Source organism: Rhamphochromis longiceps, linkage group LG9, assembly GCF_057381845.1.
Source record: "Rhamphochromis longiceps isolate RC_006_pf linkage group LG9, R_longiceps_female_GT1.1, whole genome shotgun sequence".
NCBI classification, from domain to species: Eukaryota; Metazoa; Chordata; class Actinopteri; order Cichliformes; family Cichlidae; genus Rhamphochromis; species Rhamphochromis longiceps.
Genome location: NC_140565.1, coordinates 23,595,290 through 23,837,567, shown reverse-complemented (window position 1 = coordinate 23,837,567; position 242,278 = coordinate 23,595,290). Strand labels below are relative to the sequence as shown.

Genomic DNA, 242,278 nt, shown 5'->3' with positions numbered 1-242,278 from the left:
TTGGACTGAGAAAGTGATGGCTTGCTGCACTGACATAGAAAAAAATAAAGTCAGCAACTCGGCTTCCACCTTTTTGGTTGGTAGGATTTGTCGAGGATCCATCGTATTTGTTCTCATGGAAAAAAAAAATATACACAGTACTATATAGATGTATTATATATAGTACTGTACATTTAAAACAGGCTCCAGAAATGACTCTTATTTCTGCTGCAGCAGTATGATTGGCTCTACCCCCTGAAAATCATTGCAAATGAAAGCAGTGACGAAATATTAAAGTGAAGTTTTTCAGGCGAGACTTTAAACTATCTAATGTAAAATTTGACTATGTTCATTTTTTGTGCATTTCGGGTCACAGAAATGATTCCCTGAAAGCTTTTTGCCTGGAATTGCAAGGCACTTCTACACAATCTGCATAAAATGCAAGAGGAAATCAGTAGGTACCAAAAAAACCAAAAAACAAAACTGGCAGCAGTTGTTAACTTAAAGGGGGGGCTCATTATGCTCAATTCTACCCTTTATTTATATTCCAAGACTCCACAAGAGCTTTGTAATTTTATTCATAGCAAAAAAGCCCCTCGGTTCATTATCCGTCTGAAAAAAGCCTTTTTAGTTCGTGCCTCTTTAAGCCTCGTCTTCTTGACTAAAAGCCAGCTGTTCTCTCTCCCAGGTTGTCAAATATGCTGTTTTGTCACAGTCACTTGCATCTCGGAGTTGCTTTGGTGCTGCCATACACATGCTGTGGACTGGACACCAAGTTCAAATGTTGGGAAGGTGTGGTGGTGCAAATGATTGTCTGCCTCAGGGGTCTTGAACCTGTGGCTCTTTTGCCCGTGTCCACTGTGGGCCCCTGTGGCTTTGACAAAGAAACGAGATGAATGTGAATATGGAAATGAACTGAATTTTTAAAAAATATTTATTTTTATATATATTTATTTACTTCAATACAATCCTGTGGAAAAGTCTTGAGCCACCACTTATTTCTTTATTTTGGGATGGCTGTAGCTCAGGAGGCAGAGCAGGTCATCTACCAGCCAGAAGATTGGACACTGGAGCAGCCAGGGATCCAACCACCAGTCTGCATGTCTACGTGTTTTTAGGCAAGATACTACACTTCAAGTCGCTCTCCATTGCATTCATCAGTGTATGAATTTGTGAGAGTGTTAGATAGATAGGTGCAGAAAACACTGCTTGAATGAATGGGTGTGAACAGGTGAGTGTGGCATTTACATAAAGAGCTTTGAATGCTCAAGTAGATCAAAAAAGACAATTTTTTAAGTCACTTAACATTCATCTATGAGTCATTCAGTCACCTGATTTAAGGAATGAACCAACACTGTTTCTACATGTATCAGACAAATTAAGTTTATGTGTAAGTTCAATAAGGAAGATCTATAATCACTCGTTTGCCTGCTTTCCTGGGTGTTAGGATGTTTCTTGTTCCTTACATCACCCACAATCTTAATACTGTCCAGTCATCTTGTTGCTTGCCTTCTTTGGGCCGATCAGCCTCTGCTATCTCCTCCACCTGTTGCAAAAACACATAATTTATCACACTTCCTTTTGTTGAATCAAAATTTCTTTACTCGAAAACGCTCTCAGCCATGGATTGCGCTCCCTAGATCTCAGACCTCAACATTACTGAAGGAGTGTGCGATTAGAAAAGAACAAAAACCAGCCGGCATCGAGGAAAAACTTTGAAAGGCCTTCAAGAAACCTGGAGAACTAGATTTGTTCAAATTCAGTTGTTTCCCTTATATATGCTGTATTTCCATGTATGTTTCTGCATGTTTCAATAAATTGCTCCACATATTTTTCCTCTTCCTAGCAAAATTTAAAGAAATGAGGCATCTGCATCATAGCCGCTGTCACCCTATGCCTCTTAATCTTGCTCAGTCCAAGTAGTGGTAGCAGTGATTAGCACAAACAGTGATAAAAGCACACATATATTTCTATTTCCCTAAACTATGGAGTCTAAATGGCAAAAAAAACACTAACTGTGGCTGACAATAAAGAATTTAACAGGACATGGATTTGTTACTCTTTGCTAAATATTAATGGAAACTGTTTCATTTGTACAAACACATTAAGTTCACAAAATTGCTTTAATAGCTCCAGAGTTACTGTTTCAAAGTCAACCTAAATATGCTAATAGATTTTCGTCCTTCACTTCAATTACTCCTGTTGAACAATTCCAGTTATTGTGTTTCTATAATGCTGTAACAACAAAGCATTATTGTGATAAAATGTGAAGTCATATTGATAAAAAGCTTTCTTCAGAGTGTTAAAACGTTTTAATTAAATCGTAAAGAGTCCCAGAAATGTTGTTTTCACTCAAGGTTTTGTCACATAATGTATGCATGTTGTTTAACCTTACATACATATATTAAAAAAAAAAGCATAACTCATAAGTGTATCCACCACATTTAAACTGGTTACATTTAATAAACTGTCAAACAGAATACAATTGTGTAGTTGCAGCTCCAGTAACATGCCACTTGTGTAGGTGGAGGGGTGTAAATAAAATGACACGTTCTTATACAAAAAAGCCCTTGTTGTTGTGTCCATGGACTCAAATGTGGTGCAGATGTTCTTGGTTTGTTTATGGTAAATGGTAAATGGCCTGTATTTATATAGCGCTTTACTAGTCCCTAAGGACCCCAAAGCGCTTTACATATCCAGTCATCCACCCATTCACACGCTGGTGATGGCAAGCTACATTGTAGCCACAGCCACCCTGGGGCGCACTGACAGAGGCGAGGCTGCCGGACACTGGCGCCACCGGGCCCTCTGACCACCACCAGTAGGCAACGGGTGAAGTGTCTTGCCCAAGGACACAACAACCGAGACTGTCCAAGCCGGGGCTCGAACCGGCAACCTTCCGATTACAAGGCGAACTCCCAACTCTTGAGCCACGATCGCCCGTTATGTAACAAAGACAATCGTGAATACTCGACACATTATTGTGGAGCAGTGTTACATGCTGTAGTGTTAATAATGCATCATCAGTGGTCTGCGCTGCACTGAGCAGTGCACCGAGTCCACTCTGTAGCAAACTGTGCACAATGGATAAGGGTGTGAGTGAGTGAGCAAGGGCGTTTTCTCTGCTTTGATTAAATTTATCAGAAGCCTCATTCATATTTATAGAATAACAAGCCGAATATCCAGCCTGTTAAACAAAATTACCTTTTATATTTACAGACAACAGCTTGCAGGGAAAAACACACCACCTAACTTTGAAAGGACCTTAGGGCTAGTGTTGCGAAATCAGTTTCACCCCGGTTCTTTTTATTCCTCGAAGCATCCAGAGACGGCACCGGAACTCAGTAGTCATTTCACAAAACCTTTATTCACCTTTATTCATCTTCATTTAAGCATGCATCTTCTAGAAGGGAAGACGTGCAAGGCCGGTGTCCCTCTGCAGATCTTCACTGCTTTGTCTGTGAAACACAGTTTTGTAGAAGTGACCCCATCATAAAACCCCATGGTGTGCTGCAAACTCTGTGTCTGTGTGTATGCACGACCATGTGAGTGCCTGTATTTGCGCGTACCCGTATGTCTATGTGAGTGCACGTGAGTGAGTGTGCGTGTAGGTGTGGGCGTGTCGTAACAGTCAAAGCACTGTGTGTGTATGTGTCTTTGTATACGTGACTTCCTGGGGGTCATAAAAGTAATCTCCTCACCCAAGCTACACCAAATTCCTTTAGACAACATACAAAACAGAGCTAACATATTACAAACACTGAGACCCCCACTCTGCATCCACTGGGCCATTGGCCTCTTGTTGTCTTACATTTACAGATATGGTGGAGAGTCTCCTACAAACCTACTTCTAAGTTTATAACAATTATGAGTTTTAATAAAAGTACAAGCATCAGCATCAGCAACCCCCAACTGTAGCTTCCTGTCTCCTTCTATGGCAGGCAGACCCCCAGTGTCCATAAATTCCTTTCTCTCAAAACAATTACACACACTCTCAGGGCTACAGCTAAGCCAACTTAAAACACAGACAAATCCTTCCTTATTCCTCTGATCTAAACAAATTTAACACATCATATTATAATAATTATTTTCTTGTACTCACACTAGGCATGCTTAGTTATTGTCATTTTGTTGTTTCATGTCTATTTTTCGTGAAGTTTTTCAAACTCTTGGTTTAGTGTTTCCCTACTAATTCTTTCCTCTCTGACTTTGTGTTTATTTTCCAGTTTTGCTTTGTCTCTGTCTTCATGTTCAGTGTGAGTCTTCTTGTCTCTGTGATTACTGCCTTTTGGATTCTTACATTATTTGTATTGAAGGTTGATCTTCTTGTGCTTTACATTAATTTTGCTCCCTCCTCTTACTCCCTGATTGTTTTCATCTGTTGATGATTGTGTGCACCTATATCTCATTATTGTGTATATATATAGTACTGTGCGATTTATCGGAAAAATACACAGAGATACATGGAAATACAGCATATATAAGGGAAAAAATGGAATTTGTACAAATCTAATGAGCTTTAAAGTCAATATTTGGTTTGACCACCTTTATCCTTGAACATAGCCTGGTGTCTCTTAGGCAAGCTTTCTTGTAGTTTCTTTAACCTCCTAGGACTTGGCGTTCACATATGTGGACATCACATTTTGGGTTATTTAGACCAAAACACCAAATTTTCCTCTACATGTGCCTGATATCCACTTACGAGGACATCATACTGCTACTGTTCTATCAAAATTTTAAATGAATACCCTCATATGTGGCTCTTATTTTTCTTAAAAGCAAAAATAAGGTAAAAAAAAAAATCTGGTAATTTTTGTTTGTACATTCATCGGGCCCCAATATGCCCAAATATCAAAGAGAAATTAAAAATGCATGCTGTGGAAGAGTTCGGGTCTTAGGAGGTTAAGTAGTCTTCTGGAATAGATCTCCAGGCTTCTTGAAGGACATTCAAAGTCTTCTTTGGGTGTTTGCTGAAGTTTAGGTCCTGGGGAGGCCAATCCATTACCAGTCTATGTGTGTTTTTCTATCTAGGTATCGTTTAACTGTTTTGGGTGTTTAGGATCATTGTCATGCTGTAAAATGAAGTAGTGGCCAGTCAGACTCTTATATCTCACTTTTAAGCCAATATCTCTTTGGGAATTAATGTTGTTAGTGCAAAAACATTATTTCATGCTTGTCTATCTGTGTTGTCTTTGGTGGTTTTTTTTGTAGAAAATTTGTTTTTGAATAAGAGCTTTATGCTTTATGACACAATAGTTCACTGACTGATTCATGTTCAGTGTTAATGGTCATAAAAGTCTTTCAGAAAACCTGGAGAACTATTGCTCAAGACCTTGGAAGACAAATATAAAGAAACAAGGAGTGAGTCAAGACTTTTGCACAGTACTGTAGCTCAGCCTCTCCAAGTTATTTGTTAAGACTTCTGTTATGTTCTCCTCTTGCATGACAGACGTAGTCTCTGCTTCTGTGTTTGAGTCTGAGTGTTTCGTCTTCACTCACCTCGTTTCACTCTGTGCACTAACACACCACTCTCCATTTAACCATTAGGTATTGTTAATCTCTGGGTCTCTTCCACAGTGTGTCTTTTATCCTGTCTCCCTCCCATCCCTGAGCCCGAGTCTGCTGGAGGTTTCTTCCTGTTAAAAAGGAGTTTCTTTCCCACTGTCGCCAAGTGTTTGCTCATAGGCGGTCATCTGATTGTTAGGGTCTTTACCCTACATTAAAAAGCAACTTAGGGTAACTGTTGTTGTGATTTGGCATTATATAAATAAAACTGAATTTATATGAATTTGTTCATGGTCCTATTAAACCATTTTTTAAAATTTATTACTTACTGCTTTTTAATTTGTTTTAGTTAATATTTTGCATCATAGTACAGTATATAATCTCTTCTATATTGCTGGATGCAGATCTTTCCTTATTTTACTTTACTGCCTGGAAAAATGCCTTGTTGCATCATCATGAGCGCCCACAAAACAGTAGGTAATTCACAGTTAACACCATTGGCATTTTCCTGTTATTTTCAGCAGTCTGTTTATGACAAATGTAGCAGGAGGACTCTGGGTGGCAGATGCATGCCCACTCACATGCATCAGTTCCTTTACTAGGCTGGCGGCCCATAATCCTTTATTATTCAAATTCAAATTCAAATTTTATTTGTCACGTACACAGTCATACACAGTACGATATGTAGTGAAATGCTTGGACAACTGCTCGTGACCTAAAGAAAACAAAAAAGGAAAAGGCTATGAATAAGATAGGAAATAAATATGAAAAATTAAAAAGGGTAAATTTAACTAGGAAGGAATAAAATATAAATTAAGGTTAAAAATGAAATAACTGTACAACACAAATTAGAATGAAGGGTAAATTTAACTGGGAGAATAAGATAAAATATATAAATTAAAGTTGAAAATAAAATAACTGTACAACAAAATACACAATACACAATATAGAACTATATAAGAATGTATGAAGAAATATAAATAAATATATACACAATAACAGCAGCATATACACAGTAACAGCAGCGTGATTTAAGTAATGAAGTGAAATCACAACAGAGAAGCGTGCCTCAAATGACACAAACACAAATTTTCTATAATCTAAAAAGGGTGTCTGTGAAACAAAAAATAGCACATTTTAAAAATATTTACGAGCTTTTTGTTCAGGAACTGTAACTCTTAACTTTTTAGTTATTTTATTATTAATCAGAATGTCACATGCCAAGATGGCAATAAAGGAAAGTGGACTGAAGCAAAACCCAGGGCAGACTGAGAGAGAGGAGAGGTTAGTCCAGGTGAGGAGTTCCACAGAAATATTCCAGAGGATTATGTTTGACGTGGGTGAGGTGGCTCACTTGGTTTGTCTGGGAAGAATGCATAGAGGGGGGACCGCTAGTCTGATTTATGTCTGGAGGAGGGAGAGGTTTTCTTTGTGCCTAAGATGTTATAATGATATGGCAGTATATAAAAAAATAAAATTGAAAGGTTTTCAGATGAGGGATGTCAAAGGGACAGGACAAGCTTGATGGGAACAGGTAGCTTACGCTGAAGAGCTAGCCGCTCTTTGGCTACAGAGGTAACACTGGGAAACAGAGAAATAGAGATGTTAAACTTGAAAGTTTGCAAATCTATGGAAGAGCCCGATTCCCACTAATGAAGCAGAGCATGTGGTGGAAACTTGGTGTTGGAGCTGGTCCTAAGGACTGGCTGAAAATGAGACTGATGCGCAACAAGGGAGTCAGCCGAACAGCGGGAATCCAAGGCGGCCCCTCATCTGTCCAACCCTACCTGCACTTGAAGAGAGTTGGAAGACCAAAACATGCAAATGGCTGAAAGTTATGGCGTGTAAAAAGTTGCTGCAGTGTTTTATGGTAAGCCAGAGCTGTGGCTTCCTGAATAACTTCAAAACTGCTAATGGATGCAGGGTCTGTGTTTAGACTTTTGTGACATGCAGCAGCCCAGTGTCTTAATTATTTGTTATTGTTTTTATCCTTGAGTGACTCACAGTGATTCATGTTCAGTCCTTTTAATTTTTTTACTCTAACTGGTGAAACTGGCTGCTTATTTCTAAAGGCACAAGTTTTTTTTTGGATGCAGACATTCAAGGACTTGTAGACTCAAATTTCCTCTCAAAATGCCCGTCCCCTCTGAGAAGAAAGATGGTTCACAAAGAGGTAATATACATCTTCACGTCAGGAAGATTACAATCTTTTTTTTAAATATAGTTGTGAACAGATGGCCACACAATGTCTCTGGTCTCCACATACACAAACTGTAGTTTGTTTTTTAAAACAATAAATATCTCTATTAAGCCATTACACATATTTTACATGATAAACTGAACGTTTTTGACTGAAACAGCCATCACTTCTCTGGCCCTGATGTCAGTGTCATAAGCCCGGGGATGGACCAGTTGAGCTTAAAGTCAATTAGAAATAGGCACGAAAGCCTGAGATGATATGTGTTACATTTCTTCACTTTGCTCGATTCAATAAAATGATAGTTGAAAATTATTCTTTAACACAAATTTAGTTTAATTCAATGAGGACATTCAGTGACGTGACTTCAAGGAGTTCCTCGGACTGATGCTGAGGTCTGCAAAGTGGGTCCACTCTTTCATTTTAACAGCCAAAAGTTACTTAATGCTGAACTAATCCCTGTGAGGTTTCTGTAGAGAAGATATGAAGTGTACAAATCTTAGCAAGCTTTCCTCGTGCCCAAGTGACAGAGCTCTCTAGTTACAGAATTTATTATGATGAAAGTGACTGAAAATGGAAAAACTCACAAAGGAAAATAATTGAGGTGGAACGATGGGTCAACAAAACATTCAACTTTAAATTGGTTGCCATCATTGCTTCAGCCTTTAACTGTATTTTATTATTGCAGCCTTGATTCATAAATAAAAGTACATCTTTAATTATTTTAAACAATGCACTTTTCCTTATGACCTCATGCTCATATCAGGTGTTAGGAGAAATGATCCATAGGTTTATTTAAGTTTCCTGTCCTCTGTTTGCCTGGCTTAGATGAATAACTTTGTGATTTTACTGTGAGTGAGAGCTTGGGCAGCGTGGTGTATGCTGAAGTCATTTAAGGAGAATCTGTGACATGGCGATGAGTCAGAGGTAGGAATAAATGCGCCTTAGAGCCAGAGGAAGTGGTTCAAGTAGATACTTCAAATAGTTTTTTGTTTGATAGAAAGTAAAGGGGGTCACTAATCTAATGTTGGCCTTTGGCTTTCAATGACCACTATTCAAAGCAGCTAGATGAATGTGACCCATTGTGAGCTATGTCTTTCATTAGTGCAATAATGCAGAATCCCTATAGGTCCATGTCTGTCTTACATGTTAAAATGAGAGGAGCTCTAGAGTTTTCTGTTAGATAAAACAGAGTTTCTTGTTGAAACGCAGAGCTGTGATGTGCGGGAAGAGAATAAGCATGCAGTTTATGTTTCGTTAACACACAGATAGATAAGAATGTTGGGTAATTTTCAAACAATGTTGCCAATATTTTTATGTCCAAGGTGTCACGATTTCTGCCCGTTTAAACTCTTTGTGTGTTTACAGCATGCACAGTGTGATAAAGCTGTGATAATTTGCACAAGAACAAGCGACACCCCTGTCAAGAAAAATGTGCCCGCTCTGACTAAACCAGTGAAAATGCAGTGACAGTGTCCCCCGCAATGCTAATTTCTCAAGCACCATGAGTGAAAATCTTTCAGCTGTTTTCTCTCATTTCATTAGGATGTGGCTCTATTTCATGCACAGCAAAAGAATATTGTCACAAAAACACATTTTGACTTTTGGTGTGATATAAACAATGAGAAATTGTTGGTAGATATTCATAAATAAGGTACTACTGTGTTTTTCCCTTCACTTTCCCCCTTGTTAGATCAAATCTTTTTCATGCAGCCCTAATAACAGATACATGAGAGAGCTGTAGTATTAACATAACAGTGTTAAAAGACATAAAAAGATGGGATTTTTTGTCTGTTTAAATTCTGGACCGCTAAGTCTATATAATAAGCATGCACAGACTTTGGGTACTTTCACATTTGCAAAAGCCTTCAAAAAAAGTCACTGATGTCAATGAAAAATCCATGAACGCTAAGGCAAAAATAAATCAGTTTCTGTTAACACCACGAGAAGATTAAACTTCAACAGCTGTGTTCTACAGTTTCAAGACTAAAACACGAGGAAATAGGGGATAATACAGCAACCTGGAAACAAAGATAGTAACTGTGCAAATACAAAGTGGCAACTTTTGGTGCTACAGAAAAAGTGGTCAGTCTGCTGACTGTGATTCAATCCCCGTAAATCCTCCACAGTGAAATGTTCACCTGTACAGCAGAGATAAACAGCCTGGAATAAACGGATTTCGGCTTTTGGTCTAATTTTCCCCCACAAGACAAAAAACATAATTTTTAACCAGCCCACTAATTTAAATTGCATTAATGTGTAAAGTTTTGCATGCTACTTTTAGCAAGAGGTGGAGTCCTTTTTGTTGTTCTACAATTTAGTTGAACTAAGATCAGTTTCTTTAGTAATTCTGCATTCAGTAAAGTTAAAGGCGCTTCAGTAGCAAAGTTGAAAAAGCAACAAAAAACAGGATTTGTTTTGCTCCTTAGCAAGCCGGAGCATTATGCATCACCAGCAATACAGCATAATGCTTTGCTTTTTGGGGAGTTCTCTTTTTTTGGCACTTAAAAATACCATCACCACATATTCACAAATAGAGCCTGGTCAGTGCTCTGTGTATGGCTAATAGACAACAATTGACTGCCGCCATCTTGGATTTTTACGTGGGACTACTTTAACTTCTTGAGTTGGAAGTCCAACTCAAGTGGATTTTCCAATTGAAAATTCCAACTGGGAGCTTGGAAATTCACTCTTCACCAGGAGTGGACAATCTGTTCTTCATAACCAAGCTAGCTAGTCTGTGCTAGCAATAGCATTAGCACCCTAAATGTCCTGTTTGATTTCACAAAACAAGATGACAACATCAGAGATGCCAAACTTGACGCCCTTTGGCTGTTGCTAAACCAAAACATGTCCATTGATATTATAATGGATTTATCTATATTATACATGTTCAGTAGTAACAATTATATAGATGCAAACAGAACATTTTTTTTGTTTTCTTCTTTCTTAGTCTTCCTAGTGTTTCTGTGGTGCCTTTCTATTGATAGTAGAGATGGCATTATACCACTTTTTTATGTCTGATATCGATACCGATATCATAAATTTGGATATCGGCCGATACCGATATGAATTAAACTTCCGATATAGTGTGTTTTTTAATCAATAAAACTGTTTTTTAATATCTTGCTGCTTTTTGTATAAGTTCATACTCAAGTTAAAAAAACAAAACAAAACAAAAAAAACTAACGCTATTCTGTTATACCTGTATGCAAAAAATGCATTGCACCCAAAATATTTCATAGTTCAGCAATACTGATCAATCTAATAAACTTAAACCTACTCCATCCTCCCTATTCTGGTATTTTAAAGAGTAAGCAACCTAACTAATAGGGCTCTAAAACTCCCAGCAAAAAAAAAAAGAAAAAAGAAAAAATAAGGAACCACCCTCCACCTCATGATGCTTAATCGACGTAATCAACTTTAATTTGATGCAGTGTGAAAAAAAAATGCACAGAAATAAATTATTTTTCAAGAATAATTAAATAGATTCAACATCTTTCTTCAACAGAACGGCAGACTGCACAGATGGTACCTTCCCAAAGGAAAAAGTAGTATAGCTTACTAGGGTATATTAGACTTAATAGTTACTATATACAGTAATGGACTTCTATTCATTTTACATCAGATTAAAACTTTGGGTGTAAGATTCAGATAATTATTTAATAAAAGCTAGACATTTTAAATGAGAATAAGAAAGAAAAGTATGTCTTTGTGCCCCCTTCTCCCTGTTCATGCCCTATCGGCCCCCCTGGCTAAACTTTGCTAGATCCGCCCCTGCACAGTTACCAGCCGTCAGCTACATAGAAAAGGATCCTGGTGTAAAAAGTAATATTAAATAAATAAAACAAAGATAAACAAACAAGAGAGACGGACTCGCGACAGAAAAGCCGATCAGCTGATCACTGATCAGTTTCATGATTGAAGTAGCAGCAGGAGAGGGAGGGGGAGAGAAGAGGCAGTCGCTCCATATATCGGTTGTTAAGCTTAACGTGGGAATGCTTTACAAACATTCAGAGATCAACTTACACACTTGCTTTACTTCTCTCTGGGATCACTTCCTCGGAGATGAAATGCTGGTTTGGTAGCGAAACTACAAATACACACAGCCGCTCTATCACGTGAGCATACTGCTCCAACGTGCTACGGTTAAGAGGAGAGTTACGCCGTGTCGCAAGTTTTGTGAGGTGCTTTTTTGATATCTAATGGATCGATTACATTTTTTATTTCTCTCCGATATCCGATCCAGTAATTTACGTCAGTATCGGACCGATACCGATACGTAATATCAAATCGGTCCATCTCTAATTGATAGCAAACAAAAATTGACATGACATTTCGCTCTGGCATTCATACTCCCTGAAATAATTTTTATAAAGGAAAATGTGTTTGTCACAGAGAATCACTGTTTTTAGGCAATCCTCTAAATGCTGCAACAAAGGAGATGAGTCGAATCTCCCTATAATAACTCATCTGGCAGAGACTGAGAAGCTGTCAGAGTGGATCTGAGCACTGTGTTACTGTACACCTGTCAGGAGTGAGTGCACATGGTCCGCAAATACTGCAAAAGCCACGGGGATGTTAGTGTTGGAAGTCAAATTACTGTTTCCACCCACTGATTTTTTACTGCTCTTGGTTTATTGTAAACTATAAAAAAGATTAGGAGTATAATCTACCTTAATGAGCCTCATCTATAAAGGCAAGCTGGTTTCATACATCCTTGGAGAAATGGTGTGGGTAGACTTGGGTGAGTTAGACTGAAAAAAAGCTAACAAACGGAAAACAAACATAATCTATTAGCATTTTCATTTTCTTCCACTTATGAAAGCAAATTGAAAAAAGCAACAAAATGCTGAAAAGGTAAAATAAAAAAGAGTCAAAGCAACATGATAAAGTTTATAATTCATATTGGAAGTATCAATTAAAATGACCCTTTATGAGTCTCAGTCAAGATACCCAGTGAGACCAGAGCACAGAAAGGTGTGCATAAATAATATTATATTTAATCATCTATTAAGGAAAATGTCATTAAGACCACCTCCATGCACGCCCTCGCCAATATGCACTAGCCGAAATACAATATGAAAACATCAATCAAGACAAGGCAAAGAAACTCCAATGCCAAAATGAATAATGATCATTGCAACAGAGTAGAAGGTTAGTTTGTTCCAAGGTAAAGTAATTAGTTTTTGAAGAGTGTTGTGCATAAACTCCAATAAGGAAAAAGTGAATTTAAAAGTTAAATTGATAGATTTCTCCTGGAGTCCATGGAGTCATTGGTTCAACACTGAATGTATAAGATATCTCGGCAAGTAGCAGACAGATTTCTTTGTATAAGACATTTATAACTGAAAAGAGTTTTGATGATTTCCTAACTTGGGTGACCTCTTAGGCCGAGGGACTGGTCTGTGACCCAAGGCAAATCCTTGTTGCTTGAGAAAAAGAATCTGGCTGTTGATGGGTGAAATAAATTAGTATTATACCAACAACTTCCTTGTGATTGCTTTGAGTCCTTTGAATTCAAGTTGAACAATCTCTGGTTTTGGTTTGTATCGCAAAGTATTTTCTTTGCTAAGATAACATGACAGGTTAGTTTTGCAAAGTTGCATCTGAGTAAACTACAAGACTTCTGGAACAATATCATTTGAATACATGAAGCCAAACTGTCAAACATGATGGTGGAGGGATGATGATTTGGGCTTGTTTTGCAGCCAGGGGACCTGGGCACCTTGCAGTCATTGAACTTACCATGAACTCCTCTGTTTATTAAAAATATTCTTGAGTCAAATTTTTCTGCTCAATAACGAAAAGTTGCCTGACACTGAGTCATGCAACAGAACAATGATCACAAGCACAGCAGCAAATCTTAAAATAAATGGCTGAAAAAGAAAAGAATCAAGGTCCAGACCTCAACCTGATTGAAATGCAGTGGTGGGACCTTAAGACAGCTGTGTTCCTTCACATTGATGTGAGGGAGTGATAATGTCACACAGAAAACAATTAATTAAAGTCATTGCTGCTCAAAGTGCTTCTAGTGCTTCAAGTGCCAATGCTGTGGAAACAGAGGTAGTACTGATGAATAAAAAAAGAAATTACCCAGGAATTTATCTCAGCAAGCAAGTTTTCTCTTGCAAATCACCATCATGTGTGATCATGAAGAGTGAACATCAGCTCCAAAGAGCATGTCAAAGTGATTTTTCAACATAATGAGTAGTTGTACTGTTGATACACAGTTTTACTTTGAGGTGATTTTCATACTGTGGTGTTCCTATTTTTACTTCTCTTTGTTAATCACTATTTGAATTTTCTTCTGATATCTAACACGTGTTTTAGCAGCACAAAAATATCTCCAGTATCATTCTCTAATCTCTGGTATCATAAACCTGTAATCAGGTTGTCTTTGATCTTGTGTTTTCTTTGCGATTCTGAGCCCTTTCCGTCAGCTGAATCGACCTGATGAGCTGTGCTCTGATGAGCTATATCAGGCCCCTCTTTTGACTGTGATGGGTTGAATTTTTTCCTGCATCAATTCATGACAGTGAGTCACATGAAAATTACCCTTCCTCTCCCAGAGCATCTACCTGGTTTAAGCATACTGTGTTATTTAAAATCACTCTTACTGCCGCCTTTCAGTCAACACATCGGCTGGCTGGGACATTTTACATCAAAGTAGAAAAATTGCTGCCGTGTTGGGATTACATCTTTGAAAGTAAATGGACAGGATGGAAATTACGTGACAGCCATGGCTCAGGACCAAAGACCACTCCAGCTTTGTTGCATCTTGTAACGGCGTGCAGTCTACATGTAATGCACCGCAATGCAAAAACTAGATTTGTGAGGAAATGTGTTATTCTTATACTAAATTAAAAATACATGTCAAGTCTCGTACACAGTGATGACACATGTGGGAGCTCATTTAAATTTTATTTTGGAGTCTCAACATGGATCAGTTATGTGGGTGTGTAGAGGCAGGCTAAGAGAGAAGCTTGAGATAAAATGAACAGGTGTACAGTAGGACTGACATAAAGTCTCCTCGCCAAAGCAAAGAAGAGGAGACAGCTGATGAGGGCTGTGAGGAACAGAAGAGAAACTTATAACTGTTCAAACCAACTGATTACTGCCCGACTACTGATCTCAAATCCAAAATAATAAGATCTGTGACCACCTGCACAGTCTTTGGAGCTGTATTAAGTTTTCTTTTAGGGGTTTTTCCCCCGCTGCGTAACAGGTGGTTTAGTGTTGATGAAAAACAAGATCTTATTTCCAGTCTGAGCAAGCTTGTTTTGGTAATCTGCTGAACACTGCATGGGAAAAGCCAGACTTCATTATTTCCAATCATGGCTTCTCAGCTCGTGACAGCCTAAAACGTTTTGACACTTCCTGTTTGGACATTTAGAAACTGTATCTATTGCTTAAAAAAGCATCCAACTGTCCAATCTAGACTGGGCAAATGATATAAATCTGAAGTTTTCTACTGATTAAGCAGAGGTTTGAATCTTTCTAGTAGAGACAAAACAAGTCAGTCATCATCTGACTCTCCCATTATGTATTTTTCTTTTACACACTCTTTTGGTTCCATTTCATTTCTATTTCCAGTACTTTAAGCTTCAGCAGACAGCTGTATTCAGCAAATAACCCACAATCCACTGCTTGTGCAGCACCAGAAAGTAAATAGACTATACTCCATACATAAAGCCTGTCAGTGGTTTACAATGGAGCCAAACTGAAACCTTAAAAGCTTTGTGGTTAACCCCCGTCTATTGTTGTTGAGGGAGGCTCTTCGAAATATGGGAAAACAGGGTGATATGAGAAAGAGAGAACCTGAATGAAGGGTAGAAAACGTGTACAGAATTAGCAATATATTTTATAATGGCCAGGATGCATTAAAACTGGACGGCATTCACAAATACTTACAAAGAATAAGCCAATATGAGGAGCAGGCTGTACATTTTCTGTAATAAATGATGAGGAAATAAGAGGTCATCATATCAAAACAATAAAGATGTAGCTTTAATTCATCTCCCTAAACCTTGCCGGTCTGCCTCATTCACATGGCTTGTGAATCACTCCATACATCTGTTTGAGGACTAATATTTATTTAATTATGTTATATTAGCAAATTAGGTAATTTCAAAGTAACCTAAAGCAGGAGTGTTCAGAAGGATGGAGCTAACCAGCTATTTAATGATACAAATATCTGAGTAGATTTTGAATGAGAGTCAGAGACTTATTGGCAGGGGAGCTTCTTGGTTGTTTTAATTGTATTTAATGAGGTGGTGGTGAGGTTGGGGGGATACAAAGAATCAGCAATGGTGGCCACACCGGTAATCAGAAATAACTACAGAGTTGAAAATTACCTTAGAAGTGAACAGTTCCTTTACTGAGCCAGTGAGTTAATGTCTGTCAGAACTCACTGAATCTCGTTGTTGCTCCATGACCACAGTACCACTGACAGTACCAGTCTGCATCTTAAGGTCCAAGAAATTGTGCCTTTATTCTTCAAAATTACAGGATGAGCTTCTTTGGAGCTTACCTTTATGAGCAACTAAGAGGCTTTACTTTGCAATACAGAAAAACAAGAACATCCCAGTTCACATGTTTAGAACTTTGTTCGTACCACGAAGAAAGATGATATCGAGCTGAGTCATGTCTCTGTCATTTGGAAAAAGGCCAGATGGGGTGGATGAAACTATCTACACCCTCACTTATCTTAACTGCACTACTGTATAGCTCTGTGTAAATAATCATTCTGTACATTTGATAATTTTTAATCCTACAACTGTTTACAACTTGCATAGTTCCCATTTCTGTATAGCTGTATATCTCAGATTTCTGTAAAGTTATTTATTTCATATTTATATCCTGTTCATAGCCTGCACATAGCTTGTACTCACTACAGCCTGTACATACTTATAGTTATAGGAGTTATCAGGAGAGTTTTCTCCAAGCATGACATCCCGGTGCATTTCAGACCCAGCAACACACTCAGACAAAAACTGGTTCACCCGAAAGACAAAACGCCAAAACACAGACTTAACAATGTGGTGTATGCTGTACAGTGCAGCGAGGAATGCCCAGACCTCTACATTGGAGAGACCAAACAGCCACTTCACAAGTGCATGGCACAACACAGAAGAGCCACCTCCACAGGACAAGACTCAGCAGTCCATCTGCATCTTAAGGATAAAGGACACTCCTTCGAGGATGCCAATGTTCACATTTTGGACAGAGAGGACAGATGGTTTGAAAGAGGAGTGAAAGAAGCCATCTATGTCCACTGTGAGCGACCATCTTTGAACAGAGGCGGTGGTTTACAACACCAACTCTCTGCCATCTATAATCCAGTTTTGAGATCCCTTCCCAGACGCCTTAACGCCCACTCACATCCTGGGCCATCTGATCTCAGGAATTCGCATGATAAGGTGGGGCCAGGTTTCACAATGAACTCACCCGAAACTCTGGCTGATTGGGACCCACACCCAGTTTCACACCTTGGCTCAGGCGATTAGAGGATCATCAGGGGGTCCTTTTGTCCCTCTGTGGGGGGACACTCCCACTAGGTTTATATCTGGGACTCTCCACCATTTGACCTTAGAACTGAAGAAGCTTCTCGGATGAGAGGCGAAACGTCTTGAAGTAACTTAAAGAAGTCCAGACGCTTTTCTTTGCAAGCTCCTTTGACTATGATGACCTGGATGACTGAGAACCTTCACAGACTTATAGTCAGTGTTGGGGAGTAACGGAATACATGTACCGCCGTTACGTATTTAAAATACAAAATATGAGTAACTGTATTCCGTTACAGTTACCGTTTAAAAAGGTGGTATTCAGAATACAGTTACTTTGTTGAAATAAATGGATTACACTGCGGTACTTTCCTGTTTCATTTTGTCGCGGGTCAGGACTGTTTGGGTTTGTTTGACAGCTACGTTCTGTTGTTCCAGGGGGCAGCGCTACGGTTGCCATGGTTACAGGGCGACGCTCTCTCTCTCTCTGCGACTGTGTGTTTCCTAGGTGAGAGAGCGCCTTTTCGTTGTTGTTGTTGTTGTTGTTGTGCTAAGCTAACAGGCAGAATGCTACAAGCATAGCTCTAAAGAATGTAGCATCATGGGCAGTGTAGTCCGTGTTGCAGAGAGAATGGACTGCCATACACGTTATGGGTCTGTGAGCGCGAGGAGGGAGAGAGAAAAAGGGGAGTGGAAAGGTAGGAGTTGTCATCGAGGAAAAACGGGAGCTGGAAGCATGTAAATATAATAATAACCACTTCAGCCAAGCTATTAAGACTCGACTGTACACCGTGTTCGTGTTTTCCTCCGAAAACAATAAGTTCCGTTGGAGCAGTCTTTCAATGCCTCTCTCTGTCTCTCGCAAGAAAAGTTGACCCACACAACAAAGTAAAGCTAGTTTTCGGCTACGAGCCGACAGGGACCCCGCCGTATTAGTCAGAGGTCCCTTTACTACAGTTCGGAGTCGCGGACCTTCAGTAATAGTAATAAATCACACAGCAATAGTACATTCACGTTGTTGTAAAAAGCATGATAATATATTAAGTAATCCAAAGTATTCAGAATACGTTACTGTCATTGAGTAACGTAACGGAATACGTTACAGAATACATTTTGGGGCATGTATTCTGTATTCTGTAATGGAATACATTTTAAAAGTAACCTTCCCAACACTGCTTATAGTTATAGAATATTCACAACATACTTCATACCGTGTACATTATAACATACCATAATAGACCCATTTCTGTAATATACTTACATATCTATACTATTGCTAATATATATTGTAATATATCTATATCACTAAAGCACTTCTGGATGGATGCAAACTGCATTTCGTTGCCCTGTACCTGTGCATGTGCAATGACAATAAAGTTGAATTCTATTCTAATTCTATGCCTCCCCATACCCCCTTTCTAGACGCACCCCTGCTTTTTGGAGCCAGAACCTCGCTGTTATGGTTTTTAGTTTTGTGGATTTATGACTCCTTTTGGTTTTTTGTATTATTTGTTACTTTGATCATTTGTCACATATAATTGTTTGATTGTGCTGTCTTGCGTAGTCTTCGTCATTGTGTTAGGTTACTTCCTGTCGCCCACACTACCAATCCTCGGAGTATATCTGAGAGAAGAAAAAGCATAATAGGACCTGTTTAAAGTGCAACACTCCTTAGTAACAAATTGGTAAAATTAAATCCTGCAATTTGGTAATGAAAAGCTTAAACACCAAAACCAAGGTGTGAGTAGCAATAAGTTAGCATGAGTATAATTGTTGCTGCACTAACTATCGGATTAATTGTAGCTTAGTGCATCTGTAGCAATTGCAGCAGGATAACTGAGGAGGACACTAACTTTGGATCACGTGAGTTTATGTATGTCAGACTTTGGGAAGTTCCCCCTCATATGTCTCTTTGGAACTTAAAAAGAGTTCACTGTTCAGCTTGAGCAGCCTGATCTCGCTCGAAAATTGCAAAGCAAATGGAAATATGTCACAGTCAGTGACCCAAACTGTGTGGGGAGTTCACATTTACTTCTGCACATAGAGATAATATCTTTCCTGTTTTGCACATTATACCATCAAAGACAGATAACTTTGAACTTTTATAACTGTGGTTACATTTCCCTTTGAGTGTGCTGTGTGACTGGTTGCAATTATGCATACTCAGTGCACGGTGGGACTTAAAGTAGGTTGTTTATGATGAAATTAGTTGTGTACCTGTGAAGGTAACCCAGTGTATAGGTTATAATTATACAGTACATGATTGCCTCTTGCAGTACTATTTTAAATGTACATTCACTTTTTTGTTTTAAATTAACCATGAATCTTAGCTTATAACCTCTATTTTGTGACATGTGACTCCAAGTACACCTGCACCTGCATAAATGCACTTTTTGAAAAAATGAAATAGCAAAGAGAGTTGAACCAAATGCCCCCCTCGTGAAGCTTAGGTTGCTCATCCAGCTCATTTCATCAGGAGGAATAGAGCTGCTGCTACATCGAGGCCCTGTCTAAAAAAAGCTGTGATTCTCATATAGCTACTGTAGTAGAGTCCAAGGATAAAACAGTGTTGCAGATTTTGATACTTCAGATGAATTCAAATGCATCCTCAAGCAGAAATAGAAATAATGTCTGGTGTCGAATTGGCAGTGGCCCAAATAAAAGATTAAATCAATTAAATTCAATTAATGCAGGTCAATAATTTTTCACTGTTTGTTTTCTTTAGGCTGTGCTCTTCAGCATCACTGACATGCTCTGATATGACCCAGCTCATAAAAAATATTTTATTTATTTCCTTCCAAATAAACCTTCAGCTGTTGTGATTCACATAGAGATTCTGATTGTTTGATATTTATTTGCACACATTTATATGCTGTTTTATTCTCCTGAACAGGGCATTTATTAGCACACAGCCTAGCTGTGAACCTTTTCTTAGGATCCACGGGAAAAGTAAAACACCAGCGTTATTGGATATAAATATGTATAGCAATCTTTACGAGGGTGAAAGCATCAGTCAAAGTATGAATAAAAAGAAAATCAAATGAAGGTCAATAAGTGAAAGGTGGGCCCATTTTTCAGAGAGTGAATTTTGAGTAGACAGCCCTTTTTTCATATTATTTTTGATCCACTGAACTCTACCTCCGGCAGGTTAACCTCGTAGCACCGCAGCGATCAGTCTCACCTAAAGGAAATCAACCTTTGGGACACCAGAGAGCCCAGAGCTGCCAGTGTGATTGCATTTACGAGAGAACTTTGGACATTTGATCCAACAACAGGGAATCATTTTTGAAACTTTGAGGCAGAGAAGCACAGCTGAATTTCACATTCGCCCCTGGGAGACATTTGAAGTGTTTGTTTTGAAAGAGGCCATCAGTTTATGTCCATCTGTACAATGTAGCTGGTAGTTTAACGTTGATTAGCAATTAGCGCATCTAGTTAATCTTTGTGTAACCACTTTTGGTGCGTGATGGGAGGAAGCGCTCTACTGGAAGGCGCTCCTCAGCAACAACTATCAGATCTTTTTTTTATTAAAGTCGCTCTTTCGTCCAGTACTGCACCACCACTTTGCGTTTCTTCTCAGCTGAGGAAGGGGAAAGGGCAATTGGTCTAACACACCTAGGATGTCAGCTTCAATCACTTCCAAATGAGCTGACATGACATAACTGACATGAGCTGACTGTGATCCTGTGGACTGTAAGACGGAGCAGAGTATCGGGTATAATTAAACCAAAGGAGAAGAAAGGCCAAAATGCTGTGTCTATTGAGCTGATCTGAACTCTCTTCACTGTTTGTACTGTGGAAAAATGGCTTTTACTTTTCAAAGGAACTTTTCTTGGTAGATTGGCTGCACATTGTTTTTCTTTTCTGAAAGAAGAAAACAATTGCAGAGTAAAAGGCTAGCCAGTGTCCCACCACACTCTGGCCTTGAGGTATAACATGCTGGAAGAGATAAACATAAAACATAAAAATAGGATTTTTCTGTACACCGGCCACAAGATTCTATGTCAGCAAAGGTAAAAGCACACCGTGCAGAGACAAAAAAAAGCAATTTCACTGGAGGTTACACATCTGTGTCAACACAGGCTAATAAATGCTTTTTACGCTGTTTACTGATTGATTTTGTCTGGTGGATCCATTTACAATCAGACCAGAGGAGAGCGAATCAGCCGTGAATAATTCAGGCTTTGAATATCTGAATAATTAGGTTTCTTACTTTGTGCTGTCCATACTTCAAAAAACAGAAAATCTGACAGTGATGTAAAAGACAGAGTTGCTGCAGCTCGCAGGAGAAAGTGCAAGAATGAATTAATAAAGATTCTCATGTAATTTTAAAGGTTTATATGACAACACAAGTCCTCTAAGTCTCGAGCATGAGCTGTTTGTAAGCTCGAACTTCAGAAAATCAGAGGCTCAAACATCATTAAATGAAACATGTGGCACGATTACTTAATAATTACATACAAGTGCAACTACGACATTAATTCTAGTAACCTATCCTAAAAATATCAAAGTTATAGCCTACTTACTAAATTATACAGTAACTTGAGGTTGAGCTGTGTCAAACCCATTTGAACCCATTTTTTTCCGCATGTTAAAAAAAGAAGAAGCTAAAATTAGAACCAACAGGAGCAGGTCTTGTTCCTCAGCTGCCATGTTAACACATGGACAGCTATTATGAAGCATTATTTAATTTACCAATCATTTCAATGGTAAACAGGATCATCAAATTTCATGTAGAGAATATTCTATCAAACCTGCTACAGTCACCACTCAGGAGGTAGAGCGGGTCATCTGCTAATCAGAAGGTCCGTGGTTCGATCCCAGGGTCATCTAGTCTGCATGTCTCATGGATCCATCGGCATGTTAATGTTTGCCAAAAGCACTGTATGTGTGAAACCCAGCAACAAGGAACACAACACCCCACACAGTGCTCCAATAGTGAGTATCAGATGTACCTTAATCTGATGAAAAGCCATAGACTGAGCAGCAGATGTACTGTCGCCTTGATGTCTTCCATTGTTGTGTTGCATTTGCATTGCATACTAATGATGTCACAGGACTTTCAGGCAGCCTTGCCATAACGTTCCCACACAAATTGACTTTGTGCTGAATTGGATAATGACCAAAACTGAGTAAGTATAGTTGAGTGAAGCTGAGTGGGTGCTAGTGAAAAAAAGCTTCAGATACCACAATCTGCACCGTACCAGTGCCGCTTCCATCACTACAAACTGAACCACAATGCTGCAAACCGCCTACTTTCTGTGTAACCTTTGAATAAGATGGAACATTTCTCAGTATCAAACAACCACATAACTAAGCCGATACATTATGCACAGATCTGCAGCTGATTTAAAACAAACATCTAAACCAAAAATGGACATTACACGTCACGTTTTAAATTATAAATTGAAATTTCCAGTTCATCAAATGTCTCTTAGTGAGCAGTCCTTACCCGAGGAAAGAATCTCTCTTCCTCGTCTGTCCTCTCATGCTTACATCGTTTTTGCATCTGTGAGAGTGTCGCACATTAACACTTCATTCCCCTGCAAAATACAGCAACTGCAGCTTTAGCTTAGCAGGCACATTTGCCTGTTTGAAACATTGCATTCAAAATTGCAAGCATGCTGATCCACACAGGTATGCACACATGGGTATTCACAGACGCGGACTAAAGCTTTCTTGGCTGCTGCCTCAAAGCACACTGTGCGCTGTCTATCTTGCGTGCTGCACAATATCGTTTATTATTTAGTAAATATTGATATCTATGACTAGCTAGTTTATTGTGATGGTGCTTTGTTTTCTCTATTTTTATGTTGCTCTTTGTTGTTTGCTGTCTCCTCTGTTTGTTTTTTTTGTTTGTTTGTTTGTTTGTTTTTTTGTTTTTTTTTTCTCCATACAGGTGACCCAGGAGTTCTTTTTTTTTTCTCTCTCTCTTCCCCCCCCTTCTCACCGTCTCTTCTCCCCTTTGGTTTTCTTTCTTTCTCTCCCCCTCTTTCTCTCATTCATTCCCCCTGTCCTATTTATTAAAAAAAAAAAAAAAAAAAAAAAAAAAATGACAAAGGATGAACTGAAGCTCTGCCATCACGTAATGTCGCATACTGCTGTTTCTGATGTCATTTAGAAAAAAAAAACAAAACAAAAACAAAACAAAACATTGCATTCAAAATGACTTGCCAGTTTAAAACAGGCACTCTGTTTCAACTGCCTCCTCTTCTGTAGCACTAGTTGCATGTTGAAGTGAACACATGATCTTGCAGAGGGTGCAGGAAGAATAATGTGGTGACTTACCTGTCTCCATGACACCGGCTGAAAGGACCAAAAAACTACCACGCATGAAAAATTAACTTGCCATTATATTTAACCTAACCAGCTTTAATTAACCTCTCAGTGTAATACCGTGTTTCCTAAAGCTGCTATTTTTTATACTACAGTTTGTGATGCTACAGTGACTTAATTTTGCATAGATGATTACTTTTAACTGGACACCACTGCAGAAGTTTTCCTGCAACCAAGTTAAACTTCTTTGTAGCTTTTAATATTTCACTAACTGTAGGCACTAACAGGCCTACTTGTTGTTCTTAGAGTATTTAAAAGTAGAATGGGAGGGAGAGCCTTCAGTTTTCAGGCCCCTCTTCTGTGGAACCAGCTTCCAGTTTGGATTCGGGAGACAGACACTATCTCTACTTTTAATATTAGGCTCAAAATTTTCCTTTTTGCTAAAGCATATAGTTAGGGCTGGACCAGGTGACCCTGAATCCTCCCTTAGTTATGCTGCAATAGACGTAGGCTGCCGGGGGATTCCCATGATGCATTGAGTTTTTCCTTTCCAGTCACCTTTCTCACTCACTATGTATTAACAGACCTCTCTGCAGTGAATCATATCTGTTATTAACCTCTGTCTCTCTTCCACAGCATGTCTTTTATCCTGTCTTCCTTCTCTCTCTTTTTTTTTTTTTTTCTTCTCCTTTTCCTCTTGTTGCACAAGCTGGGAAAATATGTTTTATGTGTGCAAGCTTTCAAGCTATGCTAAATAAAAACAAATGCCACAAACTGTGTTTCATGTTGTTACAGGAATCTGCATGTATTCAGTTGGGAATGGAGAAAATGTTGAAATGATTGATTCTAATTTGCTGTTAAGTCTCTTTCACACTGCTGGAATTGCAGCTACAAGAACACAGAACACACACTGTGGAACAGTAAGCTTTAATTTTTTTAATGGGTCCAGTTTAAAGTTGTAGTGCTCTATTGTGCATCAATCACTATAGAAATACACAGCGGCTTAGAGAGTACACTGAGCAATAAAATCATTAATTTGAATTAAAATGTTTATTTTACTGCTCTGTGCACTAAATCACCAGAATAACAATTTGCTGTTACATTCATCTCTTGTCCTTTTTACATTATATTTTGTTGGCCTGTAAAGCAGCATGGCATTGTGGTGGTTATCACTGTTGCCTCATGGCAAGAAGGTCCTGGCTGTGGCCTTTCTGTGTGGATTTTGCATGTTCTCCCCAGGTTTGTGTGGTTTGTTTCCAGGTACTCCAGCTTCCTCCCACAGTCCAAAGACAAGCATTTAGTGAGGTAAGGTTCATTGATCATTCTAAGTTGCCCAAAGGTGTGCAAATGGTCGTCTGTCACGATGTGAATAGAATGGGATAGGTTCAAGTCCCCCCGTGACCCTGATAATAATAAGAATATATATTTTGATGTTATATTTTTAAGTTCTTTAGAGATTTTTTATTAACATTTTATCATCATCTGATACTGTCTGTAGCAAGTGGCTCTCAGCGATTCTGTATGATCACTTTCTGTGTGTGTGTGTGGGGGGGGGGCTGGGTCTGTTCTGGGTCTGTCTGGGTCTGGGATTGCTGAGCTTTGGTCCTTCTGGAACATTGTTATTGAGGGGGGGTTCCCCTCCCTGCTGCTCCTTGCTTGGTCCTGCCTTGCTAGGCGTTTTTCTTGTGGTTGCTGGCCTGCTCCCATGGAGGTTGTGGTCTGAGGTGCCTTGGGCCTCTTTATCATGCAGTGGGGGCTCCACTGGATGTTGGGCGGTACCTGGATCCCTGGACCCCGTCCTTTGCACGTACCAGGGTTGGCTGCCCACTGCCTCTGGTTCTTTGGCACTCCTGCCCTTTCGCTGTGGGTGCTCAATCTGGGGCTTCCCTCTGCTAGGATGGACGCACAGTTGTCATCGAGATGTGTGAGTTCAGGTCCTCGCTACTCTTCAGGGGCTGTGGATGGGCCAAGGTCTCCTGGGTCTGGCTCTCCAGACTGCATTGTAGCAGTCTCTCACCCTCATTTTTAGGTGTGATTCATGGAAAAAGCTCATACACAGACCCGCACAGTCTCTGTCTCGCTTTCTTTCTCTGTCACACACACACACACACACCTGTTTGTGCACCTCCCTTTGTTTTGTCTTTCAGACTCGTGTGTTTTGTTACAGATGCAGCAGTTGGAGATCCAGCGGCATGCTGTTGGCTTCATCCTTCATCACTTTCTCTTTTTCTTTGTGTCCACTTTCTTTTTCTATTCCTCTGCCTTCTTCTGCCATCTTTCACCAACCTGCCGTTCACCCTTTCCAGCATGATGCTCACTCTTAGATTGCGAGAGTGACTCTGGTCCATTTGGATCCACCAGGGTCTTCCTTCTCTCACCCCAACCGGTCGCAGCAGATGGCCCCGCCCCTCCCTGAGCCTGGTTCTGCCGGAGGTTTCTTCCTGTTAAAAGGGAGTTTTTCCTTCCCACTGTCGCCAAAGTGCTTGCTCATAGGGGGTCATATGATTGTTGGGTTTTTCTCTGTATCTATGAAGCGCCTTGAGGTGACTTTTGTTGTGATTTGGCGCTATATAAATAAAATTGAATTGAATTGAATTAACTGCCAGGTGTGAGATTTATAAGGTTAATTTTAGCTGAGAAAAAGCTGGTATATGTTATAGGATAATTACTTTAAACTGTCTGATTATTCCCATTCCCAGATGTACAACAAATCATTCCTCTGGCAAACAAATGACTAAAATCTGTATTTGCATTAAGTCCTGTTTGTAGAGAATTAATGGGCATCTGTTATGATTTAGAAATCTATTTGTTGAAAGGGATACCTGATACTCTGCAGCACATTGTCATGGTCCCTGGGTGTCGAACACAGGATTTTGAGTTTTCTTTAGCTTTGTTTTTTCATAATCTTTGTTTCATGACTTAAGGGTTTTCTTGGAGTGTTTTGTGTTCTGGTTTCATACTTTCTGGCAGTAGCATTTCTTGGTTTCAGTCTGGTTTATGAATCCCTGGTTATTCCTGCCTCCCTCGTGTTTCTGTGTCTGGCTCCTGGTCTCAGTGTTTGTACTTCCTGTTTTATTTTGATAGTGCCTCATCTTATGTGTGTGTGTGTTGTTTAATTTTGTGTCCTTGTCTCGTTAGTTAGATTCTGCTCACATGTGTTTTATTTACCCCAGCTGTACCGTCATGTGTCCTCTCTCACAGTACGGTTTCCTGGAATATATAACTTGGTTTTCTTGTTTTTTATTTTATTTTTTCAGATGTTTACATCTGTATTATTTTGTACTCAATTTAAAGTTAATAAAGCTGTTTTTTAGTTTAACTCCCTTGTTCCTGAGTCCTGCATTTGTGTCCTACTCAGCCTGCCACACAGCCAGTCTTGACACACACTTCCATAAATAGCATATCTCTCATTCTTTCAAGATCTCACTCTTCTGATGAATTTGAGCAGCCTTTTAAGTTTGATGCTACAGTAACTGGAATCTGAATTTTCATCCAATATGGACTCTGCCCTTGAATAATGTTTTTTAGTCTGAATGTTGCTGGCCTCATGCTGCAGACCTGAGAGATAGCCCAACCTCGAAAGGAAGAAAGGCAGTGGAAAGTGTGAAGAAAACAAAGGAATGAATTGATAAATTAATAAATAGATCGTGGGATTAATACTATCCCTTAGTTATAGCAACTCTGCATTATGTCCTGGGCCAGATATTTTTTCAGGGGCCTTTTGTAATGTTGCACAGGAGCAAACTCGACATCTAACATTTCAAATTCTGGTGGCATACAAATCCTCCTCAAAGTACTCCACAAACTTGGTCACAGATTTACAATATTTATCTGTAGAGCAGCAGCAAGAGGCATTCAAGCCAGCCAACATTGTTCAGGAACAAGATTTTGTGTTATAACATAAATAGAGTACTATCAGAGACATGCAGACACAGGAAACAATAAAATGTGCAGCAGCTTTACTTTCATTTGCCGAGACCAAGACTGCAGAGGGAACTTTACTTGATTAGTTGGTAGCTGACATTAAAGAGTTACAACACGCACAGGCTGCATGAAACACTGCAGCTGGTGACACACTGAGGGTTATAGAGGAGGGTAAACAAATGTAAACAGTGTTAGTTCAATTTTAGGATATTGAGAAACATATTAATGGCCGCGGACTTTAATGCTGAGGCTCCGAGTTGGTAAGTGCACCGCATTTGTTCTGTAAATTCTGGGGTCATTTGTTCTGGATGATCTCATCCTCTTCTGAATACAGAACAGCCATTAGTCCGACACTTCTCTAGGTGAGAATTGAAAACCAACTCTCCTATATAATGTAAGAATTAGCTGAGGTATTCCTGAAAAAAGATCTTGTAAGACAAATACAAGGGAGAACTCCAGGAAATATAGAGTATACTGGAGGCAAAAAAGACAGAAGCCTGCATGACTGGTCGTCATATCAAATTTGACTTCATGTGTCAACTTATGATCAAACAAGACAAACAGACTAAAAAGTGTTCAGTGTGCCAAGTAAAGTACACCTTTAGTTCTGGATCAGACCTTTTTGTGCTTTCAGAAATGGGACATTTATTTTTGTGGCATAGAGTCAACAAGTGCTGAAAACATTCCTCAGAGATTTACTTCCAAATTGAAACAATAAAACTTACACAGTTGCTGCAGACTTGTTGGCTACATACCCATTATGTGAATCTCCCAAAGGTGCTTTATTGGACTGAGATCTGGAGACTGTGGAGGTCATTTCAGTACACTGAGCTCATTGTCATGAGATGTTTGAGATGATCTGAGCTTTGTCACATGGTGTCAGGTAGGCTGTGGCACCACCACAGACACCAAAAGCCATGATGCATTAAAAATCACTTAAATAACTTTTCTTCCCTTTTCCAATGGTCAGTTTAGCCGGTCATCCCGCCTGTGTCTACATGACTAAATGTTGCTCCCTGTTATTAACTGAGCAGATATTTGCATTCACAAGCAGTTGAGCAAAATGACTAGACCACCAGGAAATGTCCTGCTGTACTAGCTGTCCAATAAAAAAAAAGTGTATTAAATCATTTTCACCAAACACCTTCATCGCTATAGTGTTGTTGATTGAAGCCATTTTTTAAAATGAGAATGAAATAGATCTTCCTGAAAAAAAAAAACTTCCAGGATTTCTGCTGTTGTGTTATCATTTTGCACCATTTGCCCATGTTGCGTACTAGTGCACAACTTTAATTTTCATAAAATTGAAACCATAAATGTAGCAGTACAGTAATCAAATGTGTCCGTATTGAAACATTTAATTGTTGCTAAATTCAACAAGCACATTGTGGTTAAAAATCCGTTACAGTTTTTCTATTGTTGTTGTTGTAATATTGCTTTCGCAGTTTCAGCAAAAGCTGAAAGTTGTGTCTCTGGGTGCAAACCTCACCTTTATTTTTATTTTTATGTATGAGCACAAGACCGACAGCACAATTCGAAAACCAGCCTAAAGAGCCTGACTGGTCATCACTGCCTGTTACCTGTTGAGGTTCATGCTTTTCCTCCTTAAACCACATGGAGCGAAATCAGCTGATTGTGGTGCAAGCTGAAAGAAAAAAGCATTTTTGTTTTTATTTTCTTTCTATCTGTTGTGTGCAGATAATTCGAGAAACTTTGTAACACAAGTGACAACATAATTGTAACAAGTGTGTGATGTAATGTGATTACAGTTACTCTGGAACACATCAAACACACACGACTGGTCACCTCTAGATAGTTAACGTTATTTAACTTTATATTTATTTGTTATAATCTGCTCCACTTCCCATTTTTTTCTCTCCTTCCTCGTTCTTGCTCTTTTTTTCTCCCCACTGCCAGAAGGATAACCTTTCATTTTGGTTTTAGTGGCTTTGCTGTCATTAGGGTTGTTTGGAATCAGGTGAGGCCCCCTTAGGGAGGCCATATCGCTCCTACTGTCACTGCAAACGTTGCACATTGCCACACCTGTACTTGAACGTTTGTCAGCCCTTGGGCACTGCTGAACATGGGTTTTGCATGATCGTCCTTTGCTAATGTTGTCTGTTTATCCAGTGTATTCAACATGTAAAAAGGTCTGTTTTGCAACTGTTGCATGAAATAGGCTTTTCCCAGCTGGTCATGATGAGCATATGAAGTCAGTCCAAATGGGAATATAATTTAGAGTCAATACATAACCCGAAACATAAACCTTCTTGTTATCTTCATAGATACAGGAAAGAGCTATGGACAAAAGCATATGTGATGGACTAAATAAACTCTATGCAGCAAGTGCCAATTTGCAACAAACCAAAAGCAATCACATCCTGACTCCACGACAATTTTTTGAATGGTCTAACTCACATCTCCTGAATCACTCAGGTCTGTGTTTCAGAGATTTTGACGCCGGTGGGGCAAGGTTGATGAAACATTCTGAATCCATCAGAACAGACCGAGGAGCCCGCAGCCATAACAGCTCTGCTCCAGTCGATTAAACCAAGCTGAAAACAGGCAGGTTGTCTGGCAAAGAAAATACAGACGTTACAAGAAGTTATGAGGGTTCAAAGCTTGAAATAAGGTGACAAATATCAACCCAACCCTTCAAAGGCCTGTGACTCAGCCATTATCCATAGCACATAGATTTTTGCGTGGATTCATTAGATTTACTGTTGCCGTACAGAAAACATCAACTGATTCTGATTGGTCAGGTGGGAGGTACTCACTGATTTAATATAGAAGGATCCATATGATTTATTTTTTGCTGTTATTCTGAATATCCACATTCATATCCATATCAGATGATTGAATTTGTGCACTTTTGTTCTTTTGACAAATATGTCATATACATTTTTTCATGGTCAAATGAAGCCAAACAGCATTTATTTAAATATATAATCATATCTACAATATCAGTCAGTCCTAAGTTCTTGTACTATATGATTTATAATCTATGTTGAGTATGAAAGCCAGGATATGGACTCCCTTCTTGTCGCCTACTCTGAGCCAGTTTGTGACTATTTGAGTAAAGCAAAGTCATTGTCCTGTCCAAGAAATCAGTTTAAGATTCATTTAAACTTTGGGACATGGTGTGTTATTCTGTTGGAAGCAGCCATCAGAGGATGAGTAGGCTGTGGTCATAAAGGAATAAAATGTACTGAGACAATATCGCCCACAGAGTTGGGTGGATGGATCCATGCTTTCATGAAGTTTACACAAATTTCCATTCTGTTTTATTGCAGTGAGAAAACACTCCACACCACCGTTTAGTCCACAGAAAGCAGGCTCTGTGTTGGCTGGCTTTGGTCTGATCTTCCATCACCACGGTATTTTCATCAAAAGGAAGACTGCAGGCTACACATGGTTATTCCTCATTAAAGCATCATTTGCATGGGGACATCCAGTCTAGGTTAACATGAAATTTATCACAGGTATGCAAGTTTAGGTGATGCTTAATCAAGTTCTGCAAACCTTGTGTCGTGTTTTTTTTCCTTTCAGCATTTCTAATAAATAAAAAAATAAATATGCTTGGAACGATCCAGAGATATTTTTTTGAGTATAGCTCCAGTGATATGAATTATAATCTCTCATTTTTTTAAGCTAATTTGATGTAAATCCATCATTTATTTATTTTCAGACATTACTTTTATAAGTAAAGCACAACAGGTTTATAAAACGCATTGTGTTGCTGTACTGCTTAGTTGCTGAAGTGTATTTCCAGGTAAAACATTTTCCCAGGTAAAATGGTAACAGTCCTAATTGCCCCAGGCATCTCGTTTAGAACATGTAAGGTCAGACATGTATCTGTATGAGAGATACAGCCCCATTAGCAGGCTATGTGTCAGTCTGATGACCATTAAACCGATGATACTTGCTGGTTTTCACCCCAATTAGGTGTAAGTGTGGGTTGGCGAGCCTCTGGCCCCAAAAGGTCTGGCGCAATAAGAACTGGTTGATGGTGTGTAATATTGCTTATACTCATAAATTATTCAAGGCCTGAACCAAAGTATTATGTATATATAAAAATCTCCATGTGTTCTTTTCTCAAAAGGAATCAAAATTCAATTGCAAAATAATAAGAAACAAACAACTGGTGGTCTGGGGAGGCACAAATCTGCTGTTTCTACTTGAACCTAAACAGGCATTTGAGCCCATCTGTTTCAGGATCAGGACTGGTCCTGGATTCCCAGTAACAAGCTCAACTGTTTCCAATCATCTCCTCTCCTGCGAGTACTTAAGGTGTTTTTTTACCTTCAGTCTTTGCTGGATTGTTGAACTGGCAGCTGCCAGTGAAGCTGGCCGCCCTGCTTGTTTGGCCTTGCGACCCAGCCTGAGTTACTTGTTGTTTTTGCAAACACATCCTGGAGATCGGAGAGTGAGAGACTTTGTGTTCTGAGACAGATTCTGAGGAGAAGGTAAACTGTGGAATCGCCTCATCTGTTTGGAACCTGGACTTCACTATTGTGACCTTTGTGTCAACAAATCTGTTACAAGTTTCATCCCCTGCATCAGCGGCCATCGCAGAAACGCTACTCAAAATGAATGTGAACGGAGCTGAGAGAGACAGTTATCCAGAGGTCTACAAAAGCTGCACAAAAATAATGATAAATTTCATGAAAAGTTTTAGGATATGTGGTATTACCATGATAGTTCATTAAAAATATATATTATCGTTCATGTTAAATAGAGCAACACCCGTAAGGCTGAAATTTGGGGTATGACAGGTCCCTTGGCTCATTCAGGCTCAGGTTTACGGCTAGCCTAAAGAACCATTAGGCCACAAAGAAATGTCCACACGTTTTCTTCCACAGCTGATGGTTTACAACTCTTTCTTTTGCTGATTTATTTTCTTATTAGTCATTTTTCACTCACTGGTTATGTTGACGCATTGAGATGTGAGACTGAGGTCTTAGAACTAGATCGGGCTGGGTTGTTTTCCCCTTTATAAGCAGCTAGGATTGGCTCCAGCGCCCCCCGCGACCCTGAAAAGGATAAGCGGAAGCGAATGGATGGATGGATAATCTTCTTTATAAAAGAAGTTGTTTTGTTTGGTGCTGTTTTTCCATATATATATTTAAACCTTGTGAACTGAATGAATGCCTATGGCTCATCTCATATTTAAATAGTGCCTGCTGTGGACCACAAAGCCATCGCATGGAGCCATTCCCAAAAATAACGCTGCACAATGAAAATAACAAGGTGCGAGTGACACACCTGACTCGCTAAAGCTTTAACCTGGAGCACCCGGGCAGAAATGCCAAAAGACACCTTGTGCATAAATGAAGAGTGCCAGCAGCTTTGACAAAACGGCGCTAATTGACACCCAAGGGATGAGACTGAACCGGATAGTCTACTCCACCCTAATTACCATCTGTATGTATTCACCTAATTGTTTCTGTCCTTTTTATAGTTTGTCTGTTGTCTTAGTTGCTGTCTCCTCATGAATGTCCTCCTTGTCAACGATTGGTCTTTGCGAACCAATTGTTTGGATTCACCAGTATTTTCTCTTCTGGTATTTCTTTGCTACATCGTATTTGGACTTAGGTAATGTTGGATCCCCAGCCTTTTGCTAGCTTTACATGCAAAAATTTATTCCCACTTCCTCTACTTTCATTTTCAGCCTCCTGCCCAGCCTGTACAGATGCTCTGCTTGCACTCTCAGCATCACGCCTGGATGCTGAGGTTTTCCTCAGCATGGTTCTTTCCTTGCTTCTGGCATCTCTTCACACCTGCTGTCCACCTGAACCCTGCTATTACTGTGTTTTTACAATTTATAATATGCTAAGCATGTCTACAAATAATTGTTTATTAATAAACATCCCCACAGTCTGTTATGAAATATTTAAGAGTATAGATACATGTTCTTTCACGCATAGTGGTCACTACAGTGGACAGCTATTCAAAGGGTGTTTTCTTGTATTTGTGTCAGTGTTGATGGTATACTTGCACATAAACCACTACATTGGACACTGATGTGTCACTCCATACACATCAGTTATCCACATAAGTGGACGTGTAAAAACAAAAACAAAAAAACAAACAAAAAAAAAACTCTTTGAAAAGCAATTAAAAAAAAAAAATGAAGCTCAAATCTTTTTTTCATGCCTAAAAATGAATAAAAATACTTAAGAAAAAAAATCCTGATTGAGGTCATTAATTCATTCATTAAATGGTTAATATAATAATAATAATAATAATAATAATAATAAGTGTTAGTCCCCATAGGGAAATAGTTCTTCTGCATTTAACCCATTCACCCAGTGAAGCAGTGGGCAGCCACCAATGCAGCGCCCGGGGAGCAGTGTGTAGGGACGGTACCTTGCTCAGGGGTACCTCGGGGTAGCCATTCAGTGGAGTTGAACCCCCGACCTTCCGATCATGGGGCCACCACTCTACCTACTGAGCTATCCCTGCCCCCAGGTTTGTTTGTTTTTTGGGGTTTTTTTAATAATGTAACCTAATATAAGGTTATTTTAGCACCATTGTCATTTAGACCACTTGCTTCTTATTATAATGTTGCTGAATTTGTAAACTTCTTTAAAACATATCAAAGTATGCAGTAGATGTAGGTTTTTATCTTTTAGGCTTAGAAAAATCAGAAGTCATAATAGGATGGATTTCATGACTAATAGCTATGTTTGATATTTTTATGTCTTTGTGTTTGGACTTGGATACTTTCAGGTGTCGTTCCTTTCAAATTAAGAAATGATTCAGTCAGGTTCTTGTCCTTTTGAATCAGCCTGTGATTCACACCATGACCCTCAGCGATGTAACTCGTGACCTGCAGCCCAGTCTTGCTCCACAAAGTAGGGATGAGCAGCCCAATTTAAATACCAGGAGTTGATAAATGAATAAACAGGTATTTTCTGGATAAATATGAAAAAGTGTCTGAGAATGAAAATACCCCTAGGAGGGCCTTCCCTGCCCTCCCCTGCGTGATTTCACAGTAGGTGTCCAATAGCATGCTGTCATTGTCATATGAACAAAATTTAAATAACATGCAAAAATAAGAACAAGTAAATAAATCAGTTCTGGCACAGCCTAGCTTTAACCACGGGACTTATGACAGACTTGTCGCTCCCGGCGGGGATTATGTTGGCTTATCAAGATGATTTGTGTTATTTTGAAAGATGAGTCAATTCTGAACATTTGGAGTGGAATGAAAAGACAATTCAACTCAGTGCTTCTTAACCAAGTGTACCACTTTAAAATATCAGAGGAACACAAGTGATCGATCATCCTTTGACCTCCAGATCAACTTCCTGTCAACCAACAATAACTTAAAGAAACTTTATTCCTTGAATGATCATTTATTTTGCATCGCGGTGGTGATTAATCTGAGCGCTTGGACTTTCAAGACGCTCAGTTTTGCTGCTGATGGATGCGTGGTGTGTTCCACTTTGACGGGGCTTATTAGTAAGAGTAATGCCTGCTGTCAGGAGGCCACCGCTTCCCTCCCACTGATTCCATGTGTTGCTGTGTGGGACGTGAGATCTGGATTTGTTCGTCATGGTTTAAGAATAGGTGCAAGTGTGTCATTCCTGCTGGTGGATGTGTGAACATCTCAGCGTCAAATCAGAGGAACATCTGTTACCTTCATTTAACTGAAAAATAATAATAAAAAAACAACATAAATCATGAGAAAAGACTTCAGAGGAACTAAATACACCAGCATCAGAACTGTTTTGATATAAAAAAAATGGAAAGTGAGCAAAGAAGCAGGAAGTCAGATTGAAGTGGCAGCAGAGCTTCATTTCTACTAGAGCATACAGGACCTCATAGAACCAGAGGAGAGATCTTTTAAATAAACCACACCATCTGGCCGTCCTTTCTTCTCTGTGCGATGTTCATCTTCTGTATCAAACTGAAATTATATGACAAGATTATAGTGCCAAGACGAAGCTAAATGTTGGTGGTAATTATTTTAAAATGTCCCCAAAAAAGCCTCGCATGCTTTCCATCCATCCCTTGAGATTAATGATTAAATGGAGTTTTCTGGGGGGGAAAAGGAGGCAGCTGTTCTGAAATGTGACTCACTTTATGTTTTAAGGTTTTCGGACACTTTTAGTAACATTTTAAGATCGTGGCACCCAACAATTATTATAATTATAGAAATGTTCCAGGAATTAAAAACACAATCATGCACCAATTATGGAAGCACCAAAAGACCAAAGTGACAAATGTTAGGGAAAGATTTTTAAAAGCACTTGCTCTTCTTCTTCTTCTTCTTCTTCTTCTTCAGTTGGCTGCTTTCTTTATAGGTCACTACAGCAGATGATCTGCCTCCAGCATCCTCCTTTGTCACACCAACCTTCTGCCTCCATCTTTGAATCTTCGTTGCTGTCTTCCTCTTTTCCTCCCGTCTGTTTTCTCCATCTTTAAGGTTTCAAGGTTTCAAGGTTCTTTATTATTTGTCACATGCATAGTTATACAAGTATAATAACACAGTGAAATGTAGCCTGACACGCTCCTCGACATGTGCAAAAATTGGGGGGGGGGGGGTGTAGAGGAAGAACATATATATATATATATATATATATATACACACACACACACACACACACACACACACACACACACACACACATATAGTATATACACTGGGTGAATGTGCAGTAGTAGCAGCAAGCAGGTGAATTCTGTACATTAATATGAATAGATATCTGACTATTTTACAGGATAGACAATATAAACATATTTAAAATTAAAGGAATTGAAATGTACATTGTGCCTTGGTTTAGTGTCTGGAAGAGTCCTGTCTCAGTCAATTATAGATGATGTGAGAGGGCGGGTGTGTGTGTTTAGGGCACGGATGGCTTGGGGATAGAAGCTCCTCTTGAGTCTCTCTGTCCTTGCCCGGAAGATGCGGAACCTTCTACCAGATTGCAGAAGTTGGAACAGTTTGTTGCCAGGATGGGACGGGTCCTTCAGTATCTGCGCTGCTCTAGTCCGGCATCTCCTGGTGTAGGTGTCCTGAAGTGGGGGGAGAGCAATCCTGCAGCAGCGTTCTGCTGTACGGATCACTCTCTGGAGAGCTTTTTGGTCCTTCACACAGCTGTTCCCAAACCACGATGTCATGTTCTGTGTGAGGATGCTCTCCACAGCGCCTGTATAGAAAATCCTGAGGATCTTTGGAGAGACCCTGAACTTCCTCAGTTGTCGTAGGTGATACAGGCGCTGCCTAGCCTTTTTGGTCTGGACCTGAATGTGGGCAGCCCATGTCAGGTCTGAGGAGATGTGGACACCAAGATACTTGAAGGACTGCACCCTCTCCACTGGAGCTCCATTGATGATAATGGGCTTGTAGTCTCTGTGCTGACCCCTTCTGAAGTCCACCACCAGCCCCTTGGTCTTGCTGACGTTCAGCTGGAGGTGGTTGTCCTGGCACCACGATGCCAGATTCTTCACTTCATCCATGTAGGCCGCCTCATTGTTGTTGGAGATGGCACCCAACACCACTGTGTCGTCAGCAAACTTCACAATGGTGTTGGAGCCATGGGTGGCCACACAGTCTGAAGTGTAGAGGGAGTAGAGCAGTGGCCAGAGGACACATCCCTGTGTTGATGGTGATGCTGTTGGAGAAGCACCTGCCCACCCTCACCACCTGAGTTCTGCCAGTGAGGAAGTCCAACACCCATGCACACAGACGGCTGTTAAGTCCCAGATCCCTCAGCTTTGTGAACAGTCTGCAGGGCACTATTGTGTTAAATGCTGAACTGTAATCAACAAACAGCATTCGCACATAGTTACCCTGTTTCTTGTCCACGTGGCTGAGAGTGGTGTGTAGGACGTGGGCGATGGCATCCTCTGTGGATCTGTTGGATCTGTAGGCAAACTGCAGCGGATCTGTGGTGTCTGGGATGGAGGAGGAGATGATGTTCTTCAGCAGCCTCTCAAACACCTTCATTACTACCGAGGTCAGTGCAACTGGCCGGTAATCGTTCAGGGATGAGGGTTTGCTGTTCTTGGGCACAGGGATGATGGTGGATCTTTTGAAGCATGTGGGGACCACAGACTTCGCCAGGGACTCGTTGAAGATGTAAGTGAACACACCTGCTAGCTGGTCAGCACAGCAGCGCAGCAGACGGCCGGTGATGCCGTCTGGCCCCGTCGCTTTCCTTGTGTTCACTCTCCTCAGTGCCGCTCGGACGTCATGCTCCGCGATGCTGGTCACCGGTCTCTCGCTGATGACGTCACTGTCCTCGGTAGTCAGGCGGTAGATAGCATTAGCCGCCTAGCTAACCTCGAAACGGGCGTAGAACCGATTCAGCTCGTTGGTGAATGCAGAGTCGGCGTCGATCGGCGCAGTGTCCCTGGCTTTGTAGTCCGTAATGGTGCGTAGTCCGTGCCACATACTCCGTGTGTCGCCCTGGTGGAAGCGGGACTCCACACCTTCCCGGTACCTGCGTTTGGCATCTCTCACCGCGTGCCGCACGCCATATGAGGCCGCTTTGTAGGCGCTCATATCGCCAGTGGCGAGACCCGCGTTGTAGGAGGCGGTCCTGGCGTTTACTGCAGTGCGGATCGATCTGTCCATCCACGGTTTCTGGTTTGGGAATGTGGTGACTCTCGCAGTGGGGATAATCTCCTCCACTAGCATATTGACGAAGCATACTGCTACTTCCGTAAACTCGTTGATGTCGACTGCGCATGCTCTGAACATGTCCCAGTCTACGTCGTTGAGTGCGTCCTGTAGCGTAGCTTCTGATTGGGCAGTCCACCGTTTTACTTCCTTCGTGGTCACGTCTTCCCTCCGTATGCTTTGTTTATACTGGGGAATGAGGAAGATGGCGTTGTGGTCAGACTTCCCAAAAGCCGGGTGTGAGACAGCTTTGTAGCCCTGCTTGTATGGCGTGTAGCAGTGATCCAAAATCCGATCCCCTCTCGTTGGACACGAGACATGCTGGTAAAAGTTTGGCATGACTTGTCTGAGGTTCGCTTTGTTAAAGTCTCCTGCTACAATGAGGGCTGCGCCCGGGTCCTTGTTTTGAAGCGAGCTCAGCACATCATGTAATTCGGACAAAGCCATACCTGTGTCCGCTTGGGATGGGATGTAGACCACCGTGGCGATGACCGAGGTGAACTCACGGGGCAGATAGAAAGGGCGGCACTTAATGCTCAGGAACTCCAGATGTGGCGAGCAGCCGCTGGAGAGAGTAGAAATGCTCCTGGCATCACACCACTTTCTGTTTACCATGAAACACACTCCCCCACCTTTGGTTTTGTTTGACTCTGCCGTTCTGTCCGCGCGGAGCACAAAGAATGAATCCGACGGAGTTACGGCCTGGTCCGGCACGGTGGGGGACAGCCATGTCTCCGTGAAGCACAGAATGTTGCAGTCCCTCATGTCACGTTGGAAGGTGACCCTTGCTCTTAGGTCATCGAGCTTGTTCTCCATGGATTGTACATTGGCCAGTAGGATACTGGGCAGTGGTGCGCGATGCGCCTGCTGTCTCAGTCTGTTCCTAATACCAGCGCGTTTTCCCCGGCGCTTCTTTGTTCTGCGCCTCGGATGAGCGGCCCGTCCTTTGTTGTTCTCCGCGCCGCGTAGAATCTCTGGCGGCCAGGAAGGGTCAGGTTTAAAAGTGTCCAAGATTAGATGTGCAACCTTGGCACCGATGTTTACAAGTGATCCGCTGTCGTATACTATAAGACTAGAGGATTTTGGGATGTAAACCAGAGCAAAAAATAAGTAAAAAACAAGAAAAGTGGATAGTCGGAGCGGAGCAGTCAGGAAGGCGTCTGGACGTGGCCGCGCCATCTTGGAATCTTTAACGTTGTTGACATCCCCCCTGACATTTTTCTCTATTCATAAGGCATGAATAGATCCATGCCTTTTATCCAGGATTCTGACCCTCTCGTCCCATTCAAATGTCACAGCAGAATTCGAGACTCATCAGCAACATTTTTCCAATCTTCTGTTGTCCAATTCTTGCGTGAAGGCACCCTGTGTAGTCTTCTGCTGCTGCAGCTCGTCTCCCTCAAGGTTTGATGTGTTGTGCATTCAGAGATGCTCTTCTGCACACGTTTCTGTTGCCTTCCTACTGGCTCAAAGTAGTCTGCTCATTTTTCTGAGAACCGCTTCTCGATAGGTATTTTCTCTTATGCAGACCATCCACTGTAAACCCCAGAAATGGTTCTGTGGGATAATCCTACTACATTCTTAAATGCTCAGATCCCTTAAATCACCATTTCTTCCCCACGCTGATGCCCAGATTGAATTTCAGCAGATCATTTTGTGTGCCTAAATACATTGAGTTGCAGCCACATGACTGGCTGATTAGATATTTACCTTAACGAGCAGCTGAACAATTTTTTTTTTAAAACAACTGTTCTGGTTTGCATCTGTGACTGAAAACAAGTTGATTAACAAACCAACATCAAATCTGCTCTGTCAGTGCAACAGAAGAGTCTTCGCTGAAACCATGTTGGATGCTTTCAGGTGTAAATTGTATGTCTCTCTGCCATCAGCCCTCATCAGTCTCCTTTACTGAAGGATGCACAAAGAGCTTAATTGGCACAGGTGTGATTCATTATCCTCTCGGGATGCACCTGGCACTCTGCTCTCTCTCTCCACTCCACTTTCTGCCACATCTGCCCCACATACAGAATTTACAAGTGAAAGGTGTTCCGACTTTTAAATGCAACTGTTTGTCTACAATGAATCCAGCTCTCCTGTTTTATATTATCACTGTCAAAAGAGTTGTTATAATACCAATGGGACTCTGACATAACACTAAATTATAGTTTATATAGTTCTTGTACTTGTTGCATAAAGAGTGTGTAAAGAACTCACATTGCACAGCCAAAAGGAAAACTCAAAGAGAGATTTCTCCAGTTTTTTCATGCTTTTTATTAAAGTGGAAAGAAATTTGAATACATGTTTAATTATATATATATATTTTTTTAATCTGCACTTGAGGCAGAGTCTGCTTCTGCTGATTATTTTCCAGAGCTGCTTACAGTCCTACCGCCATGGTCACTTAGCCCATTCTCACTCCCATAACCAAGTTATTTTACACCAAACCAGACACATGAAAGTAAAGCTTCTGATAAAGCACCCAAAAGACTATTGCGATGCCAGAGACTTTTGACAAATACCCTGAATGAAGTTGGAGTATGAAAAAGATTTTATTGTATTTTCCTCCCATTATGCCTCACCAGCAAAATAAACTGTTTTGCTTTATAGTGAAAGTGCAGAGCAGTTAGGTAATTATGATATTAGCACAAAATTTAACCAAGAGAAAATTCAAATTAAGGTTGAGTATAAAATTTAAGTCCCATACTTATTTTTATAATATCTTGTTTATATTGTGCATAATGTTGTTTAACTTGAACACATTGCACAGTCGGCATCCTTGGTTACTTTTAGTTACTTAAGCACCTCCCACTAACACACCCATTATTTCCCTGAGATATCCAATGCACTACATCAGGATGGCACGGGATTTAAAACTCCAATAAAGTCAGAGAGGGACGATTGGGAAATAAGATGCAGGTGAGAACAAGAATATCATGAAAAGAGGGAAAGGACCAAAGTGAAAACAAAATAAGGCACATAGAGAAACTAATCTTTAAAGCAGGAAGGCAAACAGACCAAGAACTCATATGGGCAAACATGGGGACAGAGATCAGATTACACAAGAGCCTGAAGGAAACACAAATGAGTACAGCAAAACCAGAAAATATAATACAGAAAATGCCAGTTTTATTATATCAAATGCTTTATATTCTCCTCCCTGAAGTATTTGGTTTCTCTACAGGGGAGCCATAAAAGTCACGGTTTTGTTTTTTACCTTTCACTCTATTCCCCTCACCTTAAGAAGGTGCACATCACTTTCCAAAGCTTTAATCAGATTACGAGGTTAAATATTTAGATTTATTTGGCAGAGGAAAATGTAAAAATCTGAGACAGACTCAGACGGCAGAAATCTTGTCATGGCTCTTAGCTGGCTGGCTCCTTTCAAAACAGATTAATTACACCATTGTGATGCTGCTCTGCAAAATGGGGTTTTGTTACTTATTCACGGTGATGGATTGAACCCAACCAGTCACTTAATTTACTGTTGGAAAACAAATGGAAACGCATTCGTTTGAAGGTAGAATTTGTACAAGTCTAAAATATCTCAATTTCAGAAGAGAAATTACCAGTTAATTAACAGTAAGGTGATATTTAAGAAAATTAATAATGCAAATATATGACAAAAACAAGTACAAGCAATAATCTAAACCCTCCTCAGTACATGAAACATATTTAATGATTATTGGTGAAACATACTAGATGTGTTTATGTCACAGTATGGCATGGCACACCGTGGAAGGAGTGGGGAAGGAGGACCCAGGCGCGGTGCTCTATGTATAGACAGTGTTTATTTACAATGGTGACAATCCAAACAACGTAACAATAAATCCCCGTGTTTTCCCAGACTCCCGTGTCGTGTCTCCCCGTGAATAGTCCGTGTTTCTGTGCTCTCCGCTCCCGTGTCAGCACCCCCCGGTGCTCGCTGCTCCCGTGTCTTCCACGCTCCTCCTGCGGGAAACAAAAGACGCAGCCGTCAGGACACATACAACGCGGGCATACACACACACTAACTCAGTAACAGGACGACTAACGTGGAGTCTCATGCAATGATCCCGCGTCGGTGGGAGCTCCAAGACTCTCCTAAGTAGCTCCCCCGACGAGCCCTGATCAGCGGCAGGTGTGTGGCTTCGGGTGTGGCCAGTCCTTCCACAGGGCCACACCCCTCAGGCCTGCAGGTGGCTGAGCTCCATCCTCCAAGCATACCCGCAGACGTACACACACACACACACACACACACATCTACAAGCATGGAGAAGAGCAGCAGCAACACCAAAATACTAGGGGTGCAACGATATTCGTATCGATATTGAACCGTTCGATACAGTGCTTTCGGTTCGGTACGCATATGTATCGAACAATACAACATTTGTAATTTATTTTATCAATTTTCCTTCTGACGATGCTGTCTGTGTTGAGCGCTCAGTGAATCTGCATTCCCGAATGCAGATTCACTGAGCGCTCAACACAGACAGCATCGTCAGAAGGAAGAGCGCAGGGCAAGCTAGCGAGACAGAAGTTAAGCTCTCCTTGTAACAGGCAAATTGAACCTCATTCAGATCTGGCGTTTGGAATTATTTTGGTTTTCATGTGACGTATGACCCTGAAGGTAAGCGAGTCATGGACTAAAGTAAAACAGTATGTTGGATGTGCCATGCAATGCTCAATTACATTGGTGGGAACTAGTGTGTTAGCGCAGTTAGCTCGTTAACGTGTTGGCCGTCTAGCCCCATGCACGGAGCGATCGGCGGTAGCTCGTTAACGGAGATTTGCCGTGTTGTGGCGTTAAGGTCATTTCAACGAGATTAACCTGAAAGCACTAGTGGGAACACAACGAATATGACTGCACATTTACGCCGACATCATCCTAGTGCAAAGACAAATACAACAAGCATGCTACTAACTTTAGCCGAGTCATTTAGACAGCTGTTAGCACATGATTCTCCTTATGCTGCTGAGAATATAGCCCAGAAGAAGCGGATAGTATAGCTTTTATTTTGGAAGAGCCATTTCTCTGTAATAAACTCTCTTTTCCAAAGATGAGTGATTCCTCAATCAGATACAGGGCTCGCAATATCGCTAGCCCGACGTCCCGGAGCTAGCGATTTTTTCAGTCGGGCTACCAAAATCTATCTCTTCCCTGCCCGTTGGGCTATTGTAGGAAAAATATATGTCAATGCTTTTGCATTCTTTCAGAAATGTAGCTGGGTAATTATGTCATTGGCATCGGTGAGCCACTGTCAATATGTGACATATTGAAGTCGCGTTTGAATTTGCGCTTGTTTTTTTGCTTTCACTTTGCAATCGTGCGAACTGTGTATAGAGAGCGACAGCACTGATCTGTGAGTGATGATAATTTGTGCACCAATTCCTCTGACATCGTCTTATTAATCGTTAGCTTACTATGCAAACATGACAAGTGAAATCTCCCGCAGCAAGCTTAAACATGTGAGAGGTTGATCGTGCAGAGAATCGCTGAGCTTATGTGAGTGAGCGTGTAAAAGCATTTCAGTTCTGCTGAGCCAAATAAGACAGGTCAGGGTGAAGAAGTGACAGCCAAAGAAAAGCTTACCACAAAACGGAAAAGTTATGACAAATCAGACTATAAGGCAAAAAAAAGTGCAGCTTTATGGTTTCATGGACAAAAGAATTTCTGTGGCTGCAATATGATGAGCTAAATAACCAGGGCTGCACATAAGTGGTCTGCAGGTGCGCATTCGCTGTCAAAATAAAAAACACACACAAGGGTTAGGGTTAAATTTAAAAACTGTACTTTTGAGTTAAAATATATATTTATAATTTTAATAAATGACAAATAAAAAATGCATGAACATTTTTTTTGTATCGAAAAAATATCGAACCGTGACACCAAAGTATCGAACCGAACCGAACCGTGAATAATAATAAATAACTGCTCAGGGATCCTGGGTCGCCCAGTCCCAAGACCCTGACAGTTTAAGTGTAATTAAAGCTTATTACAGCTCTTTTTTAGTGTAGTGGTGCTTAAATTAACCTCGTAATAACTAATTTTTCCAAGTGTCGATGACTGATGAAAAACTCTGTGGTCTTAACTTTTATGAAGGTGAAACATTTCAAATTTATACAACAGAACTGAACACAGGTGAGCTATGACCGGTGGACGTGGTAATTGCAATGAAAAAAATACCTTGTATTTTACCAAGCATGAATTGGAGTGAATCGGAACTACACTTAAGAGCTCCAGTCATGGGAAAATGAAACACCTCTGGAGGTGTTCTGTAGGTGTATTAAAGCAGCTATAATTATCATTCTCATATTAGTAATGGATCACATGATGATTAATGCAAAGGAAATCCCTTGTATAAAATTATCATCCAGCTCTAAAGTTCTTTAAATCATCCCAGAGCTCACTGGTTTGGTTTTCTGAACGTCAGCCTCACTGTTCTGCTTCATCCTCACCGCAGACAGCAGCTCGTTGCTGCTAAAAAGCAAAACTGTGTGCTACCTGCTGTGCACCAAATGACAGAGAGTATTAACCAGCTGGTGAGCATTGTGGAGCACTTAGCGTCTGAAAAGTTGTAAAATTAGATGTTAGTTAAGATCTAAAACAGCATTAAAGGAAAGCGAATATTGGAGAATATACGCAAATCTGTCAGCATTACTGCGGTGATGTTTCCCCACAACAATCTGCACACTTTGAATGCCAGGTGTCGTACCTTTATAGCCATCTGGTGGAAATATTTTTATTGTTTGGTGTGTTTTCTGTCGTTTTGATATTTTACATGCAGTCTCCACCTGCTCAATCCAACTGCTTGACAGATAATTCTAGGCGGACTCGCCACCTGAAACACAAATGAAAGGGTATATATATGAGGAAAAGCCATGAAGGAAGAATATCTCTCATTCAAAAGAGACGATAACTTAATAAAAACTAACGCATGATGACAAAAACTATGATGAAATGTATTGACACTTTAATCCACGTCTAAAGACACAGAGGGAGGAGATCCAATCAGAACTAAGGATGCAGAAAGGCGGGAAAACATTTGCTTTTGATTGGATCACTTTGAATCTCCTACTGCAGTTGGGTTCACCTAATGACTGTAGAAAACACAGTATTTGGGCAAAACGTGCACAAATTGATCCGCCCTGACAAACAGGTAGGGGGGGGGGGGGGGGTTGGGGGAGGGGTTCCATGCTTCCTGTTTGTCATGAAAAGACAACAAAATGTGAGTGCTTGGGAGGAAGAGAAGAGCAGACATGTGGACATGTTTCGCATTGGATGTCAAGGAAAATGCGATGCTTTGTGAACTGTGTGGAGAAACTTTCACCGGTAATACGCACTAAACTTTTACTCTTTGTTTTTTAGTCCACTGACTCAACTTTAGATTTAATTTGCTGTCAAAATTAACAGTGGATCATCTGCCTCCATCCCTATCCCAGCATCCTCCTTTGTTACACCAACCCTCTGCACATCCTCCTTCACCGCATCCATGAATTTTCTCTCTGCTCTCCTCTTTTTCTCCTGCCTGGCAAGTCTTCCATCACTGCTACAATTTCTAAAGCCTGAGTCTGATTACTTCTACTGGGCTTAAATTACAATAGGCTGAAAGGTGATTATGGATTTTTTTTCCCCCACTGACTCCAAGAACATGATGTTTGTACCAGGTTTAACATCGTTTGTTGTGTGTAATATTTAACACAAAGCACCGCAGCAGCCTGAAATGATGAAAGATGTGTTTTCATGCAAAAACTGAGTGCAGCTTGTTCAGAAATGGTGGGAACAGACAAAAATGAGTCAGGCAGGAAATGTTTTCTCACCACTTAATTGTAAAGGGCCTGTTTGTAGCTGTGCAAAGCTATAAGTCATCATTCTAAATTCTCAGTACAATGCATTTACTCAATATTTGCTAGTTCTGTGAACTGATCTGCACTAAAACATTTGTGCTTCTGTGACTAAATAACAGTATTCTCCATCAGTTCACTGGGCTCTCATTGAAAACATAGAGGCACTGCAATCAAAGTCCCTGAGGGCGTTTCCTTGATCATTGATTTCAACCGGCGCCTTAGTGAAAGGCGATGAGTGGTGCAAGAAGTCTGTGGCGTCAAAATGAGAAATCCTTTGATCTGCCCCGGCACATGACGATAGCAATCCAGCTGTGTTGGGCAAAGGCCAGTCATGCCCTTGATTATTTCAGGTTTCTCCTTATTCTGAATGGCTCAGCGAAAGTTGATTCTGTGATGCATTCAGTGGCTCTAAAGTGCTTTTGTGCATTAAGTGGCATTCTGCTGGATCAGAACGACAGCTCGAGGTAGTTAATGAGGAAGAACACAAGATGATAAGGCGCTATCTAGAAGGAGTCCAAAAGGACGACTTCAAAGATCTTATATGATAACTTTTACTTGTAATTGGAGGTTGTAGCGGGCTCGGCATGACTGAAGGACTTCTGTGTTCAAAAGTGTCTGTTCACTTTCTGTATCTCTTCAGCAAACTTGTGTTTATGTTGCTAAAGTCAATTTTGTGTTAGTTTACAGTTGCTAGTTTACACATTTACTAGTGTCAGGAATGCAGAGAACTACACGATTTGAACCCGCTAAAGAGCAGTAGCTGGTGTTTTAGCTGCCTTCAGTGCGGTCACTATGTGTTGATATATTATAATAGGACACTAGCTGTCAGTGAATGTAATGCATATGTGCAAAGGTGCACTCACTTTTACTGCCTCATCGTAACCTGTATATAAAAGATGGATGTAGCCATTCTGACATCACCCTGAGATTTTGGAATTTTTGCTGTCACCATGTTGGTGTTTTTTAGTGTCAGAAGTAACCATGGCTTCAGTTGAATACTCAAAGTAACTCACAGTGCTATGAAAAAGTATTTGCCCCCTTTCTGATTTCTTAGACATTGCTGTGGACACAGGAGGGAATTGTGGCCCACTCTTCTTTGTACGCCGTTCATGTTGGAAGCATGAACGGCCTGTTTAAAGTCATGTCAAAGCATCTCAATTTAAGTCCAGATTAAGACTGGGTACTTCAAAACCTCCATTGCGTTTTTCTTTTTTAGCCTTTCAGAAGTGGACTTGCTGGTGTGTTTTGGATCACTGCTGCATAACCCAAGATGCCCTGTTGAACCTTGAGGTACAAGGAACAGGGAGAGACCAGACAGACATGGACATGACCGACAAGACAAAACGCGTTATGATATAACACGAGAGACATTGAATACACAGCCGAGGTACAAAGCTAGGACAGACTGGACACAAAAAGGGAACTAACACAAGACCTAGAAATACAAATAACAAAACACAAAGGCACCCAAGAGCTTGAATATAAGTGTCTCATAATTTCAAAGAAATGAAACAAAAGTCCAGAACAGACTTAAAATACAAAGAACTAGGACGATGACACATGAGGGGGGCTAATATGTAGCAAATAAGCAAAAAACTAAGGCATCAGGAAGGGGTTCAAATACTTTTTCTCAGCGCTGTAGATAAAACCATCTTACGATCACGATGATACACCATAATTCACAAAAACCAACAATCAATGTAACTGATAAGTTTCACAGATCATGAAAGGTTAACTAAGAGGCTGTTTTTTCATGTCATGCCATAACCTGCTGATCTGTTGTGACCAGTTCTGTCAAACCCAAAGGTGAACCATGAATTTTACACTAATAAAATCAGCTTCGTCTGAAGTTCCCTCACACAAAGATTTTTAAAGCTCTATATTATAGTAATCAGCTTCACCATAGCATCAGTTTGAGCGTTGTTATATTGGCAGCCTTTAAGGATTAACATTAATTACTTTCTCCTCAGTCACAGAAAGCCTCAATAAAGGCAGGAGGTACACCGGCTCATTTCTCCAGCAGGAAGCATGATATGAGTTGATGGAAAGAGCCAACTAATCTCAATTTGACAAGCATTTCATTTCACTTTATGGGCTATATATTGCTACTTCTTCAAAATTAAAACCTCTGAAATGAAGAGAGATTTTTCACTGGTTGTTCTCTTTTATGACTTATATCAAACTACATATTAAAAATGCATGGTGATGAATCACAGCCTCAGAGCCCTGTAGTTAAAACACATCACGTAGTTTCTGTTGTCCTGCGTCCTCAAATCAATTTTTCCCCCAATCAGGGCGGATGAAGAGTTGATTCAACCACAGACAAGAGTGATGAATTATAAGTTGTCAGCTAACAAGCAACTTGTCTAACATACATGAAGTAATGTTAGAATTTCTCCCTCCCAGGAACTGGAGCATATACTTCTTTGACAGGATGTTAGCGCAATTAACCACACAGCAATCCATTATCTGTCAGACAGCCTAACAGTATTAACCATGTAACCTGAACCTTGAAATAATTGCCAGAAAATTTTTTTCTTAAAGTTTTTGAAACTGGAGTGTTTGTTGAACCTTTGGCAAAAGGTTCAACAAACACCTTTTGTTGCCAAATAAAATAAATAAAAAACACCCAGCACGCCCCTGCGGGCGGTTTATCCTTCAAGCTCGGGTCCTCTACCAGAGGCCTGGGAGCTTGAGGGTCCTGCGCAGTATCTTAGCTGTTCCCAGGACTGCGCTCTTCTGGACAGAGATCTCCGATGTTATTCCCGGGATCTGCTGGAGCCACTCGCCTAGCTTGGGGGTCACCGCACCTAGTGCTCCGATTACCACGGGGACCACCGTTACCTTCACCCTCCACATCCTCTCGAGCTCTTCTCTGAGCCCTTGGTATTTCTCCAGCTTCTCGTGTTCCTTCTTCCTGATATTGCTGTCATTCGGAACCGCTACATCGATCACTACGGCCGTCTTCTTCTGTTTGTCTACCACCACTATGTCCGGTTGGTTAGCCACCACCATTTTGTCCGTCTGTATCTGGAAGTCCCACAGGATCTTAGCTCGGTCATTCTCCACCACCCTTGGGGGCATCTCCCATTTTGACCTCGGGACTTCTAGGTTATACTCGGCACAGATGTTCCTGTACACTATGCCGGCCACTTGGTTATGGCGTTCCATGTATGCCTTGCCTGCTAGCATATATATATATATATATATATATATATATATATATATATATATATATATATATATATGTGTGTGTGTGTGTGTGTGTGTGTGTGTGTGTGTGTGTGTGTGTGTGTGTGTTTTTAAAAGGATAGATATTGTTAACTTGGATCATTTTTGAGACAGTTGATATTTTTGTGCAATTTATTTAGTTTTTTTAGGTTGTTAAAAGTCACAATGGTGACGATATACAGGGAGTGCAGAATTATTAGGCAAGTTGTATTTTTGAGGAATAATTTTATTATTGAACAACAACCATGTTCTCAATGAACCCAAAAAACTCATTAATATCAAAGCTGAATGTTTTTGGAAGTAGTTTTTAGTTTGTTTTTAGTTTTACCTATTTTAGGGGGATATCTGTGTGTGCAGGTGACTATTACTGTGCATAATTATTAGGCAACTTAACAAAAAACAAATATATACCCATTTCAATTATTAATTTTTACCAGTGACACCAATATAACATCTCCACATTCACAAATATACATTTCTGACATCCAAAAACAAAACAAATAAGCGACCAATATAGCCACCTTTCTTTGCAAGGACACTCAAAAGCCTGCCATCCATGGATTCTGTCAGTGTTTTGATCTGTTCACCATCAACATTGCGTGCAGCAGCAACCACAGCCTCCCAGACACTGTTCAGAGAGGTGTACTGTTTTCCCTCCTTGTAAATCTCACATTTGATGATGGACCACAGGTTCTCAATGGGGTTCAGATCAGGTGAACAAGGAGGCCATGTCATTAGTTTTTCTTCTTTTATACCCTTTCTTGCCAGCCACGCTGTGGAGTACTTGGACGCGTGTGATGGAGCATTGTCCTGCATGAAAATCATGTTTTTCTTGAAGGATGCACACTTCTTCCTGTACCACTGCTTGAAGAAGGGGTCTTCCAGAAACTGGCAGTAGGACTGGGAGTTGAGCTTGACTCCATCCTCAACCCGAAAAGGCCCCACAAGCTCATCTTTGATGATAGCAGCCCAAACCAGTACTCCACCTCCACCTTGCTGGCGTCTGAGTCGGACTGGAGCTCTCTGCCCTTTACCAATCCAGCCACGGGCCCATCCATCTGGCCCATCAAGACTCACTCTCATTTCATCAGTCCATAAAACCTTAGAAAAACCAGTCTTGAGATATTTCTTGGCCCAGTCTTGACGTTTCAGCTTGTGTGTCTTGTTCAGTGGTGGTCGTCTTTCAGCCTTTCTTACCTTGGCCATGTCTCTGAGTATTGCACACCTTGTGCTTAGGCACTCTAGTGATGTTGCAGCTCTGAAATATGGCCAAACTGGTGGCAAGTGGCATCTTGGCAGCTGCACGCTTGACTTTTCTCAGTTCATGGGCAGTTATTTTGCGCCTTGGTTTTTCCACACGCTTCTTGCGACCCTGTTGACTATTTTGAATGAAACGCTTGATTGTTCGATGATCACGCTTCAGAAGCTTTGCAATTTTGAGACTGCTGCATCCCTCTGCAAGATATCTCACTATTTTTGACTTTTCTGAGCCTGTCAAGTCCTTCTTTTGACCCATTTTGCCAAAGGAAAGGAAGTTGCCTAATAATTATGCACACCTGATATAGGGTGTTGATGTCATTAGACCACACCCCTTCTCATTACAGAGATGCACATCACCTAATATGCTTAATTGGTAGTAGGCTTTCGAGCCTATACAGCTTGGAGTAAGACAACATGCATGAAGAGGATGATGTGGACAAAATACTCATTTGCCTAATAATTCTGCACTCCCTGTAGTGGTGTCAAAAAACCATCTGAATCTGTATCAAATATGATTCACTTGCATTACAGGAACCAACGCTAAAAGCCCCAACTGAGAAGTCAACTTCATTAGGTACACCTGTTCATCTGCTTGTTGTAAACTGAGGCACAGGATTACCAGAAGGTGGTGTAATGTTGTGGGGGATGTTTTCTTTGCACATTTCGAGCCCCTTAATATCAGTTGTGCATCTATCACATGCAAACTGAATGTGTTAACTAAGACAGTCATTTTAAAATGGGGCACACAGTTTTTGGCACTCATGCATTGGCTTCATTTGAGGTTAGAACAGAAGGAGTGTACAAGTAAGTTAGTTAAGCTAGCATTTCATGCCCTACATGTGTATGACAAACATACGTTTTACAACTAAAATTTGCTCAGCTGTATGATCTTTAAATGTTCTTTGACATTTAAAGTGGAAGCAAAAATGCCACATCCCCAGCTTTGGACTCTATTTTGCAAACCTCTTTTCTAACATCTTAGTTGAATTTCGAGTTTTGATGTCACCTTTTTCAGTCTTTTAATGTCTCCCTACTGTATTCAGATGCTTTCACCCTTTCTGGTCACAGTCGCTCAGCATCCTATCATTATTCCGTCAGAAGCACTCTCTGGCCATTAACAGCTCCCTGTACCATTTGAGATAAGAGTCAGGACTACTGGAGCCAAAGCCTCCGTTGATCAGAAGCAGATGCAGCTGATGTGTCGACTCCATGTTTAGATTTAATTGTTGGAGCAGCTGGGCTTTTAGAAAGAAACACTGTACAGAAGAGGATTTCACATTTTCAAGACTAGATCAAAAAGAACTCATTGCAGCCTCCAAGAAGCCATCATGACTTTCTTTTTGTCTGTGGCACTTCAAAATGTGACTTATAACCCCATCACTGCCCATTTTGACCCGATTTAAGGTTTCCTTTCAAGAGCAAAAATAACGACTGTACTTCAAAACCCAGAGGGGACGCAAAGTTAAATTATGAGTCAGGTGAAAAGGGACATTGTATATTTCATCCTGTCTGTATTCTGGCTGAAAAGTAGTAAAAAAAATGAACGTGTATGACTGTGCAGTGGAGGTTCCCGAGAGGCCTCTGCTTTATGCTTTTGTTGCAACTTCAAAGAGTATTTCACAAGGGAATGATCTTTTCTCCTCCGCTTCCCCTCCTGAGATCAGACAGTATTTTGAAAGGGTGGGGACACTTCTTTGTGCTCTGGAGAGTCACATTGTTCGGCTTTCCCTCAACAGGTGAACTAGATGAAAAAGAGATTTTGATTTTTAAAAAAAAGATGTTATGTTGCAGTACTGTTAGATTACCTAGAAATTCATTTGATAATTAAAAAAAACTCTACATTAGTTGATCGTGGTTCATGTACAGAAACTCAGAGAATGTTCTTTGTTCATCATTTCCACTGTGCTTCAGTGGACATTTGATAGCACGCACACATATATTATTCTCTCCCACCAATAGTCTAATAAAGTCATGTGAAACCATTTTTCACGGGTTCCTGTTCAGCACTGTGAAGTACACCCATACTGCTTCCATAGCAATTAAGGGCCATAATTTAATTTTAAAAAACAAAAAAACTCCCAAACTTCTTTTTTTGCACTTGAGATTGAAATGAACTGAGTGCACCTACAATTAGAAAACAGCACAACTTCTCTAAATGAGCCGTAAGTCCAACCACACCTGTGAGAGCTATTTAAGGCTGTTTTTCCCCGTTTAGTAAATTTGACCCAAAGAGGATAGGTGGCAGTCAGGTGCTGCCAATCACATGCACTTGATTAACTGATCATCAGCAAGTGTGAGTCTCTCTATAAAGGTTCTGGCAGTTTGCTGAGCCAGAGCTTTCACGTAAGGTGTGTGTTAACACAATGCTGCGATTAAAAGCAAATGTGGCTCAAGGAGAGAGACTGCAATGTTCAGAGACTGTAGAATCGTAAAAACCGACTTTGCAGGCTGCTGTTAGTATGCTAAATGTTAAAGTTGATGACAGTACAATTTGAAAAAGACTGAACAAGTATGGCTTGTTTAGAATGGGTTACCAGAAAAAAGCCTTTTCTATCTCTCTAAAAAAGAAAAAGGCAGCACAGCTTAGATTTGCAATGACCAACCTCGAACAAACAGACTTTTGGAACAATGTCCTTTGAACAGGCGAGACCAAAGTGGAGCTGTTTGGCCATAACACACAGCACCAAGTTTGGAGAAAACCAAACACGGCGCATCAGCACAAATGCCTTGTAGCAGCTTTCAAGCACAGTGGGGTTATGATTTGGGCTTGTTCTGCAGCCACAGGACCTGTACACCTTTTAGTCGTTGAGTCGACCACAATCGATGAAAAAGGAAGGTGTTGCAGTGACTAAGTCAAAGTCCAGACCTCAACCTGATTGAAATCCCTGCAAACCTCATTGAGCTGTTGTAAGGAAGAGTGTGAGACTGAAAGTCATACGGAAAATAATAACTTCAAGTTACTGCTGCTAACAGCAGCTTTTACGGTTGTAATTTGAGGACATTATCATTTATTAATTGAAATTTCAAAAAAAAAGATGTACAAAAACATTTAATCCACATACAGTGTTAAACTGTGTTATCCACAAACGCACCGTTGCAGCTGTAGATGATTGTAGGTGGTCCATAATTAATCAAACATCTTCCACCGAAAAGAAAGATGGAGGCACCTCTGACCCAGCCTCCTGGATTCGTCCTGGAGCAAACACCTTGTAATGCTTCTTATACTTGAATTAAGTTGTGTCGCAACTTAACCATTTAAAATGTTCCAGAGATTTTTAAGACATACGATTTATTCTGACACAGTTTAATTAAATTTAAAAACTGAGTGTCAGGGAACACTCCATGATACACCAAATGAATCCAATAAAGATGTTTGTCCCAAAATTTGAACATCATGTTCAGAAATTAGCCATCTCTCTCTCACATCCTCTTGCTTTTAAGACTTCATAATCATCTCTGTATTTGGCCAACCGCATTGCCAAATTGCACTAAAATAACATAATGATGCTATTATGTTGCTCCAAATATCCTGCTGATCGTGATTACTTTGAGTCCATCCTCACTCCTGAAATCCATTTTAAGCAGTTTTCCTTTCTGTGTCGAATCTGTTTCTGCAATCTGCTGCTGATTTACATGCATCGATCATTTAAGAGTTTGTTGAAACTTTAGAAGAGAAGAAGACGTTTGGCAAAGCTGACATCATTCAGCACCGAGCAAAAGGGAGGGAGAAAAGAAAGCGTTATTCAGCTGCTACATTTCAAACATCATATCTGTGACCTTTAAGTGCTGGCATTTTTAGTCCTCTGTTCTTTCTTGACTTTAGGTGGCTTGTCAGCTCGACAACCCGAGGTCAAGAAAAAGTAATCCAGACAATACGTTTAACAAAACCATCACCCTGATTTGTCTCACCGTGGCTGACGTAGTTCGCTCTGATTTATCAGTTTCATATAGAACTCGGACAAAGGATTATGAGGTTGTAGGAGGGTTACATATGACAGAAATGGGGCTCAAATTGGGTTTTTGTCTGACAGCCCTGCGGGTAGACTTTCAAAGGCAGCAGTGTGACTAGGCCACCTGTAGCACTGGCTCAAGGCCCACTGATTTGTCCCTGAGCCACACGCTGAATCCTTACAAGCATCATCCTGAAGTGAAGCAAATCATGAGCGATATCCCATAAGCAATCATAATATACTACTCATAAAATTAAAGCAACACTTTGAAAACACATCAGATTTTAATAGGGGAAAATGAAATCAGGCTGGATAGCTATACTGGTAATGGTTAATCAAAGTGGAAAATACTGCAGGCTTGCCCATTCTGCAAAATGTTATTGCAGCAATTTAAAATGGGTGGTGTCTTGGTGGGATTTCCCCATCTGGACCAGGGTATCACTGAGCTCGTGGACACTCTGCAACCTGGCAGTATTGGATAGATTAGGGCTGCCACGATTAGTCGACTAGTCACGATTACGTCGACTATCAAAATCGTCGACGACTAATTTAATAGTCGACGCATCGTTTGAAGCTTTGTAAGATCACAAAAGACACAGGAATAAATAGTAGGATTTAAGAGTGTAATAACGGACTGAAACAGAAGATGGTAGCACTGCATGTACAAGGATGCCAGCTGCTGTTAAACCCCGAAGAAGTAGCTGTGTCCCAGAATTCACAGCCCAGCTCAGTTTACAACAATGGCGGCAGCTAGTTAGTTTTAATATTACTCTTATTATTCTTTCTGGGTCACAAAATAAACGTTTAACATATTTTTAGGCGAGACTGTAACTGTGTAAACCTCAAATATCTGCTCAGTTTATCAAGACACCACATATTTTTAAAAGCGCTCCGACGTTTTCGGAGACGTCTGTTACCCACTAGCTTGATAGCTAGCCGGGGGCAAGGCTCACTAGAGCCCGTGAGAACACCAGACTCCCAGCAAATCGTTTTCAAACCCACCGCCGTCTTTCACTACTCAGGTGAAACATAAGTCACTTAGATAACTTAAAAATGTTATTGTTTGGCTTTTTTTTTTTAGTATTTTATTTGTTCCTGAGTAAATCTGTTTGGCTGAGATTAAAGTTATAGTTTTTACACAGCTGAATAAACGTCAAGCAGACAACTGATTATCAGAAGTGTGAGATGCTCGAGAATATACTCCGGTGTCCTGTTATATTTTAGATAGCAAGGAGTTTATTAAACCGAAACAATCTGCAAATTTCATTAAAATTTAGTAAACTATCATCTTGTCTTTATTTTTAGTTAGCACCTACCTTAAACACTTAAAGCTGTAAGCTAATAGTTATATAAGAGCAGATGCATGCTGGTGCAATAAGCTGTAGGTTGTACGTTCAATGGATGCATGATCTGATTAGTCGACTAATCGCAAAAATAATCGGTGACTAGTCGACTATCAAAATAATCGTTTGTGGCAGCCCTAGGATAGACTAAAACTGGCCTAACCTGGCACCTCTGGTCAGGTTAGGCAAGCATAGGGACAGGTCAATGGTATCAATTCCTGCATCCTCCAAAAACTTCCTGCATACTCTCGTCATACAAGATCATTTACCAAGAACCCTAGACCCACTGCACCAGCGTGCACCACCCTAATGACAGTCAGGGTGTTGTTGCTTAGCCTGTAGATGCCTCCCCCCATGGATATGATTTCTCAAGTCATCGCAGGGCACCAGTGGTGGACCAGCCAATGCTGGTATTCCATAGCAAATCCCATCCATGCGTTATGGTGCTGGGCAGTGAACACAGGGCCCACTGGACGATGTTGAACCTCCACACCACCCTCATGAAATCTGTTTCTGATTGTTTGGTCAGAGGCATTCACACCAGTGGCCTATTGGAGGTCTTTTTGTAGGGCACTGGCAGTGTTCATCCTCTTCCTCCTTGCACAAAACAGCAGATACTGGCCCTGATAATTGGTAAGTGCTGTCTAAAGTCCTGTCCAGCTCTCCGAGTGTAACAGCCAGTCTCCATGCTTCTGAGACTGTGCTAGGAGACACCAAACTTTCTAGACATGGCCATCCTGCAGGAGTTGGACTACTGTGCAGCCTCTAGGAGGTCCATGTATCCCCTCATGCTACCATTAGTGACTCTGACCCTTGCCAAATGCAACACTAGTGGGGGAAAAACAGTCAGAAAAGATGAGGAGGGAAAAATGTCAGTGGCCTGTTTTTGTTTTTTATGTTGGAGCGTGGTTACGGTGTACAGACCTAATGACAACTTAAACCTTGGTTCCTCTGGTTGCTGTTTATTATTTTCTGTTTTCAAATAGCTCCTGCTGAGCGACAACATGCAAAACATACTGTGTTTTAATGAGCTTATTGTTTGCAGCGCTTTTTTAGGATCTAAGATTCTGGGTGCTGGGGCGAAAGCCTTGTTCATGGTCAAACTTCACAACTTCACATTATACAGGCTACTTGTATTTCACAAGGTACTTCATTAAACCGTAGCTTGAGGTACATTTTAATTAATATGAGTGAAGAGTTGTCTCTGGCCACTCTGCGTCTTGCTACCAGTACATTTTTCCATTTTTAAGTTGCCATTTAATAAACAGTGTGCTCGATCTTCCCATATTACAGCCTGTGCGCCTCTATTAGTCAGATTTTAAGGGTTGTAAAGAGTATGTATGAATCTATAACGACACTTTAAACCAGGCCCCCATGCTGCTCTACTGAACATCTTTACAGTCTGATAATTCAAGTGCTGCTGACAGGACTTAATAGAAATGCACTTCCAGTACCTTTTAACTCCCCTCTCTGCCTGATATATTTATTAATACTTGCCTCTTGAGTTCCATGTAGTTTCCCAGAAACAGCTGTCTGGTGCGCGACTGGAGTCAAACATGCATATGTCAGTTTCCAGCTACTTATGCTTCTGGAGAACTGTGGAAACTCTTTGGATTTCAACCTTAATGAGCCATATGGGGAAATGGATCATTGTTTTTGCCTCATTATGTGTTTTTAACTTGCAGTATTGACTGCAGACCCTGAGAGCACAAGCGCAGATTTCAAGAGTACAGTAACGGTACTTCAGCATGTTCAAATTTAGCAAGCCTCTGTCCTAGTACATTACAACGACAAAACATCATGAAATAACTACGTTTGTCATTGTCAGCAGCACTCTCAAGGTGATTATGCAGCTTTTTTTTTTTTTTTTTTTTTTTCTTCCTTTTTTTTTCAGCTCTGAGGACATTTCAGGACAAATGTTAAAATTACATTCATTTTCTCTGAGGAAACTCATCAAATGAAATGGGAACATTAGAATTATCAGCAGCACAATACCGCAGACTCTTATTAACACGTTTCGTTATCCCTGATAATGCCCCACCAGCTTCAATGCGTCAGTGGAGGTGTTGATGAAACCATATTAATAATGTGGCAACACAAAAGCTTTTCAGGCTGGTCACTTATTCTCTTGGCCTAATGCACAGCAGCATTAGCCTCAGTGCTTCCATTATAAAACGCAAAGTCAAATCAGAGCTGGTCCAGCCCTGTGTTATTAGGTGCAGATTGGAAAAACAGCCTCGCAGCTCAGCATCAACGGTGATTTACCAAGTTAATTCCTCGTTTTTTTTGTTTTTTTTTTGACAAGCCACCACCAAAAAGCACACATGTAACCTTAAACGTATATGGCAACGTTAATTATTAAGCGGTGCTGCCTTCTGAGCTTCATTTCTTCAAGTTTGTTTGGCTCAGGCGTACAGTGGCTGGCTGTTTGTTTATTCAGTCTTTCTTCTTTTCATTTGAAAACCTGCGTATTTTGCTCATGAGCTCTTCAAAAAGCATTTCTATTTAAATTAAGCAATGTGCTGTATTTAATTTTTGTTTAAAGGTCACTGCTGCCCACGTTTGTCATCAAAATGTAGATGCAAAAAGCGGGCATCTATCCTGAGAAATCTTAATTTAATTCAGCAAGCTACAGTGGAGGGTTTCTGCCCCATACATCAAATAAGAGGCTGAGTGAATGAGATTGAAGCAAAAGTTGAAAATTACAAAGCACTGTGGGAAATTGCTGGTAATTTAAGCACTTTGCATTTCCTCTACAACATACAACAAAGTCATTCGATTTGTGGCCAGGACTGGAAAAAGAAGAAGCTATGCAGCGTTGCACCACTGAAACCTCCCTGCAGCTAAGCTGTAACCAGCAGCTGAGCAGGAAAACAACAAGAAGCCACAGGCAAGTTTTAAAGCTGTGAAAAATATTTTTTAAGTCAAATGATAAAGCTCTGAGCCACATAATGAGGTCATATGAACTCAGGCTCAAATAAAATCAACACACAAACAAGACAAAGTGACACAGCTCATCAAATGTCCAAATGTTGTAATTGAACTTGTGTGTTTGTCACGGCCCCGACAGGCACTGTCTTTCTCTCTCCTCCTCTCTCTCACTCCCCCAGTCCCTCACTCTCTTGCAGGCTCTCTCTGTGTAGGGTGAATGCTGCTGGAGGGCCACATGAGCAGCAGCTGTCTCTGGGCTTCAGTCCGCCCTTTGGTTATTGACCGGCAGCTTGGTGGTTAGCACTGTTCCAAGGCACAGCAAGGAGGTCCTGGGTTCAAATCCTGCCTCAGGCCTTTCTGTGCGGAGAGTTCATGTTCTCCTCATGCCTCCTCAAACCTAATCCAGTGACGTCTTGATGCATTCGCAATCATCCAGGTAAATAAATCTCCAAAAGTGATAACGAGGTTCTTGTGTTTTCTGTATGTGTTGCTTAAATCCAGCAATTTAAATATTTTCTTCCCCAGTTCCTTCCTGTTTGTGTCAGGCAGTTTTGTACTGCTTCCCAGAAAAACACTTCTTAACCTGTGATAGCTTACCAGACGCTTTTTAGTGATCTCATGGAAAGAAAATGGGAAAAGGACTCCTACCTGAAAGCCTTTCCTGCCTGCAGACTCCCCATCTGCAGGCATAGGGGCTCTTACCTGGAGAGTAATCAGTCATTTTCCCTTCCCTCTAAATTCTCACCTGACAGTAACGCTGTACAATCTTTATAACTCGTGACACAGTCTGTGTGCTGAGTCCACTTGTTCTTTTTCTAAAACTGGAACAGGTGTACTTGTTGTTCCTAAAGTTTCCACAAGTGCATTGGGAGGCAGAGCCTTCAGCTGTCAGGCTCTTCTGTAGATGCAGCTCGCAGACACCCTCTATGTTATGCTTAAAGTGTGATATTTCACTCCCCTACCTCTCTGCAGGTGTCTCTGGCTCTGAGGCAGTATGTTTCTGATCTCAGGTTGGTGGCCTTACACACACACACACACACACACACACACACACACACACACACACACACACACACACACACACACACACACACACACACACACACACACACACACACACACACACACACCTTTTGTGTCATCTTTTCTCTCTCTCTGCCCTCGTCTCACCCCAATCGTTTGTAGCAGACAGGCATCCTCCCCCAGAGTCTGGATCAGTCAGAGGTTTCTGCTTTCTAAATAAGAACTTTCCTCCTCACTTTCACCAAGTTCCTGCTCAACAGGGAATCACTGAGTTTCTCTCCACAACATCATTTTGGCCTTATTACGTAAAGTGCTTTGAGATGACACATTTTGTGCCAAATAAAATTGAACTGAATATAGTTGTAGAGGCTTGCCAGTCATGGCACGTTCAGTGGTGGGTCAACTAGTACTGTTGTGTTGTTCCAGTGAGAAACTGTTTTTAATAGATTTAATCATACCATAAAATAGTATATCAAATCGTCTGGCCTCCATTTTTATGAGGAACTTGACATGCGGAACTAGTTTAATACAAAAGACTTCACTAATTGTATTATTAGGTTTCATAATGAAACACATTTTATTAAAATTAAAATATTGTATTAATTTACACATAGAAATAGTGTACTCATGAGACCTATTTTACTAGCAGTGACATGAAGAGATTTATCCATTTCCACTGATAAATTGTGAATAAGTACGTTTACATGAATTATTTATTTTCTGTGAGCAGTAATACAAATGTAGAAAACTATTCATTTGTATGCATGCTAGACATGTTGCTTAATATATCTAATCTCTACATTTCTTTGTGGGTGGCTTCTACTGGGCAGAGTAATTATGATGGATGGAAAATCGGGGGAACGCCGTGATGGGCGCAGGATTTTCCAAAATGCTGGACTTTTCTCCTGCTGTTTGACTGACAGTAATTGTTTCTCTTTTTTAGCATTTCATCTTCCATAAACATCATAATATAACAATCAAAACATAAAGTATACATTTAATGCAGAGTCACAAAGGCTAAAATCCAAAGACAGATTCCAAGTTTGGTTGATTTATTCAGCTGTGTGATGTCACCAGGTACAAATAATAACCAGCATTATAAATCTGTCAGCTTTCATATTTAAGCATTTTTAAAAAGTCATATTTGTCTTATGTTTATATCAGACACCCACAGAGTCATAATGTAAGCATTTCCCTTTTGTAAATACTTTAACTTTAGAACACTAAACGGATTTCACCACAAAAGTCTTTCAGCAGAGGTCATTAACAAGTTGTCTCTCGTGTGTCTGAAGGATTTCGTAGAAGACATCTTTTGTTGTAGAGTTCCCTCATCTTTTCCTGAGAGATCTGCAGAGCTCTGATTCTGTCACAACGTTCCTGCAGGATAACTTTTTCTTTCAGGAGTTCATCCAGAATCGGCCCAAAGTTGCTCACTCTCTGGATCAGCTCCACTCTGTGTTTATTCACAAAGTGGTTTTCTTCTGGCATTCACACACAGCAATAAACCAAGAAAACACAGGTTGACATGATGAGTTCAGTGATCTAGGACACATCAATTTCTATAGTGAAATACTATCAATAAACGAACCACAGCACTTTAGCCAAGTGAACAACATGTAAACAGTGGGCTTTCTAACAAGAATACACAAGGAGAAAAGAAAATTTCCCAGGAATGCATGGCTTGGAAACACACAGCTAACATGGGAAAGGACAAAGGAAGACTGAGGCAGTGAGGGAAGAAGTCAGCAGCTGTCAACAATCAAGACAACTACAGAAGATGACGCAGCTAGCAAACTTAAACAAGAAATAGCTAATGTATACTTTATTAAACCCCTGTAGGGAAATTACTCTCTGCATTTAACCCATTCACCAAAGGTGGAGGAGTGTGTTTCATGGTAAACAGAAAGTGGTGTGATGCCAGGAGCATTTCTACTCTCTCCAGCGGCTGCTCGCCACAGCTGGAGTTCCTGAGCATTAAGTGCCGCCCTTTCTATCTGCCCCGTGAGTTCACCTCGGTCATCGCCACGGTGGTCTACATCCCACCCCAAGCGGACACAGGTATGGCTTTGTCCGAATTACATGATGTGCTGAGCTCGCTTCAAAACAAGGACTAATGCTATCTACCGCCTGACTACCGAGGACAGTGACGTCATCAGCGAGAGACCGGTGACCAGCATTGTGGAGCATGACGTCCGAGCGGCATTGAGGTGGTGTTGGGTGCCATCTCCAACAACGATGAGGCGGCCTACATGGATGAAGTGAAGAATCTGGCATCATGGTGCCAGGACAACCACCTCCAGCTGAACGTGGTGGACTTCAGGAGTCAGCACAGAGACTACAAGCCCTATTCTGCCCTCACTAGGGTGTAAAGCTGGTTTCTAGCTTGGCAGATAGCTAACAGGTCCACAATAAACATCCAGGAGTCAGCAGATACGTTTTAGATGTTTACTGTTGAAGCACTGTAAAACTGGTACAGAAACAAAAATAAAATATTACATTTCTGCTGTAATTGCATTCTCTTTACAACATCAAACATTAAGCCATGCACTACAATGTATATAACACATAAACACAAACTTATCCAAACCCTTTCACTGGTTATCAGGCTCACGCATTTAGCGATTAGCTTAATGCTAACATTACATGGGAAATCCCATAGACGGGCTAACGTGTTAGCATCGCGGCCGTTTTTCCTCACAAAAGAAAGTTTTCCACACAAACCTCTAAACTGCTACACAAAACTATCGCGGGAAAGCTTACAAAACAGATAGCAACTACTTACAGGCATGTGCTCTCTCAGACTCAGCAAGAAAAAGTGAACAAAAAGTGGAACAGACGACAGTTTGTCTAAAGGACTGTTTTGCACTGGTGAGGTACTATGGCAAGTCTGCTGGTACAAAAAACACACACCCAAATGATCATGCCCGCCTTAAAGGGGCAGCACAAGCCCATTATCATCAATGGAGCTCCAGTGGAGAGGGTGCAGTCCTTCAAGTATCTTGGTGTCCACATCTCCTCAGACCTGACATGGGCTGCCCACATTCAGGTCCAGACCAAAAAGGCTAGGCAGCGCCTGTATCACCTACGACAACTGAGGAAGTTCAGGGTCTCTCCAGAGATTCTCAGGATTTTCTATACAGGCGCTGTGGAGAGCATCCTCACACAGAACATGACATCGTGGTTTGGGCACAGCTGTGTGAAGGACCAAAAAGCTCTCCAGAGAGTGATCCGTACAGCAGAACGCTGCTGCAGGATTGCTCTCCCCCCACTTCAGGACACCTACACCAGGAGATGCCGGACTAGAGCAGCGCAGATACTGAAGGACCCGTCCCATCCTGGCAACAAACTGTTCCAACTTCTGCAATCTGGTAGAAGGTTCCGCATCTTCCGGGCAAGGACAGAGAGACTCAAGAGGAGCTTCTATCCCCAAGCCATCCGTGCCCTAAACACACACACCCGCCCTCTCACATCATCTATAATTGACTGAGACAGGACTCTCTTCCAGACACTAAACCAAGGCACAATGTACATTTTAAATTCCTTTAATTTTAAATATGTTTATATTGTCTATCCTGTAAAATAGTCAGATGTCTATTCATATTAATGTACAGAATTCACCTGCTTGCTGCTGCTACTACTGCACATTCACCCAGTGTGTGTGTGTGTGTGTATATATATATATATATATATATATATATATATATATATATATATATATATATATATATATATATATATATGTGTGTGTGTGTGTATATATATATATATATATATATATATGTGTGTGTGTATACATATATATGTGTGTGTGTGTGTATATATATATATATATATATATATATGTGTGTGTGTATACATATATATGTGTGTGAGTGTATACATATATATGTGTGTGAGTGTATACATATATATGTGTGTGTGTGTATACATATATATGTGTGTGTATACATATATATGTGTGTGTGTATACATATATGTGTGTGTGTGTGTGTTCTTCCTCTACCCCCCCCCAATTTTTGCACATGTCGAGGAGCGTGTCAGGCTACATTTCACTGTGTGTTATACTTGTATATAACTATGCATGTGACAAATAAAGAACCTTGAAGCAGTGAGCAGCAACCAATCCAGCACCCAGGAGGCAGTGTGTAGGGACGCTACCTCAGGGGGCTCTCAGGGTAGCCGTCCAGTGGATTTGAACACCCGACCTTCCAATCATGGGGTAATGACTTTACTTACAGAGCTATCCCTGCCCCATCAGGAAAACAACAGGAACACAACACTGAAAGACAAAAAGACAAACAGAGATGTGCCATAACAGAACGGAAACACAAGTAAAAGCCTCAGAGTCATCTGTAACTAAAACTAAGTAACTAACACAGAGAATGCAAGACTCAAATGACAGGCTAAATACAGTACATGCAAGGGTCACTGGAGAGGTACAATAAATGAAAAACAAAGAATCTAAAAAAAACACTGGTGACTTAAAAAGAAGCAAAAACTCAAACAAGAAGCACTGTCAGGAAAAAAAGGAATCATGAACTCCCAAAACTCAAAGCCCTGGGTCCAGCATCCAGGTACCATGAGATCAACAGCTTCTCTACATCTCCCCCCTCCCGTACTCACGTTCATTCCTCTTCTCTCCGACATATACCTCCACCAGTCCAGACTCTCTTCCACCTGCTTCCTGTTCTTGCTACAGATCGCAATGTCATATCCAAACATCATGGTCCACCGAGACTCCTGCCTGAACTCATCTGTCAAGCTGTCCATCACCACTGCAAACAAGGAGCTCACAGCCCTCAAACCTCTCATTCACTCCAGCTGCAGCAATGTCTCACTGTCCTCATGTTCTGCACCATCCTCATGCCTTTTCTCTTCCTTTCCTACCTTCCTCGTGCACTACCACACTCTTTTTTTTTTTTTTCTGTCACCTTCTCATATACTTTCTCTAGATTTAAATAAACATTATTAAAAAATAAAAATGACAAAACAACTGAGAAGAAAACCGCATAAAATATAAAACCGAAGCTACATATTAAACATATTAAAACAAATGTTTCCTTGCTTCTTCCTTGTGTATTTAATCCTCCAATACAAGATGAGTTACCTTGCTGGTGTATAAAAAGAGCAGCAGGTAACTACTAAATCATTAATAGCTTTGCAAATTAGTAGCAGAAATCAATTTTACAGATCACAGCACAGGAGCCAGCTGTAATTAGTGATATCCTTCGTGGAAAACTTTTCTTTTTTTTCCCCCTCTGCATGTATTTATTAGGGGTGCAACGATATTCGTATCGATATTGAACCGTTCGATACAGTGCTTTCGGTTCGGTACGCATATGTATCGAACAATACAAAATTTTTAATTTATTTTATCAACTTTCCTTCTGACGATGCTGTCTGTGTTGAGCACTCAGTGAATCTGCGTTCGACTACTCCGCCTAGGCTGCACTGTCGAGCGCAGATCCACTGAGCGCTCAACACAGACAGCATTGTCAGACGGAAGAGCGCAGGGCAAGCTAGCGAGACAGAAGTTAAGCTCTACTTGCAACATGGCAAATTGAACCTCCCCCACCCTCATTCAGATCTGGCGTTTGGAATTATTTTGGTTTTCATGTGACGTATGACCCTGAAGGTAAGCGTGTCATGGACTAAAGTAAAACAGTATGTTGGACGTGCCACGCAATGCTCAATTACATGGGTGGGAACTAGTGTGTTAGCGCAGTTATTTCGTTAACGTGTTGGCCGTCTAGCCCCACGCACGGGGCGATCAGGGGTAGCTCGTTAACGGAGATTTGCCATGTTGTGGCGTTAAGGTCATTTCAACGAGATTAACGCTGACAGCACTAGTGGGAACACAACGAATATGACTGCACATTTACGCCGACATCATCCTAGTGCAAAGACAAGTGGAAGCAGACAAAAACAACAAGCATGCATGCTACAAACTTTACCCGAGTCATTTAGACAGCCGTTAGCACATGATTCTCCTTATGGGGACCTGATATGTTTAATATTGTGGCGAGCTCAGACAAGGAGGAGACGGAGGTGTCGTTTGGTCTTGCTTCCCGTGAGCTAGCCAGGGAGCACAGCCATTTATTGACATCTGCAGAAGAACACTGCCGCTAGCTAACTGCTCAGCGCGGCAACCGCACAGCAACAACAACACACAGGGCGCCCTCTGACCCCGGAAGGACACACCGTCGCAGCGAGAGGGCGTCACCCGTCACTATGGCAACGTAAACAAAACATAACTGTACAAACAGAACCCCAAACAGCCCTGACCTGCTACAATATGCTGCTGAGAATATAGCCAAGAAGAAGCGTATAGTATAGCTTTTATTTTGGAAAGAGCCATTTCTCTGTAATAAACTCTCTTTTCCAAAGATGAGTGATTCCTCAATCAGATACAGGGCTCGCAAAATCTATCTCTGCCCTGCCCGTCGGGCTATTGTAGGAAGGAAAAATATATGTCAATGCTTTTGCATTCTTTCGGAAATGTAGCTGGGTAATTATGTCATTGGCATCGGTGAGCCACTGTCAATATGTGACATATTGAAATCCCGTTTGAATTTGCGCTTGTTTTTTGCTTTCACTTTGCAATCGCGCGAACTGTGTATAGAGAGCGACAGCACTGATTGGTGAGTGATGATAATTTGCGCACCAATTCCTCTGACATCGTCTTATCAATCGTTAGTTTACTATGCAAACATGACAAGTGAAATCTCCTGCAGCAAGCTTAAACATGTGAGAGGTTGATCGCGCAGAGAATCGCTGACCGTTATGTGTGTGTGCGTGTAAAAGCAGCAGGATATATATTTTAGTTCTGCTGAGCCAAATAAGACAGGTCAGGGTGAAGAAGTAACAGCCAAAGAAAAGCTTACCACAAAACGGAAAAGTTATGACAAATCAGACTATAAGGCAAAAAGAAAGTGCAGCTTTATGGTTCCATGGACAAAATAATTTCTGTGGCTGCAATATGAGGAGCTATATAACCGGGGCTGCACATAAGTGGTCCACAGGTGCGCATTCGCTGTCAAAAAAAAAAAAAACACGCACAAGATATGAAGTTGCAACGCGTGTTTGCATACATAAGATTTTCTGGAGGAGGACAAACATTTGTTTAGAACTCTTAAAGATGTCGAAGAAGCTCCTTTAAGCAATTACTTTGGTGTTCCTCCACCTCCAAACAATTGTCAGAAGGAGTCCGAACCACAAAAGAAGCACGTATTCTCGGAAAAGTGGTTGCAGGAGGTGAGCTGGCTTCAAACAAATGATGAACGCACAGAGATGTGGTGCGGAATGTGCCGTGAAAATCCCACTCTAGCAGACAAAAACAGTGCTTTTTATATGGACGCAAACGCGCGTTGCAACTTCTTATCTGGTGCGCGTCTTTTATTTTGACAGCGAATGCGCACATGCGGACCACTTATGTGCACCCGTGTAAATAACATAATGTTCTGCCGGGTGTGTTGTTGGTTTTCTCTCGATTTCTGAGTCGACAAGCGCCTTTGTTACTGGGACCAGTCATTTTAAGAAAGGCCCCATTAGAACCCATGAGAAATGCAAGAAATGCATTATTGCTCAGTCTGCAATATCTTTCCCAGAACAAACACCAATTGCAAATAACATACTAAAAATAAACCTGAAAAATCTGTTTAGAACAGCGTACTATGTTGCAAAGAGTGAACTACCACTGGCAAAATTTAGCAGTCTTTGCAAACTTTAAAAAGCAAATGGCCTAGATCTTGGTTCCACTTGTCTCTTACCCGTGACTTCAGTGGAAATTTCAAATTCAGGATCTGACACAGACTGATTCATGTCCTACACAGTTCTTACAAGTTCATAGAAATTTCTGTTCAATTAGAACCAAGTATTTGAGTTGATGATTGTAATTTTTATACAATGTTGTAATTTGTTTTTCAACAATTTTTTGATTAATGTTTTGTTTCCTTTACAATATTATACTTTAATGTATAATACTGTAAAGGAAACAAAACATCAATCAAAAAATTGCTCTCTTTTTTATTCGGGCTACTTACATTTATTTTGGGCTACCAAAAACTGAAGAGTCCCTGCCCGAAGGGCTACCAGGGATTTTGAGACCCCTGAGATATATTACTTTTGTTTCAGCAACATTAAATTTAAAAACTGTACTTTTGAGTTAAAATATATATTTATAATTTTAATAAATGACAAATTAAAAATGCATGAACATTTTTTTTGTATCGAAAAATATCGAACCGTGACACCAAAGTATCGAACCGAACCGTGAATTTTGTGTATCGTTGCACCCCTAGTATTTATGTCTATGAAGGGAAAATGGCTAGTCATGATCATGCTTCCAGTTTATTCACTATCATTATAAAGCAATACATTTAATATTTTCTCAAATGTATCTTCACAGATTAGAGACAAAGGGTGCTTTCACTTTATTTTAGCCATCTGTTCGAAATATGCCATCACCTGCACAATTCCCTAAGCTCAAATGTAGAACACATGCACACCTGATGCCAAATGTTAGCATGACTGTATCTCCAAAAGCACAGCTGTGATTCTTTTTTTCATGCATTAATTTTTAAAAGACATTACCACTTAAGAAAAAAGGGAGCATTTATTACATTAATATTATGTTAAATTGTTGCTCTCCTGTGAGTGGGTGTTGTTCACAGTCTCATATTGATGCCACAAATCATCATTTATGAATTGTTGAGGATAAAATACAATTGCTTGCAGCTACATTTCATTCAAAGCTATCCTAAAACATGGTCACAACCCCAACTGCACCACTGGATACAGCTAATAGTGCTATTAAACCCAGCACTGAGTGTGCTAGTGACACCAGCTGTTAAAACAAAAAATATGCAGAAAGTTACAACTATTACAGGAACGATAATGAATGTGTCATAAGAGGAACAGAAAATGTCCTATTAATATATGTCCCAAAATTAAATATTTGCAAATGGTGGTTTGTAAAATTTTTATGAGGGAAATGCCAAAAAAGTCAGACATTTGATTTATTCATATTCACATGTCAAGTATGTGAAAATGTTTCCTATATACATTTCATTTTAAGGTCAGTTGTAGTAATTTACTCGTTTTTTTAATGTTTCTGATCGTTAGCAGACGACTTAATACATCAAACTGCCTGTGATGCATGTGCTGCCTGGTGCACGTTCAGCCACACCGCCTGCAGGATGTTAATTGTTATCGTAAAAAATAAAATAAATTACTGGCCCAGTAATTGAAACGGAAAAGAAGGAGAAAAGAAAGTCTCAATTGTCCTCAAATAGTCAGAAACTGCAATTTTTCACAGAATTCAAGATGACGTCTTCTGAAAGATGTGTGCATATATAATTGGGTACAAATCTGCCAGTAAAGTGATGATGCTGAGACATGTATCGATCGTGTCTATTGACGGCTTTCACTTCTCATTAAGTCGTAGGCATCCATCACAAAGCTAGAGGTTCCCTAGGTGACGGTTAGTGGAGGATCGTGAGGAGAAGCGCCAGAGTACCACAGCTGACATGCAGAGGCGGTTAGGAGAGCTCTCACTGTGTACTGGTTGCAGAATAGATTTGCCTCATATCTAAAAGTATGTGTCAAGGTTGTGTGGACCTATACTACGTGCCTGCCTCTGTGTGTGTGTATAAAACACACAGTAGGGAGCCTCTGTACAACCCACTGATGCCAAGCATGTTTTAAGGCCGGAGGGCAAATCAGTAGACGGATGACTTCTGATGCCGTGAGACAGTCGAATTTCTACAGAGCGTGGCTGTTTTCTTTATGTAATATCAGGCTCCAGTAGGTTTGTGATCTGTCTCCAGTCTGATTGTTTTATATACAGAAGCGTATTATCTTGGTATCAGGTCAGTGTTGCTCATCTCGATGCGAAGATAGGAGAGATAAATGAGAGGATTCAGGAGACCTTTATCTGAATGATCTAAGACACTGTCTGTGGTGGATGTTCATGACTAACAGTTTGGAATTAATCATAAATAAGAGCTAAATTTGATCAAAATTAATGAAAGAAACGTGAGAAAATATACATTTTACTGGCATTTTAAAAAATTCTATGTTGAATATAGAGTTTGAAGCACCTCTGTACCTCTGTACCTACGTGTAAGTGGTTCATTTCACGTGTTTGTTGCATACACTGTATGTAAAAACAAATGTTTCCATTGACTCAGAAAAGCTAAGGCAAAATAGCAGTGCCCTTTTTGTATATTTCTTACTAATGGCCAGCAGGGGGCGATGCCTCTGTTTTGTTTTGTTTTGTTTTTTTAATTTTCTCTTATCTTTTGTTCTTTATCTTTTCCTGCTTTCAAACTGGATGTGAAAAATAAGAAGTGGATCCGACTGTGATACTGTGCTCTCATTGGCTAATGATGTAAGACTGAGAAGTCAATAGCCAATTAGCACACCCTGGAAAATCTTTCCTTTTGCCTCTAATAATGATCATCATTGGTAAGTGGAAAAACAATGGATGCAAAGATCCCCCATGTGACCTGTTGTGGTTGATGGAAACTGATGGCAGGTGCGACTCTCCAAACTTTAGTGAAACTGTGAAAATAACAACACAAGCCAGAAAACTGGAGGCCATCCACCTTCAAAGTAAAGGTTGTGCCCTTTGAAACATGCTCACTGCAGTGCTTGTCCATTTCCAGTTTACATTTATGCTTTTTTGAATTGTGCATCCAATTTCAATCTACTAGAAAAGTAAACACTATGGGAGGTTTTTGGTGCAGCGCCTTCTGTGACTCTGATTTTACCCAAAAAGAACCAAAAAACTCCAGAAACCTCTGCCAACCAGTCAGAGAAAACATGTTAATTCCCAACAAGGTACTGGGTGGATGTATCAAGTCCAATGTGGTGGACAACACATGAGAAACCTCAATATCCATAAGCCTTAAAGCAGGTGTTCATAGGCTAAACATGGCTGAAGACTGCTTAGAAACCAGGAGCTACATCAAAAGTTGAATTTCATGGATTTGGACAAAACTCAGTTATGGTGATGAAAGAATAGCCTTCGGGGGACCAGGTGTCCTACTCTTTGGGACTGCCACATACTGAGACAATGTCCTGCATTATAAATGGCTCAAGTATTGAAAAGTCGGCCCTGCTGGACAGGCACTTTTCTAAAGTTTGGCTTTTATCCAGTGGCTGTGAAGAAAGCAGGAAAGGCTGTTATTACGCTCAATGGGGAAAATTTCAAATTTCACCACATAGTCAGGAGCTATGCAGATTTCTAAGAGAATGATGGAAACTACCACATATAAAAGAAATTCAACAATAGAGGCTAAAAAAGGACTATATAGCTGGGGGAAATGGGTGGAGGGCAATTTTCAGAATTCTTTTGCCTTGATATATATTTTTTTGCTTTTATCATTATTTTATAATTTTACACAAAAATGACAAAGATGTCATGAAGTGACACAGAACATGTGGGCAGCACAAAATAAGCTGGCTCCTAAAGAGATGTCCAGCTATGACTGCAACCCTACTGAAAGTCACAGATGATTAGAGGACAGAACTGCAGTTAAAATAACAGCAAACAGTTTTCACAGTTTCTGGGAAAGAAAAAAAATAATACATGAGAAGATTATCAGACAAACTTTAGCTTTCATTTATGCTCACTGTATTTATGCAGAAAGTTGTATTTGGATAAAAAGTTGTGTATTTCTTTCAGAATATGTTTGTCTTTTTTTGTACTTCATTTATTTTTCTGGGATCTAATCAGTTGAAACACCTGCTGGTTCAGTTTCTCAGGAGCTGCTTAATTGATTTGTTTTCTTTATTTGTCATTTTGCTTTTATTTTGTATTTCTATGTCCATTTTCATTTCTAGTATGTTAAGATTTATATATGGAAAGCAGATTTCAAGTACAAGCCCGATGGGAGAGTGTATCAATCTGCAGAAGCTTTTGAAATCAGCATCATCACTTCTTTGCATCAGTTTTTTCAATCTGCAGTTATGCTGAATTACACAAACATGATGCTTTTCATCATTTAATGCAAAGATGCATTTTCTGTGACGACAGGCTTAAATCTAAAAACATTAGAGTTGATCGTATTTACAGTGTTTTGTGGTTAAATAGCAACTGTCTCATTTAAGTGAAGTTATTATGGATTATACTAAGTTATTACACTGTACATAAGGATTTACTGAGTAAAAGTCCTCACCCATCTCATCATTTTAGCTTCTGTCGAAATCTTCCATCACTTTTGCCTCTTTGTCCAATATTTTCACTTCATCATCACCTAAATTTTCCAACTTTGCCCCCATCTTTTTCTCTCTTACCTTGATGTAGAGGACCGCCAGCGTGCCTTCCAATCCCCCGGCCATTGATTGTAAATGTCCCGCTCACTCACAGTGCACATTCAGCATTTCTGAAGATGATCAGCTGTTCCCCTGAGTCATAGATCAAAAACAGTGAGCCCCTCTGGCTCCACACCTCAAAGTGAATCATGCAAACATCTGCAATACGAAGCAGCTTCAGGGGGATTATTTGTTATGATCACATATTTGCTTGTGTGGGAGATTGATAATGAAGCTGGGCCAATTAACTTACACATTATCATTCACACAAAAATAGATTCTTTTTTCTGTATTGCCTACAATTTTTTTCTCTTTCTTCTAAGTGTTGGCCACATCGATCACCCACGCAATCTTTATGAATCAAGTCAAGTCATCTTTATTTATATAGCACATTTAAAAGACATCAAGTGTTGCCCAAAGTGCTGAACAGAGGAATATAATACAAAGAATTTAAATAGATAGAATAGAATCAAAAAGGAGTGTGTGTGGTTTCTTTGGGGCCAAATACTATTGAAGATACCATTATCATATTTATAGTGTTGCAACGAAAATTACCCCTTCCCCCAAAGGAATGGTTTTACAGGCAGAGGTCCCTTCTCATCTTTTCTGACTGCTTTCTCACTAGTTTTGTATTTCAGAATCAGAATCTGAATACTTTATTAATCCCTAAGGAAATTATGTAATGTATTGTATAATGTATTTGGATTGGGTCAGAGTCACTACTGATATCATGAGGTGATACCTGAACCTCACAGTTGTTGCAGAGGTAATCACATGAATACGTGCCATTGCCAGAAGGTTTTCTGTCTCAGTAGCATGGAGACAAGCTGTTATTTTAGGCGAGCTGGACAGGGCAGTAGAAGGTCCTTAACCCATGAGCAGGACTGGTATCTGCTCCTTTGTGCAAGAAAGAACAGGATGAGCACTGCTATTGCTATAAAATATCCTCCAGCAGGGCACTGGTGTGAATATCTCTGACCAAGCAATCAGTAACCCCAACAACGATGACTCCATATGTGTGGCCAACTAGAGTTTCAACATCCTCTGTTTGGCACCGTGCTTGATGCCCAGCACCATGGAGCCGACTGGCATTTGCCATAGAATACCAGAATTGGCAGGTCCATTACCTGCAATATTCTTTTCACAGATGAGAGCAGGTTCACCCTGAGCACATGTGGCAGACGCGAAAGCCCCCGGAGTCTCTGTGGAGAACATTGTGCTGCCTGCAACATCATTCAGCAAGACCAGTTTGGTGGTAAGTCAGCGATGGGGAGGCACATACATGGAGGGACGCACAGGCCTCTACACGCTAGGCAATGACACCTTAGACTCAATGTCAGACCCCATGCTGGTGAGGTGGGCCCTGGGTTCCTCCTTGTGCATGCAGGTAGTTCCTGAAGGGTGAAAGAATTGATACCATTGGTCCCCATGCTTGCTAAACCCAATAGAGCACAAGCTGGGACATCATCTTTCTGGTTTGCCAGGTTGCACCTCAGACTATCCAGGAGCACATTGATGCTCTGGTCCATATCTGGGAGGACGAGACCCGTCATCTCAATCAGAGTAAGACGTTATCAGGCATAAATATCAGCACATGGTAGCAATACAAACTACTGAGTAATATTTTGAGTCACTTCAATGAAATTTAGGCAAAGTGGACTAGCCTCCTGCATCGTTTGATCACTTTGATTTTCAAGGTCTCTTTGAATTTGGCTCTCTGTAGGTTGATCATTTTCATCAAACAATGCAGCATCATTTCCTTCCTAGTATATTACCCAGGTCAGATCAGTAGAAATACAGAACGATGATTTTATATTTCTTGCAATAATAATTGAACCTGGATTTTTTTTGCACATGCAGGTTGTTCCAAAAATACCAAATGTTGCTTTTTAGCACCACGCTGTTCTTCCAGCATCTGCTCTACATGTGATAATTGAGTATAATATATATTAAGCCTGGAAGTTGCAACAGTTGTCTGCCATATTTTTGTGCCATTGTGGTGACCATTAGGCTACTTCTGTTATCTGTTGCTTGCAATCTTCCGCCCGTATTAATGGAGTCTCTCTTTGCCTCTTCTAGTTGCCTGCTCCATGCTCCCTTTGAAACATCACCACCTTCGAAACACATTCACCTGTTTCCTGTGGAATCATCCACCCTAATTTATTTGCTTTATCACCTAAGAAAGGACTTACTCTGCCTGTCACCTCTACCAACATATTTGTTACCCCGAGCTGCTAACATCGTGCACATCCGAGTTTGACGTCACATGTTACGGCATGCACAACTTTATTTGTGGCACTTCAGCCAGTCATGCACCTCTGGTTTTTTCTAACCAGCTACACAACAGTACAACTGTCTCGTATTTTACTGCCATTTTAATGATGTTCCAGCTCAGAGATACACAGATTATACAGAGGAAGATGTTGCAACTGTTTGAAAACTTAAGACTTTGTGGAAAACATCTCAAGCGGTGACACCAATCATTCAGGAGAATACTGCAGCAGCTTCCTGTGCTTTAAAGGAAGGCATAAATAGAAATGACTGCGTCATGATATTATGGCGGGGCACGATGCAACGTGGAAGGTTTATTGGTGCAATAAGTCTTTGCTCTTAAACAACTGAAGCAGAACTGTCACAAACAATCCTCTCTATTTGGACTCTAACTTATTATCTACTGGCAGAGCTTCTGTGTGTGAACCAGCAGTGGTGCACCTCCAACCTACTACCTGAAAACTGTTCACTCTCTGTCAACAAACGCTTTCCTCACCCAACTATTGCTCGAATCTGGTCCTTGGGTCCACTTTTTTCCAAACAAGGACAATCAGTTTCTCTGAATTTAAAAAAAGAAGAAGAATATGAATTTCACAAAGAAGCATGTTTGACTTGATGCCTCTATCAGGAGGATTTACTTTGAAGTGAGTTCAACATAGCTTGGCTTTTTTGTCATTAACTGCCAGGACCAAACCAAACCTAAGACCCCAGATTGTTGGGTGTGGCTGTGTGCAGGCAGGAATAGGACCCAAGGTGCAGACTCCGGAGACAGACGTGAACTCAAAAAAGGCTTTAATTCTGAACGCAACATGACATAACTTGAAAAAACTCTAAATAAACTTACACCGGTGGACAGACAAAACACACAGCAAAATAAACGGTAGATCACGACACGGACACAGAGAAACACTGGGCTTAAATACACAGAGGGAGCAATCAGGGAATGGGTAACAGGAGGGAAACACAGCTGGGGCAAATCAGGCCTAACGAGACAAGAGGAAGCAAAACCAGACACATTAACATCAGACATGGACTTTCAAAGTAAAACAGGAAACACATAACACAGACTGAACAAAGACACAGACTCATATGCAGGCACTACAAAGGGAACAGAGACGTGGGACCAGGGCAGACACAAACACTGACTGAACACGGGGATATAGGAACTTAAGATACACATAGACGCGAACTAGACAAGGGGATGCAGGTGATAGGGGAGACAGAGCAACTAAAGACGACAGAGACATAAGCCATAAGACGGAACTCAAAGAAACCAAAAACTAGAAATTATAAAATAATATCAAAAACTCAAAAACCCTGGGTCGACGACCCAGGCATCCTAACACAGATAGAGATAACGGGTATCAGCACAGTACTTATTGGCTTTCTTTGTTAACTCCGGCTTTCTGCTTCAGGCTCTTTGGTCACATAAAAGGAAGTGTCTTAGTGCCGCCTACTTAAGGCAGACAGAATATTATCAGAGGGCTGGGGGGGATATGAAGAATAGGAAAAATATGAAGGCAAAATGGCAAACAGGGGTTGCTAAAATAAGACAAGAGACCAGTGCTGCAGAAAACTAATCTTGCGTGAATTTTATTGCTGGGTGTGCTCTCAGTGATAGCTGCACATTAGAGCTCTGAAACGTATACATTTAAACATGACTCTCAAGAAGTGCATACAGCTGTGATGCTGTCACATCGCCTGAAGAAGAGAACCTCATAATCACAGTCTTTGCCCAAAGCAAAACTGATTTTAATGGCTGAATATTCTAACCCGTGCTTCCTCAGCTGCAGTACCAGCAGTGTAAAACAGACCAAGCCTTAATACTTACTTTGGATTTTCTCCATTAACACCTGAACACACGCAAATTGCCGGGATAATGCAGTGCATGCAGGCCGAGATCTTCGAATTTTATTGGTGGTGTCAGCGGGCTATGTGTCTAAAATCTTAGAATCTGCATCACATCACGCATGTTTGCAAGAAAAGAATCACTGGAAATGTGGTGGTGAAAAGAATTTTACTAGGCTATGAAAAATGAAGGAAATGAAACGTACAACAGCCAGATAAAACATAATAAAACAGAATGGCACTTAAAATTTAAAAATGCGTTTTTGTGTGGAAAGTCACAAAACTCTTCACTTTGCACTGATGTTTACTGCACTGCAAACCTCAAAGTACAATGTTGTATAAAACAAAACAAATTAAATATATAGAGAAAATATTTGTTCTTGTTTTTGTTGATGTGACAGTAATGTAGTTACAGATCACTTTAAGCACAAAGGGGGCTTGGTTACATCCAGTGAAAGGTCAAAGTTTGGATGAAAATATTAGGAGAACTTCTGAAGATTTATAACCTGAATGGGACAAATCTTTCTCTCAGGAGCTGGAGGAGACCAAAAGTAAGCAAAAATAACAACAACAAAAAAACATTCATTCACGACATGACAATCAACACAACTTCAAAAATGTTGTGTGCACGCTGTCTACCCCCTTGCATTGTATTCATGTGCAGCTGTGTGCAACAAAGGGAAGAACACTGCGTGTTATTTAAAATTGATTTACTGGTTTAATCTGAAAGTAGATAATTAACTATAAATGGTCAGTACTTGGCAGACACATTGCTTGTTTAAGAATTCGAATCAAAGGAGGTCTTTTTTCTTATTACTTTCCATTACATATCTAAAACAACAGAAGGTTGGCAGCAACACGGTTGATTTAGTCCGCATCGTGACAAAGCAGCCTTTGACTCAGCAGCTCAGACTGATACAGTTTGGAGAAACAATTTATCCCTTTGACCTCAGGGATGGGAGATTATTGCCACACTTTTTGTTTTTTCCAGCGATGCCAAAATGCCTTTCTGTGTTGGGTGGAAGTCTCATAATTCTCACAACAGAACAACGCGTTCAGTTTCCCACATTTATTGTACGAATCCAGCAGGGAAAACCTCGAGCCAGAAATAGCAGCTCTCACATCTGAACCTACACATTTTCCATCTCTGCTTCATGTTATCGAGTGAAAACACTAAAGGTAAACACAACACACAAATACGAAGAGTTGATTCATTACCAGGCATCACGGCGATGACCTCTATTACTGTGCGTTTCTGGTGAAATGATTTATGAAAAGGAAAAACAAAAAGGAGAACGGATCACTGCTGGTTGGAAAATGGGTTTTGATGCCCGTGGAGTTTGTAAATCAGGCAGGAAAAGTGATTCACGACACATAATGACCACAGCTCTGCTCTTTTTGTTCAGATTATGGGAGAAAGACCAGCAGGGTGGGGTTTGATTAAACCAAAATAAAGACTGGTGGGAGCGGGAGTGTTGCAGTAATTCAGAAGGACATCAGAACAATAAACCTTTGACAGCCTCTGAGAGATTCTGACATTTAAAAACAACAGTAATTACAATTTTCTCATTTGAAATTTGAATTTGATTCTTGCATACTTTAACTGGCCTGTCTGAGAGATCCTGAGAAAATCGATGCTTTAAACTCACGACTGTGCTTATTTAATCTGAACTTAAATCAGATCCAGTATTCCTCTCTGACCCACTCGCGTCTCCACGCCAGCAAACGAAACACGCGACGACGGCATCCATCTGTCCTTTCATGCCTGCAAGTTCGGGCGAAGCTGTGAAAGATGCTCCGCCGACCTCCCACACATCTTCACAAAAGCTGCAAATTATCAGCAAACTGTGAATGTCATCTTCGGAGTTGTACACTTGTAAACGGCGAGATCAATCACGGCTCCTGTCAGAGGCAGATCAATAAGTTTTCACACCATGGCGTCAAAGTTAAAAATACCAAGCTGCTGAGCGCAGTCATTAGCAGATGGAGCCGGTCAGCAATAATCTCTGCTGCACTGTGAGCCTGTTTTGAGATCATGTTTGGAGTGGAAGTTTACTTTTTTAGGTTCCATCACTGACCCAAAAAAACAGAGAAAAAAAAATATATATTTTTTTATTTTTTGCTCTTCGAATAGTCACATCTGACGCTGTTTACTTCTGAGCACAGACACAGACTTTACAATGTAATCTTTTTCTAAGTCCTTTTAATCCCTCGCTGCGGTTCGCAAACACTGGTTGAGTTGTGTTCGGTCACACGTACGTGAGCTTTTTTTTTTCCTTGAGCTCAGCAGAGTACAGGTTGGTGTGCAGGAAGGCCGGGGCGGATCTGGAATATTAATGCATTGTATGGACTCCTGAAGGGGAATTCTCCTGAGCTTGCTCATCTACAGTTGGGGTCAGAGGTCAGGACCAGTTAGAGAAGGAATGCTAGAAAAGGTCTGGTGATTTGCTCAAGAGCACCTGGTGTTTAACAAAGCCACGTGAGCCGCATTCATGTCTCTCCGCACTGGTCTTGGCTCAGAACAGATGTGTGCAGATGATTACAGCAGGGATCTCCAGCAGATTAAAGCAAAGGTCTGGCTCTTTGGCAACTCTGTGCAAGATTTAAGAATGACAATCACATGCTCATCTGTTACATAATCGCCACCAACGTAGGAGAATTCCAGTTCCACTGACGGGTTGGTAGCTGCAGAGAGATACAATAGCAATCGGTCTATAGCTTATGTCAGATGATTACAGATTGATTTTTGTGGACACTCGTAGCTCCCAGAGGATGAATCCTAATTACTTTAAGGATCTTCTTACTTTTCCCTTTCACTTGTTGTTATTCAGTGCAAAAAGTTACACGTATTTATTGAATTCAGATTAATATACTTAACAGATTTCAAGTAGTTTCTCATCATTTGCTAGGTTATCATACACACTTCTCATATGCAACGCTTTTTTCTGCAATCTAACACAAATGTGCAGCACAGGCTCTGTTCAAGCTCTGTTTTTCTCTACGGAAGTTCTGGAGGTACAGCGATCAATCTTCTTAGTTCAATATGCGTTGCGGATGACAGAGTGCAATCTCGTAAATCTAAGTCTTAAATAATCTTCTATGTATGGTCTCATGTTTGTCTAGCACCGTTATAAACTTATAAAAACCAAATCACTTCACCCCAAGAGTGACTCTAATATGTAACTGTTTCTTTCCTCTTCACAAAAGCCATTTTCGCTGTCCTTGCTGGATTTCTTCTTTTTTTCATTCATTGATTTTCTATACCTTTCTCAGTGCTATAGCCTTCCCCAGAATGCACCAGGCAAGAAGTGAATTTCCCAAATTCATTTTGCCCTCCTGTATGAAAACACTGGGGGTGTACTGTAGCTTTTTCTGCTTTTCAAATATTTGCCCATGTTTTCTCTGAGCCCCCGGGATGGGTTCGGCCAGCATTTGTGAACCATGTATAAACATTTCCTGAGTCAGAGTCAGAGGATTTCATCTGTCAACAAAATGATAAAATGATCTCCTCCACGGATGACAAATGGAGTAATCACTTTAAGTGCCTCACAATTAAAGCTCACTATTCATGTGAACTGATTAAAAATACTTAAAAACTTAAAAACAGTGCATTTTATGGGATCTAATGAGAAAAATGCACTACAAAGTAAATAAAAGTTATTGCGAGTAGATAAGAAACTATGAACAGCAGATGACTAACTCGACCTCTTTCCTATGTGGAGAAATTTCAGACTAAAGTAGAAATGTAATGAAAGGATACAAGTAGCAGAAATGAGTTAATTTGTTATTGTTTGGATTAGCTACAAAACAGCTTAAATTATTTAATGACTCTTGACTTTTATATTATCTTAGTCCTTAAGTTTGCGATAATTAATGAAGCTTGCAGAAGCTCAGTTTCCCGAGGGCCTGGGACATTGCATAGCTGCGCCGTAGATGACATGCTTAGGATGATTATGATCCATCGTGAAACTTTATATTATGATCACACAAAGCCTCTAATGTTAAAATTTAGCTCTGCATTTCTGATTGTTTAATACTTGAGTCAGTGTAGCCTGGTAATGAGGTTTACTGTTGATCAGCTATAACATTAAAAGCACCGATTGATGCTATTAAGGTAGTTAAATATTGCTTATAATCTGCTTACAAAAGAAGATTTTGCTGGGGAGCCTGGAAATTAACTGGATATTGCTTTGACATGTACCACCCATGTAAATATCACTGTGGACAAAGCACATCCCCCCATGTTGGCAGCACTTCCCCACAGTCATGGTCATTCAGAATGGGACAGCATGCCCCACACCACACCACAAAAATGGCTCATGCCAGAGAAACAAACCAAAAAGCTCAATTCCAAATCCACAAAACTCGATCCTCTTGAGCACAGTAACAAGCCTCAAACACGGAGCCTCTGCTTCTAGCATCTCAGCGCTGACTTTACAGGAAGCTAATTAGCAGGCAGATGTTGCTCATTGAAAACAAGTGGATTAATCGAGCATCACCAAACGTGAGCACCTCAATAAAAGCTGACGTTTTGGCAGTTTACTGGCAAGTTACCAATCTTCCTACGAGTGGACATCCTAGCAAATTTGCCCCAAAGAAAAACTCAAGAGCTACATCTCAGACTCTACAGGCCTCAGTTAGCATGTTAAATGTTAAAGTTCATGACAGTAAAATTAGAAAGTGATTGAAAAATAATTATTTAAAAGTGTTTGCAGGAGAAAGTCTCTTCTCACTAAAAACAACAATGGCAGCATGGCAGAATTGCATCTGAACAAACTACAAGACGTCTGGACAGATGAGACCAAAGTGAAGATGTTTGGCCATAATGTACCAAACACAGCATATCAGCACAAATACTCCAACTGTGGAACATGGTGGTGGACATGTGATAATTTAGGCTTGTTTTGCAGCCAAAGAACCCGGGAAGTCTGCAGTCATTAAGTTGACCGTGAACTCCTCTGTATAACAAAGTATTCCAGTCAAATATGAGGCCACCTGTCCAGCAGTCTGTCTTGGCCTAGACTGAGTTGCAGCAGCAAATCTATAACAGAATGGCTGAAAAAGAAGTAAAATCAAGGAGTTGCAATGGAGCAGTGCAAACCTCAGCCCGAGTGAATAAATCAATAAGATGCTTATTTGCAATAAGTAAAAAAGATGACAGTGAAGCATCTGTTTATGTTTTTATTCTTTAATGTTGGGATTGCATAGACCCACTGCAGTATGTGCAAAAAAGAATAACAAGAAAATAGATTTTTTTTTATTATCATGCTTTTGAAAATGACGGTCTTGGTAATTTTTCACTTGAACACAAACTGCAGCAGACAAAAGTGACAAAATTACACTCTGTTCTCCCAGAAAATGACTCGAGAGGTAATTTGTGCAAGCAGATATTACAATCCAGTAAGCACCCTTTAGATGCAAATTCACACTTTCACATACTTAAGGTTGCAAAAATGTGAATCTAATCTAAAAAGCAAAGCAAAGTTAATTCCCCAAATTAACTACAGCAAGTAGATTTGGTGCCTAAACCTGGCTAAACTGTGAAAGTGGTTCCATAATTTTTCTCTTAGCAAATGCACACTATATTATCCCCATGTTAGACCTCGTAGCCAGGTTTTTGTTTTCATTGGAAGGTGAACCATTAAAATGAAATTCATTTAATTATATCCATATTTGATTGTTTATCCACTACCTATTATCCAGTTAATGTTTTTCTAATCTAGCTTGCTGTGCATTAGTCTCGAGCAGTTTTATAGTTCAAACACCTATTATTAACCCATGAGTCATCATTAACTGATAAGCAATGAATAGTATGCAACATAGTCTATTCTGGAATAACAACACTCTGTTAAAAGGGGCTATGATCAACCACACCAACAGATGGGAGGAAATCCCTTTATGTTCAGTGATTTCTCTGATTTTTCTTTAGACAAACAGAAGCAATTTTCTTTCAGTTTAAACTTCGGTTTATTGTATACAAGTTACTGTCATTATCATTCAGTATCCAGTTCATAAAGCAACTCTGAGCAGGTTTTATCTTTTTTTAAAGGATTAAAGAAGAGAGCTGCACAAATCTGCCATTTAACACTCTTCTCTCATCATAGTTATTCTACCAACAGCCTGTAGTGTCAGAAGCCATAGAGCCAAGAGAGCTGTTTTTGGCACTCGCAGTGAAGGAGATCCTTTATAAAAACAGAGCTAAGCACAATGCATCAGACTGAGAGAGGTCTAAAACAACAGTGTACACTACAACTGATGTTTGTTTGTTTTTTAAAACATCTTTAAAAAAACCAAAAATGATCAAAATTAGACTTTGAATCAAGAACATTTGAAATGCTGGGAAGCAAAATGAGATCCAGTGCCAATGGCTTTTCCTTTCACTGAGGGTGAAATGATGGGTCATTCTGGTTGTTTGTTGGAGTGGTCTGAGTGCTGGCTGTGCTGGACCTTGGTCATATATCACCCCCCCTTTTCTGTCCCCGGGTTGTAGCTCCTCTGTCCACCAAAGCAGAAATGGCCCGAAATGCGCAGTGCTGTGTCCAGTTAAAGTGTTTATGACCTCCATCATTGAACACACACACACACACACACACACACACACACACACACACACACACACACACACACACACACACACACACTCCTAAACATCAGCGAGGCTGTATTTGTTGCACTCTCGCCTGAATTCACAACTTAAAAGGAAAAACGTGTTTTCTTTGCCCACGGAGAATTTCCTCGAGCCCCTGTACATCGTTATAGGACCATTTTTTAATAAACTGCAACATAGATGCAATTTTAATCTCGTCTAAACCTTTTCAGTGCTTCTAATGCACAAATCTTACTTCATTATGCTCAACAGTTTTTACTCGGCTGTGACATGGTGATTGTGGGAAGCTGTGCGCTTGCCTGCAGGTTATTGTCATCGCTCTGTCATCTCATATTTTGGGTGAATGTTGTAGGTGTGTGTGTGTGTGTGTGTGTGTGTGTGTGTGTGTGTGTGTGTGTGTGTGTGTGTGTGTGTGTGTGTGTGTGTGTGTGTGTGTGTGTGTGTGTGTGTGTGTGGTGGGTCTAGCCTGATTGCGCGCCACTTCTCCATCAGTGCGTGTGCACGAGGGTCCGCAAAGCTGCCGCTGCTCCTCTCCGGGCGCGCAGTACCATCCCCAAACTTTGATGAGCCGTAACCTTCACCAGGGCAACAAAACAAGCCGGGCTGAATTATACCTGCGAGGATATATTAAAAATAAAAACAGCGTCGTCTCTTTCTCCCCCCCTCTCTCTTTTTCTGAGTGATTAAGGTGAGTAAACTGCAAGCTTCACATTACAGTGCGCGTTTTCCCCTCAACGATTCGCAGCACAGCGCGTATTTTACCGGACGTGTTTTGCCAGATCTGCGCGCGTCTCCACAACCAAAGTGAAGTTTGTGTAGGTGTGATGTTTTTGCATTAATTAATTGATCGTGCAAACTTTTTTCCTTTTTATAACTGAGTAAAGATGTTCTAGATGCTTTTTTTGCAGCTCAGTTGCTCCGATATCACCATATCTTTTTTTTTTTTGCCTGCCGTATGTTACATCTCTGAATTCAACACGCAGAATTTATCAGTAACTCGATTTTAAAAGTCTTAACCAGAAAGGATTTTTTTCCTCCAAGCCCAACAACAAACAGGTGTCAAAATGGAAAGCACTCCGATTGAAATTTACAAAGAAGACACCAAGTGCCTCTCCTCGCTGCTGGAAGACTGTCCGGCGAATTCAACTGCTTGGGTATCCGGATACTCTGACAGCCGCAATGTGACCCACGATGATGATAGCTGGGAGCAGGAGAGCATGTCTCCCATCATCCCCATCATCACCGCAGTGTACTCCGTGGTGTTTGTGGTCGGCTTGTTGGGCAACTGCCTCGTTATGTATGTGATTATTAGGTAAGGATTTTTCTCCCCACTTTGTATAACATCATAAAGTGTGTGAATGTGTGTGTGAATGGGTGGATGACTGAATGTGTAAAGCGCTTTGGGGTCCTTAGGGACTAGTAAAGCGCTATACAAATACAGGCCATTTACCATTTACCATAAAGTATAAATAATAAATCCGCATGTGTGCCAGAAATCACTTCTCTGTTTCTATGGAGAAAAGAAAAGAGAAAAGATGCTATTGTGTCTTTTTTTTTTTTTTTTTTAAGAAATCAAGATCCAGCCAGAGGAATGTTTTTCTTCTCTGCCTTTGCAAATGTTATTGCTTGGGAATAAGAGCACCCAGACTTGGGCTTACACAGTGACCTCCAGGCCATCTGGTGTTAGTCACAGTTCTTGTTTTTGCCTGCATTTTGTTTTTGGATGCGCTTCAGAGACACTGAAAAAAAGGTGTGATGCTCTAAGCTCATGAAAGAATTGACAAAATGGGCATTTAAAATGGTATGAGACAGCATCCAGATAGAGAACGATCTTTTTTAAACCCCCAAGTCTCAAAAAAGAAAACAAGACGTCATTTTGGCAAAGAAAGGGAATGTCGTCATTTCTAACCTGACATTAAATGTTCAAAAGCTTGGTGACAGGGAGCTAATTCTACCTCCTCCAGAAAATGAAACATGCCAACTTTATGAATGGCAACTCTCCAGCAAGACCTCCCAGATATATAATGGGTTTCTATACATTTCTCATCAAGTCTGGCCTGGCAGGCATAAAATTAATTACGTCTGAAACCAGTGGTGCTTTGTCAACCCAATAACATGCTTACACCTCATTGGGCTTTATTTATGGTCTGTGTGAGCAACAAATCTTATCTGATGTAACGTGAACTGCTGCAGTGCCATCCAGAATGCTTCAATTCCTCGACAACAATTACCTCAAATCAGGTTGATGGCTTCGCCTGTCTGCAGGAGTCAGCTTTTTCACGTCACTTTACAGACAAGAGTGTACATTTTACTGTTTCTCCACAGAGAACAGCTGAAGGAAGAAGATGCTTAATGCTGATTTATTGGGAAGAAATATATGCAATTATTCAAATGTAATAAAGTCCATTTGGGTCACAAAATAGATGTTTTAGGCCGCTTGTCTGATTTTCAGACATGTCATGTTTTATATAGCCAAACTGCCCGTTTTACCATCTTTCGCTTTTAGGTGTGCTCTTATTCCTTATGTCAGATTCAACAATCTGACATAAGCTCCTCAGAGATTTTGGTCTATTTTGCCATGATAGCGTCACACAGTTACTGCAGATTTTTCAGCTGCACATCCATGATGTGAATCTGCCATTCCACCCCCTGGCCTCTAAATGGCCATTTGAGTACAGTGAACTCATTGTCATGTTCAGGAAACCAGTATGAGATGATTTGAACTTTGTGCATTATCCTGCTGGAAGAAGCCATCAGGAGACGGCTACATTTTGGTCGTAAAGGGACGGTCAGCAACAATACTCAGGTAGGCTGCAGTGCTCAGAGGAGTTCAAAGGGGGACACGAAAATATGTCCTACATCATTATACATCACCAGCCTGATCAGCTGATACAAGGCAAGGTGGATAAGGGTTTTCATGTTCTGACCCTACCATGCAAAAGTCGGAGAAGCAGTAACACTTACTCATCAAACCAGGCAAGGTTTTTCCAATCTATTTTTCACTTTTGATGAGTCTATGTGAAATGTAGCCTCAGTTTCCTGTTCTTATCTGACAGAAGTAGCAGCCGTTGTGGTCTTCTGCTGCTGTAGCCCATTTGCCTCAAGGTTTGATATGTTATCCATTCAAAGACACTCTTCTGCATACTTTGGTCGCAACAAGTGGATACTTGAATTACTGTTACTCACCTGTCAGTTTGAAAAAGTCAGGGTATTCTGCTCTGGCTTCTTGTATCAACAAGATATTTTCAATCAGTGAACTGCTGATTTGGATAGTTTCTCTTTTTGGTAAATCCTATACTGGTTGTCCTTTGTAGATCAGCAGTTTCTGAAATACTCAGACTACCCCATCTGACACAAAAATGGGACTTAAATCACATTTTTCTCCAGTCTTATTCTCAGATTGAACTAGATCCACTACAATGTCTAGATCCGCTGAGTTGCTGCCATATGATTGGCTGATTAGATATTTGGTATACAACTGCACTTGAACACGTTACATACTGAAGTAAAGCCACTGAATGTATTTACAACTCCCAGTGAATATAACGTCGCTTATTCTCTGCTATATGTGTATAAAAAAACACAATAGCTGCTTGCTAACACATTAATCCACATATCAAAGTCAGTGCCTGCTGAACTAAACCCAAGTGGCTAAAAGTAAACTTGAAAAAAACTTTGATATCATGACAAATAAATTTCTCTTTTGCTCAGAGGACTGAGCTTTATCTATGAATATAAAGCTGAAGCTATAGCAGCTAGTTAGCTTGAAATTTAATTTACTGCTTCTACATTTTGGGTTAATCACACCATAAATAAAAGACATGCAGTGTGTTCAATAGTGAACTTCTGGTAGACTGAACTTCTTTTTTCTGGTCACAACTATTTTCTTGGGTTTTTTGTCTTCATGATTAGCTAAAGTAACTTGTTGCTAATAGGTTCCTTAAATTAAAAAGTACATTGTTTAAGCAACTCGATGATATCTGGTTTCAGAGGGCTGTATTATAAAGAAATATTGTTTTACCTGTCTCTTTTTCTGGATTACTGCTTGTGAATAGTAGACCATTTATAAGTAATTGAATTACTTTAGCCCACTATATTGTGGTATATAATACCAGCAACTCTGCAAATTGTGCAAAATAACGTCTATTTTCAGGTTGATCTCAAATGGAGGGGAGTTCACATTAATTTTTCCAGTTGGAAACAAATTTTTCTGATTACTCCAACATGACACGAATGCAGTTTATTCTAACCAAAGTTTGCTTGTGAAACACTGACGCTCTTTATGATAATTTTGCTGTAATCTTGAACAGAAGTTCATTCTTTTAGGTGAATCTTCTAGGTTCTTGCAGATCATACTATAGCAAGTAAATATCAACTTTTTAAAATTTCTACCCAAACCCCAAAATTCTGCATGTATTTTGCATTGGTGCTACCACAAGTAAAAATCTGTAAATACACAATTGTATAAAGCTCATTGGATATGGTTTCAATCCAGCACCACTTTACATATAACAATGAAGTGTGAGCCTGAAAGATTGCATTACAAATTCAAGAAAGCACTGTGGACTAATGGACAATGTTTAATTCACAAAGAGCCCAGAACAAAGGTCTTCCACTGAGTCGCGAAGCAATAATGGCTGCCGAGACAGTGCCGTATCTCTCCTCACAGGACAACTTTGTGTTGTGCATATTTAACAGGTACACGAAGATGAAGACGGCCACCAATATTTATATTTTCAACCTGGCACTCGCCGACGCCCTCGTCACCACCACGATGCCATTCCAGAGCACTGACTACCTTCTGAATACGTGGCCCTTCGGCGAGGTGGTATGCAAGGTCTTCATCTCCATCGACTACTACAACATGTTCACAAGTATCTTCACCCTCACCATGATGAGTGTGGACCGCTACGTGGCCGTGTGCCACCCCGTGAAAGCCCTGGATTTCCGCACTCCCCTCAAGGCCAAGATGATAAACGTGTGCATCTGGATCTTGTCCTCGGCTGCAGGGATACCGGCTTTTGTGCTGGGCGGTACTCAGACGAATAGCGGTGAGGAAGTCTTTCCCCGATGTCTAACAAAAAGTTTAAGAGTCTCTGTCCACTTTCTATGCATAGCAAATACTCTCCAAGCATGTACTAATAAAATGTTAAGAACAGAAATATATTCAATATATCAAATCCATCCGTCACTGAAGAGTTTTTCATTAGCTACAAATTGAGCACATCCTTCCTGAATATAGATGACGTAAGAAATAAAAAAGCGTTTAGAGCAAAATGTTCCCTTGTTGAGTGCAGATTAGCTATTCTACAGCAACTTGCTAAATTGATTGCAGAAAATTGTGAAGTGGAATTTCATTTATCATAAAGTGCACTTCAAAAATAGACTCAAAACCTTTTTGTTCATACTTGGCAGCTGTGTGTGAATGCCTTTTTTTAAGTTTTCACTGACTTAAGACATAATCAAACCTACAGGTTTTTCTGTTTTTATTTTCAGTGTTAATTACATTGAGTTTCATAAAACATGTCATATAAATAAAATTGCCACTTTATTTTCTCTCCACTGTTCTTCCACAGACATAACAGAGTGCGCGCTGCAGTTCCCCGATCCCTACGCAAAGTGGGACACACTGATGAAGATTTTAGTGTTTGTCTTTGCCTTCGTCGTGCCTGTGCTCATTATCACCGTGTGCTACTCCCTCATGGTCCTGAGGCTGAAGAGCGTCCGAATGTTGTCCGGCTCGAGGGAGAAGGATCGCAACTTGCGCCGGATCACGCGGTTGGTGGTGGTCGTGGTGGCCGTGTTTGTGGTCTGCTGGACGCCCATTCACATCTTCATCCTGGTCAAAGCTCTCGTCACCGTGCCGGAAACCACCGCCATCATGGCCGCCTACTTCTTCTGCGTGGCTCTGGGTTACACCAACAGCAGCCTCAATCCTGTCCTCTACGCCTTTCTGGATGAGAACTTCAAACGCTGCTTCAAAGACTTCTGCCTGTCAGCCAGACTGAAGGGGGAGAAGGTGTCAGGGAGCAAAAAGGCCCCCAGCACTGTGCGAGAGGCCGCTGTTCCCCTGGAGAACCCAGATGGGACTGGTAAGCCGACATGACTAGCAGTGGAACTGTCTTCAATCTCCCACACTGGAAAAGAAGACTCACAATACCTGGGCTTAACCCACATCACAACAGCAATGTAGACTGGGTTTTGGATTCACTTCATTTTCATTATCACCCAGGGTATAATCATCGATGTGGTTGTCCATAAATCCAAATCAATCCATCCTAGTGTCCTCTGACTTCTGACACTTTCCTTCACAGCAGCCTGTGATTGTAGGTCGAGACAAAGATTGTGCATTTATGGTTTAACCTGGCAGGTGGATGTAAACCAAACACTGTTTCTGTTTAAGTAGGTCAAAGAAGAAAGTGCTGCTTATAATTAATATGGATTACTGTTGATGGAGGTCCAACAATTAGTTGATTAACCAATTATTGCATGAATCCCCATTTATTTTGATGACTAAGTAATTATTCAGGGAGGGGTTTTTTTTTAGGAAAAATTAAACATTCGCACCATCCAGCATCCTAAATAAGATTTTGATTTCATACGTGACAGTTAATTAAACATTTTTAAAACAAATTTATGATCGCTTACTGTTTTAATGATGATTTATTTAGCCATAAGTTTAATTTAGACTGCCAACCTTCCCAGGGTGTACTGACAGCTGAGATACGTTACATCACCTCTACAACCCTGAATTGAATAAGTAGGAGATGGATAGATGGGTATTGAGCTTACTGGCAAAATAATCAGCAGATTAGCATTTCATAAAATCATCATTACACAATATTGCACACACGGTCATGAGATAATTATGTGAAGATATCTTAGGAGAACTGATGATTATTTAAAGGGTAAACGAGCAGGAGACTGATTAAAATCACTTGGCCCATGTCAAGTTTCATCAGTTTTGATTCATTTGTCTCTCAAATGCTGTTTATTCCCAAAATTTCCTCCTATCATTTTTCATTTGCCAAATGTGCCTTTACAAGTCCAGGAAAAAATGTTTGTGGCGGCAGAAAAATGACTTCAGGAATGATTACTAGATAGGGGTCAAACAGCACTTCATATTATAATGTTTGCTATTTTTATTCAATGCATTTGACATGCCGGTGATATTTGCATGAATCGCTGACAGCAGACATGTGCCAAAAACATTTTCACATCTGTGCAGAGCCTGAATGGTGCTGATTGACCACAGTGTGAGAGCACTCACTGACTCGTGTTGGACTTTGAAGTTGTGTAAGAGTCAAAGAAAAAAACAAAAAGCAACATTCAGCTGCATCAAAGCAAGTTAATCAATGAGAGAATGTGGAGGGAAGATCCTGGACTTGAATGTGCATTTAAAATTTGACAGAGGGCTCTCTATCAGCTTTGACCCTGGCTTTGTGTCCAGACTGATAAGTTGTTAACTTTATGGTATATAACTAATAATGATATGTGCTTTGTATATGGCTTTTACCAGAAGTGTGGACTCGAGTCACATGACTTGGACTCGAGTCAGACTCGAGTCATTAATTTTATGACTTTAGACTTGACTTGAAAAAATGTTCTAAGACTTGTGACTTGACTTGGACTTTTACACCAATGACTTGGGACTTGAATTGGACTTGAACCGGTTTACTTGAAAAGACTTGATATTTTACCCCAAATATAAAATTTAACACGCATATTATATAGAGATTGAAAATGTGACGTCATTCACGGGTAGAACCGCAAAGGATTCTGGGAACTCGTGGCAAGCGGTACTAGCGCACGCAGGCTTTCAATTAAAATCAGTTATACAGCGATAAAAAGAAACACAAAAATGTCAAGAAGCCGTTGTATTATTAACTGCAATAGCCGGTCGCATGACAGCCACGGGAAGCCGACGGGTAAAGAGATCGGTTGTTATCGGATTACCTCGTTGAAGAGAAATTGTTCAAGCCATGTTTCCGAAGTAACAAAGAGGCGACTGGATTGCAGCCATTCAAAGACCAATTATAACGTCCCAGAACACTCCAGCTCACAGGTTAGTCTGCTCCAAGCATTTACACGAAGGTCAGTGTTTCGTTAATACGTCATTTTTCTTAACATAATTGGTGATATAGGTTACAAGCAAGTCTGGCGCTGAACAGAAATTGTCGCGCTATGCTCCTTTATTTATTGTGCATAAATAGTGAATTGTCCTGACACAATATTGCGTTTCTCCTCTGTTATTATGGTACATTGACAAAAACATATACTTTTATTCACAGGATAAAACAGGTTTTTTGTATCACTAATTGCCCAGTACGATTACAGCATACAATATTGTTGTCACTGCTACATTTCTGTGATGGGTACCAGAAATTATTTCCACTACTAATTAATTACCGTTGAGCTCAAAGGTCCTATTAATAAACGGTTAACGAATGTGTATTTATGAAGACGATTTGTGAGACTGGTAAACTTATGATACGTACGATGGTCTTTCGTTCTACACGGTACATTTCAAGGTCCTGCACCCATCTGTCGGTAAACTGTACCTGGGCTTGTTGCAGTGACCGGAAGTTACTAAACTTCATGAGTGTATGCACTCACTCCAAGAACCGTATGATTATAAATATGCATATAAATATGCTAAGATGAGATAGCTGACTTCATCTAACTAGCAAATGTTTTCCAGGCTACGTTGGTGATACAGTTTTTTTTAATGTGTATGATATTTTTGTCATGCGATTTTAAAGCCGGTGTTGTGCCAAAAAGTGATTGTCTGCCAAAAACTGATTTCCGGTATTTGCCAAAAAGCGATTGCTCATATTTAAAGTGCTATAAGTAACTTGTTGGGCTATAATATGTTAAACATATGTCAAAAACATCCCTTATGGATGACATAAAGTCATCTTGAGCCACAAACAACATTCGTGTAGCAAGATACAAGCCGCAATCAGTTTTTGGCAGCGACTTTTATATAACCTTTATTTATGCAGTAAAAAAAATCTCATTAACATTAAAAATGTATTTTGTAAGAGTAAGTTGCCCAACAGGACAGCAGAAATGTCAGCAAATATTACAGTAGTTCTGTAAAAATATTTTAAGTGGGGATAAAGGACCGGATTGGTTATAATGTAAGTACAAGTTGTAAAGATACTTAAAAAACAGATAATTTTTTAATTCTTTATGTAACCCCTTTGTATCCCCTGTTCACCGAAGTCTATTTACGAACATACGTAAAGATATTACACATAAAAAATACACAGAAACACTGGAAATCAGTTTTTGGCAGACAATCACTTTTTGGCACAACACCGGTCCTACAACCGCATCCAAGAATAACATGCAGCTTATCTCAGAACTGTCGGTGAAAATTATTCTTGGAGCTAGGTTTAATTGAGCTGCATTTTAAAGAGGTGCAATTTCACAATTTGTGTATATTTTCTAAGTTCACTATTTTGTCATGTGTTGAGAAAAACACAGATTTTAAAATTACATGGTCTAATATTTACATTTAGCATATAACTGCAACATGCTTTTTTCATATTTTTTTTAAAGATTCGAAAGGACTTGAAATTCAAAGTTTCAGACTTGTGACTTTACTTGGACTTTTACACCAGTGACTTGAGACTCGACTCTGACTTGCCTGACATTACTTGAGACTTGACTTGAGACTTGAGGATAAAGACTTGAGACTTACTTGAGACTTGCAAAACAATGACTTGGTCCCACCTCTGGCTTTTACCATGATACACATACTGTAGTCCTGCTGAACTGTCATACTGTTATTGTTGTGCAGTCTGATAAGCCGATTAGCTCTTTCAACAAGTAAAAATACAGAATATTCTAACAACTGTACAGTATCTCAGTCTCTATACAAAGACTTATTTTGTATAGACTACAAAATGAAAATCTTTGCACAGACTTTATGAAAATATACTGTATTTGTAGCATGTTAATCATCACTGCTATGATAGTAAAGGCAACATCAGCAGCCATAAGCTTCATGGACTGTGCTGTTATTTTGAATGTACTGCAAATACTACATGAAAGTCATCTATCTCATTTAAAAAAAAAGCATCTTTAGCTAATACTTGTTGATAAATCTCTTGCTGACACATGTATATGGACATAAAAATAGATAAAGCACAGATGTTCTAAAAATAAGAGACGTTATTCTAAGAATCAACACTGTGATCGAGGCATCGTTGTAGTTTTTATTTATTTCTTTTTCATCTCTGTGCTCACAGTTTAATGCTGTACATTGGCTTCTCCTGCCGTCATTCGAGCAGGACGTGTACTGATCGATTAAAACTTGTCTGTGAAGAGCTTAATAAAACAAGTTTAACAAATACACAATGATTCTTTCCTTGGAGTGTGACAAGCTCGGGGATAGCGGATACTCATTGTTTGTTTGTTTTAAGGAAAACAAATCTCTCTCCTTTTTGGTGACTTGTTTTAATAGATTTTGAAGCCTTGAAGAGATTCTTATTGGAGGCAGTGACTCTGCAGACTTCTACAGTTTAAGAGTTTTTTACTGTAAGCCATCAGCTCCCCCCAGAGGGAAGAGGATGCAATGTGGGGTCTTTGTTTTGTTTTTTATTTTAAAGAAACTGCAATGATTAATAGCTGCATTCACATAACTTGGCATAAACAGAAGCTTCTGTATAGCAGTCCATATTAGTGTTCACATACTGGATCTCAATTGTGCCACCTCTGCAAGACTACGGGATAAGAAGATACATCAGGTGATGATTGATGATTTCTCCCACATTACAAGCTTCTGTCTCAGACTTCTTTTATTATGTTCATTATAATACATCCACAAGACCTCCAGATCATTTGATCATTATTCACCCATTAATGCACCTGATACAAAATCGTAATCGTTTATTATTATTATTATTAGTATTAGTAACCTCATTTTTGATTTGTTCATATTTCAACATTACTAAATTGATTTGACTTATCATGGCAGTGTATGAATTACTGTAGGCAAATTCCAGCACTTAGTGTTTTTGGACTATTTCTGTATGTGTAGAAATAAGCCATAAGAAGAACAGACAGACTAGATTCATGTAGGTTCATGTTCTAAGTTCAGGTCAAAGGAATTTTATTTACATACAGAGTACCGAGTCTGTAGTCGGTAGTCTGATACTGAAAATATGCGTCATTTTGCTTTAAACAATCCATATGAAATTTCTGTTTGTTTGGATAAGGACAAACTCTTCTAAACTTTTTATCAGTGAAGTAAAACAAGGAAACATTCAGGTTCTGAGCCACTAACACTTTTTTCCTAATTTATATGTTCTGTTGTATTCTCCTTCATAAATGACTTGTCTTTTGAAAAGGGCTCTACAAATAATAAGTGCTTTTATGGAAAAAGCAGATGGCTTTTAACAGCATGTTTGTTTGAAGGCAGCAAGCATAACGAAAATAAAAGAAAATGAACTAAACAGGCTGGCGAGGCTATGTCTACAAAGATGTACCTAATTTTAATATTATCAGAGTGTGTGGGCGGAGTGGGGGGCATAAAGCTTTTAGTTACAAGCTGCGGTGTGGATAACTGGAATACTTGAGCTTACTAATAGACATAATATATGAGATGATAGAATATTTCATATATATCCAAGTTAATTTAGGACCCCGAATTTTGTACAAATTTTGTGTAGTTGTGTTTAATTTTTAGAATTAGTGCTATCTAAACGGCAAAAAGAGAGAGAAAAAGAATTAGTTGAAGAACTTAATTGCGCCATATAAAGACGAGGCAGGCCAATAATCAAGCACACATACAACAGCACAACAGTAATCTGAGGAGGGCGTGGCCGGGTGAGTCAAGCCCATGTGACTCCCCTTACGTCATGGGAAGGGCTTTTCCGGGTGTTTAGTTGGACACTGAACTCTTGACAGACAAACAAACGTAGCTCTTCTTTTACACTTTTCACCTTATTTTTGCCGAAATGAATCGCATATTTGGCAAAGGAAAAGCTAAAGGTCCGCCACCGAACCTGACGGACTGCATCGGAAGCGTAAGTATGAGGCGGAAATAACTTTTCGGAAGGATCTTTAAACGAAGTAAACAAAGACAGTTAGCTAAGTGTTAGCCAAGTTTCTGGGGACCAAACAGGCCACGGGTTCACATATTTAATTGGAGATATAATTTTCGGAAATATACATTATTTTCTAGATTAATCGTATGTTATTTTTTTTATGTTTTTAATGTCTCGTAGACTTAAAACCTAACGCCTTGAGTTGACAGTGTCAGTTGGTAAATAAGGTTCTCAAAGAAAACAATCAGTTCTCAGTGTGGGTAATGGGTCATCATTGTGTAACGTTGGGCAGGAATTTGAGCCATTTGACTGTGATTGAGCTCAAACCATGTTGTTCTCCGAGTAAAACAAAGAGAATAAGCAGACATGAACCAGTTAAACTGGTTGTCAGACTGCAGATGAAGGACGTGTTTAACGATGATGAGTTTTAGCGCCCACCGCAGAAAAATTACCACGGCTGTGATAGAAAAATATTTTGTTTTTAATTTACTGTAGCATAAAATACATTTACAGTGTCCACCAAATGGCCTGAAATAACAGGAAAATGCTTAGTTTCTGATAAGATGAGATAAAATAAATCCCAAGGGAAATCCCTGTGCCTTTTTAGATGCTCGGTACAATGAGAAAAAGCATTCTCACACAAAAAAAAATTATGATCAACTACTGAACGGCTGCTGGAAAGATAAGACACAGGTGAGAACAACAGCAAAATGTCTACAGGACAGTATAAATGTCAGTATGATTAGTAAATAGGCAGAAAGTGGTGTTTTAAATAATATTTTTAATGCTATAGGGAATTGTAGCATGTGACAATGGAGAACTACAAATGATACTGTATTAATAATAATAATAGTTGTCCCATCTGGTAAAGAGTCGATGGGTTAGGAAGTGTTGCTGTGCATGTGTATATTTTTCATGCATCACATGAGGGAGGAGTTGTACTGTCTAATAGCCACAGGTAGAAAGGAACTTCCTGTAGTCCTCAGGCCTGCACCTTGTGGCAGTGAGTCATTTGACTCGTGTGCTGTGGTGACTAATCAAGAGGGTCATGCTTGGATGGATTGTCCAAGATGCTGAGGAGTTGAACCAGCCTTCTCGATCAATTTGTTCAATCTGTTGCCATCAACTGCCTTCACCCAGCTGCCCCAGCACACTGTCGCATACAAGACCACTATTGCAACCACGGAGGTATAAAACATAGGCAGCATAGTCTGTAGATGCCCTTCAACATCTGTAGGACCATTTAGTGGCCTATTCTGAACCAGGAAAAACCCTGAATTCATTACTGTGTTCTTCTTTAAAAAGAGCTCCAATAATAATATGGTCCTACTGTCAAAGATCAACTAAAATTGATGTCATGTTTCTACTTTCAGGTGGATTCTCGGGCGGAGTCCATTGATAAGAAAATCGCCAGACTAGATGCTGAACTTGTGAAGTACAAAGATCAGATGAAAAAGATGAGAGATGGGCCTTCAAAGGTGAGTCTTGTTGTCCGGTTGTACTGTAAGACAAAGAGGCTGGTGTCTCTTAAAAACTTTCAAGATCAAAATAAACCTCTCTAAAATAATTCCTACAGTTTGTGAGGGGGTTTTCCACAAGTTTGTCCTTTTTCTCCCCCACTAGAACATGGTCAAGCAAAAGGCAATGAGAGTGCTAAAGCAGAAGAGAATGTGAGTACTTTTACTTCCTAAAGAAAGGGTAAGTTATTTAAGCTGCTGCCTTGATTGCTCTCATAACTTTATTTCTTCACGGCTCCAAGGTATGAAGGCCAGAGAGACAATCTTATGCAGCAGTCGTTCAACATGGAGCAAACAAACTACGCGATCCAAAACCTGAAAGACACTAAAACTACAGTAAGAGAACAGGAACTGGGCCAGATCTTAGTTACAGAAGAAAATACTTTGTGTGCTAACATGTTTTGTTTTTTTTCTTTTAGGTTGATGCCATGAAAGTTGGCCTCAAAGACATGAAGAAGGCTTACAAGAATGTGAAGATTGATAAAATTGAGGTATGCTTTCAGGTTATTTTAACAGCAGTTAATGTAGCTACTTGGCTGTTAGTTAATAATTAACTAATTAATTATTATTATTGAAATTCAGTTACCAGTCTTAGGTGCTAACTCTTTAACCCTTGAAGGTTTGCTGATAGAACAAAACGAGTCGCTGTGCATCACAAATTAGTGAGGGTGGTCTCTGCCTGTGCAGCTACATCCAGATAAACCCAGAAACTATTGTATTGGTTGTCAAATACACATGTTAGATAAGTCCTGTAAAGGAAAGATCCTTAATGGTGATTGGCCAGCAGGGATTAATAACAGCCCAGATTAAATATGAGCAGAGTGTGCAGGTTATCAAATTACCAAAGATGCTGCTGACACAAATGTAATGCTTCAAACTTTTTTTTTAAATATTCAGGATCTCCAAGACCAGCTGGAGGACATGATGGAGGATGCCAACGAGATCCAGGAAGCGATGAGCAGGAGCTATGGCACACCTGACATCGACGAGGACGACTTGGAAGCAGGTCAGGAAAACACAAATATGCCTGGATTTCACATATACAGCATTAAAAAAGAAAACATTACAGTGTACAAAGCTGCAGCAGTTCTGGTCAAGACTTATCTTTGCAGCATATGTGACCAGTGTGTGGATTTCATAAAAAAGGCTTCTAGTTTTTCCACTGACATCCCTGTGCACACACAGGACTTTAGATCTGTGTTTAAACTGTCTACACACGTGAATCCTTAAAGTGATAGAGCTCCTGATCTTTAAATGCTGTTCTGTCCACAGAGCTGGACGCTCTGGGAGACGAGCTGCTGATGGATGACGACAGCTCCTACCTCGATGAGGCCTCATCTGCTCCTTCCATCCCAGAGGGCCTGCCCGGCGACAAGTCAAACAGGGTACTGATCACAAGATTTTTACAGTTTCCTGTGAAATTTCTATTTAGTTTATAGCTTCTTGGTTTGTTATGCTTTCATTATTCATGGGAATTCCTTCTTTTTCTTTCAGGATGGTGTCCTGGTAGACGAGTTTGGCCTTCCTCAGATCCCAGCTTCGTAAAGGAAAATACATCATCCTAGTTTTACATGTATCATAGCCCTTTTTTTCTATTTATCCAACTGACACTCCTGGCCGAAAAAGGCAGCAATAAAAACCAAAGCATCTTGTGTCCAATGAATGGTAGAAACTGTAAGGTAAAAATCGGACGTCTTTAATTCAAGGTTGTGCTTATGACTCTTTATAACTAAGCTTGTGATTGCTGGAATTAGGTTTCTATTATCTTTGTACAGTTTTTGCGGCACCCTGTTGCAAAAAACAAAATAAATTATATTTTTCAAACAATACTCATCCTTGTGTGATATAGAAATCATTCCATCAAGTCATTTTTTTGTACAAAAGACAGTTTATTGTCCAGTTAAATTTGTGCATGTGCAGGTGATAACTTAAAACACATTAACTTGGCAATTACTGTTAGCAAAAATAAATATGGAGTTTTTCCTTTTTAAAAGCCCTGAAGTTCCAACCACAGCGAAACTGTTTCTCGGTCACCAGCTGAGCCTGTAGGTGTGAGGGAAGATCTTTTGGTGTAGATACTCCACCATGCTGGTCTTGCTTTGCAGCTTTTCAAACTCAAAGTAAGGAATCTAGAAAGAAAAACACAAATTCGGCTATTTCGTTTGAATTTTAGGATTTACTGATCTACACAAATCTAAGAACTGTTGAGGATCTAACCTGAACAACTTCATATCCCAGAAGGCGCAGATGCCGCTGCTTGATGGCCTCTTTTCCAAGAAGCTGCCTCAAGTTTGACGTGAACCTCTTTTGTCCATCAATACACAGAGCGATCCTGCAACGTCACCATACAGCTCTCAAATACGAGCTTTACTTTCACTGCTTTGACATCGAAAACATGAAACTGGTTTACCTTTTGTATACGTCATCAGTTTGGCTGGCAGGCAGCACATATCCCTCTTCATCAAGTTTTATTTCAACATCTGCAACAAGAAAAGAACGAAGCCTTCAGTAGATAAGCTACAGGAAACATTTATGAAGTAAACCACTGGTGCAGACCAGCGTGTGTGCGTTACCGAGTGTGTAGCAGTATGGCGTCAGAACTTTCGATCCAAAGTATGAACGATCCCCGAGCAAATCCACCAATCCAGTTTTCACAGAGTTGTACAGATGTGGATCCACTGGTGTCTCCAGAGAGCGTCCAGACATGAGGAAAGACTTGACGCGGTATTTTGGAAGGAGTTTGGGACCCTGATTAAAGAAAAACAAAGGTTGACACAGGAAAGTGTTCATATAGCCTGCTATGACGTGTGACTTACAGATTTTCATTTATTTGAAAACAAAACACTGAGCAGTATAAATGTTATTAGTATTCACTTCTTTTTGTTTACCTTTACGTGTGTTTTCTATCCATTTGAAATGAGAAAAACACAAAAACACATCATCCTGTTTTTATAAAAGCTCACAGAACGTGTATACATTTGTTAGTTTGTGTTTTTGGATCTCAAAAAATGAAAACTAGATAAAAGACCGGAATTGGAGGTTGGTAAGTCAAATTTAAATAAAGTACAACTGAACACTGTAGAAACAATAAAGTGACCCTAGATAAGTAAATTGATAAATAATTTGCTCCTAATGCCACATAACTAAAATGCACTGAAGCTCACACACCGATGATGAGTTAAGCATGTGGGTGTGTATTCAGGTTTTGCATTGTTCCTGTGTCATTCAGCTTTCCAAGTGTCTAACCCTCACATTGTTCTAAATACTTTACCTCATAGAAGGGACACTCCAACTTCACAGTCATGTAGAGCTGAGTCAGTTGTGCCAGAGCAGCCCGGTCAATTCCCATGCTTTGCTCTACAGGACAAAAACACACAGCAGGAAATGACGTCAGCAATATTTTGTTAAATCATGCACTCATGACACAGCATGTGTTGGCATTACGATTTACCTTGCAGCTGCTGGAGGAAGTAACTGCTGAAAACTTTGGAGACAAAATTAACAGGGAACCTCTCCACCAGGGTGCAGGCATGGAGCAGGTTGAGCAGCGTTCGAGGCTGGAAGTGTGAGAAACGCGTGTGTAGGATAGTTTCTACTTTCCCGAACACCTGGCCCGCATTGGGTGGGAGGTATCCCAGCTTCCCAAAAGCCATGATCTGCCTAGCCACCTGGCTGGTGCTGTAGTCATCTGCTCGGTACACAAAGCTCTCAGCGATGGCATCAAAGACGGGCGGGGAAAGGATGTTCCTGCGTCCAAAGAACTGCATCACTTTAGTAATTGTCTCTGGGTGGGAGGTGAAGGCCACTGTAGGAACATATTTCTCCATCGCCCCCATAAAGTAATGATCACTGTGACCAAAGTGCATTAGTGCCCCAAGTACATGGGTGAGCTCCTCATCGGTGAAGTGAGGCACATGCCGCACAGCCTGCTTACACAGATTGATCACAAGAGGCATGGCCTGCATCTGATTCAGGGTTACGAGAGCGCCGAGCACCCCGCTGACAGCAGCAGGATCCATACGGGAAGTAACAGTCACAGCGTGGCTGTGCATGGCATTCAGGAGGTCCCTGTATTTTCCATCTACACCCACACCACCTTGCAGAAGTCTATAAACAGCAACAAGGTCTGCTAGGCTCCAATTGGAAAGCTCCTGCCTCTGGATTTGCTCCATCAACTGCTCCAACATCACACTGCCTGGACCCTCTATGGCCAGCATCGCCTGCCCCAGAGTACACAGTTCCCCTATGGTCATCTCCCCCCTGTCAAGCCTTGCCTGGCTCTCAGACATGAGCCTTACCATCAGTGTGCTCCAGGGATCCAAGTAAAGCCGTGTGCAAGCCAAGAGAGCCGAAACCAGTCCAGCATTAGTCAACCGTCCAGAGTCCTGCTCCAGCTGGAAGCACAGGGCCCTGATAGTGGCCTCCTCCAACACAGTGGGGTTGGTCAGAGCACCACCCTCCTGCTCCAAGTCGGCCACACGGTGAAGGGCTGCTGCGGCCATGGTGTCAGACATGATTTCCACTGAGCGCAGCAGTCTGAAAACCTGCCTGGAGGAGGAGCAGGTCTCTAGACGGTGCAGGAAACTTTGCTCCTCTATAGCTGTGGGTCGGTGCAGCTGGGTCAGACAAAACCGCGGGACCGAATCTCTGTGGATTCCCACTGAGCTGCTGGTGATGAATGCAGGCTCCCTGACGATGGTGGTCAGACTCCTCGTCACGCTGTCCTGTAGTAGCTTCCGGCAGCCCCATATCCTGATACACCGGCCGGCTGATGTACACAGGCAAGTTACACATAAGACCTGGCTGCTGGTACTCAGAGGCCTGACGGATCCAGCAGGATAACATCGGATCCTGAACGGAATCCTCTGAATCAGCTTCAGAGCCATGATCCTGGTCCGGGACTCACCGGTCCCAGCTGAGCTAAAACGAAATAAAAACACAAAATTATTAAGGCTATTTTTAAATAAGTGAGAGAACAACAAAAAAACACCAAGAGTCAGAGACTCCTTCCAAACGTTTTCCTGTTTAAAATGAGCAGTTCATGGGTGGCTTTTTCAAAGACGCTAGACTGGTATGCAAATAATTCAAGGCAAAGATAACATCTGTTATTTTTGGCCATTGACAATATTATCCTTGCGTAAATGCCACCTTACTTACAAAATTTAAATATATATATTGATAGAAAACTAAAATGTCTCTGGTATTCACCAAAATGTTTTAAATACAGGGAAACGTCTGTCTTAGTTTCTTTTAGCGAACCAACCTTGAAGGTTGCTGTTAGCTAACGTTAGCATAGGTGCTAGCCTCATGTGTAACCTAGCAGAGCCGCACTGCTCTTTGTACTAACTTTTCATAGGGCTGACACTTCGGAAATATAAATAAAAACAAAAATGTGACGACAGTAAACTGGAAAAGTTCGTACCTGGACCTTCCAACAGCGGAAAAGGGTAAAATAACCGCTGACACCGGAGATGCTACCAAACGTGACTCCGTAAGGAGCACGAGGCGTTCAAGGCACCCTCAAAGTCTGTTCTTCTTAATTTCACACGCGTCTTGATGTTCCAAATCAAGAAGTAATTCTTAAATTAGCATATAACAAGAGAATTGCTGTAGATTAGCATAGCTCTTCACACATCTGAAATTCGTGGTGTAGAAAAAGATATATATTTCTTTCTTTTATTATTAAATTTGTATGAAACCCCTAAAGGGAGCAGACGAAAGAAGCAGTGTCTGAAATCCATACTTTCACTGTAACCTTCACTTCTCTTAGTCTCTTCGCAATAAATATTCATTTCCGATAACTCGTTTTAATAGTTTTCTGACCTTCATAGGTTTTGTATGTCCAATAATCGAGGCATCATTGAAGGCAGCGTCATGTGGTTTGAACCTTCCACTCAGACACTAGAGGGCGACATTATCACTGCACAAGCCTATTCAAAATAACGTTTTGAGTTTGCGGCCGGTCGTCATAGCTTAACCCTCCTGTTATGTTGGTTTCCAGGAACACCAATTATGCTCCTGGGTTAATTTGACCCGGGACAAATTTACTCATCCAAAAGTGTCAGAAATACTGCCATTGATTATTTTACAATTTAGATTTTTTATTTTCGTTTTCTGTAGTGATGCAGATGACATCTCATCTGTTCTGGGTCAATCTGACCCGCAACATAACAGGAGGGTTAAGTGGTCTTTCTGCGCCAAAAATAATTTTGTATTTTAACCTGCCATTTAAAGCATGGACTGTCATTTAAAGAGGGCGCAGATGTAAAGTGCAGACTGATTTAGCGTCATCGCTCAAACAAGATTTTGGGAAATGAACACTGTAAATGTAGTTCTGCCAAAAACCAAAGAAAATTTAGTTCCAGGATGGATTTAAGCCCGTCCTTCTCATCTGGTAGGTTAGCATCCTTTTGTATATGTTTCATAGATAAGCATTTTTATTATACTAGATCACTCCCTGATATGAAGCAGACAGCATGCAGGTATGTACTGAGCAGTTTTCCTTTCATTTTTATAAAGGTCAGATTTTACTGTTTGCACTGGACTTTGCACAAACATCACCTAGTGCTAGCCTGCACATGCTGATTGAATTGGATCGGAGGAAGAGCAGGCTTGTAGAGACTTGACAAAAATCCCAATGAGGGGGGGGAGAAGAAAAAAAAAAAAAAAAAAATCTGTTGCTTAAGAATTTTGTTTCACCCGAGGCAATAAAATAAAGACAAAATAATGCAACACTTATTTCAGTTGTCATTTATGGAAGGGAAACAGCAAAATACAACTTGATAGAGGGCTTTTATTTAAAAAGTTTATATTAGAAAATGTAAAAACTCAGCTAAACCCAATCACATGAATTGCAAAGATGCATTTCCTTAGAGCTTTCCAAGTGCTGCCACTTCACATCTTTACATGACAAAACAACACTATTCAGATTTTTCTTCTAAGATGTGTAAATTTGGCAATACTGGAAGTTCACAGCAAACCGTGTTGATAGTTATTGCTTTGGTTTGTTTAAAATAGGGTTTAAACTGGAGTTGAGACATGCAGCATGGTGATCTAGCTGACGACAGAGAGGTGGAGGGCACAGAGAGAACGCTGGTGTAGCTCCTTAATCGTCCTTATCCTTGGCTCCGTGCTTTAGGATGCGTGTGAACTCCACATAGTTGAAATTATTCTTCTTGTCAATGGGGGCCTCCCTGAAGAGCTCATCCACCTCCTCATCTGTAAACCGGTCACCCATTGTTGTGAGCAGCTCTCTGAGGTAATCTTCCTGGATGAAACCTGAAGTGGATAATGGTCAAAATCAGATAAGAAACTGCAACAGTTCCCTCTTCAAATTAAAAAAAGCAAAAACAAAAAAAACCCCATGAGACTGTGGATCACCAACAGGAAGTTACCTGTCCCCTCCTCATCAAAGCAAGCAAATGCATTCCTGATCACATCCTCGGGGTCTGTGCCATTGAGCTTCTCTCCAAACATGGTGAGGAACATGGTGAAGTTGATGGGCCCAGGAGCTTCATTCATCATGGCCTCCAGGTAGTCCTCATTGGGATTTTTGCCTGTGTAGATAAACATATGTGATGCAAACTGAATTCAGAGGAGACTTTTCTATTTTCAAACAACTTCTTATCCTAATAGGAACAAAACTAAATTGGGCAAACATCTTACTGCCTTCAATGTTCTCTGTACCGAGAGCCCTGTGTTTATTTCTCTATAAAGCAACTTCAGCCAGCTAATCCCAGCTTCAAACCATTATTATTTTCATTGTGCTTCCTATCAAAGAAGCAGAGTGAAGCCTTTTAAGTGTAGGGTTTCTGCCGGACAAGTTATAAGACCAAGAGTAAAAGAGTAATAAGTTGTAACATTTGCCTGGGTCTTTTGCTTAGCAGTTCTAACCCTTTCACAGCTTACTGAATGTGTTAAAATAAAAAGGTATATTAAACAGCAGCTGTACTTCTCGTCCTAAAGCCAAGCTTAAAATTACCAGCTGTTTTCAGACATTAGTCTGGGTAGGCGGCTCCGTTTAGGAGCTTGAAATACATGGGTGGAAACCCTGCATAGCAGTAGCATTGGCAGGAACAGGTCACACAGCAGTTACTGCACCATTTTCTTCTAATGAACCAGTATAGATCTATGAAGAGCACCTTTTCTCTACTCATAAACCTGAAAGGCTCAAATGATAGAGGCAATCATTATTTTTATTAACAGCTAAAAGCAAATTTAAATACGTGTGCCTGTAGAACCAGTTTAAGCACAGCTAACATCAGTACACACCCAAATGAATACGAACAGAGCATGAATGGCATACATTTGACCTCCTTAAGACGTCTGAGAATTTTACTCACCCAGCGAGGCAAGCATGTCGTGGAGGTCCTCTTTGTCGACAAACCCATCTCGGTTCTGGTCGATCATGTTGAAGGCCTCCTTAAACTCCTGAATCTGGGACTGGTCAAACATGGCGAAGACATTGGAAGTGGCGCGCTGAGGGCGCTTCTTCGTGGTCTTTCCCTTAGCCCTTTTGCTAGACATTGTGAATGTTTTGTTTCTGTGGAAATTAACAGACATCAGGTTACACATCTTTTTGAATTACAGCTCCATTTGATTAACTACTGAGAAACAAACTGGAAACTGATTTAGGTTGAGTTGATTTCTACATCTGATAAGACTAAACTAAAAGACTTTTCATTTGATTGAAAAGACTTCAAGAATTCCAATCAGGATGCAATGTTATAGGGATGAATGCCAACTTATTCCCCATTTACAGGAAACAGCATCATTTGCCAAGGCACAATGTGGAAGAAAACACCACAAGACAGACAAAAGTTGGCAGCACAATTCAGCATTTAGATCAAAGTAGATGATGCCATTATTCAAAATAAGAGTTTGTCAGTCACATCCACACATGAGTAGCAGGGTAATATAATTCTCTGGCAGCGAATCCCCAGTGAGGTGTCCCTCACTGAGCTATAAATGGAAATGTTCCTCATCTTTCTAGGTTGATCAGCTCACTGCTTTCAAAGAGGGTAGGAAAACTACCGATGTGAGGACAGATGCCCTTATCAGGCAAAGTCTTGAATAAAGAGTTGAACTGTCCCCACGTTAACATCTTTATGTTGACAGACACTTTGGGTTTTGCTGCTCTGCGCTCATGGAAAATGGATTCAACCAGCTCAGGCAGCAAGTATTATCTCGCTATGCATGTGATGCCCTGTAAAAACAGTGATGTGGGCTGATATTATCTGAAACACTGACAAGTGCAACAAAAAAGGAAAGAAAATATGAGCAACGTCTTACCCTATAACTTATTAAATAAAAAAATAGAATAAAATGACAAATGTTATGCCTACTGAGAATGAATCTGAAAAGCTGACTGAAGACAGCTGGTGATTGTTGGTTAACCGTGTCGACTGACTAACAACTAAAGCTGATTTACGCATATATCATATTTACGCGTTTTTAATTAAATGTTCTCTTCTCCCCAGCGGTCATACAAATTCACAATTGACATTAATTAACTTCGAATAAGCCAAAAAAGTTAAACACGATATTTATATGATTTAAAAAGCTGACCGTACCTGCACACTCTTCTGGTTTGCGGCCTGTATTAACCAACATCATAATTTATATGAAATACCCAACAGTCACTGGCGATAACCCAATTCACAAACACATTTTCAACTCACGAAGCTAACCGCGGGATTTACTAGCTGGAAATATTTCTTTACTTGCGACCAATTTCGTAACAGAGCCATTAGCTACGCGGCTAACTGTTAGCCGTGTTTTCAAGGCTACCAACGAGTGAGCAACACATTACGTTTTCTTTTAAGATATGAAGTTTTAGCAGCGGGATTAAATCCGTGTTTTGTATATATCAGAGTGTGTTTAATGCAACTAAATAGCTCTTTAAAATAAGATATAAACACAGACTTACCTGACAACTTCCAGAAAACCGTCAGCTAGCCCTGTGCCGTTCTTTTTCTCAACCACCGCCCTTCACTTCCTCATAATATTGCTGGGTTCCGTACAGAACACCAGACCAAACCAATGAAGAACTATGGGGGTGCCGGTCAAGAATGAAGCCATTATTTCTCATTTGGAATTAATTGCATGTTTCAGTCTAATTGTAATTCTTAAATAACTTGTCTAAAACTCCGTTTGAAAACATATCTAAATAATTCTAGCATTATTAGCAATAAAATACAAAATAATTTTTAACACTTCCCTCTTTGGAGTAATTGTAACTTCCACTCTCTGCCTGCATTGACTTTCAAGGATATGTCCTTTTAAGGAAATAGCGACATACATCCTCCCTGCGATGAGCAATTAAGGAAAGGTGTGTAGTTTCAATGATCCCCGTGGGAGGATGGAATTTTTTAAATTCCATATTTTATTTATTCTAACGTTTCTCTTATTTTCTAAACTATTCAACACATAAATTTATCTTTAATGTATTTTTTAAACACGTTTCTAACAGCTGATTTCATTCATTCCTTTAATGGAAAAACAGAAATTTAGTCATATTTGGGTCATATTTGGGTCATCCTCATAACTAAACTACGTTGACACTGATCATTTGTTATTTATGATTCTCCTTTGTTGCATTATCATTGGGCTTTTAATGTTGTTTACGTGTTATTTATTGTTGAAGAATATGTTATGATGTCTTCCTGGGAACGTCCTCGTTGAAGATTTGAATAGGTAAATCGAACAGGAAAAGATAATGAAATATTGAAGGAAGTCAAATACTAAACCATAACAAAATGAAGAAATGTTGACATAGAGGATAATTATAGTCCGACTTGTCCGACGATGGGTCAGACAACATTTGGTACCACAGTCATTGCTGTAAACAGAGGATTACTGCTGCAGGGCTTCAAAAGCAACACGTGGAACTATTGACTCACAGTTAAAACAGGCCACGTCTGCCTTTGTTGTCCACCTGTCATATCACTTTCAGTGTTAGGGAAACAGCTTCACACTGGAAAAAGTTTTACTCGCAGCAAAGCCAGAGGAAGAAGCCTAGTTTAAAGCTTCAAACATACAAAGAGGTGAAGCATATGGTTGTGTGCTGCCTCATGAACGCATTGCCCAGGCATGCCCGAAAAGGGGAATGTGGCTCATTGAGTGGGTCCGGTTACAGAAGATAAGTAACAGTAAAATCATTTTTTTCGTTGTATGCCACACTTAATTTGTGATTTTAGTAGTTAAACTATTTTTGTTTACAAAATAATTATCTAAAAAAAAAAGCTACAACAAATTTAAACTGTGCATGGTTCACTTACCTTTAGCACTGCACTTTCAAAGCTGATAACAAAATGAGTGTCATGACTCATGAATATTTATATATTTTACAATAACCAGACTTTTACAATTATACATATAGATACCAAACTGTTAGTTTCTACTCCTCCTCTGTGTTTAGGAGAGACACAACCGAGCCACTCAAAATGAAAAGAGAAAATTAATGTTGGAAAATATTTTACGATTGTATTTTAAGTTTTGCATTTATTTATTTATTTTTACTTAGAATTGCAGTACTGCATTCACCCACTAGAGGCTGCTACTTACACATGAAACTTCTCATGCATATTTAAACACTTCTTGAGATATTTACTTACCTTTCTTAGAGTGTCACTTCGTGTGAACTGAATATGTTCATATCTACGAACTTTATATAGCTTCAAAGCATTGATGCAGCACAAACACAGAAGATAAAAATAGCCTCAACAGATCCCCTGATATCCATACAGTGGGAATTTCCTGGACAGCTAAACTCAGTTCATTGCTGTGAACTGTCTTTCTGTTCAAATCTTAGTGAGTCAGAGTAATATTGTGGTTAAGCAAATCATTTCTGTTTTTGAAGTGGGAACCCCACACAACACTAGAAAAACCTCTCAGTATAATGTACCATTACACCAGAGCTAACCATAACCTCAAAACTGTAACCTTGAGTTGAATACACCTACACCTTTGTGGTCATTCAAACGTGTCAATAATACAAGACTTCACAGGCTTTATATTTACCAGTTTTGTGCTTTACTTACAGTCATAATAACTAAGTGCAAACTGTTTCAATAAGGTGATAAAATCAACTGTATTCTGTAAAACATATTTATGTAGACTATGATACTCTTCATATACCATGGGGACTTCACTGTGCCAATACAAACTTTAAACTTTCAAACAAGCTAGTATTTTGAGGAAGAGTTTATCAGCTGTGGGTGGCAGCTGTTTGGTGAATGGGGCTTATTTTCAGGGCTATTTAGATGTTTTTGGTAGGAGATACTGAGCAGCTACATGCTGTTCTTTGATGCTCAGTCATACGCACTAATTATGCAGTTTACTGTAGCTTGTGGTGTAACACAGCGGCTTTAAAATGTAGCATTGGTGAGTATGGAGGGGATGATGAAGGTCTGTGTGTAGAATATAATGTAAAAGGATAATTAGAAAAAAAAATACTATAACAGTTCTGTGCAAGCCAGATGAATCCAACAATGGAGGGATTTTCATACTGTTTGAATACTTAAGAAAATATGAATATGAACTATGAATTTATATGTGGCATGGTGGAGCAGCGGCTAGCACTGTGTTAGCTCCTAGCAAGGAGGTTCTGGGTATGGATCTGCTGCCATGGTCGGGTCTTTAAATGCTGGTTTTGCACATTTTCCTCTTCAGGTACTCACACTTCTTCCAACTGTACAAAGACATGTATGTTGAGTTTACGGGAGCTTCTAAATTGACTGCAGGTGTGAATGGTTGTATCATCAGCTCAGTTAGACCTGTGTTGAACATTGGCCCAGAAAACTGTGTCTGTGCACACAGTAGATCGTGCCATCCTAAAATGCAGAATCAAACTTTATCGTGCAAAGAAGCCAAATTATGTGAAAGTTTTAAACAGTTCTGTGCTGAGACACATCAAAATTTGAGTTCTTTTTTGAAAAACATAGACATCACATCATCTAGACTAAAAAGGAGAGAAACCATCTAACTTGTTATTAGCACTCAGTTCATTAAAATGAAAAAAGAAATGTAATTTTCTTTGTCTTGTTGAGAGGTTTTCTATTGAAACTGAGGCCTCGATACAAAGTAAACAAGACAAGTTTGACTGAAAAGAGAAAATCTGCAGATTCCCTAAACAGCACACACTTATGAAATACACACTTGTACACACAAGTTATAATAAACCGATTAAGACTAGGCAAATTGAAACAATATGTTAATTAGTTTGAACTTTGTCCCTATTGCCAGTCTTGGCACCCGGGGGTCAGTCCGCCAGGGCCTCCGGAGTTTGGATGGAGTTTGAACTTTGATTTAATGCATAATGAAAAGTTGTGTTTGATTTGATTTGGAGCTGGATGTTCACACGTGAAACCAGTCGCAGACAAACTTGCTGTTTATCTGATGATTTCTGCAACTCCCTTGTTTTTCAGTTAATGCAACCAGTTCAAATCTATCACCTTGGAGGCTTGTTTAGTGCGTAAGCTATTTTCATTAGACAGAATGAAGTACTGTGACCCTGCTTAATGTCTTGTACTAGCTCCCTCAGTGTACAGAGGTGGGCTTATCTCTTTTAATGGGCTCACACTTCATGTTGCTGCCATAATGTTTAAGGTATGCTGTCATGCTGATTGCTGACCGTATTATGTTGAACACTGATGAGTGAGAGCCAAAAAGGAAAGAATGGTCAGAACAAAAGCCCCTGAAGTGCCCACTGACATGATATTTTTGCCATGGAAATTGTCAGATGTTTGACCTGAAGTCAAATTCCAGAACAAAGTCCAAACACAGATAGAGCTCAAATTATCTCCACCAGGCAAATGACGTAAAGCTCACTATATTTGCATGTAAATAGAAACATGTTAGTTTATGTTTATGTGCTCTATTAGCCACTGGATTCTGAGTTTTATTTATTTGACCTTCTTAGTAGCTGTTTATGAGCAGAGTGACCAAGAGGAGACACTCATGCACTTCTCCAAATGACAGTGACACTGAAAGAGAGAGTGACAAAGAGACATTAACTGGCATTTGTTGTATGCAATGAGCATAACAATAGCATTGCTAAAGTTAGCAACGGTCACAGCTGAGACCGCTACAGTCAAAAGCCAAGATAAAAAGCTGCTGGAGGCTAACCAGCAATGCCACACTTTGGGCTTTGAGCCATCACAGTCTTAACAGACTTAAAACAAAATTAGAAGATATCAGACACTGACTAAAGAATACTGAAAAACCTTGGGAACCTCTGGGGAAGCTTGGCCTCGAGGAAAAGCTGGTTGATGAGGTGCTTTGGTGGTGTGGCACAATTTCAATTTAAAAAAAAGTGGTAGTAAATATTTAAAAATGACAAATATAAATAAGCAGCATTCATAAATACAAAACATGTAAAAAATTAATATTATATAGATTTAATGCAACACTAAAAGTGATATTAACAATTTAACCTTGACATTAATTGGCAATTTAAACTTCAAACACTAGCCTTGTATTTACCTGCATATCAAGCCCACTGGCAGAGACCTGCACCCATAAGTGTTTTGCACTATGGGAGTTGACTTGCCCCCCAGCTCTGCTCCTAGCTATATTTATCTCCACTCTCACCATAAAAGGCTGTGACTGCTGCTTGGACTCTGACTAAGGCCAATATTATTTTTGTTGTGTAGACCGCAGCCGTGTGTGTGCCTACCTGCGGGTTTGCTTGGGATATCAAACTTAAGAGTGTGTGGAGTTGGACCATCTTTTCATTTAAAGCTTAGAATTGAGAGAGTTTGTCCAGAGTAAGTGACTACTTTGGGGGTAAGATGTGATATGCAAGGTTGTAGTTGTTGCATATGTCTGTGTAAGCATGCCGAGAAAGTGCCTGATTGCCTGAAACTGTATATCATGTCTTTGTAGCTGATGTTGCAGGTTTGATTTGAAAGGTTTTATGATGGTTCCCTTAAACTGTCTTTGTTGATCAAGAAACTATTTGTAGTTTTTGGCCATCATACCTTTAGTACACTTAGTACAGTCTAATTTTTTCCACTATGACAATTAGATTAACTATTTATGTTCAGCAAAAAGAGTCAAAAAGCTTGCTCTGAACCTACCCTGTATTGACAGTGAATCCACATGCTCTTGACCACTAACTAACCTGACAGACAAGCAGATAGACAGGAAGAAACTCGGAAACTCAGGGCTCGTGTGAGGAGTGGCCTGCAGCATGTCTGGATCTATACCGTTCTACCAGAAGCACCATCTCCACTATGACCGCGGCTACCGTAGCAAGGAGACTCAGTCTAAAGTGAGTCAGTACCAGGCCAGCAGCAGATACAGTGCTAGCGGCAGCGCCTCTGCCGCCACCAGGAGCAGGGGGTAAGGAGAAGGAAAGGGAGGTGGATCAACTTCATCAATCCTTTTTCTTTATGACAGGAAAGTCCTACTACCTCCCTAACACCTACCCCACCCCAGCTGATCAAGTTCACCTCCATCACCCTTGTGAGATCACCTCCCTGACACAACTCTGGGATCGTCTTTCCTTGACACCAAGTAACCATCTTACTCCCCCATGAGTTTTCTTTCACCTTGATCGCCCCTCAAACACACCTGAGGATTGAAAACAGCTTTGAGTCCTGCATGAAGCCCTGTGCATGTAGCCTGACAGATGTCCTTTGTGTTTTCATGCATGTTGACCAAGTCTTACCTTTAACACAGTAATGTGTCTAAAAGGGCTACAGGAATTTCTGTCACCTTTAGAGGAATGGCATTCGTTAGAAAGGATGCAACGTTATGTTATATTAGAGCTATATGCTATATAAATTGACTGAAATAGCATCTTGACCTGTGTATCATACTAGGATGAAAATAAGAAGAGATAGTTTATCAGTCTTGTTCGTTTGAAAACTCATCCACTGTGCCGTGAATCTTTTTAATTAGTGAGTGTGGGAAACTTGGCAGCTTCTCTTTATTTTTAAGAGGCATAAGGATAGCTGTTCATGAGCTGCTGATTTGTCATCAGTTCACATTTCCTGACATTTAAAGTTTGGAGTATATTGAGCTTTTCTATCCAGGGAATACCAAAGCTCCCATAGTGAGCCTATCTATTAGGGTATCTGGCAAATCCTTAAATACTCTGGCCTGGAGAGTGTGAACACATCAGAGGGCTTAGATTTTACTATCTCATCTTTCCCTTCAGGCAGCTCACCAGACCCCAGATCAGTGCTGAGGGGAGGCAGGGAGCATTGCTTTTATGGCAAAGATAGGATTGCATTTATGTGGTTATAGGAGTTTCTTGTAATATGGGATAATCTTCATATCACACCCTCGCAAATTCTATGAGATTTTCCAATTAAAATCTTGGAAATGGTCAGAGGTAAAGGGACACTGACTCAGATAGACATAGGAAAAATGAGGGCAGCTGTCCCACTTGCTATGCCATTCTGTGAATCCTCAAAAACTATTCAAAGCTATAGTGTTGACACTGGACAGATTTCCTTACCTACATCAGGATATTTCACCCTATGAGCCACAGTCATTTCCTGAAAGCAGTTTGTCAGTAATAAATGATTCTAGCATAAACATTACAGAACAAGATTACGACCCAGGTGGGACTTGAACCCACAATCCCCAGCTCCGGAGGCTGATGCCTTATCCATTAGGCCACTGGGCCACTGATTGATTGTAAGCTCTACGTAAACTAAAGATGGATTTCTCACTTTGCCCTAAATCTTTCTTAGAGAAACATGAAATGTAGTATGGAAGTCAGTAGGACAGCTGGGTTTCACATTTTGGTATGCACTGAGATACCATCATAGATGAAGGACACTCATCTGTTAATGACCGAATACTGGCTGCTTTTAGTGGTCGTTAGCGGTGTCAGTATTGTCTTTCACATCATATGGTTGTTATAGATGTTGAAAACTTAATAACTGAGGTGTGCAAAGCTGTAAAAAATAATTACAACTAAACCATCTCCACTACTTTCCAACTGAATTTTAATCCACATCTCATCCACCCCTGACCTTGGCTTTGTCCCCACATTTTTCTGTTGTTGGTTGCACTGTCTGGCTGTGTGCCAGGCTGATGGTACTCTGTATGTCTCAGACTTAACGTGTCTTCGCACTCTGGCCTGGAGGAGAGCAGACTAAGCCCCTCACCCAAGAGAGCCAAGCCAACTTACTTGGCTGTGGATAAAGACAACCAAATCATCGGCTATGTAGTGCCTATCTTCAGGGGCAGGTAATAACTATCCCTCTATGTAGAACTGGAAATCCAAGATTGCTTTTCAACAGCCTAAAGTTTTAACAACATGCCTTGCTTTCACGTCCATCCCTGGCTCTGCTTTGCTGCCTCCTAGTCAAGAGTTTGCTACAGGACTTTCAGATACAGAGGAAGCAAGAGTGAGAGACACTGCTGCATACATGGCCCGCAGGGATTTGTTCACCAGTGGCCTGGAGATGGAGAGGTCTGAGCTCATCTCCAGGAAGGAGACCATGCGCGAGTCGGCTGAGCGCATCACTCTGAATAAAAGGGTCAGTTCTCACTGTTTTGAGATCACACAAGGCAGCCGTGCTGTTCTTTAAAGTTTTAAAGCAAACATGGAGAACTGCTTAGAATTTTACATCACAGAAACGGGCCTTAGGTTTGGTCTGTTTGGTTGTTTGTATGCGCTTGCAAAAACCTGCATACTTGTTTTTTTTGTAAATCAGTCTTCTTCTTGACATTACAGACTCACTTCTCACATTTAAGGCACATATCATAGTCCATAACAGGGTCATAGAGTGTATCATGGGTCAAGGAAATGCCTGTGTGGCATTATAATGGCACATATCTTTTGCAAAAGCCCAGAAAAATGTTTCTTGAGCCTGGATTATACTTTCTGTTAGTCTGCTAGGGCCCACTCAGGTCCACTCTGGTCAGAGTGATGCAAATTTCATCGTCAAATGGTGAGTGCAAGGGTCTATGCGGACGTCTATATGCCTGCCCACTTTTTGTGACCACGTTGACATCTTTGAAGAATTTACATTAGAATGCACCAGGAAGCTGTCCAAGTATAAGCTAGGCTTTAGCTTTGATATCACAAATAAGCATTATGTATTTGTGATGTTACAGTAAACTTTAGGACATGCCAAATTTGCTTTTGTACTTTTGTAATCACAGTACAGCCATCTCAGTCGCTGGGGAGTATATTAGTGAATAATTCTGTAATTCTGCTTAGATAATTATAAGCTAATATTACTTACTATCAGGTTTCACTTTACTTAAGAGAACACAAAAATGGTAGTTAATGGTTAAATAGTGGTTAAGTAATGAGTAACTACTGAATAACTGTTAATTCTTCTTCTCTTCGCATTGCTTGGCATAACAGAGGAAACATGGGGTAGTGGTAGAGCTGGGCGATATGAGATTTTTTCATATCACGATATGTTTTTTTCATTTCAGGCGATAACGATATCTATCACGATATAAGCCAAATAACTATATTTGTAAGATTTAAATGTGCCGTTGCTCACAAGTAAAATGTGAAATAATCAGCAGCTTGTTTTTAAATATTTATTTCCCATAATAAGTTCAACAGGGTAGATGTACTTAAGATGTACATGAGACTTTTTCAGATAAATAAAGGCAAATATTGCAAACTACACAAAAGGCAGCCGCTAAAGCGTTTAAGTTTCAAAATAGAACAAACGAAACAGACTAAATTGTCAATTCCACTTAGAAATAAAGTATTAATTCTAAAAATAAATCTTAGTTTGTTTTACAGAAGAACAGACAAAACTGACTAACTTTTGTCAATATCAAGTAAACTGAGAACTAAAAGGAAATTCTCAATCTCTCCTTGTTGTATAGCTGAGCTTTTCAAACAGTTGTAACAGTTACTTTAGTCTGACAAAAGCCGAATGATGAATTAGCGCTTCCAGTCAGAGACTGAGGCTACGTCCACACGTACACGGGTATTTTTGAAAACTGAGATTTTCCGTTTTCGTTTTAAAAAATAATCCCGTCCACACATAAAGGCAGAAATGAAGGAAAACGCTGCTATGAACATGCCAAAGCAGCAGGTGGCGCTAGATTCCTAACCGTGCAGAAATGTTGGCCAATCAGAAGTCTAGAAGCCTCGGTGGGAAAAAGTAAACAAAGCTGGGGCATAGAAGCAGAACCGAGTCGTATGTGTAGACGGACAGTAACTGTGTGTATATGTAAGCATTTAAACACTGCAGAGAGTAGAATTAACAGTAACAGTATTGTAGAAATTCATTTCACCGAAACAATAACGTGGCGCACAGTGTGACGCATGCACCAATTTATTGTATTTCCAGACTTGCTTTCGGCACAATTTACAGTGCACGCTACTCTGTTTTTTGTCAGACTTGAAATAGCCGAAATACCTTCACACTACGGAACTTCTATGGCTCTTCCGTTCGACAATCTCTCTGGCATTGGAACCATCATCTGTTTTCTCTTCGGTCACGCTCGGTTGATTTTTCTAGTCGGCACACTCATTTCCTCCATTATGCGCTGGCTCCATTACCCGCTGGCTGCTTCCCAAACAAACACACGTGCGGCTTGGCACTTGTGCTGTACGTAACAAGTCACGCGACGTGACGCTGCGGCTGTGATTGGTTCGGCTCTGCGCTACTGAATTTGGATCGGCTGACCTTTTTTTTTTTTTTTTTTTTTTAAGAGGACAAGAGCGGCGAGGTCTATCGCGATAGCGTAATTTCTCTATCGAGTAACAGTTATATCGCGATACATATCGTTATCGTTCTATCGCCCAGCTCTAGGTAGTGGTGAAGTAGTCCTTAAACTACTGAGTAACAATTAAGTATAACATTTCCATTGTGTTGAGTTATATTTTACTGACATAATGTGATTAAAAAAAGAAAAAAAGATTTTGGCTGTTAGTTAAAAGGTTTTCCAAAGAAACTCAAGATAGGTGAAGTATGCTTAATCCAAATGAATCATCTGCACCATTCATCTGTGCTTATATATTGTGCTTTTATTGCTCATTACTTGTGGGATCATAGTAGATCATCCTCTATTATAATATCACAATAAATCCATATTCTAATGCCAATATCAGGCCACAAAGCACAACAATATTTATTTATTGTAGCAAAACTGACCATGGTTGATTGCATCAGTGCTTGGGAATGTAAAGTGTCTGTGGCTAAGTGGTTGTTATTACTACCCCTTACACAAGAAAGTTATTTATGTGCCTGGATGATTATGTGAATTGGTACCCAGCCATTCAATGAGCATCATGAAAAACCACACTTACCCCCTCACTGCATTTATATGCCTCCCCTGCCGCACAGCCTTACTACTGGGTGACAAATTCTTCAGGAGATCACGTTTCTTTGGACAGAGGGAAGCAGTGTCTCATTGGTGGTATTATGTGTTGAGATACTGGATAGTGAACAAACAGACAAGACCTCAACACCTCATCTTTTCACAGGACTAAGGAAGAACACATCCTTACAGTTGTAATGTGTGAAGATAATATCTAAAGTAGATGTGTTGGTTTTATTTAAATGTATCTACAAGAAAATGGTAATTGTGGAGCACGTTGTGGTTGGTAGAAGGTAAAAACTGTCCTGAGTGATTTGCTCTATCTTTAGATCCATGAACACGAGGAACACTTCAAGCGTATGAACGAAGACAGCCTGATGCACGCCCCAGAGTTTGTGATTAAACCTCGCTCCCACACTGTGTGGGAGAAACAGTGTGTGCGGCTGCACTGCACTGTCAGTGGGTGGCCCGACCCACGGGTCGTCTGGTAGGTCACCAACTACACGATCTTATGTCTTTCCTCTCAAAAAATGATCTTTATCCATTCCATCTAGATCCATCTAGTTTTTAATGTTTCCTCGCTTGATTTTGTTTTATTCTTTTCAAACTTTTTTTGTCTTTCAAGGTACAAAAACAATGTGGCGCTTGATCCGCTTGCCAACCCTGGCAAGTACAAAATTGAGAGCAGATACAGCGTGCACTCACTGGAGATTAACAAGTAGGTCGTTTCTCCCATCCACAGTACTTAAAGTAGATGTCCACATACATTTTATGCCATAAATTAATGTCAATACACATCATCACCTTGAAGATTTTCCAGTGAGCCCTTTGAAAGAAGGTAGGGTATTTTCATGCAACTTGTGAATCCCAAATAGTGCTATACTACAGCTCTGTATATTAAGTTTAACTTAAAAACGTAACCAGAACATCATGGAAGTTAAGATGTTAGACATTAAGATAAAATATATTAGTCAAAGAACTTGTTATGATTACATACTGAAAATAAAGTTTATTTAATATCTTCATTGTTTTCCAGTGACTGACACAAAATTGGGTTGAAATAAAGAAGTTTGTTGGGGGCAAAATATGATAGGCTGACACTGATGTTCCTTGGGCCTCGGTTTGTAGTATATGTATTAAAAATACTTTGTTAAAATTAAAATATTTACTTTGAAATTTAGGATTCTTTAAACTGAGTGTTATTTTTTAAAGTAGGCATCTTGCCCTGGATTCAGCATTCAGCCATATATGGACTTATGTGTAAATGACTTAATCTACAGGCCCAGGGTCTTGATAACAAAGAGGTGGTCTAAGGATAGCTAGTCTAAGATAGTAGATGTAGCCGTATTATGTAGAAGTTAGTCTACATCAGATGCACCCCATCTCTGAGTTGAGCTTCATGTTTGATCACTTGTAGCACAACAATTCACTAGCATTAAGATTACATGCAGCTTTAAATATAAATTCAACCACTACTACAAGCTGTTATTCAGTTTAACGGATATCTGTTACATTCAGTGGACAATGTTAAAATGTTTATCTAATAACATGGCCTGTTTAATAATGCATCATTCAAGCTAAAAATGCTGCTAATGCTAGCAGGTTCAGTGAGCAAGCTGTACTCTTAAACGTTATGAGCATAGAAGACATACACAAATACTTTCTAGTGCAGGCTAATTAAATAGTATAAACTTGACTCACCAAATCACCAAAACTGGAGGACTTTTAGGACAGCCTATATCTGTGTGTTTTCTGTAATTTTATACATTTATCTCTTACAGTTTAATCCCAAAGCAGCATTTCTTTATCACATAGAAAACCTATGATGTGCTGTTGAAATTGCATTTTCTTAAATTAAAACATCTAGGGGGAAAAAGTGTCATAAAATTGCTTTACTTTATTTATTCTTTTTTAAACTACTGCTTATCCATCAAATTAGTTAACCTTTCTTGCTAGTCTGTCGGCACGTCACACATCGGATCACTTCATGTACAGAAAGCCACAACACCTAATGCGTGTGACATCACCAGCATGTCTATTTTTTGCCAGAGTATTTCTGGCCAGGAGTGATGGAACGTTTTACAGTTGGGCTCACATAGTTGGTATTATTTACATGGCTGAAAGGAATTAGGTTGAGCTGGGGGGAGGGGCACCGTACACATGAATCCTTAACACAGTACACCGAACATGTGCATATCATGGACATTGATCAGCTGATGCTCTCCTCTTTCAGATGTGATTTTGATGATACAGCTCAGTATCGTGTCTCTGCCATGAACTCCCAGGGAGAGCTGTCTGCATTTGCCTCCGTTGTTGTCAAGAGTAGGTTTCACCCAATTCCACAGCTAATGCCAATATGCTCATGATCATCAAAAACATATATAAAAAAAAAAACTCAAGAGTAATTATATTTTCCTAATTAACTGTTTAAAATTAGTGTGTGACAACTTAAATTTGCATGTGTGTGAAATGAAAACAAAAATTCTCTCCATCAGTGTGATAAAGTCATACAACAATCTGTAAACGTGAAATGTATTAAAAGTGCCTCCTGCTGTTCTTCATAGGGTTCAAAGGTGAAATGGATGAGTTCCTGCCAGCACCCAGGCGTAAGTTGGAATTTACTGCCAGTTTTAATTCATGAATGAACTTTTTTCAGGCCACTGGAAAGTAAAATATGTCAATAAAGGCTCTAAACAGCAAATTGCTATACTAGCAAATAAGCGGATTCTGAACAACATTTATCTTCTTTTATAAAGTCCTTTCATTGGAGCTGTGTTTTGGTCTCCTCCAGTCTTTGGAAAAAAATGATGCAACAGTTACGCTACAGAAAACAGTGGGTGGAGATCTTGGCACGGCCAAAATGACTGGGATCATGTGCAATGAACTTGTGATCTTGCTGCTTTTAAAATGGTGGTTATGAACATGACGATTAAGGCCTGTTAAAACACTCATGGTCAGTTGTATTTAAAGCAAGGTTGGTGCATCCAAACAGCAATAAGATAAAATCAGTCTGCTATTAGTCTGCAGTCAAGTATCAAGCTGGTATTTGAATGCAATCTGCTTTTGATAACACAGCAATTAACTGATACATCAGCGAAAGTCACAAATTATTTTTCATTTTTCAAATGAGTGTAATTCAGTTTTATTTATATAGTGCCAAATCACAACAGCAGTCGATTCAGTGCTCTTTATATTGCAAGGTAAAGGCCCTACAATAATGAAGAGAAAATCCCAACCACCAGAAAACACTACTCTATAAGCAAGCATTTGGCGAGAGTGAGAAGGAAAAACTCCCTTTCAACAGGAAGAAACCTCCAGCAAACCGAGGCTCAGGGAGCCATCTGCCTCAACCAGTTAGGGCTGAGGGGGAAGAGACAGGACAAAAAACACAGTGTGGAAGCAAAGTTCTTTGAAATTTGTATATCTATTGCCTTCTACTTACACAAAAATTCACATCAGCTAATTACAATCAGAGTCCAGTTGGCCATTACAACTACTTGCAATCAGTTTTTGACATTAAATGAAAAGCAAAGCAATCACTGGGAAAACGCAGATTTTTTCCTTCTGATTGCCATTTTTTTCCATGGTGTGTAACTGGGCATGTACCATACAGTTTTTTATTAATGAAACAGATGCCTGCAACATGATTGATGATCGTCCAGTGAGTCCAAATGGATTTAAAAGCACAGCATAGTAAACAGCTGTGTTATAAATCTAACTAACCCCAGTGGGGAGCAGGGTGGTGGGATGTTTGGAGAAGAACAATGGGCGCTATTGCATTAACATTTTTGTTGTTGCTTTTTTGACAATGCAGGGGCCATTACTGAAGGTAACAGGGTGTCGGGAGTGTGGTCTGAAATCGATTTTCTCCAAGCATGGCCGTTTTTGTCTGAATAGAAAAATCCACAGTAACATTCATAATAGTCTAATTAAACTGCAGATAGTAAGTGTGCAAAAATGTACTAATTTTTTAATGCATGAAAACATGAATTATTTCAGCAGTTGTTTTTGTGAGAGCTGCAGTGAAGTTTTAGAGTCCCCCTTTTGGTCTGTATTTGTGTTTTTGCCCTTTATCCTTTTACATCTTATACACGCTCACTTTTCCACCGTTTTCCATCTGGGTGCAAAACTTTGATAGTTGATGTGTGCAACACCTGTAGTTCCACTTAATTCAATCTCAGTAGTCTGAATTTGCGAGATTCTTTATATATATTTGTGTGTGTGTGTGTGTGTGTGTGTGTGTGTGTGTGTGTGTGTGTGTGTGTGTGTGTGTGTGTGTGTGTGTGTGTGTGTGTAAACTGTTTAATAATGATACCAGCCAGTGACTTTGTTGTCACATCCTTTTGTATAGTTGGCCCAGTTTCCGAGTACGGCATCACCTTCCAGACTCACATTGTTGATAAATTCGGTGTATCGTTTGGAAGGGAGGGTGAGACCATGAGTCTGGGGTGTACAGTCATCATCTACCCTGCCCTGCATCGCTACCAGCCAGAGGTGGAGTGGTATAGAGATGGTAGGAAGACTTACTGTGATACTGAACAATGCCCGTAATGTACAGTTCTTGTAGATTTAAATCAGTTGTTCTCTGTACTGTAATATGTTTACTTCTCACCTTGCTAATACTTAATGACCTGCACTCCAGATGTTCTGCTGTCTCCCTCCAAATGGACTCACATGCACTGGAGCGGAGATCGAGCCACCCTGACACTCACGCACCTGAACAAAGAAGACGAGGGCCTCTACACCCTGCGCGTCACCACCAAGTCTGGATATGAGACCTACTCAGCCTACGTCTTTGTCAGAGGTAGGTACATCCTCGCTGAACGGTTTCTTGTCATTAAGTCATAATTATTCTATTCAGATTATCTTTTGACTGATTTAGAAATTAGGCTTTATCTTCATCTGTAAACATGCCATTTGTTTGGTCCTATGCTGCCAGCTGAATCTGGCACACATGCACAGATTCACAGAGCATGCACAAAAATATCCTCCAGCTTTAATCTCAGCTGTTTTGTCCAAATAATCTTAATAATTCAGATCCAGGTTTGAGTTTTGAGTCTAAACTAGCTAAGCTCTGAAGGTTGGTCCTGCTGACCAACCTTCATACATCACACAAGATTTAGTATATTAGTAAAATTATAAAAACTAATGTTATATATCTAAGATGTGTTCACATAGATATTTCTACTGTAGTTCTTTTACATTAGTCAAGTGGACTTCCTTAAAAAATGTTTTTAAAGCCTATCAGATCTAGATCAAAGTCACAACAGATTAAACCCTGGCACCCGATGATGCAATGGCATCTAAAAGTCAAAGTGTTTGGATGTTAGTGATGGTTTTAAATAGGATATCTCTAATAGATACACCACTGAGTGGCAACTCTCTGGCATCTGTTTAAATAGCATGGAAAAATAGGTCACCACAGCTTATCTTTGCTGCCTTCAGAGACAATCTGACCTTTGAAGCTTCAGCTTCTACACAGGAACCATGCTAAGTATGAGGAGGCTGAAAAATATCCTGCTCATTCTTCTGTTATAGTTCAGGGTCATTTGGTAAAGAAGAATCCAGGTACAGTCTCCACAACAAAACACTAGACGATCATGGCTGCAGCCATGCTATTCTTAGAGAGCCGGTGCTTAAAGAATGGAGAACACAAAATTGGTCCAAAAACCTCTCATGTTCAGCTGTTTTTTGTAAAAATATAACAATGTTAGCCTTTTCTGCAGCTATGGGGCATATATGGTATCACTCTTGGCTGGAAGCAGTGCTTAACCCTCCTGCCATCCTTTAAAAAACTCACACCCATCACCCTAGGGACCATTCTCAGCCACGCCATAAAAAGACCATATATCCATATTTTATTCCACTTTAAATTAGCCAACCTTGTAAAACTACTTCTCCCTGAAATATTCATGTAAAGTTTTAATTATATTTTCGTTGTTTTAACCCTTCAAATCCCAGTGTTATTACATGAGCGCCCTGTGTTATAAGCCCCAAAAACCAAAAAACGAAACTAAATATTTCCACAAAAAACCAGTTGAAGTAATATGTGATTGTCATTATAAGTAGGCCTTTAGATGGACCAAAGATTGGCACCAACATACATTTTGACCTGCCATTATTTTTTTTGCATTTTTTTTGCAATTTAAAAATTAAAACTTCAAGGCCCTGAGTCTTCATTGACATCCAAGAAAAGAAGAAAAAATAAAATCATATGATGATAATTTGGGGTTGAAAAATAGCGTTTATAATGGAAGTCAATGGGCAGAAAATGGTCCCCAGGGTGATGGGTGTGGGGATTTCTGCTGCTCAGCCATTTTAGGCTGATTTAAGGAATTCACACTGGAATATTAACATTGACAGGTAAAAACTATCCTGTGGCAAGTTTGGTTATATTCCACTGAACACAGTGGAAATGGCAGCCATTTAACACATAGCAGTGGCACAAAAAGGTCCCAAGAAGGCAGGAAGGTTAAACAATGGAAAAAACACAAACTTTGTCCTAAACCTCTCATGTTTAACTGTTTTCCACTTTTTCTTTGGTCATTTTAGCCTTTTTGGCCAGGGTGAAGGGAGTATCTGCCATCAAACAAGAGGACAGCCGCATGTAGCTATGATGATGTTTGCTAGTTCACCTTACCTGCATTAATGTAATAACGTGGTTAGCCTACTCAACGTAAATTAGCTACTCACGCAGAGAAGAACTGCTGCTGCTGCCACCATCATCCGTCATCATTTCTGCTACACTGGCAGGGCTAGGGGCGAGGACTCTCCTCTTCGTGTTTTTGGGGGATGTTGCATAACAGGCAACCCACCCGCAGTAGATGTGCTCGGTGTGAGGTCTCGCAGCAAGCTATCAAATACGGCGCATTTCTGGGCTTTTAAAAAAAACGCTATGCGTCGCCAGGTGTTTCATCGGATTTGAGGTGTTACCTCCTTTGACAGTATCACAGTATCAGCTTAAAGCACTTGTTGCAGGCTGCTGAGTTTGCATATTTTGCTATGAAGTACAGCCAGACTTTTGACCGCTTCGCCTTGGACATTTTTAATCTGTAGCTCTGCTCTAACAGAACGTACGTGGCCCCGCCTACTATCCTCGGAAACGTAAAATGATTGGCTAGAATCAGCTCAGGAAAAAAAAGCACCGAAATAAAGCACCGAAATGTGCGCTGCTTTTCGGTCTGGTTACTACCGTTTATGTCAGAACTGGTGCCATCATGGCACCGGACACCGGTACCCATCCCTAATGACAAGTGAAATCTCCTGCAGCAAGCTTAAACATGTGAGAGGTTGATCGCGCAGAGAATCGCTGACCGTTATGTGTGTGTGCGTGTAAAAGCAGCAGGATATATATTTTAGTTCTGCTGAGCCAAATAAGACAGGTCAGGGTGAAGAAGTAACAGCCAAAGAAAAGCTTACCACAAAACGGAAAAGTTATGACAAATCAGACTATAAGGCAAAACGAAAGTGCAGCTTTATGGTTTCATGGACAAAAGAATTTCTGTGGCTGCAATATGACGAGCTATATAACCGGGGCTGCACATAAGTGGTCCGCAGGTGAACATAAGTGGTCCGCAGGTGCGCATTCGCTGTCAAAATTAAAAAAAAAACGCGCACAAGATATGAAGTTGCAACGCGTGTTTGCATACATAAGATTTTCTGGAGGAGGACAGACATTTGTTTAGAACTCTTAAAGATGTCGAAGAAGCTCCTTTAAGCAATTACTTTGGTGTTCCTCTACCTCCAAAGAAATGTCAGAAGGAGTCCGAACCACAAAAGAAGCACGTATTCTCGGAAAAGTGGTTGCAGGAGGTGAGCTGGCTTCAAACAAATGATGAACGCACAGAGATGTGGTGCGGAATGTGCCGTGAAAATCCCACTCTAGCGGACAAAAACAGTGCTTTTTATATGGACGCAAACGCGCGTTGCAACTTCTTATCTGGTGCGCGTCTTTTATTTTGACAGCGAATGCGCACATGCGGACCACTTATGTGCACCCGTGTAAATAACATAATGTTCTACCGGGTGTGTTGTTGGTTTTCTCTCGATTTCTGAGTCGACAAGCGCCTTTGTTACTGGGACCAGTCATTTTAAGAAAGGCCCCATTAGAACCCATGAGAAATGCAAGAAATGCATTATTGCTCAGTCTGCAATATCTTTCCCAGAACAAACACCAATTGCAAATAACATACTAAAAATAAACCTGAAAAATCTGTTTAGAACAGCGTACTATGTTGCAAAGAGTGAACTACCACTGGCAAAATTTAGCAGTCTTTGCAAACTTCAGAAAGCAAATGGCCTAGATCTTGGTTCCACTTGTCTCTTACCCGTGACTTCAGTGGAAATTTCAAATTCAGGATCTGACACAGACTGATTCATGTCCTACACAGTTCTTACAAGTTCATAGAAATTTCTGTTCAATTAGAACCAAGTATTTGAGTTGATGATTGTAATTTTTATACAATGTTGTAATTTGTTTTTCAACAATTTTTTGATTAATGTTTTGTTTCCTTTACAATATTATACTTTAATGTATAATATTGTAAAGGAAACAAAACATCAATCACAAAATTGCTCTCTTTTTTATTCGGGCTACTTACATTTATTTTGGGCTACCAAAAACTGAAGAGTCCCTGCCCGAAGGGCTACCAGGGATTTTGAAATTTTGAGAGCCCTGAGATATATTTATTTTTTTAATTACTTTTGTTTCAGCAACATTAAATTTAAAAACTGTACTTTTGAGTTAAAATATATATTTATAATTTTAATAAATGACAAATTAAAAAGGCATGAACATTTTTTTTGTATCGAAAAAATATCGAACCGTGACAACAAAGTATCGAACCGAACCGTGAATTTTGTGTATCGTTGCACCCCTAGTAAATATCTGCTTTAAGGAGGAACAACAGATTCATTTCAGTGCTCTCTGGATAGCTGTGTGAGCCAATGAACAACCAAAATAAAAAACAAACACAAAGTGAATATTTAATTTTACAATATACAAGGATGTAAATTCCAGACGTTATTCCCCCACATATCCAGTTTAAAATAAATCTGTCTCTCTATTCTAAAACCTTTGTCTCTTTCCTTAGTGTCCTGACTTTACCTACAGATGACAGGCATGTTTGCTTTATTTAAAAGTCACCTCTTTTATCCCTTTTCCCTTCAGCGCAGGCTTGTGCTAATTCTGTCCTCCTGCTTGACCTGAAATATTCCTGGCATTGAACCCTGCAGCTGCAAAGTTCACCCACATGGTCCACTCGCTATAAATCAAACATCCTGTCAATTTATTGCAAAAATAAAGCTGAGCTAAAGCTGAATAAAACAATAGAACGTGCACGTTCAGAGAGCGCGCTCATACTGTCCTGATGATATTCTTCTTGTATCTGTTAGATGCTGATGCTGAGGTCGAAGGAGCTCCTGCAGCCCCTCTGGATGTGCGCTGTTTGGATGCCAACAAGGATTATATCATTGTTGCATGGAAGCAGCCAGCTGTTGATGGTGGCAACTCCATCCTGGGCTACTTTGTGGACAGGTTGGTCAATGCGTCGCTTCCTGCTACTCTAACCTCCAAAGCTAAACTGGATAGACACCACAGAATGAGCTATCAATGCAAAACATAAAAGTCTTTCTCAAGTGAATGTCAGAGGAATAAGGCAACACAATGTTGGTGATAACATGACTAACAAGTAGTCTTTAGGTGTTTGAAATAAAATCAAAAGTCTGAATGTGACATACTAATATTTTAATGTTTACGCACAGGTGTGAGGTCGGAACCACTCACTGGATTCAGTGCAATGACACCCCGGTGAAGTTTGCCCGATTCCCCGTCACTGGTTTGGTGGAGGGGCGCTCTTATATCTTCCGTGTGCGCGCTGTAAACAAAAGTGGCATAAGCCGCCCATCCAGAGTCTCGGAGCCAGTGGCTGCAATGGACCCAGCTGACCGCGCCCGCATGAGAGGTAGTTGACACAGAGAGGAATTTGACTGTATCGTGAATCAAAGCATCCGATGCACAAACACTCTTAAACATATTTAGGGATTTTGAAGAATAAAAGATGTAGTTTGGGCATTAGTTTTGGCACTGGAGCAAAATATAGAAAACATTTAGCTCACAGAAAATCGCAGGACTGACAATGTGTCTGTACTGATCTACTACATGTTTGCAGGTACTTCTGCTCCCTGGACTGGCCAAATCATTGTCACGGAGGAGGAGCCTGCAGGTAGGAGGTCAAATGCTTTTGCATGATGATTTATATCAGAGAGTGACTCAAGTAGAAGGGGATTATAAAATTCTCCAACTCTGAGTCCACCTGATTCAGGCTTATTAACCACATTCAGGGAAGAAGAAGCACCTGTGCTTTTTCATTTATGCTCTATTTATTATCAATGTAATTATTAAAAAATAATAAAGAAGAAAGGAATGATAACATTTCTTGAATAGATGCATTTTCCAATAAGTGGTGGATGTGATCTTAATACATCCATCTGGTGTTGAAGGGTCAATCTTTCTTTTTTGGAGACTTGACTCTTTCCCTTTTGACCATCAGAGGGCATTGTTCCCAGCAAACCCTGTGATCTGCAGGTGACAGAGGCAACCAAAAACTATGTGGTGCTGAGCTGGAAGCCACCCGGAGAGAAAGGGCTTGAGGGTGTCATGTACTATGTGGAAAAGGTAAATTATTCCTCCACTTTTCCTCAGATGCACTTTAACTAAACGTTTCTGTTTTCCTGCATATGAGATTGTTACATTGCCTGAGTTTCAGTGACAGTGTGACGTTTTCCTCTTTGCCCATCAGTGTGTTTCCGGTACAGACAGCTGGCAGAGGGTGAACACGGAGATCCCAGTAAAGTCTCCTCGCTTTGCGCTGTTTGATCTCGCAGAGGGAAAAGCCTACCGCTTCCGTGTCCGCTGCTGCAATTCTGCCGGTGTTGGCGAGCCATCTGACCCGACTGAGGCCACCACAGTTGGAGACAAGCTTGGTCAGAAGAGAGATAAACATAAACATAGAGAAGATTAGCTCTTTTAGATATTAAGAATCTTATTTGTCACACAATGCTATCAGGCAAACTGGTCCCAGACCTGTTTTGCAGTCATGACTCCTGCGTCACAGATCTGATGAAACTGAACATTTGCACGGTACAAATATATTATGTTAGCACTGACTCAGCCCCAAAATGTAACTATTCTTGTGTGCAGATATCCCATCTGCCCCAGGAAAGGTTATTCCCACCAGAAACACGGACACATCAGTTGTTGTGTCCTGGGAAGCGTCTTGCAATGCCAAAGAGTTAGTGGGATACTACATCGAGGGCAGCATTGTGGGGAGCAACGTGTGGGAGCCCTGCAACAACAAGCCCGTGAATGTCACCAGGTAAAAATGACCCCTCTTGTTTTCTTTCAGCAATTTCTGATACAAATTCATGGCTGCTGCACTTTCTGCATTTACAGGTTCATCTGCCACGGTCTGATCACAGGAGAGAAGTACGTGTTCAGGGTGAGGGCGGTGAACGCTGCAGGGATCAGCCAGTTCTCCCAGGAGTCAGAGGCTGTGGAGGTGAAGGCTGCTATTGGTGAGTACAGTGGATCCATCACATCTAAATACAACAAAGTAATGTAGTAATCAGAGGACGTTAATAATTCCAGTTTACTGCTATTTAGATTAAGATTTGTTTAGAGATGTTAAAAAAACTAAACTGTTGGTGTTATATTGTGCATTTCTGAGCCAGTTGTGCTGGAAATTTCAACAAGGCACACCTCTTGGACGCACTGAACACCACAGACTGATCACTGCTATCATTAGCAGACTCTCTATGTGGAAGAAATAATGCAACAAGCTGATTTTTCTTGATATTTTACCACGAATTGTGTTGTAGGCTACGGTTCTCTTGAAACATGTCTTCAGCTCCCACACTTTCTCCACCATTGTTCCACTCTGTCACCCTGTCACATTATTCTGCACTGTCGTATGCTCTACCTACCTCCTACCCTGTCTGGCCACATCTCCTCTAGCGCCTCCTCCTCCCTGCACAGCCTGAGGCGGGGCTGGGGGTCAGGACTTGTAGACTTCCTCTAATTTGGGTCAGTGCGATCCAATTCAGCGGTCGTTACAAAGTAGCTCAGTGTCACACATCACCACTATCACCACCACCTCCCCGCATCTCCCCTATCCTATCTCGGGCACAGGATGTGTCGGCAACCCCACATTAGAGCTAAAGGTACCACCATTCGAACCCCCCCTGTTATCAGCTAGCAATGTTATTGTTCCGTTGATCTGATTCTTTATAACTCAATATTTTTACATTATTTCATTCAACTCAAAGTCAATAAACTGCACCCTAACACGTACTTTGCATGCCAGCAACAGAAACAGTGTTACTGTTTTAATAATGATGCTGTTACTAAATTCCTGCACGTGTTCCCTAACAGTAACATCTCTCTGCATTAATACTAACACAACTTTCAGCCTTTGGATGTCACTCATTCACTGGCTGGCTTTGCGCTGAGCAGCATGCTTTGTTATCCCTTGTGAAACACTCTTAGCAAGAATGCCAGTGCACATATATTTTAAGAAGAAAGATGTGTTGTTGATGACACATCCTTTTCTGCTGGAATAATGTGTTACTTCAACACAGTCTTCAAGGCTGATTCATCATTAGAAAAACGAGTTGTGATGCTCATATGTGCAAGGAGACAGTTACTTCAGGGTCCTTAGGGACTAGTAAAGCGCTATATAAATACAGGCCATTTACCATTTAGTTTAACAAATAGATGCCTTACTGTGCCTGAGACTTTGCTGCTTAACTAAATTGTGCCCATAAGAGGAGGATTATGCTGGTTTTTGAAGGAAACCATGAACTTTTGCACACAAACGTCAGATTTGGGCATTTTCACAATCAGAATAGTTTTACTTTCTTAGAACAGAAAAACTAAGATGAGATTCCAAAGGAAATTCTTTTTGGGGGGTATTTTACAACTGTTACTGAAACCACACAGACCGATGCAGCAAATGCAAATAGATTGTTTCAGCACAACAATCAGCAGTTTTTTATATGACAAACCTATAAATTTATACAGCCCGAGTTCCCAAAAAGCTGGAATGCTGTGTAAAACCTCCATTAAAAACAGGATGCAATGATTTTAAAATCTGATAAAACCATATTTTATTCACAATAGAACATAAAAAAATGAGTGTTTAATGTGAGACATTTAATTTCATGAAAAATATTAGTTCATTTTGAGTTTGATGGTAACAGGTAAGTAGTATGACTGTATAAAAAGATCATCTTAAAGAGTTAGAGGTTCTCAAAAATAGAGATGGGTCAGTCAGTCAGATCTGTAAGATAAATCGGTGTACAACTTGAAGTCAAAAGATTCAGAGAGTGTGGAGAAATCTGGATGTGTGCGAGCTTCAGGCCCTCAAGTGGCACTGCATTAAAAACAGACATAATTCTGTCGCGGGTTGGCCTCACTGAAATCACTGTCTGTTATACAGGTCACTAAGCAGAGCGAGCTTGTTATCAGTGCTCAGTTCAAAAGCCTGCATCTGTGAAGGTATGGAGGTCCATTAGTGCCTATGGAATTGGCGTCTTGCCCATCTGGGAAGACACTATAGATGCTGAAAGGTATATACAGGTTGTAGAGCAACAAATATTCCCATCCAGATTCTTTTTCAGGGAAGCCCTCGTGTATTTCAGCAAGACAATGCTAAACCCCACACTGCATCTACTGAACAACAGCATGGCTTCATAGGAGAAGGGTCGAGGTGCTGCCTTTCACCAAGTCAAAACATATTCAACACATCATGAAATGAAAAATACAGCAAAGAAGCCCCAGGACTGTTGATCAGCTAGTGTTCTTTATCAGACAAGAATGGGACAGCATGGCCCTGTTCCAATTTTTTGAGATGTGTTGCAACAATCAAATTCAAATTGACCTTATTTCTTCTTAAAAAGGCACTTTTTCTCAGTTTAAACACTTGACATTCAGTTCAGTTCAATTCAATTAAGTTTTATTTTTATAGCGCCAAATCACAACAACAGTCGCCTCAAGGCGGTAGACCCTGCAATAATGCATACAGAGAAAAACCCAGCAATCATATGATCCCCTATGAGCAAGTACTTTGGGACAGTGGGAAGGAAAAACTCCCTTTTAACAGGAAGAAACCTCCGGCAGAACCAGGTTCAGGGAGGGGCATCTGCTACGACCAGTTGGGGTGAGAGAAGGAAGACTATGATCTACTGTGTATAAAATACAAATTTATGGGATTTGTAAATCAATGCATTCTGCTTTTAATTTACATTTTTTGGTACTGGAATTTTACAATGTGCCACCAAAACACTGAAATAACCTTTGAGTTCACTTGCAACTGAAGGAAAACTCAGAGTAATTAAAACACAGCACTACCACCCGTGAATTAGATCATGGTGTGCTGTTACATTTGGTCTCGATATACAACTTACATCACTTTTGGAGCTGTAATCTAAGAGATGATGGAATCTGTTGGCATTGTTTCTAAAGTCATGAGTTTTTTCATTAAGGGCCAGAGCAAAGCCGCGCACCCACATTATTGGCCGGCTGTTCTGTGTTACGTGCCTGCGTGCTCTCATAATCCCAATTGAAGCCTGCTAACATGGATGTCACCTGCTGGTCATCTTGTCTTCATTTCCACTCCCAGTCAGATGAAGACATTGTTCTGTATTTGACTGCCAGTTCAGCAAATATTGCTTTTTAATGTTTTTGTGCTTGTTTCTTCTTATTCTGTTCTCTTAATGTGGTGCGATTGAGAAATGAGCTGTGGATGGATTTGTGCCTGTTTTTAAAAAAGCTTCTTCTGCTTTTCTCTGCTAACACCCGTAGGGGGCGGCATCCTACACGGTGTGTTGCCGAAGATGGGGCCGGGGGGTAACGTGGGACAACTAACTGAGCACAGGCCACGCTGGACGGGAACGCATGACACTGTCCAGTTCCCTCCCAACACTATGCAAAAGCGCAATAAAGCTCAAGCTGACAGTGAATCCAGGGAAGGGGCCAGGGCTGCTAGCTCAGACCTCACAGACCCTGACCCCAGGGAGACTAAAAACAAGTGGGGCAAGAGAGGTGATGGGTCCCGGGCCCCTGAGCTGGCAAAAGACATGCACTCAGAGCCTGTGTCAGGCCCAATTCCTGAATCACATACTGACACAATCACAGCTGCACACTGTGACCCAGTAACTGCTGAGGCTCAGGATCAGGCTGTGGAGACAGCTGATGAGCCTGACGCCTCGCAGGCACGTAAGTTCTCAGTAGATGGTAATCGGGAGAAAGCGAAGCCCCAGAGAGAGTCAGCAGGTGAGCACCGAGGAAAACCTTTTGTCAAATCCAAATAAAACCACAAAGAAAAGTACAGTTTTTACCCACTTAAGAGCCATAAAAATATATTCTGCCCTGACTTCACATCAGTTTTGTAGGTACAAATAGTAACTTGGCTCTTTTTGAAGGTAAGTCAATCCAATTCACCGCCAAACCTGGGTTTAACTCATGCTTTCTGGCCGCCACCAAAACCCTAACTTATATGTGTAGTGTCAATCACCTCAGGACCTGCCACTCCTCTGATTACCCAGAGCACTTTAACACACAAAGACACCAAAGCAATTCATGGCAGGAGCCCCTTAATCACACCCTGTACTCGAAAAGTGGGTCATCCAACCAAGAGAACACTTGTGACCTGAGACCTTTTTGGGAGTGCACTCTGGACTTAATCAGACACCCACCTCCCAGACGCTTTGACCACATTCTCACTCCTAATCAGGAGAGGGTATAAAGTTCATGTGACTATTTGTACTCGACAGGCTGCTTTATTATCACAGTGTTACTTGATCCTGCTTTTGTGGAGACCTTTGGCTCCCAGTCATTCCTTTAACCTGGTCTCTGAAATCGCTGTGCCCTTTGTTACCAGGAATACAGTGTAACAAGCAACATGTAACTGCACACTTTCTGACTCAGTGTATAAAACAGTGGTTTCTAAATTAGATTAATCTGTATTTATCTTTTGAATCTGGAACTAGAGAAAAATAATTTAATAATCTTACGGCTGCTGACTTCATAGTTAGAGTGCAGACATAACAATTAACTCCCAAAATCTCAATGTCACTGAGCATTAAGGTTACAAATGTGTTGGGTTGGACGAGATGTTGTTACAGCAGGTATTAACCTACAACTGTCTCTGAACCCACTATCCAGTAATCTTTAACATTGTAAGGAGAGTAACTGCTGGTGAGTTCCTGCTGTAAACTGTTTCCAATAATGGGACACTGAAGCTCTTCACAGGGAAAAAAGAGGTGTGGGAATTAAAAGTATCAAATCTTTTGTGGCGCTTCAGTTTCCCATTACGTCAGTTTTCACGCCGAGGTTTTGCCGTATTAATTTGCGATTTGCGTCTCAGCCTCTCCCGCTCCACCCTATGGCATCACCATCCTGGAGTGCGTGCGCGACTCCATGGTGCTGGCCTGGAAACAGCCAACTTTCATCGGAGGCGCTGACATCACCGGTTACTTTGTGGATTACCGTGAGGTCATCGATGGCGTGCCGGGAAAGTGGCACGAGGCCAACATTAAGGCTGTCAGCGAGAGGGCCTACAGGGTGGGTTGATATGAAAAAACACCATCCGAGCCTGAAGTTATATGTGCTGAATGTGCAAGGGGCGAGTGTCTTTGTGTCTTTGTTTCCAGGTGTCCGATCTGAAGGAGAATAAGAAGTACCAGTTTCAGGTGCGAGCAGCCAACATGGCTGGTGTCGGCATCCCGTCGCTGCCCAGTAATACCTTCCTGTGTGAAGAATGGACCATTGCTGTCCCAGGTTGGTTGGGCCACATGTTTCACCAACTGAGAGAATATTTTAATGAACCATTTGATGAACAAAAACAAACAAAAAAAAAACCTCCCAATGCACACTGCTTTATTTTTCTGTCACCGATGTTGCACATAAATACAACTATATCAGAGAAATATGGTAAATGATACAAAAAAAATGAATTATTAGATAATTTGGTAACTTTTAATGTTGAAGAAAGTCACTTTATGTTATAAATATAAGAAAAAATACCAAAACAAATGTTCATCATCCATGAAAATGTCTTAATTGTACATATTTCTCCTGTTTGCCATTTATTCCTGCTGTACCCACAATTTTGTTGTACATGTATAATTACGATAAAGTTCTATTCTATTCTATTCTATTGGAATTGTGAACTGAATATTTACATGTTATAGACACGGTTTCTGACAACACTATCACTTTAGGGATTTACAGAACCTTGAAAGTGACTGAGTAAACAGGATTTGTTATTTAGCCTCAGTCATCTTTCTGGGCTGCAGGACCTCCACATGATCTGCAGATTAGAGAGGCGCGGAACGACTCTCTGGTATTGCTATGGAAACCACCTGTGTACCAGGGCCGCGATCCTGTCAACGGGTTCTATGTTGACATCAAGGAAGCAGATGCACCAGAGGAGGCGTGGAGAGGAGTCAACACCAAAGCCTTAGAAAAGACATATACAAAGGTGCTAATCAGGAGTGCATTTATCTGAGAGATTCCCAAGTTTTAGCAGGATATCACAAATATATTTCAACATTTCTTTCTTTCTTTTTTTTGCAGATTAAGGATCTTAAGGAGGGAGAGAAGTATGTGTTCCGTGTGCGTGCTCAGAATAAAGCTGGAGTAGGAAAAGTCTCAGACGTGACAGAGCCGGTTCCCGCTCTGACCAAACCAGGTGGGATGAAATGATGGAACAAGTGAAGGTGACACTACAAAATTTGAGCAGATGAGATTTTTACCTTCTTGTTTTTTTAGGCACGAAAGAGATAGTCGTAGATGTCGACGACGACGGTGTCATCTCCCTGAACTTTGAATGTGGCAACATGACCCCCGACTCCAAGTTTGTGTGGTCCAAAAACTACGAGGACATCACAGACACCTCCCGCCTGACCACAGAGACCAAGGGAACCAAGTGAGATGGCAACATTTTTAACATTAAGACTATTTGAGCATCCCTCTCACCTCTCATGTCACGAATGCTGTGTTTCCTCTGCAGGTCTAAAGTTGTTTTCAATCATCCCGGGGAGGAGGACATTGGAGTTTACTCATGTCTTGTCACTCACACTGACGGTGCTTCATCCAGCTACACTCTCTCTGAGGAAGGTGGGTTTGAAAATTGAGAGAAAAGAAGATTTTTCATATTACATGATGTGTTGCTTTTCTCATCTTGAATCCTGAATCTCTTCTTGTTTTCTTTTCAGAGTTAAAGAGGCTGCTGGAGATCAGTCATGACCACAAATTCCCCAGTGAGTGCTTCACATGGTATTTCTGCTTTATTTAGTGGTTTGTCATGAACTGGACGGACTTTCTAACTATTTCTTCATCACTTTCTTTACACCAGTTATTCCTCTGAAGTCAGATCTAGCTGTGGAGCTGCTGGAAAAGGGCCGCGTTCGCTTTTGGCTGCAGGCGGAGAAGATGTCCAATAACGGCAAAGTCGATTATGTTTTCAATGATAATGTTGTCTCTCAGGGGGAGGTCAGTGAGAATCTGCGTTCAGATATTTTACTTGTGTGCTCTACCTGTGTTTTAAAGTAAAAAATTTGCTGCTTTATTTGGGGTGGTAGAAATATAAGATGAACTTTGACAAGAACACCGGTGTGATTGAGATGACCATGGAGTCTCTGACCCCGGCGGATGAGGGCACGTACACCTTCCAGCTGCAGGATGGAAAAGCTACCAACCAGTCCAGCTTGGTACTGATAGGGGATGGTATGTTTATTTAAAAAAAAAAAAGAAAAAAGAAAACGTGACTTTTAATTGTGAATGAATGTGTACAGTCAAGGATAAAAAGCTCAGAACGTTATCCATATAAAATAATTTAACACTCTGCCACGCTGGGTATATTTTGATTAGGTTTGATAGAAAGTGGCAACCCTACAAATTAAATTAAATAATATCTCTCATGTGAAACAACCAAAACGATTTTACTTTCAGCAGTAAAGCAGACTGTACCAGAGGCCATTATGGCTCAGGTGGTGGATGGTTTGATACCTGCTCCTTCCAGTCTGTCTGCAAGCATTATTAAATAAGTGTCCTAAGGCCAGATATTGAATCCCAATTAGTCCTCTTCATGTTTCTCATTGGCATGATCACTTAAATATGGTTAAAGTGGCTTTTAGTAGGAAGCACAAAACCAAATTCTGACCCTACCATCAGAATGTTGCACCAGAAATTGATACATAACAAACCAACAGTGTTTTTCCAATCTTCTGTTGTCCAGATTTGGTGAGGCCGTGCAAACTGTAGCCTTAGTTTCTTGTTCTTAGCAGAGAGGAGTGGCACATCTTCTACTGTAGCCCATCTGCTTCAAGACTGGACGCGTTGTGTGTTCTGAGATGCTCTTTTGCGTACCTTGGTCATAACAAATAGTTATTGGTAAAAGGACTTATATAGTGCTTTTCTATTATAGTTGAGGATTAAAAGTGCTATATAAAAACATTTATATAACATACTTATTCGTCCATTGAGGCAAGCACTTTTTTCTAGTGTTTTCTAATTAACATTCACACTCCAATAAATGCATCGGAGAGCAACTCAAGGTTCAGAAGATGAGCCAGGGATCAAACACACAATCTTCTGATTAGCAGATGACCTGCTCTACTTCCTGAGCTGCAGGGTGGCTTTTCTCTTCCGACCTCTAAGATCAAAGTGGCATTATCTCACATCCTAGAGATGGTTGTTTGGGTAAAATCCCACCAGTTTCTGAAAATACTGAGCCACACATTCAAAGTCACTTAAATCATTCTTTTCCATTCTGATGCTTGATTTGAACAAGAGTTTTTCTTAACCATGTCTGCATGCCTAAATGCATTGAGTTGCTGCAATTATTTGATATTTTGATAGAGCAGTTTAACAGGTTTAGCTCATAAAGTGTCTGGTGAGAACTCAACATCTGCAACATATGAACACTAGAGGGCACTGAAACATTTTAGAAATCATGTTGTAATAGCTCCAGCTAAATTCTAATTTCATTTAATTGCACTTAATGGTATCTGTGTTGTTTTAAACCACAATTTATGAAAACTGTCATTTGTGTATTTTTCAGTGTTCAAGCAGCTGCAGAAGGAATCAGAGTTCCAGAGAAAGGAGTATTTCCGAAAACAAGGTAAGCGCCTGAGCACAAGAGTATTTTAATGACTGATGGATCTGTGTTATTCTCAGAGGCTTAATCTTTTTCTTCAACATTTAAAACAGAACAAAAAATATAAAAGCTGACAGTAACTCACACAGAAGATGCTGAAACCAGCAAATTTGGAATTTTTGCTTAAAAGTGATGAAGATTCATTAATCAGATTAACAGCTCTATGAAAATTTTCACAGAATTGAGTTTTCATTATTTGCCCGATTGTCATCATTTTACCTGCGACGTTTGTTCCAGGCCCTCACTTTATCGAGTACTTGAGTTGGGAAGTGACACCAGAATGCTGCGTTGTACTCAAATGCAAGGTGAGCCTGTGTTTTAGAGATTTTACTTGTACATTTTTTTCTTTTTTAATGTAACTGAGCTCTGAAAACATCATCCTGCTGTGCTGGAATTCAGGTGGGCAACATGAAGAAGGAGACCTCTGCACTGTGGCACAAAGACAGACACCAGATCAAAGTGGACGAGCACCTCGGCTTTGCAGAGGGAGTGCTGAAACTGGAAATTGCTCAGGTGAGAGTGTGAGAAAGTGAAGTGTGAATATCCGTATATATGTGTGTATATTTCTGTACTGTATAACCACCTTTGAATTCATTTGCATATATGGCTGTAAATGTGCTGCTCTGTTTCCCTCTGTGTGGATCTTTCTGTCCTTACCTTCCAACAGAGACAGGAATATGTACTATATACATGGAGGGCTGACTGGGCACAGGTGAAAAAAAGTCAAGAGAAAATAAATATTTTCAAAATAAAACAGGAAACAAGCCAGACATTTGAACTGCTCTGTCACAATCTCTGTCTTCTCTTTTCATCTAACCCATCTCTGTCCCTTATCTACTGTATAACTCACGAACCCCTCACATCCCATCGTGTCGTATTGTCTGTAAACGTCTGTCCAATTATGACATGCTTTCCTCACAGGTAATTCAGCATATAAACATGATGTCACATGTGTCCCATTGCAGCGCGACCTCCCCGCAGACACAGCAGACATTGTCGACAGCCCGATCTGGAGAAGACTTAAAGTTGGGATCAGTTATCTGTTGTGACCATGGGCCAACGGCCACCTCTGGTTTTCCCGTTTTTGCCTGAGAATGCTTTTCTTTTTTTTTCGTAGCTGTTGTTCGCCTCTTATTTTTGCTTTTGTGTCATATACGTGTGCACTGCAGCGCCCCTAGCTGAAGAGAAGCGCTTGCCTTTTTCAGACGAATACGCTTAATTTCCTTTTGCAAAACCTTCCTGAGCTAATTTGCTGTTGCATTTTTGCTGTCAGATTTCCAAGAAGGATGCTGGTGTGTATGAGGTGATTCTGAAGGATGACAGAGGACAGGACACCTCCACCCTGAATCTGACAGACCAAGGTAACTTTGTATGGCAATACAACAATGAAATCAGAAACAAATGCAGCAAATGAACCACTTAGGGTGATAAAATGTGTCTTTTTTTTAAGGTTTCAAAGACTTGATGAATGAAGTTTTCAGTGTTATCGGTAAGAAGAAATATTTAGTCCGCAGATGATGTACATATTTAACCCAACACACATTAAATAAGGATGTTTGTCTTTGCAGCCAATTCCTCCACTCCACTGAAGATCACAAGCACAGATGAGGGCATTAGACTCTACACCTTTGTCAGCTACTACAACGACTTGCTCCAAGTCACATGGCACTACAAGTAGGTTCTTGGTTGATTGACATGAACAAAACAAGCAACTTTTAATCAAGTCTATACCTGATGTATATTCAATTTTCAGTTGTGAGTTGTCAGGATTAAACCAAGTGTTCATCTTATCAGACACTTCTGTGCTTTTGTGTCACAAAGTGGCCTTTAACATATACGTTTTTCATATCGTCTCTCTGACAGGGATTCAGCAATTGCCTTTTCTGACCGCATAAAGAGCGGCGTGGTCGGGGAGCAGCTGTGGCTTCAGATCACAGAGCCCACAGAGAAAGACATGGGCAAATATGCCATCGAGTTCCACGATGGAAAAGGTGGCCTCAGGAGGACCGTTGACCTCTCTGGTCAAGGTGAGTGTCTAAGTGACTTTATAACTGGGCTGATTTCACATCTTAAACTTTTTTCATCTTGCCAGCTTCCAACATGTTTACATGATGTGAAAAGTTTGATTTTCTTTTGTAGGAATTATCACCTCAGTTATCAGTTAGATTTCTTTAACGTGATGTTTTGCAATTATTGTATGCTGTGCGACACAAAGATGTGTCTTGGCCTGTAAAACTGATTCTTACAACTTTTGTTTTACAGCATTTGATGATGCTTTTGCAGAATTCCAGAGACTCAAGTAAGTCATTAACCAGCCTATAACTAACATTTCTTTTCTGTATGTAGCCACAGTCCCAGCAAAGCTTTTCTCATATAAGGAAAAATGATGTAAAGAATGTCACTTGTCATTCTCAACTTTGACCTAATTTGTCATTCTCTCCTCAGAGCTGCTGCTATTGCAGAGAGAAGTAAGTAGTACTCTGTTTACAATAGCTCCACTTCTTTAATATTTGGCCTTTTCAGATCTGATAATGAAGATGCTGAATCTTCATGAAGACGGGTTGCAAATATATTGCTTTTAAATCAGTTTCAAATTATGTAGCTAACTTTACTGTGACTAAAAGTACAACCAGGGCTCAGTAACTTGACTATTAATATGATTTCAGTTCCTCAATTTATTTTCTTCCTCCACTTCCGTTGACTTAAAGTATAACATGTTGTAGAAAGCAAAAATTTTTACATTCCTAGTTAGAGTCATTTGTGTATTTGATTTGTGTCAACTACTTAAACTGAGTTATAGAAGTAACAAAGGATAAGTCACGTGCTGACATGATACAAAGAAACACCCTCTGTCAATTTTAAAAACTCATCTAATCCATAGAAAAGGTCTAAAAATGAGTTAAATGCAACTTTAGATGAACAACAACACATGACATATTACTTAATGCCATTGAAGTAATTCTTTTGTCTATGACTTCATCAGTGCATCACATCGCTGTGGTTATATACTGGTATATGCACAACTCTCTTAAGGTTGGACTTGGACTGGACCACTGCAGCACATTGATATTTTTTCTTATTCAGCTGATCTGTTGTAGATTTGCTGCTGTGCTTGGGATCATTGTCGTGTTGCAAGATTCAATTTCAGCCAAACTTTAGCTGTCAGACAGACGACCTCACATTTGACTCTAGAATACTTCAGTATACAAAGAGTTAGTGGTGGACTCACTGACTGCAAGATGCCCGGTTCCTGTGGGTGGAAAGCAAACTCAAATCATCACCCCTCCACCACTGTGCCGACAGTCGGTATGAGGTGTTGATTATTGCTAAATGTGGCTCTTTGCATTATGACCAAACAATTCTACTTCGGTCTTGTCTATCCAAGGAAGTCTTGTGATTTGTTCAGATCGAACTTGCTCAGCTGTGGTGCCATGTTCCTCTTGGCAATTCTTCAAAACAACCCATAGTCTTAGCCTATAGAGTCTGAGATGCAGCTCTTGAGTTTTCTGGAATATCTCTGAGCATTGCACGGTCTGATCTTACAATGAATTTGGCAATAATCTTGAATGTTTTCTGCTTGTGAATAACCTGTCTCTGTCACGGTTGCCGCTGGCCAACTGTGGGGATGTGAGGAAGGAGGACCCAGGCACAGAGCTTTGAATGCAAACAGTGGAAAACACAACAATAAATACTCAGTGCGTTCCAGACTCCCGTGACATGTCCTCTTCCCAGTGCCAGTGTTCCTGTCTCCGCTTCTCAGTGTTTGAGCACCCCGTGCTCACTGCCCTCTAGTCTCCACGCTTCTCCTGGGGAAATAACGGGCAGGCAGCTGTAAGACACACGCAATGCGGCAGACTAACCTTACTGACTGGACGAGAGACTAACGTGAAGTCACGCAATGATCCAGCGTCGGCGAGAGCTCCACCACACTCTTACAGTGCGCCCCAGGGTGGCTGTGGCTACAATGTAGCTTGCCATCACCAGTGTGTGAATGTGTGTGTGAATGGGTGGATGACTGAATGTGTAAAGCGCTTTGGGGTCCTTAGGGACTAGTAAAGCGCTATACAAATACAGGCCATTAACCATTAACCATTAAGTAGCTCCTCCGACGGGGCTTCATCAGCTGTGTGATTGTCTTCAGGTGTGGCAAGGCCACACCTACCAGGCCTGAAGGCACCTGTAAACAGGTGCTCCCAGACACACACACACACACACACACACACACAAACACATACCTGCAAGCAGGGAGAATGAAGGACAGCAACACCAAAAACATATAACGTACAAGTCCATAAATGCTCAGGGACCCTGGATTGCTTAGATCCAGGTCCCTGAGAGTCTCACTGTAGAATATACTGTGTTCATTTGAGGTTGTATTTTAAGACCTGCTAAGAACCAGACTGTTTTTATTATGTCCTGATACATAAAACCTGAGAGTGAGAGGGTGTAGCTATTTTCTTTTTATCATGACTATAAACCTCAGTGGGTCAAAGTGAGCTCTATTCTGTGAAGTTTAAATTAACTCCAGTTAGTACTATAGTTTATTCTAAAAACATTAAGAAAAACTCTTTTTAAAAAAAAAATAAATAAATCAGAGATTGTAATTTAAAAAGCCAGTTTACCATATTTATTGCAAATTTAAGTCCATTGCAATAAAATTGGAATGTGTTAAAAACAACAAGCAACAGCCCTGAACATGAATACTAACCTGAAGACTGTTCTGAGCCACATAAAGTCTTTCATGTTAGATAAAAACACAGTTTGCGTGCACTGTGTGCAACATGCTTTGTTTTTGAAAATCATTTTTCATTAGTTAATATTGTTACTTTTCAGATCGTGCTCGAGTAGCAGGAGGCCTCCCTGATGTGGTCACCATACAAGAGGGCAAGGTAAACAGTTTTAGCTGAATTCATGTGGTTTGCACGTCTTCAACTAAGAGTCTTAACCTTTACAGTGACTGCCCTGAGTGTAACTGAGTTGTGCCTTATTTTCCATTCAGGCTCTCAATCTCACCTGCAACATTTCGGGCAACCCCGTGCCAGAGGTCACCTGGCTGAAGAACGACAGAGAGATCACGTCTGATGAGCACTGCATCCTGAAGTTCGAGTCGGGCAAGTTCGCCAGTTTCACCATCACCGGCGTGAACACGTCAGACTCGGGCAAGTACAGCATCCTGGTGAAGAACAAGTACGGCACAGAGAGCGGGGACTTCACCGTAAGTGTGTTCATCCCTGAAGAGGCGGGCGGCAAGAAAAAGTAAAAGCGGTCCAAATCTTGTCGTAAATATGTAAAAATGATGCGTACTGGAAAAAGTTAAAAAGAAAAAAAGATTTTAAAAAAAGAGGTGGTGTTTGATGGTTTGTGTAGAAATCAGTCAAATAAACTCCCGAGGTGATGAAACTGAACACCAAAAAAAGTACAAAGAAAAGAGTTACTTAAGATTATGATTAATACTGTATGTGAACATTTGGTCCAATAATTACAAATCTCACTGAAAATCTGAAGCTTATTTGTGGCTGCCACTATGAAAAAATGTCACGGTTAGTGTGGAATGTCTATTAAAAACATAAATGTTTTTACATTTGCTACAAATTATGTGGATTTCCCAGCAAACCTGACAAGACAAGTACTTCAGACTGCGTGCAGCTGTCAGATTTACTGAAACCGTGTCGTTAAATTGTGGGAAAAATCTCACAGAGACGGCACAAATTTCAATTCTATCTTTCTCAACCTGCAAGAAATAAACTAGTTAAGACAGATGTGCCGGGGTTTATTCCGATGGTGTGCTTTGGAAGTAAATATAATTTGTAGCAAAACAGTTACAAATGTGCGTTTCAGTGAAATTTTAAACTTATGTGTGTTCCACTTTATTCACATTCACTCTAAATGTTATCTTCTGCAGAAAACAGTACAAGTCAGCTCACTGTCTACTCACTATTATTTATATAACACACCATTTTCCCCAGCCCATAATTAGTAATTATCCTGGATGTTGATGCAGTGAAAACTGTGAGGTCACTGTTAATACCAACAATAGAGGTTATTGTTTCTCTTCCTTTTCCCATTTTTTGATGAGACTAATAAAAAAAGCATGTATTTCCCCACCTCCTCCACCTTCTGTCTTTCCTTTCTGAGTCGTGTCACTTTGATTTCAATTCTTCACCTTTTACGTTTCACTCTCTTGTTTCAGTCGAGTTGTTCCGTTTTCACTCCCGATCACTATTTCTGTAGAAGTTGGACAGCCTGAAGATCCACCACCAGCATGGACACAACTCACCCCCTTCACTGTAATCCTGATATTTGTTGTAGGACAATCATTTGCCGTATCCTCAGGATAACGTGACACTCTCTTTACAATGAGCACAAAAGAGGGACACGAAAAAAGTATTGTCTTTTTGTCATAGAGCACAAATATCCAGAACATTTCTAATTAGATAAAAGCCATTTTTACTATTATGTTCTTCAGTCTGAAATGTAATAACAGAACATAAGGGTGTATTTCAGAGCCTAGGGGCCAGATATTTTTCTTATGCATCAGTTGCTGCATGTATAAATACATAACTTTTAGTTTTTAAGTTAGCTCATTATTAAGTTGGTAATGAGATCCTTCTTGCTTCACATTTTGTTTATACTTACCTGAAGTGACAAAACTATTAGTTATACAAGTTTAAATCAAATCTATTTCTACCATATATATATACATAGGCACTATTAAGTCACCAGCTGTATGCCAAATGGTTAAGTATGTTTACCAGTCAATTTTTTAGGTACACAGCTGCTGCAGATTTGTCAGCTGCACATTTATGAAGGAATCTCCCGTTCCACCAGATCCCAATGACGCTTATTAGATTAAGATGTGGTGACCGGGAAGGCCATTTGATTACAGTGAAGTCATCGTCATGATGAAAAAAACAGTTTGAGAAACCTATTTGAACAACTAAAGGGATGGAAATGGTCAGCAACAATACTCGGGTCGGCTGTGTGGGCCTAATTTAGTTAGTGCTAAATCAAAGTGTGCCAAAAAAAATATCCCCCACATCATTACAGAAACAGTAGCAGCAGCCTGAACTGTCTATACAATCAAGGATTAATGCATGGTTTAATGTTATTTAAATCCACTTCAGTTCCTACCAGCCAAATGTTACTGCAGAAATGGAGGTAACATTTTTTCAATGTTCTGTCAATTTTGGTGAACCCATGTGAGCTACAGCTTTAGTTTGATGATGAACATTTGAACAAGCGTACCTAATGAAGCGTCCAGTGAGTGCATATCATATCACATAACCATAAAAAACTTAACAAAGGGTAACTGTATAACTAAGAAATCCTAAGAGATCACAGTTCAACTTGCACCAGAGTTGGACTCATTGAACGTTTCAGCTTGAGAGCATTTTAAAGAGAAAAGATTAAATAATATTTTTGCATCAAATTAAAGACACAATTCTTTGCAATACATCAGCGAATCTCTCATTGCGATCTCTTCTTTCTTTTTTTTAGAAAGTTGCAATAATACAAAAACTTTTGTGTTAATGTAAATTAAACTGAGGTGAAGCTGAAATTTAACATTTTGCAAAAACTTTAGTAGCCTAAATAGCTTAATTATGACAGGTTTTATCATTTTCTCTATGAGATGATACTGTTTTAGCCTTCAGCGGTAGGTGTGATCTCACTGAGCTTCATGGGTAAGTAGTTGATTTCACTTTCTGAATGACTGTATGGTGATTAGTTCATGATTGTAGAGCTTTACCACACTGCAATGTCTCCCTTCACTGTGGATGAACTCAGGTGGAGGTCACAGAGGGGACACCTGACTTGGGGGTGACTTCATATTGGACTGATGAAGAGGGAAATGTAGTGTTTGGCTCAAACACACCAAAGGAAAAGATGAAAACCACACTTACTGGAACTAAAATGCAGAAGCGAAAGGGTGAGGAGTTTTCGTTTGTTGTTTAAACACTGGCAAAATTACAGAATGGTGCAATTTTCCCATGACGGGCTGAAATGCTTACTAATAAATATTTCCTTACAGAATCTGTTTCAAAGGCATCGACTGTGAAAAATGTGGAAGACAGAGAGCAGGGCAAAAAAAGCGAGGCACAAAATGCGGGGGACCCTGCAGAAGTTCCTGCTTTAGATTCAGATCAAACTAAAGAGGCAAAAGTAGATTTGATCAACCAAACACTGCCTGTTGACCAATCAGAAGCTTCTGAGCAACCTGCAGACAGTGCAGAGAAGCCTGAAGCAGTGGCTGAGACAACCTGAAATCACTGAATGAATATAAACCCATTATATACTTTGCTGTGGGCTTATCATAACATATTAATAATAACAATATTCCACTTTACACTAAATGAAATGGGATGGTAGTATTTTAATAACCACATACTGTTTTTCAATATGCTGTGTGTATCTTTTTGCTGTATCTGCCTAAATAAAGGAGCTGTTATACTTCTTTGTACTCCATATTGTACTCTTAAGAATATACAGAGTGATGCAGGCTTTCCAGCTTAAAGAGGCGCCTCTCTAGTTTGCACGGACGAATAAAGCAAACATGAGAAATTCTTGTTGTGAAACAGAGCAGAAATGATCCAGATGAACAAGAGTAAAATTTGCAGAGGTCGATTAAGGCAAGGCAAATTTATTTGTATAGCACAATTCAACAACAAGGTGATTCAAAGTGCTTTACAGAGACATTAGAAACAAAAACAAATAAAAAGCATGATTTAAAATTGATTAAAGCAAGCAAACAAACAAACTAACTAAATAACAAACAAACAAACAAAACAGTATATAAAATCAAAACACATAAAATCACAACAGTAGATAAAATCAGTAGTTAAATGTAAGTTTTGAAATTTAAGCTTAAAAGTGTGGATTTGGTGCTTTATTCAAATGCAGCTGAGAATAGGTGAGTCTTCAACCTGGATTTAAATAAACTGAGTGTTTCAGCTGATCTGAGGCTTTCTGGGAGTTTGTTAGAGATGTATGGAGCATGAAAGCTGAATGCAGCTTCTCCGTGTCTGGTTCTGACTCTGGGAACTGATAAAAAAACCGGATCCAGATGACCTGAGGGATCTGGAAGGTTCATACTGGGTCAGGAGGTCACTGATGTATTTTGGTCCTAAACCATTCAGAGCTTTATAGGCCAGCATCGGAACTTTAAAGTCTATCCTCTGACGGACAGGCAGCCAGTGTAAAGACCTCAGAGCTGGACTGATGTGGTCCACTTTTTTGGTCTTAGTGAGGACTCGAGCAGCAGAGTTCTGAATGAGCTGCAGCTGTCTGACTGATTTTTTAGGTAGACCTGTAAAGATGCTGTTACAGTAATCAAGCCTACTAAAGATGAATGCGTGGACTAGTTTTTCCAGGTCCTGTTGAGACATCAGATCTTTTATCCTTGATATATTCTTAAGGTGATAGTAAGCTGACTTTGTTATTGTCTTAATGTGTTTTTCTAAGTTTAGGTCTGCATCCATCACTACACCCAAATTTCTCGCCTGGTTTGTGGTTTTTAGGTGTATAAACTGTCTCTGGTGACCTGTAATCGTTTTTCTTTGGCACCAAAGACTATTACTTCATAACCAGTCGTTAATTTCCTCAATGCATTTACCAAGAGCCTGTACAGGGCCTTGGTCTCCTGGTGACATTGTGATATATATTTGTGTGTCATCTGCATAGCTGTGATAGTTTATTTTGTTGTTCTTTATAATCTGTGCCAGTGGGAGCATGTAAATGTTAAACAGAAGGGGTCCCAAGATGGAACCTTGGGGAACTCCACATGTGATGCTTGTCTGCTCAGATGTGAAGTTACCTATTGATACAAAGTATTTCCTGTTTTCTACGTATGTTTTGAACCAGTTTAGTACAGTTCCTGAAAGACCTGTCCAGTTCTCCAGTCGTTTGAGTAATATGTTGTGGTCAACTGTATCAAATGCTGCACTGAGATCCAGTAAAACTAAGACTGACATTTTTCCACTGTCTGTATTCAGACATATGTCATTAAACACTTTGGTCAGAGCGGTTTCAGTGCTGTGGTTCTGTCTAAAACCTGACTGGAAGGCATCGTAGCAGTTATTCTGTTTTAAGAAGTAACTAAGCTGTTGAGAAACTGCTTTTTCAATGATCTTACTTAAAAATGGGAGATTTGAGATCGGCCTGTAGTTGTTCATTTGTGTCTTGTCAAGATTGTCCTTTTTCAGTATAGGTTTTATTACAGCAGTTTTTAGTGATTCTGGAAACACACCTGATAATAAAGAAAAGTTGACGATCTGTAACAGGTCTGACTCTAAAGTCTTTGAGACCTTTTTGAAAAAACTTGTTGGCAGGACATCTAAACAGCAGGAGGAGGAGTTCAGTTGACCTAAGATGTCCTCCAGGTCTTTGCTGTTAATCGGGTGAAATTGTTTCATGGTGTTTAAACAGTTTTTTGGTGGACACAGTACATATCCCGGATCTGCTGTTGATGTACCAATTGCTTGTCTAAATTTTTGGATTTTTTCTGTGAAGAATTTGGCGAAGTCATTGCAGGCCATGGTTGAATGAAGTTCAGCTGCCACTGGCACAGGAGGGTTTGTTAGCCTGTTTTGGCTTCCCTTCATTGGCTTCCTGTTAAATCCAGAATTGAATTCAAAATCCTGCTCCTCACATACAAGGTCCTAAATAATCAGGCCCCATCGTATCTTAATGACCTTGTAGTACCATATCACCCTATTAGAGCACTTCGCTCTCGCTCTGCAGGCCTACTTGTTGTTCCTAGAGTATTTAAAAGTAGAATGGGAGGGAGAGCCTTCAGTTTTCAGTTTTCAGGCCCCTCTTCTGTGGAACCAGCTTCCAGTTTGGATTCGGGAGACAGACACTATCTCTACTTTTAAGATTAGGCTTAAAGCTTTCCTTTTTGCTAAAGCATATAGTTAGGGCTGGACCAGGTGACCCTGAATCCTCCCTTAGTTATGCTGCAATAGACATAGGCTGCTGGGGGATTCCCATGATGCATTGAGTTTTTCCTTTCCAGTCACCTTTCTCACTCACTATGTATTAACAGACCTCTCTGCATTGAATCATATCTGTTATTAACCTCTGTCTCTCTTCCACAGCATGTCTTTTATCCTGTCTTCCTTCTCTCACCCCAACCGGTCGCAGCAGATGGTCGCCCCTCCCTGAGCCTGGTTCTGCCGGAGGTTTCTTCCTGTTAAAAGGGAGTTTTTCCTTCCCACTGTTGCCAAAGTGCTTGCTCATAGGGGGTCATGTGATTGTTGGGTTTTTCTCTGTATCGCCTTGAGGCGACTTATGTTGTGATTTGGCGCTATATAAATAAAATTGAATTGAATTGAATTCAACTGTAGAAAATAAGACCCGAGCATTATGACTGTTTTTAGTGATGATGTCAGAGAAGTAGGACCTCCTTGCACTCCTCAGTTGTAAATTATAATTGTGAAGTTTCTCTTTATAGATGTCATAATGAACCTGGAGGTTTGTTTTTCTCCATCTGCGCTCAGCTTTCCTACACTCTCTTTTTTCATTTTTCACTAGTGTGGAGTTTCTCCATGGAGACTTTTTCCTTCCAGAGATAACCTTCACCTTAATGGGAGCAATAGTGTCCATTACATTTAACATGTTAGCATTGAAGCTATTGACGAGCTCATTGACTGACCCTCTGGACAGGTCAGCTGTTAATGGGAAGACCTGGTTAAAAATTGCACAACTGTGTTCAGTTATACACCGTTTTGTGATCACTGTTGTTGATATATTTATGTGGGCTGAGATTTTACTTTCAAAGAAAACACAGTAATGATCAGACAGGCCCACATCAGACACAGTAACCTCTGAAATGCTCAGGCCTTTGGAGATCAGTAGGTCAAGAGTTTGTCCTCTATTATGTGTGGCCTCTGTTACATGTTGAGTCAGCCCAAAGTTGCCCAGAGTGTTACTCAGGTCTTTAGTCCCTTTGTCCTGAGGGTTGTCCACATGGATGTTAAAATCCCCAACAATAATTACACAGTCAAAATCAACACAGATCACAGACAGCAGTTCACTGAGGTCATTAAAAAAGTCTGTGCAGTATTTGGGAGGCCTGTAAACATTAAGAAACACAACTTTGGATGGGGCCTTCAGCTGTAAAGCCACATATTCAAAAGACTGAAAACTTCCAGGAGATAGCTGCTTACATTGAAATGATTCATTAAATAAGACAGCAACCCCTCCTCTCCTGCTCACCCTGGCCTCACTGATAAAACTGTAGTTAGGAGGGGTCGTCTCGATGAGAACAGCTCCACTGTTACTTTGGTCCAACCAAGTTTCAGTTAAAAACATAAAATCAAGGCTGTGCTCAGTGATTAAATCATTAATTAAAAATGTTTTCCCAGCTAGAGATCTAATGTTTAATAAAGCCAACTTAAGTGTTTTAGAGGTCCCTCGTGTTTGGGAGCAGTCTGTGGCACACAAGGTATGTTTACTATGTCTAAAGATCTTTTAGAGTGCAGCTCTCTGTGTTTTGACCAGGCCACATGTCTCCTGTCACCTAAAAGTACAGAAATTTTAAAACCTTCTAGTAAACAGGGTCCCAGCTTCTCCTGGGAAAAGTCACCACTGCCATAATCCTCGCAGCCCGGACCCTTCACACATCACACATCAGACTGCGGAGACAGGGCATGAAGAGGAACTAAGGGGGGCGAGGCTGGGCAATGTGACTTCGATTGCTCTGTTGAGGGTGGGGCTCGATGGCGAACCTTTGGCCGCTCTGGTGGGGGGTTTATGGGGGATTGGGACGGGGGGTAGATCTGAGCCCAGCATTGACCCACTCCATCATCTCCTCAGTGAATTTCAGGTGTGGGGAGGAGGGAGAAAGGGAGGGGGAGGAGGGTGATGGCCTGTCAGGGGTTTGGGGGACTGGGATTGATGATGACAACACAAACAGAACGACACTACTATAAATGTATCTTCTAAAAACTGGACTTTTACTCAGGCTGGAATTAACTTGGCTTATTTATTCAAATTTCCTTCAGGAAATGTAAAGCAGCTCTTTTACATAACAGACACATCAGTTCTGGAAATCCTTGTGTAAAAAGTGAAGCAAACTGCCTGGTGTTTTATGGGGAAGTGAAACTTGCCACTTCCTTTTCTCGAGCCAGTGGATGCTAGACTAAATTTGTTCCTCCTTAAAATTCATTTATAGAACAGTCTGATGGCACAGGGCCATTGAAATGAGTCTTCACATTCAGTCCAACTTGTGTTGCTTAATATGTATCCTGCTGATGTGTCCTGGAGCAAATCTTTGCTCTGTTGTGACCTCTGACCCCAGAACATAAATTATGGAAAATTGATTTTCCTAACATTTGATCTTTGAAGTATCCACTGAAGAAGAAGTATTAACCTTTAGAAATTAAAATATAACCCGTATGACTGTGCAGATCATCTACACTGATCATGCCTTGTACATTTTGAAACAGTTTCATATGGATTGACTGTTGTTCTATTGAGTGCAGTGTCTCCAGAAATACCGTAGAAACCTCATAAAGTGGAGATTTGATTTTTATGCATCTTTATCCATAGCTTTCTCATTAAAATATGTTTTTTTCTTTAAAATACCTTCAGAAGCTTACGTTCAGAAGACAGATTAAAACTTGAATATTCTTAATTAAGCTGCTTAACATAAAATTTAAGTTAATTTATGTTACCTCTCTGGGGGTACACAGCAAACTGAGGACATTATACTTCAATGCTGTGCTCTTGAGTTATTGTATTACTGTCTAATCCTATAGCAGCTAAGGGATGGATCAAAATAAAACGGTCCATTAACTTCACCAAAAAAGAAAGATTTAAGCCTGATTTTAAAAGCAGAGAGGCTCCCTGTGTCCCCAGCCAAAACTATAGTCTGCACATTTTCTATAACAAGAAATCTAAAATATGGTGTTTCCAGGATTTTTTAATGGGGTAAAAAAGGTGGGAACTGAGAACAAGGTGGGAACATTCATGTAGAAATTGCTGAGCACAATTTTCAGGTTTATTTGTAACCCAGTGTCTTATTGCAGATTTATTGCATAAAAAGAAGTATAACCAAACAGTTTAAACAGAATTCGGTGTGGGTTAATTGTTTTGCAGAGTTGGAAGTTTGGACTTTTTTACTTAATTAAAGGTTCATATACAAATGTCCTAAAGTAAACATGCTCATTATGGCACTTTTCACTCATAAACATTACATTGGATTATCATTCTTAATTTATTGACGTGTATGTCACTTTAATGTTGCAGCTGTTGATCACTTTAATGGATAGATTTATAATAATACAGTTATTACAATAATGCAAACATAGAAACTCATAAATAAAGTACAAGTGCATTAAACCTGTACCTTTGTAAAATACTAGCTACATAACTGCTGGTCCTATCCATGACTTCGCCCAATATTGTAGGGCATTGGAGATTGCCAGTCACATTTCAGGGGTGACCTGTGCCACCACATGCCACTCTCTGGACACACCCCTGACCTAAAAGTCATATTCTGGCTATTTTGACAAAATATGGTTGCATTTCTTTTTAGGTTGGGCAGCATAGGCCTATTCTGATACCAAACCTTAATTAAAAAGTATGTGACTTCATTTTGAATCCTTTTGATATTTCTCTAAAAAAAAAGTTGAGGCTGTGCACACCACATTTTACGCAAACTCTCCATTTTACCTCTAAACCTTCTTCCTCTAAACGGACTTCGCTAACCTAATCACCTGACCACCTGCGCTGAAATCACGTGCGGCCTCATGGTCACGTGGTGTGCTCCTTCTCCACTTAGCGGCTGTAGAGGCGGAGAGACTCGGCAAACTGCCGGCGGAGAGGCTGAGTGACGGTGTGTCTCCCTGCGGTGAGCCGGTACTCCAGCAGGTAGGATGATTTAACCGCTCGCTGTCCTCACTGCGCTCATTTAAGAGCTGGGGGAGAATTTAAAGAGGCACAACCTGACTTCCCGAGTTTAAATATTGCCCCGCTGCTGCGGAGTGGTTGAAGGAGACATTTAGCTTGCTTGTATGTAACTAATGAGTCCTGTTTGATTCTGAGTGTCGCTTGTGGACAGTTGATATATCGAGTAGAAGTCAGCCTGTGCAGGATAATGAAGGTTTGTGACGCTAACGCGTTTTGTTAAATTATAATAAGCGCCGGTTTTGTCAGGTTAACCGTCAGCTGTGTCCTTAAACGCCTCATAGGTTTCACTACAGAAATACTAAACTAAAGCTGGGTATTTAGAGACCAGAATTTGAATGTAATCTACAGGTGCACGGAGCCTACTGCTTGGAGTGACTAAATGTCAAACATAATTATTTACAGCTACTTAAACGTGGGAAATTACTAAATTAAAAACAAACAAACAGTTAAAATCATTATTTAATTGAAATAAAGCCCTATTTGAATTTTCAGCTTCAGAAAGTTAAGTGAAAAACACCCATACAGTGTTGCTATGTTTCTTTTATGAATAGGTGAAAGGTTTTAATGAAAACAGATCTTTAACACGACCTTGGTCAAAACAACACCTGGCTGACTCACAATCACGTTGGACAGTTGGATGTAGTGAGCAGTAGGAACGTGCCAAGACAGGGAAAGCTAGATTTGTCCTAATCTTGTAAACAGGATTAACACCTCTTTAAGTCCTGTCACCCCATACAGAGAGACGGGCCAGGATGAGTCCTGGATGTGTATCCAGCCATTTTTGTAATCAACCAAAAAAGTAAAGCTTTTTATTATATTATTGTGTTATATTTGTATTGTGCCATAAGTTACATCATATTAATACAAATTGATTCCTTTGAATGAGGAAGACGCCCACACAAATGCTGACATTTGAGGCAAAAGCCTGTTGGTCTGCTGACTAATTTGCTGATGAGCTGTTTACCATCGTTACCAGTTAGTTTTTATTTAATTATTTTTGGATTTTTGCTGAAAAAGTTAATCATTATATTATATTTTAATTGACATTTCTGATAAGTGACTCATCATTTAGCATTTATGTTACCAATCCTAAGTATTTTATAGTGTTAGCTGTGTGTTTTTGACTCTTTTGGTGGACAAACATGTGTGGCAACGTGGACATTTTATTAATCAAAATGGGTAATCCCTTATTCACAAGGGATTCCACACTGGGTAGTTTCCATATGTTTGATTTGGGGGATTTGTTTGTTACACATCCTGACACAAGCGATTTATGTCTCATCCCAGAATGGAACCAGAGACCTTTTGCTTGGTTGGTTAATTTGTAAACCTCTGCACTTGATTAATGGTATATTAAATTAAATTAAAGGTATATTTAAAAAATGATAAAGAGATGAATAAATATGAAAATAATTTAGTTCCAGCCCACCTGGAGGTGTAGACTTTTGTACTTGACATTATTCTTAGCATTTTCGCATGTTAAGACCATTTTTTTTTTTTTTTTTTTTAAATTAAATGTGTATACGTGATTAGTTGTCCTGAATAGTCTTTCTGTTGTTTTTAAATGTCTCCCACTGGCAGAATAGCAGAGGTGTAAAGATTGTGAAACTGTGACTGAAATTGTGTTAATAAAAATATCAGAATGATGCTACTCTGTTTGTGCAAAGACTTCCTGCTAAGTTGAGGTTTTCTTACGTGACATGCGCACACGTGCTGTCTGCTCAAGAGCTGTCTGCCATATTGGATGAGATACGATCACTGGTTGCTAAGGAAATGCGTATTCCTCAACTGGTTGGCAGTGGTTACTGGAGGCGTCTGGCTGTTGCTTTGGTTGCTAGCAAATTGTTATGGTTATGTTTGTTTCTTTGTCTGCAAATACTCTCAAACAACTAGCCCAGTGGTAGCAAAATTTGGAAAAAGTACGACACAGATGAGAAATGGAGAAAGTTCCCCTAGTAGACAAGTTCGTCACTTACATTAAACTATGACCGCAGCAGTACGCTAGCGACCAAACCAATCACAAGGAGCTTTTTGGCCAACTTGTTGGGAAATACAGGTTTTTCCCTATCGACAGGTGGTTGCAAGGGAGTCACTAACCAGTCTAACTAACCAGGGCTTGCGTGACTGGAATGTTAGCATTTTCCAAGTGGCTGCCATCAACCTCTGGGAACCATGGTTAGCGAATACAATTTTTCCATCATGACCAGTGGTTGCAAGATGATTGCAGACCAGTCTAGGCCTGTGTGTTCATTTACATATGATTTGGCACGTGCAGTGCTGCTCTCTGAAATCCATTCATTTCTATTGCTTGCGCTGCACAATAATGGTTTCTTGCTGCGCAGTGCCAGCGTGGCGTACTCAGGGATGTGTGGTCAAAGTTTGACCTAGTTCGACTGTACCTTTGCCTGACCAATTAAAAACAAGTCTAGAAGACTATGAAGAAAGCATGTGCGTATCCGAGTTTGGTGAACTTTTTGACACACATTTACGTGGATGGATGGATGGATGGATGGATAGATAGATTGATTTAATACAACACAAACTCTTGTAGAGGATACAAAGTCAAAGAGAGACATGTTTTGAAATGACAAGGACCAGGTGTATCTAGTACACGTAGAGCAGCCGCAAAAAATGACATACAAGCAGAGCGCAGCGGCCAGCGCAACACAAACTGTCCTTCGCTCTAGCTAGCGGTCAGCGCAGCACATGCCCTCTGCCCTCTCGCTCTTTCATGTCTGTAAACACTCTCCTGATGACTTTATGGACTCAATCTCTAGTTTCACATCATAGTGAATAAAATGTTAAGTCCATATTGAAAATTATGTTTTAGTTTTGTTTTTTTGGTTGTATCTGACAAGTTGTTGGGCAACAACTTATCAGTTACAAGCTGAAATGAGTGTACAGTTTCACATCCTCGTTCACCTCTTGCTTGCCACATCTAGTTTTAGAACATATGTGTATTCATAAAGGCACTTTGTAGAACAATAGAGGATGTCCATCTTTTATGCTGTTGGTAGGTATGAAGCAAATCATGAGTTTGGGTAGTTTTTTAATCACCTCCTAGTGGAAAATAAGGCTCCATATTGTTTTTGATTTGTATATTCTTGTTATGTTCTGGATGAATTCAGTTAATTTCAAGTCTGCACACTTTGGCCCCCCAGCTGTACAGAACATCATACCATTCTATCTTTAATGTGGGAACCTATGAGCTAGTCTGCGGCCAAATTCTCTGGGGATATCAGCCAGTATTTTCAGACTTTCAGTGCAGCCTGGGGATATCTGGGTCAAGACTTAACTTTCTGTCTGCAGGGAGAAAGCTTAGAGAAAAACTAATAAAGAGCTAGAGTATGGTGGCCAGTAAAGTAAATTGACAGTTTACCTACATGCAACCAGAGCCTGTTTAAATGTCACTAGGCTTTTGTACTTTTAATACATACCAGAATAATCAAATGTCTTGCCCCATATCTACATTCTGCAAATTCACATGCACATCTGTTTATAGAGCTTATGATGTGTGTGACGGAAGTGCTGTGGGAGTTGAACTCATTCTAAATTTGGTCATGTGCATTGCAGATAAAGCAGACGGTGGTCAACAGCACTCAACAGGGAGCTCTGATTGTTGTTTTTGTGTTCTCATCTAGACACTTCTGTTTTGAACACAACACGAGCGTTGCAGTTTTCAGGGTACAGCTTGCTTTGGTTGACAGTAGGACAGGAAGTCACAGGATATTACAGGAATTCTGTGCACACAGTGTAATGCTGTTATCGTATCATTAAACACCACGCAACATTCAGTAACCTTTGTGGTCTTCTCAGCACTGAACACCCAAGTTTGAGATACATTGCTGGTATTCTATATACATTCATGGTTTCCATAGAATGAGTAACGGCTATCTATGTCTTGTGCCAACAGATCAGATTTAGTTTAGTCCATGACCTACATTTGCATTCTTAAATATGAAATATTTGGATGGTGATGTGCTCTGGCACCTGTTGTTCTGCATAGTTTTTCACATTTTGTAGAGCAAATTATTATTCAAACCAAAATCCATTGGATCAAAGTGTTCCCTGAGGGTGTTTTGCACTGCTTGTAGACACATTTCAAGCACAGGTTTTCCGTGACTGGGGGCCTGGTGCTGGATTATGTAAGCGTTTTAGCTAAGGCCTGGGGTAATTTTTCCCTCAGTGCATGTAGAAAGGTCAGAGGAGCTGTGCTGCATGGCACAAACCAGGAGCAGGCTGCTTGAGGAGGACAAGGGGGGTAAAGGAGGAGGGAGCACATGGAGTCCTCAGGAAGGACACCTGTAGATCAGCGGGACCAGCGTCTGCACCTGAAGTCCCTCTGGACTCTAGTGAGTTGGGGTGCTGCTTTGACTTCTGTCTTACTGAATAGTATGAGCAAAGGTGGACTTTTTTACCTTTACTCATTTTATAATAAGAGTAAAGGTTGATGTTTGTGTTTTTGTGGTCATTTATTTAAGAAATGCAGGAGAGAAACTGATGGATCTGAATGATACTGTGTTTATTTATTGGTCAGTCTGTATATCATTATTTCACTTGACTGTTGAGTCAGTGGAAAGGGAGAGTGAGGAAAATTCGTGTAAGACAACAGAAATGTATTGAATTTTCATTGATAACGAGGAATATTAGAAGGTGAAATTAGATTCTATAGAAAAATTAGTTGATTAAGAAAAGGGATTAAGTTTTCCTTCCTTGCTTTTTCCAGCCAGTTCACTGTGTGATCAGCTTCCCAGTAGGTATCTTATCTAATGTGAATATATCTACTCTTGTAAACCTGCTCCAGTCCTTTAATCCTAACTTCATTTTACTTTCTGCTGCAATCACTAAACATCTTTACGCTATCTTTAGGTTAGGTTCATGATACTGATGAAAAGGTCCTGATGTGCAGAATTAATGGCTGTAGATATGACTGGATCTCCAAAGGACCACATTTTGCGTATTCATCATTTTCAGCTATTATCAGCAGATTGTAGTTCGCTGAGTATGTTTTTGGTCTAATGTCTAATCGCATTAGAGTTTAATTGGAACACTGGCTGCTGGTCTTAGAGGCTGAATGGTTTCAAAGTCCAAGCAGCTGGTAAGCAGCTCGCATCTAGTCTCTTATTTGTTGTCCCAAACACAACACAATAACACATTTATTTTTTTTTTACCATTTAGGCCACACAAATATGAGAACTCCTTATCTGCATGTCATGTTTCCTGTTGCAAACCCATACATTAAAGCATCTGAACTCACATTAAACTGCAGTAATTGTAGGTGCTGAGCAACATGAGAACATATAATGACAATTGTACGACTTCGACTTACGTCCTGAAGGGATGAAATAAGGTTCAGTAAATACAAATTTGAGCTCTGAAAACATGGCCTTTGTTTGCTGTGGTGTTACGAACGTACATGACAAAAGCAGGAAACCCCAAAACTGCATTAGCCGGAGTAATGACGTAATGTAACCTGGAAGTGTAATGTGATAGCTTGTGTACGAGGGACGCATGAGACAGTTCTGATAAATGTAACCACAACTGATTTTGTCAGTGATCTGAGTCAATGACATTGTATTTTTACATTGTCGTAGTGTTGTGTGTTGTTGTGTAAGAAGTTTCTTTTATTCATTGTTTACTCAATCTAGATTTAAAACTTACACACCGCTTAAAATGTTTAAATCAAAGGCATTAACCCTATTTTACAGTAAATGCAATAAAATAAAATTAGTGTTGAAATCACTGCATATTATTTAAGTTAGAAATATCCTTAAAATGCATTTGGTGGGTTTTTCTGAAGTGACTTTTGTGATTATAAACAGCATAGGCCAGAGTTCACATTCAAACCTTTTAACCTAATCCACTTGGGTGTGAACTCTCTTTGTCCATATACACATCATGTTTGAGCTACGATGAGTCCATAAATTGTAAATTTTATGCTTTTATTTTAAACTTTTAAACCATCACAGTACAAGAATTGTGTACTGCAGTGGTGGTAAGTTGCAGTTCTTACTTAGTTGTAATATATCCGACTGTCCACAGTACAGAGTCCTATTACACTGACTGACTTGTGCTTTATTATGCAAGCTAATACAGGGGTTGTGTTCATGGAAGACCTCGACTGAGAAATATCTTATTACATTTGGATTCAGGGATAATGTTGTTGTATGAATACCAGTAGAAAAGGGATCCCGCTGTGTTAACAGTTTACAGTTGACACAGTTTGGACTCGTGCTGCACTGCCTCTGTATTGGGTTATCTTTCAGCACCAGTAGATAGAAAACCATCAGGTCACAAATCAAATTCATCTAATGCAAAAAGGTTTTGCCTCATCTGGCCGTCTCTCCAGCCACAGCAAATGATATTGAATCGTCAGCCGGATGGACTATGTCAATGATCTTTGGGTTGTGTTTCAAATTAGATTCCCCAAACTTTACCAGCTCATGAGTACCACCTTTTCACATCTTATTATTATTGTTATTCTCTTTCAGAGGTCCTTATTGTAATAAGGGACGCGTTGTAGTGTCCTTTCGACTATTCTTTGAGATTCATAGCACAAAATGAAAACAAAGAACAAAAAAAGAATGATTTTACTTTGCTTAGCTTTGAGTCAGCAGACATGAATGACCTGAAACATTCAGAGAAGATTAATAATATGGCTGTTAATGACATGTCATTATAGCATTGATAAACTCTGGTAGAAATAAAAATGACTGCTTAACCACTGAGTCAAAATACCAGAAATGTTTTTCTAAAGTGATCTGTGACTAATATAAAATGCATTCCTCATGTCCCCTTCAACAATAAAATCAGAATCAGAATACTTTATTGATCCCTGGGGGAAATTATTTTTTGTTACAGTGCTCCATTTTAAACCAACATTAAGACAAGACAGACAATACGCTAACTAAGAATAGTACAATACATACATACATACATACATACATACATACATACATACATACATAAGTCACTTATAAATAAATATTTGGAAAAGAAACATGTGTAGTTGTAGCAGCAAACAGTGTGTTAAGTGGATGCGTTGTACAGGGAGATGGCCACAGGCAGGAATGATTTCCTGTGTCGTTCAGTGGTGCTTTTCAGTAATCTCAGTCTCTCACTGAACGAGCTCCTGTGACTGACCAGCATGTCATGGAGTGGGTGGGAGGTGTTATCCAACATTGTCTTTATCTTGGACAGCATCCGCCTCTCCGACACCACCTTGAGGGAGTCCAGCTCCATCCCCACAACATTGCTGGCCTTACGGATCAGTTTATTAAGTCTGTTGGCATCTGCGACCCTCAGCCTGCTCCCCCAGCATGCAACAGCATAGAGGATCGCACTGGCCACAACAGACTCATAGAAAATCCTCAGCATTTTCTGGCAGATGTTGAAGGACCTCAGTCGCCTCAAAAAATAGAGACAACTCTGGCCCTTCCTGTAAAGTGCTGTGGTGTTTTTAGCCCAGTCCAGTTTATTGTCAATGTGTACTCCAAGGTATTTATAGTCCTCCACAATGTCAACACTGACCCCCTGGATTGAAACAGGGGTCAAGTGTTTCCTGGTCTTCCTGAAAGGTGATGAAGCAGACATGAGGATTTAAAGATGAGAGAATAATATAATTATATGTATTTAAGGCTTCAGTGCTGGTGATGATTAGTGAGTATGATGTGCATAAAAAGTACAGAAATGTTAGTAAAAATAAAAAAGTTATGAATATCAATAAAAATACAATTGTGCTACCAGTGTGTAACAATACATTTTATTTTCATTGTAGCATTTTTTTGAATTCTTAATTAACCTAAATTTGAGGTTTTATCACTCCTTTTTCCTCTAACAAAGTCAGGCTGACATGTCAGACAGGTTTCGCTTGTTTATGTAAAACTGTACATAAAACTATCACAGATTTATTGCTAGCTGTACAAACTGTACAAAGGTCTTTTCTAACTGCTTAGGATTGTTATGTTGTTAACACTCAAACTGGTTACAGAGAGATTAACTAGATGTGACCCAAGTTGGGTCCCATTGATTGTAACTTCTGCTCCTTGTGGACACAGAAACACTTTCAAAAACGTGCTCTCTGGTCAATTCTACATCAGCTGCCTCGGTGCTGTATCTGAGGCACTGATTAAGTCTCGATCGCCTAGGACTCTTTAAGAAAATGGGACAGAGCCACTGTGTTTAGGGACTGGCATGCATTTCCTTTGCAGGCTATTCTGAACAACAGGGGCCTCACGACAGGAACCATGTCCTAGAAAGACACAAAAATGACCTCATGATTTTATTCTGCTGTTAATCCAGACAATATAAGGGGTTGGAAGGTAAAGTGTAAATTAACGAAAGCTATTTTTGCTGACAGGTGAACACCATGAACTATGTGGGGCAGCTGGCAGGCCAGGTGCTGGTGACAGTAAAGGAGCTCTATAAAGGGATCAATCAGGCCACTCTCTCAGGCTGCATTGACGTGATTGTGGTCCGACAGCCCGATGGGACGTTCCAGTGCTCTCCTTTCCACGTCCGCTTTGGAAAACTGGGGGTGCTGCGCTCCAGGGAGAAAGTAGTGAGTGTCTGCTTCAAGTAGAAGTGCACAGGTGTAAAAATCTGCAAATGTGTGCGGTGAATTTAAATGAAAGCGTGCTTGCTCTGCTCTGAAGGAAATATTTGAACCTAAACATTTCGGTATCCTGGAGCAGATTTTAAAATAAATGTAAAACATGTCTGTTTAAATGTTAACAAAAACGACCATAGAAATGTTTTTAGATAGATCATAGATCATAATGGCTAATTTTATATTATGTGGGGTGTCCAAGGTTGCACAATGAACCTGTGTGTTATCAAGAAGCTGCACAATAGATTTTCTGGTCATCTGACTGCTCTTTGCCTCTCTCTTTCCATCTCAACCACATTATCATCCAATCCACTCTCTGCTTCTAACAAGAGCACACTGCACTCTCTCTATTTATAGCCTCTGTATAGTGGGTAACTGAGGATGGAGACAGAATACATAGACTAAAGCTCAATTCAGCCTCTTATTCCCAGCTGATCGAGCTTCATCCTCTTCAAAAACCTTGTCTTACATATAGAATAAGCCCGTCTGTTGTAGACTTGCAGGAAGGACTGACAGGAACAGGAAGTAGTCTGTGGTTGACTGAAGATGTTTTCACTTACTCTGTAAATCACAGAGAGGTTTAAAACATTTCTTACTACAAACCAAGCAGGAAAAAATAGAACACAGGTGTTAAATGCCCTGCACCGTGTGACAATTTAAAGGTGCTGGGAGTCACTTAATCAGCACAGCTGAGTTTAAAGTAGAAGAGAATTATGAAAAACATTTTTTTTCATGGTTTAAAGAACAGGTTATTTCCAGTATTGGAGCAGATCAATGGAAAATTAAAAAATGAAAACCTTTATTTGAGTCCCTGGGTTCCTTCTGGAATTCCATGCATTTGTTTATGAGATCATCAGTGCCTCTGCTGATTCCCTGCACTGAGCACCAATACTTGAAGATGGTTTAAAAATGGAGGCCAATAATCACTAAAATCAGCAGATGACTGGATACCAGGAAAACACAGCTAACATTAACATTAGCAGGAGAAACAGTTGTTTTTTCTTTAGTCTGACCAACTTTTGGTGAATGCGTGAAACAGAGCACTTACTGTACTTCACTGAACACACTTGGGTGTTAATACCAATAATTTGGGGGATTTAATGCTGAGAGCCTTTATGGCTTGTTTGTTTTAAATAATGGGCAGAAGTCATGGCGAGTAGTTTTTTCTGTGGCTTAACTCTAAAGCTTCTGTGACGACATACATATTGTGCTTTTCTCATTAGGGTTTGGTAAAAAAAATCTGAGGCCATCTGAGGAGAACAGAGTTTAAGCATCTTTTGAAATGTTGTTTGACTGCAGATTGATATAGAGATCAATGGAGAACCTGTGGAGCTACACATGAAGCTTGGAGACAATGGAGAGGCCTTCTTTGTCCAGGAGACGGAGCAGAATAATGTGAATTTTACCCACATAATTCAGCTCAATTTTATTCATATTATCTATCGTTGCTCTTTGTACATGTATTTATTTTTTTCTCTGAAACAGGAGATTGTTCCAGCCCATTTGGTGACCTCACCTATCCCTACAGAAGAGCCTCTGTTCAGGAGCAGAGAATCCAGATGTGGGGGAACAACAGCAGAGACCAGCCAGCCCCTCAGTCTGGAAGAGCCAGTCTCTGTAAACCTCCACCCCTGCTCCAATTCAGCTGGTAAAAAGAAGAAGAGACGCAGGAGAAAGCACAAAGCTGAGCCACGTAAGGAGGAGCAAACGACGGCGTCTGCAGCCGGGGAGCTGGAGCTGTGTGATCTCAGTTCAGATGAAGAGCAAAATGCACAGAGTGGACGGTGAGGAGACATGTTTACTCTGAAAATTGAAATTTGACCTGTTCTTCAATGTAACTAAATTATTCATTTGTTGTTTCCTGTCTTCAGAGCATCTTCACTGTCTGCAATGAAGGAAAATATGGACCACAGACAGCATTCCCCACTCACCGCCCTTGAATGGGACAGCTACCCATTCTCTGATGGCGACTGGTCGCCCTGCACTACGTATGGCCTTTTCTGTTTCGTCCATTCAGATGTTTACAGAGTTCCTACAAGCAGAAAGATCAAACACTTACACATTAAATCAGACTGGGCTGAATAAAACAAATTATTCCTACAGCATCATTAGAGCTTTTATTTTTCTTATATCAGGGAGGTGCCTGAGCCCATGTCACCGAAGAGTGACTCGGAGCTGATGGTGAAGCCGTCAGAGAGCATGCTCAGGACTGAGTCGCACATGCAGTGGACCTGGGGGGAATTTCCAGAATCTACCAGGGTAAGAGTCTAAAACTTGGACTAGTGCTAGTTCATATCATTCAGAATTCTAAAAGCTATTTATTGTGTTCAGGTCAACAAAAAGGAAAAATGGGAGCCAAAGACTTTGACCATCACTCCCTCAGAGAACACACACTTCAGGGTTATTTTGAGCTCTGAAGCCATGGAGGAAGAGTCCAGAGGAGGACGGGGAACAACAGATCCCGTTTGCAGTATTGTAAAACCTGAGCCCCGAACCATCAAACCTGATGAATGTAGCTGCAAAGCGCAGCCCCCTGCTGCTTCATCACATGGTGCAAACAATACAGAACCCAAGCCAGACCTTTCAAGTTTGATATCGAGCAGCTTTACACCAGAGCCCTGCCCAAGCAATGCTGACCTCAGTGCAAAAAATGCAAGCAAGGCCAGGTGGACATCTTCATCTCCCAGCCGCCAGGACAGCAGCTCGACTGCCAGCGCAGGTAGTAACCAGACCGGAGACTCTGCAGCTGTTTGTCCTGATCCAAGTGCCAATTCAAAAGCCACCGACTCACCCATCAAGAGAAGGGGTAACACTTTTACCTTAATCTGAAAATGTCATATATACTAAAGGAATTTGTTTAAACCTACAGATTTAATATAGAAAAGTTTAAACAAATCATTAGCAGGAGAAAGCTTTCCTGCAATTTCTGATGCAGAAGCATGTCTTCTTAGAAGTGTGGGAGAATTGTTTAGATGAGGAGGAGGGAGGCTTTGAATCTTTCATTTCATTTTATTACAAAGAGAGGTCCTCCCTTACTTGGTCCCCCCTGGCACAGTATAATATTAATCACAAGGATAAGAAAAGACTACAAAAAGAGACCCAGCAGTTCCCTGTTTTTGAGAGAAGAGCTACTAATAAACTGTTAAATCGGTCCCTGAAAATGTAAAGCAAATATCATAAGAAACAATCCATAAAAATAAGTCCAAGATGAGAAAAAGTTGAGAATTTTTCAGAGACACTCTTTCTGACTTGAACCCATTCAGAGTATGTGAATGCTGACAGGAAGGATGTGGTTTCTGTTCCGGCCTGAGTTCATACTCTGTCTGGGGCTGCATTTTGTACGCGAAAGTGAAGTGAAAAAAAAAAAGTCAGCAATTTCAAAGAAGTCAACCCTTTGTTTTCATTTCACAAAGTTGTGAGGAAGAGGAGCCAACATCAGGGACCAGAAGATATTTACCTGGAAGACCTCACCGCACTCGAGCCTGACGTTGCTGCCCGGTACTTCCCAAAAAGGTACATACCTGGAAACCCTTTCAGCTACCCTGTTCTGTCCTGCACCCTTAGACATGGTGAAATAAACACTGTATACTTTTGAAACACAAATATGAAAACTACTTTCTGATTTTAGTGTCTAAACCTGCACTCTTGTTTCAGTGAGTCAGAACAGGTCAATAAACACTGGGTGGAGACAGGACAACGCTCTGGATCCCAGTCACCCCAGTCAGTGGGGAGTGCAGCAGCAGACAGTGGCACTGAGTGTCTGTCTGACTCTGCTGGAGACCTGCCTGATGTCACACTGTCACTGTGTGGAGGTGTCGGTGAGAACTCGGAGATCTCTAAAGGTAGCTGTAGCTTTCCCTCCCTGGAAGTCTGACTCTGACACCTTGTGCTTGTGCCCTCTGGATTACGTGCTGGATCTCTGCCAGTGTGTCATTTTCACTTTGGGGAGGTTGAAGGCAGGCAAATCTGGTGTGTAGGGCAGGCCAGCACCCAATGACATGCACCGTCACTCTAAATGTTGTCAAGATGTTACAGTAGAACTCCTTTAGCAGGAATAACCGTCTCACCCTGAAGGACAAAGTCATTGTACGCAGCCGTGAATGTCGAAAAACAGCGAGCATGCTCCTGGTTGCACTTGTTACCTGTTGACCTGCCTTTAGCCTCTTGAGCTAAAAATTGAAGGTTTATAGCCAAGGACACATGTTTAACACAGAAGTTTATGTTTGAGGAAAATGCAGATGTGCAAGAGGTCAAACTTTAATTTTCCATATCAGTTATTAAACTTGTGCGAAACAAATAAAGCTTTGAATTATTTTGAAAAGAAAAGCAGGGTATATATGTTTTTCACTTACAGCTCCTCTGCAATATTAGTTTGCAGTATGGGTTGGCATCTTTATTTTTAGTGTAGCTCACGATGCTCTCTTTTCTTCCAGAAAAATTCATGGAGCACATCATAACCTACAATGACTTTGCAGAGAATCCAGCAATTATTGATAATCCTAATTTGGTGGTCAGAATTGCAAACAGGTGAGTCCTCCTGCTAACCAACAGGTGCACTGTTTCATCAATGTTTTTTATAATCTTTGGAACATCCAGGTGTTATACCTCCTTATATTTCAGGTATTATAACTGGACACTGGCAGCACCATTGATACTCAGTATGCAAGCTTTCCAGAAGAACCTGCCAAAGGTATCCTTTAGTGTAAAGTCTTAAGATTTATCTGCTTACATCTGCACACTTATACATATGCTTCTGTTGTTTGACTGACAGGCTACAGAGGAGGCCTGGGTGAAGGAGAAAATGCCAAAAAAGTCGGGACGCTGGTGGTTCTGGAGAAAGAGCAGCGTGAAGCAGGTGTGTTTCTATGAAATTAATAACTTCTTACTTTTATGTAACACTCCTATTTTCGAGTGTAGCGGGCAGTAATCAGTAGCTTTGAATTGTAAATGACGTGAGTTAGATGAGAAACAGGTTACCTAAATGCATCAGTAACCATTACATCACTCACTGCTTTGCATCATTATGTAAAGACTCTTCACTACCTTATGAAACAAACTTTTACTGCACATTGTTTTTTGTTTTTTTTTATTTCTATACCTACAATAAGATAAATTTAACAACATTTCTTCCTTTTTTTTTTTTTTTTTAGTTATCATCAGAGACCAAGTTAGAGAGACAGGAGTCTCTGACCACAGAGAGCCCTTCCCTCCACCAGGCCCCAGAAACACAGTGAGTCAGCAACAAAGCTCTGGCTTCCTCACAACACTACAGTCACACATCAGGACGAGCAGTGTTGGGTAAACATGTCCCACAGAGGGTGGATTAGCATGTTAGTCAGCATGCAGTGCTGTCATTACATAACTCTAAATCAGTACGAGTCCAGGAACCAAACAAAAAACAGTTTAAACATTAGTTTGAACTAGCAGATTCTATCTTTAACTATTGTAGAAATCATTGAAAGTGCTTTCAGTTTCAGTGTAAACTGTGTCAAGGGCAAATGAATACTTTAAGTAAATGAATTAGCAGGTCTGCTGCCCTCTTTTGACTATAAATGATGCTGCAAGGTGGAGTTTCGTTCCCTGAAAGATATTTGATATAGCATAAATATGTCACTGAATTGTCCTGCTATTGTGCCTATTTTGACGTTGCTTCACAATGACTTAACTCTTTTCTGGGCCAAGGCCCATTTTCTCTACTCTTGACACCATTTGCTGGTCTTCTTCAGGCTGTACTCTCCTCTACAGGCAGAAAGCTTCAGAGTGGTCCAGCGATGATGAGACTAAAGAGCTGAATGCTGCGGCTCCTGCTTTAACACCTACTGAGCGCGCGCAGACGGAAAATCAAGCACCACAACCGTGTCACTCTTACAAGAAATCCCTCCGCCTTTCGTCCGATCAGATAGTAAGACCTCGCACCGCTGAGTGATTAACTGGGAAAAACTACAAGCAGACTCATTTGAGTCGTTTAATTTCTGTTTCTGTGAAGTGCAGAGAAAAGCCCTAGATTAGATATTTTATTTATTTTGTTTACAAAACATCCCATCATTGACTCAATGCAGCTTTGAGCTACAGAACAGAGTTTTCTATGTTTATGCAAACTGTAGTAAAATCTTATCAAGATGATTTGTAAAATGTTAGAACACAAGCACAGGCATTCATGCAGAAAGTGACAGAGATAGCACACACATATATAAACATGCTGATAAGTGAGAATGTGAACAATAAGGGGGGGAGCCTTAAATTACATTTAAGTTTATGGTCTCTATTAGGTAAATGAAATGCTAAGATTTAGTGGCCACAATAGCAGGATGTTAAATGAACAAATGTATTATATCCAGCATTCTTATCAAGCTCAGTTACTCATGTAGTGGAAGGTATCTTATATTGCAAGTAATACTTCACTTTCACACTTTTTGGTGTAGTATTTGTGTTTAAAAGAAAACTTTAATCATTGTGTCTCTTACAGGCCAGCCTGAAGTTAAGAGAGGGGCCAAATGATATGACCTTTAGCATAACCACTCAGTACCAGGGAACGTGTCGCTGTGCAGGGACCATCTACCTGTGGAACTGGGACGACAAGGTCATCATTTCTGACATCGATGGGACCATCACCAAGTATGGGGAATAAGTATACTGAAATAAATACTTTGTATTGTCTTTATTTCATGAGATTTCAGAGTGTTTTGAGTCTTATATGCTTTACGGCATATAGTAGAGTGCACAGGGCAAAATATTTATCAGCAACGGCATGCTAAGAGGGTACTAATTTGCCTTTCTGCACAGTCAGAACTGCAGTTTCTCTGCTCAGACTTTAGAGGTCAATAGACAAGCCTGTGGAGTTCATATTGCTAAGCACAAACCTTGTCACTTGGACCAGTAAAAGACATGGAGGCAAGAGTTCTGTTTATTTGGTGCTATAGATGCATAAATGCTAAAAACAGGCCATTTTAGCCCATTATGAGGTGGTTGCTATGCATCAGGATGACACCATTATATATGATATAGATGAGAACCTCCAGGGGCCAAAGATGTACCTGTGTGCCAAGTTTGGAGGAGTTTGTGGACAAACAGATTTTGTGTATCATTGTAGTATTTAAACACTTTCCTAACATGCTTGTCTCAATCTCTAGTTTAATATCTAAATAAAGAAGTTCATTTAGTGCCAGTTAGTGTAAAATAGATGATAAAATTGTGTTTTCTTTACCTATTTAATTTGTTGTTGATCAATCGCTACTCTCTCAGGGTGCAGTGTCATCAGGCTCACTACACTTTTGTGACTTGTGGTCTTTTAAATACAGTCTGAAGTAATAAGCACTATTTTAACCAATTTTAAAGGTGAATATGCTCTCTGAGCTTTAATGTCTCATTTTAATTAATCACAGATGTTTTACTTGTATTGGCATTTAAATTTTTTATACTTGAGTGTACAGGTTGGAGTGTTATGATGGTAAACTTCTCTAATTTGTTTTGTTTGATAATACGCAGCATCCAGTCATCAAATATGGATCTGCAGTATCTATTCCACTCATCATTTTTATGCTCAGCTCTGTTATAGTATTTTACATCTACTTTCCCCACAGATCAGATGTGTTTGGTCAGATTCTACCTCAGCTTGGTAAAGACTGGACCCACCAGGGAATTGCTAAGCTTTACCACTCAGTGCATGAGTAAGAAACAGTAACAGTTTCCATGACTACACTCTGTTAGGCCACAAAGACGTCAACAAGTAACATGAACATCTTTCCACTGCAGGAATGGCTACAAGTTCCTGTACTGCTCGGCTCGAGCCATCGGCATGGCTGACATGACTCGAGGGTATTTGCACTGGGTGAACGACAGAGGGACTCTGCTGCCTCAGGGACCCCTCCTCCTCTCCCCAAGCAGCCTCTTCTCAGCCTTCCACAGGTAAGAAAATAATAACCTTCCTTGTCTTATGTACTGCTTGTTCCAGTCAACAGCGCTATTTGAATAGCTGAGAATGAATACATGATTTAAGATGCACAAATAAATGTTTGTGCTTCCCAAGAGAATAACAGTGACTATAAAACAGAGTTATAGAGGAAGCCTTTTATCACAATGCAAATTCCAATCATTTTGCTTTTTCTTTTCCTTTAATGAAATGTTATTTTAGCTCCAGTCACACGTTCTCACACTGTGGAGCAGCTGATGACCAGAAACTTGAAAAAACAAAACCTGCAAATATTATCTTTAGCCTGCATCATTAAAATGAAAAGTTTAACTCCTGTCGGTGTCGTGCATTGTGGCTGCTCATTAGATGATTCAGTCATTCAGTGAGTTTGAAAGTCATGAAAAATGAGCTCAGTTAAAAGAAGGACACTCCAGCAGCAGAAGGACTGAGGTTGATTCTTTAATTCTTTCTTTTCTTGTTAGAGAAATCATTGAAAAGAAGCCTGAGAAGTTCAAAATCGAATGCCTCACAGACATCAAGAACTTGTTCTTCCCAAACACACACCCCTTCTATGCTGCCTTTGGAAACAGAGAAAGCGTGAGTTTCTCAATTTTGTCCCTGTGCTGTTAGTACTTTTGAGGTTTTTCTCTTTGAGATCTGACTGAATTCTTATGATAAATGAATGAAATTATACTTTTTCTCATTTTGCTTTTGTATACAAGGATGTGTTTGCCTATAAGAAAGTGGGCGTTCCTGCGTGCCGAATATTCACAGTGAATCCCAAGGGGGAGCTGATCCTCGAACAAGCCAAAGGCAATAAAACATCGTAAGTAGGCGACCCATCCCTGGAGTCAGTTTGTGTCTGCCAGCTGTTTCTCTCAGACAGACGGTCATTGTTTTCACTGCTGCTGTCTTGTTTTTTGGCAGATACAGCCGGTTGAGTGAGCTGGTGGAACATGTTTTCCCTCTGCGGAGTACACAACACAACGCAACCTTCAGCTGCCCAGAGTTCAGCTCCTTCTCTTACTGGAGAGAGCCCATCGCTGAGGTGTGCCTCGAGGAGCTGCTTTAACTTGGACTACCAGACCCCCGAACACTTTAACTCTGGTTATTTTGTTGACTCTGCACAGGCTTAATGCCAGTTACGTTCACATGTCCGAGAGCTTTGTAGACCACTAAGACGGTTTGGAGTATTGATTCACTCCATATTGCAAATATATTTCCTTCATGCGCCTCGTTATTTAAACTTCACAGAAAAAAAACTTTATCTGAAGGCTTTTGCAAAGTTTTCCTTACAGGAGCAGAAGTTTCTTAAGGACTTGTATAGACAGTGGAGCTATAACAGTTGGTGTGATCAGGTTGTGCGACATACGAAGCGTGATCACAAAGTCCTGTGACTTCATGCAGTTTTAAAAAAACTGCACCTTATCTAAATTTGGACAATTTCCCATTCAAGGTCGTCTCCTTGTGCACCTCTGGTCTACTTCCAGCACTGCTGCAGTTTTATTTCACACTTTTTTTTGACTATTTACACTTTTGTGTTTTACAAGTTTAACCAAAACTTCGGTGTTGATGGTCGTCAGTGGTGTAAGAGCTCGGTGTCTGGGTACGAGACTTTTTTTTTTTTTTTTTTTTTTTTTTTTTTTTTTTTTTTTCCCCCCCCACGTTGTTATTGTATTTTGTACCTTGATTTTCTTTCCTCGGGATCAGACTGTCACTGTGGACTGAAGCACGGTTGTGTGCTGGCACGCAGCAGATTTTAGCTAAACCAACACAACCGATTCTGACCATATTGCAAGTTTTTCCTGAGAATGAAAATTTTACGTTAAAGATTTAGTATTTTTGACAAACTGGAGCACATTTAGGGCACATTGAAGGCACACAAGTACAAATGAAAAGGACAGTGTTGTGAAACCATCAGCAATGCTGGAAGTAGTTTAGCAAACCCAAGAAGACTACATATGAAGGGAAATCACAAATGTAAACTGGGTATGATTTGAATATTTTGTACGGGTGAGTCATGGAGTTATATTTGCAAATTTTAGTGGTGTATGCAGAACGGCTGCGTAAGCATCCTTTTGCCGCCTTATTTTGTTTATAACAATCTTATTTAATGTGTAGTTTTAAAAAGCTGAAGGATTTTGCATTAATATGCTAAGAAGAAAATTGTGAAATGATTTGCTTGGGGTTTAACTGTATTACTGTGATTTTAAAAAATGCTGCTACTAGAAAATCATTTTATTATTTTCACTTCATTTTTAATTTTTTACTGATGTTTTGGCAGACGTTACTGTCAGTAAAATTTGTTGCACTCTTTCTATGAAAGTAATACACTTTGTGTGAAGAGAACACAGTATTTTTTTTTTTAATTTTTTTTTTAGTTTTAAGGTAATTTTCCATTTAGAGTAAGGAAAGTTTCTGCTGCTTTGAGTTCTTTTCTGTAGATCGCTGTGATTACTTTGCGTGGATTTGTGTTGATGTAACAGCGCGAGCACAAAGAATGACCAAATTTCTGATGAATACATGATACAAAAGCAGAAATGTAATTTTTTTAAGGTGTCAAAATGCAGATTTGCTGTACATAACTAATGCATAGTAGTATATTTAAAGTATGTATAGGACTGAAACAGTTAAAACATGTTGGATGATGCATTAATAAAAGAGACTTTATTTAAAGGATGATCGAGACTTATTTTATACATTTAGCATGTGTGTCTCTGTTACCTCAAAGTCGTGGGGGATGCTAAGAGTAGGGGGAAAAAAAGTAACTTAGTGGTTTACTTGATTACTCTGTGAATGTGAGGAAACTTCCACTGCTACACACTAGCATGCTCAAGCAAATATTTGAGAACTATGTTAAAATTTTACAATAAAAATGCAGTGTAAACTATATATTAATACTCATGAAGTGAAATCATCTCAGTTATTTGGAGATTAAATTATATTATAGCTATAACATCACAATGAGCTCGAGTATGTCATCAGTAATGTGCACCACACTTCACTCTAAGGTGTCAGTTGTCTCTGAAAGCAGAGGAACTACCGCTTTGATGTGCTGGGGTAGAGAAGCGCAGCGCTGAAAGATGACACGACCTCAGATGAGGCTGAGACAGCGAGCTTTCCAGCTTTTAAGACGAGTCGTACTTGGTCTCCTCGCCTCAGTGAAAGAATCAGGCTCGCTGATGTTGAACTGGTGCAGTTACAGAGTTCGTGTGAATGCAGAGCTGTGACACCAGACATGAAACCAGCAGAGTTCAGCCTCTGGATGCTGCGACTAGACACAAATAGGACTGCGTCAACCTTCTCTCCTTGCTCGGGTGTCAGCACAGCGGTCACCAGATAACGGCCATCCATCGGAGCTGTGAAGATGCCTGAGAACACATAACGATGCAGTTAGTTGAGATTCTTACCAAACACAGTGGCACAAACTGCAATATTTATGCAACTATTTAATCGATTTGGTTTACATTTTGTAAAGTTACTGAGCTCCAGAGGATTCAGACTAATAATCTTGGCTTTTCCTGTAGCAAGATTATTTTCAGCAACTTCATAAGTTAAAGTCTTTCATTAATAACACAGAGGCGTAACTTTCAGGGGGGTTATGACCCCCCCCCCAATAATCAGACCTAACCAGTATAACCCCGCCAATAAAATTATGAATTGTCTTGCATAAATAGGCTGTTGATTTTCTTTACTCGTTTCAGTTATTACCAGCAAAATAGTTGCATGTTTAATCATCTGGGAATTTACCCAGATTTATTCTTGACCCCCCCCAATGTTCAGCACAAAGTTACGCCGATCAATGAAGAGATTCCTGCAAAATAAAATGTACCATCTTTTATCCAAATTCAAAAAGGTAGCACTTGCACTAAACTTCAGGAAAAGGGCCAAAAAGCCCAGTTTCATTTCATAATAATAACTTTTTTGACTTGCTTCTTACCTCAAAGTGTGTTTAACACTAGAACTACATTACTTAAAAAGTTATCAAAGAGCCAACACACTTGGCTCAACACTGCTTTGCCACAAGCAGTTGCTGTGCATCACGACCACTGTATGTGCTGCAACAATAGCTAATTGAGAATTAAACTGGGAATTTTAATCTAGTCTAATTATTTAAAGTGTCTCCGGTGCAATTGGGTCATTTATAGTTTGAGCTTAAACAATTTATCAATGAAAAATTGAAATCAACAAACAAAAAAAACAACAACTGATTTATAAATGCAGAGGAAAATGTGGGGTAAGACTAAAATAACAGATACCTGTCTGAGGGTCGTAATGTCCACCATCATTGACCAGCACCTCGTTGAATCGGATGATACCGACAACTCCTTGAAACGGTGGAAGAGTCAGACCAGCTGAGAATGACACTTTCTCCCCTGAATACAGGAAAGGAAACATCACAGGCTGCCAAACATGACGATAGCAGAGGCAGGAATTTGAATAATCAAAGTCTGACCTGAAGCCATGACACGTTTCAGAAGAGGGGGTCTGAGAGGCATGCTCACATCTGTTGATCAAATAAAAACAGCTTCATTCACTCTTCCTGCGCTCGGCTGTAATGCAGGACATTTAAAAAGGAACACTTACCTGAGCTCACATGAGTTCTGGTCTGGAGGATGTCGGTGGGTTTTTGTGGGGATGCTACGAAATAAAACAAAAACATAAGTTGCGCGAAACAATGTTGTGTACTGCATGTACGGTTGTGGTTGTGTCTCCACCTGGAGCTCCAGCAAAACCCTGAACAGCCATCATGATCCCATCTGTTCCTTTGGGCAACTTGGATGAAGTCATCTCTCCGGGGGGTCCCGCCTCTCCGGTTTCCATCACAGGCAGCTCCGAGAGTGAGGTATTCATGGGGCCAGCAGATACCTTGGGCCCTTTACTTGACCCCTGGGGCTGTCTTGTGTCAAACACTCTAACCGGAGCACCTGAATAGAATAGATATGGAGTGAGGGTTGGGAAAAGGCTAAAGGTCGGTGAAAAACACATGTCTGGAGGGCAGATGCTTTAAGAGACGATACACAACCAGCTGATTTGTTAAACATCATGCCTATAACTCAGTGGCACATTCTTGCAGTCATCTTTCTAATATTACATTTGATGCTACTTTATCTTAACTCATTCACTGCCATTGACGTCTATAGCCGTCAATTGCAGTGAATGAGTCAATGGGTTTAACTCATTCACTGCCAATGGCTGGCAGTGAATGAGTTAAGAAACACCTTAATTCTTCATGGCACATTTTAAGCAAGGTGCTGGTATCTTTCCTCAGATTTTGGTCCTTGTTAAACATGACAGCACTGAGCAGTTGCTGCAGATTTGCCAGCTGCACATCCATGATGTGAATTTCCTGTTTCAGGACATCCCAAATGTGCTCTGCTGGGTTGACATCTGGTGACTGTAGAGGGCATTTGTGTGCCTAGAACTCCTTGTCATGTTCAAGAAATCGCTTTGGGATTTGATGTTGTTTTATCCTCCTGAAAGCAGACATCAGAAGATGGAAACCGTGTATTCATAAAGGGATGGAGAGGTTCACCATTACACCACCATCACCAACCTGCACTGTAGCTATAAGGCAGGATGGTTCATGCTGTTTATGCAAGGTTATGACCCTAACATCTGAATGCTGCAGCAGAAATGGAGATTCATCAGATCGGAAAACACTGTTCCAGTTTTGTTGAGCCTGTGTCAACTGTAGCTTCAGCTTCCTGTTCTTATCTGACAGAAGTAGCAGCCAGAGTGGTCTTCTGCTTCTGTAGCACATCTGCTTCAAGAATCAATGTCTTGTATATTCAGAGATGCTCTTCTGCATACCTTCGTTGTAATGAGTGGTTATTTGAGTTATTATTTCCTTCCTGTCAGCTTGAAGCACTCTGGCTACTCTCCTCTGACATCAACAAGACACTTTCACCCAGAGAACTGCTGCTAAGTTTTTTCTTTTTCTGACCATTTTCTTTAAGTCTTAGAGAGCAGATCAGCAGTTTCTGAAATATTCAGACGAGCCTGTCTGGCACCTACAACCATCCCATTCAGAGACACATTCTGATGCTGGGTTTGAACTTCAGCAGGCAATCTTCATCATGCCTGCATGCCTAAAAACAATGAGTTGGTCCAGTGTGATTAGATAGTTGGATTGATCAGATAAACAGGTGTTCCTAATAAAGTGTCCAGTGAGTATAGCATGTCTGTGAACAGAAATCTGCTATAATAAGATGATTAACACCTCCTGATATAAAACCGGTTATAATTTTCAGATGGTATAATTTTTATACCATCTAATATAAAAGCTACATCTACTGCTATATGTACATGCACATAAAATACAGAAATGTGACTGATGCATAATAAGCAATCCTGCACACTGATGAAGTGGCAACTTCTGGGCCTAAAAACTAATCCAACACAAAGTGCCAAAACTGCAGTATCTACACTTGAGGCTGACTCCATAAGCAAGTCAATTGCCAAGTTTTTGGTAGGTTTAGAGAACCAATCGTTACTTAGCCTTATGTAGCAAAAGTTGGGATACTTTACGAGGGAAGAAAGTCATGATGGGTGGAATCTGTAGGCTGCAACTGCAAATCATCAGCGTAATTTTTGTAGTACCCCCTCCCAAAGCCACTGAGAACAGCAGTTTCAACTTTGGGCCAAGCAATGCTGTGGTGCTGTGCTGGTGTCAGTTTTTTTTGGAAGCAGTGCTTTTAGATTCCCATGTTAAAATGTCCAACTTTACCACAGAAGGAAATATATTTATAATCTGATACAAAAGAGAGAATGGCTTTGTTATTGCTAATTTTCTTGCTCGTGACAACTGAAGGCAGGGCGTATTTTTGTAAAACGCAACTGCTTAACTATGAGGGTAAAAGTTGCACGATTAAGGGCGTGGGTGCTCTGAGTGGCAGGCCAGTGCTGCCAGCTGTCAGCTACATGTTGTACCAACAAATCTGAGTTATTGAACTGAACCTCTCAACTATATTTCTGGTACTGGTGCTTACTGGAAGAATGCTTAAGTGTTTGAGTGCCTAATGAGAAATGTCTGCACACCTGAAAGAACAGTAGGTGATTCAGAAGAAAGCAAACTTTACAAAAACAATTAAACATGATCCTGCCCACCTGTATTCTTGACAAAGGTCGAACAGGCGAAAGCGTTGCAGTCTGATGAATGTGCCAGTTTTATCTGAAGCAAGAAGACATGCCTGCTGTTTAACTAATTGGTGTGTGTCATCTGGCTTCAGATGAAGCTGATAAAGCATAGCAATACAATTTATGCTGTGCTCTCTAATATCTCTCTCTAATATATCTCTTTTTGCCTATGGGAAGCATGTATATTGTAAATAGAGTTCACAAACCAAAGGGTGAGTACGCCAACCCTTTTTTCGATAGTTGCCAATGGTTGAGTGCAGAGATCAGGAGTTTGGATGGCAGTAAACTTTATAAAGCATATTGAAAGTACACGGTAAGATGCTCCTGGTTGTGCTTCCACCATATGGGTTTCACATTAAGCAACACTAAAGTGTGTTTCCAGCAGTAACGCCTGACAGTCCATAGAAATGTTAAACATTGTTTATTCAGTTTTTTGACTTCCAAGAAACCTGCAGTTGTTTTCATGATTAAAGTACGGCTACTGCTGAACCCTCATTAACAGGCTAGCAGCGAGTGATTATCTGAGCTTGTTATTAAAGAAATTAGCAGAGAAAAAAAGAAAAAAAAAGACTAATACCCCATTATCCATCATTTACCAAAACCACACATCTTGGTGCATTCACTAACCTACAGGTGAGGTGAACCGTTGGTGTTTATCATCTAGTGATCTTTCCAGCTTCAGGCACATTACTCATTATTGTTACTCTTTGGTCTACAACATCTAAGTTGCTCTACCAAAAAGGAAAACCAGCACATAAAAGACATACCAGCAGCATACCAAGATACGGCCACATGTTCAATCGCCACACAGCTTATCCCCTCACCCCGGGGAAAAGGATCGTTCACTGCAGAAGCCAGAGAAATCTGCTTGTTAAACGCAACATGTGTAGAGAGACCAGCCCGTGGCAGTAAAACAGCACAGGGGGTGTGTGTCTGTGAATGTGCACTGTTTCACTGGTCTGTGTTTCTTGGTCTTGTCGCTCCTCGTACAGGGCGAGGTAGATTCTCTGGAGAGTCATGTTTGATCTGAGGGACTGTAAAGCGTTTTCAGACGCAGTGTTACAAGGATAAAAGACGCGAACAAAGGATGTATGCCTGCACACGAAAATGCTTGTCCTGATGAAAGAGATTAGCTGTAAACAAATGCAGCTTGATCTACCATCCACCACAGATTTTCATTCCTCCACCAAAGCAGCATGGGAAATCCTCCCTCTGCTGTTATTCCCTTAACCGCCTGATCCAGGCTTCAACAGCCCCTTGTGTCACAAGAACTGCCACTTTCCACATTACATACCGCATTGTAATAACTGCAATCTGGTGCATATTGACTTTATGACTCACCAAAAACACATTAAGGCCTTAAGGATATGATTTAGAAATCAATAAATCCAGCCTAAGAATTTCATGCTGAAAGTACCCAAAAAAAAGGGTTGTTGCACAACATTTCTGTCGGAAATAATGTCACACCTCCTCCACCAGAACAATGAAGCATACATGAGTAGCCACAGACAGCAGCACACAAACAGTGCGGACTGTGTTTTTCTTGGGGGCTTTTCTACAGGTCCCATCTTGTTTTTGGTTCATGGGGTTATCATATTTGACCGCTGACCAGAGTGTGTGTGCCTTATCTCTAACAGGTCATTAAACTACAAGCACCAACCACAAGCCTTGTCACAATCAGGAAAGCATGCTTTCTAATCTCAAGAGGTTTCCATAATAGAGCTGTACTTTAAGAATCTCAGCTCTCCTTGTCAAAGACATGAAAAGGATGTGTTTTAACGCAAGGGATTATGGGGAAATGGGTATGTTTAAATATGCAGACATACATGGCAATACAGTATATAAGGCAAAAACAGTGTTTGTACAATTCCAACTTTAACATTGAGCTTTAAAGGCTATGTTTGTTATTACCACCTTTAGTCTATTTGATATTGCATGGCGGTTCAAACTGTGTTTTTCTGTGTTCATTATTCCATTAATTTGGAGCAGATCCCCAACACCAAAGGCTGAAATGCAGCGCCAAACCATGACAGCGCATCCACCACGTTTTACAGTGTCTTCTTCTTTTCTGACCGCATCTGTACAAGCTAACAACCACTTGGAATCATCATTCCATAAAACCTGTTGCGACTGATTTTCAGTCCAGTTCTTTGGCATACCTCAGCTCCCGAGTTCACTTCCTTAAGAATGGAAGGATGGCTGTCAGTGGCTTCTTGACAGCCATCCTTCCACTGAGACCATTTCTGATGAGGCTTGAAGGAACAGTATTGGATCAACTTGAATTGGACGGCTAAAAAACCCAAACAAACCTATGTTTTTCTGAAAATGTTGAGGACTGGATTGAAAATGATTGAAAAAGCACCCAATGGCCATCAAAAAAACTCCAGAAAGCCTTGAGAACTATTCCTTAACAACTCTTTAAAAATTACAATCAGGTCTGGTTGATTGGAGGCAAAATAAGAAGAAATGAAGCGGAGCCCAAGACATTTGCACAGCACTGTGAATGCTGACACGTATCTACTAAATATATTCGGTTAATGAGAGAACGGAGAGGATGGGCACATGACGCACAGATAAAATGCAGAGCTCTAAAAGGAGCAAACAACGGCTCATAACTGTGAGTTAAATCTCTCCTAAACAAAAACTTATATTTACATTCATTTTTCCTAACATCCAATGAAGCTGCATCGCTTGAGACAACATTTGTAAAGCCAGGTTCGTTAAATAATTACAATCATGCAGTGTTTATATGCGTGATTACTAGCTTGCAGTCTTCAGGGCTTTTGTAAGCTGAATTTAGCAACAATCAAGTCAAAATTATTTTAGTTAAAAACTAAACCCAAGAGTCAACTGTAATAAAAATAAGGGGAAAATTTCCAAAAGGGGAATGCAAAGTTTTTATTTGTAATCACTGTCATATAAACTTATAACTAGAGCAAACACTTGCTTTGATCCTTAGTGGCTACTCAGCTTTGAAGAGATAAGAAAAAGTGCAATGGACTCCCTTGAGAAATATGGAGCTCACTGTTGAATGGACAACATCCATGTCATGGTTAGTATGCAGTGAAGAAATGACACATTACAGCTCTTTCTTTTTAAGGTTCACAACTTGTATGACATCATGGTAAACATCTTGACAGATGGCCTGTGGGACCTCAGAGGAGCTCACAGCGTTGTGTGTTTATTTCAACAGGAAATGAGCTCAACCATGTAGTTAAAAATGTGAGAACTCCATAAATGGGATTGACGAGTAAGAAGCAAAAAGAAAGTAACAGCACTGCAAAGACTGCGAGCAGCACTTAATCTGCACACGCTGATGCTCTTGGCTGCGAACGAAAGAGCAGTACCCGAGAGGGCCTTGGTAATCTGTGTGTCTCTATGACAGAGCATTTTCCATGCTCTTCAGATAAGCAGTGCGAGGCAGTACAAGGTAGCTCACAGAGCAAACACAAACTGAGAGCCAAGCACAAAGTGGCCTCTAATGTCTCTTTGAGTGGAAATCATGAACAACATTCCAACTTCCCAATGACATATTACAACACAAACCACGAGGTGGAGTGACAACATTTTCAGTCGTTAGAGACTATTTGGTGAAAAAAATTGAAAATTGGCACGCGAGAGTTGACTATAAATCAGATACAAAACCTATGGTTTGACTTGGAGTGGACCCAGAACAAGAACTAGTGCTGCTTTATTCCAGATGAACTACATTTATATTCTGGCCAAGAATATTTTTGCTGCATCACCTCCTTGTAAACCGGTAACTTCTGGTCACAGAGGAGAAGTCCCAGCTCGTAAACGTCATGGGCGTGCTTCTAGTTCGTAATTGAAACTGTCAGAGTCAGTCAAGTCCAGCTCAGTCTCATAGGTGCCATTAATGAGCAGACTCAGGCAAAAAGTATGCAACATATGCACCAATATGAAAATCTATACTCTCAAACATGTTCACAGCAACAAAGCCCAACATACCACGCAGCACCAAATATTAAGTGAACAAGATCACCCTGATGTTCTAACTTAATGCAATAAAACCATAACACACTCAAAGATTTAAATGCACACAGGTACAGAGTTTATGGGCAAACACAGATACAAATAAATGCACACTTGGATGCACAAATAAGCCTGGTGAGTAATATTTCTTTATGCCAAAGCATTGCTCAACACAAGTGGGGTCTATTAAATGAACCATGTGTCTTCAATCAGGCCCGCCTGCTTTAACTGAGAACACGGTCAAATGAAAATCCAACTTCCCCTCACTCGCAGACTGAAACACACTCCAGTGGTACAGATTCTCTGGTATACAGTCAGTCCGGGATAAACAAATGAGTTCCAGGTTAGTAATCAAGCTAAAAGGCTGAAATTAAGTGTAGCTGTTTCATTGCCATCTCAGGCTTCGACCACTGAAGTGTCCGTGCATAATTAATAAAATCAACCCTTGTAATGTCCATACATCCTGGGGTCAAAAATGACCCCAGGACAACACATGGGTTAACCCAGAGAATCTGGATGGTTTTCCATTTAAAGCTGTGGCTCAGTCTTTTTGTGGCATGCACCATTTCAGAATAATGATTAAAAAAAGAAATTTGCCCCCACCTTCCACAATTTTCTTTCACTAATAAATAACAACTTGCACATTATTTAAAGGTCAGCATAATAGCAATGGCAAACTGTTACAAATTGAGCCTAATTTCCACATTTCAAAGCTGCTTGCTTGTTCAGTATTTCTACTTTAGGCCAAACTGGATCCAGTAATGTCCAAAAGACTGATTAATGCAAGCATGTAAAACTAGCGATAATGTGGAATCCACTGACTGGTGCAGGGTGTGTTTTTTTGCTGGAGGAATCAAATATTTAAAATAAGAAGAATTGAATCAGTCATACTTTAAGGCAATGAAAAGTGTGTTTGGATTACAGCACAGGCATCTTACCTTCATTACCAGGCTGGAGGTCTCTCTCCATATTTATAATGTGTTTTTCGAGAGTCTCACAGATTCCCCTCAGTCCTCCAATGTCTTGTGCATGAGCTCTTACTGTGCCGTTCAGCTGATTCACACAATTCCACAAACCAGTGACGTGCATGTTCAGCCCCTCTTTGATGCTCTGGAGATTCCTGGAGATAGGATCCAGCTTGCTGCATAAATTCTCCACATTAACAATACGACTGCCCATGTTGGCAATCTCCTTCTCTACATCTTGTGCCTTTTCCCTGCATTGATCGGCCTCGGCTTCCACCTCCCTGCCCAGCTCATCTAGTCGCTCTCTTAGTTTCTGGTGCTGGGCTCTGTGGAGCACCAAAAGATCCCTGGCCTCCTGTTCAGTTTCCATTTTAACCTGATCCCAGCTAGAGTTAAAGCGTTTGAGAGTCTGAGACTGCTGGTTCTCACCGCCTTTAAGGTAGCTTAATTCACCCTTTACATTCTCAATGATATTGCTGTAGTTGAGGAGTTGCCCCTCCAAAGCTGTGATGGCACTTTTCTGGACTATCAGATTAGTCTCCATAGCATCTACAGAGTTTGTGAAACTGTGGAAGTCTTGCTTGAGGTTTTCAACAACAGTTAAATGATCTGTGCACTCTTTTGAGCACTTTTGGTTCAAAAGATCGAGTCTATTCTCCAGAATCTGAACGGAGTCCTTTAGAGTGTTTATGTCTCTCTGCTGAACGTCAGGACTTTCTGGCTCACCACCAGATGGGGAGTTGGAGGTTGTTTTAATCAACAGAGCTGAGAGTCTGTCCTCCATGGAGGACAGTTCATTGTCCATAGTTTCCCTCAGGTCTTTGACAACTTCTTCCCTTTCTTTTCTCAACTTCTCCTCTACAAAGTGGCTCAGTGCAATTAAAGACTTCTCTGTGGTGTTCAAACGAATTTCAAAGTGTTCCAGCTGAGCCAGAACAGAGTCAGATACTTGCTTTTCATTCCCCGGAACAGACAGCTTGGTTTTAAGGTCTTGGATCTCATTGCGGAGGTCAGTTTCCTTTGAATCCATGAGCTCAGCCAGACTGAGGTAGTTGGCTTCCTGTCCTTCACAATGTTCCTGAACTGACAGAATTTTATAATCACAAGAGTTCTTCAAATCTGCCATTTTAATATCCATTCCCTCCATCAGCTCATCTCTCAAGGCGCTGATTTTATCGTCCAGGTAGGCCCGCAGGTCTGCATCATCTATAGAAGGAGCAGAAGAAGCTGTGGACAGAGGGGTCTGGGCATCCATTAATAGACGAATTTGTCCATCATGATGGTTGACGCGACCCAGCAGCTCATCCAAGGTATTGCGCTTGGACTCAAGATCATCTGTGACCTGGTTAATCTTGTTCATGACATCCTCCATTGGTGTTGCGTTGTGGTCAAAAGAGAAGCCTTGTACCTGAATGGTTTCGGTCCCTGCACCCTGTGCACTGGCAGGCTGTCTGACGTTATTCAGCAGTGTAGCCAGCATTTTACTGGCATCCTCCTGGAAATCCACTCTCAGGTTCGAGGACAGGTCTGTCATTCTTGCTTGCATGTCCAGAACCATCTGTGATAGTCGCTGCACTTCCTCCTCCAGGTGTTGGGAGCTTTGAGATTCTCTTTGACCATGTTGTGTTCTGTGACCTGTTTGACCTCCAAATTGCCCCTGCCCTCCCCGCGGATGGTTACTCTGGCCATCTGTTCAAGGTTTTGGAATTGGAGCAATAAAATTGAAGAGAGATGGTTAGCAAAGCATTTTAAACTGTTTCATTTTATTTTGTATATTTTAATGCAAGACTTTCTTATGTTACAGACAAGTCTTTCACCATATGGGGCTGGAAAATGTCCAGAGGCAGCAGGAGCTTGAGGCAAACGCTCTGTTTGGACTGGCTTGGTGTCCTTCAACTCCATGCAGTCATGGCCCTGGTACCTCGGGCAGCACCTCCACGCCAGCTCTGTGACAGTCTTGTAGGCAATCTTGTACGTCGGTCTAAAGTGTGTTTGATATCTGGGAACATAAGACTTTAGTATAAAGTAATATTGCAAAAATCTACTAGAAACATATTCAGACAAATAAGATTTCTTGCTATTCTTCTTCTCAGCAATACAAAGTAAACTTGTAGCTAATTAAGACTAGACAAACCCCGGTCTGCTCGTTTCATTAATCATGCAGTTGGCAGGACTCAGAAACAGCAGTTTTCGTGAGTGGAACTGGTGGGAACTGTCACCCATGATTAACTACATGTCACTGGTGTATTGGTTGCTCAATAAACAGTAAAGCAAAACAAAGGGGAAGTCAGAGAAATGCCAGCCCATGTCTGCCTTTCTATGACCAGTGAAGGCTGGATGGGAAATTTTTTCTTGCTAATTCTGATATTTTGCGTACGTTTTGCTTTCTTATTGATTTTTATTTTTTATCAACAGTTAAAAACACCCAAAGAAACAAATAAACCCATTCATAGTATCCCCTGATTGCCTATTGTAAGACAGTAACAAAAGTATTGCTTCATATAACAAAATAAATAGACAAAAAAAAAAAGAAGAAGAAAAAACTGACAAAAGCAAAGAATTTGCCGCCCTCCACCTAATATCCAGCACTTCTGGGAACTTACATCACTTGTTGCGCACAGTTTGGCAGCTCCGGTGGACACGGTAAAACCTCCGGCTGTACGAAGCTCTCAGTGCCTCCCGCTACAGCGCAGCTCACGTTCTTGTGCACAACGTAGGCGCACCAGTTTCTGCACAAAATCACTTGTTAATCACTCCTGGTGTGCAGCAAATGCCCGCGTGCGTATGCACGAACAATTAAATGCAAAGTTACGCACAGCAAAGAAAGAGTACTTCACTGACTTGCAGTCATGAGTTCAATAACTGATGTCCAGTTTACTTACTTGTTTCTTTGTCTCGTTTCGGCGCCAGAATATGCGTTTCCCTGAAACATGCTGTACTGAAAAGGTGAGCCAGTGATGAGAGGGAAAACCATTAACAAATGGATAAGTAGGAGTCCGCGCTTCATGGCTGAGATATTTTAAATCCTGCAGTATCCCTTCAGGTTGTAATCAGTAGTGATGATCTTTGGTTTGGAGATCAGTGAAGGCACTGCGGATTGCTCCGTCTCTGTAGCGCACACATCTAAACCAGCTCCTTCCAGCGTCCTTGGATGTGACGTTTCGGGAACCCCTCCAACGCTGACAGATGCGTTTTCTCCAACTTGCCAGTTCTCGCATATACACATGTAAGTGCACATTTCGCATATAAAACATTGTAATCGCCGTAAATAATATCCGGACGTCTAAATGTGGACAATGGTTGATTTTGTTTCAAAGGCACAGTGATTATCTCCGTGCGTAAAATGTGCGCTTAACACTGTCGGTATGCTTAAACTTAACAAGTAAAGTTTTCAGTTTTGCGTTTTTCAGAAAAGAAACGAACAAATACACAAAGTGCGATCTTAAGAATTTTTTAATGCATACATTCAGCAGATTCAGCATGCTCTGCAAAGATCATAAGCACTTTTTACCATTACAAAAGTGTTAAAATGTACAAAAGGCATCTAAAAAATAAAATACATTGTATCAACTCAAAGTTAACAAAGAAATAAAACTACAAAAAAGACTTATAGTAAAACAATCCATTGGTCCAATCAGAATCTCTTATGTGGAACTCTGTCTTGCTCTTTTTGAAATGCTGCTGGAGGGCTGACCACCATCCACAGCGCGTCGTTTCATTCCTTTTGCTGATGCTGATGCTAGAAGAAGAACAAAGATCAATTAAAATTCAACAAAATCAAAATAAAATCATCAACAACTGTCTCAAACAACATACCGAGTTCCTTTTCAATCTCTGTTAGCTGCCTCTTTTTGTCGTCCAAATCTTTTTCCATTTGCCGCACATCAGGAGACGTAATTTTTTTAACGTGATCATCTCGCGCCCTTTCTGTTTCCTCTCTCTTCGATACAGCTGAGCAGTACTGGCTGAGCAGGTCTGTCAAGCACACCCCAGAAAACAGAAATTACAGCATAATCTGAATCATTAAGGCTACAAAATCAAGCTTTAAAAATGTAAAATGTCCATGATTTAAGTCACCTATTTGTTCCTTTAGACTGTGGTACTGCTGTGGGAGGGGGGCTCCAAACATGTGTAACGTGGTCATCGGTGGGGCCCTGTTCTGTGCACCTCCAAACTTTCCCCTGCTACTGACCCTATCCCCCTGCCTGGTCAGTATGGTGGGACATTGGATCCTGTTCTGCACCACCTGTAAACAACAGTTTTTTTTTGTTAGAGGAAATTAACCAGAGTTTCCACCGATACAGCAACACTGCTGCTGCAAAGCCAGTTCTGTCCTGGTTCCATTGAGGAGCCAGCACACAATATGACAGGTTTGAGAGCCTAGTGGACACAATCTGCAAAGGTCATCGATGAATCATTTTGCTGGCCCCTTGAGTTTCACTCTTTGGCAGCAGTCCCTCTTTTTTTTTTTTTCCTCCACTGGAACTAATAAAAGTCTAATCAGTTCTACATTAGGCACCAGCTCTGGCACAGTGTTAGTTTAAAAAACAAAATTGCACATCTGCTTCAGCAAAGTCACTCACCGCCCTTCTGTAGTTATTTGCAGAGTCCAGGTCATCAATCAGAATAGTATCTCCCAGGATGTTCTTAAACACTAGAAAGAAAAAAATAGCACGAGCAAGAAACTTTCAGACCTGCTGGAACAAATTTAAAACTAACTTTTTTTTAAACTGCTACTGAAAACTTTCATAATCAAGTGGCAAGAAGCCAAGTGTTCATATTTCAATGTAAATCAGAGGCAATCAGTGTAAATTTAAACGGTAAATGCTCTAAATCCAAACCGACAGAGCCAGCTTTTACCCACGACAAAGAAAATCACTACATAAAGAGTCATTTTAATTTCGGGAAAGAGGCCCAATTTCTGCTCCAGCGACAGTGCCCCTGGAGAGAAAGCCCCCTTCCACCCTGTGAGGCTGGATCCCAGGTGGAAACATTTACCCCAATCTTTACAGGAGTGGTGGGGGCATAAGGGAAATGCCCCCGAAACAACAGCAAACACAGCCTGAGATGGCAAGCCTCTAAAAACCCACAGAAACGCCAGAGTCTTACTTCAAATCTGCAATAACCAAACAAACAGGCAGCGTTACGCTGAGCAGGGGAAATCCATTTAAGGCAGCTCACCGATGTCACAGCTCTCTGGATCACAGGGGTATATCAGCAGCTCTCTGGCGTACACCGGGTTCCCATGGGGTTCAAAGAGCGGGTAGCCATTTCTTATGTGTGGCAGCGGTCTGTAAGCAATTCAAATGACAACACCATGACACTTTGCTCCAAACGTAAAGGCAACATCAAACCACGCACGATCATTTCTCTTTGCATAAATGAACACTGCGTTGCTACAGTTCATGTGTAGCACACATTCAGTTTATGTGGATCGTTTCCATTTCATGTCAGAATTTGTTTTTGTGTGTCCTTCCAGCTGATCAACATCATTTCTTTATGATCTGGAAAAAATGTCTGCAGACCTTCAGAAGGTGTTTTAGATTAACTTTAGTAACCATTAAGACATCCGATGATAGATTAGTCAATCAGCTGTTTGGATTTGTGTCTTTTTTTCAGTATTTTGCAGAACAGACATGACAGTTTCTAGTGTGATGTTGACTTCATCTTAAATTCAGCAGTCGCTTCACTTTGATAAAAGAAAGACAAAAATGTGTTAAAAAACTTGCACATTACATAATTGATTACTTATAATTACATAATTAATTGACTGATAATTAAGTGTAAACAGCTTTACTGTTGCATTCTAAATTAGTGCTGAAACAATGACTAATATAGATTTATGTTATTCACGTGGGGGGACTACACTTAGAAGTAATAGTACTGCAGGGAGCACTGCAGGGTTTTTAGCACTGCTGACTTTATAAAAAAATAACTGTTAAAATAGTAAATTAGATCAATAACCCATAATATACTGTGTATTCAATATTCTTTCTCTCAGAAGCAACTAAAGCACTAATACTCAGTATGAGCAGAGAAACAGTTTCCAACTAAAAATCAAGAAAACTGTTTCTCTTAAGGGGGTGAACTGTAGCAGCAATGAAAACACAGAAACTAGTGATTCTTACATGTGAGGTCTCCTTTTCTGTAAATATGCCAAACAAAGTAACGAGAAAAAGAATACAGTGCCTGAATACAACACTGTGAAGAAGCCTTGAGGAACTCCTAATTTCTCCATCCTTTGCTTGGACAATGGGAAATGGGTGCCATGATTAACTGAAACATGTGGAAACATACAAGGAAATATAGCACACAAGACAAACAGCTCATTCTGTACAACACTAACGAGCTTGACAGTCAATTTTTGGCATGTCTTCATGAACAGTTCTCCAGGCTTCTTGAAGGACATTCAAAGCTACTCCTTGGATGTTGGCTGCCTTTCGTTCTGTGCTCCATCAAGATGATCCCAGACTTCTTCAATAATATTGATGCCCAGGCTCTGGGGAAGTTCTTTTGCTGCATTGACAGTGTGTCAATCAGTAATTCCATCAATTGATAAGATCTCCAACATAATGCGACCCCAAATTACGACAGAGCCTCGGCCATGTTTTACAGATGTCCGTAGACACTCGCTGTTGTATCCCTCTCTTGAACTCCTTGTACATATTGACAATGATTGGAAGTAACTTTGGCGTACCTCAGCCATTTCTCCCAGTTTTCCTTCTTTAAAAATAGCTTCTTGAAAGCCATCCGTCTACTTAGACCATTTTTGATGAGGCTTTAGTGAATCGCAGAGGATCAACCGAGGACCAGATGCATCTCTCAAGTCCTGTCTCAGATCTTTTCTGGATTTTTTTCCCTATTTCTTAAGTGCATGATGTTCAGATACTGTTACCCTGCTGTCCTGTCTTTACAGACATGCCTTCTTTTTTGTTCTCCACAAAGAGTCACTGCACACCAGCGAGATCTGCCAAGTTTTTGACTAATAGCGCTTTGGGAATCAAGTTGTTGGTGCAAAAACACAATTTTGTCTGTCAAACTGTGTTATCTTTGGCATTTGTCATATATTCAGCTAAAGAAATGGAAAAAAATGATGTGGTTTTATGTGACAGGCTGTTAGTAACAAAGTTGCTAAAGATACAATTTAAATCAGTTCTTTGCTAAGTTGTCTGTTATGTGTCATCACAACACAGCCTCATTCCTTGACTTAGGATTCCTGAATGAGTTATAGACTGTGTTTAGTGGCTTAACAAACAAAAAAATACCAAATACCAAATACCTTATACCAAACCAGTGAAAAGGGTTTGGTATAAGGACTGGACTGAAAATTATTTAAAAACAAAACAGAAATGAAGGATGTCTCAAGTTTTTTGCAAAGTGCTTTATGTCAAACACGCCCCAGATTCAGCTTCTCATCTCTGATGCTTTACTTTTTTCCTCCCCCGTGTCTCCAAAAGCAAACAAAGGCTTTCATCCTCACATTAAGAGACAAAGATTTTCATTATATTAAAATGATTTTAACAGTGAAAGAAACTTTTACCTGCAGCTCAAACAGAAACAGACATCAGATTTTAAAATTTTTTTACAATAAAAATCAAATCAGAATACAAAATAAACGCATTTAAAGTTAGAAAAAATACAAAAACTAAAAGTCTTATAAAAGAGGGATGTGCCCTTAAATCACTAGCTTTGCAAAAACTGACAATAACCTGCAGCAGCTGGTCGTTAAGTAAATCTCATTAGTGTCCAAACAGCCCCAACAAAGAGCAGCAGGATGGAGTCTTATATGTGCTAATAATTACAGTCACCATTATTTTTACAGCAAACTAAAGTGAGAGACCACCTGTGTTTACAGAGTGTTACACTGTACACTAAATGTGGCTATTTTGGAGGAAAACGTATTTCCAGACTCCCAAGGTTCAAAGCATACATTGATATAGTTCGACATTATTCTAGCTGACTTTCAGGCAGCCTGTTCAAAATGGAGCTGCCACAAGAGCTCTAAATTACTGTTTTTGAGAGACTTTGGGAAGGAAAGGGCTTAAAAGGAAAGACTTTAATAAAAGGACACATACATCTTCATCACACGTCAGTTAGACGCCAACACTAATAAAATACATCTTCCACGTACCTTTTTCCTGGTGGCACAAGCACGCTGTCGAGGGCCATGACCTGCTGCCTGCCCTGCGTGTCACGATAGATCTGCTGTGCTGCTTCTGTTGTTTTGGTGATGACACAGTCCATATCACCTCTGATGTGCCAGGAGATGACCCACGCAGCGGCATCATCCTGCACGAGAGCCAGGTGGCCAACCTGCATTCAAAAATTAGAGGATAAACACATCTCCAGAAAATTCATCTCAAAACAAGTACTGAATCTTTAAAAGAAAAAAAGAAAGTTACCATTCCCAAAACATCTGCCTGTCCCCTAAAGTTGTCACGGACGGAGAAAACTCGTCGGGACACTTTCTGAATTGCTTCTGCTTCAGTAGTCTTCTTTTTTATTAGTGTATCAATATGTTGTGCCTACAGATACATAAGAAATGTGATTTCCAGTTCAGTTTAAAAAAGAAAAAGGAAAAAAAGCTGAGTGTGGATGGACATAATAACTTACAGATATGGGATGAGGGATTGTCACTTTCCTCTGGCGCAGCTCGTTTTTAAAATCAGTCTCTTTCTTACTGGCAATCAGGCAAGATTCTAAGGGGAAAAATATTTTCATTAGCAGACAATTTTAATCACGTATGGGAGGAAAACCCAGATAAATTACAGATTTAAGACTATATCAAAGTCAGTGGTTTAAAAGTATTATTTCTGTAGCTATATCCATTTGCACTGACAAGAGATTATTCAGATTCAGGTAACTTCATTAATCCCAAAATGAGCCGTTTGTTTGCAGCTTATCCACACGACCTACTAACACAACCTACAGTCTTTAAACACTAATCACTGTTGCATGTCAAGGCAGAGATCAACAAACAATGAAGTCTAGGAAAAAAAACTAGAACAAGGATATTTCAGATGAGACCTGGTTCAACATACAAACAGCACACAGTACATCTTACCCGTCAGCAAGTCAAGGAGCTCCTTGTATGTACGCAATGTTTCGTTATATTTCTCAATAGCACTGCTGAGCTCATCTTTTTTCCTGGTCAGTTCAGACATTTTTTGCTGGTTTTGTGAGTCTAAAATGGAGAAAAAAAAGAAGAATTAATTGTTTATCAATTAACAGTGAATTGTCAGAAGGCAAATCTAAGCAATAGTACTATAGTAGTGTAACAGTAGTAATACTATTATTAATACTACTCTTAAGTATAATAGCTTTAAATAGCATTTCAGTTTTTTGGCTCACAGTTAGTGATCAAAGTGGGCTGGAATGATTAGATCTGATAAATAGTTTAATATATTGTAATACAGAGATTTCTTTTGTTAGAGCTTCCAGCTAAAAGCATGCAGATACTTCTTCAACAAGTCCGAATCTAAAGTCACCCCACAGTCCTTCATTATATGTTCACGTGTAGTAAAAAAAGGAAAGAAAAAAGTTTAAAAGACATGTATTAGTGAATTTTGTAAAAACAAAAACAAAACAAAATGTATAAAAACAAAAAAATTAAAGTAATGCTTTAATTTTTCAGAAATCTTAAGCTGCACGTAATAGCATTTACCACTCAGTTTTTCCATACCATTGTAAAAAAGGAAGGGGAGCTCAAAAGCAGTCAGGGTTATGAGATGGACAGACACTTCAGGTTTGAAAACAAGGATGTAGGTGCTGCTATTGTCACCGGGGCTATTCTCCCTGATAGCCAGCCTCTGAGGAGAGCAAGTGAACAATTATCATAAGCCCTGAGGGGCCCTTAAATTCCAAAACAAAAGCTGGTCCTGTGAAGAATGGTTACTCACAGGGATGTGGGCCTTGCCCTCAACTAAGTTAATTGCAAGGCTGCTGGCTCCTCTTTCAAAAAGAGGGAAGCTTTTGTTTCTCTCTCCATCTGAGGACTTTATAGTGATGATCACCTTCCCTCCCAGGTCCTGCCCCGCTGGGTTGCCATACAAATCCTGGAATCAACCATGGAAATTCACTCACTATGACTGCAAAGTTTATTTATGTCAGTGAAAAGTGAAGCCTGCCTCTGCTATTTTACAATAAATAAATAAATAGCTTACCATTATCCTCAGTGTCATATTCTCAACCAAGGTTCGGCTGGCAATGTCCTCGCTGTAGGAAACAACTGGGGTTGTAGTCTGAGAGACAGGTCCCAGTTTAACAGGCTGATTGGCCACCACATCTATACGAATCTAAAAGATGGGAAGCAGCACTGAGGTCAGTCAATTCTGTCAGTGAGTAACGCAACAGCTCTACAGCCCTGCAACAGCTCAATGACCAACTACTCTCCAGTAAAATACAGTGGTATGCAAAAGATTGTGCACCCTGATAATTGTCATGATTTTTTCTTCACAAATCATTGGTTGTTTGGATCAGCAATTTCATTTAAATATATCATATAGCAGACGAACACAATGATATTTGAGAAGTGAAATGAAGTTTATAGGATTTACAAAAAGTGTGCAATAGTTACTTAAACAAAATTGGGTAGGTGCGTAAATTTGGGCACCATTGTCTTTTAATTGATTTGAATACCTTTAGGACTAATTATTGGAACATACAATTTGTTTGGTAAGCTTACTGACCCCTGACCCTACATACACAGGTGAATCTAATCATGAAAAGGTATTATTTAAGGTGACCAATTGCAAGTTTTTCCCCTCTTTGCATCCTCTCTGAAGAGGGGCAACGTGGGAGCCTCAAAACAACTCTCAAATGACCTGAAAACAAAGATTGTTCAACATCATGGTTTAGGTTGAAGGATACAAAAAGCTATCTCAGAGATTTCAGCTGTCAGTTTCCACTGTGAGGAACATATTGAGGAAATGGAAGACCACAGGCTCAGTTCTAGTTAAGGCCCGAAGTGGCAGGTCAAGAAAAATCTTAGATAAGCAGAGGCGAAGGATGGGAACAGTCACAGTCAACCCACAGACCAGCTCCAAAGACCTGCAACATCATCTTGCTGCAGATGGTGTCACTGTGCAATGTTCAACTATTCAGCGCACTTTGCACAAGGAGATGTTGTATGGGAGAGTAATGCAGAAGAAGCCATTTCTGTGCACATGGCACAAACAGAGTTGCTTGAGGTATGCTAAAACACATTTGGACAAGCCAGCTTCATTTTGGAATAAGATGCTGTGGACTGATCAAACTATAATTGAGTTATTTGGGCATAACAAGGGGTGTTATGGATGGAGGAAAAAGAACACAGCATTCCAAGAAAAACACCTGCTACCTACAGTAAAGTATAGGGTTGCCAACTCCCTGAAAAATAAATAAGGGACACCTCGTGGCCAGGGCCGGGCAACCCAGTTGTCTTCACCCTTCCCAGTGTGGTAGCTCTTTTTTTGTGTGTGTGAAATTATTTTTTAACCATTTGACTTGAATTTGATTTAAGCAGATGCATATTCTTTGTGATATGACCATATGGGAAACAAATGATCATTTAGCCATTTATTTTTAGCTCACAATGACAACATTAACACAGTAAAACAGGTCTCTTTCTTAAACAGAAGCCTGTCATGCTTAACTTTTGAGAATATAAATAAATCTTTCTTTAAAAGAACTCTGTCCTGCTTAACTTAAAATTATATAAATTAATAGAAAGCAATAGAACGAAAAATATTCTTGTAACAGTGCACATTTAGTGCATTTAGTACAATTGGCTTCAGTTGAGGTATTATTTCAGCTTTTCTAATGCTAATCAGCTGCTCCTGTTTGTAAACCCACTTGTTCCCATGATTACGCATCTTAACTCATCATCATTATTCATCTATGTATTACTTTTATGTATTATTCATCTATTTGTTGTAATCATCTATCCTTGCAGTTGTTTATTACACAAAATAAATGATATTATCACACTTCTGGCCACATAGCGCTGATATTCACCGCACATGCCCATATTAACCTTAACCAGAGGGTTTAAACAACAAACCAGTGTTTACATACCATATCTGCTTCTGCCGTGGCCTGGTGGACAAAAAATTGGTTAAGGGTTCCCCGAGCTTTCACGCCCCTCATGTTCTTCATGTGCCACCACTAGAAGCATGCCTATGGAAAAAGTGCGCCGGCACACAGTGCAGTGCGCTTTATAGGTGTTATCGTGCACTTTTCCAGCCAGGTGTTTTCCTTTTCCCAGTCCTCCCTGTACTTTTGCAGCCTTTTTTCTTTTCTTTCTCTGAGGGGAACAAACATTGCTGCTCTAATGCTGGGCTCACACTGTGCGATTTTTGGCCCATTTTGAGCCGATTTTTGAGTCGTGCGACCGATTTGGTGATCAGCCCGATTTTGGCCTTCATCGTGCATCGTGTAGTATACGTGGGGTAACGAGAAGCGATTAACACCTCACGACCAGCTCCCGATCATCAATCGCTCGTGAGGGTGTCACCACAGCCGCTCATACTGCTCATGCGCAAACACGTAAACATCGGTGAAAAAGACGGCGCAGCACGGCTGTGCAGCGTGTGATCTGGACACAAGTGATGGAGGCACTTGTAGAACTTTGGAAAGCTCATCCGAGCCTTTTTGATGTGGCATCACAAAATTATCACGACCACAACAACCGTGAAAATAGTTGGATTTACATTGCTGCTCAATCACAGCTGCCTGATCATGTTTTTCATTAGCAATTTAGCAAAGTTGATGGTGGTGTGTCTGTGTGAGTGAAAGACAGAGAGAGCGAGCGACAGATTTTCTGTTATAACCTTCATGTTATGTTGGCACAGTGTGAGCACTCAGGTCGCATCAGAGCATCGGGCCGTATAGTGTGAGACCCTGCATCGTGACCTGCAAACTTCTAATCCCTGCGAGTCAATCGTGCAGTTTGAGCAAGAGCTGAATAACGTGACTGAAAAAAATCGCAGTGTCTGCCCAGCTTTAGGTGTACTGTCATCCGAGACGTGCACCGCAGTGTCGGCGTTTGTTTCCCTGTTGGCCATGCTTGTTGTTGTGGTCATCTGTTGTCTTCCGGTATTTTCTCCGCAAGCGACCTTTCCTCGACCAATGAGATAATCTGAATTGTCATACTCGAATTGTCATAAGTGTGCTGTCAGCTCATTGGTCACAAAGCAGGAGAGGGGCTGGGAATTATGTTTTCAAACAAAGCGTTAATTCCATTAACATTTATAGACTACTTTTGATTCTCACTGTATTACGGGACAAAGTGCGTCCCTTATTAGCTCAATACGGGACGTGTACTTTTGTTTCTAAATACGGGACGATTCCGTTTTTTTAAGGGACGGTTGGCAACCCTAGTAAAGTATGGTGGTGGTTCCACCATGCTGTGGGGCTGTGTGGCCAGTGCAGGTACTGGGAAACTTGTTACAGTTGAGGGTTGCATGGTATCCAAGTCAATATTAGCAGATTCTTGAGAACAATGTTCAAGAATCAGTGACAAAGTTGAAGTTGCACCAGGGCTGGATATTTCAACAAGACAACGACCCAAAACACTGTTCAAAACCCACTAAGGCATTCATGCAGAGGAACAAGTACAACATTCTGGAATGACCATCTCAGTCCCCAGACCTGATTAATACTGATATATTATGGTGTGACTTAAAGCGGGCTGTCCATGCTCGGAAACCATCAAACCTGACTGAACTGGAGATGTTTTGTCTCCACCTTCAACCAGAATCCAGACTTTCATGGGAAGCTATAGGAAGCGTTTAGCGGCTGTTATTTCTGCAAAAGTAGGATCTACTAAATATTGATGTAATTTTTCTATTGGGGTGCCCAGACACCTGCCTAATTTTGTTTAGGTAACTATTTCACACTTTCTGTAAATCCTATAAACTTCATTTCACTTCTCAAATATCATTGTGTTTGTCTGCTATATGATATATTGAAATGAAACTGATTCAAAATTGATCCAAACAACCAATGACTTATAAAGAAAAATCATGAAAATTATCAGGGGTGCCCAAACTTTTGCATACCACTGTAGGTACAAATAATGAGTATCTGGAGGGTGGCTTAATACGCTTTATGAGGGTTTGAAAACAAAATATGAACGTGTTAAAAATGTTTTGTGTTTTTTATTATGTATTAAAACCAACCTGATTGCTGTAGAGAACGTCTTTTTTGTCAATACGAAGAGAAAACTGTATGGTGTGCCTTCTAGCTTCCTCTGGGATGTCTTTGTCTCTGCAAAGAAACGCGCGGTCCATTATTTTTTTCAGCTATTATCATCACCATTATTCTAACACAAACCTACACTCTGGAAAATCATCTTACATGCTGTTTTATTGAGTCAGCTAAAATGACAGGACCCCTTGCATACTATAAATTTGAAACTACCTTATGCAAGTGATTAGCTTAGCATTGGTTAGCATAGCACAAAGACTGGAAACCATGAGAAACCATTAGTTTGACTTTACATATAAAACATTTTTACAGTACCAGCAGCTCTAAAACTCACTAGTTAACATGAATTTGTTGCCTATATTGGTACTAGGTCACTCTAGCCGTTTCCTCCGTTTTAAGGCTTTGTGGAAGCTAAGCTAAGCTAACTAGCTGCTTGAAGTAACTTAATAATATTAATATAAAAGCTATGCTTTAAAACATCTGTCACCAAGCCAAACAAAATAGAAACAGAAGTGAAAATTATCTTACCTGAAGTGAAAACAGTCATTCTTTTCATTTTTCGTGGGTTTATTACACTTCAGCTCAATGGCCTACACAAGAAATATTGAAAAATAAATAAATATTATTTTAAGAGAAAAGTTTACGATAGGAAAAAAAAGAACTCCTCTACTTGCATAAATCTACAATTCTCCTTTTTAGTTTTCCTGGTATTGGTCAATCTAATGAGTTGTGTTGAACAAATCTTTTTTATATTAACAGAGAAACTAACAACTACAGTCAATCATTATCACTAATGTTAATACACTTGGCTTTTTCCAATTTAAAGACACTGTGCAATCTTCAGTATCACTTATTAATAGATTTAAGTGAGTATATGTATATATGTGAAATTTTGACCCTCTGTGGATTCCAGACAATCCACACTTCAAACTTAAAAACCCAAGAATTGGGTGCACAAGTCATTAAAGATGTATGCTGTATATTTAAACTGGAACAGTTTTTCCCCAACAAACACAACAATGTCAACGAAATGATTTGCATTGTCAAAGTCACCGTCTGAGAAAAGTGTATAAAGTGTGTAGTGAGGGGTTTTACAGCCTTATTTAAAACACCTATAATAATAGTAAAAAATAAAGTTGGCTACTTCACAGATTTTACCTGTCGGGTTATTTTTAGAACAAAACTCCTGCAATAAACAAGGAACCACTGTATATCAAGGAGACTCTTGAGTTTTAGTCACTCACTCTTTCTGGAGGCTTTTTCCCTGAAGATACCCCATCCCATATGAACATGGACACAGCAGCTGGGTTAAAAGTAGTAATTGGACTTCCCTCATCAGACACCACAGTCACTGAGAAAACTGAAGAGAAACAAAGACCTTCCCTTAGTTTGGCTGAACAGAGATTAAACTGATCAAAATACAAATAAATGAATTAATGAAACATTTTTTAAAGGAAGGAGAGAGAAAAACAAATGCAAACCTGGGAATTTGCTTCCAGCAAAAAACTTGACACTGGTGTCATACTCCACTGATAGGCTGACTGGTTTTTTGGGATCAGGGAGGACAGTGAGGCTCACTGATGGACCAGGGATGGGTTTTTTGTTGAAGGAGCCTTTAAACTGCAGCTGATAGTACCCCCTAGAGGAAGAACAGGCTATCAACACTTCCACTAGTGACTTTACAGTAGTGGAAACATCAAGACTGATGCTGTATTACGACAAATATAATTTTACTTACTTCGGCCCGCTCAAACCATTAACAATGAAAAAGGCTTTTCCTTCTGCGTTCACAGGTTGTGAAATAACATTGGTTTTCACCTGAAACAATAACAAGACCTTTCCTATTAGATCATTGTATAGATTCCATACAGCTGCTACAGCAGCCAGATGTTGCCAAACCAATAAACCTGACTAAGTGATCAGCAGCAAGTGTGACCACCCCTATAAAAGCTGGTCTAAGCTAAGCTGTTACTCTACAGCTACTGTACTTCATTTTTCACAGGACTACATGGTGCTTTCTTTGATTGTGTTGATTTTCAAGCTAACCGTCAGTCCTGGAGGTGAAGTCTTTATGTCCACTACAACCCTCTGGTCTGGAGAAGGGTTTCCCCACTCATCACACAGCTGGACGACAAATGGTTTGGAGATGCCGTGATCATTTAACACCTGCAAAGGCTGGAAAAAAAAAAAAAAAAAAAAAAACAGAAAAGGATGAGCTATACCTTTAGTTTGTCTCCAAAAAGAAATTAAATTAAGAATCTTTTATTTTTTTACCTGCTCCGGTTCGCTGATGAGCTTAAGCTGAGCAGGGAGTCCTGCGGTCACTTTAATACTGACATGCTCCACAAAGTCAGAGTAGCTGAAAGACAGTTCTCGGGGGCCGAGAGACCCTGATTGGAAACGAATTCCCGTCACCATGGCAGCACAGCTGCTGTCCTGGTACAATACAGAGCCGTGAGATTTATCAGCTTAGATCATCACAATCACCACATCTGGCCTGCTCATTATTCAATAAAGAAGTTACTGAATTTTCTCTTCATCATCTTCTTACAGTACTGTGTTAGACAAATACAAATACAGTTCACACATGAACCACATACAGTATTTACACGGGTGCCAGTTACTATTTTACCACTATAGTAAAATAGTAACTATAGTGGTAAAATGCAGGATAAATTGTGAGCACTTTAAGTACAAATTTTATAGCACACAGCTTGGTTCCTTCAAGAGTTCATTAACCTCTTCTAAAAGCAACATTATCTTTACATGTCCTGCTCTCCTTCAGCTGTAATCTGAATCAGCAGCTTTGTGGCACCATCTCTGAATTTATGAAGGTCAAAACCATCTCGGTCATATAAAATAACATCGACTTTGTTACCATTTTAGTGAACTTTGACCACAAAGACAAAAGCTTTTCGTGTCATCTACGGAGTGTAGAAAAATGTTTTGTCTCCTTGGTAAGGGAGGGTTCATTATCTGTGGAATTCCAATAATATGACCTTGCTATTTTAACAAAAGCAGGCTTTTTTTTATTGGTAGGGAGGAGGATTCAGTAGATTTATAGTGGTCATAGGGCAGGTGAAAGGGCAAATGCACACATGTATACCCTTAGCTCACCAAAAACACATAATAAAGGGAGCTTTGTTTGCTCAGATAATATTAAGATTGCATTAGTGCAAATTTGATTTGATTTAACTAATATTTGAGTCAACTTTTGTCTTAAATGCACATGGCTCTGGTCCCACCTGCCATTTAAATGTGATGGCTGATTTGTCCAGCCCCTCAGCTTCCACTTTTATGTGGTTCAAACAGGTGGGGGTAAGCGTCTTGGTTAAATTGTCATACTGGTCCACAAGCTCCAAGCCTGTGCAAAGAAAGTTATTCTGAGTAATATAGGATGCAACCGTGAATTTTAAAAATGTGATTAATTGTAAATGATCAGATTTATACTCACTAATGTTTCCGGAGAGGATCTCACCAAGCTTCACTGTGGTTTGGGGTAAAGCTACTTTTAGACGCTCTGGTTCATCTGGACGAGGTCTACAAACAAAAGAGGGGACTTTATATCTTCACACATCAGTGTGCAGACCGTATCAAATGAAAACACTGAATCAAAGCTTTGATTATAGATTCATGGCTTACACGATAGTGAAGGAGACGGACACACTCTGGTCCTGATAGGAGACCTGGTAGAAGCGCTGCTCTCCCACCCGTTTAGGTACCTGTAAATCCGGCAGCTTCCCCTTGACCAGATCTTCCAGAAAGACATCTCCTGTCCAGTTAACCTTCACAGTGAAAAGTTAACATCAAGCTAAGAAGTGTTAAAACAGAATGGCTCATACAAGTCTTTTTTTTTTTAAATCCTAGAATTCTTTCGCAAGGGTAAAAAATAAAAATAAAATATATATAATTGTTTTTTCATTTACAAAATCTAACACCTACTTAAAAATCTATTACAAGAGTAAACCGCAATGTTTGCACATTACACACCTTGATCATGGAGGCTATTTCAGCAGTGAGCAGTACCTCCCTGCCAGCTTCATCATACAGCTTGTAGAATAAGTTGTCTAGCAGTCCGCCGGCTATCCATTCGATCTTTTCACTGTTCCTCAGCACCAGATTCTCATTGTCCTGACTGTACAGCTCCATCACAGAGACCCTTGTGCTGGGCAGCACCCTCAGCTCCTTCATGACCAGCGGTATGTTTTTGTAACTCTAGAATGAAAAGAGGAGAGAGACACTGCAAACAAGCTACATACTTGGAAATTTTCTTCTGAGCAGAAGAATTCTTTTTTTTCTAACTCACAGGCATCACAAATTGAGCTTTGAGCTCTTGTTGCTCTCCTTTCATTATTTTCAGGTTAATGGGCTTTGTCACAAGCTGGCCAGCACCGGTGCTGCTGCAATCAGTGACCACCGGGGGGAAACCTTTAACCTGGAAATGTTTGAACAAAAACAAAAAGATTCAGCCTGCGTAGTTTTTTGCCTTACAGACAGAAACAAGACACCACTGAAAACAAATAGACCAACATATATAAACAGCTCATTATGGTCTTTCAATAAATACAGTTTTCTATGTTTTCACAGAGGCACCTGTGACTTCCGAACAAATCCATGTTTGTACCTCGCAGCGGACGATCTGTTTGGGGTTAGCGGTGATATTTCCAGCCTCGTCGTGAACTTCGACATGAAACGTGACCTGGTCTCCGTTCTCCACATCGATTGACGTTTCCTCCGGTTTGACGTGGAGGGAATTTGGGATACCTGAAAAACAACACAAAATCAGGGAATCTTTAAGAAAAATAAGACAAAAATCTAATTTACCTTGTCTTAATGTTAGCAGCCAACAGATTATCATTTGAACCACAGCTAAATGACATCTGTTACCTTTACAGTGAAGCTACAAAGTCTCCTGGGGACACTTTTTTTTAATCCTAAATGGTTTTGATGGCAGACGTCTGATCAGAGGTTTAAAACTCAATCAGTGTATCTACTGCTAATGTACTGCTCTCAGAGCCACGAGCTGCACACCATCAAAGTTAGATCTTTTTACCTCCCAAGGAACTTCAGTTCACCTTTCAGCTGTTTACGTCATACAGTTGGCCTATGACTATGGACCAACTGTATGACGTCATTATTGGACTTGAGAAAAAAAATCCTGAAGCTGTCTTTATTGCGCTTCAACAGAGCCAACATGAAGAAAGTTCTCCGTAAATACTGCCAACATCTCCTTCCCTACAAGAGGTGATCAAATACTGGATCATTGCTACACTCCATTCAAGGACTGCTACAAACCCCTCCCCACCCAGCTTTTGGCAAGACAGGCCATTGTTCCATACTGCTGCTGCCTGCATACAGACAAAGACTTACAATAGGAAAAAACAGTTTCCAGGGACATCTACAAATGGGACAGTGAGGCTGAGGCTAACATCACCGAGGATCTCTCCTGGACCCTTCACACAGACACTGCAATCAGGAAAGCTCGCCAGCGACTCTACTTTCTGAGGAAGCTGAGGAAGTTTGGCATGAATGCCAACATTGATGGGTTTAGATTTTGTTACTGTCATTTGTATTTAGAAATATTTAACCATATATGCTTAGAGGTGTATAATCATTTGTAGATTGAAAGAATGTCTCATCCTAGGAGGTCTGTAACAGCTCTGTGTAGCATGAAGGGGGAGTGCGTTCACTCCCTCTACAGAGTGTTCCGGCGTAGATCACACCTCCTAGGAGAGGTCGTATCTTCTCTTGCTGATATATGGTTTAGCAAACACACGTATATTTCTTTAAGTATAAGAGCCTTTTGTTCAGAAGTCCTGGCACCAGCTTTGGGGAGTCTTCACAGGGTCACACCTTGACCACACACACACACACACACACACACACACACACACACACACACAGTATTCTTTGTTCACATGTATACCTATGTAAGATGTTATATGTTAATGACCCTATGCATATTCATGTAACCACAATAAAAGGAGTGCTATGGGGGACCTGGCTGAGAGTCTGACGGTGGTCAAGTGGTGGAACGACACTCGGCCCCAGCCAGGTCTCCCTCATGCATGAGTAAACCAGAGAACTTTGGTGCCTTGTGTCTTGCTTTTTGCTGCGTAGCAGATTGTCCTTAACGTTCCAGCGAATAGGTTTATGCTACAAACCTATCAAACATCACCTGAAATTTCTACAGTTTAAATGCGTTACTTACACTTTTAAACTGTATTTATATATCTTTTTTCCTCATCCAAGCAATCACTTCTGATCAAGAGAGTATACACTTGAAGCATACTTCAAATGCTGTCAACAAGATTGATTTTTTGCCAAAACCTTAGCAATGGATAAGTGAACTAGACATGAAAATAAATTATTTAAATATAATTATCAACGTTTAAGTGCCAAGGATGAATCCAGTTGTTTCATAAAGTGTCTCAAAAGAAGATGATGCTCAACCAAAACTGATCTTCGAATCCCTACGTCGTTGTTGTTTGCACAGTCTCATCAAGATTGGTCCAGTCGTCCAGGAGCAGATAGGAAACATAAATCTTCTATATTCTACGATTATTATAGTGTGATTTAAGCATTTAACAATCAAGATTTCTGAAAGGACATAATGCACATGAGAAACCAGTACACAAACTGTTCAAAAATCATAAATAAATGAGGGGTTACCAGGAAGAAGACTGATCTTGATGGACTTAGTGTGTTGTTTCAGGCCAGGCAGGGTCACTTCCAGGTCATAGCTCTGAAAATGCAAACAAAGCACATAAAAATAAATCACCAAATCAGCTAATAATTTTTTGACTATTGACTTTCAAGTAGTTGTTACACCTCTTGATAAAACTATGACTGTACTATTAGTAGTTTATTTATTTATTTTAAGCAGTCTTCCATGTGACGGGCAAATTTATGTTTTCGTAGCGTAGAAATCATTAGTTCTAACCTTGGATTGCTGGTAATTCAGGACTTTTCCTCTCGCTTTGACATTTTTGATGGTGAATGTGGTTCCACTGCTGGAGAATGTCCCATAACTCAGATCCAGACCACTAAAAAATAAATAAATAAAAATAAATAAATAACAATGGCCGTGTTACAACACTGTTAAATGTGACATAATAAAGGCACAAAGGCTTTCATACATATTTTTTTTCTCAAGCATTTAAAAATTCAGTAGCATTAATGAGACTCACCAGCATTTGAGCTCAGGTGTGAGTTTAGAAGTGAGGGTCGTTGAGTGGCCATAACCATCTTTTATCTGCAGAGGAATGTCAAACGGCACGCCCACTCGCAGCGTGGGGCTCATTGCACTGATATCAAAGCTTGCTGCATCGCCCTCTGACAATAGAACAAAGGAGTGTGTCTGTTTGGTCAGAATGGTGGGAATAATGATCACTAGCTAAACACACAGCATTCTTTCTCCTCACCTTTAATGGTAAACTTCAGTGTGAATGTTGGAAGCGCTCTACCGCCAAAGCTGACAGCGTTTGTTTCATGGACCACTGTGTTCAAATTCAGTGTGTACTTTCCCAGCTCAGTCAGGTTCTCTGTCAACAACGGCTCAAATATGATCTTTCAGCAGACAAACGTCAGGGCAACCAAGATGAAGGATAAGAAAATTAAAAGAAACTCACCCATTTTTTTGAACCAGAAACCATTATTTCCTAAATGTGGGGCAACATAAGCAGCAAGCTCTTTGTCTGACTTTTGACCTACAAATGAAAAAGGTAAAATAATAAGAATAATTTAATTCTATAACAGGTGGAGCAAACACAGAGAGAAAGTAGGCTGAAAAAAAGAACAACTGCAAAACAAGGGCGAGAACCTGAAAAGTTAGAATTATGACTTTTTACACTTTATGACACATTTAATTTGAAGATTTTTTGGTAGTTTTGGCAACATGTGGGGCTGAAAATTAAAGATTGAAGACACTTTACTGTCATTATTTAGTTTATTGTACAATAAATTGTACAGTATTGTAAGATGGTGAGATCTAAATCTGTAACTGCAAATGTATTGGTGTTAATGAGGTTGGAGAAGTCACTTGAATGTGTGAGGAAATGTTTCTTCCACTGAAAATACGTCCAGATTAACAGAATCAACGTTCTACCAGTAAAGAACATAGTTTTAAATAGCTCAATATAGTTTTATTACCACTTTGACTTTTAGAAGTCAGCTGTGACATGCATTTGACCTCTGACCTCTGACACATCTTTAAAATCTTTAGTATTTTGACAATACACACCACACTTGTTAGAATCATAGTTTCTAAGTTATGAGGCTTTTTTTGGTCAATTTTTGACAAATAAATCATTAAGTTTAAGACCTAATGTAAATAAATTGTTAACATGACCACTCTCTACATCCCTACAAAGTTGAATCTGATTTCATTCAAAACTTTTTGGACTATCTCGTTTACAGACAAAATGACACCCATGCAAACGCTACCAAAAACATGACCATCTGTGAGGCAACTAGTACCGTATTTTTCGGACCATAAGGCGCACCAGATTATAAGGCGCATTGAGCAAAACAAAACAGTCAGATATGTCAAACTTTACTCAGTTCATTCTTCTTGCTTCCTCCACTTCCGTACCATTTATAAGTGTCAGGGGTAGACATTTGTTCTATCACAAGTAAGAGAAATAAGACACTGCAGACCGACTCAGAGAGTTTTAAAAACGTGCGCACGGGTGAATGTCTCTGGGAAGACACACACATCGAGTGCAGGCTTGCTTGCTTTATTTATAGGAGAAAGTAAGTTACATAGTACTTCCTCTTCTGTAAGCAGTCGGGGAGAGGTTAGACGTTAACTCAGTGCTTATCTGACCTCACACCCACACACATACTGAAATATAACAATACAGAAGTACAGTGGGGCAAAAAAGTATTTAGTCAGCCACCGATTGTGCAAGTTTCCCCACTTAAAATGATGACAGAGGTCAGTAATTTGCACCAGAGGTACACTTCAACTGTGAGAGACAGAATGTGAAAAAAAAAATCCATGAATTCACATGGTAGGATTTGTAAAGAATTTATTCGTAAATCAGGGTGGAAAATAAGTATTTGGTCACCTCAAACAAGGAAAATCTCTGGCTCTCACAGACCTGTAACGTCTTCTGTAAGAAGCTTTTCTGTCCCCCACTCGTTACCTGTATGAATGGCACCTGTTTGAACTCATCATCTGTATAAAAGACACCTGTCCACAGCCTCAAACAGTCAGACTCCAAACTCCGCCATGGCCAAGACCAAAGAGCTTTCGAAGGACACCAGGAAAAGTATTGTAGACCTGCACCAGACTGGGAAGAGTGAATCTACAATAGGCAAGCAGCTTGGTGTGAAAAAATCAACTGTGGGAGCAATCATCAGAAAATGGAAGACATACAAGACCACTGATAATCTCCCTCGATCTGGGGCTGCACGCAAGATCTCATCCCGTGGGGTCAAAATGATCATGAGAACGGTGAGCAAAGATCCCAGAACCACACGGGGGGACCTGGTGAATGACCTGCAGAGAGCTGGGACCAAAGTAACAAAGGTCACCAAATCCCGCAGTGCCAGACGTGTTCCGCTGCTGAAGCCAGTGCATGTCCAGGCCCGTCTGAAGTTTGCCAGAGAGCACATGGATGATACAGCAGAGGATTGGGAGAATGTCATGTGGTCAGATGAAACCAAAGTAGAACTTTTTGGTATAAACTCGACTCGTCGTGTTTGGAGGAAGAAGAATACTGAGTTGCATCCCAAGAACACCATACCTACTGTGAAGCATGGGGGTGGAAACATCATGCTATGGGGCTGTTTTTCTGCCAAGGGGACAGGACGACTGATCCGTGTTAAGGACAGAATGAATGGGGCCATGTATCGTGAGATTTTGAGCCAAAACCTCCTTCCATCAGTGAGAACTTTGAAGAAACGAGGCTGGGTCTTCCAACATGACAATGATCCAAAACACACCGCCCGGGCAACAAAGGAGTGGCTCCGTAAGAAGCATTTGAAAGTCCTGGAGTGGCCTAGCCAGTCTCCAGACCTCAACCCCATAGAAAATCTGTGGCGGGAGTTGAAAGTCCGTGTTGCTCGGCGACAGCCCCAAAACATCACTGCTCTCGAGAAGATCTGCATGGAGGAATGGGCCAAAATACCAGCTACTGTGTGTGCAAACCTGGTAAAGACCTATAGTAAACGTTTGACCTCTGTTAATGCCAACAAAGGTTATGTTACAAAGTATTGAGTTGTATTTTTGTTATTGACCAAATACTTATTTTCCACCCTGATTTATGAATAAATTCTTTACAAATCCTACCATGTGGATTCATGGATTTTTTTTTCACATTCTGTCTCTCACAGTTGAAGTGTACCTCTGGTGCAAATTACTGACCTCTGTCATCATTTTAGGTGGGGAGACTTGCACAATCGATGGCTGACTAAATACTTTTTTGCCCCACTGTATATCATGCTTATCTGACATCACACACATTGAAGTAAGGAATGCATCATGTTCTCTTTAACAATAAGCTTGGTTATGTTGAAATATATGAACACATAAAATATAAGGCACACTTGATTATATTGTATTATGTAGAAAATCTTCTTACAATAAGTCTCTCAGTCAGAACATGGTATATCATGCTTAGGTGGAAGCAGGAAGTTAGCTCGCCAGTTAACTTCTGACTTTCTTCTCGTTTGGCTCTCGGCAAAAGGCAGTCGAACTTTTTCTCCTCTCCTCCTTCCCCTTATCTTCCCTGCTTAGCCTCTTGTGTCCTTGTCTTGTCTCGTGTGTATTACTTTCCCTGGAACACTCTCTCACAGTCTGTTCTCTAAACCTAAAAGAGAATTCTAGATTTGATCAACTGGTCTCTGAATGCTATTGACACCCTTTTCTCAACGAGAAGTCTGGGCTCGGGAGAGCCCGAGTGCTCTGGAGGGACTTTCCCTGCCGGATACACGATGGATGGGTGGCAGAAATGGAGGGTCGTGTGCCTGGCGGGACTGTCGATCGAGGACGCTGAAGATATCTACCTATTCGGAACCATGATAACAGGGTTCTTGCTGATCGGAGCTGGCTTGGCCCTGGTTTATCGGAGAATTAAGAAAGCGGAACCGGCTGTTCAAACCCCCCCCCCCCCCCCCAAGGCTGCCCGCTGGGATTGAAACGATGGGACGAGGCGCGACTTCTCAGAATGGGCTCACTGAGTGCAGCATGGTTAAGACCTTGGAGGAGCTTACAGCTGCCGTGAATACTCAGAATAACACCTCTGAGCGTATATTGGGTTACATAAAGGTGAGGTCTGCTCAGAATAAGACCTCTGAGCGAAAGTTGGATTACATCGTGGAACAGCTCACTGCAGTCGTGAGTTCTCAGAATCGGCTCTCTGAGCACAAGAATGACAACACCACGGAACTGAAGGTTAATAACATCATGGAGAAGCTCGCGGCTCTCCAATGGGAGATTGAGAGACCAGTGTCGGAGTGTTAAAGAACAGCTTTGAAATTCTCATGAGCTGCTCGCATAAAAGAAAAATCAATAACATCAACATCATAATGCAGATACCCCCTCAGCGCCAGCTGTGGGCTCAAGGCTGGAGCCGAACAAAAACTCCCTGATAATGACTGTGTGTTGACTGTTCTTCCCACTCTATGCAAGGCCACCTGGGTTGGCCGCTAGACTGTTTACTTAGCCTGATAGGGTGAAGGACACTGTCTCAGCTGAACTCTGGACACGCACACACATACACTTACACTGATAAGCACTCACATATCGCCCCTCCCCTTCCAATGCCTTCGATGCTTGTTGCCTCCTGGGAACACGAGGCGGGTCTGGGCCCGCGCAGTGGCAGGATGGCTGCTGTGTTGCCTGGGATTACTCCTCATCCCCTACCCAACCCTGTTGCTGGTCACGTGCTCTATAATGTTGTGCTGTGGACATTTATGTACTTTCTGTGCAGAGGAGTTTTTTTGTTTCCTGTTCTCATGCTGTCCTCCATAGCCCAGCATGAGTAGAGGTCTCTTTTTTTCCTCTTGTACTTTCCCATTGTAGTGTACATTTCAGTGTTTTTTCTGTAATGCAACCGTTGTCTGACTTGTATCCCCATGTGATGGCTGTGTTGTGTGTGTAAGGTCAGGGGCGGGTTCATTCCACTGCAGGGCAACCTGCCACTGCATGTGGCGAATAAAATTTGAACTTGAACTTGACTCCGGTAAATTTAATAAATTCTGTTTTCATGGATGCCTGGATGTTAAACTTAATTGTTACACCTGGTAAAGCAGCAACGCTGATAATTTTATTAAAGATGAAAGAATTTAGACCGTTTTTAAATCTCAGTGATGCCGCAGTGTTTGTTTGACTTTGGGATCTGAAGTGGATGGAGTTTTGGACCCAGATTACTCCGCGAGGCTCCTGACAACGGTAGCCATAATGCTCCGATAATCCATCAAGCAGTGCGGCTTCGTAGCGTATCAAAGTTGTAGTAAAACATGTTTTGACAGATTTCTGCGCGCCGCGTACTACATAAAATCGGTTCGAGGTCAGTAAACACAACCAGAATTCATACATAAGGCACACTGTCGATTTTTGAGAAAATTAAAGGATTTGAAGTGCGCCTTATAGTCCGAAAAATCTGCATCTTTGTTATCACCAATTAGCTCCTACCTGCACACATACAGCACTTTGATAACTGAATTTCCCAGCATTAGCTGATAAATAAAATAGCTGATAAATTGCAATCACCATATAGCTCAAGTTAAGGCTTTTAAAAACCAACTCCCCAGGGTTATGTCAATAAATTGTAGTCTTGGAAACTTTGTTATAAACAGCAGAAAGACTTTTTCCACATTTTTTTAATTAACCACCTATTAATTAAGTTATCATGAAAAGAAAACATATCAATAGGATATCAAATCTGTAATCAAACACTTACCATGATGGAGTAACGTGAGCTTAACACACAGTTTTGTCCCTTTTCCCTGGCCCACTGAGGACATCCGAGATAATTTCTCTCCCCTCTTGTTCAGGATGTCAATTTTAAGAGGCCCTGAAACGACACATCAGACAAAATGTGAGGAATGAGCTTTGAGCTATACGGGACAGGAATGGGGGAAGACTTTTTTTGAACACCACTGTTTGATGCAAACAAATTATCTGTTTGTTTGTTTTTCATAACATATGAAGTGCTGTGGTATGCAAACACTGCAAGATCTTACCTAAAGTAGTCCCAGCAGAAAGAATGGCATTATTTTGCAAGGGGTTACCATTGGGCCATTCCACATTCAGCTTATCTGGAAGCCTGAAACAAACACATGTCATTCACCTGAACTGAAAGTCTAATTTTTGAGTCAGAATGAGGAGAAAGATTTGCAAAAAATAAAGCAACCCAGGAAACAGAGCATCTACATCACAAACAAAAAGTGAATATTAGAGAGGAGCAGTTTGTGTAGAAAAAAATGTCTCCCTAACTGCTCACTCACTTCTCAGAGTCACTGTCGATAGTTTTCTTGATGGTTTCATCAGTGGCTGTCTTGTCGATCTTGGAAATGGGAACGATCTTGTTCATGTCCCAAAGTGCTTTGGGCTCCTGGGAAGAGATTTTTCTTAAATCAGTAAACTCAATAAAAGAACAAAGAAAAAAAAAGGGATTTATATAAGTGAATTTACTGAAATAATATGGAAAATTAAACCCCCCCCAACAAAAAACTGATGTTTTAATAGTGATTCAGATGACTGTCAATAGATTTTATTTACTTTTTCGCTGTTGTTTTTTGCCCTTTATAACATAGACACAAAGAAATTTTATCACACAATTTTTTATCACTGATATTATTCTTAAAACCTTTTAATGCGACATTTTCCAGTTTTGGAATTGATGTTCGATCAGTTTCTCAAATCAAAGTTTCATAATTGCCTTCTTACTCGAGACACTTCCACCTGTCCTCCCGTGGCATAGACGTCTCCATCGAAATTTCCATGCAGCAAAAATTGAACCACTTTACCGTACAGAATGGGATTTGTATTGTGCGTCTTCACCTGTATGAGGAAGCATAAAGAGATCAGAATGAATGTAGAAGAGGGAACAATAAGAAATTACATTTAAGTAGACAAAAACCAATAAATGCTCACAAGTTGGCCTGTTTTGTATGTCCTGCCTCCCCACTCGATGGCGGAGAAGACTGCCCACGGATGCTGCATTTTCTTAAGAGACACATCTGTCCGTGTTTTAATCTCATTGAAGCCCACAAACTTGATTTGCTTGTCGAACTTTTCATTACAGTTTCGAAGCCATTGTGTGAACTCCTTCTGGATGTTACCTCTTGACGATTTCTGTTGAAACGGAAAGAAAATGTTTAGCAGAGAAAAGCAGGCAAAAACAAAGACCTGAAAACAGGACATGTTAAATATGTTACCTCGCGGTGTTCTGTTACTAACAGGTAGACAGAATGTATCCAACAGTCACTCATCATTAATACTAATATTGGCGACACACCATATGTCCAGTCATGAGCTGCTTAATTTCATGCATGTGCAACACACACACACACACACACACACACACACACACACACACACACACACACACACACACACAGTGGTTAAAGCAAATAGTGGGACACAGTCTCTCTCTGGCACACACACACGGGTTTAACTTTGTGCTGAACATTAGGGGGGGGGGGAATTTGTTTTAAATGCCAGAGGACCACCAGCATTTTTGCTTGTCAGCTCTCCACTGCTGTATTGCCAGATGGTAAAAATACCACATGGTGATTCTGCTTTTTTATGTATATACATTCAATCATTTACATCACTGTATTGACATCAATAAACTACACCAACAACTATACACATGACCTCATAGAGCTAAACTTTGCCAAGCCAAGTATTTGATGGAGCCTACAGTCTTCAATAATCCATGCCTTGCTTCCTCCTGTTGTCTGCCAACAGCTGAAGAAGGCTGTGAAGTTTTTTGAGTATAGGTGTTCATGGCCTGGATATGTAACTGACTTTTTCATTGTCCTGAGAACCCTGAACATAGCCTTTTTCCAATCTCTAAAGCCTACACTAACAAAGGCAGGGTCACACTTTGTTTTTCAGGGTTTTCCCGTCAGAATGTTATGTAGAAAACAAGTTCCTGTGTGTGTTGTGGCTAACTGTTGACGTCTCAGAAAGTGGTCAATTAAACGTCCTGATTAGGGCTCTTAGTTTCCAAGCATCATTATCCTGAGGTTATAACACAGTTGTTTGCTAATCTTGAGTGATTTGAATAAACTTTGGAACAGTGAAAACACTGCACCCTTTGTAAAGTGGCACTGTAATGCAACCAGGGGAAAGTTGTGAAGCATTTTTGTTGAAACGACAACACACATTTAGCTCGCTTCTGCACTCTGAAATAACTATATATTAAATGATTGTATTGCACATATTAACAACATTTTTGACATTGTTAAATTTTAAAAAACTCTATTAATATATCCTTGGATTCTCACCTGCCCAGTTGCCCGACTGTTGCCCTCACCATATGACTCTCTGTGAGTAAACCACACGAACCAGATACAAATCAGTTCAGTGCTCTGAAAGTGTGTGCTTGCATGCACAGTTATTTTTGTTTTTTTATGCCTGTTACCTGGAAATCTGTGCCTCCTGTGCAGCCTTTCTCTGTGCTTTATCCCCCTCTCTTTGGTCATCTGACCCACTGTCACCTCCTTTCTCTTGCCCAAGTACTACACCTCCTCTGTCGCCTTCTCCTGTCTCTCCTTTTTCACTTGCTGCACCTCCTCTATCACCACCTTCACTCTCCTCTGCACCTCCTCTTTTGCCTCCTCTCTCTCTCTCCTCATCTCTGCTTCCTTTCTTCCCTCTTTGATCACCTGCTCTGCAAACCTCTTGACCCTGATATAAAAAAAGCTCAGTTAATTTTTAAATGGTTTGAGAGAGCTGGTATATATCACATCAGCATGTTCCCTTACCAAAAAGTTGGAAAGCATTTGAAACACCTTTTGCCCTCCTACCAGCACATTAACATAATTTTTCTTTTAATGTTGTTTCAGTGATTCCCACACAAGTTTACTGTAATACATTTAGACCACATTCTTTTTACAGTATTATATAATTATAACATGTACATATACACAACATTCCTCTATTGTTTGACCTGCCTTTCTCTTTCTCTCCTCCCACCTCTACATGTAGCACAATGCTCCCCACCCGACACATGCACACGCACGCGCACACACACACACACACACACACACACACACACACACACACACACACACACACACACACACACACACTAATGTGCTGTTAGGATGGACGTGCTTCATTGTGAGTGACACAAATTGACAGGGGGACCACCATGAGAACATTTGTAATAACAAACTTAGTCTAACACTTTAATCTCCCTCACTCAGCTGAATGTGGACATTTTAAACTAACATAAAAGAAGTGGCTAAAGCTAAAGCTATCCACAGCTCAGAATATGCCAGCAGCCTCGGTATGAGCAAAAGATGAAAGCGCTTGAGAAAAATTATGGAGATGAATGAAAAAGCAAAAAGGGTCCAAATTGTGTTAATATATAAACATACCGATCGTTTGATTTGTCGTATAAATCTGTTACACTTGCTTTTGTGTGTCGACATACAGTATGTCAGGTAAAGGTTCGGGTACAGCAGCTCATGCACATTTTTATTAATCACAGCACTTTATTTTAAGTTGTTTAGGTGAGAGAAGATCATCTAATGTTGAGTATTTTATAAATGCAACAACTCTGACCTTTGACCTATGTTAATATCTCTATTATACCAAAGCAAAACACTAGACAACAATTAACACTGGAGTGCTTAAAGGTAGCTTCAGTGCACAACACACTTTATTAAACACTGGAATATTACATAGGTTAGCACTAAAAGATCTTTAATTCTAGACAACATATATATATATTAGAATTAAGGTTTGGATATCAACCTAAGCTGAATATTATGTGTGTATGATGTGCGCCGTTGTATCCCAGGTTTTGTCATGTTTAAAAAGTGTTCTTTTGAACTGGAGAGGATGTCAGCTGGATTTTATATATTTTATATACGGTAATAGACCATCAAAGTAGCAGCCCTTGGTTTACTACCGGACACTCTCCATCAGTTGTTCTATATCCAGAGAAGCCGTTTGGATAAGCCATAAAAAATCCACAAAAAGTCCTGTCTTCATTTCAAGCCCTACCAGGACCCTAGATAACTGAGAACCTACACAGTCTTCAGGTCAGAGAACATGCTGAAGATAGTAAACACTGATAAAAATATGGGATTTTATAAACACCTGCCAGAATTAAGAACAGTGATGGGAAATGTTGTTAAACCTGAAAGCAGGTCACAGCTGGGTCAGCGTAATAAAAATAAGACCACATAGTCTCCGCCTGAGTGCATGTGCCGTAGGCAATTCCATACATTGGAAGTACTCATTCTGTAGCTCAGGATGTGATCTGCTATAAATGAGGACAAGACATTGTATGCTTCAGTCCTACTTTGTAAACTGCTCTGTACAAAATGAACAAGGTGGTTTTAATGTTGAGGCTGACTGATAAAGTAACCGTAGAACTCTTCTCTTCCTGTTAACAATTCTCATAATAAATCAGATCCATTTCAATCCTTTATCAATCATAATATATATCCGCTCAAGGGACTGAATGTGGTGCTGGAGTTCTGATTGTGAAAGAGCCAGTGAGAAATGGAGACGGTCACCTGTCCGTTCAGAACCAGTGAGAAGATAGTTTGATTGTTCTTCAGTTTCAGCTCAAGGTCCATGAAGGTCATCTTGTTTGTGGTGACCTGGAAATTGTCATCAGTGAAAAGCACTCCTGAAAGCCGACGGTAACACTCCGGGGGTATATCTGCTGTTGTTCTGCTGTTATTTTTACGAGAACACCAGTCAAACCTGTAACAAATGGAGCAAGACACAAGAAGGAAAGGATATTAAAGTAATTTTTTACCACTATAGAATATGACAAATACAATGTGAGTGGCAAGGGGAAAAGGTTAACCTAGCTCTCTCTCATTTTTTGGAAGCACAGTTTAAAGCGATGCTGACAGCGCTGTCAGTCTGAACTCTCAGAAAAGTCTAGGGTTATTCTGTTTGTTCAAAGATTCAGTTCCGTTTAGTAATATCAGGTTAATAACATGAAGCATGCTGCTAGCAAAATATTCTCTGTTAGCTGAAAGTCAGTTTTAAATACAATCTTTTATTTTCTGACCTGTTATACATCTTTACACATATTCAGCTCTATACCTAAATGAATTTTTTTTTTAACTCGGTCCACTTAGTGAGAGGTCATCTTTCAACATAGGTGTAGCCAGTCAATGTTAGTGATAACCATAATATGCCATCAGTAAAACTCAATCAAGTCTGAGAATATTATAACAACACATGAATAGCAGATTATGTGCTATCTGTTAAATACACAATCACCAACACAGCAATTCAAACCGCGGAAATTCAAAAGAAAAATAATCAATAAAGGCAAATCCTTCCCTCAAAAACAGGGCAAGTCTGCGGGGGTCTTAAGGGCCCATTATGTTCAAAGCATTGAATGTATGGCGTGCAAACAGTGACATCACAGAGCCGTCATCATCTAAAACACTGAATGACAGGTACTGCCACGCAGAGAAAACCTCCATATCAGTTGCTTTTGTTTTCTTCCAAAAGTCTCATCTTTTTGAGCTGTTGCATCTCTTTAATCTGTATAGTTTGGGAATATCTGAGCTTCTGCACTGACATATCACTGAAACAGTGGTAAAAACAAACAAAAGCATACATGTGTGTTTTCAACCCGGCCACACCGTTTGCACCAATTGTGTAAAGTTACGAAAAAACTGAACGTGAAGTGAAGTGAACGACTAGCCACAGAAAAAAGTTGCATCACTTTTGGCATTCGTGAAGACTGCAAAGGTCGATATGATAAAAGATTACAGGCTTTGTTTCCCCATTTTTCCACTGACACTATCCACAGATAGGTTCCTATGTGGAGTTAAACCGTATCCAACATCACAGCATGACAGGGACCTATATATGATAGTGGAATCAATTTTCTCTGCTGACTCCTAGCCGTTATGTTAAACTCTGAAGTGAAAAGTAACTAAAGGTAAAGCCTACTATTTTAGACTAAAATGGGACATTAGTTTTTGTGAATATAAGTATGAAATGAGTGTAATTACTCAGCCACTTTGGTGCCAGGTATGAGCCGTCCATTCCAGAAACACTCAAAGATCTTCCTTTCTTCCTGAGTCACGAGTCCAGGCTCATTTTCTAAATTGTCATTTTCAGAAGACGCTGCTAAAGAAAATTACCCCCCAAAAAACAACATAAACAAAAGCAACGAAAAAAACAAACAAACAAAAAAACACAACTTCAAAATATGTCAAACTATAAAATCCATGAATGTATTAAATATGTTAACAGTATGAATACCATTTGCAGAACATGTATCTTTGGGATCTTTAGGATCTTTAGGATCTTCAGGATCTTCAGGATATTTAGGATAAGTCTCCCTATCATAGAGGAATGGATGATAACGCAGCACTCCCTCCACTGTGCCACCACCCGGTCCAGAGGAGGCCTTGAACTCAAAGGTGTCCGCAGCAGAGTTAATGTACAAAGTTTGCATGTCATCGTCAACTTCCCTCAGGTTCAGCACACGGGGACATTTGTTTGGTTTTTCGCGTAAAGTGATCTGTAAACGAGTAAAATGGTAAAGTTAGCCAAAACATACAAAAATTTAAATAACATACAGTATTTTGTAAAAGTCTACATTTATCTGAAGCCTCACCTGAATGTCAATCGTAGGTTGTTGAGCTGTCTTTTTAGAGCCTTGTTTCAGGTCATTTCCATTGACTCCATGAATGTAATAGTGATATATGTGTCTGAAAGTAGGACAAATGCAGTTAACAGAGTTTAATCCAAAAGCAGTTTGGAAATGATTGTGTCAGGGCAGCCTTCAATTGTTAAAAGGTGAATTTCTTAAAACGGGAATATTGCAAGATAAAAAGGATGAAACAAAAGGAGGAATAAAATAAAATAAATTAAAAAACAGAAAAAGAATGCAATTAAAACAACAAAAAATTGGAGGTGTAAAAATAAAAAATATCACATGTACATAAGTATTCCCAGCCTTTGCCATAACACTCAAAATTGAGCTCAGGCGCATCCTGTTTCCACTGATCATCTATCAGATGTTTCTGCAGCTTGAGTGGAGTCCACCTGTGGTAAATTCAGTTGACTGGACATGATTTGGAAAGGCACACACAAGTCTATATAAGGTCCCATACTTGACAGTGTATCTCAGAGGACCAACCAAACCACAAAGCACAAGGAATTGTCTGCAGACCTCCAAGGCAGGTTGAGGCACCGATCTGTTTCATCAGACCGATGAAACAAAGACTGAACTCTTTGGCCTTCAATGCCAAGCGTCATGTCAGGAGGAAACCAGACATTACTTATTGCCCAGTCAATGCCATCCCTACAGAAAAGTATGGTGGTGGCAGCATCATGCTGTGGGGATGTTTTTTGGCAGCAGGAGCTGGAAGACTAGTCAGGGTTTGCGAATGTTGGTGAATTCTCAGTGAATGTCTTTCAGTGTCAGAGATCAGATTTAAACCCAAATGAACATGTCTGGGAAGATCTGAAAATGTCTGTGCAGCAACGTTCCCTATCCAACCTGCAAAGAAGAATGGGACAGACTGTCCCAAAATATCTGTGACATGGTTGTACCATCACACTCAAAAAGACTTGAGGCTGTAATTGCTGCCAAACGTGCTTCAGCATAATATTGAGCAAAGGCTGTGGATACTTATGTACATTTCCAAGAATTTAAAACATTTTTCTCACTTTTTTTTTTTTTTACTTTGTCAAAAAGTGGAACAAGTGAAGTGTTACGAAAACTTTCCGGATGCACCGTCTTTAAGATATGATGTGGATGAGTGAGCTCACGCTAGATGTCTGGTCCATGCATCAAAATTCTGTTTCAGGAAGGAGATATGCTTTTCCTTGAGTCCTGTAATAACTACGGCCGTGAAGCTTTCCTTCCCACGTTCCTCATCGATGATGGTACGAAGGAAGCGCTCATCTTCACTCACGTGTGAAAAGTCGCCAGGCTGTAGCGGGAAGATTAAACATCACTCAGAGATGGTGTTGACGCAGGGAGAGAGCACACCACAATCCAAAAATCATCAAAATCTTTAGCACATCTTTTAACAACATCTTTAAGTAGACTCACCTTCCTGTTTAGGATGGTGGTGCTATAAATATCCTCTTTGTTCTTTTCCTTTCTTTCAAATTCTTCTTCTGATAGAACCAACTCATGAACATCTGGTAACCCCACTGGCTTGCTAATCATCTAGTAATTTATGAAACAAAACAAACATATGTACTTAATTGACAAAATACCAAGAAATGCCCATCTAAAAACCACACATCTAATTTTCAAACTCAGTCCGCAATAAAGGAAACAAAGTTAAGTTACATTTATTATATTTTATAATTTGGGTTTTAGATATTCTATGAAGTGTTTCACTGAGTTTCCACACAGACTTACTCTGACTACATTTCCAAAGTGGAAAACAGCTTGTTTTCCTCCAACTCCAAAGTACGATATATCACTATTAAGACTTCGAGGTACAGGATCAGGGCGGACGTAGTCTTCTTCTCTTCTGTAGAAAAGAGAAATATAAATGCATGGCTTAATTTGTGCCTTTTTTAAATTAAGATAGATGTTCAGAAGAAGAAAAAACAAAAATGCTAAATGATTTAAATACTAGGTTTAATTCAAAAGAGGCGAATGCATCCCCACCATTTCACATTTCTTTTCTTTTAGCAGCACGTGAAATGTTTTCATATTCTTGCCTCAGACAGGATTTCAGTTGGCCTCCTTTATGATATTTTTGGTTTGTGGTGAGCCAAAGGTTCACCACAAACCAAAGTGGTCTGCATCAGAGGCCCCTTAAGCACCCAGACTCTACTACAGAGGCATGTTGGTGTAATATGGGCAGAATGTGGTTTGTGCTTGTTTTTAAGCAAAACTTCGGTAAGAAAGCCATCTGCTGGATTTTGCCCATGTTGCTCCCAAACTTCAAAATGTCATTCAGCATCAAGGGTGCCTTCACAGATTTTGAGGTGATAAGAAGCTGGAGTCCAGAGGACACAGCGTTCAAGATTTCCACATTTAAATTTTTGATAAATCAGATTGCAGGACGGTTTTCCACTTCACTACTCCACTCTTAAATGAGCTCATGCCACAAGAAGCCAGCAGCATTTCTGGATTTATACTCTTTTTACTATTTTCAATTAAACACGAGATTTATGTGATTTGCAAACTTCATTCTACTTTTATGTATTTGTTTTGGGGGTTTTTTTTTTGTTTTTTTAAACAGTGTCCCAACTTTTGGAACTACTTTTGAATAAAGAGCTGGAAAGCACCACACTACTGTAATTTTGGAATTTAAAATAAAACAAACCAACCTTGCAAAACTGCCGGTTTCTTTTGTAAATTTGGAGTGTCTGTAAACTGCCCATTTATTGAGCTGCTTTGTAGTCATGCCACGTCCATTGTCCAGGACAATGACAGCAGGTTTCCCAAGACTTTCATCAAACTGCTGTTAAACAGATACAAATACTGAGTTAGCGCTCCTCTGTATATGTGACATTAATCCAGTATTCAATAATCATGTATTTGCAGTTTCAGAACCAACCATCCTTATCTCTATTATCCTCGTTCCTGTGTTTTTAGCTGTGGCTGAAAGAGAGTTGTCGATGAGCTCGGCAAGTGGATAGGCTGGAGGAGAAGAAAAGGAAAAAAAAAAAAAAAAAAGATAAGCAGCGAGAAACAAACAGATCGCAAAAGGCTAATCTGTGATCATCCCAAGTACACGACCATGATCGTTTTAGCACTTACCTAATGACTCCTTGTTCTCACTAGCATAGTACTCATAAGTGCCACCCTTTATCAGCGTATCATAGTGGGGCGTAAACGATATGTTTTCCACCGTTGCCGTAGGCAGAACCTGGTGCTCGTCTTGCAACAAGTAAAGGGTGCTACCATCCTGGAGTTCCTCTAGAATAATTAAAAATTATTCAGTGGAATTCCATTAGAAGAAAAGCAGGTTCATCTTGATATTTCACTTAAGCTCAAAACACTCATCAATATCTGATAGATTTACTTACTAAATCTGTCAAAATCGAGAACAATTCTGTCAGTCGTTGCCACCACAAATGTCTCAAATGAAGGGATTCCAAATACCTGTAACAGTAAAGATGTAGTAATGGTTAGTGAGTCGTTTTAGACATAGATTTTATTAAATCCAACGCTGGAGAAACTCATTTGTTACAGCAACACAAGGGACAGGGGAAAAAAAAGAAGTAGAGATATATTAGAAAAATACAAATTGAAATAAAAACTATGTACAGTAAAAAAAAACAACCAAAAAAAAAAAAAAAAAAAAAAAAATCGGTCAATCCTTCAAGCTTGGGTCCTCTATCAGAGGCCTGGGAGCTTGAGGGTCCTGCGCAAGTATCTTAGCTATTCCTAGGACTGCGCTCTTCTGGAAAGAGATCTCCGCTGTTGTTCTCGGGATCTGCTAGAGCCACTCGCCTAGCTTGGAAGTCACTGCACCTAGTGCTCCGATTACCACTGGGACCACCGCCACCTTCACCCTCCACATCTTCTCGAGCTCTTCTCTGAGCCCTTGGTATTTCTCGAGCTTGTCGTGTTCCTTCTTCCTGATGTTGCTGTCATTCGGAACCGCTACATCGATACTACGTAGGTGTTGATGGCCCGGATCTTGTTCTTACCATTCAGCTGACCCCTCAGGATTTGCCTGACCCTCTGCAGGTACTTGGTGGTTGCAGCTTTCCTAGCGGCCTCTTCATGGTTCCCATTCGCCTGCGGGATCCCCAGGTACTTGTAACTGTCCTCTATGTCTGCAATGTTGCCTTCTGGTAGTTCAATCCCCTCAGTTCTGACTACCTTCCCTCTCTTTGTTACCATCCGACTACACTTCTCCAGCCCGAACGACATTCCGATGTCACTGCTGTATATCCTGGTAGTGTGGATCAGTGAATCGATGTCTCGTTCACTCTTGGCATACAGCTTGATGTCATCCGTGTACAGGAGGTGGCTGACAACTGCTCCATTCCATAGTCGGTATCCGTAGCCAGTCTTGTCAATTATCTCACTGAGGGGGTTCAGGCCTATGCACAACAGCAGTGGGGACAGAGCATCTCCTTAGTAGATCCCGCACTTGATGGTGACTTGTGCTATGGGCTTGAGGTTGGCCTCCAGTGTTGACCGCCACATCCCCATTGAGTTCCTGATGAAGGCTCTCAGGGTCCTGTTGATCTTATATAGTTCTAGGCATTCCAGGATCCAGGTGTGGGGCATCGAGTCATAGGGTTTCTTGCAATCAATCCAGGCAGTGCACAGGTTGGTCAGTCTGGTCCTGCAGTCTCGGCTGACTGCTTGGTCTGCCAGTAGCTGGTGTTTTGCGCCTCTGGTATTCTTGCCCATCCCTTTCTGTGGCCCGCTCATGTATTGACCCATGTGCCTGTTCATCTTAGCCGCTATGATACCTGACAGGAGCTTCCACGTGGTGCTGAGGCAGGTTATTGTATTGTTCTGCCTCCAGCCTTGGTGGTGCTGTTCTCATATTGTTCCCCTGCCACTGAGAGTACACCTTGGCTGGTTCCGTGGAGAACAGCTGGTTTATTCTCTTGCCTTCTATCTCTCTGGTGTACCTCCTCAAGCGGCTGGCCAAGGCTGTGAGTCGTTGCTTGGCAGTTTCCAAGGTCTCAGGTATGGACAGCTTCCTGTACTTCTTAGGCACCTTCCTCATCGCGCCTTTCAGCAACTCCGATAGTTGGCTAACTTCCCTCCGTGCTACCTTGATCTTAGCCTCTAGCCTCCTTCTCCATGGAGAATACTGCCCCTTGTGGCTGTTCAACTTGTAGCCAAGCATCTCACTGATCACTGCTGCCGTATTGTAGATCAGCTTGTTAGTGTCGGTAATCGTGGTTGTAGGTATTGTCCGTAGTGCTGCATTAACATCATCTAGCAGACCTTCTGAGGGTACTTCACGTAATCTTGGTAACCGGCTACAGGGGGTCCAGGTTTCAAGTTTGGCCATGATCCTATCTTTCAGGTCACTTCATCATCATTAATCATTATGCTGGGTAAACCATGTCAAGGATGAAGGATCAAGGATCAAGGAAGCTTTATTGTTATTCGCATCACATGTTTACATGAGGTGGAATGAAATTATGTGCACATGGTCCCGGTTATCCATAGAAGTGAAAAGAAACAAAATAACAAAGAAACACAAAAAAACCCCCAGAAATAACAAATAACAAGTAATAAAATAATATAATATAAATAGAGTGCAACAACCTGAGTACCAGTATGGAGTATAGATATAGAAATATAGGTATAAATATTTTAGCAGCAAGAGGCCATGATGACTAGCATTGATAAAGTGACGGTGTCAGTAAAGTATCGGTAGTATAACAGTTCTTGTCTGTTTATGCATTGAGAAGTTTCACAGCTTCTGGAACGACGCTGTTTCTCAGTCTGGTAGTTTTGCATTTAATGCTCCTCAGCCTCCTGCCTGAGAGGAGAGCAGCAAAGAATGAGTGTGCTGGATGAGTTTGGTCCTTCGTGATATAGGTAGCCCTCTTCCTGCATGTGGATGTCAACACCTCACTTACAATCATACCTAAGAAAACACTGGACAAGCCTCTGTTGCATCTCAAATATGTAATGCCTCACTCATTACCAATGAATACTGACCTATCACGGATGCATATCTATCTAATATCCAAAAATGTATTATTAAAAATGAAAATCAATTCAGATAAAGATTCTTGGCATAAATTCGCCAGCACAGTGGCACAGACTGCACCGCTTACAGCTAGGGATGGGTACCGGTATCCGGTGCCATAACATAAATGGTAGTAACCAGACCGAAAAGCAGCGCACATTTCGGTGCTTCATTTCGGTGCTTTTTTTCCCTGAAATGTCACACACTTTGGATTCCAGCCAATCATTTTACCTTTGCAAGCATAGTAGGCGGGCCCAGGTACGTATGTTCTTTTAGAGCAGAGCTACAGATTAAAAATACCCAAGGCGAAGCGGTCAAAGTCTGGCTGTACTTCACAGCAAAAGATGCAAACTCAGCAGCCTGCAACAAGTGTTTTAAGGTGATACTGTGCAAAGGAGGTAACTCCTCGAGTCTGATGAAACATCTGGCGACGTATAGCATTTTGTTAAAAGCCGAGAAATGCGCCGTATTTGATAGCTTGCTGCGAGACCTCACACCGAGCACATCTACTGCGGGTGGGTTGCCTGTTATCGGACCCAGAGTTATCCCAACATCCCCCAAAAACCCGAAGCCTGCCAGTGTAGCAGAAATGATGACGGATGATGATGCAGCAGCAGCCGTTCTTCTCTGTGTGAGTAGCTTAATGTTGTCCGTGTGTGATTTACGTTGAGTAGGCTAACCACGTTATTACATTAATGCATGTAAGGGGAACTAGCAAACAGGCATCATAGTTACATGAGGCTGTCTTCTTGTTTGATGGCAGATACTCCCTTCACCCTGGCCAAAAAAGCTAAAATGACCAAAGAAAAAGTGGAAAACAGCTAAACATGAGAGGTTTTTGGACAAAGTTTGTGTTTTCCATTGATTAAGCACTGCTTCCAGCCAAGAGTGATGCCATAAATCCCCTATAGCTGCAGAAAAGGCTAACATTGTTATCTTTTTACAAAAAAACAGCTGAACATGAGAGGTTTTTGGACCAATTTTGTGTTCTCCATTCTTTAAGCACCGGTTCGAGCACCGTTTAAGCACCGGCACCGTTTCAAAAGTACCGGTTTGGTACTGGTATCGGATAAAACCTAAACGATACCCATCCCTACTTACAGCACTCTCAGTAGTGTCTGCCAGTAATACTAACATCCAAATAAGTTTGCAAACATGTTGCAGATGTGTTTGTTACTGAAACAAAGGGCTCCTATGAACATAACTCTTACTTACTGTATATAATTTTCATAGTTTTTCCTGGTTTAAAATTGACAGCTGATAATGAAAATTAAAAAGTAAAGAAGCACCCTTCAATCATGTTCAAACATGTTTACATTGCGTAATTTGCTTTCCACCAGAGGGCACTTTAGCTTCCCTTTCGTTTATTTGGAAAACAAAACAAAACAGCAGAATACACACTGACACACTGGAATATCGGATTTTTAGATCACCAGTATTGGTATCAGTGTGAAATATCAGTGGGGATCTAGTTAAAAGTCTTTGAAAATCAGAGTTCTCATGTCCCTTTGGAGGAAGGCCAAACCCCCTGTGGCAGGTACCAAAATCAGTTTCTATTTCGGTTTTCTACATACAGAATATGAACCACTGCACCAATAACAGATGTTCTTTGGCTACCTCCTAAAATCTGACACTAATATCATCTACAAAGAACAGTTCTGCTTCTGCACAACATTACACAGAGAAGTGTTTCTATTATTCTAGCCTGCAGTCTTAATTCTGCGGACAGAATAACAGAACTACCTTGCAGGACACTTGCACTCCAGTTCTAAAGCATCATAAATCGGGTCATTTTGTGGCTGTTTACACGCTCTACAGGTATGTTGTATGTGTTTACACGCTTTGTTTCAGCAATGAATTCCACAGGAGAGGATCTTTTTACAGCTAAATTATAACGGTCTCGTCTTTATGATGGACAAACCGGTGACAATGTTTCCAAATCCATCTTTTTACCGACATTAATTCCTTCATATGCATACACCTATGATAAGATGGTGCTGGCTGATACACTGGCAGTAGGCCAACCAATCATTTGGGCTCTAAGTGCCATGAAAATGTATGTAAGAACTTTCTGACCTCGCCCTTATAGCTTGACCTCAAATCAAGGTAGCAGACATTACCTTGTGCAGAGCTTGGAGAAAGTCGTTGAAGTCCCAACCAGCAATTTCAAACGGCTTGCAGGTTTTCGCCTCCGTTTCTAAGCGGAGGTCGTAAACACGGATTTTCTTCTCTCCCTGCTGCAAGGAAGCTGCTGCAGACCGACGCTGGGAGGCAGAAGTCAGCATCGTCGCCGCTTCGCCTTTTCACGTTACTCTGAAATGAACGGTCGTCCTCGTCCAGACTGGAGTGAGAGACTCACATCCGCGTTGTCTGGTCTGGTATTAAAAGTATGTGTAGTTTCCGCGGGACTCGTTCCTCTCACTCCTCTGCTCTGCCCTTCGTGTAGCGATTTCATCCGTAAAGCGCTGGTGTTTCTACGGATCGTCATATGGGACAGAAAACTTGCGTCATCCACTTCCGCGATGATCTACGTTGGTTAACGACTGAGTTTTGCCGCGCAAGTTTCGGTTTTATTTTCAAAGAAATAGGCTCGTTTGCGCTTACGTGTCCGGTTGCTCTCAAGCACGAGCTTAAATCCCGTCTGGTTTCAAACAACACCCCCTTTAATTATGTCCGTGGTGCTCCACGGAAGCCTCGGCTGGGTTTTGGATTCATGCTCGCTTATCGATCGGGGATATTCGCCGTGCATACGATGGAGAGAGAATCAGAAGTCAGCTCTGAAGTGTAGTTTCAAAAGGCAGTGCTTCCAGGTTTTTAAGAGCTACTATAACGAGAATAACAGAGCAGATGTGGATGCAGGGAACACGGAGGTCCTGAAAAAAACATGCAAACCCTCAAAGGTAAATGCTGCTGCATTTTCTCAAGTGATGCATGAAAGTGCAAGTTTTTTTCATATTCCCACATGAATCAAATCAAAATTTCTAGAATATGTATGTGTTTGGGGGAATAAATCGTTCATATATATTCCTAGAAGGCAGTTTTGCACATTTTTATGACGTAAAAAGATAGAATTGCCTTTATAACGACGAGGAGTATACACCTTTTAATGAAACATGAAATATCTGTTGATATAGTGCATAAGGCATGAGGGAAAGCATAAATATTTAAATTTTAATGTTATTTATTTATTTATTGTTGTTGTGGTTGTTGTTTTACTAAAAGGTTAGTGACACTTTACACTTTACTTTACTTTACACTTTACTGTTATATATATTACTAAATAAGTAATAAATAATATTTACTTGTTATAATTGTCAGGGACTTCTGGTTTTTGCGGTAGTAAGAGTCCCACTTTGTGCCAAAACCAACAACAACCAAGACTGATGGATGTGAAAGTTTAGTTACCCATGCGCCTGGAGTAACCCCGACTGCATTATGTCATCTTCTGACTACTATATCTGCACTTCCACCACAGCACATAGAAAAGGGAATGAATGGGCCCCATTGTACGATTTAGAAGTTTTGAAGAAGTCAATTAACGCACACACACATATAGACAGGACACATATTCTTGTTTTTGCCATTTTCAGGGCCCACTACTTGTTTTGCTTTTCTAACGGCTTTTAAGACCACCTTTTCAGACACATTCAGATATGTCTTGTTTTTGCCATCTATTGGGACACGCCTGGTTTAATACTTATGGAGTCCAATTGCACTCTGTCACATAGCCTCAAGACAGACCACATGGAGATAAAATATAACAATGTATTCTAATGTGGTTTGATAGGCTAATGAAACACAGTAATGTGATATTAGCATATTAGCAGGGGAGACATAATCCCCTATGTCCCCCTTAAACCTGTGGTGATCAGCTGGCTCTTATTTTCACTCCAATTTCCAAAAGTTGATTCTGTTCATCTGAACGTAGCGTTTTCAGTGGGAGAAATGTTTCATCACTCATCCAGGTGACTTCTTCAGTCTCAGCTGACTGATCAGTGGTTGTTGATCAATGGTCATCAGAATTTTCATAATTAAGATTAAGGAACTCACCTTCCAGGCCATTGTTCCTTCGGTGGGCTGGTTTCAGTCATTATGCAAATGTACTGTTTATACGATTGGGGAAACCTGCAGTCAGCTGAGACTGAAGAAGTCACTTGGATGAGTGACGAAACGTTTCTCCCACTGAAAATGCTACATCCAGATGAACAGAATCAACTTTTGGAGATTTACTTACCTGGATGATTGAGAATGCATCAAGACATTTTCACTACAATCTTCATCAGATCCTAAAGGAGGTGCGCCCACAGGAGGGCCTGATGCAAGCTACAGAATCTCCAAAACTAGAACAACCACATGCAAACTTTCTGTGTCTGGTGCTTTCCAGGTTTTCTGTCTCTTGAAGACCTGGCTCACATCTTCAGGTGGGCATAGTAGAGTCGTGATGGGGGTATTTTAGGGTGCGGGGTATGAATGTATCCCTCAAATCTGCAGTACAAAGCTTGTCATCCAGGTCTTTGTCTCAGTTGCAGGTATGGTCTCCTGTAGTTCGTGATGTCTTGTCTATCTTCTGCTCCCCAAGATACTTAAACTCCTTCACTTGGGGCAGCAATTCCTCCCTAACCCAGAAATTGAATTCCCCCTTTTTTCATTTAATGCTCACTTGATGCTACCTCAGTTGTGTCTGTTTGTATAGCTACTTGCCTATTGAGAGCCTGCAGAGAGGACTTTTCAGCCTACACGAACATCATTGCGTGTTGAAGAAGGAGGAAACAAATCTAAAGAAAGTAGAAAGGTGTTCCTGAGGTCACCAAACTGATGGAAATTCTGTCCATAAAAGTTATGAATAGAATTACTGACTCATATCTGAATTGCCACTGGCAATGCAAACAAAGCTCTTACTATGGTTATACAGGTTGTACAAATAGTCTGTAACAGCATGACAGTCACCTCTACCAGGGGCTCCAAGAAGCCCGATGCAATGTAATTCAACACATAAGCACAAGCCATACCTGCAATACCAAAAGGCACTTGACAATAAGCACTTTTAAGACCAAAAAGATACTCAGCTGTCAAACAGTTTGCCTACAGCACCTGTAGCATGTTGACATTCACCTGGCAGGATCATCTGCTGCAGGGATTACTATTTTTTTTGCAGGATAGCTCTGCAGATAACATCTCACTGGTTCTCTTCCACAGTTTCCTCTTTAACAGGGTAGATTTCCCACTCAGCCCACATTCAGTGGCATCTGGCATCTTTGTGAGAGACATATAAGGTTTCTTGATCATTTCTTATTTCATTCTATCTTATATTATATATCCTCCATTCAACAGCCAGCTCCTATTGAAAGCTTTTTCACTCTTCACTTTAAGAAGGAGGTTGAGTGTGGCATGTGTCACATGACATAAGTACTAGTTTTATGTCATGTACTAGTACTGACATCAGTTTTGTCAGTGGTCATTATGTCAGGCTCTGAGGACATTCCTGTTCACACCCAACAAACCTACCTGGTTGTGCCAAAAGGTTGGTTTCTATTGTCGTGATCGTGTTTTCTGTTATGTGGGACATAAAATACTGATGTGTTGTAAAAGTTAATAAGGAACTCTCTTAACCATAGTGAACTTAAAGCTCAGGAGTTGCTAATACATTAATGCATTTTCACGTTGTTCTTATCAAGCAGTCCAGTAACATGCAACAGTGAGCAAGCAAGTAAACCAAGGATCCTGACACTGAAGCAGAAAAATACATTTAAAAAGTAGCATTTTATACCTGCTACTTTTATGGTGACTTACAATAATGAAGAATCCAGACTGATTGGATATATTTTAACTCACATAAAATCTGCAAACAGACTTGCACAAAGTTATTCTGCTTATTTCAGCACCACTGATATTTGTTTAAATATTAAAATGACAGACATGTAAAACTTAACTCTGTCAGCTCAGTTTAATGCCAGATCAGTAGAATTTACTTTAGAGTTTGACACAGTGGATTACAGTGGTGCTACTGCTTGCTTGGTTGGAGCTGTAAAGAACAATACCATGATCATTTTGCTCTTTGTTGTACTTACTCTTTATCACTTCATCAATTTGACTTACAGAAAAGGAAACGAAAACACCATGAACTCAACCAAGGGGAAATTGATTCACTGGTCTTTCACGAGAAGGTAGGCTGATACTTATTCTGAGCCTGAACTACAAATAAGATATAATCTGTCATCTGTCAATAGATTTGTTCTTGCAGGGACTGTATTGCCCCACTGAAGTTAAAGCATCACAAAGAGAAAAAATGATTGGGGATAATCAGAGTCACAAGAAGTCTATGGAAAAAGTGGTCAAAGTGTAAACTTACGTGTCAAACTGACTGATACAGTTATCCACAGAATCGTCCTGTTTGAGCCAATGTAATAGATCACACTTTTATTCATATAAGTCGATTATTAGCAGTATGATTGTTGTTAATTTATTCATTAATGCTTCTTTTAAATATCTGATTTATATATGGCTTAGTGTTATTTGTTTTTTATCTACACAATAATACACCATCCATAACAAACATAACAATGAAACAGACCTTTTTATTGTAATGTGTTATGATTTATAACTCAAAACATGACATCACAATGTCACTTTGTGATAAAGTAAACGTTATTTATACTTGTATTATAGTTTTCATTTTAAAATAAGTCATTTTAGTTAAAAGTCATATTGTTAGAGAATTTCAATACGCCAGTGCACAGATATGGGCTGAAGAGCACTACATGGACAAAGTGTTGAAGCTCTTTGTCCACATATTTCGTGCTGATGTTAATGCCAGAGGAGGTTTGGAACTAGCAGTTATTCAGTCCGCAGAGTGTTGGCAACTTTTATGCACTATGATCCTCAGCACTACGCAACCTCACTATGTAACTTTATGTGGTCTTCCACTCTGTGGCTGAGTTGCTGTGATTGCTAAAAGCTTCCACTTTGCTTCCACTTATAATCGATTGTGGAATATCTAGGAGGAAAGACATTTCACAAGCTGACCTATTGCAACAGTTACATCCAATTACATCAGCATGCCCAAATTCAGGGAGCTCTTTAGGACGACCCCTCCTTTTACAAATGTTTTTAAAGGCAGACTAAAGGTGCTTCATTTGATCCATCTATGGTGATGGGACTGAGAACAACTAAATTGAAAGATTAAGAAGTATGCACTTTTGTAAGATGTCCATTTTTGAGGCATTATAAAATAATTAAAAGACAACATCTCTACAACTGCTGCATTGACTTTTATCTCCAACACTTTCAATCAGTGGAGCTTTGTTTCAAGTTATTGTGCATTCATCCAAGTTTAAAATATTAGAGGTAAGAAGCTGGTTTAGTATTCAGACTAAATAATCTCTGTTATGTGCCATGACGCAGATAAAGTCTGTTATTCTGGAGGGAACCAAATACTTGGTGGATTCTGCACAACCGCTCGGCTATCTGAATGGACAGACAAACGTGGACAAAGAGCCTCTTCCTTCACAGGAGTGCAACCTCGCTGCTCTTTGTGAAATGGCTAAAGATCTCCCTCTGGTGGAGGATGAGGAGCAGGAACGGGGCGCTCAGTTACTTGTTGGCGAGGATGGCTGTACGTCTCACGTCGACTTGTTCTCTCAGGTGACAGAGAACAAGGCGGACTGGGCTACCGTGGTTACGGTGATGGGAGAGGAGTATGTAATACCCCCCCACACGGCTTTCCTGCTGTCTGATTTCACGAGGATACAACCATTAGTCCACTGTGAGTAAAACACTGGGAGCAGTGCATGTGAACTAGAAAGAAATGTTAACTGAAACAAAGGTTATTAAAAAGTTTTTTTTAAAGCCTTACAATTCTGTGTGCTTGTGATACCATTATTTGAAAGGCCAAAGTTTATCTTTGTGTGAGGCAAAAACACGGGGACTCTTCCCTGAACTTAAGTGTTGTAAATAACTGTGGTATGGCTCAGTGTAATTTCTCATCGTCTCAAGAGAGATCTTGTTTGTTGTTTCACAGCCTGACATTCTTTGCTTGTTTCTCACACAGACGGAACAAGGTTCGACCTAATCGTTATGGATCCACCATGGGAAAACAAGTCTGTGAAAAGAAGTCGCAGGTAATTCAGTATTCAAGTACTTTTGGAGGACTGAAGCAAAAGAGGATAAAACTTTATAGATTTCTGGGTATGAAATTTACATGTTACAAGAGCATATAAAGCAGGGTGAATAAGAAGAACAAATAAGAGAGCTTCTAAGAAAAGAAACTGATAAAGTCCAGTGGTTTATAGTTATGTTTGCACATGTCCCCGTACTGTAAAATATTATGGTGTTACCATGGATATTAATCAAAGAGATATTTTCATCCCAGTCTGTTTTATGTAAAGGATTTTGAGGCCTCAAGAGCTCAAAGCATTCAGTGTCCTCTAAGAAAAAAGCTGCCTAAAGCCATAACGTAAGGAAATATCAGCATTATAAGAATTAATAATCACGGCAACATGAGATGCCTAATGCATAACAAATGTCCTGACAATCCAGCTAATCCTTTTTATACATTTCTATCAAAATTACTCACAGTGATTATAAAGAAGAAGTCATTCAATCACTAGAGTCAGAAAAATGTATCATCTGTGAACCAAAACTGTTTGTGCATACAGCAAATGTGAAGCTTTCTCACTAAATTTGCAAAAAACATGACCTGAAAAGTTCACATAACTCATTAAACTTGTAAAGGTTAATCACTCTGAATCTTCAGATTTCAGCCTGATGGTGGCACCAGACAAAAACTGGTTGAAGAAGCGAAAATGGCTAGAAAATAAAGAAAAGTAATGGGCATTGTATTTAGAATAGAATAGAATAAACCTTTATTATCCCACAGTTGAGAAATTTACACTGACTATATCAATTTTCTCACTGAAGATACGGCTCGTTGCCCTCATCCCAGCTAAAGCGGCTCCCTATTCCCCTGCTGGCATCTCCAAACTGTTTAGTGGTGACCTGGGTGACAAACCGGCCAAGCCACCTGCGTTTTGTCCGTGATGAGCTGTATCCACATTGGGGCGTAGAAGTTGTGGCTGAATGGTTCTGGGTCAAGGTACAGATAATACAGAACTTTCAACCGATTAATTGTTTAAGAACTGGAAGCATTACCTGCTAATGTCAATCCAAGTGTTTTTAAGACGATGCTATTTCTCCTCAGGTCACCACATTTGGGCAATTTGTGTTTCCGCTAGACTCACCACACAAGAAACCATATGAAGTCTTTGTCCTGGGCCGATATCGTTGCTCTGCTGATATCTCAGAGAGGTGTGAAATGTTTGAGTTTCATCTTTAAATTCCATATTGTACCGTGCAAAAATGTGTGAAAACATAAAGCAAAATAGAGTGTATGAGGCAAAAACTGAGTTTGTACAATTCTTTTTTTTTTTTTTTTTTTTTGGCCTGTCCCGTTTGGCTCTTTTGCATCAGAATTGTTGTCTAAAGGCAAAGAAAGATGCCCAACGGATTTACTTTACCAAATTGACCATCCCAGCCTTGCCGTAATGGTCCATTTGATTCACCTTTTATTGTTTATTTTATTTTCACTTACTGAATACGGGACAGACTTGACTGGGGGAAAGAAGGGGAGAAAGAAAGAGGGAAAGAGAAACAGCTGAGAAGAGGGACGGGGGAGAAGGGCAAAAGACAAAAACCAACAGAACGGGCAGAGAAAAAAAAAGCATATATCAATCACCTGGATCACCTGCTGAGAAAGAAAAAAGAAAACAAGCAGAAGAGAACAAGAGTAATAGAATAAACAACATCACAATGATATATGGGAATATGACAGTAAATACTAAATATTAAACATTATTGTGCAGCACATAAGATCAACAGAACACAGTGTGCTTTGAGGTAGGAGCCAAAAAGGGTGTAGTTTGTGGGTGTGATCACCCGTGTGTACACCTGTGAGCATGGACGCGCTTGTTTTTTGTTTTTTAAAAGGTTCCTTCATGTAATAATCTGCTAGAGGGTGTGGGGGGGCCACAGCCCCGTCCTCCAGGGCATGAAGCAGGTATGGAGGAGATCAAAACTCCAGACATCCAGAGGCCCCCAGAGACCAAGGAAGACCAACAGAGGGGCAGCCGCGCCACTGTCCCAGAAAGAGCTGAGGAGAGTCCCAGATGAGGGCTCACTCAGCAGCCGCGGAGCAGAAGCCAGGGGGAGTTGCAGTGACGCGCCCGTGAGCTCCGCCGGCAGCCAGCCGCGCCTGAGTGACCGAGCCCCAGGCCGAGAGGCCGGGGGCACCCCACCTCCGAAGTGGCCCGAGCGAGCCCCAGGCTCCAGGCCCCGATAAGCGGCCGCCAAGGAGTGAGCCGGAGTTTGTACAATTCTAACGAGCTTGAAAAGATAAGCTCTTAGATGAGCTTTCTTGTCAGTTCTAGTCCTCAGGAATAGCTCCTCAGGCAACTTCTTCTTCATTTCATCAGACCATAATATGGAGAAATGAGGACTGACTCAAGACTTTTGCAGGACTGGATATATAAATCATAGTTTCTCAGTCATCCAGGTCATGGTAGTGTTGAGTGTTTGAAGGAGAGCAGAATTACTTTTTTAGACCCTTGAACACATTTTGCTTCTCATCCAAGAGTTTTTTTCAGCTCCAAACTGATGGAGAGTCCAAGGTATTTGACCCTTAGTGGAGTTTGTCCCCTTGGACGTGGTTCTGAGGGTCGCAGACACACTAAAGGTGTCGCATGAACCAAAGTGTGAAAAAAGGCGTGGTCATTACCGCCATCGAGACTAAGGTGTGAAACCTCTGTAAGACATTGTTCCTCTCCACCATCATGCTGCACTGTAGGTGGCTGATAGCAGGAGGATTTATCCCTGAAGTTATATGGTAAGCTATCACAGGTGTTAAAGCAATGTCTAAGTATATCACTTCTTCAGGTTTGCATGTATCAAATGTAACATCTTGATATTATTCAAGGCAACAGCAGCTCTGGAATTTAAAAGGTGTGAAACCTCTGTAAGACATTGTCCCACACCACGATCAGGTGAACTATCTAGGTCACCTGAGGCAAGGTGCGAGTGGGGGTTGAAATGCCTGGGAGGAGATGATAGCTGGTGTCGTAAGCCACCACCTCTGTTCAGTGACGGTTGTTCGCATAGATGGCCTCCTTTATTTCTTCAGCTTTCCAAATCATATTTATGCTGACAGACTTGTGTACCCTCTTTCAGCCCCTCAGAGACATCAGAGGTGCCTGTGGAGGATCAGCGTTTGATTGTCAGTGTCCCATCAGCTCTGCACTCTCAGAAGCCTTCGCTGTCAGGTGAATATTCAAGTACAGTGTAGTGTCTTTGCCACCAGAGGGCAATAGTGTCACATCAATGATCGTTACCTTGATACACAACTTGAGTGATAAGCTCTGAATTCTGCTATCACAAGTGTGTGTGTGTGTGTGTGTGTGTGTGTGTGTACGTCGCTTCGTCAGTATATTCTTCAGTATATTCTTCAGTTCATGTATGAAATAGAACATCCTGATGTTAATAGCAGTAATTGCAGTTCTTGAATTTAAAACACCCACAATGTGTTTTTTTTGTAAAGGAAGAGAATTAACTACAGATTCATCACTTTACTTTTACAGCCACACAATTTTATGAATGAATTTGTTATCCACTGCGAAAAAACTTTGGTCTTTTCAAAATGTCTGCAGATTGGAGGAGAAAATACTGCTTCAGCTCATAACTACACTTAAATTCATTAAATCATCAACCTCTGACAGGACTGGCTCGTCAGAGCGGGCACTTCTACTGCTCACATTTCAGTTTTGTCCTGTTTGCACTGATTGGGTTAAACCTTGATTCCAGCATCCACTCTGCTTCTTAGAATCAATGTAAGACCTTGACAATGAATATGCAGAGACTATGAAAAAGAGAGGCTTGACGTCATCTCACTCCCTCTCAGGGGAACACGATTTATTATTGTGCAGTATGGAGAGCAAAACACGGCCAGTGTTTGCTGGCGCCCTCTCAGCAGCACAGAAACGCCTCTGTCTCATGGCACTAGTTCAGTATTGTGAAAATAAAGATTTAAATCATAATGATTGCTTTTGCGAATCTGTGATGCCATAGAGATTAAGCAGATTAGGATACAATTTGTGTTCTGTCTACATGTGTGATTCTGTGTTTGTGGCAAAGCCTCTCAGCAGGTTTAATCAGAATTGGTTTGTTTGTTATTTGCTGCTGTGGAGGATTTTTATAACTTGGAATATATGAACTTGGAAAAACACCAATCATAGATCTAGTTATACTTTAAAAAATGTTGACCGCATATAGAAAATGTGTTGCATTTTTTTCTACTGCATTGCATACAAAGTAGTACTACTAAATGACCAGAATGAGCAGCATCTACGCTGTGTTACAACTCTAGCTGCTATGCACGCTCTGTTATTCTACACGAGGTGTGAAAGCGCCGTTGGATGTGGGTGTGTCTCAGATGTGATGGTGCAATGTGTAGTGAAATCTTGGGAAAGGTTTTGCCAACTCTTGCGGAGATGCCAACCAAAGCAGATAATTTCTTTTCATTTAGCCATTTGAGATGATAAGTTAACACCTAGAGGCTTAAGGGATGAGTTTTTCCTTTTCTTCACACCTACAATAGATTATGCAACTGCTAGAAATCTCAACACCTTTGGTATTAACCAACCTGAGCTTCCTCTTTTTTTTCAGTTCAAAATGTCACCCCGGTAATTCTGCTGTACTTTTTCTTTCATGTAGCATGTCAGCATGTGAGCAGCCTTGATAGCGTGTTGAGAAAGTCTGACCCACTTCTGTTCCCCGACTCAGATGGGGCTCATATCACTGACATACTTGGTTGCTATGGAGAGATAAGGGACACCATTACTCCGCTATGGGTACAAAACGTCTTTGCCAGATGGTCACACTGCAGAAAAAAAATGGTTCGAGCTTCTCTGAAAGACAAGACATGTGTTTTTTATTAATTAGGCCCCCCTGCAATTTCAAAACTTATGAGAATCCCTTCCCAATTTGGGATTTTAATTGGCACCTTAGTAGCTGTGCCTAATATTCAAGAAAAGGCACACTACCAGTTGTGTTATCAAATTGCTTTAAATTGGGGTGTGGCTCACTGAGAGCAATCTGTGTGACATTTTGCATAGTTTTTTAGCTCTGCGAGGCTGTGAACCTGAAGTACATCACGTAAACATGCTGCTGTCTCTGTTTTTCAGTACAGAATATTTACATGGATGAGCTTACATGTTAATAAAATGTGCTTTTTTTCATTTGGTTATGGCAGATGGCAACTTCATACAGCTGGTAAAGCAAACATGTTTGCAAACGCACCTTAAATATCAGGAGATTACAACCAGGAGATACAGGGGAGCGCTGGTCTTTAATTTGGAGTCAAATATTTGCTCTTCTTTTGCTTTTTACTTAAGGGGAAATAAACGACTCTTCACCTGCTTGTCACCAACTGTCACAACCAGGGAGTGACAGATACGAAAGCTACTGCGTTTAACGTATTACTCTTTATGGATCATACTAAATTTTGGGCTCTAATATTACTAGTGGAATCACCTTACTGCGCATGTGCCATTTTCAGCTAACTACGTGTTAATGCAAATATCAAATCAACAGGTCATATAGTAACAACTCAATGTATTTTATGCATGTAGACATGGTCAAGACGACCTGCTGAAGTTCAAACTGAGCAGCAGAATAGAGAAGAAAAATCATTTAAAGTGACTTTGATCGTGGGATTGATGTTGGTCTGAGTATTTCAGAAACTGCTGATTTACTGGGATTTTTCCACACAACCATCTCTAGGTTTTAAAGAGAATGGTACGAAAAACAGAACATATCCAATGAGTGGCAGCTCTCTGGGTGAAAATGCCTTGTTGATACCAGAGGTCAGAGGAGTGTCACTGCTGTCATCTAAGAACAGGAAACTGAGGCTACAGTTCACACGGGCTCATCAAAATCAGAAAATAGAAGATTGGAAAAACGTTGCTTGGTTTGATGAGTTATGACTTTTGCTGCAACATTCACACGGTAGGGTCAGAATTTGGCTTAAACAATACGATGGCATGGATCCATCCTGCCTTGTATGAACATTACAGGTCATGGTGGTGCTGTAAATGTATGGGGAATATTTTCCTGGCACATTTTAGGCCCCTTAATAGCAACTGTGCATTGGTATTAAGGGGCCTACTGCTGCCTACTGCTGTGTTTTTGCTGACCGTGTCCGTCCCTTTATGACTAGAGATTACCCATCCCCTGATTGCTGCTTCCAGCAGGATATTGTGCCATATCACAAAGCTCAAATCATCTCAAATTGAACACGACACTGAGTTCACTGTAAGTAAAAGGCCTCCACATTCTCAGATATCAATCCAACAGAGCAACTTTGGGATGAGGTGGAACAGGAGATTCACATCAGGTCAACAAATTGTGCAGCTGCTGTGTGATGTTGTCATGTCAATATGGACCAAAATCAAAAGCTTCTTGTTGAATCTGTGCCACAAAGAATTCAGCCAGCGCTGAAGTAAAAAGGGCTCCATTGTAGTAGCAAGGTGTCTGGTCAGTGTATGCTTGGCTACATCGTCTGCAACACAGATGACACATAAATGAAACTTGTTAAAAACATGCTTGAAATGAAGGGTTTGGATTCAATTCTTATCTTCTTTAGAAACAATGTAACAATAGGGAACAGCTTCTTGTTGGTAACGGACATAAAAATAGTCTAACTTATAGCACTTTGTGTCAAGACACTAGTTATTTAATTGGGTGTAGTAAAAACAAATGGAAAAAATATCTGTTAGTAACTTTTTTTTATGTTATTATGTATTTTCTTGCAATTATGTAAAAAGCAACATGGTTCCAAAGCCAAACCCAGTGGGATGCCACAAATTAATATCTGAAATTAATATCTTAATAGTAGTCAATTCCATGATTATGTTGATGATATTTTATTCATAAATAAGTAGAATATAAACACAGTGTGGCTGAACAGCATATTGAGGAATCATAATGGAGACCAAGGACATTAGTTGTTACAATGTAAGGGAGCTAATGAAGAAGAATCAGTTTGGTTTTGCTTGGTTAATCCTGATGAGGATTTGGGAAGTCTGCAAGGAAGAATATCTAACAGCGAAAGTGTCAGGAGAGAAGTGAAATAACACCTTCCTTTGCCTCGGGTTATTCTTGGCAGAAGTTTGATACACTGTCCCATTTTAAAGGTAGGATAATTAGACCTTTTATTCTGTATTCAACTTTGAAAGCTGAGTCACCGATAGGAGCTGAATTACTTGCAGAGCTGCATGTTTGGCCTTTCCTCACCGTGACTGTCTCTCTCTCTGACGTGCATAGGAAGAAAAAAATGCGGGACAGCACATTCGGCAGGATCGGTTTGGGGATCTGGCTTTTGAGCTCATTAACTCCGTGAGTGTTGGCTGAGGCAAGTGTCAGGGTGGTTTGAGAATGCACAAGAGCAGACAGAGTAACAAAGGGGCAGAGGAAGTGATACGTATCTGTCAGGTGTGCCTCTCCTGGAATATCATTCCTTATAGAGCCAAGGTCACTGGCAGTCTCCACACAGAAAAATCAGTGCTATGGCGTGAAGGAGCTGGGAAACTGCCAGCTCTGTCCTCTGCCTATTACAGGGAAACAGGCAAAGTTTTGATTTTTCAATCACACAGAAAAGCACTAGTTTACATTAATGTAACAGTGACATATACGTGTAAATTAAGTGCAAAACATTAGAAAAAATGAACTTCTTTTGAAATATCCTATTAAATGCACTCAATTTAGAAGTTGTTACCCAGCTGAACATCTCTTATAGGCCCTATAGATGTCTCTAGTAGGTTCTGTCTAATACCAGCCAGTGGGCTCACTGAGAAGAACGCCTCATTGTTCAGTGGTTAAACTATTTACCCTTTAAAACAGCACCGAGAGTCTTCATAAGAAAGAGTGGTGGTGGTATAAGTCAGCTGTTTGAGATGCATTGTTTGGACTTACTTTTACTCACTGTTTCATTTAGTTGAGGTAAAAAACAGTTTGGGGTATAAAAGAAATGTCAATATTAAAATGATTATGTACATATTTTCATAACTTTATTTATATATTACAAAGCACACCAGAGTGAAAATGGATGGAAATATTCACGTGGCTAGAAAAAATTGTCCTCCATCCATCCATCACTGTTTATCTTGAGTTGCGTCATGGAAACAGCAGCATTCTAAGTGGAGACACCCAAACCTCCCTCTTACTGGCCACCTCCTCCAGCTTATCCACCGAGTGGCCACCGAGGCTTTCTCAAACCAGTCCAGAGACATAATTCTTCAGCGGGTCCTGGGTCTACCCCGGAGCCTTCTACCAGTAGAATATGCTGAAAACACCTCACCTAGGAAGTGTCTAATCAGATGCCCTTATCATCTCATTTGGCTCCTTTTGATGTGAAGGAGTAGCAGCTCTTCTGTGAGCTCCTCCCAAATGACTGAACTCCTCACCCTATCTCTTAAGCGAGAGGCCAGCCACTCTTCAGAGAAAGCTAATTTCTGCCACTTGTACCGATTGTTTCATTCTTTTGGTCCCTACTCAGAGTTCGTAACCATAGTTGACGGTGTGAAGGTTGAGGTGCAAAACCATCAACTTCTATGATCTACGATGCTGGGCAGTAATTAGCACTGTTGCCTCACAGCAAGGAGGTTTGAGTCTAACATCTGGGTGGGGCCTTTCTGCATGGCGTTGGCATGTTTCCCCTGTGTTTCCATGATTTCTGTCTGGGTACTTACTCCAGTTTCCTCCACAGTCCAAAGAAATGCAGTTAGCAGGGTCATGGTGATAGGTGAAGTGAATTAATGTGAATTGACTGACTTTTTCTTGCTATTTTTTAAAGGTGGTGGCCACAGACTTGGTTTCCATCTTTAAAGCAACCATTTTAAAATCAATGAGTTTAGTCAGTATGAGATTTACATGTTCTTCTCACACAACCACTAAAGTCGTTTTACATAATCCAACATTTCCTGATTATAATAGACATTAACAGCTAACATAATCAATAGCACTGATAACAATGGGTTATACTGGCTAATTCATATATCATTGAACTCATGTAGAATGTAGAAGTTTTAAAATTTGAGCTCTTTTGTCAATGGCTCACATCTGCACACTGATGGATCCATAGGAAGTCATGTGGGTTCTGTAGCTTGTGTTAGGACATTTGACTGGAGGAGCTAGGTTCAAATCCACTTCACCACAGCCACCATGTAGAGAGGCAAAGACACAAGGTTTACAGCTTGTCACATCCTTTTATAGTAAATTGAAGGTAATATATTTTAAATATAGGGAACTCAAGAGCCACTGAAGCTTTAATTTTAAGTACTAAGTGTCTTGCTACAGGCATGTGTGTGCTGACATACTGGCTTGTTGTAAGAGAGGTATATAAGAAAACCTGTAAAGATAATTACGCAAAAGCTGGGATGAAATTCAGTGGCAACAGGTTTCAGCGATGAATCCGCATTTGAAATATTTGGATTAAGTCATTGTAAGGAGGAGATCAGGAGAGAGCTGCGTTTCAAACAGTGGTGTTGCTGATCTTGTCAAAATTGATGGAACTATGAACAAAGACAAGTAATGTTGGATTTTGAATGGAACAAAAGGCAGCCAAGATCCAAAGAAGAGATTTGAATGTCCTTCAAAGAAACCTGGAGAATTATTCTTGAAGACTAGCTACAAATTACAAGAAAGTTTATCTGACAGAGGTCATGCTGTGTTCAAGACTTTTAAACTGGTTCAAACTGTACACTGTTTTACTTTATATACTTTTTTCCCGTTTTCCTAGAAAAATCTAAAGAAATGAGGGATGGCTCAACACTTAGGCACAGTATTTCATGTTGAGGGATAAAGCGGTATCGCCACATCTCCACTTTCCCCTCACTTCTCCTCAGTCCCATACAATGGATGCTTTCAAACATGCATTTCCTACTACGATCTCAGACTGGCTTTACGCATTCGTAGGTCAGAGTTCACCTTTGAGAAAGCTCTGTTCGGGAGGCTGTAGCCTCTCAGCAAATACAACACTACCCTATTGTTTGGAAGTGGTAGAAGTTGCCATGTGGGTGTGTTTTGACGTATTTCAGCTGACATTAAAGTTGTGTGTTGTCTTTTGTAATTTTGGCCACATGTAATTGTGATGCTGTACATACTATAGCAGAGATATGTAGGCTGGTAGGCGAGATTGTTTAGTTTAGGTTTCACATCATAGGTGTGAAACTTCAGGTTTGTTAGATCTCCAGGTGAAATATGAAAGGAGTATTTTCCAGTTTGCACAGTGAGGACTGTAAATAACAGGGCAGACACCGAAAGCCTTATAATATGCAATAATAACTCTCCCTCATTGCTTTCCCTTCACAGAGGTACTGAAGCCATACATTGGAGCTGACGCCAAGTGCTTGGAGCTGTTTGCAAGAAGTCTTCAACCAGGATGGACCAGCTGGGGCAATGAAGTGCTCAAATTCCAGCACGTTAGCTATTTCAATTTGACACCTGTAGATGAAAAAGCAGAAGCTGAGGATGACTGCACAGCCAAAGAAAAACAAGCACAAGGGTTCGATTCACCTGGGAAAACCTGACCTCCTGACCGGTGTCCCTCCACTGTGAGCCTGTGACTGACCTCTGACACCTGTTAGATCAGTAATTTAGTTTGTATTTAACGGTGATTCAGCGCCAAAATGTTTCTCTACCAGTTTCTTTTGATCTGTGCTCGTCATGCATGTGGGACCTTTGATTTCATTTTTTTGGTCTGTGTGCATTTTTAAGGTAGCGAAACACAAGTCTGATGAGGCAGCTGGAGAGATGAAAGTGCTTTTCAGTGCAGCTGTTTTGAACCCAGCTTCCCATGCTGCAATCAGATAAACAACACTTTTGTTTTTTTTATTTGCCTTTTTAGTAATGTTTGGCACATTGTGCGTCTTAAGGATGATCAAAGTATTTCTATTTTTACTTATTTTATGCTGTTTTGAGCTGAATTTCAAAGAAGAAACACTTTCATAGTGAATGCATGCTGGGTTGCTTATCCTTTAAAGTTTTTCACACGAACAAGCCACTGATGTCTCCTTCACTCTGCCTTTTGCCCTGTCAACGGCAACCGGTTCTATCATTGGATCATTTGTCGCTGAATCCTTCCTCATTTTTCAATGAAAGATGAACTCGTCCCATGTCACACTTCTAACCAGCTAACCTGCCTTTTCCTGTTGACTCTCTAATGAGTTTGTTGGTGTCTGCATTTGGATGAACGCCGCTGTCTTTGAGACAGATCAGGATGAGTTATGGCCACTGCAGCAGCGTGCACATCACAGCTAATGAAGCCAGACCGTGTCTTCTGCAGGATTACGTATACATCACCTTGTCAAGTTCTCTACCTTTGAGTCTATAACACACACGGGCACATTAGTGTATTCCTTACACTGTATGTCACAGTGGCATCATCCATTTATTTGTGAAGTCCTGTTTTGTGGATCTTAACATTTTAATAGATTGAAGTGAGTAATAGAAGTGAGCATGTTCGGATATTTGCATATTTGAATAAGAGGGTGAAGTGCTGATTTTGAAGATGGGATGAATCGATGGTGCAGGTACATGTTGAGTATTGCCAAGTATGGTAGCCATTAACTATAGTGACCAAAGCCAGTTTTTATATTACGTTGTTAAAGTGCCTATTTACCTTGTAAAGTTGGGCATTTAAGGTTTTGTACAACGTGGGATTATATGGGAACTGACTTACTTTTGGTGCATGAACAGATAGAAAACATAGAATTAGCTTTCAGATCTGAAAAGTGATGTCAGCATCGAAATGCTTTGACCCTGCATTGTTTTCACATCCACCCTGGGGGAACGCCAGGCCTCGAGGGCCAGTGTCCTACAGGTTAGATGCATCCTTGCTCCAACACAGCTGATTTAAATGGCTAAATGACCTCCTTAACATGTCTCGAAGTTCTCCAGAAGCCTGGTAATGAACTAATCATTTGATTCAGGTTTGTTGACCCAGAGTGAGATCTAAATCCTGCAGGACACTGGCCCTCGAGGTCTGGAGTTCGACACCCTGCTCTGGTCCTATAGAAATCTATGTAAAAAACAGCCCCGTTTCCCTCTTTGCTCATGACTTTATAAGTTCAGTCACTCCTTTCAGGTCTTAGTCAAAAAATATTAACCAATTAACTTAAACATTTTGCACATTTTGGTCATTTTAAGCATGACAAAGGAAGATTATCCCAGATCTGCTCATTAGATAATAACTTGTTTACCAATGACCATGCAGTTTCACAGTCAGATTAACCGCTCACTTGTCATACCTGGTTTCAAATCCCTAAGATGGCAACATGAAAATCCCACAGCTCAAAGCTCAATGACGGGACTTTACAAATCAAAGCGTGGCTGCAGCCATCTTTTAAACTGTGTGTTTTAGAGCCAGTCTCTTGTGGTCATTGGAGGAACTACAGTTTTTGGGACTGTTTTAAGGTGTTACTCAAAATAAGTAAAGCTGTTTAACATTAAACATGGTGCACATGTAACCAGAAGGTCCATATTAATATGACTCATAACTCCTGCCACTGTTGAAAGATGTAAATTTTCTGTTACCACCTTTGTGTGTCTTAAACTAAGCATTTTTTAAAACTTGAATTGAGAACATGCTGACATACTGTTTTCTTTTTTCTTAACACTGTTTGCTGACCTGTTGACAGTAGAGGTTGGCGGATCGATCCAAATATCGATCGTTTCAATACCAACTTTGATATTGGTATCAGATCGATGTTAGTGCAACAGGATCGATACTGTGTTTCTATCCCTAAAGTTTAGTATGTAGTCCATGAACTGTGATAAATAAATGCATTTTTTTAGAAAACACACTATGAAAAATGTCTGGGCCTTTTTGTGTTGACTACCACATCACATTTTTGTCAAGCCTATAACACAAAGCACTTTAGAGATAGGTACAGTTACATTCAAGCGCTCCAAAACCCCCAGTTTCAAAATGAAAAGACAAGCTGAAAAGTGTTTTTTGTTGTGTTAGCCGATTATTGTGCAAAGTAAAAATCACAGGGATTTAATGGTCATTAAAATGTGTTCAGAATTCATAAATCATGGCACACAGCTCTCCCCTACACAAGCTGCCTTTAAAGGTCAAAAGTATTTTAATGAGTAGAACATTGAACCACATCATTCATCTGTCCGTCTGTACTGCAGGCTGGGTGACTTTCGCCTTTCTCCTGAAGGTACTCCCGATAGTATCCAAACTTTATGAGCTACAACTGACCACTAGATATCTGCATTAAAGTTTATTGAGATAGTTTTTTTTTAAATGGTAATGGGAAAGAGGTTATTGTATAACCTGCATAAAGCATTTAAATGTCATATTTTAACTCAACAAGGTGTTGCACTTGTACATCAGCTCTTCTTGAGAAATGAGGTTTTATAAAAGTTATGAATATATCTATGTAATACAAGGATTACTCCTTAAACTAAAGTAAAGTGAAACATTAACATAAATGAGTTTTGTGAGGTTGAAGGTGAAGAGCTACTCAATAGTGTAATTCAGGTCTCCAAGGATTTCTCTTTATTTTAAACAGCCAACATAGATGAAACCTGCCATCAGCTCTCACAATCAGGCATGTCACAAACACAAAGAGTGTGTGACGCATCATCCTTCAGTCTGATCAAGACTCACACACATTTTACTTTATTTGTAAAGGGTTTAAGTGGTCTTTGGTGTTCTTTTTACTTATAACCACTGAAGGAAAGTGCAAAGACGTAAAGCAAAAGAAAATATAGATGAACAGATGATAAATGAAGCTGACTGAAGTGTACCTTTACTGTATCACACTGTCACTGTCTAAGACATCTGTTGTTTCCTCCCTTTACCTTCTCTCATTACTTGCTTTTTGAATAGAAGCTGTCATCCTGGATGCAGTCGGTCTCTAAAAGCCTGCCATGTGCTGCTGAATGAAGTCACCACAGTCATCATCTCTCTTACAGGCGCCGGTGAAATGAGCGTGT

The 242,278-nt window shown here is 40.4% G+C and overlaps 9 protein-coding genes and 1 non-coding gene across 22 annotated transcripts; 5 read left to right on the top strand and 5 right to left on the bottom strand.

Annotated features, from left to right (window-relative positions):
- The first annotated feature begins 83,144 nt into the window (after positions 1-83,144).
- Positions 83,145-90,218, top strand: LOC146662366 (delta-type opioid receptor-like). Its single transcript, XM_085417803.1, has 4 exons — positions 83,145-83,314; positions 83,668-83,938; positions 87,325-87,677; positions 88,203-90,218. Exons 2-4 carry the CDS (start codon positions 83,691-83,693, stop codon positions 88,730-88,732), a joined length of 1,131 nt encoding a protein of 376 aa, XP_085273929.1. The 5' UTR covers positions 83,145-83,314; positions 83,668-83,690; the 3' UTR covers positions 88,733-90,218.
- A 4,278-nt stretch (positions 90,219-94,496) lies between these two features.
- Positions 94,497-98,031, top strand: chmp5b (charged multivesicular body protein 5b). The gene is made up of 8 exons (XM_085418954.1): positions 94,497-94,664; positions 96,059-96,163; positions 96,309-96,355; positions 96,445-96,538; positions 96,622-96,693; positions 97,100-97,208; positions 97,475-97,587; positions 97,697-98,031. The coding sequence occupies exons 1-8, from the start codon at positions 94,596-94,598 to the stop codon at positions 97,745-97,747; spliced, it is 660 nt and encodes a 219-aa protein (XP_085275080.1). The 5' UTR covers positions 94,497-94,595; the 3' UTR covers positions 97,748-98,031.
- Positions 98,032-98,085: 54 nt separating this feature from the next.
- fastkd3 (FAST kinase domains 3) lies at positions 98,086-101,736 on the bottom strand. The gene is made up of 7 exons (XM_085418953.1): positions 101,625-101,736; positions 99,654-101,122; positions 99,474-99,559; positions 98,776-98,950; positions 98,613-98,682; positions 98,420-98,534; positions 98,086-98,331 (listed from the first exon to the last, which is right to left on the bottom strand). Exons 2-7 carry the CDS (start codon positions 101,086-101,088, stop codon positions 98,233-98,235), a joined length of 1,980 nt encoding a protein of 659 aa, XP_085275079.1. The 5' UTR covers positions 101,089-101,122; positions 101,625-101,736; the 3' UTR covers positions 98,086-98,232.
- A 1,200-nt stretch (positions 101,737-102,936) lies between these two features.
- On the bottom strand, positions 102,937-106,281 carry myl12.1 (myosin, light chain 12, genome duplicate 1). Its single transcript, XM_085418952.1, has 4 exons — positions 106,131-106,281; positions 104,545-104,744; positions 103,597-103,758; positions 102,937-103,480 (listed from the first exon to the last, which is right to left on the bottom strand). The coding sequence occupies exons 2-4, from the start codon at positions 104,726-104,728 to the stop codon at positions 103,308-103,310; spliced, it is 519 nt and encodes a 172-aa protein (XP_085275078.1). The 5' UTR covers positions 104,729-104,744; positions 106,131-106,281; the 3' UTR covers positions 102,937-103,307.
- A 4,540-nt stretch (positions 106,282-110,821) lies between these two features.
- On the top strand, positions 110,822-145,143 carry myom1b (myomesin 1b). Of its 12 annotated transcripts, none has more exons than XM_085418940.1 (42): positions 110,822-110,970; positions 111,334-111,547; positions 113,276-113,410; positions 113,529-113,703; positions 116,794-116,951; positions 117,090-117,182; positions 118,698-118,786; positions 119,029-119,070; positions 120,279-120,293; positions 120,816-120,977; positions 121,107-121,268; positions 125,858-125,999; positions 126,227-126,426; positions 126,634-126,687; positions 127,015-127,139; positions 127,264-127,447; positions 127,665-127,839; positions 127,917-128,038; positions 131,325-131,795; positions 132,889-133,085; positions 133,175-133,301; positions 133,820-134,004; positions 134,100-134,214; positions 134,295-134,451; positions 134,536-134,642; positions 134,741-134,785; positions 134,881-135,017; positions 135,107-135,251; positions 136,588-136,647; positions 136,921-136,988; positions 137,083-137,196; positions 137,649-137,708; positions 137,957-138,044; positions 138,134-138,172; positions 138,252-138,357; positions 138,547-138,710; positions 138,946-138,982; positions 139,129-139,151; positions 141,517-141,572; positions 141,683-141,898; positions 144,469-144,610; positions 144,713-145,143. In XM_085418940.1, exons 2-42 carry the CDS (start codon positions 111,396-111,398, stop codon positions 144,943-144,945), a joined length of 5,277 nt encoding a protein of 1,758 aa, XP_085275066.1. In that variant the 5' UTR covers positions 110,822-110,970; positions 111,334-111,395; the 3' UTR covers positions 144,946-145,143. The 12 variants fall into 12 exon arrangements, with proteins under 12 accessions (XP_085275066.1, XP_085275068.1, XP_085275069.1 ...); XM_085418944.1 differs by lacking the exon at positions 111,334-111,547 and adding an exon at positions 111,605-111,721 and having other exon boundaries at positions 110,827-110,970; XM_085418941.1 differs by having other exon boundaries at positions 110,830-110,989.
- On the bottom strand, positions 112,769-112,841 carry trnar-ccg (transfer RNA arginine (anticodon CCG)). Its single transcript has one exon. It is a non-coding gene; the product is annotated as a tRNA-Arg (tRNA).
- Positions 145,144-151,458: 6,315 nt separating the features above from the next.
- LOC146662360 (phosphatidate phosphatase LPIN2-like) lies at positions 151,459-170,722 on the top strand. Its single transcript, XM_085418937.1, has 20 exons — positions 151,459-151,554; positions 159,953-160,153; positions 161,501-161,596; positions 161,687-161,985; positions 162,073-162,189; positions 162,337-162,460; positions 162,533-163,007; positions 163,615-163,714; positions 163,856-164,043; positions 164,635-164,728; positions 164,822-164,891; positions 164,973-165,056; positions 165,352-165,431; positions 165,947-166,103; positions 166,668-166,816; positions 167,782-167,868; positions 167,954-168,106; positions 168,593-168,707; positions 168,833-168,936; positions 169,038-170,722. The coding sequence occupies exons 2-20, from the start codon at positions 159,962-159,964 to the stop codon at positions 169,180-169,182; spliced, it is 2,829 nt and encodes a 942-aa protein (XP_085275063.1). The 5' UTR covers positions 151,459-151,554; positions 159,953-159,961; the 3' UTR covers positions 169,183-170,722.
- A 145-nt stretch (positions 170,723-170,867) lies between these two features.
- Positions 170,868-183,367, bottom strand: emilin2b (elastin microfibril interfacer 2b). The gene is made up of 9 exons (XM_085418936.1): positions 183,091-183,367; positions 182,812-182,937; positions 182,026-182,207; positions 180,182-181,897; positions 172,829-173,038; positions 172,698-172,751; positions 172,567-172,617; positions 172,370-172,486; positions 170,868-171,481 (listed from the first exon to the last, which is right to left on the bottom strand). Exons 1-9 carry the CDS (start codon positions 183,213-183,215, stop codon positions 171,150-171,152), a joined length of 2,913 nt encoding a protein of 970 aa, XP_085275062.1. The 5' UTR covers positions 183,216-183,367; the 3' UTR covers positions 170,868-171,149.
- A 276-nt stretch (positions 183,368-183,643) lies between these two features.
- smchd1 (structural maintenance of chromosomes flexible hinge domain containing 1) lies at positions 183,644-222,688 on the bottom strand. 2 transcript variants are annotated; one of them, XM_085418935.1, is made up of 47 exons: positions 222,349-222,688; positions 217,581-217,656; positions 217,312-217,470; positions 217,109-217,191; positions 216,879-217,012; positions 215,956-216,070; positions 215,638-215,757; positions 215,352-215,515; positions 214,192-214,285; positions 213,834-214,095; positions 213,581-213,695; positions 212,111-212,303; positions 208,503-208,703; positions 208,296-208,409; positions 207,854-207,960; positions 207,590-207,672; positions 207,307-207,420; positions 202,027-202,104; positions 201,820-201,939; positions 201,586-201,730; positions 201,339-201,441; positions 201,068-201,140; positions 199,020-199,159; positions 198,702-198,830; positions 198,386-198,610; positions 198,038-198,180; positions 197,850-197,935; positions 197,641-197,759; positions 196,670-196,831; positions 196,442-196,570; positions 196,134-196,213; positions 195,877-196,034; positions 195,640-195,755; positions 194,924-194,985; positions 194,368-194,455; positions 190,372-190,503; positions 190,108-190,263; positions 189,891-190,017; positions 189,273-189,392; positions 188,822-188,907; positions 188,611-188,733; positions 188,340-188,521; positions 185,390-185,499; positions 184,792-184,862; positions 184,286-184,454; positions 184,025-184,183; positions 183,644-183,947 (listed from the first exon to the last, which is right to left on the bottom strand). In XM_085418935.1, the coding sequence occupies exons 1-47, from the start codon at positions 222,511-222,513 to the stop codon at positions 183,853-183,855; spliced, it is 5,985 nt and encodes a 1,994-aa protein (XP_085275061.1). In that variant the 5' UTR covers positions 222,514-222,688; the 3' UTR covers positions 183,644-183,852. The 2 variants fall into 2 exon arrangements, with proteins under 2 accessions (XP_085275061.1, XP_085275060.1); XM_085418934.1 differs by having other exon boundaries at positions 213,581-213,698; positions 222,349-222,687.
- A 42-nt stretch (positions 222,689-222,730) lies between these two features.
- On the top strand, positions 222,731-241,124 carry mettl4 (methyltransferase 4, N6-adenosine). Its single transcript, XM_085418938.1, has 8 exons — positions 222,731-223,128; positions 226,327-226,392; positions 227,630-227,990; positions 228,276-228,345; positions 229,145-229,319; positions 229,425-229,531; positions 231,446-231,537; positions 238,640-241,124. The coding sequence occupies exons 1-8, from the start codon at positions 222,898-222,900 to the stop codon at positions 238,855-238,857; spliced, it is 1,320 nt and encodes a 439-aa protein (XP_085275064.1). The 5' UTR covers positions 222,731-222,897; the 3' UTR covers positions 238,858-241,124.
- Positions 241,125-242,278: the final 1,154 nt, after the last annotated feature.

Coding starts and splice junctions, on each gene's coding strand:
- mettl4 (XM_085418938.1), top strand. CDS start 222,898: ATGTCCGTGGTGCTCCACGGAAGCCTCGGCTGGGTTTTGGATTCATGC. Junction 229,320..229,424: donor CTGAATGGTTCTGGGTCAAG/GTACAGATAATA, acceptor ATTTCTCCTCAG/GTCACCACATTTGGGCAATT. Junction 229,532..231,445: donor TCTGCTGATATCTCAGAGAG/GTGTGAAATGTT, acceptor ACCCTCTTTCAG/CCCCTCAGAGACATCAGAGG.
- chmp5b (XM_085418954.1), top strand. CDS start 94,596: ATGAATCGCATATTTGGCAAAGGAAAAGCTAAAGGTCCGCCACCGAAC. Junction 96,356..96,444: donor GTGCTAAAGCAGAAGAGAAT/GTGAGTACTTTT, acceptor CACGGCTCCAAG/GTATGAAGGCCAGAGAGACA. Junction 96,694..97,099: donor TGAAGATTGATAAAATTGAG/GTATGCTTTCAG, acceptor TTAAATATTCAG/GATCTCCAAGACCAGCTGGA.
- smchd1 (XM_085418934.1), bottom strand. CDS start 222,513: ATGCTGACTTCTGCCTCCCAGCGTCGGTCTGCAGCAGCTTCCTTGCAG. Junction 217,471..217,580: donor TCTCGATTTTGACAGATTTA/GTAAGTAAATCT, acceptor TAATTATTCTAG/AGGAACTCCAGGATGGTAGC. Junction 214,286..215,351: donor GCATGGACCAGACATCTAGC/GTGAGCTCACTC, acceptor TCCTACTTTCAG/ACACATATATCACTATTACA.
- LOC146662366 (XM_085417803.1), top strand. CDS start 83,691: ATGGAAAGCACTCCGATTGAAATTTACAAAGAAGACACCAAGTGCCTC. Junction 83,939..87,324: donor GTTATGTATGTGATTATTAG/GTAAGGATTTTT, acceptor CATATTTAACAG/GTACACGAAGATGAAGACGG. Junction 87,678..88,202: donor CGGTACTCAGACGAATAGCG/GTGAGGAAGTCT, acceptor GTTCTTCCACAG/ACATAACAGAGTGCGCGCTG.
- emilin2b (XM_085418936.1), bottom strand. CDS start 183,215: ATGAAGCGCGGACTCCTACTTATCCATTTGTTAATGGTTTTCCCTCTC. Junction 182,938..183,090: donor GAAACGAGACAAAGAAACAA/GTAAGTAAACTG, acceptor GATTTTGTGCAG/AAACTGGTGCGCCTACGTTG. Junction 171,482..172,369: donor ACATTACGACCCTCAGACAG/GTATCTGTTATT, acceptor ATGTGTTCTCAG/GCATCTTCACAGCTCCGATG.
- LOC146662360 (XM_085418937.1), top strand. CDS start 159,962: ATGAACTATGTGGGGCAGCTGGCAGGCCAGGTGCTGGTGACAGTAAAG. Junction 161,597..161,686: donor AGGAGACGGAGCAGAATAAT/GTGAATTTTACC, acceptor TCTCTGAAACAG/GAGATTGTTCCAGCCCATTT. Junction 166,104..166,667: donor GCCTTTCGTCCGATCAGATA/GTAAGACCTCGC, acceptor TGTCTCTTACAG/GCCAGCCTGAAGTTAAGAGA.
- fastkd3 (XM_085418953.1), bottom strand. CDS start 101,088: ATGGCTCTGAAGCTGATTCAGAGGATTCCGTTCAGGATCCGATGTTAT. Junction 99,560..99,653: donor CTTCCTCCAGCAGCTGCAAG/GTAAATCGTAAT, acceptor TTTGTCCTGTAG/AGCAAAGCATGGGAATTGAC. Junction 98,951..99,473: donor TGGAGTGTCCCTTCTATGAG/GTAAAGTATTTA, acceptor TTCTTTAATCAG/GGTCCCAAACTCCTTCCAAA.
- myom1b (XM_085418940.1), top strand. CDS start 111,396: ATGTCTGGATCTATACCGTTCTACCAGAAGCACCATCTCCACTATGAC. Junction 117,183..118,697: donor CACTCACTGGAGATTAACAA/GTAGGTCGTTTC, acceptor CTCCTCTTTCAG/ATGTGATTTTGATGATACAG. Junction 136,648..136,920: donor GGAGTATTTCCGAAAACAAG/GTAAGCGCCTGA, acceptor CGTTTGTTCCAG/GCCCTCACTTTATCGAGTAC.
- myl12.1 (XM_085418952.1), bottom strand. CDS start 104,728: ATGTCTAGCAAAAGGGCTAAGGGAAAGACCACGAAGAAGCGCCCTCAG. Junction 103,759..104,544: donor CGACATGCTTGCCTCGCTGG/GTGAGTAAAATT, acceptor TTATCTACACAG/GCAAAAATCCCAATGAGGAC. Junction 103,481..103,596: donor CTTTGATGAGGAGGGGACAG/GTAACTTCCTGT, acceptor TATCCACTTCAG/GTTTCATCCAGGAAGATTAC.